The sequence below is a fragment of the Enhydra lutris genome, unplaced genomic scaffold (genome assembly GCF_002288905.1).
Source record: "Enhydra lutris kenyoni isolate GAN:26980312 unplaced genomic scaffold, ASM228890v2 scaffoldscaffold24, whole genome shotgun sequence".
NCBI classification, from domain to species: domain Eukaryota; kingdom Metazoa; phylum Chordata; class Mammalia; order Carnivora; family Mustelidae; genus Enhydra; species Enhydra lutris.
Window position 1 is genome coordinate 11,570,396 of NW_019154108.1, and position 288,358 is coordinate 11,858,753.

The window sequence follows — 288,358 nt, forward strand, 5'->3', positions numbered from 1 at the left end:
TTCTCTCTCTCTGCCCCTCCCCCTGCTCTTTCTCTCCAGAATAAATAAATAAATCTTAAAAAAAAAAAAAAAAGATGACAGCCCTGGAGACTCTCCCAGATTGAAATCTTTGAGGCACTAATTTACCTGTTGTGCTGTGAAAATTAAATGAGGTAATGCATGCAAGATGCTTTCTCATGTAATTGGGTGGTAGATGTTAGCCATTATTAAAGCCTTTTGTGGTAAGTACCACTAGGGTGTGGTGACTGCTTCATCCGGATTTCCCCTCATCCATCTCAGGACACCCACCCTCCCTGACCCCAGGGCCAGACAAACTTCCACAAGGATTCAAAACGATGGTTACATGGAAGTGTCACCAGGATCCAGGAGGAGAAAGGATCACTTCGAAGTTTTTGAAGAATGAGGAATAGTTTTGCGGAGGAGATAAAATTTGTTGTGGTCCCTGAGGGATAGTTTTGTGGAGGAGATAAGATTTGTTGTGGTCCCTGAAGGATAGCAAATCCAAATGGAAAGAATGGCATAAACGATGGTATGTAGATGAGGAAGAGGAAGGTGTGTTTCTACTCTAGGCAGGTGCCCTCACTGGGAGAGAACGTGGGCTCTTTGCTGGGGTGCAGCGGGCATCAGGGCTAGGAGGGGACATTGTGCGAAAATCCAAAGTGTCCTTCTAGTCTGGAGAGGCTGAGGTTGGGATCAGTACTCAATGAGAAACTGCTGAGAAGTCCAAGGTGACAGGTGAGATGATCAGGCGCTTTGAAGAGGGGTGCCTGGGTGGCTCAGTCAGTTAAGTGTCTGCCTTTGGCTCGGGTCATGATCCTGAGGTCCTGGGTTGGGGTCCTGGGATCAAGCCCTGTGTGGGGCTCCCTGCTCAGCGGGGAGCCTGCTTCTTCCTCTCCCTCGCCCCTCCCCCCACTCCTACACGTCTTCTCTCTCAAATAAGTAATTTTTTAAAAAAGATTTTATTTATTTATTTGACAGAGATCACAAATAGGCAGAGAGGCAGGCAGAGAGAGAAGAGGAAGCAGGCTCCCCGCTGAGCAGAGAGCCCGATGTGGGGCTCGATCCCAGGACCCTGAGATCATGACCTGAGCTGAAGGCAGAGGCTTTAACCCATTGAGCCACCCAGGTGCCCAATAAGTAATTTTTTTTAAATTTATTTATTATTTTTTTTAATTTTATTTTTTATAAACATATAATATATTTTTATCCCCAGGGGTACAGGTCTGTGAATCGCCAGGTTTACACACTTCACAGCACTCACCATAGCACATACCCTCCCCAGTGTCCATAATCCCACCCCCCCAACCCCCCTCCCCCCATTAACCCTCAGTTTGTTTTATAAGTAATTTTTTTTAAAGGAAGTTCTTCCAGGAGATGGCTCAGCCGACAGCCTTCAGGAATCACTGGGAAGGGAGCTGAATGGCAGCAGGGAGAGGTTAGGCGAAGGAGACCAGTAGGAAGCTGATGAAACTGTCCAGAGGACAGCAATGAGGACCTATGGCAGTGACCGTGAGGCTGGCAGGAGGGCTGCCCATGAAGAAACCCACCAGAAAGATGTCCTCCTGTGGAGCTTGGCAGATGACTGGTGGTAGAAAGCAAGAGGGGAAACGGGGTCAAATATGTCATGGCCACTTGAACCATAAACAGAAGTAGAGACATAAGAAAGAGGGTCTCAGAGGAACAGGGGAACCTTGAATTTGACGTCAGAATTGTAGACAGAATCAACGAGGCCAGGCACCCGGAAGGGGATGCTCAGCAGACATGGAAATGGCCCAGATCTCAGGTTTGCGTGTCTGGTTAGCCATGGGGGCTTGGGAGTCAGCCCCAGAGATGGGAGCCCCCAAGTGGGGCAGAGGAGGGGAGTGCTCGGGTGGGTGTGGAATGGGGACAGGGTGTGTCTGTAGTCAGAGCAGCGATACTGAGGGTGAAGGTGTAGGAAAAGTCAGAGAGAGAGCAGAGGACGCAGATTTGTCATTCATTTATCCATCCCGATGTGGGGTGTGTTCGAATCTGCCCCAGCAGTTCAGAACTCCAGCTCACTGGGGGAGGCTGACATCGGGGAACCCGCTAGATGGCTGTGGGAGTGCCCAGCAGGTAGTCTGGCTTCTGGGGTCCAGCTAGATTAGAGGTGTTTTTAAAAACAATCATATCCAGTTTGGCCTGGGGTGTCCTGAGGGGGTGCTCAGGGAAGGAAAATGCACGCACAACTGGGAGAAGTTAAATGTGTGCAAATTCTCTGGCTAATAATTTGATAAATGATCACAAGCTTTAAAAATGGTCACACAGCCCTAACCTAGTAATTCTATTTCTAGGAATTTATTCCTATAAAGAATTCCGAGAGTGGAAAATAAGAAACATTAAATATCTGATAATGATTGGTTGAGATAATCTTGAGATAATACTACGCAGTCATTAAAATATACATTTTGGCAGGGTGCCTGCGTGGCTCAGTCTGTTGAGTGTCTGACTCTTGGTTTCAGGTAGGGTCCTGATCTCAGGATTCTGATCTTGGGGTGGTAGGATGGAACCCCGTGTTGGCCTCTGTGCTCAGCAGGGAGTCTGCTTGTCCCTCTCCCTCTGCTCCCCCCACTTCTCTTTCTCTCTCTCTCTTAAATAAGTAAAGAAATAAAAATCTTTTTAAAATAAAATATACATTTTGGAAGCATGGTATGACAAAATGTCCACGATATACTAAATGGAAAATTATATTATAAAACAGTAAATGCAATATACCATCAATTTTATGAAGATATATGTTGTACACACCCAGGAGTTTAGGCATTCATATTAATGATTTTGAAACTGGTAGCGGAATAGGTAATTTGTTTCCTTTTGATACCTTTCTGTTTTATCCAAATTTTTCCAGCAAATAAGTAATACTTCTTAAACAGTAAAAAAATAGAGTTGGGGATTGACAAGAAAGAGGAGGTGACTGGAGGGAGTAGCAGGGTCCAGAAAAGTGTGGGGGTGAGAGAAGGTGGGTGGGGTGGAGGGCTTGGAGTTAAGGGAGAGGGGGGAGGTGGAGGGGAAGGGACAAAGGTCCAGGGGGAGGCATCAACTTTGACAAGAGGATGGAGAATAAAGGTTGGGAGGTGGCTGGGAGCATTTGGGGGTGATCTCAATCTCCTCCACGGGGTAGATGGTAGGGAAGAGAAGAGGTTGAACGTGGGGAGTCTACCAGAGGTGGCCCAAGAATCTCACAAATCCTAGTTGTGCAAATTCGTGATCTGAGTGTACCCCCTGGAGAAAGGCCACTTCCCCAGGGAGCACCCTTGTTCTTCAAATAGTCTCCACTCATGGGTCGGCTCAGGGACTCGTTAATCGGCATTTTAATGGGACAGAGACTCGTTGTCATTTCTGTTGCAACCAATTGGAGTTGAATTTTTCCTCAAGAGGTGTCCTTTCTCATTAAGCTGTGCCTTCCCCTGAAGCTGGGCATCACAAGAGCGGGGCCCCGCACACTGTCCAGCTCAGCACAGAGACAGTGACCGCTGCCCCAGCCAGAGTTCAGGGTTAGGACAAAAATGTGGCTCTGGTCCCTAAAAGACACGGGCCACCACTTTGCCACACTGGCCTGTGGATGGGGCTGTCCTTCCTCTCCAGGATCAGCAAATGCCCAGGGGAAGACCTGAGAACGTCTTAGCATCTAGAGCAAACCCTCCTTCCTGGCCCCTCATTTCTTCATTTTCATCCATTCATTTAATTCATTCAAAGGATTTTCTTTCCTTTACACATTTACTCAGATATTATTATTATGTACCCAGCAATGGTGTGGACATGAGTTCCCTATTCCAGCTGTATCTCTTCTCCCTCCCATACCACATCTCCTAGAACCTCCTTGCCCAGGGCAAACCAGCCAGCAGTCATTCTTCTCCAATGCAGAAAATTGGGCTGAATGCTATCTACCATGATATAAAAGTAAATAAACTGGGTTTTGGACGAGATTTGCAAGGCAAATTTGGAATGGGACCCAGCAAGCCCAGCACAGCTCTGGTATACGACACTTACCATCTGGAGGGTATATCGCCCTAGACTGGACATCCCAGCACCTAGCCTGGGATAGTTCAGTTCATGTTGGTTGAATGGAGTAAACAATCCACCGGCCACCGGGGTGGCTCAGTTAGTTAAGCAACTGACTCTTGATTTCGGCTCAGGTCATGATCTCAGGGTCATGAGATTGAGCCCCAAGTCCGGCTCTGTGCTCAGTGGGGGGGTCTGCTTAAGACTCCCTCTCTCCTTTCCCTCTTCCTCTGCCCCTCCCCCGCTCTCACGCTTTCTGTTAAAAAAGAAAAGAAAGAAAGAGCAACGATTCAATAAACAAGCGACTGCAGGACCTGGTACACTATATCTTACACTGTTTATCTTTGTGCCTCAACTAAATTAGAAATTTCTCAGGGCATGGGAGTCTGGCTGTTTCACCCTTGTAGCACGCTCTGGCTTCCCCAGTGGGTGTCATCCTGGCCCTCTCTGGGCCGATGAACAGTCCCAGTCACAGACTTACAAAGTTTTCATCTCTTTTCCTAGAAAGTAGGCACCAGCCCCATTTCTCAAGGCAGCACATTACTCTGTCCCCTCTTGTCCCTCCCACCCCTGCGGGGGACCTCAGATGTTACCCCTCCATGCTTGGGGTCCCCAGAGGGGCCTCCTTCGGGGCCAGCAGTGGCTGGGATATATGTAACGAGCCTCCCTGACCAGGGGAGGGCAGGCTTAACGTGAAGCGCAGATAGGAAGGATGGATGGGATCACGTGTCACGTATCACACAAAACAGTAATTATCACAGGACAGTAGCTGTGAACAGGGATAGTCCCAGCCACACTGGGACCGGCAGATGCCCTGCCAATGGGTCCAAGGGTCTGTCGGAGAGGAGGTGGGTGTTTCAAGGGAGGTGGGAACCCTGTGGCTGGGGAAGCTGGTGTGCTCTGGAGCTCCCTCCCCGTGGGGCCCCGCCAGAGCTCACCGCTGCCTGGGGGCCCGAAATAAGAGCGATGGTATCATCTGTAAATACTGACCGTGTGGAATAGCGTTTCTCCCGGGCATCTCTTTCTCAGGAACACCAAGTTCAGCTCCCAGATCCTTGCGTGGCCCTCCTGCCTGCTGCTTGCCTTTCCCTGTGCTCCCCTGGGAAGCCGACCTCACTGGGAAAGTTGTACCTGACGGTGACGTCACTGCACAAGGCCCCGTGTGCTTGGATGAGGACCTGCGGTGGCCCCTTCTCACACCCCGTCCCCCTTCCAGCCCCAGCTGGAAAATCCGTGAGTATCTACACTTTCCTGGACCACGTTCCAAGTTGGGACTGAGAGTGGATCAGCTGAGGCCAGAGGTGACATCTTCTACCCAGCCTCGTCACCACTGGAATTGTTTCAACCTGGAGTCAATCGCTACACTTCTTTTATTTTTAAATTTTATTTATTTATTTATTTATTTGTCCGAGAAGGAGAGGGAGCACAAGCAGGGGGAGCAGCAGGCAGAGGGAGAAGCAGGCTCCCCGTGGAGCCTGACGTGGGACTCGATCCTGAGACCCTGAGATCGTGACCTGAGCCGAAGACAGACGCTTCACTGACTGAGCCCCGCCCACCAGGTGCCCCAGTATATACACTTCTTGATTGAAGGAAGAGAGCTAACTTTTACTGAGTACCGAGTACTGAGTACTCTGTACCGAGTACTGAGTATCATGAGGTGTTGGCCTGTATGTCAAGATTCCCTGGGAGGCCGTCGGCATAGTAGCCACCAGCATGAGCTCTGTCCTTGGAAAGACCTGGACCCCGGTTATCCCGCGTACTGGCTAGCTGTGTAGGCCTCAGCTTGTGCCATACCTTTCCCCTGCCTCGGGTCCCTTCCTTCTAAATGGGAATAATAATAAATCGCCCCATAAAGTTGTTATTAGGATTAAATGACCTGATATTTAGAAAGTGTATTGTCCAAGAAAGGTTAATTCGTTAGTGGTACTAGAAGTGGCCCCAGAACGTCTCTGCGATCCTGGGAGCATCTCACGCGGCAGAACCCTGTTAAGGAGAAAGTTTAAGTCCTTAAAAGGGAAAGTTCCAGAATTTACAAGCCCCAACATAGTAGCTCCGGGAACACTGGCGGGATCGAGGAAAGGGCTGGCGTCTGGTATCCTGGCGCTCCTCCGGGGCTCAGAGGTTTGTTTATTCTGTGCTCACTGGTGTGCCTGGTGCTAGGCAACGTAATTTACGACCTTACCAAGGGTAAGATCTTGTTGTGGAGACGAGGCCCGCAAACAGGGCTTTTGGGAGCAATAGAAGGCCAAACCGTGCTTCTGGCAAAAGTGCTGCTATGTGAGCGCTCATTCTGTTCTAGGCCTTGGATTTAAAGCATCGCCTTATTCAAGTTCTCACTCATCCTATGAGGTGCCGTTTATGTCCCCATTCTAGAGGTGAAGAAACTGACTCAGAGAGCGCCAGTGACTGCCCCAGGACACACTGACCAGTAAGTGGCTGAGCCAAACTCGAACCCACGCCTCCTGGCTCTTAGGCCCCACAGGAAATCTCCTTCCTGTAAAAGTAACCCCATCCTCCGGAAGAGGAAGCTGGAGGTCAGAGAGGTCAAGTGACTTGTCCAAGGTCACCGAAATAGCCGGCCAGGCTGGGCTGTGCCTGCGGGTCCCTATACTTCATGGTCTCAGGTGCTCCCTTCGCCGCCTGGACAGCCTGTCTCAGAGCGGAGGAGGGCAATGGGGAGTGACACGTCCAAAGGATCGGGCTTCTTGGCTTCTGCCCCCATTTGGTGAGGCGCCCACTGGGCCTCCTGAGGAGATAACCCTGAGGCCCAGAGAAGCTCATTGCAGGCCGCTGTCCTCGCTCTCAGTCCCACCCTGTGCCCCGGCTTCCCCTCACCACAAGGCCCCTCTATTCCCACTGCCTATAAAACCTCCTCTTTCCTCGGGGTGACTGGGCTGAGCTCCCTGGTCTTGTTGCAGCTCAGGTCATGATGTTGGGGTCGTGAGATCGAGCCCCAAGAGGGGCTCCCCAACCAGTGCAGAGTCTGCTTGAGATTCTCCTCCTCCCTCGCTCCTGCTTGTACTCGCTCTCTTTCTGACTCTCTCAATAAACCAATAAAATCTTTTTCAAAAGATTTTATTTATTTATTTGACAGAGAGAGACACAGTGAAGGACGGAACACAACCAGGGGAGTGGGAGAGGGAGAAGCAGGCTCCCCGACGAGCAGAGAGTCTGATGTGGGGCTTGATCCTAAGACCCTGGGACCACGACCCGAGGCGAAGGCAAACCTTTAATGACTGAGCCACCCAGGCGCCCCAAATCAATAAAATCTTAAAAACAAAACAAAACAAACCCAACCACTCATCCCTCAAGATCTGGTCTTCCCTGACCCCAGCTCCACCTGTGGGCCTAGTAGCTACCAAGAAAGTGCTGCTGAGCGGTTGGGTAACAGGTAGCTGTTAACTATTATCAGTTTCCATTGCTCGGCTCCGGGTAGCACTCAGCAAATGTCTGCTTGAAGAGATGGAAAAATCAAGGAATACTCCAGAACACTAACAGCCAGCCTGGTGGGGATGTGCTGGGTACTTGGAAGAGAGGAGGTGCCTCTGCTTGGGCCTTGGTGCTCAGGAGCGCCCCCTCCTGGGTTCCAAGAACTTAAGCAGTTTGGGCTCAGGGGCGCCCTCCAGAGCCACTGGGGAGCAGTGCCCCTCGCTTTGCCAACCTCTTCTGGAGCCCCAAGATCTATTTCTGTTTTCCCCACCTACTTTACGGAGATGCCCAGCCTCCCAGGAGGAAAATAACGCTGACATGGGAACAACAGAGATTTTCCTACACCCACGAGGAATGTGAAGAATCCTGTGAAAATTCCAAATGGCAACTACACACCAAGAAATTGTTAGAGAAACAGATGACATGCTCTGGACCCATTTTCTTTAGCTGATGGCATGAGACTGAGACAACCCCCCACAGCTGTCCAAGATGAGAACAGGTCCATCTACAGCAATGGTGCCCTCGCCCGGGGACCTGCCTGGCCTCCCGGGCTCCACGTCCTCCTCTGGGAATGAGAGAAGAGGAGCCCAGGCTGGGGGTTGGGAGGACTCAAGGACCACAGGAGTGGCTCTGGAAATTGGAGGTGAGGACTTGGCCAAGCAGAAGTAAGCCGCCTTCTTCCCAAGAACCCTGAGGAGCCCAGAAGCTACACGGGGAAAGTCCTTTTTTGACCCAGCCCCCAGGCCAGCCTCTCTATTAAATTTTTTTTTAAGATTTTATTTATTTATATCAGAGAGAGAGAGAGCAAGAGCTCAAGCAGGGGGAGCAGCAGAGAGAGAGGGAGAAGCAGGTTCCCCGCTGAGCTGGGAGCCCAATGCAGAACTTGATCCCAGGACCCTGGGACCTTGGGATCATAACCTGAGCCGAAGGCAGGTACTTAACCGCCTGAGCCCCGCCCCTGGCACCCCAATCTCCGTTTCTTTAGCGTCAATTAATGGAGCTTCATTCATTTTCTCTGGTGGTGTTGAGTTTACCTGATTCTTCCTGATCTCCGTGTCCTTGCATTGCTGTCTGTTTCGAGCACATCATCTCCTCGTCCAAGCTTTACAGGTGTCTCAGCAGGGGAAGACCTGGGCCCGTCGGCTCCACGTGGTGCCCTGTTGGGTCAGCTGAAAGCACTCACGGCCGGTGGGGCTTGCTGTTAGGGTCCTCTATCCTGTGCTCTGAGGGGTGTTTGAGTGGGGCCCCTGGGTTGGGCTCCCCAGCCCAATCACCTGGGGGCGCTGGTTGGGCTCGGGGCCATGTGGAGCCATCACCGAGGCTCTGTGAACTTTGGCTGGCTGAGTCACGGGCGTGGTAGTGCCACCAACCCACATTACCGTAGGTCAGGGCTGTGGGCCAGGCTCTGCAGCAACTCCCAGGTGGGTGGGGTCCCAGACCGTGTGCCCCGACCAGTGGCCGCTGCTGGTGGGACTCGACATTCATGTTGGGTGGGGCTGGAGACCAAGCTCAGCAGTCAGCTGGGGTCACTGTCTGCACTTGCTGGTCAAGTGCATCCAGAGGCGACACTCAACTGTTGGGCAGGGCTGCTGGCTTGGTTCCCTGCCCCAGAGCACCATTGAATGTCCTTCAAGGCTGCCGGACATCTGTGGCCATGCTTCCCAGATAGGCAAGACTGGAGGCTATGCTGAGCAGTTGGTGGGATGGTCACTTTGCTTCCCTGCCCAGGCAGGAATGTAGAATGTGCTCCATATCGGGTTCAGCCCGGTGGACTGGGGATCCACGTCAGGCAGGACTGCAACTGAGGTCTGTGGCCAGAAGGGGTCACCAGTTTAGCTCTGCCAATGGGCTGAGCTGCTGGCTGGTATCTGGTTGGGGGACTGCTGCCTGCAGGAATGTGGTCCTCCAGGATCTAAGCGCGGGTTACTGTAAGCCCTGCCCCCTTGTCCATCTCTCTCTGATCCCCGGTGGTCAAGCCCCAGGGGTTCCCCTGGATCTCTGTAAGGCAAGACCCAGTGGGCTTTCCCCAAAGTATCCCACAACATTGGCGAACTGGGTGTCCACCTTAGGCCCCTCTTTTCCCAATGGAGAAAAGGTGGGCCCAGGGGGCCCTCTCGATGCTGTACCGCGTTGGCCAGGGGGAGGAACGGTGTGATCAAAATGGAACCCCTCCTCTTCCTCTTCAAACATGGGCCTTGCTCTGTGTTCTAGGGGCTGCTTCGGCCTCACCCCTATATTCTGGGATTTTTAATGATGTCTTGTCCATGCTTAGTTGCTAGTTGGTCATCTTGTGAGTGGGACTGAAGTCATGAACAACCTTGGTCTCCATCTTGAGGCTGACCCTTTTCCTCATTTACTTTTATTCTCACTTACTTTATATAAGCAGGCAGATGTTTTCAGTCTAATTTGGACAACCTGGATCTCAAGATAACTAGCAGAGGTGTTGGATGGTGGCTTACCCAGATCTGGCCGCTAGCATCAGCTTCTCTGCCTTGATTCTGAGGCATGTGGCTGGGGAGAGAAAGAACTGGAAAGAAACCGGTCTGGGAAAATTGTGTCAGCAAAATGGCGGTCATCCCCTCACTAATACTGTGTCCCTCTACTCTTGGCAAGACATCAGAGCTTGTTCCTCCCCGCTGAGGACCAAAGACACACTCAAGGGCTGTGCGATGGTGCAAATACTTCTGTTATTCTTCCGTGACCTTCCACCCCATAGGTGCTCAGACCACCATGAGGGGGGGTACCCTGAGGCACCCTCTTCCTTTCCTGCTCTGTCTCCCTCTACCCGTCGTGCTTCACCTTGCAGGGCCTCCTGCAATCCAGCCATTCTGGAAGACCCTTCCCTGCTTGCCCCCACCCTGGGTACTTCCGAGATGAGTGCCAAGAAGACAAATCTCTTTCATTTTAACCTTGATTGCTGAGTATTAATAAGTGTTCTTGGGATGTTTTCCGATGCTAGGAGACCCCCGCCCCCACTGGGGTGAAGGCAGGGCAGGCCACCTGTGCTCCCCCTTCCACACGCACATGGAATGACAGAAGCCCATGTAACAGTGCTCGCTCTGTGTTCCTCCATCCTGTCAACCTTCCTTATGTGGAAACGTGCTTAAAAACATGACAAAAGTGAGTGAGACTCACGTTTGGGAGGTATTTCTACTGGTCTAAAAATTTGCATTTTTGGGGTGTCTGGGTGGCTTGGCCGGTGAGCTGGTGAAGCGTCTGCCTTTAGCCCATGTCCTGGTCTCAGGGTCCTGGGATCTAGGCCCACATGGGGCTCCCTGATCAGCGGGGAACCTGCTTCTCCCTCTCCCACCCTCCCAATTTGTTTTTGCTTTCTCTCTCACTCTCAGATAAATAAAATCTTTTTTAAAAAAGATTTTATTTATTTATTTGACGGGCAAAGATCACAAGTAGGCAGAGGCAGGCACAGAGAGAGAGAGGAAGGGAAGCAGGCTCCCTGCCGAGCAGAGAGCCTGATGTGGGGCTCGATCCCAGGACTCTGTGATCATGACCTGAGCTGAAGGCAGAGGCTTTAACCCAGTGAGCCACCCAGGCGCCCCTCAAATAAATAAAATCTTAAAAAAATAAGCTAGAGTTTAAAATAAAGTAAAAATTAAAATATTCGTTTTTATGTGCACAAGGATGGTCTCGGGAAGAGAGTGGAGCACAGATTTGGACTGTCTCCTGAGTGATGGCCATAAAGATTAAAACAGGGTTCGGCTCAGGCCCCAGCGGTGTAAGAGCCACTATTTATAGCCAAAACGGTGGAAAGGGTTATTATGAGAATGCCCAGGGGTGTTTTCAGGGGAAACACACAAGCCTGTCAAAACCCGCAGCCTTTGGGCTAGAGGAGCGGACGAGCGCCACCTAGCGGCCCTTACAGGTCCTGTTCCTGGCGAATCCTGGAGGAGAGATTAAGACTCACTTCTCATAGAGGGTCCGAAACGGGAGTGCCAAAGGACAGTGCCTTCCACACGCGTAAAACAGACGTCAGAGTATCTGCTGCACAACGTTGTTTGATAATTGCATGAGGCATTCTTTTTTTTGGCTATGAAATGTTTTGTGTTCATAAAACAAAAGTGGCAACTAAGTCATCCTCATTAATTTGGGAATCCCAGCCATGGGCCAATGTCTTGGTCACTTGGTTTGCTACGTTGTATCACGTTTGTGATTATGGGATGTTTATTATTTGAAATGTTCCAGTTAGATATAATTGCGCATGGGGGTGGGTGATTTCCCACTAGAATTTAGCGAAAATCTTATACAAAGCAACATTACTGGGTTCAGAGAAAATGTAAAATGCAGAAAAGATTGATAAGAACTATGTTGGAAGTGAAGTTTATGCTCATGCGGGTGTTTGAATGCCTGTGTGTGTGGGAGAGGGAGCAAGCCCAAAGATACAAGGAATCACACAAAGCAAGGCCTAAAAATCAGCACAACCCACCATCTTCTGGAATATTCACAGATATTAGGTCTGAATGTATGTCCCACCGAACAAAGTCAAGCATGGGTCTGGATGAGACCAAAGCTCGATTCCTCCTGTGTCCACCAATACTTCTGGAAGACAGAGTTGAGAAGCACCATCAAGCCACCAAACACGGCACCCCAATGTCTCTGCATCACCTCCTGTTTGGAGGTGGGCCCTCCTTGTGTGCACGCAGCCTTAGCAAGAGTGTGTCCGACGGCGACACGTGGGTGTGCAGTCAACCGGCATCAGCACGCTGCTAAGTAGGCATGTGTTATGAGATGTAACACACTAACCTTCCTCACCCAACTTGAGGATATCTTAATTTTCATGATGAATTTATCCAGATTAGAAGAAACAGCTGTTATAGTTGGGGTGCAAAGACGTTTTCACTTTCGAGGTCAGTATATATCCCGGATTATTTTGAAGCCATCCCAGACGTCATGCCATTTTGCCAGTTAAAAAACTCACTATATATGTCCCTAAAAAATAAGGATTTAAAAAATTTAGCAACAATGCCATTATCACACTTAAGAAAAATAACATTAACACCTGAATGTCATCAAATATTCAGTGTTCGAATTTCCCCCACTGGGCTCATCAACTTGTTCAGATGTCGCGTTTGTCACACATTTTGTTTTATCTTATTTATTTTATTTTATATTTTTAAGTAGGCTCTATACCCAACATGGGGCTTCAACCCATGACCCTCCCTTGGATCAAGAGTCACACGCTCCACTGACTGAACCAGCCAGGTGCCCTTGCGAGTCTAAAATATATGGGTGCCTGGTGGCTCAGTGGGTTAAAGCCTCTGCCTTTGGCTCAGGTCATGATCTCAGAGTCCTGGGATCGAGCCCCACATCGGGCTCTCTGCTCAACAGGAAGCCTGTTTCCTCCTCTCTCTCTGCCTGCCTCTCTGCCTACTTGTGATCTCTGTCTGTCAAGTAAATAAATAAAACCTTTAAAAAATATATAACTATTTATTTCAACAAGTGTTAATGGAATCACTGGATATTTGCATGAGAACAAAAAGTGAATCTTGACACCCTAAAAAAATTTTAAGATGAATCATGGACAAAAATGTGTCAGGTGAAACAATAACGTTTTATGAGAACATACAGATTTAGAGTTCACAAAGATTTCATTTTCTTTTTCTTACTTTTTCTCTTCCTTCTTTTTTTAGGGAGGGTAGGAGGGGTAGCGGGGCAGAGGGAGAGAAAGAGGGACTTTCAAGCAGGCTCCCCGCTGAGTCTGTTAAAAACTGGGACAGTTTGAACATCCAAACAATTTTGACCGCAATGTGTTGAAACATATTAAATAAAAATCCATGCGTTTATAGCAATTCTAAAAATATCCATCGATCACTGTGTTATTATTCTGAAAATGGATGAAGGGAAAGAATCAAGCATTTCTTTCATTTTTTAAAAAAAGATTTTATTTATGCGGGGCAGAGAGCAGAAGGAGAGGGACAAGATGACCCCCACTGAGGGCTGAGCAGGACACGGGGCTCAAGACCCTGAGATCATGACTTGAGCTGAAACCAACTGTCAGATTCTCAACTGACTGAGGCACCCAGGTGCCCTCTTCCATTTTTCCTTACCAACAATACTCCTTAGTTGACAAATCTCAGCATAATAATTGCAGGAGGCACAATAGAATTCGAACCTTGCTGCTTTGCAATGGTAGTGAAGTAAGGATTATCGATGCCCGCCAATCAGGGTGACGTAGTCCACTTTGTAGTGGAGGACCTGACCGCACCTCAGCCCAGTGACCGAAATGAACCTCAATCTCTACATGTGGGAGAGTCTGATGCTCTGTGCCCCATGGTGTGATCTGGGGAGCACAGAGCCCCAGCCACAAAGCGTTCTCATGCAAGGGATTGCCCTGAACGTAATCAAGCAACTAGGTCTACCTATTCACGTGCAGGAAACCAGGGGAATAGAGGAAAGGGTTAAATGACATATTAAAGATGCAATCAACCGAATCCAGAATGTGCGTGATTCCGTAGGACAGGAGACATGATTTCATCAACAAATAAATGGCACAAAAATCAGTGGGGATAAAAGGATTCATTATAGACTAAGAGACTTACAAGATTTATCGACAAATAGTGTATATTGTTTGGAAGCTGACTTAAACGGAACTATAAAAAGATAGTGTGAAGCCAATCCTGAAACTTGAACGTGAACTGGATATGACACTATGTTAAGGAATTATTGTTCATATTAATTGTGGTGAGACTTTAGGGCTTAAGATTTTTTTTTTTTTTTAAGTAGGCTTCCAGCCCAGTGTGGAGCCCAACGAGGGGCTTAAACTCAAGACCCACAGATCAAGAGTCAGACACTTAACTGACTGAACCACCCAGGTACCCCAGGCCTTAAGATTTTTTTAAAAAAAGGGGCACGTGGGAAGCTCAGTCCACTGGGTGTCTGACTCGATTTTGGCTCAGGTCATAATCTCTGGGTCCTGAGATTGAGCCCCGCATGGGACTCTGAGCTCAGCGGGGAGTCTGATTGAGATTCTCTCCCTCGGGCCCTCCCCCACTCATGTGCTCTCTCTCTCTCTCAAACAAATAACAAACAAATAAATCTTTTTTAAAAAGGATTTAAAAATTCCTTATTGATATCCTGTCTCCCACTGGCTAAATACGGAACAATTCGAATATCAGCATAAATAATGATAGTAAAAGCTTATAAACCACTGAATCGAGTAAAATTGCACGAGTCCAGACCGATACTGATAACGTATACACTAGGTGTACGCGAGTATTTAGGGCGGCACAACATCAGGTCAGCTATCATTTTCAATGGATGTTCTTTCAGCTTTTCTGTAAGTTCGATGTTCCCTGATTCTGTCCACTGAAAAGGCTTAGAAGCCGTGATATCCCAATAACAACGAGGACATTCAGATCCTGAAGTCTAGATATCACCAGCAATGAGACACGCTGACATTGTGCTCCTTTTGGGGTATTGCAATAGCACCAAAGAAGGGTCCAACAATGCTGGACTGGTTTTCGATGGCTGCGTAACCAAGCACCACACATTTAGCCACTTAAGACAATACCCACCTGTCAGCTCAGAACTCGAAGGTCTGGCTTCAGTTCAGGACATCACAAGGCCAAAATCAAGCTATGAACCAGGCTGAGTTTTTGTCTGGTGCCTCTGGAGAAAATCTGCTTCTTTTTTTTTTTTTTTTTTTTTTTTAAAGATTTTATTTATTTATTTGACAGAGAGAGATCACAAGTAGATGGAGAGGCAGGCAGAGAGAGAGAGAGGGAAGCAGGATCTCTGCCGAGCAGAGAACCCGATACGGGACTCGATCCCAGGACCCTGAGATCATGACCTGAGCCGAAGGCAGCGGCTTAACCCACTGAGCCACCCAGGCGCCCAGAAAATCTGCTTCTAAACACATTCTTGTTGTTGGCAGAATTCAGTTCCTTAGGGTTGTAGGACTGGGGTCTCCCTGCTTCCTGGCTGGCCATGAGCCAGGAGCTCCTTTCAGCTCCTCTGTCTTCAGCCAACAACCTCACATGGAGTCTCTCTAGAAATTCAAATCTTTGGGTCCCCCCATTTCTGATTTAAAGCTCTCGTGTGATGAGGTCAGGACCCCTTGGATGATCTCTCTTAAAGACCAGTGATTTGGCACCTTAATTACATCACAAAATCCCTCTTGCTGCATCAGAAAGCATAATCCCAGGAGGGATAGCTCATCATAGTCACAGATTCTGCTCACACTCGAAGGGAGGGAATTACACAGGGCATGGATAGCTGGGAGATCCCACCAGAATCACCAATGTAGTATAACTCACCAGAAATGTCCAGCCCAAATCAGTCCTGAGTATATCAACAGATAGGTCCAGATCGTGGGATATTCTATGTGACCACTGGCTTGAACTCTTCAAAGAAGTCGATGTCATGAAAGGTTAAAAAAAGGTGAGGGGACCCTTCTAGATTCAAGGAGATAAACAGATTCAACAGCCAAATGCAATGCATGGTTGTCCATGGGATCCCAGATTTTTAAAAACTCCTGTGAGACTTTTCGTCACTTACTTCCAAATGATTCAGCAAGAATATGTACATATGAGGATAGATGGTAAAGTGGCCAAATAGTAACAGTTTATGAATGAAGAAGATATAAGGGTGTTCACTGCATTATTATTTTTCAGAAGGTTTGAACAGTTTCAAAAATAAATGTTTGGGCACTTGAGTGGCTCAGTCAGTTGGGCATCTGCCTCCAGCTCAGGTCATGATCCCAGGGTCCTGCATTCGAGCCCTGCATTGTGCTCCCTGCTCAGCGGGGAGCCTGCTTCTCCCTCTGCCCCTCCCCCTGCTTGTGCTCTCTCTCACTCTCAAATAAATAAAAATATTTTTTAAAAATTTGAGGGGAGAAGAATTTAATGTAAAAAATTTCTTAATATGTTTTTTAGGCTCTTGCCAAAAGATTTATTGAAAATAACTCTTTCCATAGTGAGATTCCATGGAAAGAATGGCAGGTAAGAGGGCCCTTTTAAACAATGCCTGCTTGTCTTGTGGGAATCCTTTTCTGCCACATAAGATGTTGAGTCAGAATCTTTTTTTTTTTTTCACTTAGGAAGGCTATGTAACCAATTCCTCATTGCTACAATTCACTTGCCGAAAAAGATACTCCTCTCCCTTTTCTTGAAACTGTTTGACTTTAACAAGATTTTGCTTTGGGGCAGATATCTTGGCAATGGCTATAAAAAAGAGTTCAGGTTCAGGTAGTACTGATATGTGTAAACAAGTTCAAGTTGCATCTAATAGGGACCCTAGATAAACACAGCATAGAGAGAAAATATGTATTAAGAGCTTTTGACCCCTTAATCTTCGGTTTGGAGATTTACTGTAATAAAATTATGCAAGAGAAAGAAAAGTTTTATCTATATAGATGCGCGCAGTGAGGTTATTTATAATAGTGACAAATGACAACGGTCTAAGTGCACATCTACAGAGGGGTACTGTACTGAAGTTATGTCTATCAGTATTGTGTGGAGTTTCATAAATTTGAATATAATATGAAGTCAGAAAACATACTCATCAAAAATGTTAAGAAGAAAAATGTAGAGTTCCTTATTTTTTAAATTAATTTTTAAGAGATTTTGTCTTATTTAGCAAGCAGGGGGAGGGGCAAGCGGAGAGAGAGGGAGAAGCTGACTCCCCGCTGAGCAGGCTCCATCCCAGGACCCTGAGATCAGAACCTGAGCCGAAGGCAGATGCTTAACCGACTAAGCCACCCGGACACCCCAAGACATAGTCCTTTTTTTCCTTTTTAAAGATTTTATTTATGCATTTATTTGTGGGGGGCAGAGGGAGAGAATCTCAAGCAGACTCCTTGTTGAGCACGGAGCTGGATGCAGCGCTCAATCACAGGACCCAGGAGATCAGGACCTGAGCCAAAATCTAGAGTCGGATGCTCAACTGACTGAGCCACCCAGGTGCCCCCCTATTTTTAATGTTTTGACAAACCTCCATCCTGTCTTCCACAGAGGCTATACCAATTTGCATTCCCGCCAACAATGCATGAGTACTCCTTTGTCTATGCACCCTTGCCAGTACCTGTTGGGTCTGGTGTCATTGATTTTAGCTATTCTGACAGTTGCAACATCATATCTCACTGGGGTTTTGATTTGCATGTTCCTGATGGTGAGTGATAAGCATCTTTTCGTGTATTTTTGTTGGCTATCTGGATGGCTTCTTTGAAGAACTACCTATTCAGGTCTTTGCACATTTTAATCGGATTGCTGCATATATATTTTTTGGCCTTGAGTTGTATATGTTCTTTATCTATTTTGGATATTAACCCCTTACTGGATCTCACATTTAGGTTTTTAATCCATTTTGAGTTTATTCTGGGTATGGTGTAGGAAATCCAGACTCACTCGCATGTGGCTGTCCAGTTTCCCCAACACCATTTACTGAAGAGATGGTCTTTTCCTCCTTGTATATTCTTGCCTCCTTTGTCATAAATTGACAATACAGTCGTGGGTTTATTTCCGGGTTCTCTATTCTGTGCCATTGATCTGTGTGTTTGTTTTTGTGCTGGCGCCATATTGTTTTGGTTAGCACAGCTTTGTACTGTATCTTGAAATCTAGAATTGTGACACCTCCAGCTTTGTTCTTTCTCAAGATCGCCAAACCCATTTGGAGTCTTCTGCGGTTCCATACAAATTTTAGTATTATTTGTTCAACTTTTATGAAAAATGTTGTTGGTATTTTGATAGGGATTGTATTATAGGGATTAGGGATTGTAAGATGTTGGTCTTAATGAGCTTGATGAATATATAATGGGCTGATAGTGTATGTTGGTGCTGGAGAAACCTGATTTTTTTTTAAAGATTTTATTTATTTACTTGACGGAGAGAGAGATCACGAGCAAGCAGAGAGGCAGGCAGAGAGAGAGAGAGAAGGAAGCAGGCTCCCCGCTGAGCAGAGAGCCCGATGCGGGACTCGATCCCAGGACCCTGAGATCATGACCTGAGCCGAAGGCAGAGGCTTAACCCACTGAGCCACCCAGGTGCCCCATGGAGAAACCTGATTAATAACTTTCTCTTCCCAGCCCAAATTGGGATCTAATTGAGGGATCGGGCATGAAGTCAGACAGATGGAGGTTGCAATCGTCATCCCTCTGCTGAGGGCTGGATGTGTGGCCACGGTGGGTTTGCTAACCGTTCACCCCGAGTTAGATGGGTGTTACCATCCGGGCACTGACACAGTTAGACGGGGCAGAGAGAAGAGCAGAATCAACTCTGCACGAGGACATCTGAAAAGAGAGGGGGAAGACCGGTTCCTTCTCCTGACTCACCAGTCAGGTAAGCATTCTCTGCTGGGAGGGAGGTGGGAAAGGAGGCCAGGAGTGGTGCTCTGGGGAGTCCTCTCCACACAGAAGCTTCAGAGCATGGGAAAGATGTGCTTCCCAGATGACATGGAGCCAGGTGGGTACAGGGTGTTGTTGGGCACCTGGGAGTTCCAACCCGGTGGTTCCAGGAAGCCTGAGTTAGGTTTTGAGTTAAGTTTTATTCAGGCAAGAAACAACAGAAGGGACTTTTTTCTCAGAAGGAAGAATATGGACGTAATCATGAAGGCATGAAATAACTTCGTGAGCCTAGGAACTGGAAGCATTTTGATATTATTATTGTTATTTTTAAATATTTTATTTATTTATTTGACAGAGTGAGTGAGAGAGAGAGAGACAGAGAGCAAGAACAAGCAGGGCCATGGCAAGCAGGGGAGAAGCAGGCTCCCCACTGAGCAAGGAGCCTGATGTAGGGCTGGATCCCAGGACCCTGGGATCATGACCTGAGCCGAAGGCAGATGCTTAACTGACCAAGCCACCCAGGTGCCCCACATTTTGATATTATTAAATCATAAAGTTTGAGGGAGGAAGGGGTGGCATTGTTCTTGGGGGTCAGGTTATGGAGAGTGGTGTCCACCCACTGGGGATCAAAGAACAGTCTAGATTCCCCTGTCAAGTGAGGAGGGGTAATCATGGGGAGAAGGCAGGCCTTGCATTGATATTTTTAATATACCTGGCTTTCTGCTTCTACCTGTCCAACGCTCAATAAATGATCTACTGACATAATTTAGCACCTTCACACAAGGGGTTCTGGTGAGCACTACAGACACCCACCGGCTAGACAGTCTCTGATCCTGTTTTTCTCTTGAAGCAATCTTCTCTACCAGTGGTCCTCAAAGTTGTGGTCTTGGAACAGCTGGGGCATCACCGGCGACCTTGCTGGGAACGCAGAATCTCAGACCCTGCCCCCAGCTAGTCAACCAGAAACCGTGGATTGGGCCAGCAGTCGTGCCTCAACAGAACCTTCTGGTGATTTGGATCACCTGCTGTTGGAGAACCTCTAGTCTCCAAATATGTCCCCTCAAATAGCATCCCTTCTGTTGATAGTCATTAGGCTTTCAGGTGGAGAACTATGCTGAGAGATTATTTTTTAAAGATTTTATTATTTATTTATTTTGGGGGGGGCAATCCACCAATGGGGGGAGGGCCAGCTGGTGAGGGAGAAGCAGACTCCGTGCTGAACGTGGAGTCCAGTGTTGCAACAACACAGAGATCTTGACCGGAACCAAAAACAAGAGTCAGACCCCTAACCGATGGAGCCACCTAGGCGCCCTGCTGTCTTTCTTTTTAAAGAGCTGGAGCCCTAGTCTCCTTATTTTATTTTCATATACATTTCTTTCTCCAAATACATGATCATCAGCCTCTGCCCAGAAGTGTTATTTCAAACTGAAGCAAATTTTGATGTTTTGCCAGGTTCCTAACTAAACAAAAATAAAATTTCTCTGTACCTACCGTTGGGAGCAACAGGCAGTAAAGAAAGCTTCACCCGCTTTTGTGGAGCAGAAGACAAGCACATGCTTGGGGTCAGAGCCCTGAGAGATCGCCTGTTGCATGAGCAAATCCCTAGGCTGGAGCCACGGTCCTGTGGGATTGCTGGGCTGACTCGGCACCACACCTGTGCAGTTGAACTTGGCTGAGAGGAGCAGCAGCGGGGGGATGATGCTTGATGTAAATGTGTGAGCACTCACCAGGGAGGCTGTCTTACCCCAGACCAGTAGGAGCACCCCTCCCTCCTAGATGATTTCCTGCTTCTATTTCCTCAAGCCTCACTCCCAGGGGAAGACTTGGTTTCAGACATCACTGCAAAAAGTCCCATAATCAGATGGGGATTTGCATAAGCTCATGCACTATCCATTTACCTCTGTCTATGCCCCAATGCTATAATCCCCCCCTACTATCTCTGACATACTGTCTGGGATGTTTGGGGGTGCACTAACCTCCATCCTTTGACTCAAGGTCATTCCCTAATACTTCCTCTTTCTCTCCCGTATCATCAATTTCTTTCCACTGGATTGTTCTACAAGCCAACAAACCAGCCGAAGAAACAAAACCAAAAAAAATTTCTCTGGATCCCCTTCCCCACCTCCAGCTTTTGCCCCCTTGATCTCTTTTTCCCCTGACAATAAAACTGCTTGCTCACTGTGAGATTTTCGCTCCCTCCCCTTCTGTCCACGTGGAGAACCCCAGCAGTCACTGCGTTGCTGAGACAGTAGCCATTCTCAGTCCTCAGCACGTTTGGCCCCATGAAGTGTCTTCTAGAAATATTCTTTAAAAAAAATTTTTTTTAGAAATATTATTCTTCAGATGGCTTCCAAGATACCACACTCCCTTGGTTTCAACTGTACTTTCTAGTTCTTTGTGCCTCTCCATTGCTGATTCCTCTCATCTTCCTCATGGTCCGATGGAACTTTCTGCACTATGGAGAGGTTCTGTATCTGCACTCTCCAGCATGGCAGGCCTGTGTGGCTGTTAACGACCTAAAATGTGGCTCATGTGCTTGAGGAACTGAATTTGAAATTTAATGTAGTTTAAAATTTAATTGTAATAACCCCATGTGGCCAGAGACTATTGGACTGAGCAGTGGAGCTCTAGATATGGGAGTGTCCCAGGTCTCAGTTCTTGTGTTACTTAAATCCAAGTTTGGCCACCCATAGCTCTCCAAAGGCCAAGACTCAAGAGAGTTTTGACTGGAAAGAAATAGGAGTTTTATTCAGGAGGTCGGCCACCCAGGGAGAAGGTGGACCCTTGTCCAAAGACCAACTCTGAGGTTTCTGCCTGGCCCAGACATTTTTAAAGGTCTTTATTCATTTATTTATTTTAAAGATTTATTTATTTATTTTAGAGAGAGAGAGGGAAAGAGAGAGACATAGAGAGGGGGCACAAGTGGGAGGGACAGAGGGAAAGGGGGAATCCCCAGCAGACTCCCTGCTGAGCGTGGAGTCCTGCGTGGGGCTCAATCTCATGACCGTGAGATCATGATCTGAATGGAAACCAAGATGGATTCTTTTTGGATGTTTAACCAACTGGACAACCCAGGCACCTGTAAGGGGCACTGATCAGTGAAGGGAGTGCTGCGGTCTGTGACATTCTTGATTACACGCAGACTCAATGATGTCAGCTACAGGATAATCTTGGGACTTGGAGGTTGTGCAAGAAATTCTAATTTCTTGGTGCCCGGGAGGGTTTATCCAAGAAGATCTTATTCCTTGGCACCTGGGTGGGCAGGAGCAGTCTATTCTTTCTGCAAAGGAGGGAAAGTTCTACGGTTGTGCAAAGGTTGATTAATAAAGTCCTTGGTGTGGCCTTAAAGAAGAAAAACACTTTGCTAAAAGATTGCTGGGCTCATCAGAAAGCCAAGGTGACTTCACACAGGCTCTGGCTTCTGTGGCCTGGGAATGTTCTGGTCCCTTATTCCCCAAGGCCAGGGGTCTGCTAATCTCAAAGAGAGGAAATTAGTTCTGTTAAGGATCAAGGACCTTATATCAGCAAGCAGGGAAGGAGCACGTTAACTGTGAACACTGGCGGGAGTGTCATTACCCTTGGATCTTTTCTTTTCTCTGCCCATACTCATGCCCTTGGTTAATATTACCCAGCCACGTGGCTGTAATTACCGCCCGTTTATGAAGAACCGCAAATGTTTAGCTCCATCCAGGTCCTACCACCGACCTCCCAAAGAGAAGACCAAATTTCCTACCTGACAATTCCTACTTGGATGTCTTGGACATCCAAACTTATCATGTCCAAAATGGAGCCCTTGATGTCCGTAGGGGGATCAAACTGGTGACGCTTGGGTCATCAGGCATGTTTTGGATGCTGCGTTGGCAACAGAGCTGTGCTGAGCTGACTGGAGTCTGAGGTCAAAGTAAAAATCAGTAACCTTGGGGACGCCTGGGTGGCTCAGTTGGTTGGGCAGCTGCCTTCGGCTCAGGTCATGATCCCAGCGTCCTGGGATCGAGTCCCACATCGGGCTCCTTGCTTGGCAGGGAGCCTGCTTCTCCCTCTGCCTCTGCCTGCCATTCTCTCTGCCTGTGCTCGCTCTCTCTCCCTCTCCTCTCTGATAAATAAATAAAATCTTAAAAAAAAAATCAGGGGCGCCTGGGTGGCTCAGTGGGTTAAAGCCTCTGCCTTCGGCTCAGGTCATGATCTCAGGGTCCTGGGATCGAGCCCCACATCGGGCTCTCTGTTGAGCAGGGAGCCTGTTTCCTCCTCTCTCTCTCTCTCTGCCTGCCTCTCTGCTTGCTTGTGATTTCTCTCTCTGTGTGTCAAATAAATAAAATCTTTAAAAAAAAAAAATCAGTAACCTTGGTCCTATCTTATTTTGAGCTTTTCACATTTTGTTCATCATGGATATTTTGCATTGTCTTTTAAAGTTATTTTTTAAAATATTTTATTTATTTATTTGACAGAGAGAGATCACAAGTAGGCAGAGAGGCAGGCAGAGAGAGAGGAAGAAGCAGGCTCCCCGCTGAGCAGAGAGCCCGATGCGGGGCTCCATCCCAGGACCCTGAGATCATGACGTGAGCTGAAGGCAGAGGCTTAACCCACTGAGCCACCCAGGTGCCCCTTTTTCTTGTTTTTTTGTTTTTGTTTTTGTTTTTGATGGCTCCTTAAATTTTGCACTCAAAGCCCGGAGAGGCCCCGCGTTCTGGCCTTGGCACTTTTATGAGTGCCTGTGACATGTGATCTTCTGATATAATGAGAAACAATTATTTCTTTCCTGGTTCCTGGCACAGGGACCCTGAAACTCCTGTCATTTCCCAAGTGAAAGAAATGAGAGGGGCACCCTTTGTTATTCGTAATGAGCACCTTTCAAGGGTACCTGAGTTTATGCTAATGAGCTGAGTCTTGGCTCATTACCAGAACCATTAGGTCTGGTCATAACCATTGACCAGTCTTGGCGGGTCCCTAGAGAGCTGCTGGGTGGGGTCTGCTCCCTACCCTGCAACCCCAGAAGAAAGAATGATGTCGCCAGAGAGTTGGAATTTTCGGTTCCACCACCAATGGCCAATGATTATATCGATCAGGCTTCCAGGCAGGTTGGTGAAGGTATCCACATGCTGGGAGCACGAGACACCCCAACTCTACAGGAATAGAAGCTTCTGTGCTTGGGACCCTTTTGGACCTCATTCCACCTCCCTCTCCATCTGGATGTTCATTTTTAATGAACTTTTTAATATCCTTGATAATAAACCTGCAATAGTAAGGGAAGTGTTTCCCTGGTAGTCTGTGAGCCTCGCCAGCAAATGATCAAACCTGAGGAGGGGGTTTTGGCTGGCACGGCAAAGGTACCGATGGCCCAGGGCTTGTGACTGGCCTCGGAAGTGCGGCGCTGTCTTGTGGACTGAGCCCTCCACCTGCGAGGTCTGTGCCACTAAATACTCCCACCACGGTGGAGTTCAAGTTGCCACCGTGACTTCAAGTGGCTCATAAAATTGCTGGAAATCGAACCCTTGGCTCTTGTGAGCCAGTATGAATGGCCTCATGGTGGTATGGGATACACAGCTTATTAAAAATAAAAACATTAAAGGGGCACCTGGGTGACTCAGTGGGTTAAGCCTCTGCCTTCGGCTCAGGTCATGATCTCAGGGTCCTGGAATCGAGCCCCGCATTGGGCTCTCTGCTCAGCAGGGAGCCTGCTTCCTGGCCCCCCCGCCACACCTACTTGTGATCTCTCTTTCTCTGTCAAATAAATAAATAAAATCTTTAAAAAAACATTAATGATAATAAAGTATAAATGTCTGAGGATATGCACAGAGAACTTTTGAGTAACAGATTTTCAGCTAGGGAAAAAAAGAGAAAGTGATATGTGAAAGGGAAAGAAGAAGTAGTAGCACCCAATTGATTAAAAAAAAAAGGACTTAGTTTCTGTTGTTTTCCTAAAAGATCAACCCAGACTAATTTCTTTTCACTGAATCATTTTTAGCATGATGGGCAGAGGCTGGTGGAAACAATGAGTATAGAGAGATGGGCCTGTGTTGTACTACTCAGCAACTTCTTGTGTGCTGAGAACCCCTGTTCTAAAATGTGGTCGCGCGTGAGGGATTTTCTGATTGTGTTGACTTCTTTGCCTGTCTTCTGTTTACATTTGGAAGCGTGGCATTATCCCCTGGAGATTAACAAATGACTCTGGCAATCAGGACAACTTAGAGGTGACTCTCCATTACTTCTTCCCTTAACACTCAGCCGTAACTACCATAATGATTCTTAAGTGTGGGTCCTACTTACATCCACTTTCTGCCTCCTTCCTACAGTCCCTGCCTCCCAAAGTATAGTTCTCTTCTGGAATAGCCTTAAAGCCACTTCTGTGTTCCTTTATTTCTCTCTGTCTGATTTGCTGTGTCAAAGATACACAAAATCAGGGGGCTCCCTGTCCGCTCAGTTGGTAGAATGTGCAACTCTTGATCTCATGGTCTTGAGTTTAAGCCCCATATTGGGCGTAGAGCCTATTTCCAAAAAGAAAAAGAAAGAAAGGAAGGAAGGAAGGAAGGAAGGAAGGAAGGAAGGAAGAAAAGAAAAGAAACAAACCAGACACCAGATGAAATGGTAAAGGTAGATTTTAATCAGTAATACATTATTGCACTAGGGAAACTGAACTTAACCAAGGCGGCCCGTGAAGGAAGAGGGAACCCAGGAAGAAAAGAATGACAAAAAGTGGGAAGAAGTGGTGGGTCTACGTGAAGCATTGGGGCTTGCTAATTAGAGCTTACTACCCTCCTGCAGAGGCTGGGAAGCTGGGGCCCTATCTTCAGAGCTGGTTGGAACAAACACTGAATTCTTTTGGCAGCCTGGAGTTCCCTCAGGCAGACACTTTAAGCCAGCATCGTCCTTGGAAGGCGGCCTTGAGATGTTATGAACTGTATCAGTGTTTGTTCAAGTCTGTAGAGACCAAGGTCAAGGCCTCGTTGAGGAGAGGGGTCAGAGGGGTTTTGCTGCAGTTTGCTCCAGGAGAGAAGCCATGTCACCTGGCAAACTCTAGAGCTGGCAGTCCAGGAATTCTCCTCTCCTTTCAGGCCCCAGGTCGCAGAGGGCTGGGTCTCTGACTTCACCAAGAGGGTGGCCAGTGATCTTGTCCCCAAGCTAACCTCGTCTTCTCTTGTAGGATGAGGGGGCTCTCATTCTCTTTGGTGCTACCCTTAGAGCTGAAATGACCCTCTATGCTGGTCCCCTGGGGAGAAGGGATCCCTTGGAGGATTACTTCAAGAAGAGCCTGACCTTCTGGGACTGCTCGATGCAAAAGCAAATTCTTCCACGATGCCTGTCACCGTAGATCAGATGTGCTTTTTGGAGTTTGAATAAAGGGACTGGTACAGATTTACTCTTTCTTTCCTGAATTTTCTCTGCTCAAAGGAGCGTTTGTGAGATTTATGCATATTGTTGTGTGTTACAATGGACCCAAACATGTGCCTTGGGGGGAACACAGGAACCTGGCCTCAGGGGTAGGACTGTAGATGACAAGACATGATTCCCACAGCAGCTTCTCTGCCCCTTCTGCAAAGCCAGCTTCTGCTCCTTTTTAAAAATTATGATTATAGGGGTGCCTGGGTGGCTCAGTCGTTAAGTGTCTGGCTTCAGCTCAGGTCATGATCCCAGGGTCCTGGGATCGAGCCCCACATTGGGTTCCCTGCTCAGCGGGAAGCCTGCTTCTCTCTCTCTCACACCCCCTTGCTTGTGTTCCCTTTCTCACTGTCTCTCTCTGTCAAATGAATAAATAAAATATTAAAAAAATAAAAATTATGATTATAAAAGTAATGTGTACTTGTTTGGAAAGCTCAAAAGTTTTAACAATATAGAAAGGTAAAAATTTTAATGTGCAAGTCCCTTTCTGCTCGCCTAATTCATACAGATCCACTTCCTAGTAATAACTACTAACACTGCTGATAACAGTTTCCACTCACTGAGCAGTTACCAAGCGTCGGGCATGTTCCCAAGCCTTTTACAGCGATTGTTTTAGGAAGACCTGTCATGTATTCTGCCCAAGGTTTCATCGGAATGAACACATCCTTTTCATCTTAAATAGAGAATTTATGCTCTCATGTTGTTAGTGAACTTGCTCCTTTCACTTACAATGTATCTTGGATAATTTCCGTGTCACAACACGTATGCCTCCCTCATTCTTCTCCACTTGCATAGATGGTATTGAATGGATATGATACCAACTTTATTAAACAAGTCCTCTGGGGGAAACTGGGTGGTTCAATTGGTTAAGTATCTGAGCTCCCAGTTTATTCCAATGGACTTTTTGTATATGAAATCCTTCCCCGGCTCCTCTTTTCTTCTATAAATAAGGGCTCCCCTCCTTTGTTCTGGGGACTTGCATCTGATTTTGCCATAGCTCATTTCTCCGGAATTGCAATTCTCTGCTATTTCTGGTTAAACCCGATTTTGCTGGTGAAATAGGGGGCAGGGCTCTTTTTAAGGTTAACACAAGTCACTAAGCAAATCCTATAGCCAAAGGGGATGGAGGTAAGCTCCTCTCCGGGAGGACGTAGTAACTACACAATTATTTGGAATTCTTCTGGACCCGGAGATGGCTCTTCTCCCCCATGCATTTACTAATTCATTTAATGTATTAAAATGCTTCTGGATATATGAATCGCACAGCTCAAGAAACTTACTTCTTCTGCATTTGGAGGATCTCCCTAACCTCCCTGCTCAAAGGCAGGCTAGCTCTGGGAGTTGTTTCCCTCAGGGAGTCGCGGGGCAGTGACAAACATGAAGGGGGTCCCCAAGTCCCTGGGCGGAGGGGCACCAGGGGTGGTGGGGTCAGGGGCTTGCAGTCTAGGGCGCTGCGGCCTTGGGCCCCAGAACCCATTCGCCCTCCACCTGCTCTGCTCCGGCTTCGCGAACACTCCTTGGCCTTAGAGCTTAGAAAACAGTTCTCCCGCTGCGGGGTCCCTGCAGACATCAGGAATTGGGGCCAACTCCTTCCCTGTGCGACGGTCTCGCGGGCGCACCAGGCGCGGGCGCGGGCGCGACCCTTGCGCGGCGGCGCGTGCGGGGCGTCGGGAGCGCGGCGCGCTGGCTGCGGCGACGGCGACGGCGGCCGCGGAAGAGGCAGTTGCTGCGCCCGGTACTGGGGTCGCTGCGTGAGGCGCAGGCGCGGAGGACTCCACCCTTCCCAGGCTTCGGCTTGCTGTGGGCTCGTCATGGCGACCGAGGCGAGGCCCTTCCACCTGGTGGTGTTGGGCGCGTCTGGCTTCACCGGCCAGTTCGTGGTCCAGGAAGTGGCCCGGGAGCAGGCGATCCCGGGGCTGAGTCCCCGCCTGCCCTGGGCCGTGGCGGGCCGCTCCCGGGAGAAGCTGCAGCGAGTGGTGGAGAGGGCTGCCCTGAAGCTGGGTAAAGGCGGGGTGGGCGGCTTCCCGCTCCGGGCAGGGGTTCGGGTCGCCCGCAGCGAGCGTTTGTCCTTCCGGGGGCTGGGGGTGGGGGAGGCTCCCCAGGGCTCCCCCGGCCGGACGTCCGGAGCGGTGCCTGGGTGGGGGGCCGTGGCTTTGGGCCGCTCCCCACGTGAAGCCCAGCGGTAAATGCGTGTCTCCTGTGTTGAACCCCCCCGTTGGCGTGGCGGGCCCCGCAGGCCAAGCAGCCGAGGACTTCGGTTCTTCCCTGGCCGGCCCGGTGTCCCTCTAGAGCGGGGTGGAGGGGGAGCTGGTGGGGCTGGAGGGTTCTCGATGGTGAGGTCGGACGGGAGAGGAGGGCATTGGTTTCCCCGCGACCGTTCGTCCTCTCCCCTCGCCTTGGGTTTTGGCGTTGGGCGAGGCAGCTTTCCAGGTTTCGGGGACGTCGTGGACTTCGCTTTTCAGTTTCTTTTTTGCTTGTGAGAATTCGCCAGCGGGCTTACTCTGTCGCGTTGGCTTTTTCTTTTAGCATTCGTTCCACAGGGTTTTGCTGCGTGGTCTTATCCGTGCTGGGTCCTGCCCTAAGGCCTGGGGTACGGATGGGACAGCGAGACAGCACACACATTTAGGTCTCAGGAGCCTTTAACTGCGGCTCCTTCCCACCCGAGTGGACCTCATACACACAAATGCGTCTGCATTTTTCTGTTTCATCTTCATCTCACTTCTGATTCCACCCTGGGCCCCCCAGTGCAGAATCCTTTTTGCTGTCACAACCAATAGGCACTCTTGACCAAAGAGCTTTTTAGTGTTTTTTGTTGGTTTGTTTTACTTTTTCAGAAGAAACAATTTCACTGTTGAAATATGGTCTTCCATTTCCTCTTCCTTCCCACCAAGACTGTACAGGTGCAGCCTAGCTAAGTAGCCAAGATTGTAATGCCCAGGTTCAGTCATTGTGGGGAATACCTTGATCCATCAAAACCTGCATTCCGCTAATTACAGTAATTTACTCATTATAAGCCTATAATGAGTGTTCTTACCTAGACTGTGCTCTCTACCTCAGAGTCCTTTTTTTTCTCATGTCGATGTTAACAACATCTTTTTACCGCCCTCCTCCCCAGTATTTTGTCATATATAATTGGTTGGTAGTTGATGAGAAACTTTTATAATGGAATTCTTGCAACAGAGAAGAAATCAGGACAGTCATCTACTCGGTATCTAAATGAAGGTGAAATTGTCATTTACACATGGTTATTCTTTGTTGCTTAAGTTAGATTTTTTTTTTTAAAGCTTAATGATTTTTTCTTTAGCAATCTGTAGTGGTAACTCCATATTCCTCATAACTTTCTCTCTCTCTCTCTTTTTTTAATTATCTGGTTTTAAAAACTTTTACCTCTTGTTAGTATATTTAGTAAATCTGCTATCCCTGATTTCTATAAAAAGACGATCTGGAAGATCTAATGCTGTATCAGGATTTGCTTCAGACGATTTATTTCTTATTTCAGGAAGACCGACACTCCCATCCGAAGTTGGAATAATAATTTGTGACGTCACGAATCCAGCCTCACTAGATGAAATGGCTAAACAGGCAGCAGTTGTCCTCAACTGTGTGGGGCCAGTAAGTCATCCCCCCGGTTTTGTGTCGGAACAAGCGATGTATTCATTTCCAGCAGAGTCTGGTATTTGATATTTCAGAGGAATATAAGGACAGAGGACAGAAGAGTTGGTTCAGGACTTCAAGCCCGTGTGGGGGAGTTTTCATTCCTTATGAGGAGCCAGTGGATGTGACCCAGGTTTCCTGAGAGAGAGTCAGACTCTCAGTGGCACTACTTCAGGGACTGGCTCCTGGTTCCTTCATTGGTTACAGCTCTGATTGCCAGCTTTTTTTTTTTTTTTTTTTTTTCCTTACTGCATGCTTCTTAAGTAAAAAAATGTTTGAGCATGTGCTCCTAATATATTTTTTTATTTCCTGATAAATGATATTCCTCTATTATTTATTCAGTACAAATATTCACTGAATGTTTATTACATGGATACTGCTCTAGTGTGGGTACCTGGGACATAAAGGTGAACAAAATTGAGAATCCCTCATGGACCTTACAATCCAGTGGGTGAGACAGAAAACTAAGGTTATAATTGTAGGTAGTGATTAGTGCTTTGAAGAAAAATCAAGCGGATAAGGAGACAGAGAGATTGGCACATGAGTCTCTGTGAGGTGGATGGTCATCAGGACCTGACATTAGTGTCGAGCCCCGAGTGAGGTGAGCGGGGGAGCTGTGGGAGTAGTTGAGAAGGTGCTGCAGGGAAGGGCAGCTATAGACGTCCAAGATGAGCGTGGTTTTGCAGGACAGGAATGCCAGAGAGGGCAGAGGTGGGAGGTCACGTCCGAGAGGAACCCAGGAGTTAGGTCCGAAGGTATGGCAGGCCAGGTCAGGGTTTGAAGTGTGCAGAGTCTGAACGGTTGAAAGCCAGAGCATGAGCTCATGTACGGTTTTGTAGTTCCTTGTCTTCTGAGAGAAAAAAGGGGTAATAGGGGAACCACAGGGGAAATAGCCCAGGCAAGCCGAGCACAGGATGGGGGTGGAAGAGGTGTTGAGAGTGGTTGGGGTCAGAGGATGCTTAGAGATTCGAACCATCCACTGTTGTTATTCTGGACATGGAGGACACACTTCTGGCCTGTGTCCCAGGGTGAATGTTGGTAATATTTACTGGTCTGTGGAAGCCATCTCAGTTGCCAGAATGTTTGAAAACTAAGCATCTAGGAGATTGGTAATCACTTTTTTTAAACAATTTTTTAAAGGAATTTATTTATTTATTTATTTGAGACAGATACAGAGAGAGAGAGCATGAGCAGGGGGAGAGGCAGAGGAAGAGGGAGGAGCAGACTCCCTGCTGAGCCAGGAGCCCAACATGAGGCTGATCTCAAGGACGCTAGGATCATGGCCTGAGCCAAAGGCGGTTGCTTAACCATCTGAACCACCCAGGTGCCCCTGATAATCATGTTTTAAATGAAAGCAGAAAGGTTTTTTGATTATCCAGTAAAAATGTGTTCAAATTATTTGTTTAGATTAATCTCATTCCTAATTAGTTTTGGTTCTGTGCTCTCTTGCTACGACCGTTCTCTTCTGTGTATCCTCAGCCAACCTCCTTGCCCTTCCTACCCCAGTACTCTGGAAAAACCCAAAGCTGGTTTGTGTATGTGTGCGTGTGTGTGTGTGTGTGTTCTATTTATTATTTATTTTAAAAATTAGTTTCCGAGGTAGATTGTTGCATATAACACGCACTGCTCGTTACCGTACATGCCTTCCTTAATGTCCAGCACCCAGTTACCCCATCCCCCCCACCCACCTCCCCTCCAGCAACCCTGTTTGTTCCCTAGAACTCAATGTCTCTTATGGTTTGCCTCCCTTTCAATTTTCATCTTATTTTTCCTTCCCTTCCCCTGTGTTCATCTGTTTGTTTCTTAAATTCCACATGTGAGTGAAATCATAGGGTATTTTTCTTTCTCTGACTTTTGCTTGGCCTAACACACTCTACCTCCATCCAGGTCATTGCAAATGGCAAGATTTCATTTCTTTTGATGGCTGAATAGTATTCCATTATATATATACCACATCTTCTTTATCCCTCCATCTGTCAGTGGACATCTAAGCTCTTTCCACAGTTTGGCTGTTGTGGACATTGCTGCTATGAACATTGGGGTGCAGGTGCCCCTTTGAATCACCAAAACTTTTTCCATTTATTCCAGTCCCGTTTACCTTACCTGAACTTGCATCCCCTGTCAGCCAGTAATCCCGTAGCTCTGTGTGTCTGGAGAAAGTGCGTCCCCTTGCTGACAGTCCGTCTTTAAGTATGTGGTGACAAACCTCTGTGGGGCCTCAGCAGCTCCAGCCACCCTAACCCCACCTGCCTGGACTGTTCTCTCTCCTGCTGTTTGAAGCAGCAGCTTGTGTCCTCTTTGTCTTCATGTTTTAACCTCCTGTCCCTCTTCCCTCGGTGATCTGATGATTTTATTTCCTTTTTTTTTTTTTTTTTTTTTTTTTGTGCTATGACAGTCGAAGCTGTTGAAAGAGAATTTCTTCACCTGCGTACCTGCATTACCCTGACTCTGCCTTCCCTGTTTTGAGGATTTGAAGACCCCATGTTGACATTTTAATCACATCTGCCCTTCTTCTGGACTGTTTCTTTGCCCCCTTTGCAGCTAAATTCCTTGAACGCGTTCTCTCTCCTTCTACATCCACTTTTCTCAGCTCCCACTCCATCCTAAGCCACTCTTGCCCGACCTCTGGAAACCTCCCTGCTTCAGGGAGCCTGGTCTGCTAAGCCCTCACCAGCTCCCCACACTCACCTGGATCCAGGCTCTTGGCATTTATCCCCCCTCGGTCACTTCCTCCTGTGTTTGGCTCCTGCGGTCTGGTTCTTCCCTGGTTTTCTGCCAGCTCTGTCCCCCTCCCTTCTGTTGGATATTCTCATCTTCCTGTAAGTACCAGAGGCTCAGTGCTTGAGCCTTACAAACTTCTCTGTTTGCACTCTCTGAGCCAGACTTTTAAAAAAAAAAATCTATTATTAATATTGTAATAAAACACAGATAACCATAATGACCATTTTAGCCATTTCTCAGTATACAAACCAGTGGCCTTTGGTCCATTGACAATGTTGTGTAACCCTCACCATCTTATCTCCAGAACTTGTCATCATCCCAGACAGAAACCCAGAAGATTGGTTTTCATTTGTGTGGGTTTGTTTGTTTTTTTTTTTTTTGAAGAGAGGTCTTTGGTGCTTCCTACTTGTCCATTTTGGGCCAGCATTTTTGAACTGCGTAGTGTAGTAAATTGAGACTCAGCATTAAAAAAAAATGATCAGGTAGCCTAGAATAGAAAATAGGGTGAATTACATGTAATATGGGTAAGTGCTGGTTTATGAAACTTGTGTTTCCGTTCGGTATATTTGTGTATATTTGTACATATTGGCTGCCACATGAAGTGGATTTCTCAACGTGGGTTGTGGTCGAAAGGTTTCGAATGCCCTCTGGATGCTGCTGGCCCACGTTAGCTTCCAGTGAGGACTGCCCCCGAAACCAGATGGGGAGGTGCGGCTGCCTTCTTGGTGTTTCCACCTGGGTGATTCATGGGCATCTGAGTCCCTAGGTTTTTGCCCCAAATCTGCTCCTTCCTGGGCTCTCCTGGGATTGGCATTTTCACTTTGCGAGTTTGGGGTCGTTACCAGTTTCTTTGCAGGTTTTTGTTTGTTTGTTTTTACCTCTTTGTCTATTTTGTGAAGGTTTATTTAGTTAAAAAACAGGATATCTGTAAAACTACTTAGGCATGTGTAAACAGGCATTCAGTTGAAATATACTGAAAATGAATGAATGAGGGCATCACCGTGGGCCCCTCTGCATGAGGGACACTCCCAGGCTGCCCTCAGGGCCCCTTGTATAGTTTCCATTCAACACCGGACCACGTCAAGTGGCCCAGGGAACATGCCCAAGTCAATTCATGTATTAACTGTTAATGAGGCTTCATTTTTTCCTTTGTGTTTCCTTTAAAAAAAAAAGCATGAATAAACATACTGACTTTATTTCCGTAACTGAGGGAATGGGTCTGTGGGCCCCTTGAGGCAAGCCTGCCTACGTGGCTGGGAGACAGCCACGTTAGGACGTGGAATGCTGAGAACAGGATTGCAGTTTTGACCTATAAGCTGATTGGTTTCGCTGGGGAGAAATGTCTCCTCTGAGATCAAGGATTGTTACAGTTTGTTCATTTATTTCATAAAAGCACAAGGTTAGAAAGTAGAGAAAAACCAAAAAAAAAATATATATAGGGATGTTAGTGTTGAAGTCTCAACCTCAGATTGCCCGGAGAAGAGAGAAAGGTGGGCCAGTTAAGACAGAATATGATGTGGGGGTTGGGGGGGGGATTGTGGCAGAGAGGGGAGCGCATTCTGTTTCCAGAAGGAGCTGTTATTTCAGAAAGCTCATTAATGCTTTACTGCCGCTTGCCAGTACTTGTAGGTAAACCCAGTAGCCAACAGGCTGTGGCTCACTCTCTGAGACCTGGGAAGGTAAGCCAAGGCCAGAAGGCTGAGACTGGAGGGGCCAGGAGCTAGCCTAGGGCAGCCACGAACAGGGGAGGGGCTCCAGGGAATGGAGGGCGAGGAAGTAGCACAATTAGGAGATGATAGGCAGTTGAGAGCTGTTGGAATATGGGGATGAAGGGGTTGTGGTGTGACCTGATGCTTTTCGTGACATGCTAAGAAGTTTGGACTTTCTCCTGTAGTAGGTATAGGCACTGTGGAGCTAGCAAAGGATTTTAAGAGATGTATATGTATCTGTGCATGCGCGCGTGTGTTCGTGTGTGTACGCAACGAAATAAAGATAACATCAGATTCTTATTTTAGAATAATGATTTGGTGTTCTTTGGCCATGGGACTACCTTGGCTGCAGAGAAGTACAGTAAATCGCATGAGAGGTGGTAAGGGTATGAACTCAGATTTGGATGTGTAGAGGGGAGGGAACTGATTTGAGATTTTTCAGGGAACTAATTCGTAAAACCTGGTGACTTCCCGGGTAGGAGGAGTAAAAAATGGCTTCTAGGTTTCTCACTTGCAAATTTTGTGGAGAGCGAGGCCAATCATGGCAACAAATGAACTTTCTCCTCTTCCTGTTGGTCTGTATTTTGATTAATAGGACCAGTAGCCCCCCCCCGCCCCCACTGCCATTGGCCTCCTTGTCTGTCTAATCAGCAAGCCCAGTCACTTCTATCTCTTTAACAGTCTTACCCTTGGTGTATCCGTCCCCTTCCTTACTTCCGCCCTTTGTCATTTCTTAGCAGCCATGGTGTTGTTTCCTAGTGGGTCGGGCAGAGTGATGTGTGTTTTCTGTAAACCTTACACCACTGTCCTACTTAGGATTCTTCAGGAGAGCCTAGTAGTCCTGACCTGGCCCCAGTGTTCCTTCCAGGCCCGTCTCTTGTCACGTCCCTGTCAACTACTCTGAGCTTCAGCTACCCTTACCTTTTCTCACACCTTCACGTATACTTTTCTCTTTATCTGGATTTTTCTTTTTGCTGGCAAATCCTTGTTCTTCAGAATTCAACTCGAATGAATCGCTTGGTCTATAAAACTTCCTGTTTGGTTTTCAGTTAGAGGTGAGCACACGTTCCTCTAATTCCATCGTGCCTTCATTCACGCTGTGAGAAGTGGTGTGGTGCAGTTACGTGATTTTTCGGCTCCTTTATGAATATTTGATTCTTAATAACTAAGACTCTACTTGCAAAACTCAATGGCATTTCATTCATTTAAGCTTGCTAAAGAAGGGGTGCCTGGGTGGCTCCGTTAGTTCTGTGTCCGACTCTGGATTTAGGCTTAGGTCATGATCTCAGGGTTGTGGGATCGGGCCCCAGATCGGACTCTGTGCTCAGCCCAGACTCTGCTTGACATTGTCTCTCTCCTTCTGACCCTGCCCTGTTATGTACACACATTCTCTCTCTCTCTCTCTCTCTTTCTCAAATCACTCACTCAGTCAGTCAATCTTCAGGCTTGCTACGTGAGAGTAAACGGTTGGTTTTCTTTATTCCCTCCAGTATCGATTTTACGGAGAACCTGTAGTAAAAGCATGTATCGAAAATGGAACGAGCTGTATTGACATCTGTGGAGAGCCTCAGGTATGTAAAATGAAGAAGAAAGAAGGGCCTTAACAACACAGCTGTCTGTGAGAGGGGGGATTGTTTAGTGCCGCCCCGCAGACCTGTTTTAGAAGTCAGGGACCCCCACCCTTGTGCTGAGATGTGTGGTTCCACTGACGGCTTGAAGGAGAGTCAGGTCTTTCGTTCTCTTGAATTTTTTTCTGCCTTACCACCTCATTTCTTCCAGGTGTTTTGTGTGTAGGATGTGCTGCTTTCTCTAGCTTCCGCGTGCTGTGAGAGGGCTTAATTAAAATGGTGCGCTGTGTGTAAATTCTTAGAATCTCACTTTTGTAACGTTTTCATAACGAATTCCCTTCTTGTAATCAGACACCTTTACAGCATTACAGAAAAGGAAGTGTAAAATCCTCCAAACATAAACATTATAGATACTGACACTCGAGTGCTTACCGCACGCCCGACACTCTGCTAATCCAGCATTTTGTGTCATCTGAATGTTCCACGTTCCTGTTAAGTCGGTGTTGTCTGGCCTGTTTTGTGGATGAGGAAACTGAAGCTGCGGGGGGTTAAGTTGTGCCGCTGAGTCCTGCCTCCACTCAGTAGAAGCAGGACTCAGCTGGGGTTTGCCTGCGCGCAGGAAGCGGACGTCCGCAAGCACCAGGCCACCCCAGCTCCTCGAGAACTGTCACCTCGTCTGTCCCTGCGGACTCTGCCACTGTCCTCACCAATGTGCCGATATAGTAACGTACTGGAAAAGGCTAGGAAAGTGTGAATTACCAAAATCGAGTCAAGAAGAGGTAGGAAACCTGAGTGAAACAAACCCATTCCTGTCTTATTAAAAAAAAAAAAAATCCCACAGCAAAGAAAATGATGAAACCTTCCTAAAGTGTCCTATAAACTGCAGTAAAAGTGATCTCAAAGCCTAATAAAGATCCAGACTGAATAAAGGACTCTTACGAGGCAATAATACAAATCAAATCACCTAATTAAAAATGGGCGAAGGGGTGAGTGGAGACACGTTCTGTGGAAGAATCCCAAATTGCTTGTGTAACTACTCCACCCTCGAGGCGGGGAGCGTGACTCACCACCCCTTCCTCAAGGGGCGCCACACAGAGTCACTCCCTCCCCGAGAGAACAGTACAGAAGGGAGGCAAGAAGAGAATAACTTGGTGGTGGTGAAACCTGACAAACGCTACCTCAGCTGAGCGTTCAGGGCCACCGTCCACACTGGTAAGTCCCAGTGACAGTACATACCCTTGATGGAATGTCACAAAATGCACCTTACCCCTGTGGTCTCCCCCTGCCTCCCAAAAGCTGTAAGCCCACACTGGTCAGGAGAAGAATTCCAATGGGGGGCATGCTACAAAATACCTGATTCAGAGTCCTCAAAACTGTCAGGGTCCTGAGAGTCCGAGGAGACTGTCACAGCCAAGAGGAGCCTCGGGACACATGACAGATAAATGTGATGTGGGATCCTGGGGGAGAGAAAGGACATTAGGTGAAAACTAGGGAAATCTGGATAAAGTATGGTCTTTAGTGATAATGTTATCAATGTTGGTTTGTTAATTGTAGCAAATGTTAACAGAAAACTCTAACAATAGGAGAAACTGGGTCGGAGTACATGGGAACTCTCCACTACTCAGATTTTCTGTGAATCTAGAACTGTTCTAAAAGTAATTTGTAAAAACAGGCAGAGGATTTGAACAGGCATTATTCTCCTCTTCCATCCCTTCCTCTCCTCCACATTGTTCATCCCAACCATGTGTGTGTGCCGACCCATGTCCGTAATGATGCCCCCTCTGTGTGATACGATTTAGAGATGTGTTCTTGCTGTCTTTGTGGGTTTTTTGCATATTAATTTAGTTTTTCATAATATTACTTTTGCATTTAGAAGTCATTCTGAAAAAGTTAATAGTGTCATTAAGTCAGATCAGCCCTTGCCCCACACTAGTTGCCACGTGATAGATGTACACTAAATATTTGCTGAAAAAGTGAAAAACATTTCCACAGTTAATATTTCACTACAAAGCCACATTGGTTAGCATTTTCACAATGTAATTGCTTTGTCTTTTAAGGTCTGTCATTTAATGCTGATGTACATGTTTCTGTATAGCTCTGATTGAGATTTTTGTCCTGAATTTTTTAGTTTTTGGAATTAATGTATTGGAAGTATCATGAGAAAGCTGCAGAAAAAGGATCTTATATCATTGGAAGCAGTGGCTTTGACTCCATTCCAGCAGATCTGGGGGTAATATATACCAGAAATAAGATGAACGGTAATTATCAATCACTAAGCAGTAATTGAATTTAATAATAGAAAATTTTCATGTTTATAACTGTGATGAACTAAAATCTAGTTGGGAAGAGAGATAATAACTATAAATGGGTAATGTTCAAACGCATGATTTGTTTGGGGCACCTGGGTGGCTCAGTTGTTTAGGCATCCAGCTCTTGATTTTGGCTGGGTGGTGATCTCAGGGTTATGGGATCAAGCCCTGTGTCAGGCTCTGCACTGGATGTGGAGCCTGCTTGGGATTCTCGCTCCTCCGACCCCCACTCACCTTCTCTAAAAAAAAAAAATTAAAAAATAAAAAAAATTTAAGGGGAACCTGGGTGGCTCAGTTGGCTGGGCGTCTGCCTTCGGCTCGGGTCGTGGTGCTGGGGTCCTGGGATTGGAGCCCGCATCGGGCTCCCTGATCAGTGGGGAGCCAGCTTCTCCCTCTCCCGTTCCCCCTGCTTGTAAGTGCTCTCCCCCTGTCTCTCTGTCAAATAAAATCTTTAAAAAAATTCAAAATAAAAAAACCCCACTTGCTTAGTTTTGACACGATTTTTTAAGATGCAGTTAGTACCGTGTGTATTCCAAAGTGAGGAATTGTCCATTGTCTCAACTTAGTTATGGTTAAAGCTGCAAAATTTCTGGAAAAAGAATTTCTGACAGCCATTATAATCCAAACTTGGTTGGTTTAAGAATTAACACATTTAAAAATACAATTGATGTAACTATTATAATTAAAAGTTTAATTTTTTAAAAAAGATTTTATTTGAGAGAAAGAGAGCAAGAGAGAATGAGAGAGAGCATGAGCTGAGGGGAGGCAAATGGAGAGGAAGAGGCAGGCTCCTGATGAGCAGGGAGCCCGATGCTGGACTCGATCCCAGGACCCTGAGATCACAGCGATCATGACCTGAGCCAAAGGCAGATGCTTAACTGACTGAGCCACCCAGACACCCTATTATGATCTCCTTGGGAGCTTTTTGATGTGAATAATACCAGTTTAGAACTAAAAACCCTTTATCTTAAAAAAAATGGAAAGGGGCGCCTGGGTGGCTCAGTGGGTTAAAGCCTCTGCCTTCGGCTCAGGTCATGATCCCAGAGTCCTGGGATCAAGCTCCATGTCCGGCTCTCTGCTCAATCAGGAGCCTGCTTCCTCCTCTCTCTCTGTCTGCCTCTCTACCTACTCTACCTGTGATCTCTATCTGTCAAATGAATAAATAAAATCTAAAAAAAAAAATATATCAATATTGTGGTAAAACAATGGAAATTAGTAATGTCATGCATATTTTAAAAGGGTCCATTTAGAAAATGACATGAAACAGGTAACTCCAGTGTCATATAAACTATCCTAAGAGCTTAAAAAGATGGAAAGTGTTCTAGTTTATAGCAAAAAGTTAGCATAACTCAAACCAAAGTCCCTGATAGATAGCACCCAAAGAAGAAAGAAAGCTACAGATCAGTCTTGCTTTGTGAAATTAGTAGTCAAAAAAATGCTAAATTTTTAATGAATCTTCAATGGCATTTTAAGAGAATAATATATCAAAACCAAGGCTTATTAGGAAGTTATGTCATCATCACATCAGAATATTGAAGGTGAAAAGCTAGATGTCCATCTCAGTAAATGATTTGACAGTTCCTGCCATTTATTGATTGCAGGTTTTTAGGAATAGAATACTTTGTTAACAGAATTAATGTCAGAAGGCAATAGCCAATATCATACTCAGTGATGAAATGCTAGAACCATTCCAAATAAAAAGAACACGAGCATCTCTTTTTAAGTTATTTATTTATTTTAGAGAGAGTGTGAGTGAGTGTTGGGTGGTGGGAGGGATAGAGGGAGAGAAAGTCCCAAGCAAACTCCATGCTCAGTGTGGAGCCTGACGTGGGACTTGATCCCAGGCTCGATCCTACCTAAACTGAAATCAAGATGGGTCATTTAACTGACTGAGCCTCCCAGGCGCCCCCCCAACTGAATGTCTTTAAAACACTTAATCTTAAAATCATGGATCTGGTAGGTCCCCATTTATCAACTTAAGTCTCTAAAGTTAAGACATTTTCTTCATGATAATTTTACATATTTCTTACTAAGGTTGTTTTTAAATATTTAATAGTTTCTGTTCTTTTGAAAGGTCTTTTTTCTTTTAAGGGAGAAATAATACTTTAAGCCTTGTTTTAAAACTTTGTTTTCAGGGGTGCCTGGGTGGCTCAGTGGGTTAAGCCTCGGCCTTTGGCTCAGGTCATGATCTCAGGGTCCTGGGATCGAGCTCCGCATTGGGCTCTCTGCTCAGCGGGGAGCCTGCTTCCCTCTCTCTCTGTCTGCCTCTCTGCCTACTTGTGATCTCTCTCTCTCTCTCTCTCTCTCTCTGTCAAATAAGTAAATAAAATCTTAAAAAAAAAAACCCAACAACTTTGTTTGGATACCGAACCCTAAGAGGGAGCATTTCAACAAGTGCCCCCACTGATTGTTTGGCACAAGTTGTCCACGTGTTACTGTGTGTCGCCTTAGGCGGTCCACGTTTTCTGTGGTGAGGGTAGATCATTGGGCCATAAACTCAGGCAGCGTTCTCGGAGCAAACCTCAGAATCATCTCAGGGGATTACACTTCATGATCTAGGTGTTTATTGATGGTCACCAGGCAACATTTAGATGACTGTGGTTCTCATCATTGTTGATGACCAGGTTGTTCATTCTCTTTCTCAGGGTCAGCTTTCCAAGGCCCCACGATTTTGTTTTCTTTGGAATTAAAACTAGGAAGACCAGTTTTAAGAAATTGCTATATTTTGGGATGCCTGGGCAGTTCAGTTAAGCGTCTCCCTTTGGCTCAGGTCATGATCCCGGGATCTGGGATCGAACCCCTCGTTGGGCTTCCTGCTCAGTGGGGAGTCTGCTTCTCTCTCTGCCCTTCACCTTGCTTGTGCTCTCTCTCTCAAATAAGTAAATAAAATCTTTTAAAAATAGGAATCATGCATTCTGCATGTCTTAGTTGTGTGGATTTTATTTGATTTGACTCTACCATTCTGCTGCTCTCGTAGGCACTCTGACTGCTGTGGAAAGTTTCCTGACTCTACATTCCGGACCTGAGGTTGGTTTTTCTGTTTCTTAGGTGTTTTTTAAAGTTAACAAAAACATTTTGGAAATGATACATGCCTCCTAAAAAGATTTCGATGAGTTAAATTTCATACATATTTGTAATTTTTAGGGTGTGAGAGTCACTATGTTTGATTTTAAAGAGTAAAGATGGTGGCTTGCTGGGAATTACCTAGACTTAAAATAGAATTTTGTTACAAACAGCTGCACGGTTCAGTGTATTAGAATGAGGTCCCATGATCCCAGCACCAAAATATCTCTCGTTGTGTAATAACTGTTGTCAACCAGTTCAGTCGAAGTCTGTACACTCGTGTCGTGCACCTCACGGGCTAAGGCCATCGTGGCCAGAAAGAGATGGTGATGTCATCACTGACCGTCCAGCCTGTTGGGGAACGTGAGACCTGAGGTGGCCGTATTCCCGAGGCCCATGTTTACGATAGGCCTTTTGTTGCCGGCAGTCTGACCCAGGTCCAGGTCTGCGCTTGAGGTTCTCTTTAAAATCCATTTGTTCAGCAAGTCCTCTGTGGTGGTGCAGATATATATAGCAGTACAAGGTGGTGTGACCCAGAAACGGAGAAGATGCAGGCCAGTCCTGAAGGGGAGAATAATGTGGCTTGACAGGAGAGAGAGACATTAAAGAGATCAGGTGAAATACTGTAGGATTCTGAGGGTGGAGAGTCAACCCTGCTGGGAGGCCAGAGGTAAGAGCAGCCCGGAGGAGCTGGGCGCATGCCAAGTGTCAGAGGCGGGAGCCGTGGAGCTGGGCTAAGGGAGAGGGAGCAGTGTCTTCAGGACACAGCTGCGGGATGGTATGAGCGTGTGCGGGTGAGACTCATGGTTCTAGTCGTCCAGATTGTGGGATCAGGTTAATAAACACAAAGCTGTGTCACGCATGCTAAAATCCGTGGTGACAGAGAATGCCCACTGGAGAGTCAGAGTCAGAGTAAAGGGAAGTGATAGTGGGCCCGAGTAACTGGGGAAGGCCTCCTAGAGGCCTTGCTGAGTTTAGCTGCGAGAAGGAAATAGCATTTGGAAAGTCAGAAGCAGTCACCTGAACAAGGCTCGGAAGCAAGAGTGAGATACATGCATGAATCTGGGGGGCATGGCTAGAAACCCAGCTCCACCCGGTTTAAACCAGCAACACGAAGAGGAACTAACTGACTGCAGGGGATAGTGTGGGATTTACCGATGTCACATTCCTTTCCTCTGGGTTCCTCTGTGTGGCTCTCAGTGTGGCAGGGAAGGTGCTGGCATTCCCAGGGATACATTGTCCTTAAAGTTCCTCATTTCCTGGGAACAGCTAGCAGAGTTGATGTATCACATCGTAGGAAAGATCAGTCAAGTATGGGGCCTTTGGGCTTTTCTTGAGCCCATCAGTATGACCTGGTGCAATGGTGTAGTCAGATTGCCTCGGCCTGGGTCACAGGCCTCTGGAGGGGGCACCAGAGAGAGAGTTCCATCTCTCCAGCATGGAACACGTTCCAGATAGGAAAGAGAGTTTTATAAGCAGAAGATGAGTTAGAGGACTGCAGGGAGTTGCTGCAGGATGACAGAACCCAGATGTCACAACAGGGAGATCGTGAGAAAATTGGTAGAGTAGAAAAGAGGCTGCTTTTGAAAGAGCAGCAGGAGATGCAGTTGGAAAGAGAGCTGGTGTCATGAAGGTGTCTTCCCTTCACTAGAGGGTAGACGAGCCCCTGGTGGTTCACAGGGAGGCGAGCCAGATTGGGCAGCAGGACTGCCTGGGCTTGAGTTCTGGCTCTGCCACTTAGGGGTGACATGAGCCTGGGCAAGTACCACACTGTCCTCACGGGGCCTCCCTTCCTTCATCTGTAAAAGGAGATGATAATAGTATCTGCTTCATGTGGTCACTGAGTCAGTGACTCTAAATCAGAACAGAGGCTGGCAGTTAGCAAATTGCCCAGTAAACGTTATTATTATTTTTATTAATATTATTTGAACTTAAAGTTGGAGCTTGACCCAGGACAAGAGAGCTGAAGCCTCTGTAGGAGTGCATTTCCCTCTCTCATTCCCCCTAAAGCAAAATCCACAGCCCGAGTTTTACAAGGATGGGACAGGTTCTGTGTATCCCCAGTCACTGAGCTGTCCTGTCCCTCCTTATCTTTCTTTTCCCCTGGAGGTTTTTTATTTTACACACAAAATTGTACCATAGACCACATGCTTAAATTTCAGAGGATTGAAATTATAGTGTAGAATTGTCCTGTCTGTCCAGTCGGTCTTCCCGCCGTGATGAAAATGTTCTGTGTGTGCTGTGTGGGGGCTTACACAGTGGCTGTTGGGGCTCTAGAACAGGTCAGCCACTTGCCTGTTGCAGGTGTCAGGGGGAGGGGCAGAGGGAGAGGGAAAGGGAATCTCGAGCAGACTCTGTGCTGAGCGTGGAGCCCAGCATGGGACTCCATCTCATGACCCTGAGATCCTGCGATCACAAGCTGAGCCGAAACCAAGAGCTGGGTGCTTAACCAACTGAGCCACCCAGCTGCCCCAGCCCATGGCCTTTTTCATAGGTCCACAAGCTAAGGATGATTGTTTACATTTTTAAAGGGCTGCAATAGAAATACAAAGAATAGGTCATAGAGACCATCTGTGGCCTACAGATTGGACCTTTCAGAGATGGTTTGCCAACCCCTGTCCTAGAGTGTGTTGTAGACCACAGTACAGTTGTACTAGAAATCACTAGAAATCACTAGTTGTACTAGAAATCACTAAAGAGATAACATGATATAATGATATAAATTTAAAATACATTTCATCATATGCAAATATACAGAGAAATCTCTGTATATTTGCATATGATGAAATGTATTTTAAATTTATATCATTAACCCAGACCTTTTTTCTAAACTCCAGACTTAAAACATCTAATCACCTAATTAACATCTGCCCTTGCACACCTGATAGCTCTCTCAGACTGTGCCTTGACCATAACCGACCTCCTGTTTCTTGTTTCCAAATGCACTCCAACCTCGGGTCCTTTGTGTCTGTTTCAGTTGGTAGTGGCGTGTCTTTCCACACAGGTCGGACAGTGGGGTCATTGCTCTCTGTCCTCTGAGGACAGATCCTCAGATCCCGTCAGTTAGGAAATCCTGTTGATTCTGCCTTTGCGAAACGTGAGAATCTGATCACTCTTCACCATTTCTTTCTCCCACGCCTTATTCTTGCTACCACCTGTTCTTGTAGAGTCATGCTCGACATATAGCCGGGGTGATCCTGTTCAGACCTCACTCAGACCATGTCCTTCCGGTCATGTGCAAGAATCCAAGTGACGTGGCCCTTGTCCCCTCTCTAGCCTCCTCTCCCACACCTGGGCATTCTCCCTCATTTACGCTGACCCGTGTGCCCCCTGGAACATGCCAGCACACTTCCGCCCTCCACTTTTGTCCTGGCTTTCTCCTTTTCCTGCAAATACTTGTCAGAGATGTTTGCATGACTGACACCCTCTTCTCCTTCAAGTCTTTTCTCCATTGTCACTTTCCTGATGAAGTCCCATTTAAAATTGCAAACTTAATTCCATCATTTTCACTTCATCATATTTACTCTTTTTCTTTTTTCTTATAGTACTTTGCACCTTCTAAAGCCTGTGTATTGTATTTTTTATTGAGTTTGTAACCCTCTCTGGAATGTGAGCACCACAAAAAGAAGGATGTTTGTCTTTTTAGTTCACCAAGCACCCAGAACAGTGCTGGTCACATAGTAGGAGCTCAGTAAGTGTTTTTGTCGGCTGACTTGAGTGGACAAGGCTAACTTAACCTTAATTCTGAAACCCTACAAGAACAATTCTGGGATGCAAAAGTCCAGTCCAGTTTCATGTTCTAGGAACACAGATATAAAAATTCTAAGTAAAATATTTGCAAATTAAAAGCAGTAATACATAAGAATAATATATTTTGACCAAGTTAGTTTTAGAGAGGAATAGGACGTGTCATATTACATAATCACTATAATCCACCTCACTAACAGGTTAAAGGAGGACAGTCTTATGATCATCTCGATAAGCAGAGAAAAAGTGTGGTAAAATGTACTTTCTATTCATGATTAAAAACTTACAGCAAGCCAGGAGTAGAAGGGGAGATTATCTTTTTTTTAAAAGCTGTAATAAAGTTAAATCTGTATTTAACATTGAAAACTTTTGCTCTGACCGCAGGAATGAGACCTGGGTGCCCATTACTTCTGCCAGATTGTAACCAGAGCAGTAATGCAGGAGAAAAGAACAAAACTGTATATAGGTTGGAAATGAGAAAACAAGGGGCGCCTGGGTGGTTCAGTCGGTTAAGCATCTGCCTTTGGCTCAGGTCATGATCTCAGGGTCCTGGAATCATGCCCCGAGTCGGGCTCCCTGCTCAGTGGGGACCCTGCTTCTCCTTCTCCTACCCATTCATGCTCTCTCTTGCTATCTCTGTCTCTCAAATAAATAAATAAATAAATAAATAAAAATTTTTTTAAAAGAAGAAACAAAACTATTTTCAGCAGATGATATAATTGTAAATGTAGGAAATTCCAAAGAAATCTATAGGCAATATTTTTAGAATGAGTAAATGAGTTTCATAGATTGCTAGAAAAATTTTTTCTTACCTGATTTCCTTGGCTAGACCCACCAGTACAGTGGGGAGTAGAAGTGGCGAGAACTGATGTCTTTGTCTAGCTGTGGGTTTTTATGGATGCTCTCATCAGGTTGAGGAAATTTCCTTCTAGTAGTTTGTTGAGTTTTTAATGTGAAGGGTGTTATATTTTATCAAATGCTTTTTCTGAATCTGTTGAGATGATCATGTGGTTTTTGTTTTTTCTTCCCTTCTTCCACTGTATGCTTAAAATTGATTTTGGTATGTTGAACCAATCTTACATTGCTGGGGTGAATCCCACTTGGTCATAGTATATAATCCTTTTTATATTGCTGGATTTATTCTACTAGCATTTTGTTGATGATTTTTGCATCTATATTCATAAGGAATATTAGTTTGTAGTTTTCTTACGATTTTTTTTGTCTGGTTTTGGTATCAGGGTAATTGGTACTGACCTTTTAGGAAACGTTTGCAAAGAAGTGGTATTAATTCTTGAAATGTTTGGTAGAATTCATCAATGATATCATCTGGGCGTGGGCTTTTCTTTGTGGGAAGTTTTTTGATTATCTCTTTACTTACAGGTTTATTAGGATTTTCTATTTCCTCTTACATCAGTTTTGGTAGTTTGCACTGGCATTAGTTTTCTAGGCCTGCCGTAGCGAACTGCCGAGAACTGGGTTGCTTAAAAAACAAATTTATTATTCTCACGGTTCTGGAGGTTAGAAGTTGGAGATCAAGTTTTTGGTAGAGTTGGTTCCTTTGGAGGCTTTGAGGGAGAATCTGCTCAGTATTTCTCTCCTGGCTTCTTGTGGTTTGCTGGCTCTTGGGCGTTTGGGGTGTGTAGATACTGCGCTCTGATCTCTGTTCCACCTTTGCATGGCCTTCTCTCTGTGGGGATGCTGTGTCCGCATCTCACAGGTCTGTTAAGGACGGGGGTCTACCCACTCTAGTTTGACCTCCCCTTCATTAATTATGTCTACAACAATCCTGTTTTCAAATAAGGTCACATTTTAAGGTATTAGCGGTTAGGACTTCAGCCTATGAATTTGGGGAGACACAGTTCAATTCGTAATGGTGTCTTTCTTGGAGTTTGTCCATTTCATCTAGGTTGTCTCATTTGGTGTGGTGTACAGTTGTCCGGAGTATTCCCTAATACTCCTTTCTGCTTCTGTAAGGTTGGTAGTGATGTTCCTTCTTTCATTCCTGGTTTTAGTAACTTGAGTGCTTTCTCTGACTTTTTCTCTTTCACTTTTTTTGTCAGTCTGGCTAAAAGTTTGTCAATTTGGTTGATTTCTTCAAAGAGAGAAATTTGGTTTTCATTGATTTTTCTCTTTTTCTATTCTCTGTTTCATTTATTTCCATCCTACTCTTTATTGTTGCTGGACACAGAATTAATATAAAAATTAGTTGCATTTCTATATACAAGCTATATAGAATTTTTTTAAAAAAGTGACCATTTTTAATAGCATAGAAAAAATTAAGTACCTAAGGATAGTAATAGAAAAATATGCAGTATTTCTGTGAAGAAAGCTATAACACATGATTGGAGACCTTAAGGAAGACAAATAAATGGAAGGATCCACCATATTCATGGATTGGGGAACTCAGTTTTGTTGTTATGATGTCAGTTTTCCTCAAATTGATTTATAATCCCATATAATTCCAATCAAAATCTGAAACGGGATTTTGTTTTGGTGTGCAACTTGGCAAGCTAATTCTTTTTTTTTTTTTAAGATTTTATTTATTTATTTGACAGACAAAGATCACAAGTAGGCAGAGAGGCAGGCAGAGAAAGAGGGGAAAGCAGGCTCCCTGCTGAGCAGAGAGCCCGATGTGGGGCTCAATCACAGGACCTGAGATCATGACCTGAGCCAAAGGCAGAGGCTTTAACCCACTGAGCCACCCAGGTGCCCCTTGGCCAGCTAATTCTAAAATATATATGGAAATGCAGAGGGCTAATAAAACCAAGACATTCTTGAAGGAGAAAAAGGTAGAAAGGTGCTCTTGGGTATCAAGACTCATTATTAAATCAGTGCATTACATTGGCAGTGGGACATCAGTAGGCCTGGAACAGAGTAAAGAGCTCAGAGTAGTTCATGTATGTGAGCACTTGATTTATGGGTAAGGAGCTTTTTAGGAGGTGATGCTGGGCCAACTGGGTATCCAGATGGAGAGAAATGAAATTAAATTCATACTTTGCACTGTGTACAAAAAATCAAGTTTAGGTGGATTACACCATGAGAGGCAATACAGTGAAGCTTCTAGAAGACGATGTGCATTTCATGGCCTCAGGGTTGGGAATGGCTTCCTCCCCCCCCGACAGACATATATTTTATTATTTTTTAATGAAGTATAATTGATACAACATTAGTTTCAGGTGTACAACATATTGATTTGATAGTTATATATACTCTAGTATATTGCAGATATGGTTATCATGATAAGTTAACATCCATTTCCATACATAGTTGCAAATTTATTTTTTTTGTGATGAATTTTTTTTTTTAAGTAGGCTCCATGTGCAGCCTAGAGCCCAACATGGGGCTTGAACTCATGACCCAAGATCAACACCTGAGCTGAAACCAAGAGTCTGATGCTTAACCAGCTGAGCCACCCGGTGCCCCTTGTGGTGAAAACTTTTAAGATTTCTCTTAGCAACATTCACATAGGGAATACAGTATTAACTATAGTCATCAGGCTGTATAGGGAATGGTTTCTTAAAAAAGACATAGAAGTCATTAGATATAAAGAAAAAGTGATAAATTTGTGTACATTTAAAATTGATAATGTCTGTTTATGAGAAGATACCATTTAGAAAATGGAAAGGCCAGCTGTAGAGCAGTTCTTTCTTTTTTTTAAGTTTTTTTTATTTTAATTCCAGTATAGTGAACATACAGTGTTATATCAGTTTCAGGGGTACAGTGTGGTGATTCAATACAATATAGGAATTCAAGAGTCTGTTTCTTGGTTTGTCTCTTTTATTTTCCTTTGCTTATTTTTCTTTCTTAAATTCCACCTGCGAGTGAACCATATGGTATTTGTCTTTCTCTGACTCTTTAGCTCCATCCATGTCCTTGCAAATGGCAAGATTTCATTCTTTTTTATGGCTGAGTAGTACTCCAGTGTGTTTCTGTGTGTGTGTGTGTGTGTGTGTGTGTGTCTTCTTTATCCATTCGTCTGTCAGTGGACTGCTTTGGGCTGCTTTCATAATCTGACTATTATAGATAATGCTGCAATAAACGTTGGGGTCCATATATCCCTTTGAATTAGTGTTTTATATTCTTTGGGTAAATACCCAGTAGTGTGATTGCTGGATCATAGGGTAGCTCTATTTTTAACTTCTTGAGGAACCTCCATGCTGTTTTCTCAAGTGGCTGCACCAGCTTGCATTCCCACCGACAGTGCAGGAGGGTTCCCCTTTCTCCGCACCCTCATCACCAACACTTGTTTCTTGTGTTGTTGATTTTGGCCTTTCTTCCAGGTGTGAAATGATTTCTCATTGTAGTTTTAATTTGCATTTTCCTTTTTTTTTTTTTAAAGATTTTATTTATTTGAGAGAGAGAGGATGAGAGAGAGCACGAGAGTGGGGAGGGTCAGAGGGAGAAGCAGACTCCCTGCTGAGCAGGGAGCCCGGAGCAGGACTCGATCCTGGGACTTCATGACCAGTGCCAAAGGCAGTTGCTTAACTGACTGAGCCACCCACGTGCCCCCTGATTTGCATTTTCCTGGCAAGGGGAGCAGCAGGCTTCCCACTGAGCCAAGGATCCCAACGTGGGATTCAGTCCCAGGACTCTGGGATCAGGACCTGAGCTGAAAGTAGATGCTTAACCGACAGCCACCCAGGCGTCCCAGATTTTTCCTGATGTCCTCTACAGTTGTTTGTATTTCTGTGGTGTTGGTTATTATTTATCTCCTTTCTTTTGTGATTTTCCTTGAGTCCTTTCTCTCTCTCTCTGTTTATGGTTCTGGCTAGAGATTTATCAATTTTGCTGATCTTTTCAAAGAAACCGCTCCTGGTTTCATTGATCACTTCTGTTGCTTTTTAGTTTCTGTATCATTTGTATCTGCTCTAATTTTTATTATTTCCTTCCTTTTGCTAGTTTGGGGTCTCGTTCTTTTCCTAGCTCCTTCAGGAGTAAGGTTAAGTTGTGTATTTGAGTTTTTTCTTGCTTCTTGAGGTGGGCCTGTATTGCTGTGAACTTCCCTCTTAGAACTGCTTTTGCTCTGTCCCAAAGGTTTTGGACTGTCCTGTTTTCATTTTCATATGTTTCCATGTAATTTTTGATTTCCAAAGTAGGAGCTATTTCTAACACATGATGAATCTTAATATCACAGTCTTGAGCATAAAAGGCCAAACTCAGAGGAATATAGGCTGTGTGCTTCCATTTCTGTAAAGTTTAGGAACAGGCAAAATTCACAAGGAATGAATACTTAGGTGGTAAAACTCTAAGGAAAAGCAAGTATTTGTCTTTATTACCGTGAAAGCAGGACAGAAGTTGGGCCTTCTGTCTACAGGGATATTTGTTTCATAATTTCATTAAATTGCCTCTTTATGTTTTGTGTACTTTATGTTTTTCAATAAGGTAAACAGTTTTAAAAAATGGACTGATATGTGCCTTTTTGATGGCTTATTTGTATAAGAAGATATTCTTAGGTTTCCAAAAAGCTGTTTTCTCCTGGTATTTGGAAATTTTTTATTTTTTAATTTTTATTTAAAGATTTTACTTTTAAGTAATTTGTATACCCGAGATCAAGAGTCATGTGCTTCACCGACAGAGCTAGCGGGGTGCCCCTGGGAATCTTTATGTTTGCAAACAGGTCACATTGACTGGGTCCAGATTGAGAGTAGCTTCACATAGAAACCCCTCAGAGTTTTAGCTCTGTTTGTTTTAACACAACAGAAGATACGAATCCGTATCAAAGTGGGAATTAAGTTTGGTGTCTCTCTGCCTTTCAGTGTCATCAAAGCTCTGATACAAACACCTGCATCTTCTGATGGTTTATTGTTTCTCTTATTCTGCTTATTAACAAGCAACAGTATCTTCACATCAGCTTTACTGATGCTCCTCTCTCAAAAATCTCGTGACAGAATTGGTTTAGAATATTTCTAAATAGCTTTGTTCATTCAAACAAGGTAAACTACCTGAAAGGTTATGTATAATCAGAATTATAAGTGAAGTTTAAAATACTTATTAACAGAGAATTAAAAGGCCCATCCGAAAGTTAGGAGGTAAAGAAGAGTCAGCACTAAGACATCAAGTCCCGAGGTTATATCCTCGCCTGTGTTCTCCTTTCTGCCCCTCACGTCTAATGGGCGTTGGAGGTGAGGTTTGTGGAGAGGGTGTAATTATGTTGGAAGAATGAAAAACACTGAGGACGAGAAATAATGGAACGAATGAGTCTGGGCAAGATCAAGCAAGGATTCTCTGCTGCCTACAGTTCCAGAAAGAAACTGAAGAAGTAGGGGAAGAAATTAAAACATAAATCATATTAATGAGCCTTAAAACTAAAAAATATATATTTTAACAAGACTTATGTGGGAGGCATTTGTATAACTTGAGTCTGGAGTAAGGGGCATTGGGGGCAGTGGGACCCCGGCTGTGCCGGAGCCGGGATTGGTCTGTACATTGTGTCCGTGTGCATAAATGTGCCCAGGGACACGTCTTGAAACTTCGAGGAATCAGCATAGGGAGAGGAATTAGGTTAATTTTGAAGGAATATGGTCAGTTAGTTGAGTGGAAATGCAAAGGTAAAAAACTCAGTGGCATTTAAAAGGAGCATAAATGATGGTAGGAAGGAAGAAGAAGGACCACACATGGATGTAAATATCGAATATGACCAAGCCGGGGAGTCCTGCCTGAAGATTCATCTCGAGATTAAGTAAGGGATTTTTGCCTTGCTCAGAGAGAGGCGGAATTCTGTTCTCTGTAAACACTTGTAAATTTCTTGGTTTTACGTTTTGTTATTATCCCTTAAGGCACGTTTCTTTACTTTTTGAATTTTTATTAGGGGTTGTGCATTCACGATGGTACCTGGAAGTCTGCAGTTTATGGTTTTGCAGATCAGAGTAATTTGAAAAAACTGCGAAATGAGTCAAATCTGAAACCTGTCCCAGTTGTTGGTTCAAAATTGAAAAGAAGGTATATTAACTTAAAATCTATTCTTTTTTTATTTTAAGATTTTATTTATTTATTTGAGAGAGAATGAGAAAGCATGAGCAGGGGGAGGGGCAGAGGAGAGGGGGGAGGCACAGGAGCAGGGGGAAGGGCAGGCAGAAGAGAGAGGGAGGAGCGGACTCCCCACTGAGCAAGGAGCCTGACTTGGGACTTGATCCCAGGACCCTGAGATCCTGACCTGAGCCGAAGGCAGATGCCCAACCCACTGAGACACTCAGGCACCCCAAAATCCATTTTTTAGCATATCAGGTCTAAGTATATTGCTGTTGGTGTTTATTAATAAAGTCTGCCACTTAGAAAAGCCTGAGACTGTTTTGTAATGAATACAGGATTGTCTTCCTAGCTAAATATAATATGATTAATACATTATTCTAAGTTTAAGTACCTCATATATAATAATATATTTGCATTCTGGGAGAAAATGAATTTTATGCCTTTTTACTACCATTATCAAAATCAAACATCAGTTAAATTTTGTGCAGTAAAACCACCATTTTAATAAGTGTCATGATCTAATGTAGATTATCTTTTTTTTTTTTAAGATTTTATTTATTTGAAAGAGAGAGACACAGTGAGAGAGTGAACACAGCAGGGAGTGTGGGAGAGGGAGAAGTGGGCTTCTTGTAGAGCGGGGAGCCCCAATGCGGAACTCGATCCCAGGACCTTGGGATCATGACCTGAGCCGAAGGCAGATGCTTAATGTTTGAGCCACCCAGGCGCCCTAGATTATCTATTAATAGCACTTTTATGTGAGAACTCTAAACTCATACTAGGGTTTGGCTGTTGAAATGAGTGTACTGTCTGGGGAGATTGATGGGGTAAAACATACCTGTTGCAAGCCCCTGCTGTGGAGAACTCTGCTCTGTCCCACTCATTTGTTTGGTGTAGGTGTGGGGAACACAGGACACGTAGATAATTGTAACTGAGAGCAGATCTGCCATCTTTGTTGACATTACTGCCTCAAGAAAAGCTACATTTTTTATTCAGAAATGTGCGGAGTTAACTGTAAGTGAAGAAAAGGCAGCATATTCTTGGGTCTGCGGGTCTGTCTTGCAGGTGGCCGATTTCTTACTGCAGAGAACTGAACAGCTACTCCATTCCCTTCTTGGGATCAGACGTGTCCGTTGTGAGGCGGACTCAGCGCTACTTGTTCGAGAATTTGGAGCAGTCACCTGTAAGTGCATATGATTTAATTTTTAATGAAGAGTGTACTGTTCATTATCATTCCCATACCTGTTTAACGTAGGATTTTTATGTTTGCAAAGCAAAAAAAGAGCAGGCTAAATAATGCAGGTTCAGTTTCTGAAAGTGTAAGAATCGGTAGGGTAAAGCATTTTGCATTTCATGGGGGAGGAGGTAGCTTTCCCCATAACTCAGGTCTGGGAGCTGCATACCTTGTTGGTGAAACAACAGCAGCAAATTTAGTGCAGGGAACGCTGGTGTCCTAAACACCCAACAACCCTTCCTGAGAGTTTTGGCTGCTAGGATACTCTGTTGCTGGTGAGATGTCTGGGTTCTCCTCCTTGTGACCTCCAACCTCTGGAGTAACATCTTTCTCCTTTTGGTCTGGGAAGTAATTGCTCCCGTTTCTGAGACTTGAAGAGGAAACTGTGTTCCTCAAAAAGTTGAAAATAGAGCTACTCTACGACCCAGGAATCGCGCTACTAATGTAGTGATCTGAAGGGGCACCTCACCCCAATGTTTACAGCAGCAATGTCCACAATAGCCAAACTATAGAAAAAGCCCAGATGTCCATTGACATATGAATAGATAAAGAAGATGTGGTATATATGTACAATGGAATACTATGCAGCCATCAAAAGAATGAAATCTTGCCATTTGCAACAACATGGATGGAACTAGAGGGTATTATGTTAAGTGAAATAATCAGTCAGAGAAAGACAACTATCATAATGATCTCGTATGTGGAAACAAAACAGAGGATCATGGGAGAAGGGAGGGAAAAAAATGAAACAAGATGAAACCAGAGAGGGAGATACACCATAAGGGACTCTTAATCATGGGAGACAAAATGAGGGTTGCTGGAGGGAGGGTGTTGGGGGGCTGAGGTAACTTGGTGGTGGACATTAAGGAGGGTATATATTGTAATGAGCCCTGAGTATTATATAAGATGATGCATCACTGACTTCTACCTCTGAAACTAATAGTATATTATATGTTAATTCATTGAATTTAAATTAAAAAATGAAAGGAAAAAAAAGGACCAAAGCTAAAGCATGCCACGGGGGAAAAGAGAGGAAACTGTATCTCAATTTAAAAGATTATTTTCTCATAGAAGAGGTTGTAGTTAGAATCTGTATCTTATAATGTATAATTACTACATTTAGGTACATTGTTGTGGGCTTTTTATGTATGGATCAAGGGGACTTTTGTGTTCAGGTCAGGGAAGCTAATTACCACTTGTAATAATTTCTTTAAAAAATGGGCTCCCGGGCGCCTGGGTGGCTCAGTGGGTTAAGCCGCTGCCTTCGGCTCAGGTCATGATCTCAGGGTCCTGGGATCGAGTCCCGCATCGGGCTCTCTGCTCAGCAGGGAGCCTGCTTCCCTCTCTCTCTCTCTCTCTGCCTGCCTCTCTGTCTACTTGTGATCTCTCTCTGTCAAATAATAAATAAAAATTAAAAAAAAAAAAAATGGGCTCCCAATGTCTGGTTTCTGAACAAGCTTTTAGAACATAAACTGCTTTTGCTTACTGTTTATGGCCACAGAAGAAGGTATAAGTAGCTTACATTCTTGTATTGCGTCGTCTGCAGAAGTTGGGGGTAACATTCTGACTTTACGTCCTCATCTAGGTCCAGTACTCCGCCTACGTGACAGTGGGAGGCATCACTTCTGTCATTAAGCTGATGTTTGCGGGACTTTTCTTTTTATTCTTTGTGAAGTTTGGCATTGGGAGGCAGCTTCTCATAAAAGTAAGTGGTATTTTTATGAAACTAGATCTTTAGAAGTATTTTCCACGAATTTTTTAAAAAATATCACTGAAGGTTTTTAAATTTTTTTTTTTTTTTAGTTCCCATGGCTGTTCTCCTTTGGGTATTTTTCAAAACAAGGTCCAACGCAAAAACAGGTAACCCTTTTTTTGTATACAGCTCTTAAATGATTTTCTTTATTTCATTTTTACTTTTCCTCAGCACACTTACTGGAAGGTAAAACTTGGAGCACTTACTGTGTTTCAGATGTGCTTTTATGTTCTTTACATAAATTAGGTGACTCAGTCTTTTCAAACAGTCTTGAAGTGGGTAGGCTCTCCTCTTGACCGAAGAGGAGCCTGAGGCCCAGAGGCTAAGTAACTTGCCCAAAGTCCTACAGCAAGTACTTAGCCAAGCCAGGGTGAGAACCCAGTTGTCTGGTTCCAAACTTATCCTCCTGAGGTCACCGAGATCTCAGAAATGTTTAGCCTTAGTTTTTCTCCTCCATACCTCCTCCTTCCCAGCGTTCCCTTCCCCTTCCACCCACGCTGTTGCCTCCTCCCCCGACGCCGGTTCCTCCCTCCTTCCCCCCCTATGTGGTTCACAGACCCCCGTCAGGCCTGGGTCATGAGCTCTGTCTGCTCGCACCAGGCACCACCAGGAGCTGCCCTCCCTCCCCTGACAGTGAGGATGGGTGTGAGGCGAATGCCTGCTTCCCCCTCTCACTGGAACTTGGAACTTGAGCACCATTTGCTGATACTGTCGCTTTTAATTAGCGATCTCTCCATCTCCTCATGGGCTTTCCTCACCATCTACCCCGCCCCCGCAGTTTCAGCTCCTGCCTCACTGATGGGGTTGAGAACGTGGGTGGTGCACCCCGCGGAGCTCTCCGACCCATAGCCGCTGCTCTCGTCTCCACCTTCTCAGCTGCTCAGGGAAGGACTCTGGACAAGACAAATCCCGCCACCTGTGCTCTTTAAAGATCGAGCCCTTCTTGTGTGGCAGGCACGGAGCTAAGTGCTTTACATCGCATTTAGTCCTGCCGTGGTCATATACGTGAAGGTATTAGCCGCTTTCTCCAGCTTATGAAGTCAGCAGAGCAGGTGTTAACCTGCCCGAGTTCGTGTGCTTTAATGCGGTAGACCCGAGGACCATACCCGCCTGAGCCTCACCTTTCCTGCTGACTTCCTCGTGGTCTCCCCTGCCATTCTCCCCCCACCTCTCCTTGTCTGTGCACATGCCAACCCAGAGAGGAGTCCTCGACCCTCCTCTGCCCTGTTTTTCCCTCGTTAGAGTCGATGTTTGTCTTCATACTGCTAAGTGCTTTGAATCCTGTGGGTCCCTATTCAGTCTGTTATCTCTGACATTATCGTCCTTGAAATACTCGCTTCCTTGGCTTCTGAGACCATTTCTCTTCCAAGTGTCCACTCTCTTCCTCTCCTCCTCTGCTGTCCCCGCTTCCCTCCCTATCTCCGCAGTGTTCTCAGCAGACCCGCTTAGATCTGCTGGTTGTCCACCTGTTTTCCTGGACCTCTTGACCCAGATGTCCCTCGGGCACTTGAAATTGCACACATCATGAATCTGAACTTCTTTCCCGGAGACTTCTTTCTCCGCTTCCTTCGTTTTCCATCTCGATTGGTGGCGCTGTCATCTGCCCAGTCACGAATGTAGGCATCATTCTAGATTTTTCTCCAAACCCATCATACGCACCTTAGCTGAGGCTCTTGTCCCTCTCTCTTCTTTTCCCTCTCTTCCTGAAATTGTGGTAAAACGCACGCAACATGAAATGTGCCATCTTAGCCACTTGTGCGCATTCGGCGGTATCCGCGCATCTCGCGGTGACGGCACTGGTCCTGCGCGAGCTCCCGTGGGTCTGCGGCGCTGCATTACTGTGCAGGCGTCCCAGCCGTCTGGCTGCAGAGCTGTTCCTCACGGCATTGAAACTCTGTCCCTAGTAAACAGTAACTCGCCTTTCCCCTCCTTCCCCAGCCCCCGGCCACCATCATTCTCCTGTCTGTGAGTGTGTCTGCTCAGACAGTATTTGTCCTTCTGTGACTGGCGTGTGTCATGGAGCACGACATCCTCAAGGTTCCTCCATTTCGTAGCAGGTGTCAGACTTCATACCTTTTTAAGGCTAAATAGTAGTAATTCCTTTTCACACACTCATACACACCCACCGCACATGCACAGACACCCGCCCCTCCCATACGTACGTCCCCCATCTCCGTCCAGCCATCCGTGGACGCTTGGGTTTCTTCCCCCTTTCGGCTGTCTTGAGCTGTGCTGCTGTGAACTTGGCTGTGCAGATACACCTGCAGGATCCTCCTGTCAGTTACTTGGGGTAAATACCCTGTAGTGCCACCACTGGGTCCGGTGGGAAATCTCTTTGTAATTTTTTGAGGAGCCACCAGCTGCTTCCACGGCTCCACGCTGTGCCACACCCCACCACCTGTCATGGTCCCACCAGCAGTGCACGAGTGTGGCCATTGCTCCATATCCCGGCCTTTTTAAAAGTTTATTTTTTAGTAATCTCCAGACCCAGGGTGGGGCTCAGATCCATGACCCCAAGATCAAGTCACCAACAGAGCCAGCCAGGAGCACCTTGTTCTTTTGTTTTGTTTTTTAAAGACTTTATTTATTTATTTGACTGAGAGACGCAGAGAGAGACAGAACACAAGGAGGGGGAATGGGAGAGGGAGAGGCAGGCTTCCTGCCGAGCAGGGAGCTGGACATGGGGCTCAATCCTAGGACCCCAGGATTGTGACCTGAGTGAGCCAAAGGCAGACACTCAACGACTGAGCCCCCCAGACGCCCCCAGCCTGTTTTTTTATCGTACTTATTCTCACAGGTGTGAAGTGGCATCTCCTTGTGGTTTGATCTGCACTTCGCAGGGACTCATGCTGGGGGCGTCTCGTCCTGCGCTTGTCGGCTGTTTGTAGGTCTTCTTTAGAGAATGTCTACACAAGTCCTTTTCCCATTTTTGAATCGGTTGTTTGTGTTTTCATTGTTGAGTTTTAGAAGTTCTCTATGTATGGATATTAATCCCTTATCAGGTGTATGATTTGCAAATATTTCTTCCCATCGCTGTCCAAGATGGAAGACAGATCTGACCTGGTCGTCATCTTTGTTAACCTGGTTCCCTGACACACTGTATGGGCAGTGATTCTTACCTGGGAGTTTATGTATCAGAACGCCTCACGGAGCTTTTCTGCATGCATGTCCGGACCCTGTGTCCGGATGTCCTGACGCAGTAGGTGTGGGGTAGGGCCTGGAAGTACGGAGCTGTGGTTCTCAGCTTTGACAAAGAGCCTAGAACTGCTGACCAGAGATTCGAGTGTGGCTGGTCTGGATGTGACCTGAACGTTGGGCTTTCTTTAAAAACTGGTTATGTTAATGAGCTGCCAGGGTTGTCACCTCTGGTGGACAGGTGGGCTCCAAGTCCGGTGGGGGTGATTTCGATTCCCACCCTGAGAGGCCCACTGGCTGGCAGTCTTACCTCTGGAGGAACGAGGTCTTGCATGATCCAGTCCTGGGTAGGTTTCATGTTCATGCCAACTCTGGTTACTCAGTCATAGCAGCCTTGGAGACTGTGTTGAAAATTGTTCTAGGGGGTGCCCAGGTGGCTCAGTCAGTTAACTGTCTGCCTTCGGCTCAGGTCGTGATCCCAGGGTCCTGAGATCGAGCCGTGCTCCTTCTCCCTCTGCCGTTAACCCCTGCTTGTGTTCCCTCTCTCTCTCTGTCTCACTCACTCTGTCACTCAAATAAATAAATAAAATCTTGGAAAAAGAAAATAAATTTGTTCTAAAGCTGAATATGTGCCCAGCCTGAGAGGGTTATGCTCAGCTAGTCTGTGTGCCGCAGGCGGGTGAGGACAAGTGCTGCATGTGTGTCTGACCTTGTCTGACCTTGTCTGCACCTCCTTTAATACACAAGTGCCACCCCGTTCCTTGGTCCACCGTGATACTGCATCCCTTCTTGCCTTCCCACGATGGTTTCTCCCCTCTGGTGCCCACCCCACTTTTCTGTGTAGTACACATCCCTTAGTGTGTGTGTGTGTGTGTGTGTGTGTGTGTGTGTACACATTTCAAAACCTGTGTGTGTGTGTGTGTGTGTGTGTGTGTGTACACATTTCAAAACCTTGCCCCGTTCTCCCCAACAGATTTAATAATTCCCTCCTTTGAATTAGTCTGGCACCTTTTAATTCATGTCCCACATTGTTATTAGATCTGCTTGTGTATTTTTACACATAAACATATATATGTGTATCCCCCACTAAGCTCTCAGCTCCAGAAAAGACAGGAAACGTATTTTACTGACATCTCATTAATAAGAATTTGTTGACCACAACTGAATTCTTCATTCATCTTATTTCTTAGTTTAGCACTTGTGAAAGATGCTTGGATAAGTCTTCTAGAATTTAATGTTTTGAATCAGGTTTTTACATCTCCAAGTGTAGCAATTCTGTCTGGCCTGTTTCCATTACTTGTTGGCTAGTTTGGTCCTGTCTCCTCAAACAGATAATCTGAAACCAGATGACCACATTCTGCTGCCACCGCCAGGCTAGCTGTTCCTCTGGAACTGCTGTTTTCAAGGTGCTGTCTGTCTGGAGTCCCCAGGCTAAGAACCGTCCGTGCTCACCCTTCTTCCTCAGCCTCCCCCAGCACCAGCCGGGTGTGGATTGATTTTTTGCCTGGTGCTTAAAGCATGATAGGGTATTCTGGCCATTAGTGATGTTTTCATCTATTGATAATGTCTCCTGTGAAGTAGAATAATAGGTTTTACCAGGTTCGGGGAGGAAGTGGCATGTTTATGAAGTAAGGCCTGTGTTTGCTTCCTTCTCAGATTGATGCCGCGTCATTTACATTGACGTTCTTTGGTCAAGGATACGGCCAAGGCTTTAGTCCCGAGAAGAACAAACCAAATATGAGAATTTGTACTCAGGTGAAAGGACCAGGTATTTCACATATGACTTAAGAATGCTACGGAGTTTTACATTGTCTTAAGGCATAAAGCAGTATTGTGAGGTTTTTTTTCTTAAAGCTTCATTGTTTTAGAGATAAACTTGCACAAATTATTTTATTAAATAATTAAATCAATACATTAATAATCTAATTATTTATTAAATAATTCTCCCAGCAGTTATGTGAAGTTTGTCTTATTTTTTATTCCCTTTTTATATATATATATGTATATATGTATATATATAAATTATTCCATTGAAGGAAGGATTGAAATTGTTACAGTCTAATTTTATTAGTAATTCTGAGTGGCATATTTTAATATTAATAAGAAAAGGGGCTGGTTGACATTTATTCTCATACTCAAGGGTCACTTTAAAGCAGTGAAATTTTAACATAAAGCTGTGGGCCAAGTGAACACACTGACATTGTTTGTAGAATGTGTGCATCCATGTGTATTTTTCTGGAGAAGATAAAGGCTTTTGATGGGTAGTTGAAAGGATCAGTCGCCCAAAAAAGCTCAAGAACTTTTGGTGTGAATTTTACAGAACTCTACAGAGACAGTCCTACTTGTGAATTCCAGTATAATTGTCATTTAATTACCATCACCTCTGATAGATGAGAGGGGTCTGTTTTGCAGTTTCAATTAAGCCAGGTGGCAAAGGTTCTTTGTATCTTGCCTTCTCAGATTCCCACCAGGCTTTTTAAGATAAATTCACCATATTTTTATGATTTGGCAGAATTGTAAACGCTAAAGGTCCGTTTGCTTTTAGACTTCTTTTAAAGCTACTTCTTAAGTTGGACTTCTGTTACTCAGTTGTTTTTCTTAAAGAAATTGAATCTTTTTTTTTAAGTGGAGCCTGGTGTGTGAATAGAGAAACAAGGAATTAGGCTCATTGGCTTCAGTTGCTGCCCAGAGGCCACGCAGGGAGCGTGAGCTGTGGACCATGGCAGTTCCGTGTGCTCCTGGCCCAGACGCTGCTGATTTAAGTCTGTGCCTCAGTGTCCTCCCCTGTAAAATGGGGATTAAAAAAATGGGATTAATGTCACGTAATTGCTGGGAGAATGAAGTGTGGTTAATAAAATTAAAGCACTAACAGATCCTAACTTAGTAACTACTATATGAATATTATTAGTTTTAAGTGAACAGAGTTTTTGAGAAAATTCTGTATACCTAGAGTTAGCAATCAAATCGACCGTTTGATTTTTGGGTGTTGTCGAATGCATACTTCATTAATAGTTTGCTTTGATCACCTGTCTTCTGCAGAGGCTGGCTATGTGGCCACCTCCATAGCCATGGTCCAGGCAGCCATGACTCTTCTGAATGATATCTCGGATCTTCCGAAGACGTGAGTCTGGTTTTCTTCTAATTGGAAGATGTCATTTTCATCTATGTTATATTTTAGCTTATTTCAGTTTTCAGACATTGGGTCTGCACATACGCATTTACAGTACCTCTGACCCAGAGATAGGGGCAAATTAAAAATCTCTGACTGGCCTCTGAGAACAATGCAGAGATAAATAAAGGAGAAGTTTCAGGGTTATGTAGGCTGGCTTTCTTTCCTTGTAAAAATAGCGCAGGGTGGGAGTCAGCTACCCAGAAAAGGTTCCTGTTGTTAAATAGTCTTGTCAGGAGCCTCTTGCCAGCGCTGATGGCACCCAGCCGGCAGTGGGAAGCCCTGATGCCAGTGGGAACTGATGCATGGCATCTTGGCGAGATGATTATCAACTGGACTCAGTTACTAGCGCGTTTAGCTGTTACTGTAAAAGTAGGCCAACTTTACAGATAAGTCCAGGCTTGCAGGCTTAGAAACAAATGTAGCCATGACCTGAAACAATGTTCAGTACCATAAAAATGGTATAAAGGGAAGCCTAATTAAATTTTTCCAAGTAATTCTACAGTTGATCCCTACGTAATTGAAAATGCATGTGTAAGGTTTCACTCCCCCCAAGTTTAACGAATAGTTTACTGTTGGCATAGGTATTATGTGCTATATTCTTAAAGTAAGCTAGAGAAATGAAAACGTTTAATCATAAGAAAAAATACATTTATAGTACTGTAAAAAAGTAACATATAAGTGAACCCATGCAGTTCAAACACATGTTGTTTGAGTCAGCTGTATACCCTTTGAAGATATTTAGCACTTTATAAATATTGTCATTAGATTAAAAAAAAAAAAACTTTTTTCTTCTACGTTAAGTCTTATTTATGTTGCCTGAATTTATTTCACTCAGGTCCCTTTTCATCCCCCTGAATCTGAGGATTGCCTTTACTGACAGCAGTGGTCCCTTGGGTTGATGACCCCCAGTGTCCCCCTCAAACACTCGGCAGTCCACAGAGACAATCCCCCCGGGAGCTGAGCCCTTCTGGATGGGTTTGCTGGCTGCTAGTTTCCTCATGGCTTATAGCTCCTTTGCTCATTTGGCTGATTTCAAGAAAGGAACCCAAACTGGTCTGTATGAAATGAAGGTTTTCCAGAGTTCTCTGCATGGCTTGCTGGCCGGGCCTCCAGCGAATCGCACCCCCAGAGGAGAGGGCTAGAGCTTGCTTTGTGCCCGGATTGACCTTGTTCTCGTCTTACAGGGGTGGGGTCTTCACCCCCGGAGCAGCCTTCTCCAGAACGAAGCTGATCGACAGACTCCACCGGCGCGGCCTTGAATTTAGTGTTATCGGCAGCTCTGAAGTCTGAGCAGCTGCGGCTTCCCTGAAGGCGTAAAATGCACGCATTCACGGCTTTTTTTAATTTGAGATCTGAAATTCTCTATATCCTGTCTGGCTGTACGTGAAAAAGATTTGTCACATCTAAAATATGTACACATTAAAAGCAGGAAATTGTACTAGCTTACCCTAAATGTCAAATCTTAGCCGATTTTGTGGTTTTACTGCTTGTGAGAGAGAAGTAATCTTTGACTTCTTCATTGAGGAATTCATGGGTCAGTTTTTAAACATGAGCCGGCAGATCAGAGGCTGGGGTGGGCGTCTCTCTGTGTGCTGCTGACAGGTCCCAGATGAGGCGGTCAGCCTGGCGGTCACAGGAGGCAGGGAGTGCCACTCTCCCTTCTGCTGTGATGCTGAACGGGACCTCACCTACTGAGTTTCTCTATATACTCTTTGGGCCTTTGCCCAATGAAGCTGTGGTTTTTGCTATTTTAGCCTAGTTTTTCACCCATCGACACTGACTGACTTTTTGACTGTTACCTAAGTTGAATAATAAACGCTTGTCACTGGAACAGTGGCTTTGTGTTTGGACCTGCGTAGGTATTTGAGTTGGGCTCTGACCTGGGTACTGCTAGTAATTAGGCCTGTCATTTCTTTTCTACAGTTCTGTACCTGTGTTGGTTTTAAAGATCTAGCTGGCCAGTTTCTTTTGATTTGCACTGCTTCACCAGAATTGTTCTCTAATTTATTTTTTGTATTTTATTTTTTTCCCAAGATTTTATTTACTTATTTGACAGAGATCACAAGTAGGCAGAGAGGTAGGCAGACGGGGGGTGAAGCAGGTTCCCTGCTGAGCAGAGAGCCTGATGTGGGGCTCGATCCCAGGACCCCGGGATCATGACCTGAGCTGAAGGCAGAGGCTTAACCCACTGAGCCACCGAGGCACCCCTATTTTTTGTATTTTAACTAGGTTTTCCACTCAAGCCCTAAAATAAGGCAAAGGAATTTCCTTTTTGTAATAAGCATATAATAAACACATTGTTTTCTGTGCTATTCATGACATAAAGAGGACAGCCACTGCCTTTATGAAATTTCTACTCTTCAATGAGAAGCACGACATGGACAGGAACCTGATTCGTGTGGAGGGACCCTTCTGAGCGGGGCGCTAGCTTCAAGAGGGAGGTTTGTGGTGGTGTTGGGGTCTCGCCCATCCTCTTCCCGGCCTGGTTGGGAATTACTCTCAGCTGTGGCCTCATTGGTGGGCCCTTAGGAAAGGTCTTATCCTCTCTAAAATCAGGAAGGTGTGGAGGAGCAGCAGATCTCACGACTAGCCACAGGGCCGAATCCTAATGCAACAGTGGGCTCCTCGGCCTGCGGTCAGGAGATCTGCAGGTTGGAGCCGAGGCCTGGATGGTTTGAGGTGCATTTGGGGATTAGTGGATGCGGCTGCAGGCCGCATCATGTTCTTTGCAGCTTGGCAGTGTGCGCCACTCTAAGGTGGACACTGGCATGTATACATCTGTGTACAAGCGTGTCTCGTCCAGACGTTCCTTGTAACCCGCAAGCCTTCTCTAGCTGCTCCTTTGCCGAAAGTACACATCCTTCTGCAGTTATTTCTGCAAATTGTTAGAGAACTTTGAGGCTCAGTCCAAGGGGTAGAAGTCTTTCCTGGTTCCTGGGGCCTCCCTGCTGGCCTGCCTCGCCGACAGGCTCCTAGGGACACCATGCAGCCTTACAGACCCCAGGCCCCGCCGCTGTCCCCAGGTGGAGCTCCACACTCGGGCTGCAAGCTTGCAGGTTGTTTTTTAGCTGATGTGTGTACTAGTCCCGCACCTGAGCTGCAGGAAAAACCCAAGCATCCCTGATGCAGCCTTTGGGCCCCATCCTTAAGCAGAAATCACCAGATTCCCTGCCTTCCTAGCTAGCCTGTCCTGCCAGTGGAGTTTCGGTGACCTCCTGTTTATCCCCCTAACATCACACTTCAGGGCAAACACTTGGCCTGTTGCCCCTGTTTCCTCTGTCCTGGTTTCTTAAGGGAATCAGCCGTCCCCCCATTCTCCCCCATTCTGCTGCAGGAATGCCCTCTCCAGAGGCAGCACCCGCCCCGCCCCCCCGAGTCCTGGACAGGCCTGGTTTGTTTATCCTTTCATGCCTCAACCTGGAGACAACTGAGCCGAACTCATGGAAACCTAATGAAGGACGGGAGCTGCCACATGGTCGCTCGCAGAGCCTCGCTGTGAGTACAACAGCCGTCCAGGCCAGGGCTCTCTGCAGCCTTTCCCAGAGCCGCCTGTGCCCGGTGACCCTCTGTGGGGCCCGGCAGGCAGCTCCATGTGGAGCCAAGACCGCCTGGGCCTGACTGATCCCCCGCAGACAGCGCTCTCTGCCTCGGCCCCTGCCCCACCCCCTGCCCCACTCGGGCCCATGGCACGAGCTGCTGAGCTGTTGGCCTGAGGGATGGTTCGCAGATCGACTGAACGAGGCCGAGTTAGCAGAACCAGAGCAAGGATGCGAAGTGAGGGTTTGAAACCACCATTTGTCTCCAGGTCTGACAGCAAGAAGTTGATCAAAACAGCTTTATTTGAACTTTCAAGCTGTTTACTGTAAAGGTACCAATGCTTCAGTGTGCCAGTCCTGTTCTGAGCGCTTCATAGTGTTTTATATAGTTCGAAAGATTTTATTTGCTTGAGAGAGAGAGGGAGAGGGCATAAGCAGAGGGAGGGGCAGAGGGAGAAGCAGCCCCCTCCCCCAGCGGGGAGCCAGACCCGGGGCTCGATCCCAGGACCCCGGGATCATGACCTGAGCTGAACGCAGACGCCTGACCAACGGAGCCCCCCAGGCGCCCCTGTATTTGTCATGCTCGTTAAGCATCAGCAGTCAGTACTGTTGTCGTTCGTCTATATTAGGGAACGAGAGGCTTAGCGAGGGGAAGGCACTTGCCTCCAGCTGCAGTGCGGAAGTGACTGAACAGGATTCAGCCCGAGACAGGCCCGTCCCCAGCTCACCTTCACCCTGGATGTGGGTTCGTTTTTACAGGATTTGGAATCAAACCGAAGGACGGAAGCCGTCCAAGAAATGGGTTGGGTATGTTGAGTGCCCAGCTCAGCGGAGGGCCGAGTGCATGAGGCTCCCTGGCCGCCCCGGCGAGGGCAGGCGCAGCGCAGGGGCTCCGGGTCAGCGGCCCGCGCTAGCCGGGGTGCAGCAAGCCCGCTCTCTTCTCTCTCACTATGCGAGCAACATCGCTTTTCAGTCTCCACAAGCTGGATTCCAGCAGCTCCCCGAAGTCCTTTAGCCGTTGCGACTGTTGGTGCACAAACGGTCGGAGCAATCCATCGTCATCCTGAAAATAAAGGGGGAAAAAAGGACAGTAGCCTCACGTGATGAGAGCGAAAATGCGTGTGGACGTTCTCCCAGCGCGGCGGCTGAGAGCTGCTGGCGGACACGCGTGAGTCCCCCAGGAGCACCCTGGCCCCAGGAAGGTGCTGCGAACGGGGAGCCGTGCTGCGCTGACGCCGCTTTCTCAGGCTGGAAGGATGTGTTCCTCCCGTACTGGTCGGCCAAGGACCGTGCGGAGCGGGCGGGTCTCCCGTGGGCGGGGGAGGCTGGGCTGCCGAGTCCCCCACCCCAGGTAAGCAGGTGCCTGAGAAGAGGCTGCAGGGGTGCGGGTGGGCTGGAGGGGGACGGTGCTGAGATGGGCGCGGGCACCCAGCCCGTCCCGAGCGTCCTCTCAGTTTCTGCCTCCAGGATCACTTGTGAAACGCCTGCTAGGTACCTGGGCCATTTTCTCCAGTGTGTTTTCCGACCACAACTTTCTCTTGAAGGTAGTTGTTTATATATTCGCAGTGAGAAGTAATACAAACAGGCTGTGGCTTCTTTTTAGCTTTTCACCTAAAAGCTTTTCTTTCTTTTTTATTATGAGATAAACACACGAATGAGTACCTGTAATGTGTTAGAGTGAATACAGCTGCCCCAGAAAGCACCTGCCTCTCGAGCCCCCTCCCGCCCACCCCCTCCACCAGGCCCAACCACTAGCCTGACGCGTGGTAAGCATTAACTTGCCGCCTGGAATGCAGCCCTCAACAGTCTGTTTTGCCTGTTTCTTGGCCATTTATGGGATCCTACTGGGTGGTGCCTTTTGTGATTTACAGGTCAGCTTGGTTGGGGCTGAGATGCCCCGTGTGGCCCCGTGTGGCCGGGGGCTGGAGTTTGTTTTCATAGCAGGATGGTGTTCCTCGGCGAGGAGGGTGTGCACTGGGATGTTTCCAGTTTGGGGCTCCTTCTGGGGTGGAAGGGAGATGGTATGAACAGCCAGTGTGTGTAGGCCCGGGTTTCTGTAGGGTTTCCAGCCACTTCCTCACTGAACCACAGAATAGGAAATGATCTGTGTGACTGTTTTCTCAATTCTCTCAAGAATGGTGTATATAACGAGTACTGTTCTGGACACGTAGGAGAGAAGTGAATTCATTCCGTATGTTGAATGTCTTGCGAGATGGTTCTCAAACTTCAAGGCAGAGCCACCTGGAGGGCTGGTTAAAGCGCAGACCCCAGGGCTGCACACCAGGGGTCTGGTTCGGGAGGGCTGGCAGGGCCCTTGGTTTGTATTTCTAAGACCCCTGATGATTCTGGAGCTGCTGGCCCGGGACCACACTTCAAGAACCTCTGCTTCAGGGCACTGGGGCTGAATTCTCTGCAGGACCAGCGAACTCCCTGGAGGACAGTGGCAGGTTTCTGGGGACGGTGCAGCTTCAACTTTTATAGGGTAAATGGCAAAAAAATGCTTTAAGTGGCCATTCCGATTTCCATTCTTTCCAGACTGTCGCCACAACTCAGGCTTTTGAGATTTTTAAATTTTTCCCGTATAGTTGGGTTTATGGTACAGTTTCATTGTGGTTTCAGGTAGTGTTTCCCAAACTTCTAATGACATTAAGCACTTTTTTGTGTATTTATTGACTTTTTTGGTTTTGTGAAGTTCCTGTTTAGGTTTTTTGACCACTTTTTTTTTCCCCCTGCTGGGCTGTGTATCCTTTTGAGTGTAGTTCCCGACTGTGGATATTAGTTCGCTGTAGGTTAAATGTGTTATAAATAACCCTTCCAAACTTCTTTTGGCTTTGTTTGGGTATCTGGGCCCAAGTTTACCATATTAATGTCGTTGTGTCCATCACTGTTTTTCCTGTCATGTCACCATGAGCTCATGGTTGTGTCCAGGCTCTTACCTTCCATGATTGGGTCCTTAATTGTCACCTGAAAGTGATCTCTGGGTGTCCTCTTCGGTAAGGCTCCAGTTTCGTTTTCCCTTGTATGTATTTTTAATTCTAGCACCGTTTGTTGAAAAATCCATCCTCTCCACGACCACTGCGTCTCATCCGTCATCTCTCAAGTCCCCAGTCCTTAGTGAATCTGTTTCGGGGTCTTCTGTCCTTTTTCTCTGGTCACCTTACCTGATCGGGGCCGAGATATTACCATCTGTTACAGTAGCATTAAAACAGACTTTGGTGTCAGGTGGGGCCAGTCTTCCTACGATGTTTTGGGGTCTCGGTCTTGGCCATTCTTCACTTTTTTTGATTCCATCTAAATGGCAGAATCATCTTGTCAGACCCCATTACATTTGATTGGGATTACATGGACTCTCAGGGAGCTGTGACAGATTTACAAGAACAAATCTGCCCAACCATGCAGACACGGCATGTTTCATCCTTTATTTACATCTTTAACATCTCTCAAGCAAGTTTCAAAATGCTCTCCATGGAAGTCCATAGTTTTGTGTTAGTTGTAAGCCTGAGTACTTTATGTATCTGCTACAATTATAAATGGCATCTTTTATACAAGGTAGTTCTGTTTGATGCTGTTAAATTCAAATGCAGTTAATTTTTAAATATTGCTTTTCTTTCCAGCAACTTTGTAATTCCAAAAGTTAATTTCTAGAGTCTTCTGGATTTTTAATTTGCAGAAACATGTCATCTGGGAATAAAAACAGAGGCAGCCTGAGGTAATAGGAAGGATATAGACTGTGGAGTGCCCCTGGCTGGGTTTGGAGGTTGGGCCTGCTACTTAACTAGTTGTGTATCTTCACACAAGTTACTTAACCCTTCTTGTGCCTTAGGGCCCTGAACTGTAAAATAAGGATAATCCTGGTTCCTACTGCAAGGGGGTGTTGTAGAATTGAGTTAGTAACTCTAAAGCACTTAGTAAATACTGTAGAAATATGTGCTATTGTCCCTATGATTTTTTTTCCCCCTTTTCAATCTTTCTACCATGTATTTTTTGCCTTGCGGTGCTGGCTAGAGCCTCAAGACCAGTGGGAAACGGATACTTCTGATTGGTGGCATTTCGGACTTCTTCCTGATGTAACACGGAGAGCATTCAGGATTTGCCACTCAGCCTCATGCTTGCTCTGTGTTTAAGATAGCCTTTATAAAATTCAGGAAAGCACATTTTATTCCTAATATGCTAAGACTTTTTTACCATGATAAAATGCTGAATTTTATCAAAGGCTTTTTCTGAATCTATTGAAGTAGTCGTGGTTTTTCTGCCACGGTATCTTATTTGGTTTATAACAATAAACGAATTTGCATTTCGGGAGTGCTCTACTAATCACAAAGTCAAAGAATGCTGGGATTGGAAGTAGCCCCGTGTCCCACGATGTCCCTCGACGGCTGCCCAGGAGAGCCGTGGCCACTCCGTTCACGCGTCCACCCCCTCCTCCCCAAGCTCAGGCAGTGCAGTTCCCTCAAATGCCTGAATTTAATGGAGAAAGTGTCCTTCTGCTCTCAGGCTTCTGGTTACTTACAGGAGGTTTATAATGTCTCAGTCTGAGAAACTGTCCTCTCGCCGCGTTCATGCTTTGGTAGAAGACCTTCAGGGCCATGGCCAGCTCCCTGTCCGAGCCGGGTCGCTGGGCGGACACGTGAGGACTGTCCCCAGCTGCGGGCAGCTGTGCTGGCGTTGGAGGGACCTTCAGGGCGTCTGAAGGCTTACGTGCTGAGGTAGTGAGAAAAGACGGTATTTGTTTAATCGTCTGTTCCACCAAGTGCCTGCACTTGTGTTTTTACGGCATTCCCCAGCAGCATTTACCCAGCACCGCTGAGACCCTCCAAAGAGACCTTACCCGGCAGAAGAGGGGGAGGGGAAGTTCTGCATTTTTTTTTTTTTAAGATTTTATTTATTTATTTGACAGACAGAGATCACAAGTAGGCAGAGAGGCAGGCAGAGTGAGAGGGGGGAAGCAGGCTCACCGCTGAGCAGAGAACACATCGTGGGGCTCGATCCCAGGACCCCGGGATCATGACCCGAGCCGAAGGCAGAGGCTTCAATCCACTGAGCCACCCAGGTTCCCAGTTCTGCATTTTTTAATGAAACAAGATCTAGTTCAACTCATTAAAGAGTAAATTTCTTAGAGCAGCACCTGGTGGCTGGGTAAGTTAAGCCTCTGCCTTCAGCTCAGGTCATGACCTCAGGGTCCTGGGATCGAGCCCCACATTGGGCTCCCTGCTCGGTGAGGAGTCTGCTTCTCCCCTGCCTCTGCCTGCTGCTCTGCCTACTTGTGCTCTCTCCCTCTCTGACAAATAAATAAATACAATCTTTTTTTTTTTTTTTTAAGTGAATTTCTTAGAAACACAAACACACCTCTCGGAGGTAGAGGTTTAGAAAGTAAACAGCCAGGACTTGGGTCGTCTCTTACCTGGTTCGGCAGAAGCAGCTTTCTCGAGTGAGCGTTTGAGCAGCACATTTTCCTCTCTCAAGGCTCTGTTAACGTTTCTGAGCAGTTCCGTCTCCTGTTCTAACTTGAGCAACTTCATATAAAGTTCTGGTATCTGATTTGAGGTGGTCTACAAAAAACATGTCCATTTAGCCTTTGGCTGGATTATTTGCATCACTTTTGGGACTGGCAATTTTTACTACCAGGGGACAACTAGATGGTGGCGGGGGTGGTGGTGAGCAGGGTTTAAGACCCTCAAACACAGAAGGAAATCAAGAAAACACTTGTTAAGTGAAGGAACTCTGATGATCCCTCAACAGCTGTCCCCTGGGATTTCTTTGTCATCTGCTTTGTCTATCTGAATGCCACCTAAATGTGCACACCTGGCTTGTATCCATCATTGTGGAAATTTTCTTGGTGTCCACCATGATGTGGCCTTCACTTGTGACCATGACATCTGGCTGAGAGGAGTTCAGTTGGGCACAGCCTTCTGCAATGTGGGGAAGATATTGTCAAGCAAAGAAACTCCCCGCTGTCAGTCCCCAGTGTCACGCGAAGAGATTTAAACTGTATAATCACCTGTGAACTAGAGCCCAGGGACCCAGGAGAAGATGGCTCTTAGCTGTTAAGACCCTGACGCCCACCCTCTCTCTCCGTCCCTCAGTATCCCCAGAAACACGTGATAGCTGATGGAAGGCTGCATCACGCCAAAGAGGAAGTAAACGGGGTACCTTGAAGACCCCATAATTCGACAATGAGAGCATTTGTTTGTAAATAGTTCAGAAACTCCTGAGACGCATTTAAGGCTGTAAATTGGACAGTTTCTTCTATTTGGGGATTCACAGTTTTCCATACAGGCTTGGTGTAGAAAGTGCTTGAAAGATCATAAATTCTGTACCTGAAAGCACAGAAAACACCATTTAAAACCAGAAGGGATACATTTCTAAAGAAAAGGATCACATGAGCCCAAGAATGATGGTCTGGATCGGTCAGTCGATCCAAGATGACCAGTAACTGCCTGTCACGAGTGCCGCCCCCAAAGTCTCAACTACTTACCATGAGAAGTACCGCTACATGGAGGGCATTACGTGTCTAACAAAAAGGAAATGGATAAACACTTCGATAAATACTTTCTATTTATAATATAAAAATGTTCATTTTCCATGTGAGGTGGTGGTTTTGTTTTTGTCCTTCAAAGCTTCCCTTGATCACTTAAAATCCTTTCAGCCTAATTAAGCCTATCTGGTGTTTCTGCCATATTGCAATACAGTCCTTTTGTTTCCAACTCAAAAAAACAAAAATAAAAACAAAACAAAACACCAAACCCAGACTATCCCATATAGATAAAACAGCTTTACTGGATATTCTTTCAGACAAAATCTGTGACTCCTGCTTCAATCACTCTTCTCAGCACATGTGGCTTACTGTCCAACAACCTTGAAGGAAATGGGGTTTCCACTAAACAGACGAGCAAATACTCATGTTGGGGCTGGGCAAGGAGAAACTGAAGAAAATTTCATGGTACACTCGTATTTGACCCTTGAGGCAAGACTCCCTCCCACCAGGGCCCACGAGGGGGTAGTTTGTGCACACGGCTCCGCGGGGCAGGCCGGTACCCCATCTGGATGCCCCGCTCCGCGCCCTCCTTGAGCCACTTGATGCCGAGACACCGCACGAGGCCAATCTGGAAATCCATCCTCTTGCCCAGCAGCTCCAAAGGGTCCATAACCACATCCTCGTCACCATGTGCTCTGCAAACAGAGAAGGAGAACATGGACCACGGGTTAGCCAGGGCCCAACCTGTTAGGATTGTGTGGTCAAAGGGGACCACTGAGACTCCTCAAGAGATGGCCCATGTCTCTGAAGAAAAGACAGGGGATGTTACCAGCTGTGGAATTCGTTCATTCAAGAGACACTCAAGGAGTTCACAGCCTTCTTGAGGAGACAGGAATGTATCCACTTCATGCAATAAATGCGCTAACCCTGGAGACCTAGGTAGGTTCCCACTGGGAGAAAGGGGCTGCTACCCAGGGAAAGCCATCTGGCCACCCAGAGGTAGCCTCTCAAGGTGCCACTTTCCTTGGTGGACTCTTCACAGTCCAGAGCCAACTCCAGGCCAACAAGTTTGCAAATTTGGACTGCTTTCCAACAAGGGCCATTTCTCCCACCAAGCTCACAAAGACCAAAGCCTAGATACTAGAATCCTGCTTTATTAACTTGCCGTGAGAGCAACCCAGCAGCCCAGAACCATCCAGCAGCCCAGAAGCCCGAGGTAGCCCAGAGACCAGAAAGTGTCATAGAGTTGCAAGAAAGACAGTCGATGGTCAGCTCAGTGCCTGGGTCACAGGACCTTGCAGTCCTCTCGCCCCCTTCCAGAGCCTGTTGCCTCTTCAGAAAGACAAAAAAGCTGCCATGGGTGCCCAAGGGGACCAAGCTCCCAGAACAGAGCCCCTGCCTGCCTGCCTCACCTCTTAGGATTGCTAAGAGACTTGGGCTTTTGTGAAAACTGTCTGGACTGCCTCTGGCCTGAAGAGAGAAAGAGAGAGGCGGAGAGACAATACAGCAGAGTTAAAGCAAAGTCTGTCCCCACAGAAGGTCGAATAACCACCCAGAATGAGGCCAGGCTAGGGAACAAAGGCACCTCAGTGTCTACCTTGAGAAAACGAACAAAAAAATGATTGGATCCTATACCCTGGATGGAGAAGGGATGACCTGGAAAACCAGCTTTCCCTTCCGGCTCTAGGGCCTCCTCACCAGGCTCTGGAAAATTTCAGGTCAGCCGATTTGACCGCCATGGCAAAAATCCAATTAGATTTGGCTTGGCCAAGTCATGGCTGAGTGAGCTCCTCAGGGCACCGAGCTGACCACCTCCGGGGAGAGCTCAGGCATGCTGCGAGCTCTCTGCTGGGCACACCCAGGACCAGGGAAGAAGGAGACACCCACTGTCCCCCCGGGGAGCAGGGCGTCACATGAACGTGCAGCATGGCCTCCTCCATCCCGTCGCAGTTGAGGAACTCCACCTGCTCCTCGAGCTTCATGCAGTAGGCGAGGGGCTGGAGCCACACGTGAGCCGAGCCCAGGTGCACAGCCTCGACGGGATCCCAGAAAGGGTCATCTTCCTGAGCCACGTGGCTGTCTTCCCCCTCCAGAAAGCGCTGGTAAAGTTCCTCCATTAGGAATTTCCTATTGATAAACTTGGCTTTCGACCAGATCCACACCTGGAAGCACATGGATGAGTCAACGGTGTCTGACTTCACCTCCCTCACATGGCCTGCGCTTGGGGTACCCGGGACCATACCACGCTCTCCACAAACTTTGTCCACATTCATTCCTGACCCGTTACTTCAGCATCCTTGAGTTGCTGGAACTGAACGACTCCGAGGAGATGACGAAGAGTGGAGGCGACAGGCCCTCCCAGGAGAAATGGAGGTTTGAGGTTCGCGGAAGAATGGCCCTCCAGGATGTCCGCATCCCAGTCTTGGGAACCTGCCTGTGTGTTACCTCATGTGGCAAAGGGGAGTCATTGCAGGGGGAGTCAAGTTTATTTATCAGCTGACCTTCAAATAGGGAGATTTGCTTGGGCTATCCACGTGGGCCCTGTGTAATCACATGGACCTTAAATGTGGAAGGAGGAGGCAGAAGACGCGGTTGGAGAGACGGTGGCTGGAGCTGGGTCAGGGAGCTGCCACCCGGCTGACTTTGGAAATGGAGCATGATGGCCATGAGCCTGGGAAAGGAGGGGCCTCTAGAAGCTTGAAGAAGCAAGGAAACAGATTGTCCTCAAGCCTCCAGAAAGCAAAATAGCCCCGCCAGCGCCTTGGTTTTCATGCAGGGAGGCCTGGGCTGGGCGTCTGGGCTACAGAATAATAAGGTGATAGACGTGTGAGCTCATGCCCCTGAGAGAACCTGCCACTGTCTATCTCCTCACTGGGTGAGGGACACGGCTGCTGAGAGGACAGAAGCATAAGATGCAGAACGGGGAGGGGGCATGCAAGTGAGATGGAATGTTCTGGACCATAAATGTCCCATCAGAAGTGGTTACCGGGTAAACCGAGCAACTCCTTGTCTGAGCAGCTTGGAAACAACTCAACAGACACATCGTTCTCTGAGTGTAATGTGTCTTCAAAAGAAAGAACATCTTCCAGACCCTAAAAGATTTCTTTCTTTTCTTGTCTGCCTCGAGTGCAGTGAGGAACAGCCCCATCCTCCGAGCGTCAGTGAGGCTCTACAGGACTAGTGGGGGTGACCGTGGACACAGACTCCCTGGCTGGAAGCTTTTGCCTGGGAGCTCCTGAAAAGTGAGTGCAGCTGGCCTTTCCAGTGGAGACTTCCCTCTCCCCCCATGGCCCTGGCCAGCCCCTGCGTTGGACCCCCGAAAGCTACATTGGAGGTGTGCGAGGGGCCGGCGTCCAGCCTGCTGCTCTGGACTGAGTGTTAGGTCCCCCCACATCCATACATTGAAACCCAAGCCCGGGTGTGATAGGATGAGGAAGCGGAGCCTGTGGGAGGCAACTGGCCCAGGAGGGTGGGCCCCTCACAAATGGAATCAGCGCCTGACGAAGCAGGCCCCAGAGCCCTCCCAGGCCCCAAATGCCACGTGAGGACCCAGCGAGAAGGTGTCTGCTCTGACCCATGAAGCCATCCTTCACCAGATACCAGATCCGCCTGTGCCACGATCTCGGGCTTCCAGCCTCCAGAGCTGTGAGATTTGTGACGTGAAGGGACAGGGACATGTCTCCCTTCTCTCCTCACCCCAGGGGGTACAGAGGAGGCCACCGCAGTGTTGGTCAGAGGCAGACACAGAAAAGAACAGAAAAATGTCTCAGAAGTTCAGACTCTGGCCTGGGTGGCTCAGTGGGTTGAAGCCTCTGCCTTTGGCTCAGGTCATGATCTCGGGGTCCTGGGATGGAGCCCCGCATCAGGATCTCTGCTCTGCGGGGAGCCTGCTTCCTCCTCTCTCACTGGCTGCCTCTCTGCCTACTTGTGATCTCTGTCTGTCAAATAAAGGAATAAAATCTTTAAAAAAAAAAAAAAAAAAAAGTTCAGCTCCAGTCTGGCCTGGCTCAGGTTGGCTCCCTGGGCCCTGTCGAGCTGAGACTCTGTGACCCTGGTGCCCAGCAGGAAACACACTCATAGGCCCTGAGTATCCATTTAAAACTCTTTTCCTGTGACATTACACAATTTTAAGAAGATTTTGACAACTTTGGGGGAATGAGCAGAAGGATGAGACTCAGAGAAGGACAAGCTCATTGCTTGGTAGAGCAGATCACCCAGTGATGGCTGGTCCCTTCCGCCAGTGGCACGTTTGCCAAGTCTGTCTGCCCACCCAGACGCCCCTGGAGCATTCGGGGTTCGTCTAGAGAGACAGGCTGAGGAGAGTGCGTTGGGCTGGGGCCAGAGGTCCTGGGGTTGCTCCGAGGGCAGAAATACGTAATGGACACCGACGGAGCACCCCAGTCTTTTCTGTTGGGCAGAGAGAAAGGCAAGGGGTCTTAGGTACCTGAAGGGGACCCTCCTGGCAGTGAGCAAAGGCAACCATGGGAAAGGATCAGCCAGGCCTTTTCTGGAATCTTAACCAGCATGCAGATTTTCTCACTTCTCCAGATGGACACACCTCTCTGTCTCTCTCTTTCTCTCGCTCTGTCTCACTCGCTCACACACAGACACGACCATCAGCTGGCTAAACTCTCGGGCTCCCTTCTGGTACTCAAGATTTCAAGTCATGTTAAAAATAGGGCTCTTGGGTGGCTCAGTCAGTTAAGCATCTGCCTTCGGCTCAGATGAGGATCTTTGGGTCCTGGGATCAAGTCCCGCATCAGTCTCTCTGTTCAGCGGGGAGTCTGCGTCTCCCTCTCCCTCTGCCCCTCCCCTTGCTTGTGCTCTCTCTCTCTTTCTCAAATAAATTAAAAATTGAAAAACTATTCAACAGAAAGTGCTCAGTGCTGGTGGTTGCGACAGTCTCAGGACTTGATGCCGTCTGGGAGAGGCCCAGGAGGGAACCACAGAGGAGGGGTCCTCTGTCTGCAGAGTCCCAGCTCACACTCAGAACACGTGGTGTCCCTTCTCTGGGTCTCCACAGGCTGTAGGGGTCAAATTGACCTCTGTCCCTGGGAAAGTACCTCCGAAACCCCGTCCCCAGAGGCGTGCTCACCTCATGAGTCCTTTGGTGTGTCACCTTCACCGTGACCTCTTTCTGTAGTTCGTAGCCCCTGGAGTCTGAAGATGCTAAATTCTTCACCTTCAGTTCCATTCTGAGTTCCTAGTAAGAGAAACACTTTGCCCTGAGTCACTCTGCGTTTCCGCACCATCCCTGCCCTGTCTCTCCCTTTTTCTGACCCTCCCGAAGTGAGTCTCTTGCAAGTTTCCTGAGGACTGGGGTCCTGTGTCACCAGGGAGCCAACCCCCATGTAGGTCCTCTCTGGCATAGAAAGCTTCGGGATGCCGGACCCAGAGAAACCCTACTGGAGGGCAATCTGGGATGGGGTGGTTCGGCAGGCAGGCATTGGTCTGCGGTCCTGAGTTCTGGGGCCCTGGTGGCTGTGGCGGCCTCGGTGGCCAGAGGTAGAAGGAATGGCATTAGCAGCTGGGACTGGAGAGTTCTGGGTATTGACCTGGGTTCTGTCAATGGCTCATGGTGGGGTCCTGGGTCCTGACCTCTCCAGGCCCCATGTCCCCGTCCACACCACGGAGCTGGCCGTGGCGGTGGTGCGAGGGGCCGTGGACCCTGTTCTCCGGGGCCCTTCCTGGACCGGTTGCTGGACCGTCCTCCAGCTCTTACCTTCTCCAGCTCTTCGCCCATTTGATTTGCTTCCGCCACCAGCGGCATCAGTTTGACGAAGTCCTGGAACACAGCCAGCACGCTGGCGTCTGCGTTCCCGTCCCCGCGGCCCGCGGCCCCTAGGAGGATGGCACGTGCTCCTGAGTGCGGGACACTTGTCAGCCACGAGGGAATTCATATGCTCCTCATTCATTTGATTGTTCATCAAATGTCTGCATTTTAAAATTACAAGCATGTAATTTAAAAAAACCAAAACCAAAACCAGGGACACCTGGGTGGCTCAGTTGGTGAAGCGTCTGCTTTCGGCTCAGGTCATGGTCTCAGGGTCCTGGGATCAAGTCCTGCGTCGGGCTCCCTGCTCAGCGGGGAGTTTGCTTCTCCCTCTGCCCCTCTCCCCACTCATGCACACTCTCTCTTTCTCTCTCAAATAAACAAAATCTTTAAAAACAAAACAAAACCAAGTGTGGAGAAGAACCACCACCTGACTCTCTTAAATGCCGACTCATCTCAACCCGTGAATCTCGGGGGCATCCCACAGGAATCTCCCCGCCTCTGGTTCCCATTCGTGGTCTCAGGGTCCTTGACCAAAGTGGCTTCAGATTGTTCTAGGAGGCAGGTAGGGAGCATAAAGCGGGTTTGGCCCCGTGAAGGTCTGGGGATTCCTCTTGAAGCTGCAGCTGGCCCGACAGGTAACCTGTTCTTACTTCCATTCTGTGGGCGGCTTGCAGCCGGGGGTGCTGGAGATGGGGACACGGCTGGTCCCCCTGCCTCACCCAGGCTGACGCTGCCTTGTGTCAGCGACTCTCAGCTCTTTAGGGATTTCCTGCCCACGGGTCCACACCGTGGCCCGCGGCGGCCTTGAGGTCTGCCTCCCCAGAGCTGCCTTGTTGAGGACCCAGAGCCTTCACAGAGGCCGAGTGCTTCCCACTGGGGGCTGGGGCTTGTCACCCCCCGTTGCGCCTCTGGCCCTGGGCTGGGGAGGCAGCTGGGCATGGGTAAACGGAGTCCGTGGCTTGGTACTCTAGAGCCTTGTCCACTCGGGTCAGAAACTGCAGCAGCAAAGGATAAGGAGGTGAATCTCACATCTGTTTATTTTGCTAAAATTCAGAGGCATATACTCTGGCTTAGGGAGAAGGGAGAGACCGACATGCATGTCGGTGCATCTTTTATGCCCCCCATCCGTGGTTTTCAGGCAAGCTTGTGTGCTCTAGGAAAGGGTCGGCCTGGCATGTATGAGCTGCTCCTCCGCCTGGGGGCCCAGCGTAGCACAAAGCCCTCCGTGGAGGGCCAGTTTGCCCAGGGTCCAGGAGAGCCCTGAGCAAAGCCACCCTGGGCCTGGGTGTGGGAGACGGGAAGGTGATCTGGAGCCTCCCTGACACAAGGAAGTACACCATCAGAGCTTCGAATGCTCTTGACTTCGCGGAATCCCAGATTATTGCTGGGGGGTGGCAGGCAGGTTGGGAGCAGAAGGAATATCTTACTCAGAAACCCAGGGCTGGGTTTTCTCTAGCAGGACAGGATCCCTAGGACTAAGAAGCACATCTAGCACATAGTAGGAGCTCAGCTAATATTTATTGAATGAAGGAAGATACAAATGAATGGATGAACAAGAGAAAAAAATCCCAGTTAGAGCTGAGAGTCTCACACGGATATATAGATAAGTAAAGCAGTAAGTAAAAATTTAAATGTGATAAATATTAGGAAGGAGATAGAGTTACGTAAGAGAGTAACTAGATGAGACCAAGAAAGGGGGAAGATCTATCTGAAAGGTAAGATTTCAGCTGAGTTGAAAGCTGAGAATGAGCCAAAGCAGCAAGGAAAAACAAAACAACAAGTGCAAAGGCCCTGAGGCAGAACAGGGCTTGGTGTGTCCTCCAGGTAGCAGCAAAGAGACCAGGGAGTTTCAAAGCGAGGTAACGAGAGAGTGGTCTGAGATAAGGTTGTGGTGGACTATATAGGGCCTTCAAAGCCATGGTAAGGAGTTTGGATTTTATTCTTACACTGAGAAGTTGATGAATATTTTTCAGCCTGAGAGTAACAGGCAAGAGAAGTCGGTAGCTCCCAAAGAAATGGTAGCGCAAGCAGATGGAAGAAAGGTAGACTTTGGGGAAGTGAGGGAAGGGAGGAGGCCTAGGTTTGGGGCTTGAGCAATTCGCAATGTGTTAAATCCTGGGTATGAAAATAAGGTGCAGTGAGTGGTTGAGACGTCCGTGGGACATGCAGGCGGTGGTATTGAGAAGGCAGCTGGATGAAGATACCAAGGAGAGAGCGAGTAGATAGCAAGGAGCAGAGCTGCTGAGGATCATTTCCATAAGATGGCGCTGAGCACTGCTAGAGGCGGGATGAGGACCTGGGGAGCACCCATCTGGAGAAGAGTCCCAAGGTCCAAGCACAACATGGCTCAGATGAGGGGGAGCCAGGAAAGGGGATGTGGAAGAACCAGCCTGGAAGGAAACGAAGAGGGCATATTGTTCCAAGAGGAAAATAGTTCACAGGGGAGCATACTCAATGGTGTAAAACATTGCCAAGACCACAGTGAGATAGGTGTGGACAGGTGCCTACAGATCTAGAACACAGAGTACACAGCGTCTAGGATTGGTCGGGATGGAGGCGAGCCTGTAGGAGGCCAAGGCATGCATGGGAGATGAGAAAGTGGAAATAGCTGACTAGTTTTCTATCGAAGGGAACAAAAAACAATATGGCGGTAGCTAAAGGGGGATGTGGGTCAAGGTAGGGTTTTGTTTATTTTTATGGTGGAAGGTAGTGGAGCATGTTTGTGTGATGGGAATGACCCACAGAGAGCATTTGATGGTGCAGGGGAAGGGACTCTGCAGGGACAAATGCTTAAGAAGGTGCTGGGGTGGGGGTGTGTCTGGGTGGCTCAGTTAGTTAAGCATCTGCCTTTGGCTCTGGTCATGATCTCAGGGTGCTGAGATCGAGCCCCGTGTGGAGCTCCCTGCTCATTGTGGAGTCTGCTTCTCCCTCTCCCTCTGCTCCAGGGGATAGAATCCAGAGGACAGATGGAGAAAAATGGGACATAAATATTATATTAGAAGTTTTCTGCACCAAGGGAAAACTAGACTAACCCCTGGGGATTTGAAGATGGAATTCATCACTAGGAACTCATGGTTTTATGGGTATAGACCAAGCTATCTGTATGTCTGAAGGAGATGTACATCTGTCTGTCCATAGAGATATATTCATTTATCGATACAGCGGTCTGCACACCTGGCCCCAGATCTTGATTTATAAATGCTATTCTCAACCAGAAGGAGTCAGGATGCTGGGACTGAGAGTCTGCAGATGAACCTGGAACGTGTTCTTCTGCCAGAAAGGAGGCTATTTTTAGTGTTCAAAGAAGGATGGGGACATGTCACGAAGACATGGAAATCCGCTTAGGGCCATATCTAGGATGGTTTGCTCATCAAAACAGACCCTGAAAGCAACAGAATAAAACCCATTGCGTAAAACTAGATTCTGTGAGTTCATATTGACATAGATGAGTGAATAAACAAAGAGAGACTGTGGCAGATTTTTTTCAAATAAATGGAGAAGAAAGTGTGGAGCTAGAGATGCACCATTTGACAAAAATCATCATCATAATCTGAGCAAGAATGACCAAAGGACAATAAAACTAGTGGAGGAAGGTATGACAAGGTGTAGGGTGTCTACATCTCAAAGCCTCTCCTCATAAAATATTAATAAAAAAGGTAGTAACTTCACAGTGGAGAAACTGGGCAGCCACCAAAAAGATGAATTAAGGAGCATTATATGAAATAACAGGTCTTTACTCTTTAAAAATGTCAAGGTCATGAAAGACAAAGACCTTTACGAGGTTTAAGGAGACTAGAGAGACATGACCACTGAATGTGGTCTTATATGTTGGTCTTGAACTTGTTGTTGTTATAAAGGACACTATTGACACAAACAATTAGTTAAACATGTGTCAAGTCCATAATGCAACTTAATCTCAAATTATTTGGAAAAAAACATATCTATATATACATTTAAAGATGATATATATATATACACACACACTTATTTACGTATATACACACATACACAGATATATGATAAAGCAAGTGTAGTAAATTTTGACACAGGAGCTCAGGGGTGTATGAGAGTCCTACACACAACTCTTGAAATTTTTCTGTATGTCTCGAGAAATTGCTTCAAAATTGAGAATCTCCCACACAGTTTCCCTGCTGAGGCAAGAGGCTCCAGGGTAGGGGGGCAGAGCACATCCAGCCGCTGAGGACAGGTGGACTGGCCACAAGACAGTGGGAATTGTGTCTGAGAGCCACACGGCGCTTGGGGGAAAGCAGGGGAAACTGGAGAAAAACCTCTGGAACGCGGAAATAAGGCTAAAGGAATGACTGTCCTTTAAATGTCCTAGCAGAGCCTTGTGTAGGGATTCTGGTCCCCTAGGGGGATGTCCCAGTGTCCATTCACTGAACTATTGATTGGGGTCCTGACCCCCCTTTAGAGTAAAAAATCCACTTTTGACCCCCCCCCAAAACGTACTACTAGTAGCCTATTTTTGGCCAGAAGACTCAGCAGTGAGCAGTTGATTAACATGTATTTTGTCTGTTCTATGTATTCTTACAACAATCCTGTGTTCTTACAATAAAGTATGCTAGAGAGAAGAAAATCCTAAAGAAGAAGAAAGTACATTTACAGAACTATGCTGCATTAAAAAAAAAAAAATCCACATGTATGTGGGCCCATGCCTTCCAAACTCATGTTGTTCAAGGGCCAGTGGGATATACCCGTCTCCTCCCTACTCCATTTATTAAAGAAGCAGTTTAACGAATTAAATATTAGACATGCCCTCTTTCTGCACGTATATGGAAATCCTATTTGAACGTTCCAAACATTGCACTTTGAAACAGTAAATGATTATTAAGGGAGGCAGGAGAGTGCATAGGAAAGCAGTTGCTTTCCCATCAGTGCACGGAAGATGCTAGAAGGCAGGGCCCGGGGTTGCTCACCGAGCTTATCCACACTCACTCCCTCTGCAGCCGCTCTCTCCAGCTGGAAGAAGTCATAGTCAAACCTGCTCAAGTCTTCACTGCCTCGCTCTGAAGGAAACCCAATGTAGAGGTAGGCGCTGTTGGATCCCAAGATAAGGCGGTCCTGGGGAGGAGAAATGTGGCTCAGGGGGAGAAGGGTGGAGACCAGGGGTGCGGGATCAGCCTGCTCCAGGGGAAGCCAAGGCCCCAAGCCCAGTCTGGCTGTGTTAAATCACAAGACCTTCACGAGTTCCGCAGAGAGTGAAGAGACCCATGAACGGGGAGGAAGAGGTTGGCGTCTCGGTTTTGTGTGCGTGCTTTCATTTATTACTTCTGTATCCCACACCCAGCTCTGACCCGGGGATCCCAGTGGGGACCAAACAGAGCTGGGTCCTCCCCTCTAAGACTTTACAGACGAATAGTGTAACAGCCTGAGAAAGAGGCTTGAATGAAAGGGGGTGCTTCTGCAGAAGGGCGAGGGGACCTACCATGTACCAGGGATCAGAGCGGTCCTCTCCCAAGGTGCACTATTTAAGCTAAGAGGTCAGGGGCGGTAAGTTTCAGCAAGGCAGGGAAGGCTGCTGTCAAACAGAGCCTGGGATGTTCCAAAGAATCAAGAGAAGGTCAGCGTGACCTTCGTGCAGAGCAGTGAGACTGGAGGAGGCGGGGAGATGGGGCGGCTCACACAGGTGTCCGAAAGTGTGGTCACCGAGGATTTCCAGGATGGCGTGGTCCAATAGCTTGTCTAGAAGGTTCTCTGTGGCTACGGTGTGAGGAATGGGTTGAAGAGGGGATTGGGTCACAGGGAGGCTGGAGAGGGTCCCTGTGGTGCTGGGGACTCCGGCTGAGGCATGGGGCGGAGACGGAAGGCCCAGGCTCTGTGAGGTGCTGCAGTCCCTCCCTGTGGCAGGTTTTTTAAGAAGTCTAAGATGTCATAAAACGTTAGAGCTGGGAAGCGTCTTGATGAACTTTTAGTTCGCTCCTTTCTGTTTTATAGATGAAGTCCAGAGAAGCAAAGTGATTTGCCCAAGAACACACAGCGAGTTACTATCAGATCTCCCAACCCCAAGCCATGACCACGTCCATCATGACACTGTAGCAGAAGGACATGGGGTGGTTGGTGCCCAGCCCCACCACAGCGGGAGTGGGGAGGAACCTGTCGAGATCCTCCTCTCCTAGCTCGCAGGTGGGACTTAGGGAATTCTGTGACCAGGCAGGAAGGGTTACCAGGTGCTGCAGCTTCGTCTTGGTCATGATGGGCACCCCATTAACGACAACTTTGCATTTGCCGTGTGGTGTGACCATCACTGTCCCATCCAGATTGGTGAAGGAAGCGTGTTTATCTGAAATTCTAAAAAGACAAGAGTTTGTCAAAGGAGCCACAACAGTGATGACTTTAGCGAACATTTCTGGTTGTTTGCCCTCTTTCCTGCTTCAGTAAGACCTCTGGTGGCAAAGATGTTTTTGAGGGGATGCTGGGGCAGGTGACTAATAATGACTGAAAATAATTCACATACCCCAGAGAACTTTAGATCCATTTCTGGGTCTTATTATGCAAACCCAGCTAAAGACTTGGGGAACAATGTCAGAGGTATCGGACTGGCTGCCCCTAAGATATTATTTGTGTGCCGTGAATGGCCAGCTTAACTGTTCTAGAATGCTCCTAGACTCTTTTGTTGTCATGGAACATTCTGGGTGTCGAGACACATGCACATTCATATTTCTTGTTTGCTCGGAGCCCAGGGGTCCTGTGGGAAAGGTTCTAACCTCAGATCATCTGGAGTTTGGCCATTTATAGACCTGCAAAGGCCGCCGGGGGGGTCCCCCAGATGAGTCAGGAAAAGGGACCTGGAGGCTGGCGGGGCAGGGTCTGCACAGGCCCCCTCTCCTACTCTCCCTGCACTTTGGCTCGGGAGGGCTGAGGTATGTAAGAGCTGATGGAGCCTCCTGGCTGGAAATCCGTGGGTAGGCCACAGAGGGCAGGCCACAGGGACTGCCATAGGGGACAGTGGGGCCTCCCTTTTTAGAGGTGATCACCTCAAAGGCTGGGCTTGCTCTCAGCCCAGTTGGTGAGGGCTCTGAGCACAGGGATCTGGGGTGCTGTCGCTTTGGTGGGTAAGACCAGAAAAGATGTGAGCCACTGGAGGTGGGCATCATCTACGTGGGTCCCCTCGTGCAAAATTCTTATACAGCGCCTGGCCACAGGTCTTCCTCTTAACTCCCCACAACAGAACTGAGGAGACAAGCAGAGGGCAGCAGCAGGGATTTCAGTGAGAGCTTGAAAGCCCTTACGAGGCTTTCTTCCCGAAGCCCTGGAGTGGATCCCAAGGACAGTCTGGCACTTTCTTGTTTGGGGTGGTCCGGCTGGCTCTGTGGCCTGACCCGGCGATGACCAGACCAACATTGAGACTCTCCTGTGGGCTGACTGGTCACAGCTCTTGCCTGCTGGGCAAAGATGGCTCTTGTAGACTTACCCCAAGCCCTGAAGAAGGATGGCATTTGATGGAGCCCGACCAGCGTCACATGAGCCTTGAAAAGAATGAGGATAATTGGTCTGTCGGTGTGTTAGGATTTGACCTTGATGGAGGATCGTGTCGCACATTGGGCCACGCCATTTCATCTCCTAGAGGATCGTGCAAGGGGATTTTACCACTAGGATTTTCAGTCAGAAGTCCTTGCACACCATGCTGCCTTAGGATAATTGTTTTACCTTCTGCCCTTTTTGGGAGATATTCCTAACTTTTTTCAAATTCCACCTCACTGGTAGGAATTCTGGGGGAAGAAACTATTGCGTCTGGGCCTTGGGAGATGGGCTGAAGCCTGGTTTCCAGGTCCTGGTCTGTGACATTCTGTCTCTGTCCTGTCACTGACCCCTGGACAGAGCCCAGAGCACCACTCTGACCCTCCTGGGGGGCTGCCCCCCACTTCCATCCTGCGTGATCCCCCTCCTGTCCTGGGGTGCGCATAGGGCCAGGGTGTGGAAAGCCAGACATTATTATGAAACCGATGCCATTTTCCAAAGTTTGAATAGATTAAAAAAAAAATGTGGTCTACACATATAATGGACTATTAGCCTTAAAAGGGAGGGAAGGAGATCTGACACCTGCTACAATAAAAAATGAACCTCAAGGACATTATGCTAAGTGAGACATACCAGTCACAGAATGACAGAGATGGTACAATTGCAATTACACGGGGGGCCTAGAGTAGTCATAAGTGCAGGGGCTGGGGCAGGGGCGCTGAGAGTTGTTGACTGGGGACAGTGTTTCGGTTTGGGGAGAGGAAAGGTTCTGGAGACCGGTCGGGGGCAATAGATGCAGATCACTGTGAATGCACCAATGTCCCTGAACTACTTAAGAACGGTCAGCATGGGGAGCTCTGTGTTGCGTGTATTTACCGCAAAAAGAGAGATTCCGAAGGAAAGAAACGTGCTCGTGAAGCAAGAAGCAGAGGCAGGTGCAGAGGGAGTCGGGGTGGGGGGAGGCGGTGGTGAGTACCAGTCTGAATGAAGAACTTGAGAACGCCCGTGAGCTGTGGGTCCTCGTTGACGTTGAGGAGGTGAGGGAAGGTCTCAGTCATCTGCCGCTCCTGGAGGAGACACGGAGAGGTCCCAGGGCTCGCACGCTCAGGAGAGAGTAGCATTCCTGTCCTATCCGCTTGCTCCCAAAGCCCGTGGTCCGTGCATCCCGTCAAATCGCCCAGTAAAGCGAATCCAGACGAGGGAGGCTGGGGGCTCGGCTGAGCAGGGGTGAGACCCTTGGCAGGTCAGTCGTCAGGGGCTGAGTTCATCTGGACAGGACTGTTGCAAAGTGTAGCCAGTCCCCAGCTCTGTTCCCCCTTTCCTGGCTGCCCCGCTTGGGCCCCTTCCACCCTGACCTCTCCTTCCTGCCCTGCGCCCCTCCCCCCACACCGCACCCCCTGCCATCTCCAGGCCCCAGGCCTCCGCTAAGCCTGTTCCCCTACATCCCACGCTCCTCCTACTGGTCATCGGATGTTGATGACAAATGTGACAGCTGTAGGACTCTCTCCTGGTCACCTGAACGCATTTCATCCCTGAGTGCAGTACTGATCGGTCTTGGCCTTCTAGAGGATCGATAGACCTGGACTGTGCCGTGAAGGCACAAGGAAAACTTTTAAATCTTGAAATTCTGATAGAGAGTAAGGAGGGCCAGATCCTTTTCTGTTGTTACTGTCCGCACCTCTGGAACCCTTGGGCCCTAACTCGGCCTGGCCTCCCAGGGCTGCAGACCTCCCCCCCCCACCCCAACTGTGCTCCCTGAGCCCGAGGCTCACCTCTATTCCGGGCTTCACGAGCCTTTTGGAAGGCCGGCCGGGCTTACGCCACCTCTCCCCAAGAGCTCTGTGCCTAGCCCCTGACTTGGGGTTCATGCAGAGCCTGTGACTTTGGGGTCCAGGTCATGGCGGGAGTGTGCCGTGGATGGGGGACTGAGCGGGCATCTCCCTGACCCACGTGTGAAAGTCACATGACAGCCCACTTAGGATCTGATACCGGCAGCGAATGCCACGCTAGACACCTGGGTTCAGGGCATCATAACGTCCCCATAAGACAGTTCGTGGTCCTCAGATTCTCCGCAAACTAATTATGGGCAGCCTTGGATCTACCCTCAGCCTCACTCATCAACCCTCTTGGCTTGTCTCTCGTCCCTGCCCACAGCATAAATGTAAGTCACTGGCACATCTCCCGTACTACACACTCACTGGAAGCAGAAGCCCCCCTTATCATCCACCTGAGCACGCTGCCCAGGCGGACGTGCGCATCTGGGAACGGGGTGAGGGTCCCCGCCAGGGGCCGGCCTCCGCAGGAGGAGGCAGGGAGGCTCACCTGGGCGATGGCCAGGTACGGCTGCTGCCACTCTTCCCGAGCCTGCTGCAGCCGGCGTGCCCAGGTCGGCTGGCCCGTCTGCGGCCTGGGACCCTGTTCGGCCAGCAGACAGTGCGGCCACTCTGGAAGGGGAGGAGGCATTTCAGCAACAGATGTGCAATACCAAAGGCGAGGAGCAGAAAAACTAAAAACCAGCTGGGGCGCCGTGAGTGTTTCTGCTGCTCCCAGGGATTGCTGGTGCTGGTCGGGGTGCTGCCACTAAGGTTTCTGGAGAGTCGAACATCATTTAACTGCACGAGGCCATCAGTAGAATCAACGTCAGATGGCCGCCGTGCAATTCTGGGAAGGAAAGAGTAGTCTCGGGAGAAACCATGGCTTCAGAACAAAGATGGCAATAAAAATGAGGCTGAAGGGGCGCCTGGGTGGCTCAGTGGGTTAAAGCCTCTGCCTTCAGCTCAGGTCATGATCCCAGGGTCCTGGGATCGAGCCCCACATCAGGCTCTCTGCTCAGCAGCAAGCCTGCTTCCCTTCCTCTCTCTCTGCCTGCCTCTCTGCCTGTCAAATAAATAATAAATAAAAAAAAAATCTAAAAAAAAAAAAATGAGGCTGAAAATGACCCTCCAGGAAGGGCAGGGCCCTTTATTTCTTACAATTTCATGTGAATCTGCATTTGCCTCAAAATAAAGTGTGTTTCCCCAGGGCCACGGCCAAAATGTCCCTGGAGGCTGCCCTGGGCTAGGGCTCCAGCGATTCCAAGCAGGTGTCCCCCCACCCCAAGCCCCATGCTGAGCCTGCAGCCGGTCCCTCCCTCCGTCCTGCTCCCCGCCTTCCTGCTGCTGGCCTGGACCCAGACTCAGTTTACCTGCCGTCCTGGAATTTCTGTGTGCAAGCAGTGCTTTGCTGTTCTCTGCCTTTGACTCTCTCATCAGCATCGAGGTGTTGACCACAGCTTTATTCTGGATCTTTTTAGCCCTTCCGTGTGCAAAGAAGAACACACACTGAGGCCCTGGGCCACTTTGCAGGGCACCGGCCAGAAATGGGCAGAGCTAACACATTCCTGACTCGCTCTGCGTCTGAAATTCAAGCTTGACTGCAGATCCTGGGCTTTGAGCAGCTAACTATGGTCACCTTACTTCTTTCAGTGAGGAAGGGAAGGATCTCTAAGGCTTGGCCCCCAAGGCCCATGGCCCCATGGCTGAGCCAGGCTGTGAGCCCAGGACTTTCAGCTACTGTTTTCTCCTTCCTCCGCATCACATCGTCTCTTGTGTGAAATCTGCTGGCAACAGATTTGCATCTGGTGAGCGGAGAGACAAAGTCGACCCAAAGATGTGAGCTCGCGGTGCAGATGCTGGAAGAAACATCTAACGGTGTGACACGGTCTCTAGGTTGCTGCTCCGTGAAGGGAGACGCTAGTCTGTGTCCTTGCAATGCAAGCCTCCCTCCTGACAAGGGGCCACTACTGGGTGGGGCAGTGACAACTGCGGTTTTGAGCAGCTGCCCTGTGTCAGGCATGGCTCATGTCTGATCTCTTGGGTTCTTCACCCCGACTCTGATGAGAAATCACCTCACTCCATAGGGGATGCCGCTGAGGGGTGGGAGGCCCAGAATCCCAAGGTCCCGTCTGAACCTGACAGGTGGGTCTCGGTGGGGGCTTCTCAGTGTCTGCCACGCAAAAGTGGAGGAGGGCTGCTACTTAGAGGCTCCCTTGCCCCGTACCCTCATCTTTCTTAAAAGGGTCTGGAGAAGCAGGATCCAGATTGCCTGCCTCAAAAAGCGGGAACCTGTCTGGGCCGCAGCCTCCTGCCCAGGCTAAGGGTGTAGACTTGCTCCCCGGCCCTGCTGGACAGAAGGAACCCGGTGATGATGGCTCCTCCCCAGGGGGAGATGCCAGTGACCATCTACTCTGAGAGGATCATCCGTATGCGTGGGGCCTGGAGATATGAGAACCAGCCCAGGGGAAAGCCGGGCCTCCCATGTTATTAGCATAAGAGCCCCTGCTGCCTTTCTCTGTGCTCCCTGTGAGCCACATGACAAGGGGAGAAATGTGTGAATGGCCATGCCGCTCGGCGGGAAAATACAGGGAGACCGATGTCAATCACATCAGGATTGGCATCAATCCATCTCCATTGTTTGGAGCCCCCATGCCTCTCCCAGGCAGAGCTGGAGCGACCAAGTGACAGGCTCAGGGGGGCCCCGGGTCCCCCAGGAAGCATTCTGTCCTGCTTCCTCCCAGACCTCTTCCCCAGCTGCCAACCCATTGGGTGCAAGGGTACTGGAAGAATCTGGCATATTCAGAACCAGGAGCCACAAGGGATAGTAGACACTCATACACGTACCTTTCTGCGTATCTTAGTGTGGACAAAGTTTCTTCGTAGCAGAGGTCAGCCGGGCTTATGGCTGCGATCTGTAAAGAAAGGCGTCTCAGCCTGAGCAGTTTTAGAGGGGTCTGTTGTAGTGGCTAACGTTCATAGAATATCTTGTGATTTACACTATTGCTCGAGCTTTGCAACTTGGAAAACACACGCAACCCACATTTACAGCCTATGTTGACCTCACATGTACCCCCCAACATACACACACACACACACACACAACACAGGCAGCTCACGGACACCTCAGATACACCACAAACGCAGGATACGTATTCCCAACACACAGCAACACTGTCGAGGGAATAGAGTTAGTAGATCCACTGTAGAAATAAAGCAAAGGAAATGTGAAGATACTTGTGCCAGAAATAGGATCGGAGCACAGAGGACCGAGCGGCTGGATGTTGGCTTTGCAGGTGCTCTTTGAGGAACCTCCAACCTCCTCCCGACCAGGTCTACCTCTGTTAAAGCGTCGTAGCACCTGAGTCAGGACCTTGCCCCACAGACCCGCAAGTCCACCAGTGTTTGCACACACCGGCTCATACCCGTTGCACTTGACTTTGTAGTCTAACGTTCTGAGCATCTTACGGGACCTTTTTAAATTCCAGGTTCTTGGGGGATGTTCCCATTGAGGCCCACGGGCAGATAGATAGCCGGAAAAACGTTACAATATTTTTAAACGCTTAGGCAAGGCTCAGTGATAGAGAACAAAGATGTCTTCTGCTGTGAATTTGGGACAGTGTGCACAGAACCGGCCGGGCAGTGAGCATTTCTCTCCCAACCGGGACAGCAGGCAGGAGGCAGGCAGAGTTGGCCTCTGGCTTTGTTCCTTCCCACACCTGGAGCCAAATGGCAGAGAATCCCAATTTTAACACAACACATCTCCATTGTACCCACTTGGCCAGCATTCATTAGGAAGACTCTGGAGTCTCTGCTAAGGTGACACAGTTCAGCTCCTCTCCAGCTTAAACACCTGCCTTGTGTCACATGGTCACACATGGTCAGACAAACTTCTAGTCCTGCCCTGAAATGACCCCCAATTTAGAATAGTACAACCGTCTCAGTGTGATTTGAAAACTCATATGTTTCTTCTGGATAATAATAGTAATGTTCCATGTAGAGAACCTGAAAACTACAGAAGAGAATGAATAAAAAACAAAAACGAGCAATATTTGAACATTGCAGTAGAAAGAGTTCCAGGAGTCATGAGCGAGGGAAGAATGTGTTACGTATATGCAAAGTGTGACGTCATAGTACACAGAGCGTAATTGTGACAGAAACAGTGAGGACAACAGCAACCACCACGTCAGTCTCACACGCTGCAAGAAAGTCACTTTACCAAAGCGGTTCTACTGTTCCCGCCCAGAGCTGGCTGGAGAAGTTTGGTCAGGACGGAGTCTCTGTAGGGAACGTGCAAAACTCTCTTCCCCATGGCGGTGTCAGCCAAGGCACTGAATGAAAAAGGAAATACAAAAGAACAGATTTAAAAAAAAAATAGGTCAAGAAGAAATCTGTCTCCCCGGGAATAAGTCAGAAACACCTGTCCGATCCCGTATTTGACCCCATAAACCTGAGCCATGACTAAATAATGTCCACTAGTTGAGACACCTTCTGTACGATGATGTTGCAGCAAGATGGTGACCCACATGGGCCACCAGCTCCCTCTCTGAGCTCAACCCTGACAGAGAGACCGTGACAGACAGGGAAGCCTAGATCTGAGGAGCAGACATGCTAAATCTTGTGAGGAAAACCTGAGGAACCTGCAGGCTGTTGTAAATCTGTGTATAAAGAAGAGCTTCAGCCTGAGGAAGAGGGCACCAGCTAGAGGTGTAAAGACCAGAATGGGGAAAGGGGCTAAGTCCTCTTCTTGCTTTTCTCTCATTCTGCCCTCAGAAGAGCCCATAAAGTTAGGACCCCCATATGACAAGGCACCAGAGAAAGTGTGAATAAGCAAATGTGCCAGTCCCCACCCCACTCCAGGGAACTGCAGACACTGCAGTGTTGTCCCTGACCAGAGTGGGGAGGAGAAGGGAGGCAATCCTATCAATGGGAAATTATAATCACCAACAGTGACAAGGAATTTATAGAGAGAATCTAGCAGACTGGGGAAAGAAACAAAATGATCTGCTAGGAAGAAGGAAATACAGTAACTGAAATGAAAAATACAATGGACAGGTTTAACAGCAAGTTAGATACTGCTATAATTGGAATTAGTGAACTAGATAGTTCAAAAGAGATGAACTGTATTGCAGCCCAGAGACACCCGGAGATAGCAAACAATTGAGGAAGGTTAAGAGTCTTGGAGGACAGGTGAGAAGATTTAAATGGTCTGATCGAAGTTCCAGAAGAGAAGAGAGAAAATAAATGGGCACAGACAGTGCATGAGAAGTACTGGCTGAGAGCTTTCCAGTCCTGATGAAAATCACTGATCTACAGAGCTATGGAAGCCAGGGAATTCCAAGCAGAATAAATAAATACACACTCAGGTGCAACATAATGAAATTGGAGAACATCAAAACAAAAGAGCTTAAAGGTAGCTAAGGGGAAAGATTGATTTTCTTCAAGGAAATAGCCATTAGACCACCAGCAGAAAACAGGAAATTGCAGCCTTAATGAGCTGAAAGAAAATACTGCACATCTGGAATTGTATACCCAGCAAAATTACCTTTCAAGAATGAGGTGAAATAAACACATTTCAACAAAACCAGAATTTGCCATCAGCAGGTGATCACTGAAGGAAATTCTATAGAATATTCTTCCACCGGGAGGAAACTGATCTTAGCAGCTCTGAGGTTTAAGAAGGCATGAGTAATTTAAAGAGTGAACACTGTAAAATAGAAATAGTAATGTCTTTGGGGTTAAAGAATAGAATTAACATACATAACAACGATCACAAATGTAGGCTGGAGATCCTTGTATTATCCAGGAAGAGGATGAAGCATTTATTAATATTTAGACTTTGACCAGTTGAACATATTAAAAAGTTAAATAAAATATATAGAATTTTGGTCTATGACAGAGGTAGCACAGGAAATCCACCAAGGAAAGGAGGGACTGTTCAACAAGTGTAACTGGAAAAATTGGTAATCTGTAAGGAAAAAATAATGAAAAGGATGCCTATCTTAAACTATGCACAGACATCAACTCCAGATGGATAGGAAATTAAGCAAAACGTAGGGAGATACCTTTGGACTTTACTTTTCTTTAACAAGGCACAAGATATGCAAAACAAAACCATTACCATGATTTCTGCTCATCAACAGATACCTTGAAGTGAAAAGACAAACTACCTGCTGGGAAAAGATTTATGATATACCTGAGGAAAGAGTAATATGAAATACGTAAAGAATGCCTAAAAATCAATAAAAAGACAGTAACTGACAAACATAAGGTATTTTGAGAGAAGACATATTGCCAGGAAACATACCAAATGCTGCTCAAACTTGCTAATAACCAGGAATATCCAGACCATGGGTAGACCTTTTAATCAGAAAATATCAAGAAATGTGAAAATACTAAGTCTTAGAAAAGATGTGGCTCAGTGGGATATTTTATACATTGCTGCTGGGAGTATAAATTGCCCCAAACACTTGGAAAATAATCTGTCCCCACTGTCAAAAGTTAGGTACTGCCAAAAAAAAAAAAAAAGTTATTGCACACACCTTACAAATAATGCAACAATTTCAGTCCTTTGTACTCAAGAGAAACTTTAATATATTGATGCCCAGTGATTTGTACAAGAATGTTCATAATAGCACTGTTTATAATAGCAAATAACCAAAACCTGGAAACAACCAAATGCCAATCCAACAGGAGAACAAATGAATAAATCATGGCGTATACCCACAATGGAATACTATATCATAATGAAAAAGAAGTAACAGCTTCTACTACCATAGGGAGTCTCATAGACAAAATGTTTAGTGACAGAACAGAAGGCAAATTAACCAAAGCCACACATAACATGGACACTTATTGATAATGTTGGATGAAAAAGCCAATCCCAGCAATTCTACTCCCGGATGTATCCTTGAGGAGAATAAGAAATTGTTTTCCCCAAAGCATATGTACAAGAATATTCACAGCAACATTATAATTGTCAAAACCTGGATACAAACGAAATGTCCACCAATGGAAGAAGGGATAAATGAATTGTGGTATATTTTCTGCTATGGAATCCTATATAGCAATGAAAAAGAGTGAATACATTACATGAGAAACATGGCTTAGTCTCAAAGACACAGTCCTTAGTGAAATAAGCCAGATGCAAAAGTGGGTGACCTCTTATAAATGGTCACATTTAGATGAAAATCAAGATAGTTTTAGGCAAAACCAATTTTTAGTAGCAAAGGTCAGTTTCTTTTGGTGGGAGTAAAAGCTAGGAGGAGGATACGAGGGAACTTTCTGTGCTTTGGGAATGTCCTATATCTTGAGCTTGATGGTAATCATGTAGATATATACATATAAAAATTCACCAAACTGAACATTTAAGATTTGTGTACTTCACATAATTTATACTTTGATCATTTAAAAAAGAACAAGATCTAAAAACCTATAATATTTTACCTTTTTTGTACATTTCAGAAATGAGTGTCACAAACTTAATAGTCACAAGTGATAAAACAAGAAAAGGTGAAAGAAGAAAGGGAGTGAGGGACAGAGAGAGGATAAACAAAATTCAAGATGGCGGCTACCTCTAAGGAGAGCATAGCGGAGAAATAACTCTTTCTTGGGTTGGGGGTGACTTTACTGGTGTTCTTAGTTTTATTAAAAAGCAATACGTTGGGGCACTGGGGTGGCTCAGTTGTTAAGCGTCTGCTTTAAGCTCAGGTCATGATCCCAGGGTCCTGGGATTGAGTCGCACATCAGGCTCCCTGCTCGGTGGGAAGCCTCCTTCTCCCTCTCCTGCTCCCCCTGCTTGTGTTCACTCTCTCACTGTGTTTCTCTCTGTCAAACAAATAAAATCTTTAAACAACAACAACAAGAACAATATGTTTAAAATAAAATATATAGGAGGACCAGGTATGAGCCAATGATGACAGTGGGTCATGAACCGAGGTCTACGATTAATCTGATTTTTTAAAATTTCTAAGGTCAACTTTACAGCAGAAATAAATACCCATGCATCAATTATTTACCTGATAACATTTCCTAAATTGGTTAAACTTAAGTTAACTCGTGATCCTTCCCTCAGTCTGTCTCCTTCAGATCCTGACGATTTCTGTCTTTCACTTCCTGCTAAATTCACCAAATTAATACTGGACTGCTTGGTGAGGCGTCTGTCTAGGAAAACCTGTAGGAAAGCACCACAAGTCGTGCTATTAGAGTGGTAGCAGGCTACATATGAAGTCCATCTAGTTCACACTTTAAAACAAACTGAGGGATTTAGAAGGGGGGGTGGGGAGACGGGTGAGCCTGGTGATGGGTATTAAGGGGGGGCACGGACTGCATGGAGCACTGGGTGTTATACACAAACAATGAATCATGGCACATGACATCAAAAACTAATGGTGTCCTGTATGGTGACTAACATAACATAATAAAAAAAATTCTTGGAATTAAAATTTTTTCCTAATTGTACTTCACACTCAAAAATATATAATAAAATTTACAAATTAAAAGGCTACTTTGGGCACCTGGGTGGCTCAGTCAGTTAAGCACCTGACTCTTGGTTTCAGCTCAGGTCATGATCTCAAGGTTGTGGGAACAAGCCCCATGTCAGACTACCTGCTGGTCAAGAAGCCTGCTTAAGATTCCCTCTCTCTACCTCCACCCCTCCACCTCCTGCTCACTCTTCTTTCTCTCTCTCAAAAAGAAAAAAAAAAAAAGGCTGTCTTCTTTACAGTGACATTTCACATTAATACATCATCAGGCTCAAATGTCTCAGTTTCTCCTTCTCAATTTTGCAAAGCTATTTCCAGTGGTGTATTAGATCCCAATTACTGCTCTAGTATTTCTCTGATCAAACATTTGAATACTGGGAAATCTGCAAAATAAGGAACTGTTCGGGACAGTGTGGTCACGCAGGGAGGGAAAAAGAACGTGGATTTTAGAATGTGACAGATCCCTTGTTGGTTACATGACTGTGAGAACTAGCTTTTCAGAATTGCAACTGTCTTAATTGGAAAACAGGGATCATAGCATATTATTTGGGTGTTAGGAGGGTAAAAGATAAGAGAAGTAATGGTTCTAGCCATGCCCCGCATACAGTAACAGATGTTAATATCATTACACCAATAACGAGCGTAATGCTAGATCGCTACATACATTTTTTTCAGTGGATTTCTTCCTTTGCCTCTAAAACATCAAGTTAAAAAAGGGCAAACCATATGTAAAGTCTATGAATGTTACTAACATAAAATAATCTGAATCGTACTTAAAGTTTATGACGATCTTTATTTTTTTACTTAAAAAAAAAAAGGATGTATTTATCTGAGAAAGTGTGCACCCATGATAGAGGTGGGAGGGGCAGAGAGAGAGAGATAAGCAGACTCCCTGCTGAGTGTGGTGCCCCACACGGGGCTCAATCTCACAACCTTGAGATCACGACCTGAGCCGAAACCAGGAGTCAGATGCTTCACCAACTAAGCCACCTGGGGGCCCCCCATTCTTTTTTTACTTTCAATCAAAGCACAGGTGACATGGGACATGACATTAGTTTCCAGTGTACAACATAGTGATTTGACAATTATATATGTTACAAAATGCTTACCGTGATGAGTGGAGTTATCGTCTATCTCTATACAATGTCATTACAATATTACTGACTACATTCTCTATGCTGTACTTTTCATCCTTGTGACTTACTTCTTTTATACCTGGAAGTTTGTACCTCTTAATCCCCTTCACCTCTTTCATCCATCCCTCCAAACCCTCCCCACTGGCAACCACCAGCTCTCTGTATTTACGAGTCTGTTTCTATTTGTGTCTCTTTGCTCATTTGTCTTGTGTTTAAGACTCCATATACAAGTGAAGTCACATGGTATTTTTTTTTTCTGTGTCTGACTTATTTCACTTAGCCTAATACCCTCTAGGTCCATGCATGTTGTCCTGAAAGGCACGATTTCATTCTTTTTTAAAGGGAGGTAATATTCTATTGAGTATATATACCATATGGTATCAGTGAACACTCAGGTTGTTTCTGTGTCTTGGTTCTGGTAAGTGGTGCTTCAATAAATACAGAGATACATGTATCTTTTTCAAATAGTTTTGTCATTTTCTTTGGGCAAGTATTCAACAGTGGAATTACTGGATCGACACGGTATTTCTATTTTTAATTTTTTGGAGGAACTCCACACGGTTTTCCACAATGGCCACTCTAGTTGGCATTCCCACCAGCAGGGCACGGACATTCCCCTTTCTCCACATCCTTGCCAACACTTGTGATTTCTTGATTTTAGCCATTCTGACCGGTGGGAGTTGATATTTCGTATTCTGGTTTTGATTTGCATTTCCATGGTGATGAGTGATGTTGAGCATCTTTTCATGAATCTGTATCAGTCTTTTTGGAACAATGTCTATTCAGATCCTCTGTCCAGTTTTTAAGCTGGACTGTTTTTTGTTTTGACTTTGATGTTGATATGTATAAATTACGTGTTTTTGGATACTAACCCCTTATTGGTTATGTAGTTCACAAATATCTTCTCCCATTCTGTACGCTGCTTTCCATTTTGTTGATGGGATCCTTTGCTGTGCAAAACCTTTTTTATTTTGATGTAGTCCCAACTGTTTATTTTTGCTTTTGTTTCCCTTGTCTGAGGAGATATATCCAGAAAAATATCACTAAGACTGTCGTCTGAGCATTTACTGTCTATGCTTTATTTTTTCTTTATATAGATTCAGCAATCACTTTTAGGTCTTTAATCCATTTTTAATTTATTGTCATGTACGGTGTTAGAAAGTGGTCCAGTTTCATTATTTTGCACATAGCTGGCTAGTTTTCCCACCACTATTTATTGAAGAGATTGTCTTTTTTCCCATCATATATTCTTGCCTCCTTTGTTATAGATTAATTGACCATAAATGTGTGGGTTTATTTCTGGGCTCTCTATTCTGTTCCATTGATCTATGTGTCTGTTTTTGTGCCAGTACCATACTGTCCTGATTACTATAGCTTTGTAGTATAGATTAGAATGTAGGATTGCAATTACTCCAGCTCTATTCCTCTTAAGATTGCTTTGGTTATTTGGAGTCTTTTGTGGTTCCATACAAATTTTAGGATTATTCGCTCTATAAAAAAATAGTACTGGTATTCTGATGGGGATTGTGTTGAATCTGTAGCTCACTTTGGATTTTAGTATAGATGTTTTAACAATATTTGTTCTTCCAACCCAGGAGCATGGAATGTCTTTCCATTTATTTGCATCTTCTTCAATTTCTTTTATCAATGCCTTAGAGTTTTCAGAGGACATTTCTTTTACCTTTACCTCCTTAGTTTAATTTACTCCTGGGTATTTTATTTTCTGATAGAATTGTAAGTGGAATTGTTCTCTTAATTTTTCCTTCTGCTAGTTCATTATTAATGTATAGAAAAAAGAATCTATAGATTTTTGTGTATTAATTTTGTATCCTGGGGCTTTATTGATTTCACTTATTCTAATAGTGTTTCAATAATCTTTAGAGTATTCTATGTGTAATATCATTTTACCTGCAAATAATGAAAATTTTATTTCTTCCTTACTTAATTGGATGCCTTTTATTCCTTTTCATGTCTGATCATCTGATTGCTTTGGCTAGGACTTCCAGTACTTGTTGAATAAAAGTGACAAGAATGGATATCCTTGCCTTGTTCCTGATCTTAGAGGAAAAGCCTTTAGTTTTTCACCATTGAGTATGATGCTGGTTGTGGGTTTGGTACATATGGACATTATTATGTACGTTGAAATGTTCCCTTTCAACCCACTTTATTGAGAGTTTTTTCATCATGAATACATGTTTTGTCAAAGGCTTTTTCTGTGTCTATTAAGATAATCATATAATTTTTATCCTTCATTTTGTTAATGTGGTGCTTCTCATTGATTGATTTGCAAATATGGAACCATCCTTGCATCCTTGCAATAAATCCCACTGGATTTGTGGGGGAATGATACTTTTAATGTATGACTGAATTTGTTTGTTGAAGATTTTTGCATCTGTGTTCATGAGGAATATTGATCTGTAATTTTTTTTTGTTTTATTTTGCATCAGGGTAATGCTGGCCTCATAGTGTGAATTTGGAAGCTTTCTTTCCTCTCCTACTTTTGGGGATAGTTTGAAAAGGATATTAAGCACTTCTTTAAATGTTTGGTAGAGGGACACCAGGGTGGCTTAGTCAGTTCAGTGTCTGACTCTTGATTTTGGCTCAAGTCAAGATTCAGGGTTGTGAGATCAAGTCCTGAGTTGGGCACCATGCTCAGAGGAGAGTCTGCTGGAGATTCTCTCCCTCTCCCTCTGCCCTTCCCCCAAATCATGCTTGCTCTTACATGCACACACACTCTCTCTTTAAAATAAATAAATCTTTAAAAAATAAATGTTTGGTAGAACTCACCTATGAAGCCATCTGGTCCTGTACTTTTGTTTGTTGGGAATTTTTTTTATTACCAATTCACTTTTGTTACTAGTAATTGGTCTGTTCAGATTTTCTAATTCTTCCTGTTTTGCTTGGAAGATTGGAATGTTTGCATGTTTGTATGGTAGATTGTATGTTTCTAGGAATTTATCCATTTCTCCTAGGTTGTCCAGTTTGTTGGTGTATAATCTTTTGTAGTAGTCTCTTATAATCCTTTGTATTTCTTTTTTTAAGATGTATTTACTCATTTGAGAGAGAGAGAGAGGGAGTGAGAAAGTGAGCACAAGCAGAGAGAAGGGTAGAGAGAGATGCAGACTCCCCGCTGAGCAGTGAGCCCCATACAGGACTCAATCTCAGGACCCTGAGATCATGACCTGAGCCGAAGGCAGATGTTTAACCAACTGAGCCTCTCGGGTGCCCTGATTTTTTGTGTTTCTGTGATGTCTGTTGAACTTCTCTTTCATTTCTGATTTTATGTATATGGGTCTTCTTTTTTTCTTGATGAGTCTGGCTAAAAGTCTATCAATTTTTTTATCTTTTCAAAGAATCAGCTCTTAGTTTCATAGATATTTTCTTTTTTTTTTTTAGCCTCTATTTCATTTATTTTGGCTTTGGTATTTATTATTTCTTTCCTTCTACTAAGTCTGGCTTTTGTTCTTCTTTTTTAAGTTCCTTTAGGTATAAGGTTAGGTTGTTTATTGAATATTTTTCTCGTTTCTTGATGTAGGCTTGTGTCACTATAAACTTCCCTCTTAGAAGTGCTTTTGCTCCATTCCAAAGATTTTTTTTTCTTTAGATTTTACTTATTTATTTGACAGAGAAATTGAGGGTGTGAGAATGAGAGAAGCAGGCTTCCTGCTGAGCAGGGAGCCTGTTGCCAGTCTCAGTCCCAGGACCCTGAGGTCATGACCTGAACCAAAGGCAGATGCTTAATTGACTGAGCCACCCAGGTGTACCCCCAAAGATTTTTTTTTTTAAAGATTTTATTTATTTATTTGTCAGAGAGAGAGAGGGAGAGAGAGCGAGCACAGGCAGACAGAATGGCAGGCAGAGGCAGAGGGAGAAGCAGGCTCCCTGACGAGCAAGGAGCCCGATGTGGGACTCGATCCCAGGACGCTGGGATCATGACCTGAGCCGAAGGCAGCTGCTTAACCAACTGAGCCACCCAGGCGTCCCCCCAAAGATTTTTTTAAAAAAGATTTTATTTATTTATGAGAGAGGGAGAGAGAGGGAACATGAGCAGGGGAGGAGCAGAGGGAGAGGGACAAGCAGACTCCACTCTGAGCACAGAGCCTGATGCAGGGCTTGATCTCATGACCCTGAGATCATGACCTGAGCTGAAACCAAGAGTCAGATGCTTAACTGACTGAGCCACCCAGGTGCCCCAGTCTTCATGTATTATTTTATTTCCTCTCTGACGTCTTTGTTGACTCATTGGCTGGTTAATAGCTTATTGTTTAGGGTACACTTGTTTGTGTTTCTTCCCAGTTTTATTCTTTTGATTTCTAGTTTCGTGCCATTGTGGTCAGAAAAGATGCTTGATATGACTTAAAACTCTTAATGTTTACTGAGGTTTCTTTTGTGGCCTAGCATGAAATTTATTTTGGAGAATGTTCTGTGTACACTCGAGAAGAATGTGTTTTCTGCTGTTTGAGGATGAAATGTTCCGAATGTACCTGTTAAGTCCCTCTGGTCACACCCGTCATTCAAAGTCACTGTTTCCTTGTTGGTTTTCTGTCTGGGTGATTTGTCCACTGACATGAGTGGGGTGTTAAGTCCCCTTCTGTTATTGTATTATTGTCAGTTTCTCCCTTTATGTCTCTTAATATTGGCTTTATATAGTCAGGTCCTCCTATACTGGGTGCAGAGGGATTTACATTTGTTCTATCCTCTTGTTGCATTGTTTGTTTTATCATTATGTAAAGCCCTTCTTTGTCTCTTGTTACAGTCTTTTTTTTTTTTTAAGATTTTATTTATTTATTTGAGAGACAGAGAGAGAGAAGGAGCACGTGGGTGGGTGTGGGGGAGAGAGAGTCCCAGACTTCCCACCAAGCAGGAAGCTGGGCACAGGGCTGGATCCCAGGACCCTGAGATCATGACTTGAGCCAAAGGCAGATGCTTAACTGACTGAGCCACCCTGATGTCCCACAGTCTTTGTTTTAAAGTCAGTTTGTCTACCCTCACGTTTTTTTTTTGCTTCCATTTGCATAGAATATTTTTTTCCATCTTTTCCCTTTAAGTCTGTCTGTGTTTTTATGTCTGAAGTGAATCCCTGTAGGCAGCATATACATGGGTCTTGTTGTTGTTTTTTTAATCCATTCTGTCACCCCATGACTTTTGATTGGACTATATAGTCCATTTACATTTAAGGTAATTATTGATGGGTATGTATCTCTTGCTATTTGGTTAACTGCTTTCTTTCTGTTTTGTTCTTCTCTTGCTCTCTTCCTTTGTGATTTGATAATTTTCTTTAGTGCTATGCTTGGATTCCTTTCTCTTTACTTTTTTGTGTATCTTATAAGTTTTGGTCACCATGAGGTATACATGTAACTTTCAATGTAAATAACAGTCTGTATTAAGTTGATGATTGCTGAAGTTCAAAGACATTTGAAAAGCTCTACATTTCTCCTCCCCCTGCATAATTTATGTATATGGTGACACATTTTAAATTTTTTAATGTTATGTATCCCTTAACTGATTTTCGCATTATATAATTAATGTTACTACCTTTGCCTTGTAACCTTCATACTAGCTTTAGAAATGATGGACTTATCACCTTTATTATATGTTTGCTTTTGCCAGTGACATTTTTTCCCTTGCACAGTTTTCTTCTTGTTAGAGCCTTTTCTTTTCCACTTAAAGAAGTAGCTTTGACATTTCTTGTAAGGCCAGTGTAATAGTAGTGATTTCCTTTAATTTTGTTTGTCCTGGAAACTTGTTTGTTTGTTTGTTTTATTTGAGAGAGAGCAAGCATGAGTACCGGGGAGCTGCAGAGGGAGAGGGAGAAGCAGACTACCTGCTGAGCAGGGAGTCTGACATGGGGCTCGATCCCGGGACCCTGAGATCATGACCCAAGCCGAATGCAGATGCTTAACCACATGCCCCTGTCCTGGAAACACTATCTCTCCTTCAATTCTGAATCATAACCTAGATGGGGAGAGATTGGTTGTAGTTTTTTCCCTTTCTGCACTTTGAATTACTCATGGCTTTCCTTTCTGGCTTGCCAAGTTTCTGCTGAAAAATCAGCTGATAGTCTTATGGGGTTTCCCTTGTATTTGGCAATTTGCTTTTCTAATATTGCTGTCCTTTAGATTCTCCATTTGTTATTAATTTTTGACATTTTAATTATTATGTGTCTTAGTATGGAGCCCCTTGGGTTCACCTTGTTTGGGGATCTCTGTGTTTCCTGGACCTGGATGTTTGTTTTTTTTCTCCAAGGTTAGGGATGTTTGCAGGTATTATTTCTTCAAATACATTTTTTTCCTCTTTCTCTCTCTCTTTTCTTTCTGAGACCCTGATAATGCAAATGTTAGTATGACCTGTGGGATGTTGTCCCAGAGGTCTCACAACTGATGCTCATTTTAAAAACTTATTTTTTTAATACTTGTTGATCAGCAGGGTGCTTTCTGCTACTCTGTCTTCCAGATCGCTGATCTCTTGTTCTCCATCCTCCACTCTGCTGTTGATTCCTCCTAGTGTCTTTTCCATTTCAATTATTGTATTACTCAGCTATGATTGGTTCTTTTTATATTTCTTTGTTGAAGTTCTCACTGAGCTCATCCACTCTCATCTCCAGTCTACGGAGCACTTGTCTCACTTTGAACTCTTTATCAGGCAGATTGCTTATTTCCATTTTGTTTCGTTCTTTTCCTGGTGTTTTGTCCCATTCTTTTGTTTGGAACATATTTTTCTGTCTCACGGTTCTGTCTGACCCTTCGTTTGTTTCTGTGTATTAGGTAAGTTAACTATGTCTCCTGGTCCTGACTTTAGTGCCTTGTGTAGAAGGCATCTTGTGGGGACCCAGCAGCACAATCTAATACCCCCTGCACCCCCTGCTGGTCAGCAGAATCAGGTGTTTTAGGGATGTCTGTTGTGTGGGCTGTGTGTACCCCCTGTGTGACTGGCTGCACCTACTGTGGGTGTGCTGATGGGCAAAGCTGACCCCCAGGACAGCTTGCTGAGAGGCCGGGCTGTAGCTGCTACAGGTGTGCTGTGGCCAAGTCTGGCTCCCCTCCTCCTTGAGGAAGGAGTATCTTTGGAGGGGTCCTTCCAGGCATGGGTGGGTGGGGTGTGTCCACAGGGGAACACTGGGAAGGGGGGCAAACAGTATGAAGAAGGTGGGTGGAGAGTATCAGAATTGGCTCCCTCAAGGATGGACCAGCTAGGCAGAAGGAGGTCAAGAAAAATTGTACCTTCCAGTACTCTTGTTCCTTGAGAAAGCTCCTACCATCCTTGATCTTCTGGCACATACCCCAGAATTAGTCACTAAATCTTTTTTATGTATAACCCAGGCACTTCCTAGACTACTGCTTCTGTGCTGGGTCTCACAGTGCATGATATAGTGCACTGGCCCTTTGGGAATGGACTCTCAGTTTCTTATAGCCCTCCACCTCTCCTATAGTTGAGTCCATTACTTTTCAAAGACTGATGTTATCAGGCTTGTCTTTCTGGTGCAGGTCTCCAGGGCTGGGGTTGCCTCATGTAAAGCTTGATACCCTGGCTCCTCAAGAAATACCTAGTGCCTAAGATATCCTTCTTCCTTGAGGGTTGCTGTGCCTGGGGATTTGTTTCCAACTAGATCTCTGCCCCTCCTACCCTTCTCAATGTGGGCTTCTCATTATGTCTTTAGCTGTGAAAGAGCTGTTCTGCCAGTCTTCAGGTCGTTTCCAGAGTTAGTTGGATTATGCATAGTTGTTGTCTCTGTGTGTCAGTGGGAGGAGGTGAGCTCAGAGCCCTCTCTACCATCCTCCCAGTTATCCTTCAAAGTTCTTTAAAATGCAGGTACTTCTCTAGGCTTCCTAGCACTCCCATAGGATAGCTATTTGTCTCATTCTACAGAATAGTAAACTGAGACTAAAAATGAGTAAGTGATTTCCTGAAGTTTCAAAGCTGGTGAACAAAGAGATACAGTCCAGTATTTTCCCACTATTCCTGGTTAGAACAGGGTAATCTTCATTTATCACCATTCTATCTATGTATTAGGACTGTGGCTTAGGAAACAGAGGTGGTGAAATCATAGCTAACTGTAATGTTTACCCAGGCTTTGAAAATAAGTATTTCTGAATCAAACTGGTGATGATGTAGAGTTTACTCTCTGATATCTACCAAGAAGTAAGGAGGAAAAAAACATATGATCAGTTTTGTAAAAAATTCTACTTAGTGGAGAGTTACATGGATTAGCTAGTTTCAAAGACCTTATTTTGCTACTTCCAAGTATCAGAAGGGTTGGTCAACATCTGGTGCTTCTCTAGACTCATGGATCTGAAAGCTGGTCTTCATTATCCTGGGGAACCTGTGTGGAATGGGGATATGGGCAGGTAGGAAAAGAGAAAGTCCCTCACTTCTCTTTCTGACCCTATAGCCCATGGTTGGAAGTAGCCACCTTAATCCATAGGTCAAATCTGAAAGGATTCCATAATACTCACCAACTCTTCATGCCACTGGGAACCCTTCCCATGGACCATGCTTGGTGGGAAACTGGGACAGCATTCTTCCCATGAGTCTCACCTGCTTGAACTGAATGGTGATAACCATATGAGACCGGCTGCTGCTGGCGTTCATGTTGGTAGATGCTGTGGTCCTTACTTTTGTCCCTTGTTCCATCAGTCTTTCAATCTGTGCATAGTTCTCACAGGGCACTGACTTCAGGCCATCCACATAAAAGCCCAGCTGTTGATCTTCCCTCACTTTTAGTCCCCCAGGTTTCTTGGTTCTAGACAGCAAGTCTCTTATCTGTGGAAAAAGAGAATAAATAAAGTAAACTTCAGGAAGACAGGGATTTCAATTTACTTCATGGTTACACCTCTGCCTAGAATATATTTAGTGCTCAACAAAAACTTACTACATGAATGAAAAAATGTTAAATTTCTGTAGGCACCACACAAGCTCATAATTTAGGTAAGTCAGAAATAGGGGAATGGCCAACAGGAGGGAAACCTGTTGTAATAAGGGAAAACCTGTTGTAATAAGCAGAATTTTTTTAAAAACTCAGTTCTAGTATTTTCTAGTACCTAAAGCACTTCAATAAGCCTGTGAACTCCCTTTGGGTGAGACCAGAGCCTTTTACTTATAGATCCTGACCTGGTTCCCAATGTAGAAGAAGCACTCAGTGAATGAATTTTGACAGAACAGTGTAGCCAGAGCTAGGCTAACAAATAATGTTAGGAGAATATGGATGATTCTTTAGATCTTATTATTGGAGACTGGTGAGATGTCACACCTAGACCATGGCTTTGGGTGAAAGCCCATGTTGTCTCTCACTCAAGAAAAGCCACTTTTAACAAGGCTAAGTAGGTTCTACTGTGGGATTGTGGTACAGCCAAAGGCCCCATAGGGGTGGTGTTACATGGTACAGAGATGTCTGGACTGGGAGCCCTAAGACCTGGGTTCTCAGAAGTCCTGGCTCTGCCTCTAACCTGATAAAACTTTGGAAAATCTCTTACTTTCTGAGTGTTCATAATAGGAGGGGGTGAATTAAGTTATCTCTGAGATCTTCCCCAACTCTGATATTCTATGGCTTTTTATCCTAGAGCCAGGGAAAGATCACAGATTGAAGTTTGGGCAAGCCAAACTAAGACAGTGGACATAAGGTGCCAGGGATAAGGAGACATCCAAATGGAGGTCACTTCTGGTGTAGCTAGGAAAATTCTCCTCTAACATACAACTTGTTGGAAGGAACATCTAAGATAGGACTGAGTAAGTCTTATTAGAAAAAAAAATAAGTAGATTTATCTGGATGGAGTAGAAGTATGAGCACCCAGAGACGGGGGTGGATCTTGGTGCCGGGACCTTCCATGTGTGCCTGGAGATCAAAATTGGTGATTATCACAAGACCTTCCTTACTCACCTGGGCTTTCCTGGGAATCCTCGAACTCTGCCTCTATTTGGTACACCTTCAAATCCAACTCCAATCTGCTTCTAGAGAACTCTTCCAGAACCCAATCTGATTATCTGATTTCCCTGTAAAATCCTCCAAAGATTCTCCACTATTGCCGGGACAAAGGCCCTTTACTTTTGGCAGAGCCTATCTTCAGCTTCCTCTCCTGATGACCCCACCATATATCCAAATCTGGCTATGCGGGTACTGACTGTTCCTTTAGCCGTCAGGGTACTGACGGTTTCTTTAACTGCCATGAACTTTCATGTATTTTTTGACTAGTTACAACTAATCCTGCCTAAAGTGCCCCTGTCTGTGCCCCCAACCTCTCTACACATTTCTAAAAGTTCAGTCCAAGCCCAGCATTGACCATTGACCATTGACCATTGCTGTCAAACATCCCACGTAGTCATGCACTCCCTCCTCTCTGCCCCTTGCTCCTCGCCATTCACGGACCACATGTAATGCATCACTGTCTGTAAAGTGTTATAACTCCCACCAGACTCCTCTATGGTGGGAATTAAGTCCAAGGATTAACTCATCCTCAGAGTCTAGGATGATGTCCGAAACATTAGAAGTACATAATAAACTTCATTTTAATTGACTGTTGAAGTACCTAATGGGAAAATACCAGAGAGTCAAGGAATATGAGGAATGGAAAGATTCTTAGGATGTCCAGTGTTCTTATTTTAGAGATGAGGAAACAGAATTCCAGACAGATTATCATCATAAACAGATATCAGTAGGGAGACCACAGTGAGATGACTACCAGAACTGGGTAACAAAGGAAATTATCCTCCCAAAGTTATTGGTATGAGATAAAGGAGCCACACTGTCTTCCAAGCCTTAGCAACTTGAAAGAAATAGAAACTTAATCAGTGACCTTAACAGAAAAACCCATTGGGAACCAGCGACTATATGGTTAATTTATCTTCAACAAAGCAGGAAAGAATATCCAGTGGGAAAAAGACAGTCTCTTCAACAAATAATTTTGGGAAAATTGGACAAAAATATGCAGAAGAATGAAACTGGACCACTTTCTTACATGATACACAAAAATAAATTCAAAATGGATTAAAGACATAAATGTGAGACAGGAAACCGTAAGAATCTTAGAGAAAAACGCAGGCAGTAACCTCTTTGACATAGGCCCCAGTAACTTCTTTCTAGATATGTCACCTGAGGCAAAGGAAACAAAAGCAAAAAAAATTATTGGGACTTCATCAGAATAAAAAGTTCTGCACAGCAAAGGAAACAATCAATAAAATTTAAAGGCAACCTAGTGAATGGGAGAAGATATTTAAAAGGGTTAGTATCCAAAATATATAAAGAACTTATAAAACTCAACACTCAAAAATGAATAATCCAATTTTTAAAAGTTCAGAAGATATGAACAGCCATTTCTCCAAAGAAGACATCCAGACGGCCAACAGACACGTGAAAAGATGCTCAACTTCACTCATCATCAAGGAAATGCCAAAACCACAATGAGATACCACCACAAACCTGTAAGAATGGCTGAAATCAACAACATAAGAAACAACAGATATTGGCGAAGATGTGGAGAAGGGGAACCCTCTTACCCTGTTGGGTAAGCCACTGTGGAAGGCTGTATGGAGGTTCCTCAAAAGTTAAAAATAGAACTACCCTATGATCCAACAATTGCACTACTGGGTATTTACCCAAAGAAAACAAAAACACTAATAAAAAGGAAGCACGCACCTGAGGGTTTATAGCAGCATTATCTACAATAGCCAAATTAGGGAAACCCCAAGTGTCCATTGACTGATGAATGGGTACAGACGCACACACACACATAGGAACATTACTCAGCCATAAAAAAAGAATGAAATCTCGCTATTTGCAATGACATGGATGGAGGTAGAGACTATTATGCTAAGTGAAATAGCCCTTCAGAGAAGGACAAAAATCATATGATTTCACTCTTGTGGAATTTAAGAAACAAAACAGACAAGCAAAGGGAAAACAAAGAGAGAGAAGCCAAGAAACAAACTCTTAACTCTAGAGAACAAACTATTGGTTACCAGAGGGGAGGTGGGTGGTGGCGGGAGTTGGGTGAATCAGGAGATGGGGATTGAGGAGTACACCTGTCGTGATGAGCCCTGGGTGATGTAGGGAAGTGCTGAATTGCTATATTGTACACCCGAAACTAATATGACTCTGCATGTTAACTAATTGGAATTTTTAAACTTTTTAAAAAAGAACTCATTAGCATTTACTATCAGCCTTCAATGGTAATAACTGACTCATGAAAAAATGTAAGAAACAAAATGGGTACTTTCTTTCCTTAATATAAAGAGAAAAACACTGACAGATTTATTCCTTTCACAATATTTACTTAGGAATGATTAAGTGCAAGGCTTTGGATGGTGCTTGGGGTTACACAAAAACAATTAGGATACGGTCTTCTATGAGAAAGTTACAGTTTTAGATGCCTTTGTCAATTCATCCTACTCAGTAAAGATTCGGAGCGCCCATTCTAAACCTACAAGCATATTGAGTATTGAGAGAGTATTTCCTTTAGAAAGGTCTTCACAAGGACACGATCTGTTCCGGAGACCCAAATAGGTAAATAAAATTTCACAGTATCATATGATCAAGGGGTAAGGGCAGTGAATATCTAGCATTTTCTAAGCTCTGTGTTAGAAATTGAAAACAGGTCACCTCGATGTGTAATGTCTTATTTTACATTTTCTATAAAAGAGACAACTGAGATAAAGTGATTTTCCAAAGTCACATGGCCAGTCAATGAGAGAGGTGGGGTCTGAGGTCATGCCCTTTCCAGCCACCCCAGGGACAGGCAAAGCATGGCCTGGGGACTACGTTCAGCTGGCCACCTTTTTTTTATAGGATCCTTGACATAAGAACATTTTCCACATTTTTAAGTGACTGAGAAAAATCAAAAGAAAAATATTGTGTGACATGTGCAAATTGATGAGAAGAACAAAGGCAAGAGAAATGCAGCAGAAATTAAATTTTCTTACAACCTGGAGCCCAAGTTGCTGAGTGTGGCATTCCCCAAGGAACTCACGACTGGCCTACTGGCCGCCTTAATGTTGATGTTTCTTTAAAGACTAAAAGCAACCTTATCTTAACACTAACTAGCCCTCCAAGGTCCTGGAGGCCTTGCTTCTAACACGCACAAATTCCTTAGAGGTTTATGCTGTCCTTAACCCCCACCGAGAAAAGTCCATGATCAGTCACTCATAGCCCTGGGGCAGCTCTTTCCACCCTCGAGTCCTGTCCCCCTGCTCTATCGAAAGCACCTCTTTGCACCGAAAGAAGCTCAAGAATTCTTTCTTGATCGTTGGCTCTCGGCTCCACATCAAAAATTATGTGTCATTCCAGTTTCAGCGTCCAAGAATGGTCCCCCACTGGGACCCCGCCATACTCCATTTGCTTAGGGAACAGAGGTGAATAGTTTCAGCAGACACCATCTGGTCCTTTGAAAACAAAGTTTGCCATCTCCTCTGCCACCCATGCCTACTGAGGTCAACTTGTAAGGGTAGGGGAAGAATTCCAGGGTCAGAGAAGGGTAGATGTTGGAAAGAATGACATGTTCCGGAGAGGAAGACATTTATGTGGCGGAAGCACAGAGTGAGTGGAGATTAAGGGGCAAGAGGTAGAGCGGAAGAGGGAGGTGAGGGCTGTAGTCCATGCCAGGCTACAGGGTTGTGACTTTATCTTAGGGTGGGGGAGGGGAGGCTCTGGTAGGTATTATGCTGCAGAGTCCCACAGGTGTGTGTGCCAGAGAATAGAATCACTGTTACCTGCTCGTTGTAAATTTCCAACATACTGAACGTAACCTGTATAGAAAAGAACATAGAGTTAGTCTTCTCTGGAACCTCATCTTTGGGGAAGAAGTCATATAGGAACAACATAAATTTCCAACAAAGGAAGAAGCTAATATTGAATATAGTAATGCTTGGGGCCCCGGGTGGCTCAGTCGGTTAAGCATCTGCCTTTGGCTCTGGTCATGATCCCAGGGTCCTGGGATTGAGACCTGCATCCAGCTTCCTGCTCAGTGAGGGGTCTGCTTCTCCCTCTGTCTGCTGTTCCTTTTGCTTGTGCTCTCTCTCTCGGATGAATAAATAAAATCATTTACAAATATAGCAAGTTCTGATTCACATGTAATAAGCAATTCTCACGTAACTTTGATGCTATGGAAAGTTCTTAATATAGGTTAAAAGCATATACAACCCTGTGTGTGTGTGTGTGTTTCGGTCAATATTGACTACAGAAAAAGGTCATTCTTTATTGCTTTACCCTACTGTGCTTCTGGAATATTTCTGGACTGGCCGACTCCCCTTAAGTGGGAGGCTGGAGGAGTTGGAATGGCTCCAGCCTAGAGAAAAGGGCCTAAGATATTGATATTTGCCACCGCCTTCTGGCAGGCTTGTGGCTTTTGTCTCCGGTGGCGGGTCTTCTGTCACCTCTCATGTCCCCAGAGCTTCCAATAAGCTTGGGTGTTGCATGCTTTAAACCAATGTTAGCAGACAAAGAAGGCCTTGAGAGATCAAACAAAAGTAGAAGAAAGGAACTCCAGGAAAGCAGGCGATACATGGAGTAGAAGACCATGTTCTTTAAAGTCCTGTAATTCATAGTTCTGGAGAGAGAAAGAATGCTCTCCATGAAAAAACAGGATGCCACAGGGGCGCCTGGGTGGCTCAGTTGGTTAAGCATCTGACTCTTGATCTCAGGTCAGGTCTTGATCTCAGGTTTGAGCCCCGCATCAGGATCCATGGGCGGGGAGCCTACTAAAAAAGAAAAGAAAAGAAAGAAATGAAAATGAGCACACACCCACAGCCTTGGTAGAAGAGGGGGAGTAAAGGAAACCACAGGCGAGTCAGTGAGGGTCTTGTTGGATCAGCCTCAGCAACAATCCCTCATGAGTATTAGCTTCTAAGACGTCGGCTGCTAGGATACTCAACGTGCTTTTCCCAAAATTATTGCCTTGGGTTTGCCTCCATAGAAGCAGAAAAGGTCAACATTCTAGTTAGCGGCAACTTGATCTTGCAATCCTGGGAAGACTTGGGTATGGAAAATTAACATTATCCTGAAATAGAGAGGCTGATCGTTTGGAGCCAGAAATTTCCAAAATGAAAAATGAAATTCCTCAAAGAAGGGATTTTCGGATCATGCATACCTGGTATTCTTCATTTCCCTCCCTCTTCTCAATTGCTTGAAAGAGCTCCTCGCACACCTTTGGAATGATACCCTTGTTGGCACCAAACCCAACCATGGAGTAGCTTTTCCCAGAGCCAGTTTGGCCATAGGCTAGGAGGGTGGTATTATAGCCTTGCCATGCGCTGTCCAGAACCCCCCGGCCGAGATCGTGGAAAACATCTGTCTGGAAAGAAGATCACAGACACCGCGTTCAGCACGGGCTTTTCACAATACCCTTAACATAATAAATACTCTGGTTTTGATGACTTGCTTCGTACCATGCTACGTGTTTGTCTTTTTAAGATTTTATTTATTTATTTGACAGACAGAGATCACAAGTAGGCAGAGAGGCAGGCAGAGAGAGAGAGAGAGAGAGAGAGAGAGGAGGAAGCAGGCTCCTTGTGGAGCAGAGAGCCTGATGTGGGTCTCAATCCCAGGACCCTGGGATCATGACCTGAGCCGAAGGCAGAGGCTTTAACCCACTGAGCCACCCAGGCGCCCCCATGCTGCATGTTTGATAGAAAACTCCGATGCTGTCTTAGAACCAGCGGCATAAAGCTGGAGACCAAAAAGGGAGTTGGCTATTTGGAAGGCACTGATCACCATGGATCTTCACCGGGCTGGTGTCAAAAAAGCCTAGTACAAACCTAGCCTGGCTCGGCCTTCAAAATCCAGCAATTAGACATCAGTTGCGAGGAGCCAGGGGAAAGAGACCAGTGAAAGCATCTTCTACCGTCTCATTGTTCTTGACTCCACAAACAATAACATCACAAAATGACTGCACTAATTTTAGTCCTCTGCTGGTGAACTCTTTTTTTTTCTTTTCATTTCTTTCTTTTTTTTTTTTTTTTTTTGCCACAAGACCCAGAAGTTCTGGAGCATTTCTATAATATGCACACGTACATGTTTGTGCCCCCCCTCTTTTAAGTGGGAGGCACAGATGCCTGTGTCCCCAACTGCTTGAAAGAGAGGATGTGGTCTGGCTCTTTCAGTATCTGGGTCATGGTCAAAGCCAACAATATTCCCTTGTCTGAGTACATTTTTCTCTGGTCTCCCATATCAATAAAATAGTAAATAATCTTTACACAATCCCAAATTGCAATAGGTACATTTTTAAAAGATTTTATTTATTTATTTGAAAAAGAGAGAGAGATCACAAGCAGGGGGAACAGCAGAGGGAGAGGGAGAAACAGACTTCCTGTCAAGCAGAGAACCCGACGCAGGTCTCGATCCCAGGACCTTGGGATCATGACCTGAGCCAAAGGCAGACACTTAACTGACTAAGCTACCCAGGCACCCCCATTATAGATCCATTTGTATCATCTATATAATTTTTACTTCTGGGAAATGTGCACATATCACCATGGTATGGTTTATATACATACCACAGACAATAACCAGTCTTCTCATACTGTTCATAAGAACAGTTCTCATACGAACGCCATAAAAATTATTGCCCTACAAGGGTTAGGGGAGCTTCTGGCCTAAAATGTAGAATCTCATCAGTGGTTTCTGAAAACATCGTGACTGTACTTTTCCCAGAAAAACGTATTCACATAAAGGATATCAACTCTACCTTGGGCGTTATTTGCTAAACCTAAGGAGTGCTTACTAAGTTTAGTAGAATAACTAGTTTTGGAGTTAGACTTACATTCCTAATTTCTTCCTATTCTCCATCTTATGATCAACTACATGAAACGTTTTCCTACACTATAGTACATGGAACAGTGATTCGGCAATTATTGTAATAGGTGGTCAACAAAAGCTAATTGGTCGTCCTCATTTGGGGATGAGGAAAATGTGACAATCAAGGTTCTGTACAGCATGATTCTTGCAGTATTTTAAAACTATCTTTTTAAAAATTGGGATGTGGGGAATCTGGTGCAGTGGGTTAAGGGTCTGACTCTTGGTTTTGGCTCAGGTCATGATTTCACTGTGTTGTGGGATTGAGCCCCGCATGGGCTCGGAGCTCAGTGGAGGAATCTGTTTGAGATTCTCTCCCTCTGCCCCTCCTCCCACTCATGTACACATGCTCTTTCTCTCTCTCTAAAATAGATAAATCTTTAAAAACAAAGTTGAAATGTGGATGCCTGGGCAGGTTAGTCGGTTAAGCGTCTGCCTTTGGCTCAGGTCATGATCTTGGTCTTGGGATCAAGCCCCACATTGGACTCTCTGCTCAGCAGGGAGTCTGCTTCTCCCTCTCACTCTCTATCCTCCTCTCTCTCTCTCAAATAAATAAATAAAATCTTTAAAAAATTGAAGTGTAATTGGCATATAATATTAAATTAGATTCAGTTGAATGGCATAATGATTTGATATTTGTATATATTGTGAAATGATCACCAGAATTAGTCTTTTTGATAAAAGCCATTCTAACTGGTGTGAGGGGATGTCTCATCATGGTTTTGATTTGCATTTCCCAGGTGTTGAGTGATGTTGAGTACCTTTTTATGCACCTGTTGGCTATTTTCATATCTTCTTTGGAAAAACTGTCTATTCATTTCCTTTGCCCATTTTTAAATTGGATTGTTTTTTGTGTGTGTTTGGTTTTGGATGGGTTTTGTTTTTTTGTATGACTTCTTCATCTGTTTTAGGTATTAACCCCTTACCAGATACGTGATATGCAAATTTTTTTTCCTATTTCATATGTTTCCTTTTCATTTTGTTGATGATTTCCTTATTGTATACAAGTTTTTTGTTGTTGTTTTGATATAGTTCTACTTATTTACTTTAGGTTTTGGTGTCAAATCCAAAGCATCATTGTCAAGACTGATGTGTAGAAGCTTACTACCTATGTTTTCTTCTAGAAGTCTTATGGTTTCAGACCTTATGTTCAAGTTTTTAATACATTTCAAGTTAATTTTTGTGACTGGTGTGAGGTAGGGGTTCAGTTTCATTCTTCTGCATGTTGCTGTCCAGTTTCCCCAATACCATTTACTGAAAACACTGTCCTTTTTCCATTGTCTATTTTTGGCTCCTTTGTCATAGATTTTTGGTCATATACACATGGGTTTATTTTTGGGCTTTCTGTCTGTTTTACTGATCTATGTAGGTTGATTTTCCATTTTCTTGATGGTTTCCTTTGCTGTGCAAAAGCTTTTTAGTTTGATTAGTTCCAATGGTTTGTTTTTGCTTTGGTTTCCCTTGTCTGAGGGGACAGATCCATGAAAATATTGATAAGACCATTGTCTAAGAGTTTATTGCCTATGTTTTCTTTTAGGATTTTTATAGATTCAGTTATCACTTTTAGATCTTTAACCCATTTCAATTTAATTTTCCTGTGTGGTTTAAGAAAGTGGTTCAGCTTCATTCTTTTCCAAGTAGCTGCCCCATTTCTCAGTGCCATTTACTGAAGAGACTGTGTTTTCCCCATTTTGTAGTCTTGCCTCCTTTTTCATAGATTAACTGACCATATAAGCAGGGGTTCATTTCTGACTCTTTACTCTATGCCTTTGATCTGTGTGTATTTATAATTTAAGGAGAATGGATATTAACTCTTCTCTAGATATTTGGTAGAGTTCACCTGAGAAGCCATTTGGTTGTACACTTTTCTTTCTTGGGAGTTCTTTGATTATGAATTCAATTGTGTTACTAGTGGTTGGTCTGTTCAGATTTTTTATTTCTTTCTGATTCAGTCTGGAAGGTCATATGTTTCTACAGATTTGTTCATTTCTTATAGGTTGTCCAATTTGTTGGTTTATAATTTCTTGTAATTTTCTCTTATAATTCTTTATATTTCTGTGGTGTCTGTTGTAATGTCTCTCTTTCTGATTTTATGTATTTGAGTCCTGTCTCCTTTAGAAAAGGAGACTCATCAAGAATGATGAGTCTAGGGCGCCTGGGTGGCTCAGTGGGTTAAGCCGCTGCCTTCGGCTCAGGTCATGATCTCAGGGTCCTGGGATCGAGTCCCGCATCGGGCTCTCTGCTCGACGGGGAGCCTGCTTCCCTCTCTCTCTCTGCCTGCCTCTCTGTCTACTTGTGATCTCTCTCTGTCAAATAAATAATAAATAAAATCTTTAAAAAAAACAAAAAAGAATGATGAGTCTAGCTAAAGATCTATTTTGCCTATCTTTTCAAAGAACCAGCTCTCAGTTTCATAGTTATTTTCTATTTTTTTAAGTCTCTATTTCATTTATTTTGGTTCTAATATTTATTATTTCCTCCTCCTACTAAATTTGGCTTGTATTTGTTCTTTTTCTAATTCCTTTAGGAGTAAGGTTAGGTTGTTTATTTAATATTTTTCTTGTTCGTTGAGGTAGGCCTGTGTCACTTAAATTTTCCTCTTAGTACTGCTTTTGCTGCACCCCAAAGATTTTGACCCTTGTGTTTCCATTCTCATTTGTCTCCATGTATCTTTTGCTTTCCTCTCTGATGTCTTCATTGACCTGCTGGTTGGTTAGTAGCCTGTTGTTTAGCATCCACTTGTTGGTGTTTTTTCTGGTTTTATCCCTGTACTTGATTTCTACTTTCACACCATTGTGGTCAGAAAAGATGCTTAAGGACGTCTGGGTGGCTCAGATGGTTAAGTGTCCACCTTTGGCTCAGGTCATGATCTCAAGGTCCTGAGATCGAGTTCCACATCAGACTCCCTGCTCAGGGGGTGAGTCTGCTTCCCCTTTCTTTGAAAAGAAAAGATGTTTGATATGATTTCAAACTCCCTAAGATTATTGAGGTTTCTTTTGTGGCCTAGCATGAAATCTATCCTGGAGAATATTCTGTGTACACTTGAGAAGAATGTGTTTTCTGCTGCTTGAGGATGAAATGTTCTGAATGTAGCTGTTAGTCCCTCTGGTCACACCTGTCATTCAAAGTCACTGTTTCCTTGTTGGTTTTCTGTCTGGGTGATTTGTCCACTGACATGAGTGGGGTGTTAAGTCCCCTTCTATTATTGTATTACTGTCAGTTTCTCCCTTTATGTCTCTTAATATTGGCTTTATATAGTCAGGTCCTCCTATATTGGGTGTAGAGAGATTTACAGTTGTTCTATCCTCTTGTTGCATTGTTTGCTTTATCATTATGTAATACCCTTCTTTGTCTCTTGTTACAGTCTTTGTTTTAAGGACTATTTTGGGGGCGCCTGGGTGGCTCAGTGGGTTAAGCCGCTGCCTTCGGCTCAGGTCATGATCTCAGGGTCCTGGGATCAAGCCCCGCATTGGGCTCTCTGCTCAGCAGGGAGCCTGCTTCCTCCTCTCTCTCTGTCTGCCTCTCTGCCTGCTTGTGATCTCTCTCTGTCAAATAAATAAATAAAATCTTTAAAAAAAAAAATAAAGACTATTTTGTCTGGGGCACCAGACTAGGTGGCTCAGTTGGTTGAGCATCCCCAACTCTTTTTTTTTTTTTTTTAGATTTTTTTTATTTATTTGACAGACAGAGATCACAAGCAGGCAGAGAGGCAGACAGAGAGGAAAGGAAGCAGGGTCCCCGCTGAGCAGAGAACCCGACGCGGGGCTCGATCCCAGGACCCTGGGATCATGACCCGAGCCGAAGGCAGAGGCTTTAACCCACTGAGCCACCCAGGCGCCCCAAGCATCCCCAACTCTTGATTTCAGCTCAGGTTATGATCTCAAGGTCGTGGGATTGAGCCCCGAGTAGGGCTCTGTGCTCAGCAGGGAGTCTGCTTGAGGATTCTCTCCCTCTCTCTGCCCCATCCCTTGCTTGCGTGTGCTCACTCTGTCTCTAAAATAAATATAACTTAAAAAAAAATAAAGTCTATTTTGTCTGATAGAAATATTGTTACCCCTGCTTTCCCCCCCCCCAACTTACACTTGCATAGAATATTTTTTCTGACTTTGTGACTGAAAGCACAAAGTGCTCAGTTGGTGTGTCTGGGTCTACAGTGGAGTCCCTTGTAGTCAGCATATAGATGGATTCCCCCCCCCCCACCGGTCTAGTCACCCTATATCTTTTGATTGGAGCATTTAGTCCATTTACTTTTAAAGTAATTATTGATAGGTATGTGCTTCTTGTTATTTTGGCCATTGTTTCCTAATTCTTCTCTGTTCCTTTCTTGTTTTTTTTCCTTGTGGTTTGATATCTTTCCTTAGTGTTATGTTTGGATTCCTTTTTCTTTAGTTTTGTGTATCTGTGATAGGATTTTGTTGTGGCTACATGAGAATTACATGTAATATTTGATATATATAGCCATCTACATTAAGTTGATGGTTGCTTATGTTTAAGCACATTCTAAAAGCCCTACAATTTTAAATTCTTCCCCATATGTTTTATGTACACCACACTCTATTTTGCATTTTTAAAATTTTGTGTTTCCTTAACTGATTTTTTAAAATATAAATGATTTTACTACTTCTGTTCTTTTAACTTTTATACTGGCTTTATAAGTAATTGATCTAATGCCTTTATTATATATTTGCTTTTACCAATGAAACTTTTCCCTTCATAATTTTCTCCTATTTATGGTGTTTCCTTTTCCACTAAGTCTTTTTAACATTTCTTGTAAGGCTGGTTAGGTGCTGATCAACTTTTTTTCATTTTTAATTTTTCTCTGGAAAACTCTCTCTCCTTCAGTTTTAAATGATGGTCTTGCCAGGTAGAGTATTCTTGATTGTAGGTTTTTCCTTTCTGCATTTTGAATATATCACTCCATTCACTTCTGGCTTGCAGTTTCTACTGAAAAACAAGCTGATAACCTTGTGGGGTTTCCCTTGTATAAAACATTTTGCTTTCTTTTTGCTATTATTTAGATTCGTTATCATTAATTTTTGGCATTTTAGTTATTAAATGTCTTGATGTGGACCTTCGGGTTCCTCTTGTTTGAGGCTTCCTGGACCTGGATGTCTCTTTTCTTCCCAAGAGTTAGGGAAGTTTTTAGCTATTATTTCTTCAGATAAGTTTTTTTTGTTTTTTTTTTTTTGCCACTTTCTCTTTCCTCTTTCCAGGACCCCAATAATGCAAATGTTAGTATACTGGATTTGTCCCAGAGGACTCACAACCTTTGTTCATTTAAAAAAATTTTTTTTTTCTTGGGGCACCTGGGTCGCTCAGTGGGTTAAGCCTCTGCCTTAAGCTCAGGTCATGATCTCAGGGTCCTGGGATCGAGCCCTGCATCGGGCTTTCTGCTCAGCAGGGAGCCTGCTTCTCCCTCTCTCTCTGCCTGCCTCTCTGCCTACTTATGATCACTCTCTCTCTGTCAAATAAATAAAATCTTTAAAAAAAATAAAAAATAAAATTTCTTTTTTTCTTAAATAATTGCTGTTCAGTGGGGTGTTTTCTAACACCCTGTCTTCCAGATTGCTGATCTGTTCTTCTGCATCCTCTCCTCTGCTGTTGATTCCTCCTAGTGTCTTTTTCATTTCAGTTATTGTATTACTCAGCTATGATTGATTTTTTAAATACTTTCTATCTCTTCTTTTTACATTCTCCCTGTGTTCCTCTGTTCTCCTGAGTTTGGTGAGCATCTTTAGGACCATTACTTTGAACTCTTTATCAGGTGGATTGCTTATCTCCATTTCATTTATTTTTTTCCCTGACATTTTGTCTCATTCTTTCATTTGAATGTATTTGTCTATGTTCTCATTTTGTCTTATCCTTTGTGTTTGTTTTTGTTTATTAGGTAGGTCATCCATGTCTCCTGGTCTTGAAAGTAGTGGCTTTATATAAAAGGTGTCCTGTAGGGCCCAGCAGAACAGTCTCCCTTGGTTAGTGGAACCACATGGTCTAGGGAGGCTGTTGTTGTGGACTGCGTGTGCCCTCTTATTGAGACTGGCTGCTGTGGGTGCACTGGTGAGTTAGGGCTGGTCTCTGGCATGGCTGACTAATAGGCCTGGCTGTAGTTGTATGAGTGTGCTGGTTGGCTGGCTGCTTACCCCCACTGGGGCAGGAGCCACTTTGGAGAGGTTCCAATCCAAGCCAAGGCTGCCTGCTTGTTGTGGTGGGGAGAGAGCTACTTTGGAGGGATTGCCTGTAGTCATGGCAGTCTGGTGGCTGTGTCTACTGGGGAATGCTGGGTCAGGGCAAACAGTGCTAACAAGGTAGACAGAAAGCATCATAACTGGCTTCTGCAAGCATTCGGCCAGCTAGGCTGAAGGACAGCAAGAAAAATGGCACCAGCCAGCATTCTTGTTCATGGATAAAATTCCTACAGATCCCTGACCCTCTGACACATCACCTAAAACTAATCAATAAACCTTTGCATACAGTGTTTTTCAAACCCCTGTGCTGTGCAGTGTCTCAAATTGTGTGCTGGACCTTTAACAATGGAGTCACAGTTTCTTAGAGCCCTCGGGTTCTCCCAGAGTTAAGGCCTGCTGCTTTTCAAAGCCAGGTGTTAGGGGGGCCCATTCTCACCATTCAGGTCCCCAGGGCTAGGCATGTCCATGGCAGGACTCCATCCTTTCAATCTTTGGGGAGAATTTCTGCACCTGTGATTTTTCCTTCTTATGTGAGGGTTGCTGTGCCTGAGGTCTGTTTCCCCACTGCATCTCTGACCTTCTTACCTTTCTCAATGTGAGTTTCTAGTTTGAGACCATTATATATAAAGTTGCAAAGGACACTTGCCAATGGTTTTTTGTGAGGGCATATGTTTTATTTTTCTCAGAACTGCTGGGTTGTATGGTCAAATGTATGCATGACTTTTAAAGAGCTTACTTCTCCAAGATAACTCAACATTTTTGCACTGCCTTAAGTACCACATTAGAGTTCCAGTTGCTCCACATGCCTGTCAATCCTTGATATTGTCAGTTTTTAATTTTTGTCATTCTCATGGATGCATAGTATTATCTCATTGTGGTATTAACTTGCATTTCGCTAACAAGTAATAAAGTATGACACTTTTTCATTGGTTTTTCGTATCTACTTTAATGAAGCCTCTGATCAATTATTTTCCCTTTAAAAATTGACTTTTTTAAAATATTAAGTTATAAAAATTCATTTTATATATACATATTAACATATAAGTATTATTTGTTTTGGGTGTACAGGTCTGTGATTCATCAGTCTTACCCAATTCACAGCACTCATTATACCACATATCCTCCTCAGTGTCCATCACCCAGCCACCCTATCCCCGCCCCCCCGCCCAAGCAACCCTCAGTTTTTTTCCTGAGATTAAGGGTCTCTTATGGTTTGTCTCCCTCTCTGGTTTTGTCTTGTTTCATTTTTCCCTCTTTCCCCCTATGATCCTCTTCCTTGTTTCTCAAATTCTGCATATCAGTGAGATCCTATGATAATTTTCTTTCTCTGATTGACTTATTTTGCTTAACATAACACCTTCTAGTCCCAACCACATTGTTGCAAACAGCAAGAGTTCAATTTTTTGATGGCTGCATCCTATTGCTTTGTGTGTGTGTGTGTGTGTGTGTGTGTGTGTGTGTGTGTATATACATATCACATCTTCTTTATCTGTTCATCTGCCAATGGACATCTAGGCTCTTTCTATAAGTTTGGCTATTGTGGACATTGCTGCTATAAATATTGGGGTGCACATGCCCCTTCGGATCACTACATTTGTATCTTTGGGGTAAATAACCAGTAGTGCAATTGCTGGGTTGTAGGGTAGCTCTATTTTCAACTTATTGAGGAACCTCCATGCTGTTTTCAAGAGTGGCTGCACCAACTTGCGTTCCCACCAACAATGTAGGTGTGTTCCTCTTTCTCCACATCTGCGCCAACATCTGTTCTTTTCTGACTGGTTAATTTTAGCCATTCTGACTGGTGTGAGGTGGTATCTCATTGAGGTTTTGATTTGTATTTCCCTGATGCCCAGTGATGTGGAGCACTTTTTCATGTGTCTATTGGCCATTTGGATGTCTTCCTTGCAGAAATGTCTGTTCATGTTGTCTGCCCATTTCTTGATTGGATTATTTATTTTCTGGGTGTTGAGTCTGGTGAATTCTTTATAGATTTTGGATACCAACCCTTTATCTGCTATGTCATTTACAAATATCTTCTCCCATTCTGTCAGCAGTTCGTTGGTTTTGTTGACTGTTTCCTTTGCTGTGCAAAAACTTTTGATCTTGATGAAGTTACAATAGTTCATGAAGTTACAATAGTTCATTTTTGCCCTTGCTCCCCTTGCCTTTGGTGATGTGCCTAGGAAGAAGTTGCTATGGCTGAGGTCAAAGAGGTTGCTGCTTATGTTCTCATTATATATTTTGGATATTTTATCTGTCTTGTAACTATTTTCTTTCTTTGTAGCTTGCCTTTTCATGCTCTTACTGGGATGTCTTAAAGAGCAAAAGCTTTTTTCAAATGAGTCTCATTTATTATATTCTTTTATCATAACTATACTTGAACTTAAAAAATATTTTTTAAGATTGTGTCCTAAGATATCTTTCAAATCTGAGATCACAGACATTTTCTCCTTTCCTTTAGAAGCTTTATAATTTTAGCTCTAACAGTTAGGTCTCTGATCCATTCTGAGTTCATTTTTATATGGTGTGAGGAAAGAATAAGAAAGTCATACTTTTCCACATGGATATCTAATATCTCCAGCATCATTTGTTGGAAGGTTTTAATTTTGAAGAAGTTTGTCACCTGTATTAGTTTGCTAGGGCTGCCATAATAAATTACCACAAAACAGGTGACTAAAAACAATAGAAAATTATTCTCTCATGATTCCAAAGGCTGAAAGTCCAAAATCAAGGTGCTGGCAAGGCCATGCTCTCTCTGAAGGCTCTAGGAAAGAATCCTTCCTTACCTCTTCCCAGCTTCGGGTGACTCCCAGCATTCCTTGGCATTCCTTGGCTCATAGCTATATCATTCCACCGACCTTCATAGTCACATGGCATTCTCCCTGTGTGTCTTTGTGTCCAAATTTCCCTCATTAGAGAAGAATTGGATTTTGGGTCCACTGTAATCCCCTATGGCCTAATTACTTCTGCAAACATCTTATTTACAAATAAGGTCACATTCTAAGGTATTGAGTGGATCTAGATTGGGGGGGGGACACTATTCAACCCATTAGAGCATCCTCATAAAAAAATGACAATATATGAAGATCGATTTCTAGATACTTTTTTCTGTTCCATTGATCTGTTATCTCTATCTTTCAGCCAGTACCACTCTGTGTTGACAACTGAAGCTCTCTAGTGGGTTTTAAATTATTCAGGTTTCACGGTCCTTCAAATTAATTTTGGCCTGGGTGACTCAGTCAGTTGAGCATCTGGCTCTTGATTTTGGCTCAGGTCATGATCTCAGGGTCAGGGGATGGAACCCACACTGGGCTCTGTGCTCAGTCTATGGAGTCTACTTGTTCCTCTCTCTCTGCTCCCCTCCTCACTTTCTCAGTCTCAAATAAGTAAGTAAGTAAGTAAGTAAGTAAATAAATAAAATCTTCAAAAAAATAATAATTCTGGCTATTCTAAGTCCCTTACCATTCCATGTAAATTATTGAAATAGCTTATCAGTTGCTTCGAAACCTTATTGCTGGGGTTTGGGTTGGGATTGCTTTGAATTGATTGCTCATTTTGATTTCTTTTTTTTTTTTTTTAAAGATTTTATTTATTTATTTGACAGAGAGAGACATAGCTAGAGAGGGAATACAAGCAGGGGGAGTGGAAGAGGGAGAAGCAGGCTTCCCACCAAGCAGGGAGCCCGATATGGGGCTCAATCCCAGGACACTGGGATCATGACCTGAAGGCAGAGGCTTAAACCACTGAGCCACCCAGGCGCCCCGCTCATTTTGATTTCTTAATAATATTGAGTCTTCTAATGCATGTCTGTCTTCCTTTCAGTAATGTTTTATAGTGGACAGTTTTTGCCTATTTTGTTAAAGTTATTCTTAAAGTATTTCATATTTTTGGTGTTATTGTAAATATTTTACAGTTTCACTCTCTAGTTGTTCACTGCTAGTATTGAGAAATACTATTGATTTTTGTTTATTGGCTTTGCTAAACAAACTTATGAACTGTAGTAGCCCTTTTTGTTGTTGTTGATTTCTTAGGGCTTTTTACATAGATAATGATGTCATCTAAAAATAGTTTTACTTATTCCTTTTTTAATTTGCCTATCACTAATTTCCTATTTATTACCTACTTGCCCTGGCTAGGACCTGCAGTAAATATTGTATAGAAATGATGAGATTGGTCCTCCTTGCCTTGTCCCCAGTCTTAGGGGGAGCACATTCAGTGTTTCAGCATCAAATATGGTATTACCTATGTATTTCAGGGAAGATTTCCAGGAAGTTCCCTCCTATTTTAAGTTTACTGAGAGTTCTAATTTTGATTGGGTTTTGTCGAATGTTTTTTCTGCATCTGACCAAATATTGCCCTCCGGGATTCTGATCATATGATGAATTACATTGATCCTCAAATATTAAGCCAATCTTACATTCCCAGTAAAGTCCTACTTGATAGAAATGTATTGTTTAAAATATTTTAGATTCTATTTGCTGAAATTTTGTTAATTTTTGTGTCTATGTTCATGATAGATATTGGCCTGTAGTGTTTTCATAAACTTTGGCTGGTTTTGGTGTAATATTGTCCTCAAAAAATGAATGTTCCTTCTTCTCTCAGCTCTAGGATTTTGTTTTGTTTTGTTTTAAGAATTCTCATTATTTCTTACTTCAGTAGAATTCACAGCAAAGGCATCTGGACAGAGTTTTCTTTGTGAGGTTTTTAACTATAAATTCAGTTCCTTTCAGGCTAGTTCAATTATCTGTTTTTGTGTGACCTTCAGTGGCTTGTGTCATTTCATTGAACTTGTTGAATTTATTGGCAATAAGTTTTTTCATAATATTCCCTTCCTTTTTACATGTCTATAAAATCTGCCATGATGACTCATTTCTCATCTTGGTACTTTGTATCTTTTTTCCTGATTGGTTTGGCTAAAGGTTCAATTTCATTGAACTTTTGAGAGAATTAGCTTTGAGTTTCATCGGTTTTCCTATTATTTTACTGTTTGGCATTAATTACTGCTCGTTCTTATTTCTTCCTCTGCTTGCTTTGTATTTAATTTGCTCTTTCCTTTCTGAATTCTTACGTGGAAGACTAGAATGTTGACTTGAGATTGTGCTTCTCTAATAACTTAATGCTATATAATTTCTCTAAGCCTCTCCTTGAGCTGTGGCCCACAAATTTTGAAAAATTTTTAAATTTTTGCTTTTAAGATTTTATTTATTTATTTGAGAGCGAGAGTATGGGGGAGAGGAAAGGAAGAGGGAGAAGTAGACTCCCTGTTGAGCAGGGAACCTGATGTGGGGCTCGATCCCAGGACCTTGAGATCATGACCCAAGCCAAAGGCAGACACTTAACCAATTGAGCCACCCAGGCACCCCTAAATTTCTTATTCAGAGTATTTGCTAATTTTGTTTATGGATTATTTAGAAGTCTGTTATTTCCAAATATTTGTAGATTTTCCCAGTATCTTTCATTTCTTTTTATTTGGTGGACAGAGAATGTACTTTGTATGATTTCAGTTATCTCACGATATTGAGACTAGTTTTATGACCTGGAATATGGTCTGTTGTAGTGGAAGTTTTGTGTTCAGGTGTAAAGAATGAGTGGTGCTGTGGTTGGGTGGTGGGTAGCAAAGGAGTTCTCTAATACATAATGGCCAGTTAGGCTGATGGTGTTGATCTGGTCTTCTATATAGTACTGATTTCGGGTTATTTGTTCTATCCATTACTCAGAGAGGAGTGATGAAATCACTAATGACAGTTGTAGATTTGTTTGTTTCTCCCTCAATTTCTAGCAGTTTCTCCTTCACGTACTTGGAAGCTCTATTATTAGAAACATACCCTTTTAGGATGGTATGTTTCCTTAATAAATTGATTATCATTATGGAATGTTTCTTGTGGTGAAATTACTTTATGTGATGTAAATATGGCCTCTATAGTTTTCTTTTTCTTAATTTTTACATGATAATGTAAAATGGGGTTTCTCTAATCAGAGTTGGATCCCATTTTCCCTATGAAATCTAATCATTCCTGACTTGTAATTGGCATGTCTGTTTACATTTGCTGTAATAAGTGATGTGGCTGGCATTGAGTTTACCTGCTCACTATTTGTGTTCTACTTCTCCCATCTCCTTTTTACTTTCCCCCTCTTTTCCTGCTGTGTTTTGGATTGAACACTTCCTAATCCCATTTTCCCACAATTGACTGACTAGTTACAAAATTTTATTTGATTTTTTTTAATTGATTACTCTGGGATGGCAGTTCTCAAGAGCATTCCAGGGTCCATAAGATCCTTTTAGGGAGTTTGTGAGGACAGAAGTATTCGACAGGGGGTATTTTCACGAGTGGTTTAATAAAAGCTGTGAGCTTTCAGCTGAGTTTGAAAGACAAATAGACAAGAGTAGAGAGAAAAGATTAGGGGGAAATGAACAGAGCCTCAGTGACCTGTGGACAAGCTTGGTTGGAATCACAGAAGGAATAAGGTGGGGCAGGGTAAAGGATATTTGAAAAAAATGATGATTGAAACTTTTCCAAATTTGATCAAAACTACACACACCCAGATCCTAGAAACTCAATGAGCTTTGTCCAGATTGAAATGACCTCCTCACCATTGTTACCCCATCATATCCCATGTTCTTATCCCAGAACATCTAACATTTTGAAAGCAATTGCCTATCTCCCCAAGATGGAATAATGTTTGGCACATGTGAAATACTTGATAAAACAAGAATTCTCAAATGCTGAGTGTATCACAAATATTGCTTATTTTCCTATTTCAGAGAGGCAAGATATAATTGAGTTGAGTTGACTGACACTTCTTGTTCAAAATATGACAACATACTACAATTCAACTGAGTTCCTAAAAATTATTTAGGCAATAGCTGTACTTTGGGACCTCATGTTTAGCATGAAAAAGGAAAAAAATTAAAATCAAACTCTCAAATGGAAGTATATATCAGAGCATGCTTGCATTAAAAAATTATACTGTCCTACCATTAATACTTCATTTAAAAATAGAAAACAAAACAAACCACCTTTCCTTTGAAGTTGTGTTCTGAAGCGAGTTACCTGGCTTGCAAATTGGCTGCTAGGATCAGCTGAAATAAACACTCCATCTTGGTCCTTTTGAAATCCATCATGAGACCAATATGCCAGGTCAAAAGTAAATGTCTTCCTATGTTCTGGGTTCTTAGGGTCTTGTATGGTTGTGGTGGTCCCGGAATGCATGGAAATCACACATTTGCTCCCAGAGTTCTTCTCTCTCTATAGTCAAATTACAAATTCAGAGTTCATCATTGTAGTTTTTCTTTGTCATCCAAGTTGTTTGGCAAGTCTTGATACATACCTCCTAAGGAATTAAGCAGGGCACTTACCAGTTATTCATTTTGTTCTCTGTTATTCTTAGCAGCGGTTATGATAAGCAGTGTCTCTAAAACCCTCAGAATTGTTGAAAGGCTGGTCTCTAGTGATGTTCATTTTCTGAGACCAGCCTAACACCCAGCTATGCTAACAGCAATGACTACAGCAACAGAGAGCTTCCCTGTTTCACTCCCCAGTGAAACGAGTGAAAATTATTCATGAAAAAGGAAAAACAACCATTTCAGGACCCTGGAAACGGTCCTCAGGGCAGATGGCCAATGACAAAACATCTACTCAAGGAAGTGTAGCACAGTTACGAAGAAAGGGGAGTCTGGTATCTGAAGCCAGCCCATTCCCTTCCTCTCTCCCACCAGCTCAGCCAGGCGGAGACTCCCCCAGACTGCTGGAGCCCCCACCAGAAGGCTGCCTCTCTCCCCAGATTGCAGGTGGAGGGCTTTCTTCTCGGCAGGAACAGGATATCAGCATTTCACATCCTACCCCCAACTGCATGTTGCCGAGGCTAAGTCCTGGGAGAGACTTGGTGAGAGGTGGGACTCCTTCTTGTACCTGGTGTGCTACAGAGACTCTACTTTGGATCAGCCCGCTGAGGACACTAGGGCACTGGCCGTCCTTGCCCCAGCCCCCGAGGTGGTAGGTCCACGCTAGGACAGAGAAGCTGAGAGGATCTCAAGCAGCTGTTCCACAGTCAACAAGTGCTGGGCTTCTAAAACAGCAACTTGCCATTGTCCCCACCCTCAAGTCTGGAGCCAAGGTGTAGACATCCTGCCCAGGGGGATAGCAGCTCATGTCCTCTCAAAGTCACTGACTTCATTTGCCCTCTTAGAGAAGCTGGATCCTAAGGGCACACTCAAGAACCAAAGTTGTGATGAAAGGGAATTGGGAGGAGGTTTGTTTTGATAAGGATTAAATTATAGGCCCTCTAGTTTGCAGAAGTTGCGGGTGCAAGGGGGTGGAGGGGTGTGGCTGGGAAATACCATAGCTGGACAGACCCACCTGGAGTCCTGAAAAATATCAGTCAGTGATCTCAGAGACTGTTCCTTTTAAAGGTACCTGAATTTGATTGCATTAGTTAGCAGAGTAATTTATGCCTCCAGGAATTGCTGACCACAGAGCAGTCATCCGGCAGTCCGTGGAGTCAAACAGTTTGATGTCAAGAGAGGAATGAGCCCAACCCAAACCGGTGTCACCCAGGGTGTCCAGGGCATACCCAAAGCTGTGCCCTCCTGAGGTGAGGGATGGACTTTACTACAATAGTCCAACCAGTCACCCAACCAATAAGCTACAGTAACAAGCTACTTACGGGGGTGGGAGAATCAGTTCCCAAATTTGCTACACCATATTATCTCGTGTCAGGTTTCCATTAAAAAAATGATGAGATATGCAAAGAAACAGGAGAGTAAGACCCATACATTGGGAAAATGGCAGGCAACAGAAACTATCTATCAGTGACCAAATGCCAGACTGTGAGCATTATAAGCACATGGAACTAAAGGAAACCATGTTTAAAGAAAATCCTAAGGAACTCTCCAAAAAAACTATTAGAACTAATAAATTAGCTCAGTAAGGTTGTAAAATACAAGATCAATACACAAAAATCAATTCTATACACTTGAAGAATCTAAGAATGAAATGGAAAAATTCCATTTCTAGTAGTATCAAAAGGAACAAAACACTTGGGAATACTTAACAAAAGAAGTACAAAATATATCTTCTGAATACTACAAAACATTGTTGAGTGAAACTAAAGATGATCTAAAAATTGGAAAGACCCCATGTTCATAGATGAGAAGACTTAGCATTGTTAAGATGGTAACTCAGCAAGCTGACATACAAATTCAGTGAAATCTCTATCAGAATCCTACCTGATTCTCTGTAGAAATTGACAAGCTGATAGTAAAATTTCCATGGAACTGGAAGGCACCCAGAAGAGCCAAAACCATCTTGAGATAGAACACAGTAGGATTCACAATTCCCAATCTCACAACTTAGTACAAACCAAACAGTGACCAAGGCAGCATGATACGGGCACAGCGATAGGCATACAGATGTATGTAATGAAATGGAGAGTCTAGAAATCATCCCAGGCCTCCATGGCCACCTGATTTTCAACAAGACTGCCAAAAATGGGGAAAGATGGGCTTTTGCAAGAAGCGGTCCTGGAAAAACTTGACAGCTACATGTAAAAACAATGAACTTGGACTCTTGCCTCACACCTTATGCAAAAATTAACACCAAATGGACCAAAGAGGGACGCTTGGGTGGCTCAGTCAGTTAAGCATCCGCCTTCGGCTCAGGTCATGATCCCAGAATCCTGGGATCGAGCCTGCATTGGGCTCCCTGATTAGTGCGGAGTCTGCTTCTCCCTCTGTCTCTGCCACTCCCCCTGCTTGGGTGCTTATATCTCAAATAAATAAATAAAATTTTTAAAAAATGGAACAAAGACCTAAAGGTAAGAGATTTCAGTACAGAAGAAAACATTGGAGTAAACAGTCATGATCTTGGATTGGGCAAAGAGTCTAACGACACCAAAAGCATGAATTCCAAAAACAAAAAAAAGTAAGTCTTCATCAAAATTAGAAACGATTGTGCTTCAAAGGACACCATCGAGAAAATGAAAAGACAGCCCCCAGAATGAGAGAAAATTTGCAAATCATATTATCTGATAAGGAATTGTATCCAGAAGAACAGCTCAATGTAAAAAGATAATCCGATTTAAAAATGAGTAAGAGATCTGAAGAGACATTTGAGGAGGATACACTCATGGACAACAATATGAAAAGATACTTGACATCCTTAGTCATCAGAACTGCAATTCAAAACCACAAGGCACCACGTCACACCCAGAAAGGCTAGGATAGTCAGGTAGCTGGATCGGATTGGAGAAAGTGGAACCCTCGTACACTGGCTGTGGGGAGCACAAGACGGTACAGCTAGCTTTGGAAAAGTCAGTTCCTCCAATGATGAAACTAGTTACTGTATGACTCAGCAATTCCATACCTGGATATAAACCGAAGAGGAATAAAAACGTGTCTCCACACAAAAGCTTACACACGAGTGTCTATGGCAGCACTATTTCTCTCAGAAACCAAAGTAAGGCTGTGGAGAAAGCCAACACGACTCAAACATCCACTAAGGAGTGGATTAAACGAAATGTGTACATCTATACAATGGGATAGTATCCACCCACAAAGAAATGGAATTTTGGTGCGTGCTACAACGTGGATGGACCCTGAAGACCTTATGCCAAGTCGAAGAAGCCAGTCACAAAAGACTAATTGCATTCACATGACCTGCGCAGAACAGGGAATAGACTGACTAATGCTGCTGAGAACCAGAGGGACAAGGATGATGAAGCGAAGTGACCGATTCTTGAGGTCATAAACATTTTAGTTCTGAAACTGCTGGTAGCTGCACCTATCTGTGAATATACTAGAAATCGCTGAACTGTACACTTTAAGTGAGGGAACCCTATAGTAGGTGAACTGTCTCAATGAAACCATATATAAAAGATTACAGCGGGGACACCTAGGTGGCTCAGCCAGTTGGGTGTCTGACTCTTGGTTTTGGCTCTGGTCATGATCTTGGTGTTACGGGATTGATCTTGGTGCTGTGAGACTGAGCTTAGCACTCAGTGCAGAGTCTACCTGACTCTCTCTGCACACCCCCTCCGCCCAATATTATCTTGGTCTCTCTCAAATAAAAAATTATAGCGGCTACTATCAAGACTACTTGTCAGGCACTGTGTTAACAATTATTTCATCTAATTTTGTGACAGTAAGCCTCCTAAGTTAACAACATCTCCATTTTGTATGGAAGGAAACCATGGCTCAGTGAGCTTAAAACCTTCAAGGTCACATAGTGGGTGAGAAAGTCAAGTCTTGACCCCAAGCTCATCTGACTTTAAGGGCTCCTGAGAAAGTGCTGTATCTTCAAACACAGTCAGTCTCACCAAGCTGGTGCTCCGACCCCACCATGAGGATAAAGACTGGAAGTCAGAGAGTCAGAGATACCCCCTCCCGAGGGGCACCAGTTGCCCAGGCATGCCCAGAACCATCCACCCTTGTCACCTCCCGAGTTGGCCCGCTCTCCTCCTTGCTACTGTTCTAGTATAAGCTAGCCCACACTGGTGGTGGAACACGATCAAATGCCATCTCTTTGATGAGGGGTCCTAAGAGTCCTAATTAAGGTGCCTACTTTCTACATCCTGTTCAAAACTTGTAGTTACCCTAACAGTATTAAAGGCCAGTGAAAAATACCCCTGGACTACCTTTAGCCTTATGACGGGTTAGGTTATAAAATGGCTTTATTTCCTCCTTTTTCTTGGCTAAGACATTAAACTGCATACAAAATCCTTTATTTTTATCAATTGGGTGCCTGAAAAGCCATGCTTCTGTAGAAGCCCCCATGAGCCCCTGCACTTGAAGTCCAGTTAGGCATAGAAAGCTATCCTGTGACAAGTCACCTGGTAGCTGTGATACAGATGAATGCTAGGGGGCGGAAATCACAGACACTGACAGAAAACGTGCAAAACAATCTTGAATACTAATGGGCCAGAGAGGAGAGCATCAGGTTGAACAAGGTCCAAATGGGAAGGAAGACCTCACGTATGGTCTCCATTACACTCACTGTACGCCATTCAGGACCGATACACCCCTTGCTCGTCATTCCGTCTGGCATATCCTTGTCCGAATCTTACTTGGCCCTTGGGTCATGTGGAATGCCTCCATCTCCAGAATCTTCATGACCAAGCCAGGCAGAATGAACTAGACCTGATCCATCTCTGGGAGCTGTTTGCCTCACCACTGTGGTACGTTCTGTCACCAATTACTTACGTAATGAGACTGCAAACTGCTTTGCACCATTTCTCCAGGACTGCGTTTGTTCCACAGCAGTCAATTGTCATAAAATTTGTAACTAATGCCTTGGTAATTAGAGATTTCTACGGGGTCCCAGGACAAGTGTCCCTTCTCTTTTATCCTACATTGTAGTAGCAACACAGCTGAAGGAGCAGTTGGGGGGAAAAGTACATTTGTTAAAAAGAGCATGCATCTGTATTCACCAACCCGCACTGGTTTAAAAAAACTAACTTGCAGTACGTTTCTCTCATCAATTATTTTTTTATTGAGCTACTTGTGCAAAGGAATGAGGTTACGTGTTCACTAATTATGTTGCGATCGTTAAATTACTCGTTTAACAAGTTCATTTAAAGACGTTTAATGTTCCATCAATGACAAGCAGCTTGAATACACGTTTGATAACGATCATTAGAACAAGGAATAAAATGCAAGATCTAGTCAGAGTTTCAACCAGGCGGCGTCGCATTCATCACTAACCTGACTGAAAGGCCGCACGCGCACAGCCACCCGCACACCGTCAGTACTCGGCAGAGGTGTCGTCATTTTCCCAGCTCTTGTGGTATTTATTTGGTAGAAAAATAAGGTGGAAAGCACAGTGCTTCTGCTTCATACTAACACATTACAAGCTTAGCCAACACAAGCAGTTTGTTTCTAGACAATCAATTATTAATGGTCCATTCGTTACACACTATCCGATGACCTGTTATAAATTATTTTACAGCACTTACTTAGGGATGAGTTTCACAGGCTACATCAAGCGTCCCCACTGAATTGCACACAGTCGTACTGCAGACAAGTGTCTTGTTTCTTTTCCCTTCCCACCTCACACTCGTTCCCCATCCTCAATAGTCTGTGCCTGAGGTCCTATGAAAATGCGTCAGTTTTCAAACCTGAATATTAAGGGATTTCTGTGATTTTTTTTTATAGCAAGCTCCTTCACAGCAAGAATATAATAAAATTTCTTCAGACTTCTCATTCTAGCGAGACTAGGCACACACGAGGTGTACCGAGCAACCATGAAACAGATTTGTTCGACATATCCCTTCCTCTCAAACCTTTCCAAGAGGCTAGTGAGCAGTGAACCGGTCACTCTAATCTGGATAATAGTCTCTGAAAAATGAAGAGACCATAAAGGTAAAGAGCCTTTAAGCTTGCTGAACAAGAAATGCCAACATTGTATTTAACCAATGCATTGCTTGGAAAAGGACTCATTTGAGGTAGAATATACAAAATTTGTTCAACTACAAAATGCGGCAAAATTACATGCCCATAATTCAATTTCAACATAGTAACAGGCAAAAATATATATATGTACATTTTATGACTAGAAATCTCAATCATAGGAGCAAAGTGCATAAATTATAAAATAGCAACTTAAAAAAAATCAGTTCTTCAATCATCTTCATTTTAAGGCTGGTCTAATACCTTTAACTGTAGCAAAAGAAAATGGGACCAATGCCTACTAGCATTAAAAAATCATTATTAAAACAGAAATCCCCTCTCAAAAATCTAACAGACACAAACTACCATGAAGTATACACTTTATTTAACATTCCAGTAATAAGCCATATTTACATATTATATAAATGTATGAAGTCTTAATATAAAATAGAAAAACTGCCCAGACTAAAAGAATCACACTCCTTAATGGAGTTATTATACTTATTGAAGACCTTCTGTTTACAAAAATTTACAGTAATTTATACAAATTATTTTCTTCCAAATTAGATGATTTTTAATAGTCCACACAATTCGGATGATTTTACAAATTGGTGTTCATTAAAAACTTGAAAAAAAATTATAGCATTTTTCTGCGTAAAACTTGCTTTGGAAAGGAAGACAGCTTCTTCCTGCCCCTTCCCGGAGCTCTTCCCGCTACTGCTGTCGCTTTTCGAGGCTTGCTCTGGACTCCATCCACTGGGCTTGCCAAAGGAGAAATCAGCCGGATTTTCACAGGAGGAGGTGACCAATTATCTTCTTCTTTGCTTCTGAAAACAAAACATAATTCAGGTAACAATAAACACATTATAATATAAACTAGAATCCACTTCCCGATTACACTGGGGAAAAAAGCCTATATGAGCAGTGCCCTTTCCTGGTGCTTTGTCTTTAGAAGTGAAGAGAAGCATCCAGTCACATATGGCAGCTGGAGGCTGTATAAAGTCTTCCCATGTCAGTGGGCTGAGAGCCCGGCAAGCCCAGCAGGCCCATCAGGTGCGTGAGAACCAGCACTCACACGCCAGCAACTGGCAAGTTCGTGCACCTTTTGTCATAGGAACGTTTCCCACATATATACACGAAGCCAAATGACATGTCAACGGTATTACGAGTTATGGTCTCATATGGCCTCCAAGGTCTCATAAAGTCCATTTTTAAAGGGTGATCAAGTGGATTTACTTGGTACTTTTATGAAATTCAATCATGCTTAAGCGTCAATATACCAAGAGAAATTTCAATTTCTCCACAAATGGAAGTTTTATTGTTACTAGTAAAATAAGTGCAAGAATTTCCAGTTTACAATTATTTTTATTAGTAATTATCTACATTTACCAAGGAAAGGGTGAAACCTCCCACTGCCTTCCCCCACCCACTGCCAAAATGAAGTCCCAACAGGCACGGAACTGCCCTCTTGAGCTTTCTTTAAAAAGGACAGATGGGCTTTCACTGCTATGTAGGGGGACCCAGCCATCACCACGAGCCGGTGTGCACAAATGCCCCTAAGAATGACCGCTCCCTGAAGAGTTTCATTTCTCTAACTTATGACTCTGGATAAAAATTACAGCATCTAAAAAAGTCATACCTGCTTGTCTGTCTTGTCTTTGATGTCCTGGTTGTTTTCACTTTTGGCCTTCCCACAGTTTCTGATGGAGCACTATCTTTCTACGAGTTAAAAATTTAAGAAGATAAATCGTGTAAATAAATACTTGAAATCCGTGTTGGATTAGTTCTATCCTGAGTCAAGGAATATGGCCAAATAGGGCTGGTGAATTCAGACGCCACAAGTCCCAAATGCACCCCTTTTATCTTTAGTAGGAACTCTGATCATCTAGGGCCATCCAGGGCCCTATCCCCACACATCCAGTTCATCTCCAAGGCCTGTGTGTTTCACGTGGAACACGTCCTTGTGTGCTGCCCTCCTGTTCCCACTGCCTCCGTCCACATCCAGGCTCTCATCATCTCGTAAAGGAACAGGCCACCAGAGACTAGTTTTCCTCCCTAGAATTCACTTCGTACCTCCTTCAATGTGCACGTGGCTGTTCACCCGTTTGTAAGCAGTGCCCCACCCCCGCATACTGCCAGGCCTCTGTGCCTCTGAGATCCAGTTTTCTCTTCCAGTGGTGCCTTTTACCTTCCGTCTATAGGGTTATTTGAGCATAAATGACTCCCACCACACTGGGAAACAATTATGTGCTTCAGCCTCCCCAATTAAACTGAGCTCCTGAAAGACCAGGTATCTGCCCAAGTGATTTCTGTGTAAGTCTTTGTCCTTCAACAGTAACCGGCTCATAGCAGACAGTTCAAGAAATGTTTAAGATTAACGTTAAAATATGGGTCTGTCTCCCTCTCAACCCTAGAGCTATTTTGATTTTTAGGGTTATGTGCAGTCAGGTGGTATAGTCACCTCTGAAACACGCTCTCTCCAGGTGTGGGGTGTGCATGATACCCCGGGAGTTCAGGGACCCCAGACCTCTAATCTAGATAAACACATCCGGGTCCTTCTGAGGCGACACTGAAAGCTAGAAGCCTTTCCCCTAATGGGTCATCTAAACCACAGCCACCAGGAACACACCATCGGTGACACACTGTACCCTAAGGGCAGGCCCACAGAAGTGCAGACAAGGGGATCTGGGGCTTTTGGTCTAAAACTCTGCGCTTTCCCCAGAGGTTTATTTAGGAAACATGGCCGAAATGGAGTACAGAGCATGTGTGAATAAGCATATGAATAAACTGCACTTCTTACCAGTTCATCTCCCGCTCTGGATGTGTTAGATGTGGTTTTCCGCCTGGTCCTTAACGCAGGAGGCGAGAAGACAAACCGAGAAGATAAATCTGAAACTAATTCTTGCAGCTGTGCTGGAGCCTCTATTTTTTTCCCTAAAGCAAGGCAGGGAGAAAAGAACACACACTGTATCCACGCCCATCTACATCCATCTCCGTTACCTATGGTTTTTTAAAGCCTGGAACAAACGACACACGGTAGGAAGACACGAGCATCTGAACACAGCAGCCGCCCCAGGAGGACAAGAACAATGGGGCAAACCCAACATTTAGGAACATCTAATGCCTCAAACTAAATGCTACAGTAGAAAAATAAAACCTATAATGCTCAGAACTGCATCAGTCAACTAGTTCAAATCTTTTTTTTTTTTTTTTAAGATTTCATTATTTGCCAGAGAGAGGCGGAGAGGCAGGCAGAGAGGCAGGCAGAGGCAGAGGGAGAAGCAGGCTCCCTGCTGGACAAGGAGCCTGATGCGGGACTCGATCCCAGGATCCTGACCTGACCCGAAGGCAGTGGCTTAACCAACCGAGCCACCCAGGCGCCCCAACTTCTAATCTTTACTGCTTCTCAAACATTCTTAGGAAGGGAAGCATCAATCTTGTACATAAGCTATGCTAGTTTGCTTCGTAAGCCCACCTATTCCAGAGACAAGGTTTTAGTTTACAAAAGTAATTTTATCTTCAAAGAACACTCCAAAGTTCTTTCCTTCCAGCTCATTTGGAGGTAGTTGCTTGGGTCAGAGCAACAACAGAAAAAGGTCCCCGTTGTAAAGGAAAAAAGCAAGCAGAGAAAGTAATGAATGTGGAAGAACCGGCTGATAGGAAGTTATTTCAAAGACAAAGAAAAATGGCTGAATTAAGAACTGGTTCAAAGTATGTAACTAAAAACATCACAGACTTCATCTCAGATTTTGTTCTCGCCACGGGGTCTCTGGACTCACGGCAAGCAGCCCTGTGCTTGTGGAAGTGGCCGGTGAAGCCGTCTGCCACCGGCTGGGTCCTAGCTCCTGCAGGCGGAAAACCGGTTAAACCCCTCTGTGCCTCAGTTTCTATAAAATGCAATCACTGACGGGAGCCACGCCGTCACCGCGAAGATGAGACGATCCGAGCAGCGTGCGTGGCGCGTGAGGAGTGCTCTAGCGATGTCTGCATTTGTTACGAGGTTACTACTTCAAGAACTTACAGTCCGGAAATAAAATTCTCCAAGTCTAGTCCCAGCGAGACGATCAGACAATCAAGACTTCTCTAAGACGTCAAATTCTGCTTTTAAAGCACATGATGCTTACAAGAAAAACCGAGGCGAGGTCGGGAATCAAAGTCCGCTCTGCTGCTAGTGGGTAAGGGGCGGCCTCGGCGCCAGCCGGGGGAGCTGGTGTGACTGCCCTTCGGTCGGTCGTTAAAAAGAAAGCTATCTAGGTTCCTTCTAGGGAATGAAAACACACTGTCTTTCCTCTCCGGGCCACCCGGAGCAACAGCCGCTCCGGCTTCTCGGACCGCTCGCGCTCCTCCACGCGTCTCCCCCTACAGGTCAACGGAGCGAGTAAGGAAACGAGGACACCCTCCACTCCTGGGCAAAAACGTCCGGCCTCCCCCATTTCTCCCACATGTGCTTCTACATGTGCCCAACAAGACTTTGTGATCCTTGCTGGAATGTCCATTCCTCACCCACTTCTCGACGTTTCCTGAGGGCAAGTTCTGCCGGCCTAAGGTGCTCCCGAGTGCGGGCCTCAGCACCAGGAACGCACTGGTCAGCGGCCCCGACGACTCCGGGCAACCCGCGGGCTCCGGGACGCCACTGCGTATCCTGCACGGTGCGGGGGCTCCGTCTCCCCGAGCCTCAGCCTCCCTGCACTGGGGCAGGAGGAACAGCAGCGACGCTTCACTGCGCCGCAGCAGGAGTCCGATCACCGGACAGACACCTACACCAGCTCGGCCTCAGGCCCATGGCAGGCCCCTCTGCACTATCTGCCACTGAGTAGCAGAAAGTAGACAAAATCCACAGAGATGGCAAGCTTCACTTCTTTTGACCAGTAAAACACCCTGAACTCTTAAGACGGCTGTTTCTTTGACCGCCTTCCCGTCATACGAGAATACGTGCCTGCTCCTCGGTGCCTCCTACCCTCCTGGGGGAGCTGGCAGGACACACTGAGGACCGGCAGGGGAGCAGGGCGGACTCTAGCAGGAGGGCGAGAGAGGCAGGGCGGCCACGGATGCTGGTGATGGCTTTGTGGTCAGAAGGATGCAGGGCTGGCGCTGTCCCCTTTGTGGTCCAAGTGAGAAGCCCGATGTGGCAAAGGGAAAGGACTGGCTGCCCAGCTACTGAATGGCAGGAACGAGAGAGCTCGGTCCCCAATTTCTCACCACTTCTACCGCGACAAGGTGCCTATTTTTAACGCGAGAGAACCTGACAACAGTTCCAGTATGTAACACGAGAGCGTACAAGCGTGTGCGGCCCATCGGGAGATGTGGGGCAGCCACGAGCCACACAGACTCACAAACACCCACCCGGTTCTGAAGCGTATTCAAGAGGATCAGAAAATGCTCATGAAGTGAGGGGGGAGAAGCAGCAGAATACGTCCCTAGACACAGCTGGAAGAAAACGTGAATGCTGCTTATCGGTCCTGCTGATGACCGTATACACTGAATTTCTCATTTTCTATGGCTGGCATGTATTTCACTACAGAAACAAGTAAAACTAGTCCGTGGGCATAGAGACACCAAATACGTAAAGACGACGAAGATCAGAGATGCTAGTGCCACCTATTAACACAATTTGTGTGTCTGCTACACTTTTCTAAGTCACAAGGAAAGCGTGAAAGAATTGTGTTAATGACCTTCTGTTACCCTACGACATTTCATTTAAAATTTATCTGATCTAGCAGCTTAGTCAAGTGAGCTAAATTCAGACATATTCCTGTCACTGCATTCTGCTCCATGGAGAGCATGGCCGTGACCTCCCTTTCCTCATGCTGTGAAAAACTGAATCCTACAGCACTACAAAATCAAAGATCTATTTTTAACAAACTGGGGTAGGGGGCACGGAGACGGACCTCCTGCAACTAGAAGTTACTTTGTAAAACAACCGATCCATCTGATGGCAAAGGGCCCTTCCCTGGGCTCAGGCTACATAACTAAAATGAATGACTGCAGAATCCATTTAAACAGGTGTTTGCAGAGTGAATGCTGAATACAGAAAATTTTCAGTCTGAAGATTTTTTAGCAGCTTAAATTTTTAGTGGCCTTCCTCAAGTCATGAGGCAACTAACTTTACAGGATGTTCACTAATGCTTTTAGAAGTATATTCAATAGTTCTGAAAGGTTTAAATAAATACAACAAAGTCACATACTTTACTTATGTGTCCCTGAGCTGCTTTGCTGAAATTCAGATCTTTAGCCTTAAGTGAACAGCTACATTTTGCACACCTAACCATTTTTATCACATTTGCCAAGAATGACCCTAACAGGTTCTGTCAGCTACACCAGTGTCTCAACATTTCCTTCATCATCATCATCTTTTAGACCCTTTCTCCTAATTGGCCACTTCAGTGAAACACCCGCCTCCAAACCCTAATAGCACAGATAGAAAGATATTCTTACCCTTCGGGAAGACACGTCACCCCTGCTGGGAAGGAAGGGATGTGCTATACCAACCCAATGATACAGCTGTGAGCTCATCAGGGGCAATGAGGGAGGCTAGATGTGAAGTCGTGCCAATTTATGGGCAACAGGGAGGAGGCACTGAAATAATTTCTGTATCCTATTCAATAAAATTCTACTCCTTCCCTTTAAAACAATTTGAGGTTGTGGATATCTGCTGGGACACGAGCCAAACACAGCAGCACTTAGATTAAAAATGCCAATTCTAGGGGTGCCTGGGTGGCTCAGTGGGTTAAAGCCTCTGCCTTCGGCTTGGGTCATGATCCCAGAGTCCTGGGATCGAGCTCCACATCGGGCTCTCTGCTCAGCAGGGAGCCTGCTTCTCCCTCTCTCTCTCTGTCTGCTTCTCTGCCTACTTGTGATCTCTGTCAAATAAATAAATAAAATCTTTTAAAAAAATGCTGATCCTACCTGGGGAGAAATTAAGTCACTTATGTCAGGGCAGAATGAAGAGAAATGATACTATCCTAGAAGATTAAACCCATGTCAAGTGAATTATAAGGCTTCAACAGTCACAGTGAATGAGAAAATTCCTGAATCTGAGGATAAAATTTGAAACATAAAATCTCTAAATTTTACTATTTAAAGATAACGTGTGTTTTCTTTATGGGGGGGGAGAGGGGAGGAATTCCCTGTAAATACTAATCATTTTTAGGAGAAATAATTACGGTCTTGAATTGTGATTTAAACAACAGAATCTTAAGCTGAAGACTTTGAGCAAGATGAAAACTGTGCTTTGAATAGAAATAAACGTACCTTTCTCTTTCTTTGGAACCTTTGACACGGGAGTAGAGAATACAAACTCATTTTTCGGTTCAGAGAGGTCGGGAAACGAGATGGCCTTGCTAGATCGAGTCCTCGTGCTACGGGACGATTTCAGTGGAGTGGCTGGGGCAAGCACCCTCTCTTCTGGGTTGTCAGTTTCCATGGCTGTCGTTCCTTCATCAGTGTATTTTTCTGATACTGGGCCTAATGTACACGTTTGGCTTGGATCTTCAGTCCTTTTCGTAAGCTTTTTCTTAGAGCCTGTCACCAGAGTAAGTTCCTCATTTGGCACTAAAACGGATTTTTCTAAAGCTGTCTTTGCAACATCAGTCTTTCTTTTAGCCGGGGTCTTTCTTGTCGACCTCTTCTGGCTGCTGAGAATTCCTGACCTCCTCTTGGGACTTTTTGCTTCCTTGACAGCCTTGGACCCAACATCTTCAGATGGATTAACTTTTCTTGGTCTACCACGTTTTCTAGGTCTACCAAACTCTGCCTGAAGACTCAGCTGTGAGGAATCCAGTCTGGAGTCTTCTGTGACATCGAGTGTGCTACATTCCCTCTTTTTAGGACTTCCGTAAGGCTCGACAGGCAGTGCCTGGTCCACGGACTTTCCATCAGGTTTATGTCCTCTACTTTCAGCAGCTTCTAGAGTGGCACTTCTCAGTTTTCTGGTACTTCCGCTGGGACGTGCTCCTTTACTGACTTTCAGATCTAGATCTACCATTTCAACACTCTCCAGATAGTCCAAAGATTTTTTAATTCCTTTAGGAGTCTTTTTGGTAACAGACGAAAGCTTAGTTTCTCCAACTGACCTATGTCCTGTTTTTTTAGAAGCTTCTAGAGTGGCACTTCTCAGTTTTCGGGTACTTCCGCTGGGATGTGCTCCTTTACTAACTTTCAGATCTAGATCTACCATTTCTACCATTTCAACGCTTTCCAGATAGTCCACAGATTTTTTAATTCCTTTAGGAGTCTTTTTGGTAACAGACGAAAGCTTACTTTTTTCAGTTTCTGGTTCCAACAGCTGAGAGGGTTTTACCCTCCTTAATCTGCCAACTGGAGTAACCTCTACATCCTGTTCCATGGGATGATCATTTCCGAACACGTCCTGATTATCTTCTCTTCTCTTCCTTCCTCTCCTGGGAGTCCCAGGGTTTTGAGGTATTTGCTGGTTCTGAGAGAGAACTCTGACATCAGAAGAAGCACCTTCAGAAGACCCGGAAATTTCTTTTCTTTTCCGAGTCCTCCTACCTGAAAGGCCCAGCGTGTCAGGAGTAGCAACAGCTGTAGACTCTTCCTGTTGTGCTGATAGGACACTTGGGTTTTGGACACGTACTCTTCTGCGCGTTCTGGAGGAAATCGTGTCATCAAGCTGGCTCACATTTATAGTCATTGTACTTGTTTCCTGAACAGTCTTCAACGTAGATTTGACTACCTTGGTGACGACCTGCTGGCTTATTAAAGGTATGTTTTCATGAATGGACTGCTGTTCCACTGTATCTGAAGTAATTTCTTTACTTCTTGTGTCTTTGATTACATCTAGCAAATTTTCTGCGATTGCTACTTTAATTGGTTCAGGCACATATGGTAAGTTCTCTACCTTTTGGGACTCCTGATCACTAGTTATGACCGTTGCCAACTCTGCACCGGGTCCACCGTTTTCCCCACTGCATACGTGTTTTTCCTCAGCTGCTGTATTTGCTGCTGGAGCTAACACATTAGATGCTGCAGAATCACCGGTCTCTAATTCTCCTTCTTCACCTTCCAATATCAAGGTAAAGTTGCTCTGAGCCCCAAAAAGTTCCCCATCTACTTCAGGAACGTCACACTCAGCAGAGTCTTTATTATCAGATAAGTAACAAAACTGTTGCTCAATGGTATCAAAATTATACTGGAGCTTAAGAGTCCCTGAGGGATACAACTCGTTAAATGCAAGACTCCTAGCCTCGTGTCCTGAATCTTGAACTCCGAGCTTTTCATGTTCAGTCACCTACAATGAATTAAAGATAAGAGACTGGTTAAAGAATTTTAATGTGTACATTTATTTTAGCCTAAAGCATACAGTTTTTAAATAATCATCTCATCTTTGGCATATGAATTGTTAAACATAAACTACATTTGATATGGCATATACTTATGGGTTTACTTTATAAAAAATATCCCTTTAAGCAATCAGACATTATTACTTGGTCAAAATAACTAGACAGAAAAAGATTTTGAGATTCTAAATGGAATTAAAGTAGAAATTTCACATTTCCCTAGCTAAAAAAGACAGTCCTTATAAAACCTTGAAAATTACTATGATACTAATTTAAGGACTTATTCTGTTCTCACCCGAGAAAAAACATTAACTGGAGAAAAAGACAATCCCCAAATTGTTTTAATGGTAAACCCCAAATTCCCTAACTAACCACACTTTTTCTAAACAGCATGATCCCCATAAGGTTGAAGAAGAATTCACCTACATAAGCTCCCTTGGGCTAGACTCAATCCTCTTCCCTTTGCTGGGGCTGCATAAACCATGAAATTCCTAAGGCTTTCAAGTTCAGTACCTCTCCTGCAAGGGTTTGGTGGAAGAAGGAATGGTCCTTGCATTTACCTTTTGGTAAGGGAGGGGGAGAAAAAGGAGGAGGTAGAGAGTAACAGAGAGATCTCCTGACCAAGAAGGTAGAACATTACCACCCACCTAGACAATGACATTTCCCCACGCCCCCCACATTCAGTGAGATGAAGACTGGAAATACCCAGAAATGAGGATTCTCACTCATACCACGCCCACAATTTTTATTAGCTTCCCAGCTGAAGGAATGGGGACTTTATCCATCCATTTTACAGTGAGAATACTCATGAAAATGAATATGGACAACCATGACATTTTTATGATTTAAGAAACTTTCCAAATACTATACAATCACATTTTTATAAATTAGAAGAGGTTTTTTTTTGTTTTTTTTTTTTTAAATCTTACATTCACTTATCATATATAGTTGCCTGTTGATATTAAAAGAAACGTGGTGGAATTTTGAGAAACCGTAAGTCATATTAAGTACAAAAAAAGAAAAGGAAAAAAGAAAGAAAGAAAAGAAATCCCTTCTCATGTTATAGAAGTTAAACCCCAGCCAGCTAATGAGCACTCTCCTACAAGTATGCATGGGGGAACAATCCTCTCTAACTGTATTCAGTTATTTTCAAATGCTCTGAATAGTTTCGCTGTCATACTTGTCTCTACAGTAGCCAGTATCTGTTTTCTCATGGCTAAAAGAACTTTCATTTGAACCAGATACTAAGCAGAAATTAAATTGTTACAATTCTGACTTCTTTAACATAACTTTTTGATTTTCCTGAAAAACACTTTCTCACTTAAAGGATGTGTTTGTATTCCACAAAATATTTACATGCTTTCTTCTGATGGACATTATAAAGAGGTTTTTATACAGCAGCCAAAATAAGTGAATACATTAGGTTTAAACTATGGTTTGAAACCTAACTAAACCAAAACTAACAACAAAGTAAAAAATTAGTTTTTTACATGAATTTCTTGAGGATCAGGAGGATCATCAGAAACGGGAGGCTTTTCTTCCGCTAAGTCAACACTTGCTTTCAGGACATCAAGTTCTACTTTGTGATCTTCCTGCAAGTTCAGTGTTATTTCCTGGTCGCGCTTATGGTCAGAGACCCCAGGACTTTCAGGAGCAGCAAGCCCAGAGTCTCTGCTATCACTGTGCACATCGGCCACAGCTGAAAGAAAAACACACACACACATACACTGTTTGAGAAGCAAGAGAAAGGCACAGGCCATATTGCACTTGAGAACATTTCCTTGAAAATCTGTCCTACTGCCCAACAGTTTCTAACTTCTTACAGGGGAAAAGCCTGTGAGGGTTTACATATTAATCCCATCTCTTCAGTATCCATTCAGTTTAAACAATACGTATCTGCTTTCTACAAACACACGAAGGTAAGTTTTACATTTAAAAATGACAATAGTGGTTTTTTTCTTCAACTTAGGTATAATTCCCGCCCTTACTGCAAAACTTCAGTATGAGGACAATTGCTTGGAGGAGCTCAAATGTTTGTTCCCTGTTCACTGAAGCTGGAAATCATGGTTATCAGGGGACTGACAAGTGGCCATCAGTTACCCCCGCTGAGCAGGTATACAATGGCAAAAGGGACCTGCAGTCTGGGCTGTATCTCACTGTGAAAAGGACTAGGTAGTTCTCTTTCGGCAGAAAATATCCATAAGGCCACAGACTGAGCCACCCAAGAACCCCAGTAAGTTAAAAAAGAGTTAAAAGTTAAAAAAAAAAAAAACTAGGAAAAAACATTTGCATGTTTTTAACAGATAATGGGGCTAGTATCCCTAATATACAAAAACAGCTTATAAAACAAAATGAACAAAGTTTTTCACCTGTTCGTGTGGCAAAGAGGAATGGGAAAACACACACTTTACCTTCCAACTATCAGTGTGTAACAGGAAGAAAAAAAAAAGTCACTGGATTTAAAAAGAATAATCAAATGAATTCTACATATTTGTTAATTTCCCTAGAATAAATGCAGTTGTTTGCAATTATTTTCTACTAATAAAAAGCCAATCTTGGTCTTCAGTTAAATAACAGAAATTGCCCCATGTAGCTATCAAAGTCCCAGAAGATCAAAAAGCTGATATGCCATCTGGCTGGGGACTAGTAATTAATTTTACTCTTCTTTAATGTTCTGAAGGAAAATATGTCCACAAAAACCATTCTAAGACATCTACTATTAGACCTCCAAGTGCCTTACAAGCAACTCACTGCTCTGATAGCAGATACATCTCCCTAGAACACAAGGCTACTTACAGCTACAGAACCTGACCAAAGAGAAAGAACTGAGAATAATTTCAGTTTTAGTGTTTTAAGTGTTCTACTCATTGTTCTATTCTTATAGAATATATGTATTCTTGAGAATATATGTATTCTATAAGAATAGAACACTAAAATAAATCAATAAAACACTAAAACTGAAATTATTCTTTTTTTGGTTATTTGGGGGTTATTTTTGGGGAAGCATGGGGGATAGAGCGAGAGCAAGAGTGAGAGGGTGTGCGCATGTGCTCAGGTGTGAGCCCGGGTGGGGGAGGGATTTGGAAGTTGGCAAGGGAGAGAATCCCAGGTAGGCTCCACGCTTAGCACGGAGCCAGACACCGGGTCTACCCCATGACCCTGAAGTCATGACCTGAGCCGTAATCAAGAGTCAGATGTTCAACCGACTGAGCCACTCAGGTGCTCCTAAAATGAAGTAATTCTAAAGTCAAAATAATATACACATTGATTATTACCTGCTCTAACTGTAGAGGTGCAGGTCTCAATGGATACTAGTCCTTCGTCTAAAACTGGTACCTGGGATTTCCGGGTGAGGATTTTCCTTTAGAAACAGAAACACATGCGTTAGTGTTTGAGAAGATCCCACCTGCTCTTCCCTGCTCTAACCCCACTCTCTCTGCTGTCATTTTGGTAATAAAAAAATCAAGGTTTGGAGAACTTAATACCACCCAAGTTCATTTTGAGTAGCACTATAGCATTTGTAAGTGAATAAAACTGTATTTGGTATTCCCACTTTCTAATATGCAGGGCCTTAAACTACAAATAAAATTGTTTTAAAATGCTGGTCAATATAAATTACGCTTATGCCAGTTTTTAATTTTCTGCGGGCACATTCTTAAGTCTTCGGATATTATGGAGTACTTCCTATATACTCAGTAAAATCAGGTTCAATATTTTAGTATTATCTGGAAAGAGTATGAAAAAAGACTCACAGTAGGAGACCAGTGGGACCTGCATTAAGCCACTTCGTGTAAATAAGTTCTGGAAATATGGGCACAGTGATCCCCTCTATTCTGAACAGACCCTTTCCCAAAACCTAATAAAAGCATGCTCATTTTTAAAAAATGGGACAAATAAAATTATAAAGTAAAATCAAGAATAAAACATACATTTGGAATATATACCCATTTTATAAATGTGCAGGGAGATGTGCTTGATGAGGGGCTCAATCCCAGGACCCTGAGATCATGACCTGAGCTGAAGGCAGATGCCCTTACAGATGTATTTGTAAGACTTATATCTGTTTCATGATGTTAGGATAACCAAGAAGCAACAACTAATACATTTACATTTTAAAAGGACCTAGGCTCGTCATGATGGTGATTTACCTAGATTTACCTAGATTACCAGTAACCACAACGTTTGCTGTCAGGTGATTACTCTCTGCTTTGCAATTTGTTGCAATTCTCTTGTCAAACCCATTGCCAATAGTATTTTCATTAAAATTCAAGAAACATTAGAATTAAATCATCAACCTACATAATGCTTTTATATTGTTTCCTCCCACTTTTTCTCTGGAGACCAGGCGAAGATTCCATCCAGCTAATCAGGATTTGTCTTCTCAGAAGGGAAGCACATGATGGAGGTCAGTGTGTGAGACGTGACTATTAGGACAGTGATTTCTGTGGGTGGGTGTGAACCCCCTCAGGTCTTACAAAGCACTGAACCACTTAGGGTATCTTAAAGGACTGTGTTACATATGGATTAATCTCAGTAAATCACCCTTACGACTTCATAATAATCAAAGCTGCAACTTTTCTGTATCCTCTCCAACAGCACTGCCCCCGGTGCCAAGGCACAAGGCATCCAACCTTGCAACGGGAGGAGGGGGTTTTGCCAGAGGGGCCGTCAGTCACCTCACTGATGAGCTCAGCTGACTTTCAGGAAAGGAAGTGATGTAGTGGTTTACAGTCTAACACAAGCTGCCCACCTTGCTGCAGACCATAAACCGTTTGGGACCTGGCCTCAGGCTGGCAGACCTCATATGGTCCAGTACGGTGCCTGAATGTACAGACACTGAATAAAACCAACCAGGAGTGTAACAGTTCAAGCAGTCATTGCAAATGAAAACCTTTGCTGGAATCCTGTATTCACCAAACGGCAGGAACAAAACTGCCTCCAAGCCACAGCCCCTGCATTCCACCTTGGTGCCGCAGGAGACCCACCTCATCTACCCGAAACCACTGAACCCAGGAGGGCCCAGAGGAATGCACGGCTTCATCAGAAACACGATCCCCAAAGAATATAGGAGATCTGCCTCACTTCATCACAACTGTATGTTCCAGAAATGTCTAGCATCAATCTAAGACTTCACAGCAACTACTCTGTAACACATGCTCATATAAATGAAGGTCCTTCGTAACAGAAACCACGGCCAAAGTAGGAATGCCCACTAAAATAAAATTAAATTAAATATAGTAAAAGCTCCTCTACGTGTGGAATACGAAGCTACCGGCTCACCATTTCGTCACACTCTGTGCACAGGTGAAGCCTTCCCTACTAGCTTACCCGTCGTGGGCTGGCGGAGCACAGCGGGAAGTTTCACCTCCTGGAATGGGGTGCAAGGGACAGAGGTTTGCGGGTACCTCCTCTTCAATCAAGAGGTCCTTCGTCTCCAGATCGGCGACAGTGCCTACAGATCATGCATGAGCAATAGTTACGACCACTTCTGCCACATGTTATCGAGTACTCAGGATCTTCCTTGGATGATTACTTGTAACAAGCTGCTGGATCTGCTTTTTTGTACTTTTAGGTTACTCTGTTGGCCTCAGAATGGCAACAGGTCCTTCTAATAGACTGAGCACAGTCTGGGAGCCCCCCGTATCCTACCACTTCTCTCAGTCGGGGCCTAATGTATGATGCTATACATAGATCGACTCAGTCCTCGACAACCAAAGTCGGGGGGGACTATTATCCTCATTTCACAGACGAGGACACAGAAGCACACAGTTATACTGCTTATCGCAGGCCTAGTAAGTAGCTGAGATGCAATTCTAGCCTATTTTATCCTACAGTTTGTGCTATATAACCCCCCATGAAAACAATAAAAAGTTTCTATTTGAGATTGCCTCCTCTTTTTAGGAATCATCAATGAAGATACTGTCATGAACATTCTCCTCCATTTTACCATTCTACTGTTTTAGAGCACATCTGGACTGATGTACACTTGTAGACAGATGCTGTTCATGAGTCCTAGGCTCTTAGAGCAATAATGATTGTGTTTATTACATAGAGACATCACAGCCCTAAAGACACCAGTATGACACAGATATTTATTGAAGTGATTTAGTTTTACAGATTCTAAGCTAGGAGTTACCCTTAAATATGCTTGTTAAACCTGTGCAGGGCTACGAAACAAAAAACGGACTGAATTTTCTGATCCGATTCTAGGCCAAGTCTCCCCGCTCTCTGGTGCTTCCCTGGCCCTTTCCTTGCCTACTACCAGAGTGTTTTTCCGGCTATACTGTAAGTGCTCGTTTGTTTATATAGCTAGTCCACTAGGCTCTAAATTACTTGCAGTTAGTGGCAGGCTCCCCAACACGGAGCACACTCGCTGGGGGGCCCGCCTGTTCTCCACAGACAGTAGGGGCTCAAAATCTTTTTGATATAGAAGTAAACATAAAGACTCTAAATTCATGGGCCTCTGGGTATCTGTTTTGATTGTCTAGTGATTATTCTGGAGGTAGGGATGATGAAGAGAATGATGGACCTGGTTTCTGAGCAGCCTTCCAGAAAGTTGAGGGTGCTGGACAAGTCAGAAACTATAACAACCTAGACTGTAGAGTCAGTATTATTACTTCTTACAGCTGTATGAGAGGGCCTTAAGGCAGATGTGTGCATTGCGTCTAGAACCAAGTACACTGGGATTGTGTAATTATTTAATCCTGAAGCTTTGTGCACGGTGGGAAGACGTCTACTACACATTTTTGAATATCTAGAAAGGAGTTCTTACCCGTTTGTTTCTCCAGGTCTGGAGGACTCGTTTCTGATTCAAGCACATCTTTATCGTTGTCCTTCTCAGTCGCTTCAGTTAAATTGATAATGAGTTCTGTGGAAGAGCGCCTTGGCCTCGGGGCCACGAAACTGTCTTCCAAGTCTCCCGGGGAAGGTGCATCCTGATACTCCAAGGTCGTCTGGTCTGACCTGGTGGAGGCTCCGCTACTCTCTCGGCTCATATCCAGTTTCTCCAAATCCTGGGAAGGGGTGTCCTGGGACCTTAATTCTACTTCCTGATGGTCCTTTTCAGGACTACTCAGGGAAAAGGCTGTTGTCTTGGCTTTGTTCTTTAGCCATTCACTTTTTGCTGGACCTCCACATTTATGGAGAGGTGTAGTAACAGACAGTTTCGTCCTACTGTCATCTGTACCCTGTCAAGTAAAGGGTTTTGAAAAAAATAATTTACTAGGAGAAATCAGTCAAGTCTAAGCTCTCCATCTCCAATCAATAGTAACTGATTACTTACAACCTTTTCATGTTTGGTATTTCTCTAGATTCTCTTCTCAGTCAAAACTCACTTATTATAAATCCATTCTCTCCAGATACATGAAAGTTAATGGTTGTTAATGTTTCCCTGATTGGGAATAAAACGGTATTTCTCAAAGACTCAAACACAAAATAGGCAAGACAACCCACTACCACTAAATGGTTTCCTATTAACCCACAATAGAACTCTGACTACATACCGTCTCAATAGACACCCAATTAGGAACATAGTAATAAGACAGCCAACACAATATAAGGTAAAAACAAAACAAAACAAAACACACAGACTAAGAAATGAGGAGGTCTTGGGGCGCCTGGGTGGTTCAGTTGGTTAAGCATATTTCTTTGGCTCAGGTCATGATCCCAGGGTCCAGGGGCTGAGTCCCGCATTGGGCTCCCTGCTCAGTGGAGAGCCTATTTCTCCCTTTTCCTCTGCCTGCTGCTCTGCCTACTTGTGCTCTCTACCTGTCAAATAAAAAATAAAATCTTAAAAAAAAAAAAAGAAAAAAAAAAAGAGAAAAGAGGGCGCCTGGGTGGCTCAGTGGGTTAAAGCCGCTCAGGTCATGATCCTAGGGTCCTGGGATTGAGCCCCACACTGGGCTCTCTGCTTAGCAGGAAGCCTGCTTCCTTTCCTCTCTGCCTACTACTTGTGATCTCTGTCTGTCAAATACATAAAATCTTAAAAAAAAAAAAAAAAAAAGAAAAAGAAATCAGGAGATCTTGACTATAGTCCCACTTCTGCTACCAATTAGCCATTTGATTATAGGCAATTTACTTGGTGCTTCTGGGCCCTATTTTAAAACTTCAGTTGTAAATGATAGTCCGTGCCATGAGATTTTTTTCTGAACCAATGTTTTCTGATTTCATGCCTATCTATGAGATTGTATTTAAATATCTATAGGCATATTGATTTATCTGGGGCACCAGGGTGGCTCAGTCAGTTAAGCATCTGTCTCTGGGTCAGGTCATAATCTCAGGGTCCTGGGACAGAGCCTCGAGTCAGGCTCCCTGCTCAGTGGGGAGTCCGCCTCTCCCTCTGCCCCTCCTCTGGCTCATGCTCTTTCTCTCCCCACCCCCTGCAAATCGATTTATCTTTTTACTTGTAAATACTAATATAGTCTTAATTTGTTCCAAATATTGTCAAACTTACTCCAGGAGTCCGTTTTGTGGCCACGCTTTCTTCCATAAATGAAATTCTAGTTTCCTTAAGTCGTGAAGGAGGGGTAATGGATCTTCCGGGTGACAGAGAGGGAGAGGGTAAAGGTGGTGTTCGAAGTCCAGATCTTAAGATGGACTGAGGAGTGAACTCGGCAAATCCAGAAGAAGTAACTGACATGGCCAAAGTTTTTGCTCTCTGCGACAAACAACGGACAGAATTCCACCATTAGTATTTGTAAAAGCCACTTACATTAAGGACAGAGAAGGCCAACTGAGTCACAATGGTGCCTATATACTCAACTCCAATAAACACATCAGTAAAAAGTTTTATTATAGATTGCTGGAAAGAAAATAAAAAATTCTACCCAAGAGATTTCTATACCTAAGGCTACAAAATATAAAACTACACCCACAATCACTCTTAAGGTCTTCGTTATTCCCAGTTTAATACGTTAATAAAGAGTGCAGAGATAAATTATTTAATGGGTCCCTACAAAACTTTAGTTAGGTGAAGAGAAAGGACAGTGTGTGTATAAAAGAACCAAGCTTAATTACAGCAAATTAATACAAAATGATAAGCCTGACTTTAAGAATGTTTTATAAGAAATCAACAGTAACTGATGACTTATGAGAATCCTGATTTACCATAATAACAATTATTAGCATAGAAGCTATTCAGCTGTAATAATTCCTTCCCTTACTTCTCCTCTGAAGGACTAGCAACGCAGATGGTTGTACCCCATTAGATCACCAAATTCCATTATATCTGTTAGGTTATACTGATTCTTTTTCAAGACTACTTTTGGTAGCAGACACAAAATTATTCCTTGATTTAGAGAATACAAAATGTGATTTTTTTAATGGATGAAAACTGGAATCACAGCCCTGGAGAGTAAATATCAGGCACTCACCAACCTTCTCTTCCACTTCTTTCAGTAACTATTTTAGGACTGACATTTGTTGAACTATCTTTTATTCACCTCAGAAAGTAAGAATCAGGGGTGCCTCAGTGGCTCAGTTGGTTAAGTGTCTGCCTTCTGCCCAGGTCATGATCCCAGAGTCCTGAGACTAAGTCTCATGTCAGCTCCCTCAGAGGTGAGCCTGCTTCTTCTCCTTCTCCCTCTCCCACTCTTCCCTTGCTTGTTCTCTCTCTTATAAATTAAAAAAAAAGAAGAAGAAGAAGAAGAAGAAGGAAAGAAAAAAGCAAGAAGCCCCTAGCTTCACTCTCTATGCTGAATATCCAGAAACAATGGAAAGAAATGAAGGTAGGGCACCTCCAAGACTCAATCCACAACACTGGACAAGTAGCCAGTGCACACAACTGCTGTGAAACCATTCTGACACCGGGATGGGAAAAGGTGCCTGCTCCCTGCCACCATAAGTCTAGTTTCATGGTTTCCCAACTAATTATTTATCAGAGATGGTGGAGGAAAAGGAATTAAGACAGATTTACTGCTAGTAAGGAGTAACAGAGTGCAGTTTCATCAAAGGAGTGAGAGAATGTAAATTAAAAAGAAACCAGAGAACTAAAAGCATCTGACAGAAGGAAGAAGTAACAGCAAAATGGCAGCAGAAATGGCATGGGGTGGGGGCAAACCCAGGAATGTGAAACCCAGGAATGTGAAAACTTTTTTCAGAGGTTTTAAATTAAGGTTTCAACTTGTAATAACCAGAGACTTGGGTGACTCTCCGAACAACAATGTAATTGTAACTGTTAACCTTGAGTACAACATCAGGGAAGCACAGAAGGTCAAGTCTTGTAAAGTCTTATTTAAGAAGATTAAAAAAAAAGGTACTCCCCCCCCGCCACCCCGCCACAAAGGCTTAAAGCTGTCAGTTATCCAGAGATATCAGAGATGGCTTATTTCTCCCTGCTGTGTGACAAGTGAGAACTTCCTAGCTTTACTACGAACACGAGGTATATAATACTCACCTTCACCACAAAAGGAGTTTCAAGCACATGTAGTTCTACAGTCCTAGAGGGACTGTGATGTGATCCTTTCAACAATGAACTGGATGCTAGGTATACAGGAGATCTTTTGGGGGTTTGCTGAATAAACCCCAAACGCTGACAAGGCTGGCGCACAGGATGGACGACCAGATCCAGCGGCCTGTAAGCACAGCACGCACACATGTACACAGAAAGATCCAGGTGACTAACTTATCAAGTTATGGTGAAAACACAAACAAAAAATTTAGTATGCCATTAGACTCCATTTTCACTGTTAAAATAGGGTAACCACATGAAATTGTAAGTTCAGTGAGGATATTAATATCATACTTAAAAAAAGTCAGAAAATTAATTCAGTAGTAAAACCGAGAATTAGGAATTCTGGATAACGATAAAAAAGAAAGCTCTAGTCCCCCGCCCTTTTACCAATAATCACTATAAAATAAATAAATTCATTTTTATGAACACATAAAAATTCCTTTTATCTACATGTGATATACATAATGAATACTGGCTTGCTTTACCTTTATGGTTTTTATTGCAATAAAAGACTGAGCACCAACACACACAAAAAGTTAATTTTTTCAAATTAAAGAGTTCAATGACAAATGGAATCTCTAGATTCTGCTGGTTTTCTATAAAGTCCTGATGTAGTTCACGCAAATGATAAAACTAACCTCATCAGTAACTTGTATTAAATATGTATAGTCCCAACAGTTTAAAAACTTACAGATAAAGAATTTAAAGTGAAATTTTCAGGTTACAATTTCTAATGGGCCATTTGCATAGGCAATTTCCTAATGAATAGTCTATTTTACGGACAATTTCCTAGCAATACAAACAATATATTTTTACTTCCCTAAAATGACTCTGGTTTGGCTGAGAATGACCAGAAAGGTCCAGCATGTCCCTGTGCCCGGGAATAAAAATACCACATGGCTGTGCCTTGTCTTCCCATCCTCTACCTTCAAATGAGATCTTCACAGTTGGGATAGTAGATGAACACAGATCACAGATGGATGCCTGAAGACCCAGCCTGGTGCCCGGTGGGAAATATTACTGGAAGCATTTCCTTAACCCTTACTGCTTCTTATTCTATACTAAGCACAGCTTTGAGAGATTTCCACCAAACCAAGAATTCCCATCAGGCCACTAACATTTGTTTCTCTATTGTCTAATTCTTCTTTTCCTTCTCTACTTCACCTGTATTCAAAATCTGTTATTTGTAAACCATTTGCTCACTTTTATACTGAACTATCCCAAATTGGAATTTTGTTAGTTGTCTTGCACTGTGCTAGTATTCCTGCTCAAGGTGTTTAATCATTATGAAGGACTCCTTCTCAAAATCAGGGCCTGTCCAACAAAGGTATCTACTGAGTAAAAGCAAAATTCTTATACTAATAAGACAATGTATCTAAATTATACTAAAACAATTATCAAGAAAATATTTTTTGACTATGATATTCTGTTATTATATCCTCTTTAAAAATGTTAAATACTAGGGGCGCCTGGGTGGCTCAGTGGGTTAAAGCCTCTGCCTTCGGCTCAGGTCATGATCTCGGCGTTCTGGGATCGAGCCCCGCATCGGGCTCTAAGCTCAGCAGAGAGCCTGCTTCCCCCTCCCTCCCTCTCTCTGTCTGCCTCTCTGTCTACTTGTAATCTCTGTCTGTCAAATGAATAAATAAAATATTTAAAAAAAAATGTTAAATACTGCATCATATCTTAGGATTTCCACAAATCTTTGGGCATGGTACACATTAGTAATGCATTTCATATCAAACACACACACAAAACACACACTGCACAGCACAGCACTAGCCTTACTATACGCAGTACCCAGGGATACGACCTCTGCTATTCCACCGAAAGATATGCCAGTCACAAGCCATTAAGTTTACTCACTACCCACTAATGCAAACCAGTTTGAAAAACAGTATTAGGGAACAGAATGATTTCTATAAAAATAAATATTCACACCTCAATTGACTTTCTTCCATCTGAGTTAATCATAGCTTTGAAGGATTCTCATAATACTTCTTTTTCTTTAGGTCCTTAGGCCATTAGTCATGAGTCTGAAAACTTTTATTAATTGCTCCCTTCTTGAACCCCAGATCTATTAAAGTACAAAGGGACTGAGAAAAAGTGACTTGTGGGGAAAAAACTGGAACTACTGCTAGGAAAACAGAATGATAATAATAATGACTTTTATTTGAAATAATCTTCCTGGTAATTAAAGGAAAACAACATCAATCTAATTAAATCCAAACCCCCCAAACAGAAAACCCTCTCATGCTTTGAAAATATGCCCATTCTAAACAGCTTTGACTCCATCTGTTTGTAAATTACTAACTTATTCTGAGTACCTTATTCTATTGTAAATTCAGATCATTTTATTTTCAAAAATAACATAATTTTGTTGATAAAATGTAAACACTCAAATTTGTAACGATCATAAGCATGCTTTGAGACACTTGTTCTCTGCTATTGAGAATATGAAGATCTTTTGCAACTACCCAATATTCTGAGATGAAATACAATTACCATTTCATCTTGGATATAGAAGTTTGACTTACTACTTATTTCTCTAATATCACAGTTTAAGTTGTACAAGTATTACTGATCTGAAGCCACGGAAGGCATTTTAGTGCGCTCTGTCGTACAGAAGTTTCAATAAGCCAAAATTAGTTAACAATTTCCAAAAATAACCTTCATTCAGGAATCAGTCAACAAGGAAATTGTATTAAAAGAAGTTAACAGTTTATTTTGCTCATGATATTTAATAAAACAAAGTTCACTTCTTTTCTGTAAGCATCTGAAATCATTAAGCCAAAATTCTAAGCAGGCTAGCAGCTGGTGCTAAAATTACTATGCTACTTCCCAAATTATTAAAAAAAAAAAATTAAAAGCATTAAAAAAATTATTAAAAACTCATTCAAGAATTTAAAATACTGCAACATTTTAAAGGTAATTAAAAATGACAGTGTAATTATCATCTAACATTGTGACTTTAAAATGATTTAACTAAGTCTTACCTAGAAGCTTTTTGTGATGCTTTTAAAATTGGTGTTCCAACAAATGCCTCAGGCACTTGCAGATGTGGCAGAGGAGATGGTTCTCTTTTAGGACTACAAGAAAATAAAAATGTAACTTCTCAGTATGTATTACAAAGAATATTAAATTAAACTGTGCTTTAAAAGAAGGCGTTATCAGGTAGGAAAGGAGGGCTTTCACTTTTTACTTTGTACCTTTCTGCTTATTTACAAATAACAATAAACATAACTGCTTTTAAAGACAAAACAATTTTCCTACAATCAAAATAGTCAACATAGAGTTTTTCCTTTTTACACAGACTAATAAACTCTAAGGCTGGATGGCTCATGATTGCTTTGGATACCAGGGAAAGAAAACAAGCGGCAAGACCATAACAGGTGTTAAGGGAAGTGTACCTCTTGGAGGCTGAGGTGCCACCTTTAGGTTCAGTGCATGCCCAAATCTCTCCGATTTTAGACAACACATTACTGATGAAAGCAGATCTTGTTAACACAGCCCCTGCTGCAGCTTGCTTTGTAACAGTGGATAATGGTTGGGGTCTAGAAACTGTAAAACAAAGAATCCAAGTTTAGGGTTTACTTTCCTCTCTAAACCAGGATTTTACCAGAAGATGAATATGAGTGACTAGGACATAGGGCTCACAAGATAAGCAGTTACAGGTTATACTTAGTTCAGCAACATCTATGCAGAAACAGAACTTGGGACTTTTGAGAGGTGGTGATAATTTACTGTACATGTTCTCTAAAAGGTGGATGGGAGTGTCCAAACGAAATAAAACGAGATCCTTTATTCTGTTCTGCGCTAATAAATCAGCTACAAAAACCTCCAAGAAAGCTTTACATTTGGGGAGAGCAGGGTGACCCACTAAAAAAAAAAAAAAAAAAGTAGCACGCCACCGTAATGAATCAAAGCAAAAGTGAGCTGAATGTGAGAACAACAGTTTCAGGAGATAAATTACTTGATGTCCTTTCTCACCAAAGATATGTTTTTATGATAGTATTCAATCAAATCTTACCTTCTCGAAGAACTGGTGATGTGGACAGGTGGTAAGGCTTAGCTTGCTCAACGGCTAATCTTCGCTGGATTTTAGGAAGGACTTTCCCATACTGCTCTACTATAGCATTTCGAACCTCTGATCTCTCCCGCAAACGAGGATCACGGTCATTCTATTAAACATGCCATAAACCGTAAACATTTATTCTTCAAAAGTGCTATGTTTATGTTTATGTATTTACCATTTAAAACAATTCTGAATACCTAACAATATCTTCCTTCTCCCATATCCCTTCTTCCAAACCAAGGACCTCCTACACACACCTGACTGCATTATCAGTCCCCATCTGTCCTAAGTTCCACCCTCCCCTGCCCAGGCTCGAGTTTTCTCCACGACTAACAACAATGGTCATCACGTACCAAGTATCTATGTGGGTAAGGCGACAGGTCACCTCTGACACATCGTGTGCATCCCCACAAACAGATACTGTCATTTTACTGATGGAAGAAACAAGGCTCAGAGAATGTGTCCAAGCACAGAGCACAAAAGAGCATCTGTCTGAGCCCTGAAGTCCAGGCTCCTTGCACCACGTAACTCCCACTGCTCTTCTACCTCCTCCTCTAGCTCCCCCCAAGTGAAGTGGTTAGGCTGGCAGGACTGTGGGCAGTTACCTAAATAGAAATGGCCTATGTAAATGGACCAGGTAAGTAATAATGTCCTGTTCCCACCGTGCTAGGGAAGGTCAGACGAGGGATCTCCAAGGTCAAGGGGATACGAAGAAACCAGGTGGTTACCGAGCTAGAAACTCTCACACAACAAAGTTACCACTTCTCCTTACTCTCTTGGCCCCCATAATGGAACACATTTCACTATATACCGAAAAATTGGTCTTCAGAGTTTGATTCAGCCTCAGGGCAGAGACGTAATTGGCACGCTGCAGATAGTGAACTAGAAGGAATTCATGATTCCGAACATTGGTGCTGGACTGCAAGAATCTCACCAAGCAGTCCTAGGAAGAACCAAAAACACTTGTCAGCTACTCCCTTCTCCTGCATTTCCAACAAGTGTGTGCTGGGGCACTGTTACCTGCTCGAGGTCTGTGAAAGGCAGCTTCAGCAAGTCCTCCATGAGGCCTGTCTCCTGGCAGACTTTGTACGTGTGCGTCAGGAGCTGCTCGACGTTCAGACTGGTGGAGTGCTGCCGCAGGAATGTCCAGGCCTCCACCATGTACCTGAAACAGCGTTCCGCAAGGCCTAGTGTTAGAAAAGCCGTTGGAAGCTTTCCAAACGAGCGACCCACCTACAGAATCTCAGTGACACTCTGGGTTTGTAATGCAGGAGAACTCTGAGCTTTTCTTAAACACACATCACGGCATCATGACGTTTGCTGATCTCATGAGCAGACTTCATGTGAGGCTGTGCTGGGTCGTTACTGGAGTACGGGACAGGAAAGCACAGAGCATACATGGGAGTGAGAAGACAAGGATCACTGTGGTGCGGCAGAGAAAGCCGGGCCCTTACAGATGCACGCCAGGCAGGAGAGCAGAGGAAGGGCAAGGAAGCAAAGACCTACACGTGCAACATTGTGTGTATGGGATGCTGACGGGCTTATCTCAGTCAAAGAATATTCTGACTGATCTATAAGCAAGAGCTGACTGGAAAACACGGGTTAAATTAGGGAGACACCATGTGGGGGCCACGAAACACTGTCTTCTGTGGGCAGCGAGACATCAAACAAGTATTTCTCATGACACACTCTTGAAAAACAAAAAACCAAGCTTCAAACTGTATCAACAGTGACTATAATTGTAAAAAAATTAACCAATAAACAAAGCCTATAAATGTTTATGTACTTATTTACTTAAATAGGTAACAAAATGTCTTGAAAGATATACACTAAAATTGTCAGAACCTTTGGAGGGGCTGAAAACTTTCGGGGCTGTGAGAGGTAGAATAAAAACATGGCAAGTACATACGAATATCAGGGACAATTTTTCTTAAAAAAGCCATCATTTACCAAATTCTAAGTCAACACATAATTTTGGTTTCAATGGACAACTTCATAAAAAAGCTTTAGCTGTGGTTATTGAAATAGTCACAAATACTGACATAAAGACTTGTTAATAAATAACCAAGACACATATAAGAAACACAGAATATGTGAACTAAGTCACATTGATTAATATTCAGCATGGAAATACATGGAAGAATAATTCGCATAGCACTGACCCAGACTTCCGTGGATACAAAGTTCCTCAGGGAAGAAAAGGGCTCCCTCTGCTGATGGGCCAGGCAGGGCCAGCTGTTCATTTTATTGTTTTGGGACCAGAATATTCTAACATACTCTGCAGGACTTACAAAGGTTAAGAACCCAGATAAGTAACAAATTTACAGGTATTCCCTAAAAATCTAAAACTGCCTTGTATTTCACCCCATACCAGGACAGGGAGGAGAGTATGGTTGTTATAAACCTGAGTGTCTTAGGGGGGTAAATTTTTTCCTGCCTAAAAAATATGGGAGTATTAAAATGAGCACATTTTTATAGACAGAAAAATAAACAAGAAGGATGAATAAGTATATCACCATAAATTAAAAAGAAACCATAGGAACATAAAGTTGAAGTAGGTAGGACATAATCTATTTGCTGAATCCGATGTAAGACTTGTATATGGAACCTTCACCATACTATTCTATTTCTGTATACACTGAAATCTTCTTTTAAAAATGCTTTTACCAAAATAAATTTCAGATAAATCAATACCTAAATGATAAAACAAAAACCATAAAAGTGGTAGCAGATACCATGAAGAGAACTAAAAATAAAAAATGACATTAAAGTGAAAAAACAAACACAAAAGTCAAATGAAAATAATGATAATTCTGATTTCATGATTTTCAACATAACAAAATCCATTCTAAAACAAAGTAAAAAGACAAATGACAAACAAGAGGGGAAAAAAAAACCATATGGATTACTATCCGTAACACACAAAAAGCTCTAACATGTTAGGAAGAATAATCTCAACCACACACACAAAAACAAAAGGCAGGTCACAAGCAGGAAATAGCATCTTTACGAAAAGGCGCATTCTCTTATTATTTTGGTGAGATGAAACCTGTTACTCTATTACCACTTTCACCCAGCAGATGAACAAATACTGAAGGGCACAGGTGATGGAAGTAAAGTGGCCCAACCCTCATGAGGGCAGTGTGCCGTGAGCTATCAAATGTCCCTTCCCCCAGTAGTTCCACTTTTAGGATTTTATGTCTTACAAACGAAATCTGCACCTGTGTAAAATGTGTGGTTACTCACGGCAATGGTTAGAATAGCAACAGACTGGAAAATACCTAAATGTTCACTGAGGGGAGCTGGTTCGATAAATACCGACACAGCACATCACAGGGAACTACTACGCAACTGTCAAAAGTAAGGGAAGTCTCTTTGTCCTATCAGGATATCAAGTCCAAATTAAACAGGAAAAAGTACACTGTAGCAAGACATAGAGTGTGCTGTTTGTATTTTAGCACTGTTTGTGTAGGGGTGGTGGGGGGAGGTTGCTGAAGGGTAAATGCAGCCAGAAATGGGCCTGGAGCTGCTCCCATCAATGATGTGCTGTGATGGGACTACTACAAAGCTCTGGGGAAAGGAACGCTCCCCAAACAGCCCGTCATCACGAAGGGCGAACTTCTTCAGCAGAAGAGCTGAGGAGATGAAGGGCGTGTGTCATGGCGGGGCTGGGGCCTGCATCCTAGTAGCTTGAAGCCACGCTGAGGGAGGTTCATTAAATGCTAGCAAGTGCTTTCAAAAAGGTGGGATGGGAGGGTTTAAGTAGGAGGGGGAAGAAGCATACATGTATTTGCTTACATAGGTCCACCACTAGAAATTATTAACACTGACGGGTACCAAGAAGCAGCATAGCAGGCTGGAAAATCACTGTGTATCCTTCTGAACCTTTTGGAAGCATGTAAGTATTTTACTATTGAAAATTAAAAACAAAACAAAACAAAAACCAACCCTAATTCCTGACCCTCCATCCACCAGTCCATGGAAATTTTCCAATTCAAAGTATGATGTCCACTCCTAATTGAGCAAATATAGTAAGAGTAAGATTTATGACTTATCGAATATTAATCTACCAGGAGAGTATACTTGAAGGCAAAGGGCAAATGATAATGTTTTTTTTCCATTTCCCCTCTAGCAGGAGACAACACTATCTCCAACTTCAAGAAAGCCTGTTCCATTGCCAACACTGACATAAATTTTAAAAATAAGAAAGCCCTCATACTCCACTACTCTCTGCTTCCTTTGGTTAAAAAAACCACGGTGGTGGGAAGCTCAATAAGAAAATTATTTCAATTGATAAAAGGCTAAACTACTGTGTTGGCAGTAAAAGTCCTTTCATTAAGGAATGTACAGGGGTTCTCGGTGATACAGCAGCAGAAACAGGCTGACATACGATCCTGTGTCAACATCCACACACTACACGAGTATAACTCTCATATGCTCTAAGACACACAACTCTGACTCGCTTCGCCACAGTAGTCTGGCATAGCACCCGTGCGGAGTCTGAACCCATACCACTCAACAAATGCCATTTTAGGCGGCCCTGTGGTTTTACCTCTGCGTGTCCTCTACGGGACACTTCAAGACTAGATAATGAAGACTTAAGACAAATCATGTTTAGAAGTTACACAATGTGTTTCTGTTGTCGTAAACATGAATATACAATGTTTGCTATGCCTGAAGGACAGGGAATGGGGATCTACCCAGCAAACCACACAAATGTGTTGTGAATGAACTCAAGGATAACAAGATTGCAGAGGAAAACAAGCAACCTTTCAAAGGTGTTTTTCCAAGGTTCCAACATCTGTTTTTTCGATGTCAGCATTAGTGATCAAGGACAACCTCTTTCACGTCAGTAGACTAAACAGCTTATATGCAACTGAAAGTAATTTACAGGCTGCCTGGCTACCCAGTACCGGGACGCTTAGCCCATTTTCTTAAATCTCTACCGCTATAGCTTCTTTAAATCTTGTCTTGCCCTTAAGTTCATTCCAGATTTATTCGGCTAGCCAAACGTTTGTGGCTAATTCAGGTTATTGCACTTCAACAAGTACTTCCTAATTTATTACTTTCAAGGACACTGGCAGTGTCCTACCTATCTAATCAACCCATTACTCTCCTCTTCTACCTGAAATTTCGAGATTCAACCCTCTCCTCTCAGAAATACATTGAGAACAAAGAAAGCTTAACTTTCAGAGTGCTGATACGGAAGTAGCATTTGGTTCATAAACAACAATCTGGGGTGAGTGAAGAAACGAATTTCTAAAAATATAAAAATGACCCACCAACAGAACTGACAAAAAAAAGTGAGTTGTATAGAACAGTTACAATCTCATAAGAAGTATTAGCTCCAAGCAATTTCCCCAAATCATATGGTTAACAAGAAAACCCAAATTACCAGACAACTGTATTTCCAATCATGCCTTTAACTTGTCACAGTTGTCACATACACAAGTAACTACAGCAATACACACGTACAGCTGTAATATGAACGGATCTCTAGCATGCTGATTAGAGAGCACTAACACTGGCAAAGGGAAGAAAAGGAACAATGTAAAGACAGACCTACTCAAATCCCCACCTGCTCAAATCCTATTTGGTTCATGTATTTAAGATACAAAAACTGATTTTACAACTCAATAGGGCTTTATCCTGCCTTTGTATCTTCGGCTCCTCCCCCCGCCCCCCACAAACCTCAACTGCCCACAGGAGAGATGCCCACATTGCCATTTAGCAAGAGAGAGAATTCTGAAGCTCAGTTTGGCTTCCCCTTTTACTTGAGTACTCCTTCTTCATCCTATTCTAAGATAAAACGTTTTTTACATTTTTCTTCATGTTGACAATGAAGAATCCTAAGAACAGGATGTAAATGCAACCAAAGCAAAATATTTTATATGACTGTCTCATGAATTCCATTTTATTAACATATATGATCAAGACTTCAACGGTGTTTTCAAAACATGTACTTACTTATTGGAAAGCAAAACGGTGAGGTGAAGGGTAACGTCCTCACCGCTGGACACCGTGGGCTTCATTGTCTGTATGTATCGGAGGGCTTGTCTGTGCTCCCCCTGACTCATGAAGGCTTCAATAATCTTTGAGTGTTGCCATGACACAGGTTTTACAGTAGCTGGGTGGAAAAGAAGATCCAAGCCACTCTGCAAAGAGAACACGAAAAATGCTACATGCACATAGAATGTGCTGCACTTGGACAAAAACACCTAGCCTTTTAAAAGGACAGGGGACACTACAGCCACAAACAACACTTTAAACATAACCTGTCAAGTTCTATTTTAATCCATGGTACATTTTATTTTAAATAAAAGCCTATCAAAAGCCCCATTCTTCTGAGGCCTGGTTGAGATCTGATATAAAATCTTTCCGCCACCAAGGTCACACATCAATACCAAGTCCTGCCTTCTATGGCAACACACCAAGCGGGTCTCTAACAAAACAATGGCCGAATCTGCACCACTAGTAATTGTTTACTACTTATTTCCTTCTTTAGACCTTGTGGGACCTGGGGTCCTGAGGTGTTGCATCTTTGTATTCTCATTGCCAACAACAGTGCTTGATAAAGGTATCGACTGAACTGAGTCCGTAAATTACTCCAGAAGTAGACTGAGTCGTATCTTTAATATCAGTTAATCCAGCTACGTACTTCTTTCTGAAATTCTAACAGCTGATGAAAGCTTACATTCTCAGTGAACAGACTTACCGCATAGTCATTATGATCTATCAGCCAAAAGCCTTGAATAAGTTTCACCTGGCCCCAAGGAATGGCAAAGGCAGTGGGAAATGACTCAATGCAAGTATCTGTTTTGTCTGGGAAGGAATACATAATATCAAGCAACAAATAAATGGTCTTTAAAAAAGAGAATTAAGGATAATAACAAGAAGAAAATCTCCTACATATCTACTTGTATTAGAGATCGAGAGACTACAGCAGCAAAGGCTTAAAGAGGCTGCTTTCAGGATTCCGAAAGCCTAAACGGATATCCTGGTGTGGCAGTGTTATTAAATGACTGTCCAGCCAGTTCTAGATGCAAATTCACACTCACTAGTAAGTACCACTGCAAAAGAGATGAACAAAAGCCCACTTTCCTCATGAAGTCAGTAGCTTATTAGCACTGAAGAGGCAGAGGTACAGACAAAACTCCAGTTATCAGCAAAAGCCAAAAGCTAAAGCAAACACATCATGTAACTTATAAATTATGAATGGAACTACACATTTTAAAAAAAGATTTTATTTATTTATTTGACAGATAGAGAGAGAGAAGCAAACTCCCCGCTGAGCAAGGAGCCTAATGCAGGACTCGTTCCCAGGACCCTGGAACCATGACCTGAGCCAAAGGCAAACGCTTAATCGACTGAGCCGCCCCTCCCTGGAACTACACATTTTTCAACTCAGAAACTGACATCAGCACAAAAATACTATTGCAAATAAGACCGATGCCTAACATAATATTAAACTAACTTATTATGTATTCGTATTGAACACATAAATTAAGCTCATTAAGAAAGATCATTCGATGCCTGGGTGGTTCAGTAGGTTAAGCCTCTGCCTTTGGCTCAGGCCATGATCTCAGGGTTCTGGGACTGAGTCCTGTATTGGGCTCCCTACTCAGTGAGGAGCCTGCTTCTCCCTCTGCCTGCCACTCCTGCTTGTGCTCTCTCTCTCTCTCTGACAAACAAATACATTAAATCTTTAAAAAAAAAAAAAAAATAACGAAATAAAGAAAACCATTTGGCCAGCAATGTTTCAGAATTGCTGTCGGTAACTCTGATGATGTCCAACACACACACACACACACACACACACACACACACACACTAAACTCTGATGATGTCCAACACACACACACACACACACACACACACACACACACACACACACACACGAGAATCTGATGACAGTTGTGGATCTTAACCCCAGAAAATTAAATCTAAAACAAAATTCTGCATAGTTTCAGGTTTGCCATAGACCATCCGAACCCAAACAACAGACCCTGGGTTAACTTTCCTTTAAAAAAACTGCAGGGACACTTGGGTGGCTCAGTGGGTTAAAGCCTCTGCCTTCAGCTCAGTTCATGGTCCCAGGGTCCTGGGATCGAGCCCTGCATCGGGCTCCCTGCTCAGTGGGGAGCCTGGTTCCTCCTCTCTCTCTCTCTGCCTGCCTCTCTGCCTACTTATAATCTGTCAAACAAATAAACAAAATTAAAAAAAAAAAAATGCAAACGTGCAGCTGAGATTGGATTAGACGTTCGAGGTTCCTATTACTCTCAAATTTTATGATGCACGTAATATAGGAATTGACAGTGTTTAAAGGATACAACAGCATGTTTGCTTGTCTCAGTGACGTCATCCAAAAGGTATATGTCAAGCAGTGCCTGTAAAAGGAATAAAAAATTCAGTCTGTTTTTTTATATGTTCACTCATTCACACTTCCTAATTCTCCCAAGCCTGTGCTGGGCGGGAACAATACCCCCAGCAACAGCAGTCTTCAGGGAGAGCACGTGGCCAGAAACGTACGTGCAGACTGGATGGAGGGTATTTTCCTGTGCCTCCTTCATCCCGCTTCCACAACCTCTCAACGCCGTCTCCCAACTGAGACACCATTTCGTCAATCATCAGGCAATCGGGGTTCCATTTCCCTCTGCAAAACGGGCAACATTCAGGATTATTCGCCATTCACGTTTATTCCAAACTCTTATGATCCCCACAATCCAAAGGAGAAGAGAGTTGGGAACAGGACCCCATTTGGCACCACGTGAAGTCCAGTCACCAACAAGAATTAGATGAACCTGCAGAGGCCTCGGGCTTGGTCGCCAGCAAGCTGGTGCACACAGGTTCCCAGGGGGAGAGCGCGGTCCAGCCGCCAGATGCCTGAGCTTGCTTCTACCATCCAGAGCAAACTGCCCAAGAGCATGGCAGCTAGTTGGGTATAAACACCCAGCAGTTCAGTCAAAGGGCTATGAGTTCCCTTTCACCATCCAAATCTTCTGACCCAGCGATTCCTTCAAAAACCTATCCCCGAGCGCCTGCAGTGGTCAGCAGAACCTGTCCCTGCCTCATCTACAACAGCAGTTCCTCCTTCCTGAGCCTTCCCTGACAGCACCGCACCGACCACTCCACCTTTATTTATGTGGCCTGTGAGACTTACGTGACAAGCAAGATTAGAAAACGTAGCAAAGCCGTTCAGGGACACACACTTAGGAACTAACAGATCTAGAATTTTAAAATACGCCTGATAGGGGCGCCCAGGTGGCTCAGTTGGGTGAGCATCCAACTCCTGGCTTTGGCTAGGATCATGATCTGAGGGTCGTGAGATGGAGCCCCACAGCGGGCTCTGCACTCAGCGGGGAGTCTGCTTCACAGTCTCTCTCTCTCTCTCTCTTCCTTCTGCTCGAGTGTGCACTCTCTCTCAAATAAATAAAATCTTTAAAAATTAAATAAATATAATATGCCTAATAAATCTCCCACCTCGGTGCCTAGGCTCCGAGATTATTTCTTCCAAAGGACCGGACCCCAAACTTGCCACACACCAAATTACAGACAGCACGGCCTTCTGAGGACTGATTTCTGGGGGATTCTGACAACACTCCTGACGTCCATGTTCGTGAACCACTGCTGTCAACGTTGCATGCTGTGCTACAAGCGTCACTCCCACCCAAGGAACAAGACTACATAATCCCTGCTCTTCTATTACCTCTGCTTCATTATTTCAAAGGAACCAATGAGTAACATTCATGTATATTAAAAAGGAAAAATAAAGGAAACAAGACAAAAAGAACAAGAACACGGTGGTTGAAGGGCCTGAAAAGCAACTGTTAATGGAAAGAACGTAAAAAGCCTAACTGATGGTATGCTCTCTGGCTTTCTGATGAATTGGGAGCCTTTGTCATTTTCTAAATAAGAATCCTCAGACTCTTAATCTCACAAAACAAACTGAGGGTTGCTGAGGGGAGGGAGGTTGGGAGAGGGTAGTGGGGTTATGGACACTGGGGAGGGTATGTGCTATGGTGAGTGCTGTGAAGTGTGTAAACCTGGCGATTCACAGACCTGTACCTCTGGGGATAAAAATACATTATATGTTTATATAAATAAATAAATAAATAAATAAATAAGAATCCTCAGGGGGCGCCTGGGTGGCTCAGTTGGTTAAAGCCTCTGCCTTCAGCTCAGGTCATGATTCCAGGGTCCTGGGATCGAGCCTTGCATTGGGCTCTCTGCTTAGCAGGGAGCCTGCCTCCCTTGCTCTCTCTCTGCCTGCCTCTCTGCCTACTTGTGATCTCTGTCTGTCAAATAAATAAAATCTTTAAAATACATAAATAAAAATCCTCAGGAAAAATACATGCTTAAATGACAGAATCTCTTCTAATAAATCAACTGTGGTAACAACTCTTAATTAGGAAATACTGAGTAGCCACACTCAAATTATCAAATGAGGTGTAACAGGTCAAGGCAAACACGCAAATGTTACAACTAAAATAATAATGCTAGTAACAAATTCTGTCACTTAAGAATTCCACGCATTTCATCTTTCTGTAGCCTCATGAATTCTGTTCTGAGAAAGCGATGACTTCTTACAAAAGTAACTTCTAAGAGGTTTTGGAAAATTCTGGAAGGTACCTTGCCAGACGCTCACACTTCTGTCGACGACTGGTATAGTAGTTCTGAATTACAGGGTAGTTGTAGTACAACCTGGACAACTGCACAGCATCATCTAGAGTTTTTTAAGAGTCAGAAAAATTAGTAATATCTCCAAAACATCCCAACAACACCTAAGGTCATCCACATTAATATTTTACTATAACTGCATGATACTATTTAGTCTGCAGGCTTCCTAAATTTAAGTAATAAATACACATCCCTTTATTAAAAGATACACAAACGAGAAAACAGAGTCTCTCATAACTTAAGTTGGTAAAAACAAGGATGTTGGCCTAAAACTCTGGAAAAGCTATTCCAGAGATGATTCTACCCCCTTAATCCTTAATCACTCATATACTTAGAAAGCAAGCAGTATTCACTATTTAGGTAAAAATCACAGAGAATAATGAGAATAAGGTCAACAGCAATTAAGCAAAGGGACAGAAGTGCTTCTCAACAGAATCTAATGTGTGCCCTGGAAATGAAGGAAATTAGAGGCCTTAGAAGTGTTCTCTACAAGCAGAGCAAAAGTCAAATCTAATTCTTGGTAGCATAAATTAGCTGAAAAGAGGTATTCGACTGATGGCAAATAATCTTGGTTAATAAGCATATTAAAACAACTCTTAAGGAGAAAAAGATCAGCAAACAAGATGATAAAACCCAGAGCTGAGTGGATCTAATTTATAGCCGATGATATCGCTGAATCCTTTGTCAGAGGCCCTTTTGTTTACTCTTTTCTTTTATGTCACTTGGCCCAATATGCACGTATGGCACGCCTGTGCATAGAGCGCGGGGCAGGGCACTCAAGACACAAAGTGAGAAAGAACGTTTAAGACTAGAAGAAAATAGAAGAGGGATGGTGGAAGAAAGGCAACCCGAAAATGAGAACCCCTCAAACGACAGAGATTTCAGAAAGTCTCCAGTAATATCCGCAGCTGAAGTCCGTGTTTTACCTGAGCCCTCGGGTAAGAGCCCGGAGTGACAGAACCAGAGCACCACCTGCGTGTACTGGCCGATGAGCCGCGTGATCAGGCACTTCTTGTGCAAGTCCATGAGGCCTGCGGAGACAAACACCGGCCGTGTAACGTGCAGTGCATCAACCTTGTGGAAAAACAAGACCCTGCCCAGTTCTCAAAACTTTTAACAGCATATGTGGATTCTTCAATGTACTTAGCCTGAACAGAAAACCTCCACAATGCCCAAAGGGGTGACTCACTAAGCAGACGTCTGAGCTACATGTGCTTCCACTCAAGTAAATTTCCGAAGTCAAACGCAGCCAGTGACACAGACCAGCACAGGGATATTCCTGTAGGTTGTTCAAACCGGGCCTTTACATTAAACTGGCTATTTTGTTTAAATGGCAAAACAAAGACAAACATTTACAATGACCTCTGTGAATAAAAACTTACATGTAATTTAAGAATTTGAAACTCTACTGGAAGTACGTACGCTACCTTAACAGTAAGTTTAACCTGCAGATTTCCCAAGCTCGTTTAAGCATGGGCTCAGGGCACATCTAGTAATAGTCTGTAGTTTCCATTTAAAAAATAAAAATAAAAAAGGTCTCTTCGTACTTTGCACAATGATGCATCTAAGACAAGGAAGTTTATTCTTCCTTGAAGTAAAATTTAAATAAAAACTCATTTATACGAGATAAAGAGCACACCTCTCTCCGTGATCTCCTGGGCCTCTGTGGTGAAACAATTTAAGACGGAATTAAGGTTGCTGAGAAGCAAGTGGCACTGCTGGAGAGCCTGTATGGTCTGTGGGTCGATGAAACGACACGAGCCATCAAATAATGGTATACCTGTCCAGGAGAAAATACCAGATTAGTTCTGACACAATAAATCCAAATTAGTTAAAATCATAAAGGCACGATTTCTCAAACTCCTATGAACTACAGAGTTAGACTACACATTATGAGACTTTGAAATGGCGAATAACCTTAAGAAACCCAGAAGGGACAAATATAAATTCCTAGTTTTTTAAGATGCAGAACAAGGTAAGCCATGTGAGCAGAGGAAGGGGACACGGAGTCAACTTCAGACTGACTAGAAATGAGTCTATTCGTTAAATGCTTCCCCCTCAAGTAAAAATCTTTCCTATCAGATCTTTTACGTGCCACATTGTTTTGTGATTATTTTGTAAGAGCACTTTTTCCATCTCCAGTGCTCAAAAGTGAGACACTAAGACTCAGATAAAGGCATATAATAAAACTGCGTGCTTGTTATAATTCACTGTAGACTTGGTTGTCCTTTCATTTTAAACTCAAAAATGAATTTTCAGATCCATTTTTGGGGAAAAAATGGGTATTTTAGTTGCTACTGGTTACATGTTTTAGATAAGATTCAATCACATTAATATTTATTGGGTAACTGGAAACCAGAAAACATATCTTAGTTAGAAATCCTTTCTCAAATCAAATTGATTTGCTTCACTTCCCATACATTTAAAATACTATGCTTTGTGTTTTTATACACTTAGGTTTTTAAAAAAACTCCATTAACCAGTAATGCAGCTCAAGGCAGCAATAATGGCTGAGTTACCAGGTTCAAACCTGATGTACCATATTATGCTCAAAGTGTAATAAAGGCATATAATTTATGAATCAATCTGAGTTTTTTTTTCTTACATGAATTACATAACCCAGTCCTGAATATATTTTCTACTCAAAAAAATACATTTTTTGGCCCTAACTCTGAATTACTAGGTGTTTGCTCCTGACTTTAACTGATTATTTAAATATTTAATAATTATTCAAATAATTAATTCAATTATTTAAGTATTTATAATTATTTCATATTTATGTTTTGTAAGTATGACCTAAAAATACTAAAGAACCCCATGTCTCTAACAGTAGATTCTCTACTAAAAATAACTTAATTAAAAAGTCCATTTAATTCATTCATCATTGATACAATGATAGAAATAACAAAAATATATACTTCTAAATCAACTTAAATTACACTTTCATGTACGGGGCAATCATTTTATTTTTGCACATAATGGGTTTCTGATATTTATAGGACACCTCAAAACTCAGATGAACGACAGATGAATGAATAAGCCTGACAAGAGGAAAAATTACTGCAAATGACTGATAACGACACCTGCCAGCAGAAGACAGAGGTGATGATTTTTGCCCTCCTCTTTAGCTTTTTTTTGGTTATAAATATTTTGAACAGAAAATGAGTAAGAAGGGGACCTTCTGAGGTCAACTGGCATACCCCCCCGACTCCATCATCAGCAAACTTCATAATTTAATCTCTTCAGATCAAAGATAACGCACAACTCTGAAACTTGGTATTACAGGCATGTTAACACGTTGCCAGTTTAACAATCGAATGCAAAGTCTTGCTCAAGAAAGAATTTTGTTGGGGCGCCTGACTGGCTCAGTGGTGGAGCATGTGACTCTTCAACTTGCAGTTTTAAGTTCGAGCCCCATGCTGGGTGTAGAAATTATTTAAAAATAAAATGTTTAAAAACAAACATAAAAATACTACTAATTTTGCCACCCCAATATTAAAAGAAAAGTTTTCCTCTGAGACTTCTTTAAACAGTTTACAACTTCAGGGGCGCCTGGGTGGCTCAATCAGTTAAGCATCTGCCTTCAGCTCAGGTCATGATCCCAGGGTCCTGGGATGGAGTTCCGATTTGGGCTCCCTGCTCCACAGGAAGCCTGGTTCTCCCTCTCCCTCTGCCTGCTGCCCCTCCCCCCAACTTGTGCTCTCTCTCAAATAAATCCATAAAATCTTTAAAAAAAACAAGTTTACAACTTCAAAATGATTAAAAATGATGACTGTCATGTACTTAAAACACAAATCGAGGTTAATATTTTAATATAATACTTACACAGTCTGTCAAATTCCTCTTTTGTAAAAACCACTTTATTCCATGTCCACTCAAGAACAAAGCGAAGATTGGCCGCAGAATTTGGTTGTTCTTATTAGTAAATGTCAACGGAAAAAATTAAAGGATTATTAATTACAAACAAAAAATCAGTAGCTCCAGTGGGGAACCAAGACCACACTGATCAAGTGAGCAATGGGAACGTCAACACTAACAAACTGGTACGAAACACAGCAAAGAGCACACTGTTTTACACGGTGCTGCTGTGAAGAATGTCAACTCTGAATCTAATCAGGAGGAAAGCTTAACAACACACACTCAAAGGCTGTCTGCAAACTGATAGGCTTATCTTTAAAAAAAAAAAAAAAAAAAAAAAGCCAATTTCTTGAAAGATAAAAGCTTGGGAATTATATGAGATTAAGAGAGATTAAAAGGACATAAAAACTAAATACAAAGTATATGCTGGATTCCATTCTGGATTCTCTATCCCTATCAAGGGATATCCCTAATGTCCTATCAAGGACGTTACTGGCACAATTAGTAACATTCCAGTGATGTTTGGGGATCAGAGAACAGCATGTATCAATGTTTTTCTGAATTTTGTAAGTATAAAGTGGTTTTGTAATGAATGTTCTTGGTCTTGGAAATAATACTGAATTACTTACAAGTAGAGAAATGTTGATGCCTTCAATTTATTCTCAAATGACTCAACAAAAATAAAGGGGGTGTAGCATGTGTGTTTTTAAAAGAGAAGGATACACAGCAATTGGGATGAATCCCAGAGAATTTTGCTGAAGAGTCAATCCCAAAGTTACATATTGTATAATGTCATTTCTAAACATTTTTGAAATGACAAAATTACAGAAGTAGAGAACAGACTGGTGGCTCCCTGGGGTTATGCGTAGGGGGACATAGGTGTGGCTATAAAAAGGACAACATGGGGTTCCTGACTGAGATACTGTACCAGAGGCTTACCAGCTCTTGCAGGGGGAGGGTGGTGATAAAGGGTAACACAGGATCTCTCTATACCATGTCTTAAAATAGCAATATGAATCTACAATTAGCTCAAAATAAAGTTTAACTAAACCCCCCAAATTAATCATTTAAAAAATTTTAAATATAAAAGTGATTTTTTTATTTGTTAAAAACCATAATCTTACCTTCTTTTGTCCACTTTTTGATACATCCAGTCAGAAGTCCCAGGCAACTTGTGTGAATTGCTGCTGACAATATAGCTTCTAACTGTTCTTCCTGAACCACGCGTTTAAAAAAAGAAGGAAAAAGAGTAAGAAATGAGGATAGAGGATATCTGATCACAGGCTCAGAGATAGCAAGTTCTATAAAAATACAAACACTTAGGGACACCTGGGTGGCTCCGTCGGTTAAGTATCCATCCAACTGTTGGTTTTGGCTCAGGTCATGATGTCAGCATCCTGGGATCGAGCCCTGTGTGGGGCTCCACACTCAGCAGAGAGTCTGCTTGAGGTTCTCTCTCTCCCTCTCCCCCTCCCCCACAGGCATTCTCTTTAAAACCAATAAATAAATTTTAAAAATACAAATATTTAAAGAGTTAAAAACTCATGACTCTCTAGGTGGCTATAAACACAAAGGCAGTGAGAGGCATTGGTGGCCATGTGGAGTAACTGGAATCCTCGTACCCTGATGGTGGGAATGGAAAATAGTAGCCACTCTGGGAAACTTAAATACTGAGTTACCTCATGACCCAGCAACTCCATACCCAAGAGAAATGAAAACACACGCCCACATCAAAACTGTACATGGAACAACATCATTCATAAGAGTCCCAAACTGGAAACAAACCAAATGCCCCCCCAACTGAAGAATGGGTGAACGAATGGGATGAGGGACTGACGCATATACCACACAGATGAACTGTAGATGCACGTAAGTAACAAGCAGCCTATGAAGATAGAGAGCAGAGTGGTTTGAAAGCCGGGAAGTAGGGGGAGAACATGGGGGTTTTGTGGGGGTGAGAAAAATGTTCTCAAACTGAATGTGGAGACAGGTGCACAATTCCATGGATTTACTAAAAACCATTCTAAGCAGGTGACTATAAGATATAGCTGTGTCTTAACAAGTCTTATTTAAAATCATTATAAATCATACTGAATATTAAAGAAACATATGAATTTCATTCATTAGAGCAGGAAACTTTTTTAAAAGAACTGAATGAAAAAACAGATGAATCGAACAGGAACAGAGGGGCTTAACTATGATAAAGACTCCCTCAAAATGAAGAAAAGCATGATTCTAAATGGAGACTCAGTAAAGCAATTTACACTAACATTGGGGACAAAAGAAGAATGTCTGCTGGTACCATTGTTTTTGCACAGTTTGTACAGGTTCTACCAAACGCTGTGAGAAGATAAACAAACAAAAATGGAAAAAGTAGAAGCCCGAATTTGCTGATGACTCCAGACCTAGAAAATCTAAGAGATTCTGATTTGATAAATAGATATTAAGTGAATACACAAAAATCAATTGCATTTTTATGTACTAGCAATAACCACCCAGAATTTAATAGAGGAAAAACGTTCTAGTCACAAGCAGCACAACTATGGGGCACTTAAGAGATAAAAACATAAGAGACACCTGTAAGAACTGAAAAGAACTATAAGATCTTGCTGAGATAGAAAACCAACCCTGAATAAATGAGAATATAGACCATTTAGACTTGGATGAGATGATGATAAAAAAAATTCTCTCCAAAATTAATACATGACTATAACAAATTTCCAAGAAGAGTTCCAATGGGAGTGCTGGATAAAATCATCTTATAATTAATACAAAAGAATAAATGCCTATGAATTGACAATTATAGGGAAAAAAGGGCCACATCAGCAAATATTAGAGCAGTATACTAAAATGGCATAGAAATAGATCAGATTAATGGGACATAATAAAAAACCCAGAAACAGAACCCAGTACACAGACAGAGGAAATCAAATAAATGTGGTATCTCAGTAGTGTGACAAAAGGACATTCTGTGTTCTATTTTGTAAGGGGTGTAGCACAGCTGTACTCGTCATCATCCAGGAGAAAGAAAATCAACCTTTACCTGATGAACACAGATGAACTAAGCCTTAAATGTTAATGAAGCATTGATTAGCAAGGTTTTTTAAGCCAGGAGCATTTGATTACAAAAATATTAATTTGTATGTAGCAAAAGATAGCATAAAATAAATCAAGAAGGAAAAGACCCAGTAAAACAAGGGTAAAACCTGCAAATAATGTAATTCACAGAACACTGACCACCCAATGAAAATATGAAATGGCATCTGTATCATCCTTTTCCCGATATGAAGAAGGGATACAAAGAGATGCATGAAAGAAAAGTATACATAAAGTCCATGCACCATGTATACAAACAAATGATTACGAAGGGGACACTGACAAGACCACCACCCAGGTTTAGACTGAGAATATGTGGCAGTAATCTGGAAGCTGTGTCTGCTTGGACCTGACCAAAAACAAATCCCACCCACCCGCTCATCTCCCATGGGAACCACGACCCCTTTCCTGCCTTCTGAAGTCATCATGTTCTTGCTTTTCTTTTTGTTTTAGCTCTACATGTGCATTGCTAAAGAATGTAATTTACTTTGGCCTGTTCTGGGAATGGAGTTTAAAAAAAAAGGGTACACGAAGGATGGTTAACAAAATGCCAATAGTTACATGCCTCAATACACTACAGCCGATTTTCTAAATCCAAATTATTCATGTATTATTTACGGAATTGGGGGAAAAAAAAACCCAAATGGGGTGGATACCAGATTTAATCATGGAAAACATTAAATGCTGTTTTATTCACGTGGCTGAATTACAAGTTATTTTTCACATTTTTAAGATATTACTGCTTTTACTAAATTCGACAGTATGTAATCAGAAAAAAAAGAATCTGTATCAAGTTCCCTAAAGTGAGAAAATTAAATGGAGCACTTAGGAGTGCCCAAGGCCTGAGGATGATGAGCAGTGAGTTCTCTGCGGTCAGGAAGCTGGAGCACTAGGCCGGAAAGTAAGTTCCAGTTCCTGACAGTAGGGTGGGCAGGGCCACTGGGGCCGAAGTTCCTGGAGGTCTTTCAATGAATCTAATCGGGGCTGCAGAAAACCACTGTGAATCTGGTGCTTTTTCTCCTTGTCTTCTTGAGGGCAGCCGAATGGACACTATAAAACAGAATACTATGAACGAAAGACTGAGCAAAGGTGTTCCCTGAATGCATATGGTTGGAAATCAACCGCCCAGAGTGGGATGATGCTGTTTTATCAAACAAAGCCCTCAAGAGTATTCTTGGGCCATTAGACAGAAAGAATAGATTATCTTCTGCACAACGTATTAGCAATTCTCCCATAACTCTGATCAAGTAGATGGGTTAAAAAAGACCATTTATTACTCACAACAGACAAAAGCAACCTTATAAACTGCTTTAGCCTTTCCTGAAAAAAAGAAAATTCTTGTTACCTGTGGATAAAGATGGAACATCACACACAGCCATTTACTTGCTGCCTTGGAATCATCACCAGACCCCAGTGAGTGATCAATCGTAAATAGCAGAGAAAGGTATCAATCAACAAGGGCAAAGAAAAGAGAAGGCATCATGGGGTGAGACAGCTCAACAAAATCCGTGAATGGCAGTCATGAGGAAAGGTGATGAACTCAGCAGTGTGAGGGAAACCGCGTCCTTAGGTCCTCACAGACGGGAGCTACAGATGAGAATCTAGTCCGGTTAGCTCTCTAAGACCTCAGGCTAAGTCCTTGGAGAGTCCAGGTACAGAGGAAAGCGGGCGGGGGGGGGGGGACAAGAGTGGTCAGACCTGGGCTAAAAATAGGCAACCGGTGGACACTTCGTCTATGGAACAGCCAGCCGTACCCCCTTGGGGCCCTGCAATGAAGAACCATGGACACCTGCGTCACAGATCTTTGGGAAAATGGAATGGCTCCCCAAAAGTGTGGGCTTTCTCCACTGAAATGGTGCATGCCCCATCTACTATCCTCAAGAAAAGGATTCCTCTCCATGAATTATACCCATGCAAAATAGAGTGCATCATCTGTTACTGACCCACTTCACATATGAACAGATGACCAAGGGCTGCCAAATGCATAAGGAGAGTCACTGCCGTCAAAGAGACTAGATGAAGAAACGGGACTGCAGAGAAAACAGAGCCAGTGCAAACATCAAGGAAGACTGTGAACACACACGGACAGCAGCTAGTTCATCCATAAAACAGAATACTAGAAACAAAAGACTGATCAAAGAAAAAGTACTCACAGAAATTTTATATGAGGGTCAAATTTTTAAAAAGCTGATGGGAAGACAGGTAGATGATGAAGAAGTCTCCCCCAAAACAGAACTAGAGGCAAAGGCGACAAACTGCTGGGCAATGAAGGTGATCTAACAGAAGGTCAGACCCTTCATTTAAAGGAGCACCACAAAAAACAAAAACTAACTGGAAGAAAAAATTAAGCTTGTGTGAGACTAGGCAAGGTTTTGTTTTGTTTTGTTTTAAGGCCACTTAGAAACTCCAGGAAAAAACAAGCTATGTAATAAGAACATTAACATCGACCATGATCACGACATGACCACGTGGTCAATATTTACACAGGTACCAAATATAAAAGGAGAAGAAGGAGGGGGGGAAATCTCCCAGTGATAACGGTATCGAATATTTCACTTATTCCATGAAATTAAGTATTAAAATCCAACCGCAAATGTTAAACCATGAGTGGCAATATTTATATTCCATGGGTGTTTAAAAGGCTCTTTTTCCAGCAATTCATAATGTTACACATCTGTAATTTTTAAAATAACTTTATCCAAACACTACTTAGGAGAGTTAACATTTTCTCTTTCTCCATTGGAAAATGGAGCTTACTTTATTCTAGCGTGTTTTACTAACAAATAATGAGTTAAATTAAATGTGAATTATGAGCTGTCCCCAGGCAACACTGTTTACTGTTAGAATGTTCCCTGGTAGGTAAAATGTACTGGGACCAGGAAAACTGAATGGATTATAAACCTCCACTAGGAAGTTGAGATTTTGGTTTCCATGAGTGAGTCTCACTTCTAGAACGGCCTTGTTCTGCAGGAACTTGGAATCTCCTCACAGGATCTCAGAAGATACCGGTTTCTATAAAGCAGCGGTTCTCAGAACACTGCATCAGAATCACATTAAGGGCTTTTTCTTTTTTTAAGATTTACTTGAGAGAGAGAGTGTGTGAGCACAAGCAGGCAGAGGAGCCAAGGGAGAGGGAAAGCAGGACTCAATCCCAGGAACCTGAGATCATGACCTGAGCCGAAATCAAGAGTCGAACGCTTAACTGACTGAGCCACCCAGGCGCCACGACATCAAGGGCTTTTTGAAACAGAGTGCTGGGTTCCACTCCTATTTCTGATTCAACAGTCCTATGACAGCACAAGTTCCCAGTGACTCTCATGCCAGTGATCACATACTTGTGTTCTAGACCATGAGATCCACCTAAGTCAAGATGATTTTTACTCACGAGGTCTTACTCACTTGTACCTATGCACTACTCACAGGGGCTGGAAAATGGCCCCTGGCCTGTTACAACTTCTACTCGTGACATGCCTGGGGCCGCCACAATGTGGCTTCTGTCCTAAATCCTTCTATACAGCTAAGTGAACCTAGTGCCAAGTTATGGCCTACTGAGTCCTGGTAGTATGTATTTTAAGCCAAATCTAAGACCACAGCTACTGATCATGAAGCATGAGCATTATTACTACTGAATCTACTTTTGCAGAAACTATCTAGTAGACTTTTACTATAATAATGTAATACTATAATAGAAAGCTAATAACAAAAGAAACAACAGCGTTATAAATCATCTCACCTGACTTAAACTGGAAGGGTGAGTATCAGTAAGTCTTGGTGACAGAAGGCCAGCCATAAGACATCGATTATAGCCATCAGGTATGAATTCACTGAGAGATGCTCCTGATTTCTTTAAAAACCTCAAAGTCTATAAAGATTGATGAATAAACATTAATACATAATTTCAAATAATCAAATTTAAGAATTAATAAACTTATCATCTACTTTGTACTTAATATTCTGAATAAAGCTAAAAGACACTGAATAGAAATTTTAAGACTCCATTTTTACACTTCTTGCAAGGAAAAGGGTTTACAAGTTCTTGAGCTAAACCAATGCACGCTAGTTAAAAATAATATTACTGATGAAGATACTCTGGGTGGCATTCTGTCTTTGGTAGGTAACCCTGTTACATTCTCCAATGCTGACAGCTGACAGACTTGGTGACAGGTCTTAATGAACACACACACACACACACACACACACACACACCCCTACACACACCCTGCAGTTTATTCCTCCTGATCTAATGTCAGAGAGATCCAATATGAAGTATAAATATGGCATTCAGGCACATCTAGCCGGTTATCAATTTCAAAATCTGTCATTTTGTGTTTTCCTGGAGAAGTCTTTTTCAACACCTAGTCATTGCCTGCTCTGCGCCAGACACTGTGCTAGGTATCTTCTTTGCATTACTTCCCTCATTCATAAGCTTCCCGAGAAGAAAGAAGAGAATGAAGAGTATGGATACAAAGAGATACGGTGAAGGCACTGACCTACTTCCGTTCTTTTCCTTACGGTTCAAGTAGCTAACATCCACACAACCCCAATACTTCTTCTGGCACGCTGCCATCAGTAACTGATGCTACTAGTTGCTCATATCACAAACCTAGCAGAAGCTACCATTTAAGCTGAAACAACAGTTTATATAATTAACACTAAATAAAGTTTAAATCCATGGTCTGACTTCAGTTCATTAAGACACTCTGTCCACATTATTACTTGTTACCTACCTCCTTTTGAAAGCCATTACAAGTTATATGAACAATTCCTGAGTTTAACAAACAAGTGGCATCTAAAAAAAAGATGTAAAAAAAAAATAAAATAAAATCTGCTTACGTATTATATAGTAGACGGCATTAATACAACAAAATTTATCCTAACGAGAGACTGCTAGGCAAGATATCAAAATTATTACATACAATAAATTTTAAAATAACTTTTCCAAATATTTCCATTCTGACAAGATCCCAAACTTAACATAAATACTACTTATCTTTTCTAGCGAATTCATAAGTGATGGTATCTTTATAAAATACCTAAGTATTAAATTTCTGGTGTACATATCAAACTAAATTTCCCAAGTTACCCATATATTAACTAACAGTAACGAGACATGAACAGGTAAGCATATATACCTGCATGCTACACACTACATACGTACCGCACATACTATACAAATACATATTACACGTACAGACACCCACACAGATGTGCTTGTGCATGTTATTTTTCTCAAGATAATGTTAAGGAAACACATACCAAAGTTGTAAATATTTGCGTTAAAAAACTGCTCGGGAGGTGGATATGAAGGGGGAATTCCTCTACTTAAGCTTCTCTCATTAACTAGTATATCCAAGATGTAACGCGGGTAAGTCTTGTTCACAACAGAATCCAGTGACCACAATGCAAAGTAAGAGCAATTATGCAGATATTCTCCTGCTCTAAAAGAAAATGTTACAAAATCATTAAATGACCGAGCTGCTACACATACAAATATGAAAGAGAAGAGAGGGCGAAATCCTACCTTAACGAATCTGGCATCTGCGCATGATACCAACGATTTATGTCAAAAAGCCCCAAATACATAGAAGGCTTTCCTTGTCCATATATATTCACCTGCCAGGTAAAGACTGAGACACTAGTGTCAGGAGACAGAGCTAAAAGAAAAGAATATAATTTTTATAAATTGAATAAATAATCACAAAGTAAAATTACCCCAAATAAAATTTCAGCAACATCTTGTCATAAATTAAGTTTTATCATGTCTGATATGTCAAAGTGCATTTCTATGGCTCGTTCTATAAAAAAGGTTTCATTCATATCTTTACTGTCTCTCCATTTCAAGAAGATTTTACAAAAAAAAAATACTCATCAGAAAAGTTATATCGCGGCTTGTTTTCACTTAACACTTTGGCAACTTTGAGGTATTGGAGGTAAAAGTAGGAATTTATTTGATTTATTTATTTTGATTCATTTATTTGATTGCATATTCTCCCAACAAGGGAACACAGAGGATATCAATACCAAAAATGGATGCCTCGAGGCACAGGGCTTGATTCTTTAGAGGATTCTAGTTGAGAAGGGCTGATCCAGCTCTATGGGAAAGAGGGGGAAGACTAGTACCTGGATGATGGTTGTGGGGAATGGAAAGATAGGAACAAGGTAAGAGGCACCAACGAGAGAAAAAGTAAACATCTGAGACACAACTAATAGGAAACACAGAAAGAAGAGGGGAGTAGGGAATACAAGAGGGAGAGTTTGAAGAGCTGTGTTTTGGGCGTGTTTAGTTAGATGTGAAGACTGGGCCACAAAAACCAACATGGGACAAGCACAGAGGACACGTCCAGACAAAGGGGCTAAGCATGAGGATGAGTCCCGGGAAGCACACACGCAAGCACGGCTGTAGGGAACACGCCCAGAGCTGAATGAACCTACACCGGCATCACATTTACTTCTCACAGCCACCCTTTGCAAAAGGTCCAACTGCGTTACTCCATTCAGATGGGGAAAGGGAGGCTCAGAAATGTTAAATAATTCATCAAAGGTCACAATTAGTGACAGAGCTGAGATCCGAAGCCATGAGGGATTCCAAAATCTATGCCATTTTGACCATGCAAAGGCTGTTTACCAGGAAGAAGGGATGATACTAAAAGGAAAGAGAAAGATTAAAGACAACCAAGGTCTGTTTGCCACCAGGTCTCAAAAAATACACAGAAGGAACCATTATTCACAGACTATTCATACTAGTCAAAACTAGAGACCATTCTTGTCTGTTTAAAAAGCTGGATTAAAATACAAGGGTCCCTCAAGCTACTGGACTCTTGAGTTCTGCACAGCAAACCGCAAAGTAAGAATACGGACTGTCTCATACGGACCTAAAAGAAATTCCATAGTCAGTATTCCAATTTTTTAACTGCCAGGAGTATGAACTCTAAAAAAGCATAAATCTTCCATCAAGGTGGATGTCATAAATCTGTCATAAATCTTACATCAAGGTAACTATCAAAATCAAGCATTCCACATGACATATAAGAGTGCTTTTAACCAACCTTCATTCATACCTTCCTCTCTGTCGCCGTGATATCGGTATTTCTCTATACTCTGGCATCCCAGCAGTTTGGTATTACTTGTCTGTCCTCTCAAAGGAAACATGCCACCCGTGAGGTCCAGTGTGTATCTTTCTTCACAGTACTCTAACCCCTGAAACAGAAAATGCACACAAATCTCTATCTTCATAGAACTCTAAGCCAGAAGTCATTCAAAAATTAAATGTTCTCTGAACTTAAAGAGTTTTCACATGATACAAAGAAAACACAAAAAAGTTACAAAGAGAACAAATCACTTGAAAAGGCCTCTGAAATTTTATGTAGTATAAAACACAGATAAACTTAGTCTCAAAATAATGACCAACAAACCTTCTAAAGCAGTTATCAAACGTGGGAACCTTCAGGTACTTGGGGCTGGAGTGTGAACTGGACTGACCATCACTATTCTGCACAAAGACACACCAGGCCAGCAAACCTGCTCCTCTGTTCAGAGTGACATTCTTGCTCTAGAACAACAGTCCCCCCTTTTTTTTCCTCATCAATCTCTTTAAGAATCTAACAAAAGCTGGGGCGCCTGGGTAGCATAGTTGGGTGAGTGTCTGACTCTTGGTTTCGGCTCAGGTCACGGTCTCAGGGTCCTGGGATCAAGCCCCACATTGGGCTCTCCACTCAGCACAGAGTCTACTTGGGATTCTCCCTTCTTCTCCCTGCCCTTCCCACTTGTGCATACATGCTCGCTCTCTCTCCCAAATAAATCTTTGGAGGGAAAAAAAAGAACCTAAGAAAAGCTATGAAACTTTCTTCCAGAAAAATGCATAATCATAAAAATGTCTCAGATAATTCACAGACTTTATGGATTCTTTAAAGGCCATCCATATAACCTCAAACACTAGCTTAAGAAAGCCTGTTCTACAGAAAGGAAGTAGGGGCTGACCAGGTGGCTATTAGCAGCATGCCACTTTGTCTTCAAGAATTTCGCTGGAAAAATTTCAGTCATCTGAAAGACTAACGCATTTATCTTTTTTATAAGTGACAAGACAATTTTTTTAATTTAAAAAATTTGTATTTATTTATTTATTTATTTATTTATTTAATATTTTTATTTTTAAGTGGGGCGCTGGGTAGCTCAGTCAGTTAAGCATCTGACTCTTGATTTTGGCTCAGGTCATAATCTCAGGGTTGTGAGATCAAGCCCCAGATTGTGCTCTATGCTGAACGTAGAGCCTGCTTAAGATTTTCTCTCTCCCTCTCCCTCTGCCCTCCACCCCACTTGCACTCTATTTTTCAAAAAAAAAACCCAAACAAACAAAAAAAGATTTTAAACAATGTCTAACCCAACATGGGGCTCAAACTCACAACCCTGAGATCAAGGGTTGCATGCTCCACCGAATGAGCCAGTCGGGTGCCCCAAGGCTGTTTATAAAGTCACCCCATGGCTTACTGCTTGCCATATTAGAGCAACAAAGTGGAGCTCCTTTTCCTGGGTACCAATGAAGCCACGAAATGAGTCTTGTCCAATCCCCTCAGTTTAGATGAAAATGGTATGTGGGGAAGTTCAGAAGGCTACGCTGACACAACTGCTCGTCTTCTGATCCCTAATCTAACACTTCTACTACATTGTGAATACAGCATTAACTGGAATAGAAGGACTTTTCAGGATGTTAATATTTTAAAACAAAGACTAAAATAGTCAAACAACAATAAAATGGTCAGAATGAACCCGTATTCCCGGTACCATTTACCTCATACAAGACTTGTCCTGATGCCAAACACTTTCTATCACCAAAGGCCAGCTGAAGTAGATGTAAACTCAACACATCCCCTTCACTGAAAGAAACAGAAACGAGCTGAGAAGAAACACTCAAGATCCTATTAATATATCAAGCAGCTCTTACTGCCCAGTATACAATATTGAGTGCACACGACAAAACTAAGGTCAATGTAAAGAAATTCCAGTGATTTGGCTGTTTTCACAAAATGCAGTCCTTTGAAACAATAACTGATTTTTATTTTTAACAGATTCTAACTTGCTTAAGCTGATGTCATTTGTACACTTTAGGTGGGCTCGTATGCGGCAGAGCCTACAGTGGTTTACCCAACACTGCTTCGCCCCATCTTCAACAGGTGTGCTCTGAGCTCGGCACAGCAGGCCCCCGTTCTGGCCAAAAGGATGCACACCAAATTATCCCACGGCAACTACAGAAAACCATCCTGAGGGGACCGCATATCCTTTGCTCCTTTTTCCTGGTCTCTTCCGCCATCTCGTGAGGCTTCTACCTAAAATGAAGATCCGCCTGGGGCCACAGGATGAGGGCTACACAGTATGAATATATGGCCAAGATCCCCAATCAACTCCTCTCTGCTCAAGGACAGCGTTCATTAGGTATCAAGAGCACAGATTTCTATGCTGTCTGAATGTGAATTCTTATTCTTTCTGGCAGATCTTTCTTAGTACACACATTCTTCTTGATCTCCAGGATACCACAAGATCTTCATGTTCCTCACACTACATGACCCGCAGTCCTCTGCTGGCTGTTATACCCTCTCCTTCTCCACCATCAATTAACTCCATGTGCAGAAGGATTCCCAGATTTCTTCTCTAGCTAGTCTAACTCTGGCCTAGTGGTTCCCTATCTTGGTTGCTTATTGTGAGCATCACCAAAGGAGCTTTGAAAAAATACTAATGCTCAGACCCTACCACCAGAAATTGATTTAACTGGCCAGGTCTAGTCAGGCCGAACTCATATACTTACCTTATCCTGGCCTCCACGGCCCTATATAAACTAGTTCCACTCTTCTGACCTCATCTATGACCAGTCTGCATTCTACCCTTTACCGCTCTTCTTGCTCTCCTCGAGATATTTTTCTAAGTCCTTTTAATTCTTTCTCCCAGATATCCCCATGGCTTTGCTACCTACTCGCCCCAACTGCCTTCATTCAAATCTCCCCAACTACACTATCTCAAAGAACAGTTCCCTTTACCGCACAGTCTGTATCTCCTCTCCCAACTTTATTTTTCTGTATTTAACATCACTACCTGAAATTATATGAAATATGTGCACTAGTATATTTATGAAATATACTTGCTGAAAGAGAACATCTAGAAGAACAGAAATTTATTGGCATTACACAGCGTTCCATTCTCTACAACAATCATTAGTACATATAAACACTCAATTAGTGTGTGGAATGAATAAACACAAGGTTGTGAAACAAAGAATAACCTCTAAAAGACCAAATATTAAACAGGATAAACCGCAGACAACAAACATTAAAGGGAAAACCAGTCAGTTTTTTCATCCACTTTCCCATATTATAAAATTAATGTGGCTTGACTGATGAATCACTGACCTCCACCTCTGAAACAATACATGTTAATTAATTGAATTTAAATAAAAATAAAATTAAAAATTAATGTGGTTTTTATTATAATTGATGAGCACTATGGTAACAATTTAAAATCTATACCTATATAATTCTGTGGTGGTATAATCAGTCTATAGTGATTCTTTTTGTTCTTTTTTAAATTCTGTTTAAATAAACACTCTGATGGGGAAAAAGAAGGACGACATCACCTTTCTAAGTTAGACTTGTAATCTGAGTTTGTATTGTTTTCATCTACTTATAATACCAATACCATCTATATATACCAATACCAATACCAACTACATCTATATACATATATATATATACACACACATATATATATACACACACACATACACATACCAACATGTGTATAAGTATTACTTATATATGTATTATTTACCTGTGTAAAATATTATTTATACATGTATGCACATATTATTTGTACAGATGTACATATATTTTATTATGTATTGCTCATATACATATATAAATGAACACAAATAATCTTATATATAATTTCGGGGAGCTCACAGACTGCTCTAGGTCTACCCACAGACCACAGGTGAGGAATTCTGCCTTAAATCATGTTACAGTCACATACCAATATATATCACAGCCTTCATCAGATTCTCAAAGAGGCCCATGACGTGCTAACTGAAGGGCCCAAATCAAAGACTGGAAGCCCACAAAATACCAATCTCAAAAGTACCTCACATCAATAATAGTGACAAACGCAAAGTAAATCATGTAGGAATAAATAACCCAACCTTCCTATGAAATTGACCCTGTCCTATTAAAAGAACATTATATACAGTACTACTAAGTGGTTTAAAAGTCATTAGAGAATTGTTCCTATGGGTTACTTACTCGGTATGTTGTGAATAAGAGAAGTAAATTTTGGGCATCACCGTAAGAGAAACAGAGAACAGTATATTCTGCCCATATTTTAATCTATGATTCGTTTGTACTTCAAACACAAATACACTTGACCCTAGAGCAACACAAGTTTCAACTGTATGGGTCCATTTGTATGCAGATTTTTTTCAATAAATACAAATGGGAAATTTTTTTGAGATTTGTAACAATTTGAGAAAACTTGCAGATGAACTGCACAGTATAGATATACTGAAAAAAATAAGCCAAAAGGCAATACTATAAAATATAGTTATGTAACATATTTAACACACAAAATATGTGCTAATTGCTGATGTTTATTGGTAGGGCTTCAGTCAACAGCAGGCTATCAGTAGCTAAATTTGGGGAGCAGGATGGGTGTCCAAAGTTAGTATATGTGTTGCCGAAGCGAGCACTGGGTGTCCAAAGTTAAATGTGGATTTCTGACAGCACAGGGGGATTGGAGCCCCAGCTCCCACCTTGACAGGAATCAGCTGTAGAGAGCTCTGAAAACTACCTCAAAAGAGAACAAAGAGAAGTGTATACAGTTCACAGGGATTTTACAAAAGAAAATCAGGAACATAGAATATTCAGATAAGCTTCATGATTATAAGAACAGAGTGGGCATCACTTACAGATAACACTACAAAAATCAAGAGTGGCATGATAAAAAAAAGAAGGCAGTCTTATTCGCCAAGTTCCAAAATAAGAGGAAAGCACTCTAGAATTTAGTGTGTGAAATTCAGAAAAAAATACAAAACCCACATAAAGAATAAAAAATCAATAGAACTTATCCTAAGAGACAATACTAGGAGGAAAAATAAGCAGAATATCACAACTGACTAGATAAAAGTCCCTTCACATTGCCCACCATCCAGAGCCCTCACAGGGCACATCCCTTCAACTGCTGCTGTCCCCCACTACGCTCAGATGAAAGGAAATATGGGTTTGACTTAAGAAGGGGTAGCCCAGGGCGCCTGGGTGGCTCAGTGGGTTAAAGCCTCTGCCTTCGGCTCAGGTCATGATCCCAGGGTTCTGGGATCGAGCCCCACATCGGGCTCTCTGCTCAGCGGGGAGCCTGCTTCCTCCTCTCTTCTCTGCCTGCCTCTCTGCCTACCTGTGATCGCTCTGTCAAATAAATAAATAAAATCTAAAAAAAAAAAAAAAAAAAAAGAAGGGGTAGCCCAACAGTGGGCTCTCTATGAAACATTTCAGTATGTTTCCAGGACTGACAAATTTCAAAGTGGCAAATAATTCTTCATTTCCTGACTTACAACAGAGAAAAGCAAGGCCAAACCACCAAGTAGGGACATGGAACACAAAATCCAGGGACGCCTAGATGGCTCAGCCAGTTAAACGTCTGCTTTCAGCTCAGGTCATGATCCCAGGGTCCTGGGATCAAGTCCCACATCAAGCTCCTTGCTTGGTGGGGAGCCTGCTTCTCCCTCTGCCTGTTGCTCCCCCTACTTGTGCTCTTTCTCTCTCTCTCTCACACACACACAAATAAATAAATAAAATCTAAAACAAAAACAAAAACAAAACACACACATACACAACAAAAAAACCAAATTGACCGTAACTCAGGTACCTCAAGCCACAGTAAGGACTTGGGAAGAGAAAGTACTGGGAACTGCACGTTATCACCATCACAGGATTTATACCACAAGCTCAACTGTTTCACTCATCATCCAAGAAAGAACAAAACACCAAAGAAAAATAACACAAAATCAATACTTACACGATTCAATTTGAACAAACTTAATGGGTAGTTGAAAGATTTTTCACTAGCTATAACTGGGACAAAATTAAACCTTATGACAGAAAAACTAACCAAGTTAATGCTAAGAATATACTGAAAAAGGCAAACAGGAGGACCAGGGAGCAGAGTGAGGGTAAATAAAAATGAGAGAGACATACACAACAAAGAGAAGAAATGAAATTTTAGGAGTGCAAGAACACAGAAGGCCATAAAAATTGTCTAAGGCAGTAAGAGGCTGCCCACTCACCTGTACTGGCTTACTCCGAAAGAGCATTTGAGCAAGTCAAACAAGCACCATTTTTCTCACTGATATCCCAGAATTTCCTCAACCACGTAGAAACATTTAACTTTCAAAGTCCTTTCAACTACCACTTGCTAATTCCCTGAATTATGCTGTTTTCGCTAAAAAAAAGAACAGTATACTACAAGGCTTTTCCCAATAAAATGAAATGTGGCCTCATCTTTGACAAGTATTTTTAAAAACCACACGTGTCACACTTACCTATCTTGTGTCGACTGAACAGCCCACAAGTAACAGCAATTACGCGGATCGTTCTCAGGTTCCTGAAAAGTGACGGCATACACGGGAACTCTGCCACCCTCCAGCTGCGTGTAGTATCTACAACAGGGACAAGAAGTAGGACAGTTCATACTTTTAAGTTATAATTTCATGAAGAAAGAATAAGGGGTCTCGTGTGAGAATCGCCTGATCGTAACGCACACAGGATGGCAAGACAATGGACACGGCCTTGGGAAGGGCCAAAACTACTAACGTGCCCCCACACACGCGTGTGTAAACCAGCCCCTCCTGTCAGGTGAGGGTAGGCCACTGTGGACTGCTACCAGCAAGAGACCCCCTACGAAAGACGAACACGGACACAACACTCCCATCTCAGCTCCCTGCACTTAAGTTTCCCCATCATGACACCCCAGTGAATGAGAATCCAAAGAGTTCCCACAAACCACATAGAAAGCAACAGTTAGCCAAGAGATGACAGCGCCAGGGGAAAGACTACAGAAACCAGGTTCCCTGGGCATTCACTTAGCAGCAGTTCAAAGACAAGAGCTGGTAAAAGGTTCTCAAGCAAAGAGAGGTGGGGTGGACTCACCCCATGGAGCTACTAGGGACTGGCACTGCCGCTTCATCCTGGCACTTAGCCATAAATAAAGTAAGTCAGTAACTAACTAAGTAAATAAATAAATACAACATGCCTTGGAAAAAAATGAATATTAAACTGACAACTTACGAGATAAACAGGCATCTCCTTAACTCTTTAAAGAGATCAAAAGTTTATAATGCTGAGCTGCTACCTCCCTCAATTAAGGGTCACTTCTGTATCCATTTTTTAAAGATTTTTTATTTAAAAAAAAAAAAAAAAAAAAAAAAGAAGAGGGGCACCTGTCTGGCTCAGTCGGGAGAGCATGCACCTTCTGATCTTGGAGTCATGAGTTCGAGCCTCACATGGAGTGTAGAGATCACTTAAATAAATAAAACTAAAAAAAAAAAAAAATCTTATTTTTAACCATACCCTTTTCTCTTTATGCTAATTTAAAAATAGTAGTAATTGAGGAGGACATTGGGAGTTGGAGAGAAGTGAGTTGGGGAAAAATCAGAGGGGGAAACAAACCATGAGAGACTGTGGACTCTGAGAAACAAAAATGAGGGTTTTGGAGGGGTGAGGGGTTGGACATTGTGAGAGCCTGGTGACGGGTGTTAAGGAGGGCACGTATTGCATAGAGGGAGTGCTGGGTGTGGTGCATGAACAATGAATCTTGGAACACTAAAAAAATAAAATTTAATTTAAAAAACAAAACAAAACCAAAAAAAGTTATATTCAGAAAGAAACTACCAATAATCAAGTAAGAGAAGAAGCTGTACTTACTCTCTTTTCATGCTTTTCATATTCCAAAGAGCTAGATAGCCATCAGAGAAGCCCACAGCGAGCTGGTTCGTCCTGCTGATGTAGCGAAGGACTGACACGGGGGTGCCCGACGGGCTCACCAGCTGGAAGCACAGGTGGCGGCCCTCACGCATCACGGTCTCCCTGATGTGCGGCACTTCCGCTGGGATGCCGGTTACAACTTCAAGGTCTAAAAAAACAAGACAAGATTAAGAGATCACAACAACCATAAAAGCAAACGTTTTAGCCACTATTCAAGCTGCAACTGAGGACTACTGTGGTCAATTAAAATTAGATTAGTGATAACAAAGCACACTGAACTATAAAACAGCCAACCATGCCTAATTAAATGCTCTAATTTTCAAAATACATTTAACTGTGTGATTTTTTTTTTAAAACCTCACGGTACATCTCAAATATTATCTGAAGTACACTTTTTAAAAAAAAAGATTACACAATTTCCTTAATAATCATAAACAAAGCTGACTGGGTTTTCTTTAAAAAAAAAAAAAAAAAGCTGATGATTTCTTTATTCAAATTTAGAACTAAGAACCTAAATATTCCCCTTGGAGAAATGGCCAGTTCCAGGTCTGGAGCAGAAAATACTAAGATAAGCCTAGTACATCTTGTGCCAAAAATCTAGGAAACTATCAACGTCTAAAGGGGATTTGTCAGATTACATGAAGGGGTTCTCATGAGTTTAAAAAAATTTTTTCTTTTGAACATCAATAAACAATAACGAATGTAAAAGAACGAAACACATGAAGTACACAAACCTCCTGAGTTCCTGTCCTCACCAACAAAAGATCTTACTGAACCATTTTAAGTAACCGTGTACCAACTCCTTACCCTGAAAATTAGTACTTAAAGAAATAGTAAGCATTTATCCTGCCTCTTCCAAACAAACTGTATCTCAGGGTAAACAGCCCTAGTTAATGAAAAAATTCTTTAGATTAAGAGAATTTCAAAATCATTTTTATATCCCTACTGAATCAAAAGATTTAGGTAACAATCTCGATGGATGAAACAATTTAAATAGGGTTTTTCAATCTTGGCTCCACAGACCCTCTGGGTCAGATAAATTTTTGCTGGGGGGGAATGGTCCTATGCACTACATAACAGTGAACTGCATCCCTGGCCGGTCTATTAGATGCCAGAAGCACCATCTCCCTCCAGGAGCAACAGCCAAAAACGTCCCCAGGATATTATCCCCTAGAGGGCAAACGTCAGCCCTGGTTGAGAATCGCTGGTACAAAGGCAGATGGGAAACTTTCACAAGGTTCGTGGTGTCATCATTTGGACCCACTGATCACTAAAGGTGAAACAAGACACCACATGCCTCCCAATGTGATACAGCAGGAAATACCCAGCACTTCTGGAAGTGTCCCTGCCAGATGTCACATCTGAACCTAATCAGAGCTAACTTTCATTTGCAGAAAATACAAAATGTAAGTGACACCACATGAAAACACTCCACTAATTCCAAAATGTGGGGCATTCTATCAATAACTTCTTCAGCAAGTCAGAAGAACGAAAAATAAATAGGAAAGGAGAGGATAGAGGGAGGTCCGCTCTACCTTCAAAGAGACAGGGACATAACTCAAGTGTCATGTGTGGACCGTGTTCAGATCCAGATTCAAACAATACAAATGCAAAAAGATACTCCAGAGCCAACCACAGCCATCTGATTACAGACCCATTATTAGCCTACACCAAGGAGTTATTATTAATATAGTTAGGACTGATCATGGCATTATGATTACATGGTAGGACAGCCAATGTTTGCTTTAAATTAATGCAGAGGCAAAAGGGGGAAGAGGGAAAAGAAAAACGATGCACATATGGTAAATTCTGAAAACCAACTTAAATTTAGATGACGGATATGTGGGAGTTCTACCAAGTTTGGAAAAGTATAAAACAGTATAGTATGATAAATATCAAGAATTTCGTTTAAAAAAAAAAAAGATTTATTAGCGAGAGAGGGAGAGAGCACATGCGTGCACCGGGGAGGGTCAGAGAGCGGAGAAAGAGACTCCCCACTGAGCAAGGAGCCCGATTCGGGACTTGAGCTGATTAGGGACTTGAGCTGAAGGCACATGCTTAATTGAGTGAGACACCCAGGCGCCCCAGAACTTCATTTTCTGTGTTAAGTGTATTACAGTGAAGTGCAAATAGTTGTAATCATAAATTACTATCATAAACAAAAACTTCTGCATTAAACCCCAATTTTTTATTCAACAGCTCTGTAAATCTTATACCTGAGAAATGATTCTGATCTCTGATCACAATCCAAAGAGTTCCATTATAAAATCATCCTTGTGCTGAATTCAACTATTGATTGTTGACCTCTGATTTTATAAAGGATGTTTTAACTCCACTATTTTGATCTGAAGAGTTTTAATTATGAATATAAGCATTTTTAGTTAGCCTTACATCTAGAATGATATTATCTACAAAACTCTGCAACAAAATTCCATCAAGACTATTGAAGTCCTCGGGCGCCTGGGTGGCTCAGTGGGTTAAAGCCTCTGCCTTCGGCTGGGGTCATGGTCCCAGGGTCCTGGGATTGAGGCCCACGTTGGGCTCTCTGCTCGGCGGGGAGCCTGCTTCCTCCTCTCTCTCTGGTTGCCTCTCTGCCTACTTGTGATCTCTCTCTCTGTCAAATAAATAAATAAAATCTTAAAAAAAAAAAAAAAGACTATTGAAGTCCTCTATCAATTTTCCATAAAGAGCAGTTCAAGCATTTTTTTTTAAAAAAGATTTTATTTATTTATTTGACAGAGAGAGATCACAAGTAGGCAGAGAGACAGGCAGAGAGAGAGGGCGAAGCAGGCTCCCTGCTGAGTAGAGAGCCAGATGCGGAACTTGATCCCAGGACCCCGGGATCATGACCGGAGCCGAAGGCAGACGCTTAACCCACTGAGACCCCAGGCACCCCAGCATTTCTAATATTCTATAAATTCATTTTTAATTACTGTTATTTCTGCTAGTCAATTATTTTCTTTTAAACTTTACTCAGTTAATCAGTCATAGGTCTTTGCACATACCAGATTTTAAGATAACGTTTTTATCATTGTGAGAATTTTCTTTTTTTTTTCCCAAGTGCCCATGTTGCCATTATTTCTGCCAGGTAAGTTTTTTTTCAAGTCGCATTTTACAGATTTAAAATTTTGCTCAGAAATCTGACCTGGTTCTTAAGTTTTTGATAAAATACAATTTTTACTACTTGTAGTTTTAATCAGTTTTACTATGCACTGACAATTTTTATTAGTTATGCTCATTATAAACTGGGATAAAATAATCATCATTTGTTTCTTAGCTGATCCACAGAGGAACAGCTCTGCCCTAATACTACAGGATTGCTTTAACTATCAAGAAGGTCTTCAAGATCAAATGGTCCTTTCCTGAAACATTATAACACATACACTTTTTAAGATTTTTAGGTTAGGGGCGCCTGGGTGGCTCAGTAGGTTAAAGCCTCTGCCTTCACCTCAGGTCATGATCCCAGGGTCCTGGGATCGAGCCCCACATCTGGCTCTCTGCTCAGCAGGGAGCCTGCTTCCCCCTCTCTCTCTGTCTGCCTCTCTGCCTACTTCTGATCTCTGTCAAATATATAAATAAAATCTTAAAAAAAAAAAAAAGATTTTAGGTTTTAGGTTAGCACTCCTCCCAGCATAAACCAATCACATAAACATCCCATAAATAAAAGTCAAAGAACTGCAAGCACTTGATAAGGAGAAGATTTAGAAACATTAAGTATTCGTGTTAAAGGAAGAAAATTCTCTCTCTTCACTTTTTAAAAATTTAAGTAGCATTAGTTCTATCTTAGGACGTTATTTTGTGAAAGAAAACCTTTGATAACTGTTTTTTTTCCTATTATACTACCTTATTTCTAACTTGGGTCTTACTGCAGGCATAAAATCAGTGTGCCAAAATACTATGTTAGATCCTACACAGTACATAATTTTAGACTGTCTTATATGATAAAGATCAAGACTTTATACTTTCAGCCCCTCTTCCAGCATATACTTAATAACAGCTATTTTTCAAGTGTATATGGAAAAAGAAATAAAAATCTCCATCTCTTACAAGACCTTCTTTAAGTATATGAACACCTCATCAGTAAAACAGAGTAACTCATGCAAAAGTATCCAGTGCTCAAAACAGTAATGCAATAGGTCCAAACAATAAAAGAAACAAAGACACATAAAGAGAAGCTTCTATATAAAAATTTTTCACTATTAAAAAAAAAACAAACAAACCAATCCACTGCATCAGAATATTCAGATGCTCAGTTTTGGGTTTTAAACAATTACCTGAGGCTTCTAACTCATTTTGACTGCATGACATATCATCCAGACACAGGTCAACAAGAAGGATCTGTCCAACATCGGTCACCACTGCGGCCACACCAAAAAGCCATCGCAGGCTTGGGTGCAAATGCTGAGTGCTGGCACTGGCTCCTCCATGACTAATTATGGGTTCAATTGCTGTCACCTAGAAAAGCATTGAATAAAGCATTTGTTTTTCTTATACAAAGTGAGAAAATACAATTAAAAAACTCAACAAACAAATTGGAAGTTAAAGCAGGTTATTAGTTATCATGGATTTAAACATTTTCTATTAGAGAATTAAAAATTTGCATTTGATACCTGTAAATCTGAATAACACTATGAAATCTTCAGATAAAATAAAAATGACACCATTATTTCAATGTAAAACAAATCATGCAGTTGGAATAATAATGATGTTTACTCCAAGTTTATTGTATGCCAGGCCTTGCACTAATTGGTTCAGTAACATTCATGATAACCCTGGATACTGGATCATATATAATTCTACTTGTTCAAAGATGAAACCATGCTGAAACTTAGAAAGTTTAGCTGGGGTTATTCAAGTCACACAGACATTAGGTGTAAAACTCAAACCTAGATTTTTTCTCTTCAAAGCTCTCAACCAACTACTCCATGAACAGATAGCCTCTTTTCCTGAGGAAGAATAAAAATAAATCATTCAAGAAAAATTTACTGTTTACTCTTTAAAACAAAAGTCCTGTTTATGCCTTGAAGCCCGAAGAGGTCTAACCTTCTTTAAAAGGGCCATATAATAATGGACTTCACACTAAGCTTTGACAGTGACTGGATCACTGACATTTAACAAGAACTTTAGTTATTTTTAAGAAGTCATACTGTAGCTACATTATAGAACTATGTTTTTACCCTTCCTCTCATGTGTCAAATTTTAAATGTCTGTACCTAATAAACAGTCTGTATTTTATACTCAGCTTTCCTTCTGTTTCCTATTAGTTCACAATTAGGTACGATATATGATAATTAAGTACTTAGTGACTTCTACTATGATACTGATGAGTCCTAGAAAGAAAAGAGGAAATTAATTATCAATGGTTTATGCATTAATATAGAAGTTTGTTTCAGGGTGTAATTTATTTTTATTTATTTTTTTTTCAGGCTGTAATTTATTATCACAGACAAAAGCCTGACTCTGTCTATAATTCATTGGTACACAAAACATTCTACATTGTTTCTAATTCTGAAAGCTGTAATTTCATGGACTGTCTTCCTTTTCCAAATTATGGCAATAATGTCTACAAATACTAGAGCACAGTCTCTTCAATTCCCTCAGATAGGGGTTAAGAAATCTATCTCAGTTTGCATTCCCCACACAAATACTCTATGAATTAACTGATAATGGTACTTTAATTAATTTTAATGTAAGGCAGTTAAAAGCAAACAACTTTAAAAGGAAATATTCTACCCTAGCCAAAAAACAACTAGTTAACCAAACTTCTATGGAAGGTTATCTATCACTACTCTTCCAATCCTTCCTTTCTCCTTCCTCTTTCATGGGATGCTGACCATGAGTTCCTGAGCAACCAGGAACTTATCTAAGACTCTTGTTTCAGGGCACCTGGGGGCTCAGTCAGTAAAACGTCTGCCTTCAGCTCAAGTCATGGTCCCAGGGTCCTGGGATTGAGCCCCATGTCGAGCTCCCTGCTCAGCGAGGGAGTCTGCTTCTCCCTCTCCCTCTGTCCCTCCCTTCTGTTCCTGCGCATGCACACACTCCATTAAAAAAATCTTTAAAAAATAAATAAAAACTCTTGTTCCTTCTCAGTTACTCTTAACCAAATGATCAACAGGTCCTATCCATGTCACCTTCTGAATATATTCTGAATCTGCCCCATCCTCTCCCTCTCTCCCTTTCCAAGGTCATTTGCCTGGTTCGGCTCACCATTATTATCTGCCCGAACTACTCCAATCCGAAGAGCTTCTTACACTAGAGTTCTGCTTTAAACTTAAAATGACTTCACCAGAGAGTTCAGGCAGACGCCACAAACTACAAACAAGGCCATTTACTATCTCAACGCTCGGCACTTTTAGACCCTACCTCTGATTTCCCCTCTCCCGCAGCCATTCCAAATAAGCTCAGTTCCCAAATGTTCCATATACTGTGACTTTTTACATGCTGATCTCATTGCCTGAAAAGTCCAACCTCTGTGAGTAGAAATTACCTATCTGTTTCCATGTTCCATGTGCTTGAGTTTATCAAAATACTTATTATAGGGGCGCCTGGGTGGTTCAGTGGGTTAAGCCTCTGCCTTCGGCTTGGGTCATGATCTCAGGGTCCTGGGATCAAGCCCCGCATCGGGCTCTCTGCTCAGCGGGAAACCTGCTTCTCTTCCTCTCTCTCTCTGCCTGCCTCTCTGCCTACTTGCAATCTCTGTCAAATAAATAAATAAAATCTTAAAAAAAAAAAAAAAGAAATATTCTAAAAAAAAAAAATACTTATTATATTTATGCTGTAAACTTCTGACCTGTCTTCTCCCACTAGATTATCAGCTTTTTCAACAGTGTGGACCAAGTTCTACGTCTCTACTCATCTCCAAAATTTAGCACAAAGCTTGATCTACAGTAAGCACTCAATAAACTGCTAAATTAATTCTACCCTTAACGTCTGCACTAGCAAGTACATATAAGATAAGCAGGCTATATATAAACCACTTCAGACCCCTATATTTGCCCACTGAGTCTGTTTCCCCAAACTGCAAAAACATAGCATTCTGACATTTATCTCCCTCTTAACTTTAAAAAAAAAAAATGCTATTCTATGACTACAACATAACATTTATATGAATGCATGTATTTGTTTATATGTTATATATCATTTGTGTATGGTTTATATATTGTCCATATTGTATAGTATTTATATGCTATTATATATTTGTTACTTTTTTTTCCACACTATGTACAGAGAGAATTCCACTCTTACATCATTTTGCATTTATATGTGTGTGTACATTTGGTAAGGGCACATACTTTTTCTTAGCATATGGAAGAGCAGGAATAAACCTACTGAAGAAACAACCTGAATTCAAAGTACTTCTATACTTACTACTGGTTAAGATGTTTGGCATATGGAAGGCATACATATATTAGAATTAATAAATTATAAATAAATCCACTATTTAAATATTATTCAAATCTTAAACAACAAGGAAGACCTATCTTCCACAGTGCTCCAAGGCTACAGTTTCAAATTAAAAAAGACAAAACAAAAAAATGCCATACTAATGAACATAATATTCTAATATAAACTTTCAGTGTCCTCGAAAAACACAACTGAGGATAACAAGACTTGGATGATACTTTTTAGAGAAAAGAATGTTAGAACCCTTGATGTCACCCCTACTTTCACTCTGCAATTTTCTAACCAAGAATAAGAAAGTTCTATTTTAAGTGTTAGGTTCTTTTGATAATATACTATCTTGAACCTCTTTTCGATCTTGAACTTTTAATGAAAACGAACACACTGTCATAAAAGTAAACAAATTATAAATGTACAGCTCGGTGAACAGTCACGAAGTGAACACACCTGTGTTCCCAGCAGGAGCACAGCTCAGAAAGCAGAAGCTCACAGACCTTAACCAGTACCTACCCTTCCAGGGAGAACAACTGCTTTAACCACTCTGGACACGCCAAGGTCATAAAGACAGAGAACACTCCCCTCTGCTTCTTCCAATCCAATTAACAATCCAACTCTCTTCTGCCAAGAGAATTCCTTCAGAGCCAGGATCACAGGTGGCTGCTGACTCACGGCACTGAATCTATAGGCAGACAACCGCTCTCCCGTGAGAGAGTGCACCACCTCCAGATGCTGACCACACGCCAGGCAAGCAAGTCCTCTCCGCCCTAGAAGGAAGGGGGAAAAAAATGTTGCTTATTTTAATACCGTATGTACACCACCTAACTAAACAGCAGTTAGATCTTCTACATATATAATACACAGCTCATCATAGATAAAACTTTATCATTTCCAAAGTGAAATCTAAGCATTTATAGAACAGAGTGGTCCCAACTAGTGAAATATATTGAATATCTATTATCTCAGTAATAAAGCAGCCATTCGGTAAGGGCACCATGCCATGTGGTGCCTTTATACGTGCTATAAACAGATGATCTCATTTATTCCTTGTCACACCTCAACAGAGATAAGGCAACTCAGAGAAAAGTTTAGTTAAACTTTCTTTCTTTCTTTTTTTGTTTTTAAGGTTTTATTTATTATTTATTTGACAGACAGAGATCACAAGTAGGCAGAGAGGCAGGTAGAGAAAGAGGAAGGGAAGCAGACTCGCTGCCAAGCAGAGAGCCTGATGCGGGGGTCGATCCCAGGACCATGGGATCATGACCTGAGCCGAAGGCAGAGGCTTTAACCTACTGTGCCACCCAGGTGCCCCTAGTTAAGCTTTCATACAGTTAAACAACTTGCTCAAAGATGTATGGCTACAGGATGGCTCAGTTTGTTAAGTGCCTTCAGCTCAGGTCATATCTCAGGGTCCTGGGATCGAGCCCCGTGTCAGGCTCTCTGCACAGCGGGAAGCCTGCTTCTCCCTCTGCCTGCCACCCACCCTGCTCCTGCTAATAAATAAGTAAAATCTTTTTTTTTTTTAAATAAGTAAAATCTTAAACAAAAAATGCATGGGTACAGATACCAGAGCCAGAGTGCATCATGAGTCTAACGCCAAAATTCACACTTTCACTGCATCATACCACAATGATTGAACCAGGTGCTCTGGCGCTCATCAAGTGGAACACACGATTCTATCTCCGAAGAGTTCAAACTCTGAGAAGACATAACTAGTATAACAATAGGAAATACCAAAGTCCTTCTTGACTCTTTACTAGTCATGTCTGGATTTTATTATGTACAAAATATAAAGTAACTGGGAGGTTTTTAAGCAATCTGATTTATGTTTTTAAATGTTAGCGAAGCAGAAAATGGACAGTAAGGGGGAGCACAGGGTCCACACCGGAGGAGAATACCCTCTGCCTGGTCAGTGACCGTGAATAAACACAAGTGGATTGACTTTATTTATGTGGAGATTCAGCTCAGTGACAGGACTAAAAGGACTGGCTTATTGATGAATAACATGTGGGGAGGTAAGTAAAACAGGAATCAAGAACAGACTCGAATTTTCCCTTGAGCGGCTACATGACTAGTGGTAACTTTCCAATTTGTGTTGTCTACCGTGCATCTAAGTGCACAGCTGGATATACTACATTGTAAGGGCAGCTACTTAGTTTAAGGAAACAGCATGGCACAGTGAAGGCCCTGAATACATGGGATTCAAAAATCACTTTCACCACTTGCTGCCTGTATAACTGGGATATTTGATTCTTAGCCACACAGAACAGGAAGGGTCTAATACCTCAATGAAAAGTTGTTACAGTGCCTGGCATACAGTAAGCACTGTTACTACTTTTAATAATCAAGAGGGTAGCACTCTAACTAGCTAAATGACTGATAAGTTTTGTTGTCTACCTGCTAGGATGGATAGTTGTGAAATTCATTTTCAGAAAAGTCTCCTGCAAGATCTTTCACTAGACTGAAATCCACAATTTAATGGCTACTCTGGTATGGTTTTCTGCTGCATTATATAATCAAACTACACATTGGAATCTTGTTCAGATTAGTGGAATTAAGAAATAAGACTTTCTGGGATGCCTGGGTGGCTTAATCGATAAAGCATCTGCCTTTGGCTCAGGTCATGATCCCAGAGTCCTGGGATTGAGTCCCGCATCGGGTTCCCTGCTCAGCAGGGAGCCTAGTTCTTCCTCTGCCTGCTGCTCACCCCCCTTGTGCTCTCTCTCTCCTTGCTTCCCTCTTTGACAAATAAATAAATGAAATCTTAAAAAAAGAAAAAAAACAAACCACAAGACTTTGAGTATTTTGTATTATCTACGGCCCTACAATCAGATTTTTATAATGACTACTTAGATTCTAATCCAAATTCATCACCAATAAAACTTACTGATGGATCATAAAGAAATAACAGGGGCACCAGGGAGGATCAGCTGGTTGAACATTCAACTCTTAATTTAGGCTCAGTCATGATTTCAGGGTTGTGAGATGGAAGCCCTGCATCAGGCTCTGCACTGGGTGCGGAGCCTGCTTGAGAGTCTCTCTCTCCCTTCCCCCACCCCTGGCTGGTGCACATAAGCGCACGCGCTCCCCCCCCCCCCCCGAGAAAAAAAAACACAAAAAAACAAAAAACAAAAAAACGCCAGCTGTGTATTATTTCTATTTTCTAAATATAAATATCCAACACTGAAAGATACAAAGTATACAGCATTTTCCATAAGGAAAAATGAAAAATAACCACCCCAAGATTCAGTGAAAATGTGTTTGAGAGTATACAGATGTTATTACATAACTAATTGTAGATGTTCTATACTTATATAAGACCACCATAACCAAGTATTGTTTTTTCTCCCACAGTAAAAAAATTACAGTACATGCTCATTAGCTTACAAATCAATCAAATCTAAGTTTTCAGTGACATTACCATACCTGCAGCAATCTTTCCCTGAAGCACAGATTCCACTGATACTTCATCTTCAAGGGCCTGACGACTCACTTCTGGCAAGGGCAGAAGACCACTAGTCACTTTTGCTGTTAAGCCTCGCATACTTTCACTGTAAGTATTTTCAAAAGATAATATTATTACGATATATTTGTACTATAATATACTTGATTATCTCTAGCCAGAAGGAAAAAAAGAAAAAGCCACCACACAAAAGTAAATAAGCTAAAACTAAAATCTGATCATAAAACCCACTTTACGTGCTTCTGGGTCTGAGGTGGTTCCCACCTAAAAACTTATTTCCCAACAGCTTTAGGAGAGTATAGATTTATTAAACAAGATGTCCTAAGGATATACATGATTCCCTAGATTGTTTGAAAACTGGTTCAATGCCATTAATCTTACTGCCTGACCTACTCTCAAAGAACTCTTCACACACAAACAGGAAGAACTGATGCATTTTAGAAAAATTACTGCTATAGTCAAAGGGGAGAAAGTCCATAAAAAAATGTCCAAACACAGTTATCTCAAGAATCAAGTCTGGGATGTGTCTTTAATTCGATAGAAGGAAAAAAATCAAAATGTTATCGTTTGCTTCCACTATAGAGATTAGATTCCTGGAATGATCCTTTTATTGTAAATAACCAAAAATGATGGTTAAAATACTTTTTTGAATGAATTGATAGAGCCAAACATGAAGAGACAGTGGGGGGGCACCTGGGTGGCTCAGTGGGTTAAGCCTCTGCCTTCAGCTCAGGTCATGGTCTCAGTGTCCTGGGATCGAGCCCCACATTGGGCTCTCTGCTCTGCGGGGAGCCTGCTTCCCCCTCTCTCTCTGCTGCCACTCTGCCTATTTGTGATCTCTGTCTCTCGGTCAAATGAATAAATAAAATCTAAAAAAAAAGAGACAGACAGCAGGAATTTTGGAAACCTCTAAGCTGACTTGGGCCTTGAGGGTTGGCTACCAAATCCAATGCTGGTGGTCTCTGACTTTGAGACTCTTGAGATGCATAGAGGAAGAAGAAAAAGCTATGGACTAACAGAGCCAAGGCACACAAAGAAGAGCCTCCTCCCCGTGCCATTCAACTCCATAAGGCTATACCATTAGCCTTATCAGTGAGATAAATCAGTGAGAAATCAGTGAGAGAAGCACCCACTGTGCAGGACAGAGAGCAATAATGCTGCTCCTTTTGGCCATGGCTAGAAGTATCTGCTCAGAAAAAGAATATTTCCCTTCACACAAAGTGGTGGCCAGAATTCAAGCTATGATATTTGACAATACTCAGACAGCAATGTTTTATAAATTATTCTCAGGTTGGTAATGCTCTAAAAACCCATAGACACCACCAAATATTCTCCAGAATCTCAGTTCTCAAAGATGAAATTCCAAAGAAAATGACTCACAGTCAAAATAACAAACTAGAACAAGGATCTCCAGCCAGCAGAATCAATCAATCAAAGATTTTAGATATTGAAAATGATCAGAGAACAGAAAATATGTTTAATATGGTAAAGAACTCAAAGATCTAGCTTACTAGTGAGGAAGAAACTTTAAAAATTATAATGAAAAATGGTCAAGTAGATTTGAAAAAAGTAACAGAACTCCTGGAATGAAAAATTAAGTAAAATTTAAAACTCAATGGGGGGGGGGGGGCCCTGGGTGGCTCAATCCTTAAGCCTATGTCTTTGGCTCAGGTCATGATCCCAGGGTCCTGGGATGGAGCCCGACACTGGACTCCCTGCTCAGCGGGAAGCCTGTTTCTCCCTCTCCCACTCCCCATGCTTGTATTCCCCCTCTTGCTGTCTCTCTCTCTCTCTCTCTCTGCCAAATAAATAAATAAATAAATCTTAAAACAAAACAAAACAAAACAAAACAAAACTCAATGGGGGAAAAAACCTCAAAGGAGTAATGAGAAGTGCAGCAATAAGCAACAATATGGACAAATGTCAGAGTGTGATAATAATAAAAGGAGCCAAAAATATCCACAGAAATGATTATATTCACATAACATTTAAAAGGCTATAAAACTAAGAAAATAATATTTAAAAACACAAACATGGGGCGCCTGAGTGGCTCAGTGGGTTAAGCCTCTGCCTTCGGCTCAGGTCATGGTCTCAAGGTCCTGGGATCGAGCCCCACATCAGGCTCTCTGCTTGGCAGGGAGCCTGCTTCCTCCTCTCTCTGCCTCCTTCTCTGCCTACTTGTGATCTCTCTCTCTGTCATATAAGTAAAATAAAAAAAAAAAAAAACCACAAACATATATAACAAAACTATGAATAAAGCAAGGAAACAATAAACACAAAAACCGTTAATAGTAGTTACTTGGACTATAATAGTAGTTACTTTGAGAAGAGGGAAAGGGGCTGGAATGGAAAGGAATACAGAAGAACTCCAATGTCCTTTTTCTAAAACTTTTATGGTGAGTAGACAGGTAATCACTGCATCATGATTCTTTATAACTTAGAAATATTCTTTTGTCTCTATTCAACAAATAGTTCTCTTGTACCTACTTAAACAAAAACGAACTCAAAAAACAAGTAATACAGCATACTAGGAAGAGAAAGAGAATCCCCAAACTCTGTGAGAATGTAGGACAGAGAGACAAAGAAAGAAGTAGTTGAAAGTTACAGGCAAGAGGGGCATCTGGCTGGCCCAGTCAGTGGAGGATCTGACTTATGATCTCAGCGTTGAGTTCAAGCCCCACATTGGTGTAAGACTACTTAAAAATAAAATCTTTAAAAAAGTTATAGGCAAGAGAGGAAGAAGATCTAACATGTTTATTCAGAATCCCTCAAAATATAACACTAAATAGTAAGGAAAAAGCAGTATTCTAGGGACACCTGGGTGGCTCAGTTGGTTAACTATCTGCCTTCAGCTCAGGTCATGATCCCAGTATCAAGTCCTACACTGGGCTCCTTGCTCAGCGGGAGCTTGCTTCTCCCTCTGCCTGTCACTCCCCGAGCCTGTGCCCATGTGCTCTCTCTCCCTCTGACAAATAAGTAAAATCTATTAAGAGGGAAGAAAAAAAAAAAAGCCTGGGGCACCTGGGTGGCTCAGTGGGTTGAGCCTCTACCTTTGGCTTCAGTCATGATCTCAGGGTCCTGGGATCAAGGCCTGCACGTCTCTGCTCAGCAGGGTGCCTGCTTCCCCCTCTCTCTCTGCCTGCCTCTCTGCCTACTTGTGATCTCTGTCAAATAAATAAATAAATCTTAAAAAAAAAAAGCAAAAAGAAGAATCAATATTCTAAAAGGTATTTCCCAAATCTGTAGAGACCACACCAATTCTCTGGAATTGGGAAGAACAGTGAATCCTAGGTAGAATAAAAAGAAATGACTTCTCAACAACAGTGGAAGCCAGAAGTCTGGAATATCTTGAAAATTCTAAGGAAACACTGCTGTCAACATATAATTATGTATCCCTGGAATTATCCTTAAATATGAAACACGTTTTTAGAAAAAAACAAAAACAGTCTACCACAAATAAACTCTCCCTTAAAAGGAGTCCTAAAGAATTATAGATAGAAGGCTTCAGGGAGAATAGCGATCAGAAAGTCTGAGACACAAAAAGAGCTCCAGATATCAGTGGTTGGGTCCCCTGAACCTTCATAAGATCCATGTAATAAGCATGAAAGGAAACTACCAGAGGCCAAGGGATGAATCATTGGAAAAAGAGAGGAGAAACAATCCCCAAAGCTTACACAAGGCCAGGAATAGCTCCAAAGTGGAAAACCTTATAATACATGAGGCACTGAGTAGAGTACTCAGAAAGGTACTGATTGCTTCAGTGGCGGGGGAAAAAAAATTACCTCCCCCTTTTAAAAAAGATTTTATTTATTTGAGACAGAGAGAAAGCGAGAGAGAGCATAAGCAAGAGAGAGAGGCAGGGGGTAGGCAGACTCTCCACTGAGCAGGGAGCCCAATGTGGGCCTTGTTCCCAGGACCCTGAGCCGAAGGCAGATACTTAAACTGACTAAGCCACCCAGGTGCCCCCAAATTAGCCCTTTTCTAAAGGTCATTCTGGTCTTGTCTGAAAAAGCAAGCTTCAAAAGAATCAAAGTGTTTCAAATAACTTAGCTGCACCCCAGAACAAGGCTCAAGAAAATATAAAGGAATGTAAAAATATTCAGTAATAAAGAAAGTGAAATTCACAGTATCTGGCACCGAATCAAAAATTGCCAGGTATGCAAAAGAAGCAAAAAAATGACCCATTTAAAAAAAAAGAGACAGACCTAGAAATAACACAGAAGTTAGAATTACTAGATGAGGACATTAAATCAGTTATCCTAGCCATAATACCTCTGTCCAAGAAGACAGAAGAAGGCACAAGCCTGTTAAGGAAAGATTCAGAAGATATAAAAAAGACCAAATCAAACTTCTAGAGATGAGAAATACTGAATGGGATTCAGACACTTCAAGTATTACTGAACCTAAACATCCACAGTAGAAACTATCTAATACGAAGCACATGGAAGAAAAAAAAAGGCTGAGGCAGAAAGGAAAAGAACAGAACATCAATGACCTATGGGACAATATCAAGTGCCCTAATATATAACAGCAATCTCAAAAAAAAAAAGAGGACAGAAATATTTAAAAACTAATGGCCAAAAGTTTCCAAATTTGATGAAACTATAAACCCACAAATCCAAAAAGGCCAATACAACTCAAGCACAAGGCACATGAAGAAATGCCACCAAAATACATCATACTTGGGCTCACTTCAGCAGTACATACACTAAAACTGGAACAATATATATCATATGCAAGGGACAAAGAGAAAATCTTAAAAAGTATCACACTGCAAAGATGAACAAGAATGACAAGAGACTTCTCGTGGAAAACTATGCAAGCCAGAAGACAGTGAAACAATATATTTTAAGTTCTGAAAGAAAAAAAAAAAAAAGCTGTCAACCTAGAATTCTATCCCCTATGAAAATATCACTTTAAAATGAAGGCAAAATAAAGACCTTTCAACATACAAGAGTGAAAAAGACAGTCACCAGCAGATAGGCAGTACCAGGAATGTCAAAGAAGTTCCTTCAGAAAGAAGGGTATTTTGAACTGAATGAAAATGAAAACATGACCTACCCAAATTTGTGTAATACAGCTTAAAGCAGTGTTTAGAGGGGAATTCATAGCACTAAACAACTGGAAGATCTCCTATCAGTAACCTAAGCTTCCACCTTAAGAAACTAGAAAAGGAACAAATTAAACCATCAACAGAAGAAAGGAATGAGAGAACTGAATTTAATGAAACAAAACAGAAAAATCATAGTTGAAAATAATCCATGAAACAAAAAGCTGGTTCTGTGCGATTAAGAAAAAACAAAAACAAAAAAAACAACAAAACAGAGAAACAGATCAATGAAATCAAGAGACCAGAGACTGAACTACTCCACTTATGACAAAAATAACATTTCAAATCACTGTGAAAATGATACCAGATGGAAAATCACAAAATTTTAATAATGTCCTGAGGTAATTTAGCCATCCCTGCTGGGAAGAAAAAAAACTCCTCCTCCTCAGTATGATACAGAAATGGGAAATTATAGATGAATAAAAGATCTGAAGGCATTCCCACCCTAAAATGAGTGGTGAGGGGAAGGAAGCTACAATCTATGAAGCAACTTCCATGTACTGGACATTAATTAGACTTCAAATCTTCAAGTAAAACTGACACCATGTCTGCCCTATAGTTTCGGGCACCCTGCCTCATCTTTGTATCCCCAGCACTATTATTCTGAGAAGCACAGCATACAACACTTTTTTGAGGGGGGAAAAACTGCTTCAATGGCTAACACCAAAAGATAATGACCTTGAGGTGAAAACTGACATATGGGAATAAAAACTTTCAGGGTAGGGGGTACTCAATGGTCTAGAAAGAGAAAACTCAAGGGACAGGAATGATCTCAGAGGGGACACAGAGCCATTTGACTTAATCACTAAATTCCAAAATATAATAATTTTTAAATTGTAAAAGAGCAGCCTAACTTGCAGGAAAACCTTAAAGGTAAAGTTTATAAATCCACAATTAATCTAAAACAAAAGGAAGTAAGGGTGCCTGGCAGACACAGTCAGTAGAATATGTGACTCCTGACCTTGGGGTTGTGTTCTAACCCCACGTCTGGGGCAGAACCTCCTAAAATAAAATAAAAGGAAGTAGAAAGTTTTTTGAAACATTTGCTATCTTCAATTTATCAGTGGGTAGATTTTTATTACTATTCTGTTACATCAAAATAAATTCAACAATTTACATTAACCCATCAGAAACAGAACCCAGAGCTGTAGGAACTGTAGGCTAAACAACCCTTTTATGTTTTCAAGTGTTAAGAGGTTCCAAGTACACTGTATCCATGTATTTTTTAATTTCTTCTTTAATTTCCTGGGTGACCCATTTATTCTTTAGTAAGATGTTTTTTAACCTCCATGTATTTGTGGTCTCTCCAGCTTTTTTCTTGTGGATTTCTTCAAGTTTCTTACTGCTGTGATTGGAGAGGTGCCTGGCTGGTTCAGTTGGTGTGCCTCTTGATCTCAGGGTCGTGAGTTTAAACCCCATGTTGGGCGCAGAGCCTACTTAAAAAAAAAAAAAGAAAACAAACAAACAAACAAACAGCGTTGTGATGGACAATACCCATGGTATGATCCCAATCAGCTTTTTTTAAATTAGAAATAGAGAGAGGGGGAGAGAGAGAGAGCACACTCAGGGTGGAGAGGCAGGGGAAAGGGAGAGGGAATTTTAAGTAGGTTCCACGCCCAGCACAGGGCTTGATCTCAAGACCGTGAGATCAAGACTTGAGCTGAGATCAAAAGTTGGATGCTTAAACAACTGAGCCAGCAAGGCGCCCCAATCTCAATCTTTTTGTACTTGATGAGGCATGATTTGTGACCTAGCATGTGATCTATTCTGGAGAATGTCCCATGTGCACTCAAAAAGAATGTGTATTCTGCTGCTTTAGGATGAAATGTTCTGAATATATCTGTTAAGTCCATCTGATCCAATGTGTCATTCAGAGCCATTGTTTCCTTGTTGATTTTCTGCTTTGAAGATCTGTCCATTGCTGTAGGTGGGGTGTTAAAATCCACCACTTAAATTATGGTTCCTCTATGTTTGTTATGAATTATTTTAAATATCTGGGTGCTCCCAAGTTGGGAGCATAAATATTGACCAGTGTTAAGATCTTCTTGTTGGATAGACCCCTTTATTATGATATAGTGAGTGCCCCTCTTCAGCTCTTGTTACAACCATTGGTTTAAAATCTAGTTTGTCTGATCTAAGGATGGCTACCCCAGCTTTCTTTTGATGTCCATTAGCAATGAGAAATGGTTCTCCATCCCCTTGCTTTCAATCTGCAGGTGTCTTTGGGTCTCAGATGAGTCTCCTGTAAGCAGCATACAGATGGGTCTTGTTTTTTTAATCCATCCTGACACGGTATGTCCTTTGACTGGAGAATGTAGTCCATTTACACTGAGTAATTATTGAAAGATAGGAACTTAGTGTTCTTGTATTACTTGTTAAGTTGTTGTTTCCGGAGAATTTCTGCTCTAGTCTTTGTTGTTTTTGGTCTTTCTTTTTCCACTCAAAGACCCCTTTAATATTTCTTGCAGGGCTGGTTCAGTGGTTATGAACTCCTTTAGTTTTTGTTTGTCTGGGAAACTCTTTATCTCTCCTATTCTGCATGGCAGCCTTGCTTGATAAAATATTCCGGACTAGCTATTTTTCCCATTCAGCAGGTTGAACATACCAGGCCACCTTCTTCCGGCCTGCCAAGCTTCTGCAGTGACATCTGCTGCTAACCTGATGTGACTTCCCTTATAAGTTAGGGACTTCTTTTCTCTTGCTGCTTTGAGGCTGTTTTCTTGATCTCTGTATTTTGCAAGTTTAACTACAATGTTTCTTGGTGTTGGCCTGCTTTTGTTGATTTTGTTTGGAGTTCTCTGTGCCTCTGGATTTGGATGTCTGTTTCCTTCCCCAGATTAGGAAACTTTTTGGCTATAATTTCCTCAAATAAGCCTTCTGCCTCCTTTGCCTTCTCTTCTTTTTCTTCTGAGACGCCTATGAAATAATTCTTCTTCTGAGACTCCTATGAAATGAGCATTATTACATTTTATGGAGTCACTGAGTTCCCGAAGTCTACATTCATGATCCAAGAGTTTTCTTTCCATCTTCTTTTCAGCCTCATTATTTTCCACAATTTTACCTTCTATGTCACGTACTCGTTCCTCTGCTTCTTCTATCCTTGTGGTCACTACATCCAGTCAGTTTCAAATCTCAGTTATAGCATATTTTTATTTTGGCCTGACTAGGTTTTAAGTGTTTTATCTCTTTATTAAGGTACTCCCTGGTGTCTTCTATGCTTTTCTCAAGCACAGGTAGTATCCTTATGATTGTCGCCTTAAATTCTGGCTCGGGCATATGACTTCTATATATTTCAATGAGATCCCTGGCCATGACCTTTTCTTGTTCTTTCTTTTGGGATGAATTCCTCAATCTTGACATTTTGTCCAAGTCTCTGTCTTCAGTATGTTAGGAAGGCCTGTTTTGTTTCCTGTTCCTGAGAGTACTGTAATGGCTTTATTATGAAGTGGTCATATATCATCCAGGGCCTGGTGCTTCAGGCAGTGTCCTGCTGTGTGGGGCGTGCACCGCGCTGCTGTGTTTGGGCTGCTCTTTCCCTCAGGTCAGTCCTCTGCAGAGTTTCTCCTTGCCAGCAGTGGGCAGTGTTTGGACCTTGGCCAGAGTGTGGCGAGTTTTAACTAGGTGTGCTCTGGTCTGCTTGTTAGAAGAGACCTGATACGGTTTCCACTGGAGCTGAAGTTCTGCAGCTCTCTATGGTCAGTGTATGCGGTTGGGGGTGGGTTGTGCTGGTCTTCGAAGGGGAGAGGCCCACTACCTGGTTCTCAGGCACACTTGTGGTCCAACTTCTCTGTAAAAGTACTTGTCCTAAATTGATCCATGATTTTCTCTCTACTAGGCCCAGTCACAGTTCCATAACACAGACTTCTGTATAGGTACATCCAAGGTCAGTCACACACCTCCAAAGCACTGTTGCTTCTGCTCTAGCTGATGCCTTCCACCTCAGGCCAGTAACAAGATGCTCTGCAGCCACTTCAACACCATATAGCAAACCCAAGTACACAGTATTTCCTCAAAAGATTAACATTATAACAATGTTAAGTTAGTGCTATCCTTAGAAACTTAGAGATTAAATTTAAAGACTCTAGAACTTTGAATCCTTGAAGCTGCTAACTTCCTTAGTGATCTGTTTAATCTGTCACATTCAATGGATAATCAGTTTATCAATTCTAGTCTATTTCTTAATTCATTCAACCAATACTAAATGTTTATCATATGGTAAAATGCTCCACACACAAAAATGAAATGCTGAAACCACAGCTTCCTTCTAAGTGCTCCTCTATCTTTATCTCCCCATTTCCCTTCTCCATTCAGTTGTTTCTTAGGATTACAATAACAATAATAATTCACTTCTTGGTCCTGCAAGTTAGACTTAGCTTCTACATAACTAAAGGATTTTACCCCTTTAGAACCTCTGGATTTCGAGCTGTGTTCTCAAACTGATGCTATTTCAAGAGGAAAAAGAATTTCTCAAAGCTCTTAGTGTCTGAGAAACAGCAAGTTGAATAACCACAGGTTCCATCCAGAGTATTAGAAAAGGCACAAACTTTGAATTAAAATGGCTTTAAGTCCTGGTTCTATTGCTTACTAGTACATGTAATGTTGTACTTCTCTACTCCCGTCTTCATGTCACACCCAAGCTTCTAGATAATGTGAATATCTATCTCTCCAACTCTTAGTTTATCATGGGGCCTGGCACAAGAGTTTAAAAAAAGTGCTCAGTGAATGAAAGAAAGTTTTTCCAATTCACAAGTTAGCCTTTGAATCCACAGGGCAAAAATTGGCTTCAAGACCTTTCAAATCACAATTTACAGTATGAATTTTAACATTTTAAGCACATTGAAGAGACCTCTGAAAAATTATACTATTAGAAAGAACATCTCATATAGACATGTATGTTCACAAATATACATTAAGCAGCCCTGCTCAGTTTTGTACAAAATTAAGTAGAGTCCCAGGCTTTACGACATGTCAACATCAGCAACCTCTGAAAGTTTCAATTCCTTCTGAAGGTCTAGGCAGGCAGAGCAGGACACTGTGCTGGCTGCCATTGAAATAAAAATGTTGTTCATCTTCTTGATACCACAAAAGGATTATGTCATTTTTCTCAAAACCCTTCAATGATTCCCTACTGCATATAAAAACCAATATCCTCAGCCACAGGCAATGAATGGCAGCTCCAGACTATCTCTACAGGGCTGTCTCCCAAATTCATCAGAAGTTTGCTACTGCCCAGCACTTTCATTCTTTTATGCTATTTCCCCTTTCATCTCTATGTGCCAAAACTCCATCCATCAAAGACTAAATTCCCAGTGTGGTCTGCATAGACCCATCCTTTCCTACTTAATCTCATTTTCTAAGCTCACTCCTTTCCACTTTTAGGTTAGCAGTCATAACTATTATTTTTGAAACTTGTTATTTGTGTTTGTCTGTCCTCCCACCCCCCAAGTATGAATTCCTAAAAAGCAAAAATCATGTCTTCTTCCTGTAAATTCCAGAGTCACAATGCCTTGCAACTAATAGATCCAAAACATGGTATTTTAGGACAGCAAAGATACTCATCACAGGGAATAGAAATAGACAGGTTAAGCAATAAAATCAATTTTTTAAAACTCAATGTTCTTAAAAGCCAACAAGAAAACAAACAACCCAATTAAAAAATGGCCAAAGACCTTAGCAAACACTCACTAAGAGGATACACAGATAGCAAGTAAGCACATGAGAAGCTCCATTTCATATGTCATCAGAGAAATGCATTTCAAAGCAATGAGACACCACTGCACACCTTTTAGAACGGCCCAAATCCGGAACACTGACACCACCAAATGCTGGTGAGGATGTGGAGCAACAGGAACTCTCCTTCACTGCTGGTGGGAATCCAAAATGGTACGGCCACTCTGGAAGATAGTTTGGCAGTTTCTTTCAGAACTAAACATATTCTTACCATACGTTTCAGCAATCACACTCCTTGGTATTTACCCAAAGGAGCTGAAAACATGTCCACACAAAAAACTGCACACAGATGTTATCACAGCTTTTCCTCGTAACTATTAAGATCTGTAGAAAACTAGTACGTCCTTTTGTAGGTGAATGGCTAAATAAATGGTAGAATGTCTAGGCAACGTAATATTCACTCCGTTCTGAAAAGAAGTGAGCGAGGGCCCCCTGGCTAGTTCAGACAGGAGAGCCTGTGACTCTTGATCTCAGGTTCCTGACACTGGGCAGAGAGATTACTTAAATAAACAGACAAAAACTTTAAAGAAGAAATGAACTATCAAGCAATGAAAGGACATAGAGGAATCAGAATTATCACTAAGTGAAAAAAGTCAATTTGAAAAGGTTACATACTGCATGATTCCAATGACACGACAATTCTGGAAAAAGCAAAACTATGGAGAAAGTAAAAAGACTAGTGGTTGCCAAGGTTTAGCAGTAAGTGAGGGATGACCAGAGAGAGTACAGAGGATTTCTAGGGCTGTGAAAGTACTTTGATAACACTATAACGGTAGATAATTGTCATTATACATCTGTCCAAACCCACAGAACATACACCACCAAGACTGAACCCTAATGTAAACTGTGAACTTTGGTGATAATGATGTGTCCATGTAGGTTCAATAATTGTAACAAATGTTCTAATCTAGTGGGGAATGTTGATAATGGGGGGAAGCTATGCCTGAGTGGAAGCAGGGAGAGTGTGAACTACATTCTCTGTACCTCCCCCTCAACTCCGCTGTGAGCCTAAAACAGCTCTAAAAAATAAACTTATTAAAAAGAAAAATCTCTTATTGGCCAGAGTTTGGGGTCCAACTTATTTTTAAATATATATGGTCTCAGTACTAAGATGCAAAATAAAATTCACAAAACTACTAGGAAAGATTTTATAACACAGAATACTACAAATCAGGGGTGCCTGGGTGGCTCTGCCTTCGGCTCAGGTCATGATCCCAGGGTCCTGGGATCGAGCTCCGCATCCTGCTCTCTGCTCGGCAGGGAGCCTGCTTCCCCCTCTCTGCCTGACTCTCTGCCTACTTGTGATCTGTCAGTCAATTAAATAAATAAAATCTTAAAAAAAAAAAAACCACAAATCAGTTCTGTGGGATACACACACAGCCTCAAAAGCAGCTGAATCCCACTACAGCAAAAAACTCTCACCTAGTTGTTCACTAATTATATTGTAACAACACTGAACAAACATTTCCACAGAATATTCTCTATGCATTTTTACTTTTTTTGCGACTCCTAAAAAGACAAAGAATTATGATGTTCGTGTAAGCTGTCAGTGGACTCAGAAGCTTCTAAACTTCTACTAATAAACTATTAAGTTAAACTTCCTTTATTAGCAGCTCTTTCAAACTTACTTCCAACATTTATTAATCTCCAAGTACTTTTAAAACATTGTGCTGGGCAGGGAACTGTAGGGCACTAAGATGACCCACTTCCTGACCTCAAAGAGTTTACCTTCCAGAAGGAGATACATATAATCAACCCTTAGAATATCAGACAAAAATAAATGCTACAACAGTGGTAAAAATGATGTGGAATAAAGGGAAATGGAAGAGTGACTAGAAAACATGGCATTTAAAGTGAGGAGGATTTGAAATTTCAGAACTTGAATAAGGCAGGGATGGAGCTCCAGGCTGAAGGCCATGAGCAAAGAAACACCGACATACATCTTCAAGAAAAATGGGCCCGGATATGGGGAGGATTCTGGAATGGGCAAAGCAAAAATATGTGAGTAGTTGAGTCTGGAAAGCAGAAGAGACTTATCGTGGAAACTGCTGGCCTAACCTAAGAGAGTTAGACTTCATTCTGAAGAAAAATTAGGAGATGCTGTAAATTTTCATGGTCAGCAGGAGAAAAAGGAACAATGGTATGTTTCCTTATAAATGAAGATGTGTCCATCCCCAAACTGCTACAGAAGAATCTCTTAAAAATCATTTTAAAATAATTTTGGCTGTTTTGCGACCTGGTGACGCTTTGCTAGGTTACTGAAAAACAGGATAAAAAATTACAGAACGGAGAGAATGCACACTTCCCATAGCACTTAACACACTTGGAGCATCCCTCCAGCATTAACTTGAAACTGGGCTTGTCATTCCTGGTCTCCCACCCATTCGGGTCAAAGCTCACGAAAGGTTCTGAAAATCTACCGATTCTTTAGGATATTCTGAGAATAAACGGAAGTTTAAAGTTTCCATGAGGCCTATATTTTACCCTAAAGGGCCCAGGTTCTTCCAAATACTTCTCAAACGGTATTTAAAAAAGATAACAGCGAGCACGATCCTCGTTGGCGCTGAGAATCAACTAACCTCCCCCACAGCTCAGCAGTCAACTAGTAACAAAAGTGATCGTCCTCAAGTTCGGGGGGCCAGGAAGACGACAGCCACCCCAAGACGTGCTGACCAAATCGCCGCACTCTCCACTCCCGCCCCGACCCCTCCCGCGGCCCGGACTCACCCGAGCCAGGCCCAGGAGCATGTGAAGCACACGGCGACGAAAGACCGGCTCCACGGCCGAGTAGGCTCGCTCGGGGCCAGGCCGGCCAAGGTCTCCACCACTCCGGAGCACGGCGCCCAGGGCATGCCGCGGGCCCGGCACCCCTGCGCGGCGTGCGGGCCCGGCCAGCGCCGCGGAAGGCGCAGGGGGTGGTTCCCGCAACGCCTCTCAGCCGCCATGTGCCGCCGGCCGGTGGTTATGTAACCCGCTGCCTGGGGGGCCCCCTCCCCTGGGCGCGCGGCCCCCGCCGCCAACCGCGTTCCCCCGCCGCCGGCCCAGCGAGCCCGGCCGCCCGCCCCCGCGCCGCGCGCCCCGGCCCCCTGCCCAAAGCAGGGAGGCCCGCGGCCCTGCGGCCCTGCGGCCCAGGCCGCGCGGACCCGCCCTCGCGCGCCGGACCGGCCCCTCCCGCCCTTTCCCTACCTGCGCAGGGCGGGCGGCCGACTGCCCCGGCCGCCGAGTGCAGGGGGCGCAAGGCCGCGCGCGAGCTCCTCCCGCGCGGGTCCGTCACAGCATCTCCCGGGAGACACGGCCGCCTCAGGCAGGGCGCGCACGCCGCCGCACCTCCAGCCTCCGCCCGCGACCTCGCCGGCCGCCGCAGACCCACAGCCCCTGAGGCGCCTCCGCCAGCTGCAGTCCGACGCGCGGATCCGCGACTCCGACGCCGCCCGCGCCGCCGTTCCGGGTCCTCCTCCCTACGACTTTGCCTCCTACAGACTGATGGCGCCGGGCCTGCTCTAAGCATTACCGCGGGCGGACCGACCAAGTCTTATAAGCCTGGGAGGGGTGGGGCGGGGTGGGGCGGGGCGCCGAGGGGCGGGGCGCGGAGGTGCGGGCGCGGAGGGAGGGCAGCGGTCGGAAAGCAGATCGCGGCGCGGAGCCCTGAGTTCTCGCGAGTGTTCCGGCCTAGGCGCCGGCTCCGCGGGAATTTTCAAACTCTCGCAGGAGAAGGTAGGGGGAGGGAAGGGAAGCCCGCCTGGCACCGCGGGTCATTTACATAAAACAGGATCTCCCCGCCTCCAGAGAGCTGCTGGGGGTGGGGGAGGGGGGCGCGGGAGGAAACTACAAGTCCCGCGATGCCTTGCGCGCCACCCCGCTGCGGCGGCCTGGCATGCTTACGCGCGTGGAGTCGGGAGTGGTAGTCTCTGGCCGGGGCCTCCGGGATCCGCGGGCGGGGCTAGGGTCCCCCTGTGGCGGGAGAGGGGCCGCCACGTTAGCGTGTATCCCTGGCGGATATAGCTGGCTGCGCCGGTCTGGCCTCTGCTGCCTTGGCGGGTGCGTCTGCCTTCGGTGGTTTTCGTTCCTTGTGCTCGGACTCTTCGTGCCCAAGGTGGCAGTCTGGGGAAACCCTTTTCTGACTCTTACTTATTTTTAAATACCCGCGCTTGCTTTCGTGGCCACAGGTGTCACGCCGCCTAGTCTAATCTTTTTCCTCTTTTTACCCCAAATTAGTTACCGTTTTGGTCGCTGTAGGGTTTCACTGAGGAATTTCTTTAATTTGTTGTTGGTATCTTTGAATCTAGTCCCAGCACCAAACGCGTTTCAAGCACGGAGATGTCCACTATGTCCCTGATAGTAAATACCAAATAAGAGGATTATAACGTGAGGTGGAGGAAAGATTGTGGCAGCCGCTTCTGTTATCAGGAAAGCTTGTCCTTTTCTGTTACCCTCTCCCATGTGTTTTTTGAGATATGCTCCCTTTTAAAAACGTAATTTCTTTTTTCCTGTAATTTGTGTTTCTTTGTTGACAGCAACCTCTAAACGTAACAACGTATTTGTTTGCAAAGGTATTGTGCTAACCTGGACTTCAAAGGGGTTTTGGTGGTTTGTCTTAATTATTTTAAATAGACCTTTTCAAACAGAAATCCCTCTGGCAAATGTGCTGATTTGTGTCGTGCCCTTGCTCCCCATCGTACACTTAACTTTCTTTGGCACCATTTTGTGCTCAATCCATGCGTACTGAACTTCTTGAGTTCTTAACTCTGGTATCCTGCTCCTGAAGCTGTGTGACATTAGGAAAATCAAGTGACCTCTCTGGGCTTCAATTATCTTTAGAGTAAGAGGGACTGGATTAGAGAATTGACTGATTCGTTCCTTAGAGTTCTGTTAACTTTTGTCTAAGGGGCTGCCAGTTGTAAAATTCAAGTCTCTCCCCATACTTATACAGATTAATCAATCAGCTTTCCAAATCAGATTTTAATCTTTCCTTTCATCATTATCAGCAGAATGGTTTCTGTATGGTTATCTATAATCTGGACCAATCCTACCTGTCCTATTTTATTTCCCCCTGTAGTTCTGAGGGTCCTTTCTTAACTGTGATGAGGGAGCAAAAGGCAAACGGAGGGCAAAACCGGAGCTGACACCCCATGACTCCTCCCCAACTTAAGGTGGGATATATATATAATATAAGGTGGGATATAATATATACATATCTGATAGATAGGGTATTCCTCAGGCACTAGTAACTGCCCAAGAACTAGGCAAAGGAAAAACAAATGGCCAACTGATAAAGATCACTGTCATATAAGACTTGAAACTCCCCTATAGTTTGTAACATCTTAATGATTTACAAGGGAAACACAATCTTAATAATAGACCTCCAGGAACCTATAGACTCAATTTCCTGGAGCGCTAATATCCCCTTCTCTTCCATCGGATGGGAAACTGTGTGTGATCAGTCACTCTTCACAATCACAATGCAGGTCTTTTTGCCCACAGGTCCTGTCCTCGCACTATAATAAAAACAGCTTTTGTGCCCAAAATGTCTCAAGAATTCTTCCTTGACCGTTGCACTCGACGATCCCACATCAACTATCCTCCAAACATACTTCTGCCTTTCACTGTCTCCCAGACTCTGCCCTTTTCTAAATCTCACTATCCCTCAGGTCTAGCTCAAGCCTCTTTTCTTTCCCAAATCTTCCCTTCAACTTTAGCCCTCATTCATTACTAACAACTTGCCCTGAAATATGCTAAATGTATGGTTCTATGTCTGTTTGCCTGTTTGCCTCCGACTCCCTCCATCCCCTCCACCACCCCCATCACCTTGAGAGCAAACTACATCTCACATTTTTTTTTAATGCTACCCTCAGAACTGCTAGTAGTTTATTTAAATTCCATTCAAAAAGTGAATTTTCACTTTAAAGCTCTCATTCAACACTTTTTCCTCTTTTTCAGTCATTTAAGCATATGGTAAATTATTTGTTAGTTCCAAGAGATGTTAATAACTATTAAATGGGGGGAAAATCTAGGTTTGGCAGTTAAATGAGTTTGGGAAAAACTGATTAAATAAAATCAAATGTTTCTTTTATGTAATACCTCACAGCCTTTAATAGGCTTGGCAGTTCCCAAAGTTACTTGACGGTGGACTCCATTTATGCTCTTGGATTATCTGGCCTCGTTGGTGTTCCCCAGAATGCGCCTTGGTAAACCCGGCCTCAAAGCTTTCCCTTACCGGAGTTAAGCATGTGTCATGAAAAGAATATGGTCATTTGGAGTCAGAAGAACTCGGATTTTAATTATTTTCCCTACTTTCTGGCAACCTGACTTTAACAATTACTTCCCTCTCTGAACCTGTTCTCTCCTCTGGGAAGAAAGGAGAATGTTACTTACACACTTCCCTTGCTGGGCTCTTGCAGAGATTAAAGTGAAGTGTGTGCCCAGCTTTTTACCTATATGGGCAGTAGGTTCTCAGGGTTTTTGTTTGTTTGTTTGTTTGTTTGTTATGGTTTTGGTTCTGGTAAAAAGCCTACAGGTGATCATGTCTAGTGGGGACCCTCATACTTCCATTTGGAATGTTTTATTTAAGAGGCAATATTTCAAGACCATGCCAGCCAGCATCCTGGGAGCAAACAGACAACTATGTGATTTCACAGATCTTAGCATCTCATTGAAGTGCTGTGATTTAGATCTTGTTTGTTTTTCAAAGAAATTGGTGGGGGCAGGGAACCTTCCTACTTTAACGACAAAACAACAAAGGGAGCTTGTCTGTCTCAAATAGAGGCAGGCAATCTTCTGTCTCAACAGTTACATTTTCATTATTCTTATAGAGATTATTGGCTAGAAGCAGTGCCCCACCCTTGACTTTCCCAATTGACAATTAGCTTGATGAGGGAAGGGTCTTATTTTTCTTCTTCCCCTCTATGCTTCCAGAGATGGCATGATGCCAACATAAAAATTAGTGCTAAGATAATTGGTTAGTGAATTAGTGTACATGTATGATTCAAAGCAAAATATGCAGTATTTGACTAAAAGGGAGCCTGGAGATATTTAGGCTCATTTTACAGATGGGGAAATGTCATTGTCAATGATTTTCCACGAATACTTTGGGCTGGATTTTATCTATTCTCTTTTAAAAATATATATAGACATTAAATCAAATCTATGGTTCAAGAGTCACCTGAGCCCACCAGATGTCCCTATTTCTGTAGTCTTTATGCACTTGAAATAATGTTTTACATGAATGATACCCAAAAAGCCACATAGTGTCTTTCTTTCCCTCTGAACGTTGATGGTATTTATCACGAACACGGTAGCACAATGAATCTCTTCTTTAAAATTATTTCCATTTCTGCCTTTCCTTGTTCACGTCCTCTCCCAATGTTACTTCTTAAAATCTGTGTGTGTGTGTGTGTGTGTGTGTGTGTGTGTGTGTTTAAAGATTTATTTATTGGAGAGAGAGAGAGAGAACATGCATGTACACGAACTGGGGGAGGGGCAGGGGGAGAGGCGGAGCAGGGAGCCCAACACTGGGCGAATCCCAGGATACTGGGATCGTGACCTGAGCCAAAGGCAGACGCTTGAGGACAGAGCCACCCAGGCGCCCCATCCCTTTTGCCTTTTTCTGATCCTTACTCCTTCTTGTGTCCTCTATATGGTTTTTTAATAAACTTCAGGTAGATTTGTTGGATTTGATTAGAGAAGGGCGTAGGTGACACAGTATCCATTTTTCATGGTGAAATGTCACTGAAAATCAAAACAGGTGTTCACTAGAATGCCTAGGGGGAAAGCCAGCAATGGAATGTCCAGGATAAAATTCAGCATACCCTAGAACATTCCTCTCCTGAAAATAAGTTTAAGTGTAGTTTAGAAGTAAATTATTTATTAGTGGAACACAGAATTCCTGTTTAGTAAAGAAAACAATATAGAACTTTAATAAAATCAAAATGACATCGTTAAGATTCTAAATCAGAACTCTCAAGTCATATTTTTCTGCATAGTTTTGTTTCAGTTCCCTGCCATTCATTCATTACTTTGTCCATCCTTCAAATATTTATTGAATGTTTTCAGTAGGCTGGTCGTTACTCAAGGCACTGGGGCTACAGAGTTTGATAAGACCATTATCTGTGTCCTTCAGCAGCTCACTGAGGACAACAAAATGAAACGAAAATTATCTTTTGTTTAAAATATTTCTCATAAAACCTCCTTTCTTTTTTTAAAAAAATATTTATTTATTTGAGAGAGAGTGAGCGAGCACATGTGTGTGCACAAGCAGGGGATGGGGCAGAGGGAAAGGAAGAATCCCAGGCAGACTCTGCTGAGCTCAGAGTCCAGTGGGAGGCTCTATCCCAGGACTCTGAGATCATGACCTGAGCCGAAATCAGTAGTCTGATCCTCAACTGACTGAGCCACCCAGGTGCCCCTAAACCTTCCTTTGAAATCAAAAAGAGCTACAACTCTTTCTTGAATGTCTTATTGGCAATTATAATGAACACTCAGTGTCCTAGTCAGTCATAGGAATATTCTACCTTTGCCTTTTGGTTTTGGTCAAGCCATGTATTCAAAAGAATGGGTTGGGTCACAGACTCATTTCTTACCAGTTGGACAAAAGGCACTTTTAAGGAAGGCCTGCCACTTTTATGTTTTTGAATGATGGCTCTATAATCCCAGATTTCTTTTGTTTGTATGATTCTACATTCTCTTATTTAAAGGGCCTAATTTTATCTTATTATTTTTTTTTTAAAGTGGGTTCCATGCCCAGTATGGAGCCCCAGTGCAGAGCTTGAACTCATGACCCTGAGATGAAGACCTGGGCTGAGATCAAGAGTTGGATGCCTCACCAACTGAGCCACCGAGTCACCCCTTAAAGGGTCTAATTTTGAAGTTAGAAAGCTACCTTCATTATGTTGGCCACAGATTGTGGGCATGAAAGTTTAATACACGTGGCAAATTTCGGGTATTAAATATAATCCAGTGTTTTGATTAAAGTATGAATAACAAAACACCCCCTTGCTGTACATTGTTCCCATAGCATTTATGTTTTTGTGTGCTTAGGAGGTTTTTACACTCTCTGCACTATTGACACAGCACTCCAGTGATCTCTTAATCCCAATCAGACAAACATGTTGCCTCATCAATGGGGCAGCTTTTAGAAAACAGACACTTGACAGATACTTAGTAAATAAGGCTGGGGAGCTTGCTCCTCAACAGGGACTTCAGTGGAAACTTTAACTTCGAAAAAGAAGAGGGAGGAGGGACACAGCAGAGCCATCGTAGAAGAATTCCTGTCTTTTTGAGTTAGTGTTCAAAGATTAGGGAAGACAGGAGTCTCAAAAATAAAAAAATAAAAAATAAAAATAAAGAATATAGATCATAAAGGGGACGCCTAGGTGGTTCGGTTGGTTGAGTGTCCGACTCTGGATTTCAGCTCTGGTCATGCTCTCAGGGTCGTGAGAGCAAGCCCTGCATGGGGCTCCACAATCCCCAGGGAATCTGCGTGAGTTTCTCTGTCTCTCTCTCTGTCCCTCCTCCCAAGCGTGCACTCGTTCTATTTCTAAAATAAATAAATGAAATCTAAAAAAAGTTAAAAATAAAGATCATGAATATTTCAAAGAGTCAAATACAGTCCCACCGATGCTGCAAAGCTCGGGGAGAGTCATGGGGCAGAACCGTGAAAGGACAGAGCGATGTATGAAAACCAACCTTGGCAGAGCTGGGTATGACTCCAACTGATTTGGAAACCGTTTGTCATGTACAAGAAATCTCCATCGATCATTCAATGACAGTTGCAGGAGGGTCCTTAAGAACCCAGTGGCTTTGCTAATGGTACTTAACTAGAATCATTTCTTTCCTTTGCTATTTTTGCTGTCAAACCTGCATATCGTCAGCCTCCTGGAGAAGAAGTGATCCAGACTGTGGCTCCCAACCTCAGGTGAGCCTTCGCACCCCTTCCCTCCCCACCTCCAGACTCTGGTGGGCTCTCTTAGGGCAGCTCACAGTCCACACCCAGTAGCTCCTTGGATATGGCTTGTGCGGGAACACCCCACGGTTTCAGAATGAAGACTTATTTCAAGCAGGGAGGTCTTCCTAAGCACTCGCATTTTGAATTCTTAGTGTTCTGAGAAGCTTTAGACGACCAGAAGATGAGAGGAACGTAAAGCCGTGCCATAGTTCCATAAATACGGATGTTTCCAGTTGCTTGTTTTAGCTCATTTTCTTTCCTCTTTAAGAGTGAGCAGCGGAAATGGCAAACCCTTCCCCCCACCTGCCAGCCCAGGCGTCATCCTCAGGTCCCTACTTTCAAGCCCCGTGACTCTCCTGACCCCCATCCCCACCCCACCCCTGCACTGACCACCTGAGTGCTTCCGGATCTTTTCTGGGCCCACGAATCGCTGCGTGACAGAGCCTCGTGTGGACACCGTGGCGTTTTCCGTCTGTTTCCCTACGACGTGCTTTTACTTTCATTCTCTTCCAAAGATTGGTCTTTCCTTTTGCCACTTTTCTGAATTACGTGGCTCCTATAATCTCTGGGTTTGTGTGCCATCTGAGTCACTTTTTAGCCTTCTGAAAACTTTGCTGACCTTCACTTGTTTCCAGGCATTTATATGGCCAACCATTGTGTTTGTCGTTGAAGGCTGGGAGGAGGAGCTTCGGGAGCGATGCATCTGGCTTGGCAGGCTCTCGGACCCCCTCAGGCTGAGGGTACCATGGCTTTGGCTCCAGACTTTGCCTCGGAGGTCCAGAAACTGGGTCATGCCAGGACTCCCAGAGCTCATCTGTCTCAAGGAGACGGACTTGTAGGAACCACATTCATTAGAAGTTTATAAATAAACCCAAATTCTAATTTATTAGCTTAGAGTAGTGGATATGTCCTTGGTTCAACTAGGATCCCTGTAAGTCTTCTCCAGAGCACCCCCTTTTCCGATGGTGAGGTACCCGGGAAATGGAATAATGAAAGATCGCTTGACGAACATGAAGTCAGAGTTTGAAGGGGGGAATTGTTTTGAGAGAGATTTCATCCAGGCCGGAGAAGCCCGATGACTCACAATGGCCTTACAACAGAGGACAGTCTGTGCTGGATAAACACGGCCAGCTCCGGGCCCCGAACTTCCTGTCCTGGGAGAAAGGTTCACTGCTGCCAATGTGAGCGCAAGGTCAGTTCAGACAGGGCCCAGTACAACGGATGGGGGTTCTGCTGGCGAAATGACAACCAGGCTGGCTCCCCAAGTTTGCTTCCAGGTGCCTGCGAGGGATGTAGGGGTCGTTCTACTCTTCCCCACCCACATGGATTCGTCCAGTCTCTTGATTCGCTCCCACAGATGGTCAAGTCTATCCAAGATATGTGTGAATTTCTGTGTTGTTGTTTTTTGTTTAAAAACGATTTTATTTATTTATTTAACAGAGTGAGAGAGAGAGATCACAAGTAGGCAGAGAGGCAGGCAGAGAGAGAGGGAGGAAGCAGGCTCCCTGCTGAGCAGAGAGCCGATGTGAGGCTTGATCCCAGGACCCTGAGATCATGACCTGAGCCAAAACCAAGAGTCAGAAGCTCAACTGACCGCACCACCCAGGGGCCCCATACATGCTTCTGTAATTCTAACAGATCATTTATGAAAGGCCTTGTTCTTTCTGCCATAATATACTTACTGTTAAATCATGGCAGGGAATGGGGGAGACAGAGCACTTTTTATAGGGTTGTTTGCTGTGGCCATCACCCCGATCCGTGAATACAGGGAAAGAGAGCTCGGTGCTGGGAGAGAGCACGGTCTGACCTGGGTTGGAATCCTGGCTCTACCACTCATTCCCTGTGAGACCCCAAGTGATTTACCTGACCTTTCGAAGCCAGCGGGCCTCCAAGCACGGTCTTCAAACAGCATAGACAGGTCTTCAAGGAACTCGATGCCGCCACCAGAATGGGAAATCATTCACTAAGTGCAGATACTTTGTCTAAAGAGGAACTTTCTCAGTGAAGAAAGCAGTGTGTTGATTTACCTTTCAGCCCTGTCTCCTTAGCAATAAAATTGGGAAATATACCAACTAAGCAGAGCGCTATTATAGGGGTAAGACTAAAGAGACACATGATACATGCCAGGACTACAATACATAATTGTCTCTTCTGTTATTTTGTTGTTATTGTTGCAGTTCAGCACCACACTGCACCAGCAGAGGAGTTTCCTAACATTAGAGCTCAGCAACAGGCTCACAGAAGCGAAGAGAAGCTGGAGGCTGAAGGCTTACACCTGTCATTCATGCCACAACTCAGCAGCGCCAGCACATCTCTCAGCATGGACTCCTCATGTGGACACTGGGGCGGGAATGGTGCCCCTGCCTGAGTCGTCACTGGGACTTAAAGTATACAGCCTGTGTAGAACCGTCACAATGGTGCCAAGCACATAGTCAGGTCCAATAAATGCTAGTTGTCTTCCCTCGTTTTGACCAGCTGTGAGGATACTTTCAGGAATGGTAGCCTAATATTCATGGAAACAACCATAGGCGAAAGTTTTCCAGGGGTGACAGTGACTCCAACACTCAAAAAAAAAAAAAAAAATTAAAGTGAGGAATAAAAAGGAAGGACCCTGCTAGTAAGAATGAAAATAGAAATACCATAGTGTGCTATTTTTCTCTAACTTAATGCTGTGAGATGCACGTGAACCTGAACTGTGGCTCAATACAGCCCTGTTGAAAACAGGGGACTAGTGTCTCCTACAGAGCTCTCTCACATGAACTGTGGGCTGTGCTTTTTGACTGAGCTGAATGTCCTTATTCTTACGTGTTCCCAGAGTGACTGATCCTTCTCACCTCCCCCGCCTTCTTGATGTGGAGTGTGTGGTCGCTGTGACTGCTGATAGCTTTTCCACGTTGAAAAGTAATGGAAAAGACTAATTACTGTTCTATTGTATAACATAACCACCAGTCCGTAGTAACACTTGTGTGTGTGTGTGTGTGTGTGTCCCTTCTTTTTCCAGAGAGAGAGAGAGAGAGCAAGTGGAGGGGAAGGGGCAGGAGGAGAGGGAGAGACTCCCAAGCATGCTCCATGCTCAGCATGGAACCGGAGGCGGGGCTCGATCCCATGACCCTGACATGGTGACCTGAGCTGAAATCCAGAATCTGACGCTTAACTAACTGAGCCACCCACACTCTCCTTTCTAATGATTTTCTTAACATTTGCTTTTCTCTAGCTTTATTGTAAGAATACAGGATGAAATACCTATATAAAATATGTGTTAATCAACTGTTAGTGTCATTGGTAAGGCTTTGAAATAGTAGTCTATTTGTAGGTAAGTTTTGGGAGTCAAAAGTTACATGTGGATTCTCAACTATGTGAAAGGTCTGCGTTCCCAACCCACGCGTTGTTCAAGAATCAGCTCTACTTGGAACCTAACAAGCACTCAGGAAATATTAGCTATTCTTATGATCTCTATACTATATTTAAGAAAATTAAGCAGATGCCTCTAGTTTCTTCAAATTCCACATTCCCTTGTTTACTACCAATCTACGTATATTTAGTAATAAACTGAGAGTTTGACCTTAATCATTCTCCTGTGACAGAAGGGTGTTACTCATATTGCAAGAAGATTGTGCTTTCCACACAATTAAAGTGTTGTCATACAGTCGGCCTCCCATGGAGGCACTAAGAAATTCTGTGTATGTGCGCATTCAGTCATGATGTTGGTCACTCTTGGCCCAGTCACTTGTTTGGGGAATAATTGTGTGGACTCTTGGTCTCTGTTTTGGGTTGAATTGTGTCCTCCCTAAAACATACGTTGACACAGATCAATGGAACAAGATAGAGAACCCAGACATAAACCCATGAGTATATGGTCAATTAATCTATGACAAATGAGGCAGAAATATACTTCAGGGAAAAGAGAGTCTCTTCAAATAAATGGTGTTGGGAAACATGGGCTGCCACCATGACCAAGAATGAAAGTGGATTGCTTTCTTACACCACACACAACAAACTCAAAATAACTGAAGACCTAGCTGGAAGACGAGAAAACATGAGGCTCCTAAACCAAAACAAACATAATCTCTTGGACATCAGCCTTAGCAACATACTCGGGATATATGCCCTCGGGCAAAGGAAACAAAGCTAAAACAAACTGTGCAGGCTACTCCAAAGTAAAATGTTTTCTCACGGCAAAGGAAACCATCAACAAAATGAAAAGACAACCTATTGATGAGTGAGGGAGGAAATATTTGCAAATGATTTTTGTGATAAGGGGTTAATATTCAATACATATAAAGAACTGATACAACTCACCACACAAAAAAACAATTCAATCAAAAAATGTATACATGTATAGACATTTTTCTGAAGAAGACATCCAGATGGCCAACAGACACATGAAAACATGCTCATCATCAGGAAAATGCAAATCAATGAGAGATCACCTCACACCTGTCAGAATGGCTAGTAACAAAAAGACGCAAAATGACAAGTATTGGTGAGGATTTGGATAAAAAGTGTAGGTGGAAATGGACATTGGTGCAACCCCATGTGAAAAACAATATGGAGGGTCCTCAAAAAATTAAAAATAGAAATACCGTATGACCCAACAATTTCACTACTGAGTATTTACCCAGAAAAAATGAATACATTAATTTGAAAAGATATATGCACCCTTCTCTTCATTGCAGCTTTATTTATAATAGCCAAGATTTGGAAGCAACTCAAGTGTCCGTTGATATATGAATGGATAAAGATGTGGTATACACACACACACTAGAATACTACTTCTCCATAAAAAAGAATGAACTCTTGCCATTTGCAACAACATGGTTGGACCTGGAGGGTATTATGCTAACCAAACTAGTTGCACAGAGAAAGACAAATACCATAAGATTTCACTTATATGTGGAAACTAAAAAACAAAACAAAGAGCAGACAAATGAAAAGGGAAACAGACTCATAAATACAGAGAACAGACTGGTGGCCGTCAGTGGATAGGGTTGGGGGGATGGGCAAAATGGGTGAAGGGGATTAAAAGGTACAAACTTCCAGTTATAAAATAAGTCAGTCAGGGAGATGAAAGTACAGCACGGGGAAAACAGTCAGGAAGATTGCAGTAACGTTGGATGGTGACAGAAGGTGACTACACTGATTATGTGAACTAGAGTAAGGTATGGAACTGTTGAATCACTCTGTTGTACAAAAACCAATAAACATTGTATGTCAACTGTACTTAAATAGCAACAACAACAAAAAATTTAAAGTTATGGTGAAGTCCCAACCCTAGTATCTCAGAATGTGACCTCATTTGGAAATGGGGTGATTGCAGATGTGATTAGGTCCGTCGTCATACTGGAGTAGGATGGCCCCTTAATGAACATGACTGGTGTCCTTTAAGAAGACAAGAGACACGACACAGAGGGAAGGTGTCCCTGTGGAGGCAGAGATTGGACTGATGCAGCCCCAAGCAAGGAATGCCTGAGGACACCGGAAGCCAGAAGAGATGGGGAGGATCTTCCTAGAGAGGCTTTGGGGGAAGTGTGGCCTTGCTGACGCCATGATTTTGGACTTCTGGCCTCCATGACAGTGAGAGAGCAAGTTTCAGTTTGCGGTCATTTGTTACAGCAGCCCTAGAAAACGAATCCAGGCTCCTCGACCAGAGAGTAGAACGGAGAGGCGAGTCCTGGGCCAATGGCGGAGAAGTGCCAGTCCTCAGCGGGAGGACTCCATATTGTCTGCAAAACCAGCTTCCATGAGGCGGGTGCATGAGGTGGGCTAGAAGGCGAGGAGGTGCTTGCAAGGTCGAGCCAACCCTTTGGGACTAGAGAGGGATAGAATGAGATCCACAGGCCTTCTCAGAGAGGCTTTCCCTGATGCCCCCCGCTAGGTGTATCCCTTCCTCTCTCCCTCTTTCTCCCCTCACCTGCTGTGTCTTCCTGGCACCAGATGACACACGTTCACTTCACCTGTTTACTGTCTAACTTCCCAAGGACAATTTCCACCACAAGAATGGGGACCATTGGTAAAATTTATCAAGTGTTCTCTCATGTCCCTTTACTTTGCACAAGTGATTGTAAAAAAAAAAAAATTTTTTTTCATGTGTCTCCTTATATTTTGCAGTTTTTGTCCTTTTAATCAGCAAAGGGTATTAAAAACTACGAGTTTTAGGGGGCTGGTGGAGGGGACTGGAGTTTTCTCTCAAGTTTTGTTTACTGTTTGTGTCTCTGGTGTATACTCAATGCTCAAGGAATATTTCTGAATAAATGATGGTATGGTTTTTTTAATTCTCTGGGTTTCACCTTTCCCCTCCACCATACCATATTAAATAACTTCTCTTGGGAAAGTATTGCCTTTTTCAGCCATGCTGAAGAAAACCTAACAAAAGGATCTGGCCAGGCCTGGGCCATACTAGAAGGGGCATGTTCCTACTACAATTATCCCCATTCCCAATAGCCAGGTTCTACAGCACCCCTAGAATCCTGGTTCAGTACTGGCTTTGGTCTACTCTAATAAGTGTTTCCTTATCATTTACTCCAACATCAGGCCTCCTTTGGAGGGGTGCATAAGAGAACACTGGCAGATTCCAGTAGATTTAAACCAGTTAATGTGACATTGCTAACTATTGTTCTATTCGTTTGTGAATTCTGGAAGGTCATCAAAGTTGTAAATGGGGATCTAGCAGCTGATCATTTATTTTGAGAAAACCTGCAGAATAGTTTCAGTAATAAAAAAAACAAAAAAAAAACAAAGAAACCTGAAACTCAGGGTAAGCGTAGCACGTGGGACTTTGCTGAGACCCTCAGGAGTCCCGAGAAGATAGCCAGTCGGCATTATCTGAAATTCTGAAGTCTTCCACTTTGCTACCCTTAGAACAACTGTTCCTGAAAACAGGGATGCAAGCCCATGAATGAACAAGTGTCTTCAATTTGTGCTCAGCTGGACAACCCCCACCCTTGCCAATCAGGCCAACCCTGAAGTCACAGAAGGAACTTGTCCAGAATTTCCCTGAGAGCCAACTGCACAAAGAACTGTTGAGAAGAAGAATAAAATTCCCCAGGACTGTGCACACTCCCCACCGCATTGCCCAGCAGCTTAAAGCCAAAGGTGGATACACACAATGGCAGCTGTTCCAGGGGAAAGGCTCCCAGATGATCTCAGGCTCAGCCTTGCCAGACAGGAACCCCCACCCACCCGTCGCCACCAGTGGCATAAGACCAGTCTCCAGACTGGCCATTGCCGTCACACCAAGGTGGCCCTACCGGTTTGGCAATCATGGGACAGTCAGAAAAATGCACGTAATGGAAGACGAGGAACACAGATCAAGACAACACAAGATTCCAACAGCCTTATCTAGCCGCGGGGACTTCAGAACTGGGCTTCTGCCCATGGAAGCCAAGTACATCCAGAGCTGTAAGTTCCAGGCGAATCCCTCTGCAAGATTCTTTTTTTTTTTTTTTTTTAATTTATTTGACAGATCACGAGTAGGCAGAGAGGCAGGCAGAGAGAGAGGAGGAGGCAGGCTCCCTGCTGAGCAGAGAGCCCGATGCGGGACTCGATCCCAGGACCCTGAGACCATGACCTGAGCCGAAGGCAGAGGCCTCAACCACTGAGCCACCCAGGCGCCCCATCTCTGCAAGATTCTTGATGACATCATCTGTCAGAGCGTGGAATCTGGATCAGATGACCCCGTAAGCCTCACCATCTCTGTTGTGATATAGGTTTCTTGCTTATTAAAGAGTTAGAAGGATGATAACCGAGAATGTCAAAACTGGCAGGGATGGTGGGACAAAACGCTAGCACCTAGTTTTATTTAATTAGAAGCAGAATCCCTTTATACAGCGTTTGACATGCTCCAAACTCCAAAATTGTCAATCTGTTCAGCACTGCTCATCTCCTCCTTGAGCTTGCCAAATGCCTACAAAGAACAGAAATGGTTTCATTTTAATCCAAATTCATTTCCTTTTGTATAAAATATGTTTTTTCAAAACTTGCTTCAGTCCTTGAGCTACCATGACAAGCCCCTGTATTTACGTAGCACTGTTAACTTTCCCAAACTCAGCTCTTTTCTATTACCTGTCTGGAATATAAGCTCCTGAGGGCACTGTTGTGTCCTCGGGAGCGGTGCCCAACACAAAGTAGGGGCCCTCCCGTGTTTCTGACCCATTAGCTCTATATTCGCTTTCACAGCGAGGGTTAGATGTTTCTGGTAGGTTGTTGTCCTCATGAAATAAATAGTTTCACCTCAAGCCAATCCCTGCACGTTTATCAGATTATATAGTTCACAAAGGTGCCCTTTGAAACAAAGCGAGATGCATTGACAAGCCCAGTTTTGAAAAGTCTTGCTCTTTCTTCCATCAGAACGAAAGTTCAAGAAATTTCATGAAGAATTCATAATTCTTTATGTTTCCTTTTTAAAAAGATTTGGTTTATTTATTTGAGAGAGAGAGAGTGAGAGCACCTGAGGAGGAGAGTCAGAGGGAGAAGCAGAATTCCGCAGAGCAGGGAGCCCAATGCAGGACCCCAGGATCATGACCTGAGCCGAAGGCAGATGCTTAACCCACTGAGCCACCCAGATGCCCCATAATTGTTTACGTTTCCTATCAGAGTCACACACTTTTGCCATGTCATTATTTAAGGAAACTTAGTCGTATTGTAATACTTCCTCTTTTCTGGTTAAAGAAATTGTAAACACATTAGCAAAAAGGGAACCAGGGTTCTATCTGAAACACTAATATATTTAGAGAGAACAACTCTGAAACCTTAAAATTTCTCAGTGACACAGATGCGTTTTGCTGTACGTGAGCAAGGCTGTATGTTTACTGTTTTGTAAAAGATCAATCAATCTCATTTTCTCTCTCTTTCTCTCTCTCTCTCTCTCTGTCTCTTTCTGTCTATTGAGAGGGCTTTCTGCAGTGACTTGCTACTTTCTTCGATGCTATTTGTCATAAACATAAAAGCAAAGACAGGTTGGTAAGTGCAGAAACACAGAATAGCACCCATGTTTCATATATATATATATGTATGTATATATACATATATATATGAAAACATATATATATCTATATATATTCAATATTCAAGATACAATATATTCAGGGTACAATCTATTTCCATTTGGAGTATGAAAACCATACAGGAACTGCTTGGCCATGTAGAACAAGCTCTTGTCTTCACGTCTGTCCGCTAACTCAGATCTTTTCTCAATAGTCCAAGGAAGCTAACTCTCTTCCAAACAACAGTTCAAGTAGCCGCAGAAGGAAAGAATCTGTGGTGCTGTTTTGGGCACAAATGTTTTTATTCCCCTTATCATTTAAAACATCACAAAGGTGAACCTTTTGGCTTGATCCACTTATTGAAACTCATAGTAGGGTCAGTTAATGTTCGAGAAAAGTTACCAACTTCAAACCCATGGGATAAAACTCTTACAGAGTATATATACTTAACTTGAAATTGCCATCTTTGACAGTATCATTTAAAAAGAAATTATAGGGCACCTGGGTGGCTCAGTGGGTTAAAGCCTCTGCCTTCGGCTCAGGTCATGATCTCAGGGTCCTTGGATCGAGCCCCGCATCGGGCTCTCTGTTCAGGAGGGAGCCTGCTTCCGCACCCCTCTCTCTGTGCCTACCTCTCTGCCTACTTGTGATCTGTCAGATAAATAAATAAAATCTTAAAAAAAAAAGAAATTATATACATTCTTCTAATTGGGCATAACCTTTATTAGGAGGTATCCATGGGCTAAACAGCACCAGCCTCTAATCCGCGTATTCCAATAACGTGACAATCTCATGTTGCTACCTATTGTTTTAGAAAAGCTTTTTAAATAAATGAATGCAAATATTCTACTGTCCTATAGTGCACGCCTTTCTATCCTAACCCCCATATCACCCACCACTTCCATTCCATAAAATGCAGGGTCATAGCTGTCTAAGCTGCTTGAGTTCAAGGGAGTTGCTTTCAACAGCTCTCCCCATACTCGTTGACAGGTTCTGCTTCTCTTTTCCAGACCCTCAGGGAATCTTTCCAGGATGCTTCCTTTCTACCCTGCTACTCACCCACCCCCTCTACTAATTCTGCTTAGAGCCCCTTCATTTCAGATCCAGCATTCACCCATCAGGCTGGTCTCTCTTCTAGAAAAAAGATGCTTTACACTCTCCTCTTGGGTATCAGCCCTGGGCTCCTCATTCTGCAGCCTGGGGAGGACAGTCAGTCCCAGCCTCGGAGGGACATTCAGATGGCTTGGACTTGGTGGTAACGGCGAGCCGACCACCGTGACCATCGACTTCACAGTTGACCGGACAACTTTGGCTGCCAAAGCATCTTTTTCTCACCACCCAGTTAACGGAATGATCGTCACAGGAAGGCAGAGGGATAAAGTAGTCCCTTGAGGGCATATGTGCTGAGTTTAGTGTCTGGAACTGTGCTGTGCCCAAATATTCGTTGTCAAGGCAGATTTTGGTGGGATGATCCCTCCTGTGTATTTTTGTCCCCTTCGACAAATCTAAACTTCTCTTTAGGGAAACCCAGACAAAATCTGCTTCTCCGTTACTTCATAGGGCAGTCGGGGTGGGTGGAGAAACCACAAAGCCCTAGCGGACAGACTGAAGCAATATTTATATTATGGGCTTGGTTGTTCATGATGGAAGGGAAGCTGCGACGAAATGGTACTCAGGTCAGACTTCCTGCCACCAGCGGGGTGTTCCCCTGTGGTGAATACAAAGGATGGCTTGGCTGTCAAGCCCAGCGTCACAGGCCCTGGTGACCCAGGAGCAGGAGGACGATCGGTAACGCTGTGTGATGGCCAACGGCATGACCACCCTCGAGTGACCTGAGTTAGAAGTCCGGTGGTCATCCTAAACTCTTCCTCTGCCCCCTCACCTCTCTCACACCAGTTTATCTACCAAGTCCTGAGGGCCTCGCTTCTTAGACACAATTGGAATCCATCCCTTTCTTTCAGTGCTTCTGCCACTGGTTCACTTCCAGGGTTAGGTCTGTATTGCTATGAACTCCCCCTCTTGGAACCACTTTAGCTGAGTTCCCAAGGTTTCGAACCATTGTGTTTTCATTTGCATGTGTTTTCATATGCTTTTTTATTTCTCCTTTATTTCCTGGTTGACCTGTTCATTGTTTAGTAATATGTTATTTAACCTCTATGTATTTGTGCTCTTTCCAGATTTTTTTTTTTTTTTTTTGGTGGTTGACTTCTAGTTTCATAGTATCACAGTCAAGAAAGGTGCATGGCATTATTTCCATCTTCTTGGATTCATTGAGGCTTGTTTTGTAGACTTAAATGTGATCTATTCTGGAGAATAATTCATGTGCACTTGCAAAGAATGTGTATTCTGCTGTTCTAGGCTGCAAAGTTCCGAATATGTCTGTTAAGTTCATCTGTTCCACTGTGTCATTCAAAGTCAATGTTTCCTTGTTGATTTTTGGTTCAGGTGGTCTGTCCATTGAAGAAAATGGGGTGTTAAAGTTCCCTACGACTATTGTATTTTTATTGTTGAGTTCCTTTATGCTTGTTATTAACTGTTTTATGTACGTGCGTGCTCCCAAGTTGGGTGTATAAATATTTACAATTGTTGTATCTTCTTGTTGGATCGTCCCCTCTATGGTTATACAGTGTCCTTCTTTGTCTCTTGCTACAGTCTTTGTTTCAAAGTCTAGTTTGTTAAATATAAATATTGCTACTCCAGCTTTTTTTTTCTTTTTTTAAGATTCTATGTATTTATTCATTTTAGAGAGAGTGCATGCTGGAGTGGGAGGAGGAGCAGAAAGGGAGGGAGAAGGAGAGGGAAGAGTCTCTGGCGGGCTCCACAGCCAGTGGGGAGCCCGTCACGGGGCTTAATCTCACGACCCCGAGTTCTTGACCTGAGCTGAAACCAAGAATTGGACACTTAACTAACTGAGCCCCCCAGCCACCCCTCCAGCTTTCTTTTGACATCCATTTACGTGATAAAATATTTCTCCATTCCCTCACTTTCAATCTCCACGTGTCTTTAGGTCTGAAATTAGGCTCCTATAGACAGCATATAGAAGGGTCTTGTATTTTAATCTGTTCTAACGCTCTATGTCTGTTGATTGTTTAGTCCATTTTCATTCAAAGTAATAATCAGTATTATCATTTTAAAGATTTTATTTATTTATTTGAGAGAGAGAGAGAGCAAGTGAGAGAGAGAGAACACAAACATGGGGAGGGGTGGAGAGAGAGAGAGAGAGGCAGACTCCCCACTGAGCAGGGAGCTCAATGCAGGGCTTGATCCCAGGACCCAAGGACCGTGACCTGAGCTGAAGCAAGATACCTAACTGACTGAGCCACCCAGACACCCCCCCCATTATTATTTTTTAAGATTTTATTTTAAAGTAATCTATACACCCAACATGGGCTCAAAATTAGAACCCTGAGATCAAGAGTCACATGCTCTACTGACTGGTGGCCCCAAAGTATCTTTCCAAATTTTCATTTAAATTCTAGTTAGTTAACATGTAGTATAATATTTGTTTCAGGAGTAGAATTTGGTGATTCATTACCTCAGAGTAATGTATTTATTATCATCTTATTACTTGCATTGTGTTTGTTTCTGAAAACTTTCTCTGATCATTTCTTGTCTTTCCTTCATGTTTTCCTGGTTTTCTTTAGTAATATACTTGGATTTCTTTCTCTTTATACTTGCATATTTAGTAGTGGTTTTGATACATGGTTACCATTAGGCTTATGTAAAGTCTTCTGCAAATAGCATCTGTATTAAGTTGATGGTTTAAGTTTGAACCCATTCTTAATTCCTCCCCCCCACCCCAGGTTTTGGGTATAAGGTGTCATATTTTATATCCTTTTGTTTTGTGAGTTCCTTGACTGATTTTTTACTGATTTAGAGTATTGTTTCCTACCCTCACCCTGTCACTTTTGGTCTTTTCTTTCCGCTCAAAGAGTCCTCTTTAATATTTCTTGTAGGGCTGGTTTAGTGGTCACGAACTGCTTTAATTTTTGTTTTGTTTTGTTTTGTTTTGTCTGGTAAACTAGCTCTCCTTCTAATCTTAGAGCCTTGCTAGATAGAGTATTCTTGGCTGTAGGTTCTTCCCATTCAGTACTTTGAACATAACATACCCCTCCCTTCTGGTGTTTCTGTTGAAAACCTGCTGATGGCCTGATGGGTTTCCTTCGTAGGTAACTGTCTTCTTTTGTCTCACTGCTTTTAATATTTTTTCTTTTTCACTATATTTTACCATTTTAATTATACTATGTCTTGGCATTAGGGCACCTGGGTGACTCAGTCAGTTAAGCTCAGGTAATAATCTCAGGGTTGTGAGATTGAGCCCCATGTTGGCTTCTGTGCTCAGCATGGAGTCTGTCTCTCCATCTCTACTCTGCCTTTCTCCCCACTCCCATGCTCTCTCATTCTCTCTCTAAAATAGATAAATAAAATCTTCAAAACCAAACAGATACTATGTCTTGGTGTGTGGATCTGCTTTTATTGATTTTTGTTGGGGGTTCCTGGATCTGGATATCAGTTTCCTTCCCCAGAATAGGGAAGTTTTCAGTTAGAATTTCTTCAAATAAATTTTCTGCCCTCTTTTCTCTTTCTTCTCCTTCTGGGACTCCTATAATACAAATGTTATGTTTGATGGCCTCACTGAGTTCCCTAAATCTCTTCTCATTTTGCATAATTCTTTTTTCTCTCTTTTGTTCAGCTAATTACTTTCCATTACTCTGTCTTCTGGGTCATTAACTTGTTCCTCTGCTTCTTCCAGGCTGCTGTTCATTCCACCAAGTGTATTTCTCATTTCATTTGTTGAGAACTTTATCTCTGCTATGTTATTCCTTATCTCTGTGTTAAGGGTCTCACTCAGGTCTTCCACTCTTTTCTCAATTCCAGTGAGTATCTTTATGGTCATTGCTTTAAATTCTCCATCAGGCAGGGGCACCTTGGTGACTCAGTCAGTTAAGCATCTGACTCTTGGTTTCAGCTCAGGTCATGATCTCAGGGTCATGAGATTGAGCCCCATGTTGGGCTTCGTGCTTAGCGAGGAGTTTGCTTGGGATTCTTTCCCTCTTCCTCTCCGTCTGTACCTCCCCACTGCATTCTCTTTCTCTTTCAAATAAATAAATAAATAAAATCCTTAAAAAAAATAAATTCTCCATCAGGCATGTTACTTATATATGTTTCGCTTAGATCTCTGGTTGTGGCCTCATCCTGTTATTTCATTTGAGACAAATTCCTCTGTTTTCTCATTTTGTCTGTCTCTGTGCCTGTTTCTGTGTGTTAGGAAAGCTACATTTCCTGTTCCTGAGGGTAATGTCCTCCTGCCATGTAGTGCCCCTACTCTCCAGGGCCTGCTGCTTCCAAGCCTGTCTCCAATGTGTGCTAATGCTGTTGTTGTATCCTGGTTCCCCTAGGTGTGCTCCGGTCTGTTTGTGAAATGAGACCTGTTGCTGCTGCCACCAGAACTGAAGCCTTGCAAAACTCCTGGGTAAGGAGATGCAGTGTTGGCAGGACTTTGGGCCTGGGGGTTTCCTGGGGGAGGGATTCCATTGCTCTGGGACTGAGGCAAACGTGACTGAGAGTGGTGGTTCCACCAGAGTGTTGGGGGACCGGGGCTTGGGGCAGGCAAAGTAAGTAGTGAGTGCTTCCTGCAGGTGGCCCTATGCTTATGCTGAGGTGTGGGGGAGGGAAATGGCACCAGCCAGTTCCTTTTTTCCCAGAGGGGTCTATGCAAGCATGAATGCTGCCTCTCTGAGACATGCTCTGAGATGAGCAACTAACCTCCCCACTGTGTGCCGCAGGTGCTCTTCAGATTTCTGTCTGCTGGCTGTTTGCCTGCCTTCTCTTGGAGTATCCCCAGTGTCCCCCGAGCTCTCCCCAAGCCAAGCTTCTGACCTTTAAAACTCTAGGCTTTAAGCCCCACTGGTTATGAGAACTCATGAAATTCAGCCTCTCTTGCTTTCCAAGCCAATTGCTGTTGTGGTTCATTTTCCCCATGAGCTTCCCCGTGTTCTAGTTTGTCACTTGCTCTTCTCCAAGACTGTGGCTCCCTCCCCACTGCAGAAGCCACGATCCACTTCTCTCCCAAACCAGGTCTCCATGCTTCCTACCTTCTTCAATATGACCTCTTTTCTACCTTTAGTTGTGGACTTTGTTCTGCCAGTCTTTAGATAAATTTCAGGGGTATTTAAGATGATTCGATAGTATCTAGTTGTATTTGTGGGACGAGGTGAGCCTAGGGGCCTCCTACTCCACCACCATTTTCCCTGAAAAAGCCCACCTCTGCCACTGATTGAATTCAGGTACTCATAATTCATCACCTGAACTGTTGGTCTTAGAACCTTGCCTCCTTGTGTCCAGACTTACCACCTCTAAGTCAATATCTTCTACCAAATTACTACTAATATGCTCAGATTTCACTCCACACCTTGTCACCCATGCCAGCTTAGAAACTTTTAGCAACACCTGCTGCTTCAGGCTGAAGTTCAAACACGTCAGCATGGCGAGCTGACCTGCTGCTTGGGCCCATTGCCACATGTCCCTCATTCCAGCCACATCCCCCTAGTTTCCTGATCACATCACATACTCACCCCCTTCATTTACCTTCTGGTGGTGGTGGTGGTGGTGGTGGGAGGGGGCAGACAAGGAGCAAGGCGTGTAACAAACAAGAAGGGGTGGGTGTCCTGGACAGAAATGCAGCAGGGGAGCAGGACCAGGAGTGCCCCAGAGGCTGTGGAGACCATTCTAGTTTTTGATAGAGTGGTCAGGGAGGGCCTCATGGAGAAGGGACATTTGAACAAAGGCAAGGAAGGAAAGGAGCCAGCAGAGTGAGTATCTGGCAGTAAATCATTCAAGGAAGAGTGTAGAACAAGGGCAAAGTCCCTGAGGCCAAAGCTTCTGGAAGAAGGCCAGTGTGGACCGAGCAGCATGGGTAAGGGGGAGAATGGCAAAAGTCAAAGCGAGAGACTGGGGGGGCCTCAGGAAGCTTTACTCCCTATGAGACGAGGAGCTGCTGGCAGGTAGAGCCCAGGAATTACATGTTGCAAGGATCACGCTGGCTGCTGGGTGGTGAGGCCAGGATGGATGGGGCGAGCACCAGGGCGGCTATGGTGGGCTGGTGAGGCCGATTGGGTTCTGGAGGTAGTGTAAAGGCTGGTCTCATGGACTTGCCAAAGGGTCGGATGTGGGGTACAAGGGAAAGAAAGGTGACAAGCATGGTGTCCAGGAAGACTTGGACGAGCAGGTTTGGGGGCATAAGATCAGGAGTTCCCAGCTGGACTTGGGAAGTTGGGGATTCTTGAACACTCTAGCATGTTCTCCTGCAAGCCTTCCCCCATCTCTCCCCTCACTCAGAAGACGCACCCTGGTTCTCCCATAACTCCGGGGGGTGTTTAGCTGTCAGGGCCCTTAGCACACAGAACAAGCCTTGGAACACAGATGTTTTAGATTAAGCACGTGTTGACTCAGACTAGAAAGCAAATCCGTAACTTCTGTTCTGACAGCAAAGGAGTCACTGAAATGGAGCTTGCTCCCTTCTGGCATAAACAACTAGGAGACTGGTCAAAATATATGAAATAACAGGTGCTTGGATATTGGGACACTCGGCCTTTGGGACATTTGGCCACGTAGCCTGTGGTCCCTGAGATGAGGGAAAGAAATAAGGTGAGCCCTGAATCACCCCAGCTTTCTGCCTTGAAAGCAATTTTGACACTGCTGGGCAGGGAATGAGAACCCATGCAGAACCCAAGCAGATCTTGCTGAATTGAAGAGACAAAAACTGAAGGTGGGTGGCGCTGAGGTGATTCTCAGTTTGTGGGGCAGAAGGTAGAGGAGGAAGAAGCTAGGCAAGGAAAGTGCTCCAGAAACGGGGGTTCCGTCTACGGCCATACCACCCTGAACGCGCCCGATCTCGTCTGATCTCGGAAGCTAAGCAGGGTCGGGCCTGGTTAGTACTTGGATGGCAGAAACGGGGGTTCCCTAGAGACTTTGTGTGGAGACCAATCTGGGCGTGAATAGGGCGACACACCCTGGGACCTGGAAAGAACAATGGGTGGGATTCTACAGGCTAACGATTCCCCGAGCTCAGGCAGGGCTGGGAGACTGAGTTTCTGCCCTGCGCAGTGGAGGGCCCCGTTGAACACCTGGGGTACTGAGTAAAGACCCCAGAAGGGTCACTGCCTCAGTAGGAGGGCTGAGTTAGCCTGACAGGAAAGTCTTAATACAAACAAATAAACAATCATCAACCCCATCTGCAAATAACCACCCAACAAAACAGACTTTAATATTCCATAAAAGGAGATGATAACAACATTATAGTCACAATGCCAGAAATTTAAAAGAGCCCCAAACCCATGAAATATTTAGGATTGTATTCACCGTGTGTAGGAACTGGCTCAAATTCTCTCATCTCTCCTGAACCACTTAGAGACCTCACGTTGATCGCTTGAAATTGACCATGGTGTGTCTATTTTACACACAGAAATTGGCACAAAACAAATCGGGGTTTTATGACACCCACCAAAAGTTGCTTTGCTGGTGCACCGCTAGATAAATATAACAAAATATGGGATGACTTCCATAATAAAACATTGCCAGAAGAAGATAAAGGAGACCTAAATAAATGGAGAGAAAGAGAATTTGGTCCTGGGTTAGAAGATTCTGTGTTTTTCGGATGTCCATTCCTCCCACATGACCCTAGAGATTCAGTGGAATCTTGATAAAAATCCCAACAGAGAGGCTGATATCAACATCTGTGGAGGAGACCCAAAGTCCTAGAATAAGTTGAAAGTTGAAAAAGAAGAAATGAAAAAAAAATTTTTTTAAAAAGCGGGGAGCACCTGGGTGGCTCAGTGGGTTAAGCCTCTGCCTTCTGCTCAGGTCATGGTTTCAGAGTCCTGGGATCGAGCCCCACATCGGGCTCTCTGCTTAGTGGGGAGCCTGCTTCCCTCTCTCTCTGCCTGCCTCTCTGCCAACTTGTGATCTCTGTCTGTCAAATAAATAAATAAAATCTTAAAAAAAAAAAAGAAAAGAAAAAGAAGAAATGAGGGGTGCCTGGGTGGCTCAGTCATTAAGTGTCTGCCTTTGGCTTGGGTCATGGTCCCAGGGTCCTGGGATAGAGCCCTGAATCGGGCTCCCTGCTTGGCAGGAAGCCTGCTTCTCCCTTTCCCACTCCCTCTGCTTATGTTCCCTCTCTCGCTGAACCTCTCTCTCTCTTTGTCAAATAAATAAATAAAAATCTAAAAAAAAAAAAAAAAGAAAGAAAGAAAAAAAGAAAAAAAAAATGAATTGGAGGACTTACACTACCAGGCTTTAATATTTACTGCAAAGCTATCCTCATGAAGACAGTGTGGTGTAGGGTGTATGGTAAGATATACAGACCAAGGAAATAGAGTCTAGAAAGTCACCCAGATACAAACAGCCAATTGACGTTCTTGGCCCCTAGCCATTTTATGGCTACTTTATTGAGATTTCGTAATTGTTATTTGGGGCATTTGTTAATCCTCATGTAAAAAAGAAAATTCCGAGTAAAAGTTATCATGATGATATTTCATAACATAGAAGTTCGGCCTTTAGTCACCCTGTGCTGGGAAGGACTCAGAACTATTCTATGAAATAATGTGTGCTTTGCCCACAAACATTCCCTTGGCTGTTCTTAGTGAATTAGACTCTTGGTCAGTCCAGCGGCCTACCTCTAATTAAAGTATGGTGGGGGCGTGCCTGGGGTTGCTCAGTCGGTTAAGAGTCTGACTCTGGATTTCGGGTCAGGTTATGGTATAGGGGTCCTGAGATCCGCTCTGTGTTGGACTCTGCGCTGGTGTGGAGCCTGCTTGGGTTCTCGCCCTCTGCCCCTCCCCAACTAAGAAAATTAATTAAAATAAAATAATGTATTGGGATATATTCCTAATCAGCAACATAAAATAATTCTCATTCTTTCTAAAAATATGTACTGAGGGGTGCCTGGGTGGCTCAGTCATTAACTGTCTGCCTTCAGCTCAGGTCATGATCCCAGGGTCCTGGGATAGAGACCCGCATCAGGCTCCCTGCTCAGCAGGAAGCCTGCTTCCCCCTCTGCTTGCTGTTCCCGCTGCTTGTGCTCTCTCTCTGTCTGTCAAATAAATAAATAAAATCTTTTTAAAAAAATAGTCTATTTTATGGTTTGCCTCTTTCCTTCCCCTCCCATGTTCATCCGTTTTTTGTTTTTTTTTTTTAAGATTCATTTATTTGAGAGAGAGAGAGCACAAGCAGGATGGGCAGAGGGAGAGAGAGAGAGAGAGAGAGAATCTCCAGCAGACGCCACACTAAGGGTGGCACCTGATGTGGGGCTCAGTCTCACGACCCTGAGATCAAGACCTGAACTGAAACTGAGTCCAACACTTAAACAACCATGCCACCTAGGTGCCGCCATCTGTTTTGTTTCTTAAATTCCACATGAGAGTGAAATCATTTGGTACTTGTCTTCCTCTGACTGACTTATTTCACTTAGCATAATACAGTCTAGCTCCATCCACGTTGCTGCAAACAGCAAGATTTCATTCTCTTTTATGGCTGAGAATCCATTGTATATATACATGACCACTCCTTTGTCCATTCATCAGTCAAGAGACATTGGGCTCTTTCTGTAATTCGGCTATTGTGAAAAATGCTGCTGTAAACTTCAGGGCACATGTGTCCCTTCGATTCTGTATTTTTGTATCCTTTGGGTAAATACCTAGTAGTGCTATTGCTGGATTATAGGGTTGTTCTATTTTTAGCTTTTTGAGGAAACTCCATACTGTTTTCCAGAGTGGCTGCCCCAGTTTACATTCCCACCAACATAGTAAGAGGCTTCCCCTTTCTCCACATCCTCCCCAATATCTTTTGTTTCCTATGTTGTTGATTTTAGTCATTCTGAGAGGTGTGAGGTGGTCTCTCATTGTAGTTTTGATTTGCATTTCCCTGATGATGAGTGATGTTGAACACCTTTTCATGTGTCCGTTGGCCATCTAGACGTCTTCATTGGAGAAATGTCTATGCATGCCTATTAACCCTTTCTTAACTGGATTACTTGTTTTTGGGCTGTCAAGTTTGTTAAGTTCTTTATAGATTCTGGATATTAATGCTTTATTAGATACGTCATTTGCAAATATCTTCTCCCATTCCAAAGGTTGTCTTTTAGTTTTGTTGATTATTTTCTTCGACAGAAGATTTTGTGCAGAAGATTTTTATATTGATGAAGTCTCAATAGTTCATTTTTGCTTTTATTTCCCTTGCCTCTGGAAATGTATCTAGTAAGAAGTTGCTATTGCTGTTCCCCTCAAGGATTTTGATGGTTTCCTGTCTCACATTTAGACCTTTCATTCATTTTTAGTTTATTTTTGTGCATGGCGTAAGAATGTGGTCTGGTTTCATCTTTTGCATATTGCTGACCAGTTTTCCCAACACCATTTGTTGAAGAGACTGTCTTTTTCCCATTGGATGTTCTTTCCTGCTTTGTCAAAGATTACTTAACCATAGAGTTATGGGTCCACTTCTGGGTTTTCTATTTTGTTGCATGTGTCTGTACTAAACTGTTTGATGATTACAGCTTTGCAATACAACATGAAGTCCGGAATAGTCATGCCTCCAGCTTGGCTTTTTTTTTTTTTTTCCAAGATTGCTTTGACTTCTTGGGGGTCTTCTGTGGTTCCATACAAATTTTGGCATTGTTTGTTCTAGTTATGTGAAAATTGCTGGTGGTATTTTGATAGGGATTTCATTAAATGTGTAGATTGCTTTGGGAACTATAGACATTTAACAATATTTGTTCTCCCAATCCATGAGTATGGAATGTTTTTCCATGTCTTTGTGTCTTCTTCAATTTCTTTCACAAGAGTTCTATAGTTTTCAGAGTACAGATCTTTAAACCTCTAGGTTTATTCCTAGGTATCTTACGGTTTTTGGTTCAATTGTAAATAGGATCGATTCCTTAATTTCTCTTTCTGCTGCTTCATTGTTGGTGTGTAGAAATGCAACAGATTTCTGTATGTTGTTTTGTATCCTGCAACTTTACCGAATTCGTATATGAGTTCTAGCAAATTTTTGGTGGATTCTTTCGGGTTTTCTACATAGAGTATCATGTCATTTGCAAATAGTGAAAGTTTGACTTCTTCCTTGCTAATTTGGACGCTTTCATTTCTATTTTGTTGTCTGAGTGCTGCAGCTAGGACGTCCAGCACTATGTTAAATAACAGTGGTGATAGTGGGCATCCCTCTCTTGTTCCTGATTGTAGAAGGAAAGCTCTTGGCTTTTCCCCACTGAGGATGCTATTAGCTGTGTATTTTTCATATATGGCCTTTATGATGTTGGGGTGCATTCCATCTATCCCTACTTTGTTGAGGTTTTTTTGTCAAGAATGGGTGCTGTACTTTGTCAAATGCTTTTCCTGAATATATTAAGAAGTTCATATGGTTCTTATCTTTTCTTTTATTAATGTGGTGTATCACATTGATTGATTTGTGGATATTGAAACACCCCTGCATCCTAGAAATAAATCCCACTTGATCGTGGTGAATAATTCTTTTAATGCACTGTTGAATTCTATTTGCTAGTCTTTTTGTTGAGAATTTTTGCACACATGTTCATCAGGGATTTTGGCCTGAAATTCTCCTTTTTAGTGGGGTCAGTGTCTGGTTTTGAAATCAAGGTAATGAAGGCTTCATAGAATGAGTTTGGAAGTGTTCCTTCCATTTCTATTTTTTGGAACAGTTTGAGAACAATAAGTATGAACTCTTCTTTAAATGTCTGGTAGAATTCCCCTGGGAAGCCATCTGGCCCAGACTTTTGTTGGGAGATTTTTTAATTACTGATTAGATTTCTTTGCTGGTTTGGGTCTGTTTCAAGTTTTCTATTTCTTTCTATTTCAGTTTTGGTAGTTTATATGTTTCTAGGAATTTATCTACTTCTTCTTGATTGTGCAAATTATTGGCATATAATTTTTCATAATATTCTCTTATAATTATTTGTATTTCTGTGGTGTTGGTTGTAATCTCTCCTCCCTCATTCATGAGATTATTTTTTGGGGTCCTTTATCTTTTCTTTTTGATAAGTCTGGCTAGGGGTTTATCAATTTTATTAATTCTTTCAAAGAACTAGTTTCTGGTATCATTGATCCATTCTTCTGAGTTTTGTTTTGTTTCTATAGCATTGATTTCTGCTCTAATCTTTATTATTTCCCTTCTGCTGCAGGCTTAAGGTTTCATTTGTTGTTCTTTCTCTAGCTCCTTTAGGTGTAAGGATGGGTTGCATATTTGAGATTTTCCTTGCTTCTTGAGATAGGCCTGTGTTGCTATATACTTCCTTCTTACAGCTGCTTTTGTTGCATCCCAAGGGTTTTGGACTGTCATGTTTTTATTGTCATTTGTTTCCATGTATTTTTAAATTTTGTCTTCAATTTCCTGGTTAACCTATTCATTCTTTAATAGGATGATCTTTAATCTCCATGTATTTGTGGTCTTTTCAAATGTGTTCTTGTGGTTGACTTCAAGTTTCATATTGTTGTGGTTGGAAAATATGCATGGTATGATCTCAGTCTCTTTATATTTGTTGAGGTCTGACTTGTGACCCAGTATATGATCTATTCTGGAGAATGTCCCATGTGCACTCAAAAAGAATGTGTATTCTGCTGCTTTAGGATGAAATGTTCTGAAAATATCTGTTAAGTCCATCTGGTCTAATGTGTCATTCAGAGCCATTGTTTCCTTGTTGATTTTCTGCTTTGAAGATCTGTCCATTGCTGTAGGTGGGGTGTTAAAATCCACCACTTAAATTATGGTTCCTCTATGTTTGTTATGAATTATTTTAAATATCTGGGTGCTCCCAAGTTGGGAGCATAAATATTGACCAGTGTTAAGATCTTCTTGTTGGATAGACCCCTTTATTATGATATAGTGAGTGCCCCTCTTCAGCTCTTGTTACAACCATTGGTTTAAAATCTAGTTTGTCTGATCTAAGGATGGCTACCCCAGCTTTCTTTTGATGTCCATTAGCAATGAGAAATGGTTCTCCATCCCCTTGCTTTCAATCTGCAGGTGTCTTTGGGTCTCAGACGAGTCTCCTGCAAGCAGCATACAGATGGGTCTTGTTTTTTTAATCCATCCTGACACGGTATGTCCTTTGACTGGAGAATGTAGTCCATTTACACTGAGTAATTATTGAAAGATAGGAACTTAGTGTTCTTGTATTACTTGTTAAGTTGTTGTTTCCGGAGAATTTCTGCTCTAGTCTTTGTTGTTTTTGGTCTTTCTTTTTCCACTCAAAGACCCCTTTAATATTTCTTGCAGGGCTGGTTCAGTGGTTATGAACTCCTTTAGTTTTTGTTTGTCTGGGAAACTCTTTATCTCTCCTATTCTGCATGGCAGCCTTGCTTGATAAAATATTCCGGACTAGCTATTTTTCCCATTCAGCAGGTTGAACATACCAGGCCACCTTCTTCCGGCCTGCCAAGCTTCTGCAGTGACATCTGCTGCTAACCTGATGTGACTTCCCTTATAAGTTAGGGACTTCTTTTCTCTTGCTGCTTTGAGGCTGTTTTCTTGATCTCTGTATTTTGCAAGTTTAACTACAATGTTTCTTGGTGTTGGCCTGCTTTTGTTGATTTTGTTTGGAGTTCTCTGTGCCTCTGGATTTGGATGTCTGTTTCCTTCCCCAGATTAGGAAACTTTTTGGCTATAATTTCCTCAAATAAGCCTTCTGCCTCCTTTGCCTTCTCTTCTTTTTCTTCTGAGACGCCTATGAAATAATTCTTCTTCTGAGACTCCTATGAAATGAGCATTATTACATTTTATGGAGTCACTGAGTTCCCGAAGTCTACATTCATGATCCAAGAGTTTTCTTTCCATCTTCTTTTCAGCCTCATTATTTTCCACAATTTTACCTTCTATGTCACGTACTCGTTCCTCTGCTTCTTCTATCCTTGTGGTCACTACATCCAGTCAGTTTCAAATCTCAGTTATAGCATATTTTTATTTTGGCCTGACTAGGTTTTAAGTGTTTTATCTCTTTATTAAGGTACTCCCTGGTGTCTTCTATGCTTTTCTCAAGCACAGGTAGTATCCTTATGATTGTCGCCTTAAATTCTGGCTCGGGCATATGACTTCTATATATTTCAATGAGATCCCTGGCCATGACCTTTTCTTGTTCTTTCTTTTGGGATGAATTCCTCAATCTTGACATTTTGTCCAAGTCTCTGTCTTCAGTATGTTAGGAAGGCCTGTTATGTTTCCTGTTCCTGAGAGTACTGTAATGGCTTTATTATGAAGAGGTCATATATCATCCAGGGCCTGGTGCTTCAGGCAGTGTCCTGTTGTGTGCCGTGTGCACCGTGCTGTGTGCACCGCGCTGCTGTGTTTGGGCTGCTCTTTCCCTCAGGTCAGTCCTCTGAAGAGTTTCTCCTTCCCTGCAGTGGGCAGTGTTTGGCCCTTGGCCAGAGTGTGGCGAGTTTTAACTAGACGTGCTCTGATCTGTTTGTTAGCAGAGATCTGATGCTATTTCCACTAGAGCTGAAGTTTTGCAGAATCCTGTGATCAGTAGGTGTGGTTCGTGACAGGGGGCCTGTGCTGGTCTTCTGGAAGAGGGGCCCACTGCTCTGGTTCTCAAGCACACTTGCCCAAGAAAAACAGCACCTGCAGAGCATAGGGAGCTGGGGCTTGGTGTAAGCAGTTTAGGTTGCCATTGTTGGTACTGTACTGCTTACTGAAGTTAGTTTATGCTGATGGGGGGCTGGGGAATGGCTCCATCCCTCTCCCTCATCCTGGGAGTAGGGAGTAGGGAAGCTCTCGTTTTTATCCCAGTCAGGCCAACTGGGTTTTAAAACTCCAAACTTTAAGGACCTGGCCTGGTAGGGACCCATGCTGGTCCTCTGGGGGAGGGTCATGCCATGCTGGGACTCATGCAGGTTTGTCCCAGAAGGGTGGTCACATCAGAGCACAGGAGTGTGGGGTTGGAGCAAAGCACAACAAAAGGCCAGTGTCCAGGTTACCTGCCCTCAGCAGGTGTCTCTGTATATATGCCAAGGGGCAGAGGAGTGCAGTGGTGCTGATTGGCATTTTTGTCCCCAGAGAAGCAATGCCACCCCTCCCAGATGTGTTTCAGGAAGGGGGAAGCATCTCTCCCAGTGCGTCCCAGGGGATCCTCAGGTCGTTCCATCCTCTCTTGGGCATCTGCTCACCTTCTCCACAGGGGCATTACAGTGCCCACCGGGCTCCACACCAACCACACTTTGGACCTCTAAACCTCCAGTCTTTGAGCCCCACTGGTTGTAACAACTCCCAATAATCGGCCCCTCTCATTTTCCCAGTCGATGGCTTTGGAAAGTGTTTTCCTCCTCATACCCCTGTACACTACCCCCCACCCCCCAGTCTGTGACTAGAGGCCCCTCCTCTCCACAGCATTTGTGACCCGTTTCTCCTCCAGATCATGTCTCCACACCTCCTGCCTTCCACGGTGTGGCCTTTTCTCTCCCTCTAGTTATGTATTTTGTTCTGTCAGTCCTCAGATTGATTTCTTGGGTATATAGAAGGATGATATTTCTCTAGGGGTGTTCAAGGAAGTCTAGGATCCTCCTCTTACTCTGCTGTGTTAGCTCCTCCTAACCTCCACCAAACTCTATTAAAATAACATGGCTCATTGTGTGTCCCTGAGTTACCATAAGGTCAGCTGTGGGCTAACGTCTTCATCTTTATTTTCATGACTCTGATGAAAATACACCGTGATTATCTCAGTTAATCTGAGTAAACATCTGTTACCTGCAGTTGAAGAGCTTATATACCACATGGAGTTTTAAAATAAAAATATTCTGTACAGTAAGTCCAGAAGCTTCCCTCAGTGTTCTGCCCCGATCAGACACTGTCTCCAGCTCTGAGTCCCAGGACCTCTTTTACCCAGTCATGTCACCTATGGTAGTGTCCCACCATTTCTCCTTAGCTCCAAAATCTAACTCCCATCAAACTACCTATTTGATCTCTCCATGTACTTGTCTAATGGGAATGTTATAATATGATGTGATCCAAAATGTTATCCTGGGATTTCCCTGTCTTCATTCACTTCTCCAAGCCTTCTTGTTTCTGTAAATGACATTGGCCTCCAAGTCTCTAGGAAAGCCAGGTGTTCATCGGTGTTCATCATTCCTGCCATCCCTGCCATCCCCGCCTCCGAGCTGTAGGTGAGTCTGTTCCCCATCTGCAATCCAGCCACATCTCTTCATCCACAACACACCACCGCCATGTCTCCTGAGAGTCAATGCTGGAGCCTCCTGATCGACCTTGTGGATTCTGCCTTCCTCTGCTCTCCTGTCTACACGGTCACAGGGTGATATTCTCAAAAGGGAAATCTGATTAGACCAAGTTCCTACATAAAACCAACCAGTGACTTCCCATTGCTTTTAAAACAAAACTGAAGTTCCCCTTTTGTGGCATCCATGGTCTGTGCTGGTTATTTGGCTGTCTCTCAGCTACAAACCCATCCTTCTTTTCTAACGTTGTTTTGCTGGGTTTAGGATTCTAAGAGCTGCATTTCTGCACTTAGCACTTGTTTGTTTGTTTGCTTGTTTGTGGGGTGCAAGAGTTCTGGGAACATCACTCCCTTCTATCAGTGGTAGCTCCTTCCCATAGCAATAGTTGGGACAAGTCTGCTGTCTTTCCAGTGCACCCAGTACCAGCCTCATCACGACCCACAGAAATGCCAGGATCAATCAGCTCTTGCCTCCTCAGAGTTATGGATTCAGGCAGAAGGAATTCGTCTTCTGAGCTTAGAGACATCAACATGAGCCCAGCTGTGCCCCCTTCTCAGAGGTCTGAGTGTCAGGCCAGCGGGGTCCTCCTCCACACTCACCCATTTTAATAATACCAACCTCTTCCTTTTGGTCCTGCAGCTCTCGGGATGTTAGCTGCTTCCTGAATTTGCTACTTCCGTGGTACCTTACCCTATGGTTTTGCCTCTTCAGTTACCTAGTCAAGAGTCTGCACACCAAATGCTCCCCGTTAAAATTATGGATGTGCTTTCTCTCCCGACTAGACCCTGAGCAACACGGTCCCACGTGATCTGGCTTCTCTGAGTTTACCGGTCCCAGCTCACACAGCCCTCTTCCTCCATCCCTGCTCCTCAGCTACACCAGCCTGACATCCATCACTGGGAAACTCTTCCCTGCCTCCTGGGCTTTAAGCAATTGTTTTTTTCCTCTGCATGGATTGCTCTCTTCCAGGAATTCAGTGAGGCCAGATCCTCTGTGTCTGTGACCTCATCTTCATCATCAGGTAGAGCTTGGATACCACGTACTCAGAGACAACTTCCCTGATGGCTCTTTCTAGAGTGCTCCTGTTCTCCCTCACGTATCTTGACACCTGCCTATTTCTTCACTGCACTTAAGATATGTAATTATCTTGGTGTTGTCTCTTCATTTACTTGTTTATTGTCTGTCTTCCCCACTGGGATGTACCTTCCACGTGCCCAGGGTGCTTGTTTGCACTTAGTGCGTTTTCTGGTACACAGGTGGTGCTCAATACTTGTTGAGTTAATGAATGAGTAGAGTTACAGTTGGGAAAAGACAGATCTGAATGAGGAAATGCACAGGACCAGGTGCTGGATATCTGGTGTGACACAGACACTTCCAAGGATCAGGCTTCTGACTCTCAGCCCTGTCCTTGGTGACCAACGGAGCTTCCCATCTTGTCTCTGGCGAGCCGAGATGTCCCTGGTCTTTGGCTCTCCTGTCTTCTTTCCTCGTTTGGTGTCCCTTAATCTTTCTCAGCTGACTAGTCCTTTCAAGGACTCCTAATTCCTGGGCTCATTTTCACAGAAAGATCTGGGCAAACACACGGTTTAAGTGACTGTGATATTCCTCAGTGTTAGCTCTTCGAGGGACATTTGCTTTTTTTCTCTGGTTAAGCACCCCCATGCCAAGGATGCTTTAGAGCAAGGGTTCTGAGTTTTTGTAACTTTTGAGTGTTTTGTTGTGAATGCATTTATTATTTAAAGAATAACTATGGGGCCCCTGGGTGGCTCAGTCAGTTAAGCATCTGACTCTTGGTTTCAGCTCCCATCCTGATCTCAGGGTCATGAGATCAAGACCCTCATCAGAGTCTGTGCTCAGTGGGGAGTCTGCTTGAGATTCTCTTTCCCTCTCCCTTTTGTGCTCTCTCTCTCTCTAAAACAAATAAATAACTCTTAAAAAAAAAGAATAACTATAAAAATGTAAAAGACCAATTTTGGTGGAAAAGCAATTAAAACAACAAGGAAACAATTATTATGTATGCTGGGAAGAACTAATATTTGTCCTCATACAAATGCTTCTGGTTATATGCCTCTGCTCCCCCTGCTCGTGCTCTCTCCCTCTCTCCCAAGTAAATAAATAAAAAATCTTTAAAAAAACCCAAACACATTTCATGAATACAAATGAAGACAGGAATCTGCAAGTCTTTGGAATTGGTTTTTTAAAGATTTTATTCATTTATTTAAGAGAGAGAGGTGGGGGGAGGGGCAGAGGGAGGAGCAGACTCCCCACTGAGCAGGAAGCCCAAAGTGGGGCTCAACCCCACGACCCTGGGATCCTGACCTGAGCTGAAGGCAGACGCTTCACTGACTGAGCCACCCAGATGTCCCTGTGAGTCTTTGGAATTATTGATGTGAATAGAGCTTACAACAGAATTCTTTTTTTAATCAGGAGAAGCTGGAGTTTGATTTTTCTCTCAACAAGGTTTTCAGGCAAGCTGGTAAAAGATGATCAAAGTCACGATCACTGTCTCTTGCTCAAAGTTCTGCCAAACCTTTGCCCACCCCACTTAGTCCCTTGCAAAATCTCCCAAGATTAAAATCAAATTCTCACAGGTCACATTGGGTAAAGTGTAATAATGAGAAGTTGAGGAAAGAAAGGAATCACGTCAGAACTGGGATGGTCTGAACTGAGGTCTGCTGGCCGGAACGGACATAAGGATCCCAGAGAGGAGCTCACCTCAGTGGACGGCAAGTGTGGCCAACTAACAGCCTGCAAATGGGTAGAAAGAGAACTAGAAAACGCATTCAGTGCCCTGTGTCCTTCGTGCTGGTCTGGGCACCCGGGTGACAGAGTTGATGGGGAAGTAGAGGCAGAAATATTTGGATGGAGTGATCAGGAAGAGGTGCTCTACGCACTGAGGCAATTAAGGGGGGAGGAGAATGGGGCTGAGGGGACTGCAAAGGCCCTGAGGCCCTCCAGACCTTGTGGCAAAAAGAGGATGAGCCCGAATACACAGAGGTAAGACCTGTTCCACGTACATGAGCCGCTCTGCCCACCTCGCCCTGCCCCTCTTCCCACAACCCTGCCTTCTCCTTCCCCCTCACCCGTCACCTACACTGACTCAAGCTGGAAACACAGGGCCATCATGGAGGGGAGCCATTTGCCACCCAAGACAATGGTGGAAGGAACACAAATACGTTGGAGGGCCAGCCGCACGTGCTGGGTGATGGCTGCCATCACCCGTAAGGATGGCAGAGGCTATGGCGAGCCCGCCCTCCTGCCTCCCCCTGTTCCTCCAACCCCTCCCAGTTATTAAATCCAGAAACCCAGATGTCATCCTTGACACCTCCCTTTCTTCCCTCCTCCCCCATAAAATCCTTCACCAAATCTTGCCAGTGTCACAAGGAAAGTTCTCCCAAATCCGCCCCCTGGCTCCCTGGCCACCTGTGTGCCCCTGCCTTGTTCTGGTGACTCCAGGGCAGGAGCAGAAGGGGATACCCTTAGACTGCAGAGTTCCCGTGAGGGGAGGGACAGGTGACCACGGCAAAGGAGTGCCCGAGGCCAGCTAGGGAAGCAGAGCCCGAGACAGGTAGAGGTAGCGGGTGCTTGTGATTTACCTTAGGGTTATTCTCAGAGAAATCCTGTAAGAGAGGAAGGAAAGGTCAGATAGGAACAGGGAAAGGGAGCACCGAGCAAGGAAGTGGTCTCAGGTCAAGTCCAACTCCGGTGAGGATGGGGTCTCAGATAAGGTCTAATTCAGGTGATGACGGGGGTCTCAGGTAAGGACTAACTCAGGTGAAGAACGTGATCTTAGGTAAGTAGTCACATGAAGTATGTGGTCTCAGGTAAGGTCTGATGCGGGTGAAGATAGGATCTCAAGTAAAGTCTTATAGGTGAAGAATGTGATCTTAGGTAAATTCCACCTCAGGTGAAGATAGGATCACAGGCAGTCTAACTCAGGTGAAAAATGCGATTTCAGGTAAAGTCTAGCTCAGGCGAAGAATTCGATCTTAGGTAAAGTCTAACTCAAGTGAAGGGTGGGGCCTTAGATAAGTCTGACTCAGGTGAAGTTGGGGTCCCAGGGAAGGAATAACTCAGGGGAGGGGAGTGGTCTCAGGGAAAGGCTGCTGCAGGGGTGCTCTGGGACCTAACCTGCCCTGAGGCCAGTGTTTGTGCCCCCCTCCCAGTCAGTCAGTGTCTGGAGCTGCCTCTTCTTTGGGGGAGAAGAGGGTTCGGGACTCTCAGCTGGGCAGCTCCCCGGGCAATGGGAGGCAAAAGGGCTGCTGTGGGCTGTCAGTCCCCCGCCCTCAGCAGCTGGGAGGAGGGTCTGAGCACCACCGCCTCTAGACCAGAGGCACAGCCAAGATTTCTTCTGCGAAGCACGTACATGCGAGAATTTGGATGATAAGAGGAAATGGAAGAATGAGGCTACGTGGGGGTAGAAGGGAGTTACACTTAATTCCTTTTTCTTTTCTTTTCTTTCTTTTTTTTTTTTTTAAGAAAAGAAACACACCCTAGAGTCAGAACTTGGAGTTAGTGAAATGAAGAAGCAAGGGGTCCTTCTGGTTGTGACAAGATGATAGCCACACCCGCTCCAGCGTCATCCTGGCTTATCTGGACCCGGGAAGAGCTTCACGCTGTGGAGGATGAATGACTTCTCCAGCAGAGGAGGGGGGCCTCCCCTGTGCCTGCTTTTCTCTGAATCTGGCCATAAGAGGGGTCAGAGAGCCCTTTTAGAAAAGGACATTTTTCTCTATCATCTACCTGCCCCACGACCTCCTGCTTTGTGGCACCACGGCCACATCTGTGCCTGGGACATTCTCCAATCCCAAATGTCCCTGGACTGTGTGTGCTCTGGGCTTCGTCTTCACCCTTCCTTGCTGCTCTGCTCTTGGCTCGTTCCCACTGGCAAGAGATGCCTTCAGCAAGATGGTGTGATCCCTTTCCCAGCCATCCCATCTACCCTTCCCGAGTAGTACCAACCTGTATAGCCCCCCAGTACCATGATGGAGTCCCGAGCACTTTCGGGAGCTCCTGGTCACCTCCTCCCCTGGCAGCTACTATCCAAGGCTTGTGCAATATATTTTATTCACCATCTGTGGTTGGCCAACCGGGAGATATGAAAGAGAAAACAACAAGTCGTGGCTCCTTGGTTGCAAGGAGCTGATCCAACAAAAGGAGACGTTTGTTCAAGGACTCTCAGCTCACAGAGTAGACATTCAGTGTCCCACACTCCCCCACCCACCCTGCTCCCTAATCAGTTGCTTTGACCTCAGCAGCTTTCACATCTGGGACCACTGACCCTGGAAACTGATCAGCTCGCGAGTGCAGAACAGGCTGCCGGGAAGCGCCTCCATGGTGCCCTCTGGAGGCCGTGGCTGGGTATAACCTCCTAGACGACAGGAATTCCCTAAAGCCTGCAGAAGGAAAGAATGCAACCAGCCAGAGCCCCAGGGTATGATGCCAAGGAGGTGATTAGGACCCTCTCCCCAACGTATACACAACATGATTCACTCTGACTCCCGGAGAAAGTTATGTGTGCACTTCACATGCTTTAGGGGTAATCAGCCCGGCTGGAGGTCTTCTGACTTTAATGGTCTCTCTCCACTACTTTTCTCTACATTCACCCCCCCTGGGTCATTAGTCTCACCTATTCAGGATGAAACAATGGTAGAGTCTTACAGGGAGTTGCCACCGTGGTTAAAGCGTCCCACCAAGAGGCAGGGGAAATCCTGGCCCTATTCTCTGTTCCCTTCTCCCCCATAGGAAGTCCACAGGCCCACTCGCATTGATGCCATAAATGTTTATTCAGCATTTACTAAATGGCAGGTACCATGGGAAGTACTAGGTGATACAATGTGGCATTTGTGGGCTTGGGGGAGGAGGGCACATGGGTCCACTTAAGGGGCACACATGTCATTAAATCGTTATATTTGCTGAGAGGGCACCGTATGTTCTAGAGTAGCTAGCTGAAGGACGTTACTTTCAGGTCCGGGAAGGTTTCTGTAAACAGGTGAGGTTTGAGCTGCCATTTGAGAGGTGAATGGAATTAGACAGAGGGGAGGGGTAAGGAAGAGGTTGCTTGATGGCGGGGACAGTCAGGCAGACTCCTGAAGGCAAGAAAGAGCTGGTCTTGTCTGGAGAACGGGCTGCTGGGGCCCCAGGGAGCACCCACCTACCTGGTCTCCATCCTAAGAGCAATCATAAAACACCAAATGATTTTAAGCAAGCTGCTGTGGATGCTTCAGGGAAAGAAAGCGAATATTTAGGGAGGAGGCTAGGCAAAAGGGAGATCTGGATGAGGAGAGAAGTGGCGGTGGGGAGGAGTGGGTGATCTAGGGAGTATTCCGGACTTGGAGGTCTCGGTAACGGGGCGGAGCTGGGGAGTAGCCCCGCGACTCTGGCGTGTTCACATCCCCCTGTCGCTCGCACTTACCACAAACGACCTGCTACCGTCACCCCCCTCCTAAGCCGCGATGTCAGCAAGGTCGGGGACCTTGTCTTTCGCCGCCCACATCGGGGTGCCCCATTAATGCTTGCTGGGTGCGGCTCTGTTCCAGGCTCTGCAGTTCTGAAGTCCCCCGGGAGGTGGCAGCACGCGAACACCAGCCGGCCACTGCCCCCACCACGCCCCACCCCCACGCCCCCACCCCCACCCCACCTGCGCTTTGTCTCCTGCAGCCCTGGCTTTTGACCCCCCTGCGGACGTTTTCTCCCATTCCCAATTCCCAGAGAAGACCTCTTTCCCCAGCCTTTCTGAGCTGCCTCTGTGGTGGGTGTGACTTCACCGGAGAACTTTCCCTGTGTGGCCAGGGCCGTAGTTTTCCCGAAGCTTCGTGGTCCCGGTTCCCGCCTTGCACAGAGCACGCAGGGGAAGCCGATTGACGGCGCGAGACGGTTCTTCTCTCCTCCTGGTGCTGCAGGGTCATCCTAGGCCGCGTCTACAAGAGCCTTCCCTGTCATGTCAGGGGCTAGGTGGCAAGACCCAGGTATGGAATGCCTCACCCGAGTCAGAGGGTAGGTTTGGGTCTAGGAAAGGGGATTTAGGGTGAGCATGGCCAGAGAGAGAGGAAGCCTGCTCCTGAAGGGCGTTGGGAGGCGGTGGGACGGGGTGGGGGCGGAGCAGGCTCAAAGGTCCCCACGGGAGGACCGACTGGCAGGACTGACTCCTCCTCTCTGGGTGTGGAAGGAGGAAGGCAGATGCCGTTAGGCAGATGAAAAGTACACAGAACAAAGACCTAGAGAGGGACACAGGAAGTTGAAGGTCAGTTTAGGGGACACATTGTGGGGTGGGTGGGGGGAGGGGTTCGGAGGGTTCTGATCACCTCTATTTTGACCTTAGTGTGTACCTTTTAACTATCAAGTTCTTCTCTCCAGTTTCTCTCTTAACTCAGGCAAACACCCCCAATGGGAAGCACAAGTACGCTCCCAAGCAGTAGGGACTGCCCTAGCCAGCAAGACCCCATATGACCACCCCAAGACAGTGATTGATCTGACCTTCTCTGGCCACCTGAGCGGACCCACTGACCTTTGTCTCACATTGTCCTTATATAAACCTAGATGTATTTTCAGCACTTTGGAGACCATCTTTCAGATGCTAGTCTGCTGTCTTCCCGGCATTGGCCTTGCTAAAATAAATTCCTTTCCTGTTTCACTCCACTCTCCGCCTTTGATTTTGTCCGCAAAGAGGGAGCCGCTGAACCTGGTCTATCTGGGACCTCTGGAGGGAGCAAGGGGCTCCCACCCCCAAAGCCCCAGCTATAAGAGGATCACAGGTCAGATTCCAGAACCATCTTACCCAGTGCTGGGGACTGGTTTCTATAGACTAGTGGAAAAGTCTGGAGCCATATGTGACATCCAGGACTCTATCCATCGTGGTTCAGTCTTTGTCACTGAGGGAACATGGGGTGAAGGGCTTCGCTGTGTGGGAGACACAGTGAGGTCTGCCAGCCCGACCGCTGCCGCTCTTCACCAAATGCTCATGGCTCAATGCTGCCCCCCCCCGACCTTTTTAAAGATTTTATTTATTTGTGCCTTAGATGGGGATTTGGGAATTTTTAGACCATATCAATGGCACTTGAATCGGCTATCTCACCTGGAGAGAGGACAGAGAGGGAAACAGTCAGACGCAGGATTGGCAGAGGAGAAGGAGGACACGGGGATGCGGCAACAGCAGCCAGACTGATTGGCGGGAAAGTGGGAAGATGTGGCATATGGACACGGACGCAGGAGAGCGGTCTCAGGTTTGGAGGCGTCAGAGATGCCAGGAACCAGAGAGACTCGTGGCCTTTGCGGAGGCAGGTGCAGGGGAGGGTGGGGTATGGGCTGTGGGGGCTGAGGGAGCAAAGCAAAGTGCCTCTCTTGGAATGGGCTTTGTGCAGAGGGGAGAGGGGTGGGAACCGGAGACCGCAGCTGCCCTCGGGTGATGACAACATCCCTGACTTTGCAACTCGCGCTGATTTCCCGCTCACTCAGCATCCTTCTGCGTCTACCCGGATTCCAAAGCCACGTGGCCCACGGGCCAGAGCCACTCTGACTTAAGAAACTGGCAGGCTAGTTGCTCGGCCATCCTCTCTAGAATGGGGTTGGCTCCCGGAAGCTTGCTGAACTGCAAACCGCTCTGGCAAGGTCAATGTGGAATCGCCACAGTGAAGAGGCTGGATTGCGTGGCGGTCTCCATGCCTCTCTCCCGCCTTTCTCCAGCTGTCCCTCCGACACACACAACTTGTTTTCATTCCCACACAACCTCGGAGACTCAGTTCAGGCTTCCCTCCAGAAAGCCTTCCGGCAAAGAAAGATCGGGTTGAAATTGCCTAGGGAACGAGAGGACAGGAAATCCATCCTTGGGAAGCAGTATTTTCTGGATGTTTGCACGCCAGGTGGGACAGTTGTGCAAAAAGGACCCTCTCCTTGAAGAGCGTGCATGGCGGCTCTCCGATCACATCCTTCCATGTTCGGAAGAGGAATGGTAGTTACATTCGGCCTCCGTGCTCTCAAAATTATTTGTTCATCCTCGGGGCTCGCATACTGTGCACAGTGCATCTTTGTTGAATAGATGAATGAGCCTTTATTATAGGACTTGGGATTTTCTAGTTTGTATGTGTCATTTTTCTCCTCTCGATTGTGAGCTCCTGTGTCTCACGTCCGTATCAGAGAGCACAGAGCTTTGCACAGAGTAGGTACCAACAAATGTTTATTGGCTGGAAGAATTTCTAACCTGCGTAAGAACACACATACGCACCCACCCACACGGGTATTTTAAACTTGCCTCCTCCCTCCCCCACATTATTTTTTCCATAGGAAACCAGGTGAAAAACCCATTTCTTGTTACTGGTTTTTAATGGGCCTGAATGTTTCCGCAGGCTTCCTCGGCACGGCCCCCACCAACAGGCTCCCGCTGCCTCCACAGAGCTTCAGAGGGATGTGAGAAGAAGCAACACCTGCGTGTGTGTGTGTGCGTGCGTGCGTGCGCGTGTGCGTGTGTGGTGGGGGGGTAGTGGGCGGTCCACACGAGGGCACGGGGAGTTGCTCTGAGAAGTGGGGCACCGGTTGGTAGAGACCCAGCTGTGCACCTGCTGGGGGGTGGGGGTGTGGGAAGGTCTTTGGACGCTGCCCAGCCGACCTGCAAGCTTAACTTTATTAAATTCGCCCACAAGTATGTTCATTTTACCCATCGGTGCACAAAAGGGAGGCACCCAGTGGGTACTGGTCTAGGCAACCCTGCCCTCTTGCACAGACAGGAGAATGCCCCTGCCCCCTCTGACTTTGTTCTGCTTGCCATGGAAACGGGTTTCTCTAAGGAAGGATGAGGTTTTCAGGCAAGGTTAAGTGGGAGGATGAGTATTTTCATATATATATTTTTTGCCCCTAGAGGTGGAATGAGCTTATAAAAGAACAGAAGGCAGGTCCTCAGTGCCATAGGTGATTTCATTTTGGAAGTTCTCCGTGCTGCTGGGAAACTGGGTCAGAGCAAGGATGACAGCCCCTCGCACCTGCTTGGCAAGCTCAGGTCCCCGCAAGGCTTTGTCCTCTTTGGTGACCAGCCCTCCAGCCTTGACCCCGCCCCCTTTCCCCACCCTGGGAACAAGCACCAGTGGCTCATGAACTTGACTTCAGCCTGCGTTCTTACTGCTTCCCAGGTTTGTGGGTGACACCAAATATAGTTCAAGGTCAGAGCCAGGGAAGGGAGTGCCCTGCGTGGCAGTTCTCACTTCTGGGCTTCCTGCCTCTGGCTCCGACTGACTCCACAAACAGGGGTGGAAAAGCCTTCCACTTTAATGATCCATAGCCTGAATTTCTTTGGACTAGCCTGATTTCTTTCCTGCTCTCTTTGGAGGGAAGGGGAAGGTTGTTCAAAAGCACGTTGTGTTTATTCCCAAGGAAAAGAGCTGGCTTCCTCTTCAGTTCTTTTTCTGCTCTTTGTTATTCACAAATTCCAACGCTCCAGCCACCAGCTAGGCAAATTTACAAGTTATTATTAGCAGCTATGTGGAAACCTCACAGTGGAAATGTTTTCTGACAGAAGCATGAGGACGTCCTTTGTTAAATTATTTCAGAAAAACTTCCTTGCTTTGCCCAGTTCCAGCTGCTCTCTGTTGCCCCAGCTCATGGGCAATCGCTTATAGCTTCGAGAACTGGCCTTTTAATCAGGCACAATGTTCATAGTCGTTCCTTCTAGGTGGTGGGAAGGTAGGCTGTAAAGTTGTACTTAGACAATTCTGTGACTTTATCAGAAACAAAAGAAAAGCCTTAAAATCAGTTGCTTTCCATCCTCTTACAGAGGTGATGCTGGGTCTGTTGCTCTCTCCCCTCCCAAGAGGTTTCCTCTGAGCACAGGGAGATCTCTGTGTTCCGGTTCTCCCACCTAACAACCGTGCTTGCCAGCCATTCTTGCTAGACCTGGAAGAGAACCACCGATGCTAAAGATTAAACAACAAAATAAGGAGATCGAGGGTCCCCAGGGACCTCCCTGCTGAGCCCCACCATAGATGACTAGTGTTGTCCAGTGGCTTTGCTCCGGTTCCCAGAGAGAAGCCGGCTCAGGAGGTGGGCAGAACCTACTAGAGCTGCGGGGGGGGGGGGCCCGGGGGGGGGGGGGGGGGGGTGGGGTACGATGACGCATTGCTTGATACTGAGGGAGCTGAGGACATGGGGCTGAAATGTTGATTCCAGAGCCTCAGGTTCTAGTTAGACTTACCTTTTTCTTTTTAAGATTTTATTTATTTTTTTGACAAAGAGATCACAAGTAGGCAGAGAGGCAGGCAGAGAGAGAGGTGGAAGCAGGCTCCCCACTGAGCAGAGAACCCGATGGGGGGCTCGATCCCAGGACCCTGAGATCATGACCTGAGTCAAAGGCAGAGGCTTAACCCATTGAGCCACCCAGGCACCCCGAATCCTTTCATATTTTTAAAAGCATTTCTAGGTTGTAAGTTTGTTAACAGTATTTCTCAAAATTCCATAGCATAAAAGCTAGGTTTCAGGGTATCCTAATTCTACTACCCATCATGCTTGCTGTTCCCATGGCCTTTTGTTGCCTTCAAGCTGGTCGAGTGTCTGGGTGTCACTGGGCCAACCACTCAGCCCCCAGAGTCCCCAGGGTTTCTGGAGCAAGCCTCCATGCACAGTGGTCCAGCTAGCTGCACCCAGGAAATCTTGGGGCTCCAGCTGTCTTCCCATGTGATTTAGAGTTGAGTTATTGGTGACACTAATGGAATTGCTCAGGAAGTGGAAAAACCCCTGATATGTGTGTCCTGTGCATTGGTGGGGGGGGGGAGTTGGGGAGCATTGGGGAGGGGCAGCCTTCATTTTCATAGCTCAGTAAATTTCCCCCAAATATTATCCGCTTCTAACATTTAGCACTGGAGTGAAAACCAGTAAGCTAAAATCCTGACCAGCAGGAGCAGAGGGAAAAGGGTTGGTAACATATCAGCGTTTTCTTGTATCACAATGGAACTTGATTTTTGCTGTGGGACTTTATTTTTAGAGCAGTGGAGAGCGTCTGGATGGGGCTATGGTTGAAATTTTTGTCCTCCTTTCTGTAAGATAATAATTCATTATACACATAGAGTATTGTACAAATCCTTCTGATGTTCCTAAATTCTCATATACAGGAAAGTTGAAACAAGAACGCTCTTAAAAGAGCAGTCTTCTCTTGCACACTTTGAGAGTATTTTAGAAGTCGGCCTGTCCTCACTGATACTTACACAATCTTTTCTCAGATAGTCAAATTAGAGACTTCATGACTTTCCTTTCTGTGAACTATGGGAGTCATTTGGCCACTTCTCTGGAGAGACACAGAGACACATTATAACTATTTGCCATGAAAAAAAAAACTTGAGAGTTTATCAGTTATCCTTGACATTTGTGTTTTAATACACCTCGCCATTAGATGGCAGTGTAGTAACAGACATGACAATTTGGGGCCTCTGGTCACCCATTTTAAATAAGCTCAAAGAGCCTTAAGCTGGTCTGTAGAATCGTCTACGAGACTCCATGAAAAGTCAGATGGGGACTGATGCTATGAACTTACTAGTAGAAGCATTGTTACCTCCAGATCTGGAATAATTATCATGTTTTTTGTTTGTTTGTTTGTTTGTTTGTTTTTGGAAGACTTTATTTGAGAGAGAGAGCACAAGCAGAGGGAGCTGGCAGAGGGAGAGGGAGAAGCAGGCTACCTGCCAAACAGGACTGGATCTGAGGACCCTGGGATTATGACATGAGCGGAAGGCAGACGCCTAACCTACTGAGCCCTCCCAGGCTCAGAACAGCTTTGGACTTCACTACTTTTTAGGATTTGGATGTCCAAATGTATAATTTATCACTGCTCCCTGATATCAAATACAAGTACGTATCTTTCCATTAGAATTTAATCTCCTCTTCCTCACGTCTATGTTCTCCTTCGTTGATGCTTAAAAAGCAAGCAAGGCTAGGGTTTGGCAGCTTCTCTCCCACATGATGTGTGACCTGGAAAGGAAGCGATGGCTTTTCTGGTCTTCTGTCCCTCCTCAGTATTAACAGACCACTGCTCTCTGACCTTGGTGTCTTCCTTCTGCCACAGCTCAGAGGGTATTGTCAGGCATTCTGTGCCCCAGGAGGACAAAAGAAAACCAGGCCAAGGGGACTTACATGGAAATTTAAACATTTTGAGGAATGGCAGGTTTGGCTTAATTTCTCATACGCTTGAGACTCTCCAAACAATATTAAAGAAAGCGAATGGGGCTCTCCATGGCTGGCAGAAGACAACACCCAAAAAACCCGATGAGACCTAGTTTCTGTAAAGATAGTCCAAGAAGAAAACAAAATCCTCGGCAATGGAGAAAACGGAGCAGCTTTGCCATGTAGGAGTTTTCCTACCTTAGGAACCAGGGTGACAGATGGCATCTCAGATGGGCCCCGGGGCTGTAGCTCTGCAGATGCCATTCACCTGTTTGGGTTCTGACTCCTCACCGCCGCCCCCTCCCCCCCCACGTTCAGTCTCCTTTAGGAGACGGGCCCTGCGGGACTGTCATTCACTGGGTCACTGCCAAGGACCCCCGTTGCTGCTGCTCAGTGACAGGCTCTGTTACGCACCGCCCCTTTCTGTCATAATTGTCACTGTCAGGAACCAGCCCGTCACACCCTGAGCCTGGGGCGCTCACCTGCCCCGCCCTGGGCTCTGAGTCAGGCCCAGCCTCACTACCCTGGGGTAAGATGTCAAAGCCAGAGGAGCAAAATCCTAGACACCACCCCCTTCACCTAACCTACCCTTGCCAACCCCCAGGAAGGCTTCCGCCATCCCAGATGGCTACTGACGCCCCCTCCGTTCCCTTCCTGTGGGGTGGCCTCACTATCCTAGATTCTGCTGCCTTCAAGCGCTAGAGAGGGGAGCCCAGCTCTGGGGCCACAGAGGCCATGCTCCTCGTGGGGCTGGAGTGTCTTTCCCAGCATCTCAGCATCAGGGAGGACCTGCAGGAGTGGAGATAGGTCTAGGCCTGAAAATAGGGCCGCCCTGCCTCCCAGGGCCACTCTAGTAGCCACCCCAGTCTGTGTTCCCACTCTGAGGAACACACACTCACCTCTCTCCTCCGTTAGGAAATCACTTTTCCCAGAAAGCAGGTGCTTCCTCAGGCCCTGAAAACCCTATTGTCCTGCCCCTGGGCACATGTCTGGGGCCACACTCCCAGGGATATTCCTATGGGAGGCGGAGCCTTCGTTCGGCTCTCTTCTTTATCATGGCTCTACCCAGGGGCCTTATCTTCAGCCATGTCACGTGGGGCCTCCAGCTATAGACCATATATAGCAATAAAATTTATTGCATTATAATCGCATGCAGTGGTATGTGGGTGAGTGTTTAATAACCAGCTTTGGGTGGGGAAGGGAGAGAAAGCTCTAACTTGCAACATTTGCTCAATTCCGTTGCAGAAATAGCCTCCCCATGGCCAATCGCAAGCTACCAGTGTGATATTCCAGAACTTGGGAGCTGGGAAGACACGCAGCAACTCCAGCCCACTACTGACAGATGCGAGTTACCAGAGCTTCTCTGGTCTTGTTCCAAATCCAAACAGGTCTAGGAGGTGAGGAGGTCAGATGGTATTTTTTTTAATGGTGTCATAATACTGACTGTTGAATATTAAGAATTACAAACTATAGCTTTTGCCTGAAAATGCAAATTTAAAAATATGCAGAGGTGGCTCAGTTGACTGTCTGCTTTGGGCTCAGGTCATGATTCCAGAGTTCTGGGATCGAGCCCCACTTCAGGCTCCTTGCTCAGCGTGGAGCCTGCTTCTCCCTCTGCCCCTGACTCTGTTCATGGTCTCTCTCTCTCTCTCTCTCAAGTAAATAAAGTCTTTTAAAAAATTAAAATTAAAAAATAAAAAAATGTATGCAGAAGTTTTCCATACTCTATGGGATATGATCTCAAAATGCTGAGAAGCTGAACTCGAAGCAAGTTGGTAACACCATTAATAAGTGAATACACTGTTTTCACGTGAGGGCCATGTACTCAGAGTGGTATGCCTGGAGACTTCCTGAGGGCCGATGGTATTACTCCCACCTTATAGACGACTCTCACGTGCCCCACGCAAGTGGCTGGTTGAACAGTATAGTCATTTGAGGCACGTGTATTTGGTCGCACAGACCATATGCAGCTTTTCAATGGAAATGTCCAGAAACTGGTTTTCACAGCCCGTAGAAACCCTCACCTGTGAAGGGATAGAGAAGGTTCCAGAAAAAGGAGAGGGGGGCATTTGTTAGGAAAGCCATGACTGCCCTGGCTTCCCCAGGAGGGATGGGGCTGGGGCAGCTCAGGTCCTGCGAGAGAAGGCCCACTCTGGGACCTGCGTTTTCGAAGCGGCTCAGAGAGCTCCAGCAGCAGTCTTGGCAGTGGGAAGAAGTCGAGAAAAGAAAAAACAGGGCTTCATCTGGGCAAGCACTGCACCCCGCAGAGAGCGGGGACCAACCTGCATGGGACTCCGGATGGAGGGAGCAGGCCAGCCCACGTCTGGAATTTGATCCAAGAGTTGGCCTGAGAGGTGAGGGGATGAGGGAAGCCTAGTGGGGGTTAGAGGGTAATCTGTGTGGGGGGAGCGGCCAACAGCCTGAGGATGGCATCTGGGTGCCTAAATGAGACGGAAACAAACCAACAAGCAGACCCAGGAAAGAGTCCATTCAACTATGGGCCACACGGTCCGCTGACCCCTGCTCCCTCCCGCTGAGCGGGGCGACGAGGACTGCTGTGAAGCCCCACCTTGGAATGAACGTTACAGTGTCACTCTGCTGGATTCTTGGCCCAGCACCTAATTTCTGAAACAAGACTGTGTTTCTGATTTGAACGTCTGTCCACAGGATCACCTCATACCTCTGAGCCAGCAGAAAAAATTCTGGAGTTCATGGGGTTTTTTCATTGAAGGGCAGGAGTGAGCGATCCTTGTGAAATACTTTTTGAAGGAGCCGCGGGTGACGAAAATAAAGCTGTTTTTGGATCGAGTCTGGAGAGCAGCGCCGGGGCAATGTGGGTTTGGTGCTGGAAGGGAGCGGCCGGCCTCAGGGCCCAGCCTCCTCGGCAGAGCCCCTGGGGGCGGGCCCTGTGGTAGCGGAGCGGCTGGGAGGAGCGGGGCCAGCCCGAGCCGACTCAGGGGAGGGGTCACTTCAACCGATCGGAACTGTGGTAAAGGCTGAGTTTAAAAATGCAACTTTTAATAAGAGGAGACGTTTGCACACGGAGTCACCGCCTGAGTCAAACATCCCCTGGGACAGATTCCCACTCCCATCTGTGGTCTGTGCGAATCTTCTCCCAGCCCCCTCCTCCCTGACTCACAAGGGGTGGGGATCGAACACGCACCCTCCCGGCCCTCCCGGCCCAGCCTCCTGCAGAAGCCAGCTCTCCGACCGACCCCACTAACCAGATCGCGCCCTGCGACGTGTCCGAGGCGGAGGGAGAGACCGCCGGGCTTGCAGGCCGGAACCGGTTCCAGTTTGCTGACTCCGCTCCCGGGGACACGCGTCCAGCTCCTTAGGGATGGAGTCTGGATAAAAGATGTTAATAGAAAGCGGAATTGACGTGCCACAAACACCCGTAAGCACGCTGCCGTGGCGGCGGCTGCAGAGATCTTGGGGTCTTGGCGGCCGCGCGGCGCAAGGGCTGGAATTTTTGCTCCGCTCCAGGCGCTGGGATGTTTGCACAGCGCGCGCGTGCGCGCGTTTGCGGGCGTGTGTGTGTGTGTGTGTGTGTGTGTGTGTGTGTGTGTGTGTGTGTGTCCGTCCGTCCGCGGGCTGCAGCTGGTGTTGATGGGGCAGGAGCGCTGAGTCACTGACCGTTCAGTGGCTCTTACATCACGTTTCATTGTCCTTTCTTCCTTTCCAGGCTTTTAAGGGCTCTTTCAGTGTTTTTGTTTGGCTGTGTGTTTGCCTCTAGCTTATCTCCGGCTGGAAATCGGGGTGTAAAATCCGAGAGGCCCCGGGCTTCTGCGCAAAGCCGCGCGGAGGGGCCTGGGCCCCGCGGAAGCTGAGAATGCCCAGCACCCCAGTTCCGCGCTGGCTGGGCGCCCAGCCACTGAGGCGGCAGGTGCCACGAGCGGGGAGGGGATGGGGGTGTGGGGCTCTCCGTGCTGTGCGGGTCTGAACTGGGACTGATGAATTTCACAGTCCCCTTATTTGTTGTTGTTCAGGCCCCCTTTTAGCCCAAATGTAACAGGTGGTGCTAATTATCTGTGTGACATAAATTCTTGGAGAGCTGGCCTCTGCAGAGGGCCTTACACATTTGTTTAAAGGACTGTTTGACCCAACAAGCTTGTCACTGTATTGTAAAAAAAAAAAAAAAAAAAAAAAGAAAAAAAAATTTGGTTATAAAAATACCTATTCATTATGGAAAAGTTGGGGGCGTAAACAAAAAAGCTTAAGAGATAAATAAAAACTATCTATAATCCATCACCGGGTTGGGGGAGGAATGATCGCTGTTAACATTTTCATATGTAATTTTCCAATATTTTTCCTATATATGAACTGATATACACATACATTTTACATATTTGGGTCCACATTGTACATTGTTTTTAATCTGAAAAATATCCTATGAATATATTCTTAGTCCTTAAGCCATATTCTGGAAGTGCTGCAAATTAGCCCAGTATCAGCAAAGAGATGTTGCTACATTTTGATTGTTTTCTCTGAGGTCACTTCATTTCTATTTGTAGGATCTTTCTCTTGCCAAGATAGCCTTCCCCATCAAGTCCCACCTCTGAGGGGTTGCTGAAGCATTTTGGGTAACCATCTCTTTTTCTCTTGGCTGCTGAGAAATTCCCAATGTGCATCTATCCAGGTCAGGGATTCTCAAACTGGAGGGCCCATCAGAACCTTCTGGAAGGCTCAAAAGAGGGTGTTGAGCTTCATCCCCAGAGCTTCAGATTCAGTAGGGCTGGTGGAGTGGTGGGCTGAGCTCCACAGTAGCATGGCCTGTGCCTGCCCTCCACTGAGACTACTGATGGGCAATTTGATTACTTCAAGTCCCCTCCTGGTGTTCTTGGCTACTTGTGTTTTCCGTTAGACTCTTTATCTTGTCTCCAGGCCCTTGCCTTTTTTTTTTTTTTAAAGATTTATTTATTTATTTTAGAGAGAGAGAGAACGCATAAGTAGGGAGAGGGGCAGAGAGAGACAAGCAGACACTGCACGGCACGTAGAGCTCCACGTGGGGTTCAATCCCAGGACCCCGAGATCATCACCTGAGCTGAAAGCAGATACTTAACTGACTGAGCCACCCATTACCCCTCCAGAGCCCTTGACTTTAACCACTACTTATGCTGTCCCCTCGTGGTGTCACCCATGCATACAGAGGACAGAAATAGTTTCTGTTTTTTTTTTTTTAAGATTTTATTAATTTTTTTTTGAAAGAGAGACACAGAGAGAGAGCTCATGCCCAAGTGGGGGGAAGGGCAGAGGAGAGGGAGAAGCAGACTCCCTGCTGAGCAGGGAGCCTTGGGGGCTGGATATCAGGACTCCCGGGGATCATGACCTGAGTGGAACGTAGATGCTCAACCGACCGAGCCACCCAGGTGCCCCCAGAAACAGTTTCTTAATGGAGGATGGGAACCCAAGTGTTTGGAGAGCCTCCCAGTAGCCTCCCAGTACCCGAGAGTGGAGGCCAGAATGATCTGTCCTTCGACGTCACCGCATCACGTTCTGCTGGAGAGCTGGCTCGAAAGGAAATGCACAGACGCCCAGACGATTTGTTAGAGGAAGTGACACATTATCCTCTCCCAACATCTGGTGATTCCTGAAAGACAGTCAGTCCCGATAACAGCGCAGCTCCCCAGAAGCCTGTGTCTTCTCTCCAGGGGGAGGTGTGGGGGGGGCAACTGGGGAGAACAGAGTCTATTTTTGGTGTCAGCCCCGGGGTAGGGGGTGTGGTGGGGGGAGGCCTGAGGAGGGGGAGCAGGGTCACCAGTGCCACTGTTCTGTTCTGTGAGCCAGCAACACATACTTCCTTCCTGTCTGAACAGCAGCCTCTGAAGTTCCAAATCTTCCAGGAGAACTGAAAGGAATGAAAAATGCCATCCTGGGCCGGAAGGGCTGGACACAAGGGCAGATGGACGGATGACCCGGGGGGAGGAGATTGGGCAGAGCACCAGGTTGAGGTTGCAGCAAAGGAGACCAGAGCTGGGTCAGGTCAAGTGGCCGTCCATCACGTACAATGATGACTCAGAAGGACCCAGAAGGGTCTGGCTGCCCCTGGGCTGGGAAATGCACACTAGCTTTTCAGCCCCAAGGCAAAATGCCACATGCAGACGGAATAGGAGGGGAGAGTGAGCAGGGTGCCCAACTTTCCCAGGTTCATTGATGTCACATAGGTGAGGAGAAGCAAAATCTTGAACTCCGAGATTGGGGGAGGGGTGGGTATCTCCGGACTGACCCCTGTTTGGCATCTAGACCAATGGAGCCACCTGACATCAAGGTCTGAGAGAAGCTAGTCATGTTCTCCTTAAATTAGCGCAGGCCTGGAGGAGGGGTGGCGTGGACAGGGGTGGGGAGGGCACCTCGGCCTCGGGATCCAAGGGCATTTGTGGGGCCAGGCCCTGGTTTTGTTTCAGCCAGGGCACTCTGGCGAAAGCATCCTGGGAATCCGGCCTGCAAACAGAAAGAGCATTTCCTTGTGTGGGTTTCCTGTTTAGGTCTGCGTAGAAACCCAGAGGATCGCGTGGCCTCGTAAATCCTCTAGACATTACTGATATAGACGCTCTGGCTGAAGGCCATGGGAAACTTGCGCCCAAACAGAAGGGGTGGAGAGCACATTTACTCTTGGGATTCTGGGTGGGTTTCAGGCGTCATGTTTTGGGATCTGTAAATAGAGGGGGTTGGGGTGGCAGGCATGATCATCAAGGTCCTTCCCGGCTCTGACCTCAGATTCCACTTCTCCCTGGAGGGTCACTGAGCTCTTGCTGTCCAGCTCCGTAACGGGGGGTCTGCCGGGCTGCTCACCCAACAGAAGCACCACGAAAGCTTCAGGCAAAGAATCAGGAAGTTGTCCTAAAAGATCCTTTAGGCTCCTTCACAGAAAGAAGGTACTTTTGAACTCTGGTAATTCCCAGACTTTCCTAAACACGTAGTTTATTCCAAAAACGACAGACACCAAGATCAGGAGCGTTGTGGCAGCCTTGTGGCTGGGTTTTGGCCCAAAGCAAGTTTACAGAGCAGACCCCAACCAAGGTGCTACATAAAGTGTGTATTAGGAGACATTACCCAATCTCAGGGCTTTTAGAAACTTTCTTAAAACTCAGTTTCTGCATCTGGCAGATGGGCATTCGGTGTGTTGGCTTAAGGGAAAGAGCCATGTTTTCATTTTTACTCTAAGGCTGAACCCCTAGATTCTCTGGCACATTCTACATGGAGTCTGACCAGGCATTAGTAGAGCTAGGAAAGTGATTGAGCAAGAATAGGATTTCTGGCCGAAGTTTCTTGGGTCCACCATGCTTTGTCCTAGTGAGGATGTTTTCCTTGTCTTACACCTCTGTGTTTTCTTGTTTCCTCCTTTGTCCTTGTTAACATCATTAAAAAAAAAATAATAATAATATATATTTGTCATGAGGACCTGTCCTTTTTCAGGGGGGAAAGTACTATAATGATACTCGAATAACACAAGGTTAATCTCCTTAGTCTGGTAAAACAACTTTTTAGTAAGTTAATTGGATTTTCTACCAAAATGTTGATAAAGCCACTTACACAGTAATATTTCCCAAGACAAGTATGCTCTGTTAGAGTTCAGCAATGCTCTGATCTTAGTTCTCTCAGGCAAGAACTGTGATGTTTGTAAACCCCACTCCCTCAGTCATGTTCTTACAGGTAGACAAATCCGCAAAGAAAAATTTCTTCCTAGGTCCCATTCTGCCATTTATTTCCCAAATTTTGCTTTTTATATATCTGAGATATATCCTTTTCCTCTACTGACTCTGAACTGGGTTTTCGCTCATGGTGTGGGAGGAGGGTAAAACGTTACGAAGTTCTAAGTTTCCTGGGTCAGCCCTCCCTAGAACACTGGTTCGGAGGAAAGTATTTTCAAAGGGGATTCCTGTGGCCCAATATGCCTGGCAAATGCTGCTGTCTTTGAGAGCCTCTGATGTGTTTAGAGCTCTGGAAATTCATGCAATAAAGAGACGTGTTTTCCCAGCACTTCAGGATCTCCATATTTCCCAAACTTTTCTGATTCAGAAAAACTCTTTTTATACTCTATCTATAGGATCTGATGACAAATGAAGGGGACACGGGACACACTTTGAGAAATGTTCCTTTCAGCCAAAAGGTAAAGTTTACTGTCTTCTATTTAGTGCCTGGGGGTATATAGAGAGATAGGTATCAGTATGTAATGGGAAAGTTTCTGCTCTTTTCAGAATTTTAGCAGGCAACAGATGAAGATGAGTGTAGTTATGGAGAATTTTCCGTAGAAGAAATATTAGAAAAGAAACACCCTGAAATTTCATTTGTGGCTACTGGTGGCTGGTAGGATGACAGGCATTTTTTTTTCCTTCTTCCTATCTTTGTTTTACCCATATCTTTCACGATGAACACAAATTAGTTTTGTATCTGGGGTGAGAAACAAAATAAACTTTATTTTTTATTTTTATTATTTTTTAAAGATTTTATTTATTTGTTTTATTTTATTTGTTTGAGGGAGGGAGCACAAGCAGGGAGAAGCATCAGAGGGAGAGGGAGAAGCAGACTCCCCACCGAACAGGGAGCCCAATGTAGGACTTGATCACAGGACCCTGGGATCATGACCCGAGCTTAACGCAGAAGCTTTACCAACAGAGCCATCCAGGTGCTGGTAAATAAACTATATTTTTAAAAGAAGCATCAATATCTGAGGTGCCTGGGTGGCTGACTCTGATTTTGGCTCAGGTCATGATCTCAGAGTCGGGAGGTTGAACTCCAAATAGGGTTCCATGCTGGGTGTGGAGTCTGGTTGAGATTCCCTCTCTCCCTCTGCCATTCCTTACCCCCAGCTCTCTCTCTCTCTCTCTCTCTCTCTCTCTCAAAGAAAGAAGAATCATCAATATTCAAGGTTTTTTCCATTTGTTCTTGAAATACCCAATTTTCTACAGAAAAGCTACTGGATATGTCCTCCTACACCAGTCATTTCTCCCAGTGTGTTTGGGGTCTGCTAGCCCCTGTCTGCTAATGTTCTGGGGTCCATCCTTGGAGTGTATAAGCTCCTTCAGATTTGAGAGGAAGTTAAGCCATGCACACTCGGTAGGAGGGTCAACCCAAGAGCAGGAACTGGCCCAGTTGAGCCTCCATCCTCAGTTGTTACTGGATCATGTGTCCAAGAAGGAAAGGTTGGCATATCAGTCAAAATTCTTGGTTGCAACCAACGGGAATCTCTTCCGATTGACCTGAGCAGAAGAGTTTATTGGAAGAGTATGTGCAGCTTGCAGAATTGGTGGAAGGGCTAGAGAACCAGGTGACTGGAAATGAACAAAATCACAGGAGGAGAGCACAGCCGAGATGTTCACACAGGGTGGTCTGCTCAGGATGCGGCCACTGGTGCCATAACTGCTGGACACTTGTCATAGTGTTGCAGGGCTCTGCCACCTCCAATACTAATTGCCCAGCTGCTGGACTCTCAGGTCTACCACATCATGTCCCAGATGGGGCCTCTGACTGGCTGAGCCCAGATGTGATAGTTTCCTAGTTACTGGGGCAAAGATAAAAACTCTCCTCTTTGGCTTCTATTAAAAAAAAAAAAAGATTTTATATAGTTATTTGAGAGAGAGAGAGTGCACAGTGTGGGAGAGGGGCAGCAGGAGAGGGAGAAGCAGACGCCCCGTTTAGCAAGGAGCCCATATGGGGCTCGATCCTATGACACTGCAATCAGGTCCTGAGCCAGAGGCAGATGCTTAACCAACTGAGCCACCCAGGCGCCCTTCTTTGGCTTCTAAAGTTGGGGAAGGAGTCCTGCCTTCCCTCTCTTCTGGGGCTCCCCCCATACAGGAAGTTTGTTTACAAGCTTGGTAGGCAGAATGACCAACATGCCTAATATATTCTGTAAAAGGGCTGCTAGTATCTTGGAGAGACAGGGCAAACAGAACCAGTCACGTCCAGAGGCCATCTCACCCTCTGGAGCTGTGCAATGAACGGCCTTTTCTCCACCCAGGTTCCTAAGACGGAAAAGCTTCTCAGTCAGTTGCCCCTCAAGAAGAAAAGACTTCTCAATAAAAACCACACTAAGCGATAAAATAAGAATTAGCATTTTGCAGAGGAACCCGGAGGCAAGTGTGGAAGTCCTATCTGACTCGGTCACTCTGTGGGTCAGCCACATGGATTGCCCGTAGGGCACTGACCGAGAGAAATGGAGGAATAACAGAGCACTGGAAGTACTGCTTTTTTTTTCCTCTGAAGAACTTACAGCTTAGGGAAGCTGATTGCATAGATAATGACTTCAGAGAAAGGCCTTACAATCACAGGAATGGGAAAGGAGTAGACAGTGGGAACATGGATCTTTCATTGACTTCCTCATCTGGGAACATCTCTTTCTGCTTGAGAGTGTCCAAACATTGGGATTGAGTCCAGAGACCAAAAGATGAGGTCCAGACAGAGAGACAACAAGGCTGCGTCTGCTGTTAAAATCTTAGATAGTCTTGATCACAGCCGAGTTTGGAGTCTTAAGAGTATAACTGGAAATCAGGGATTAACAAATGAGAAAAATCCCTTTGTTTTGGAACTAATATGGAGATGCTCTCCTTGGAGTAAGTAAGGTATAGTTTGAGAACCTCAGGAAGTTGACTTTATGTAAAATGTCTATCTTATCATAATTTTCCATGGTGAATTGTTTCTCTTTTGCTTATTGCCTGTCAAGACACTTGCACAGCTTCCATTGTTGATGGGATCTTTTTTTTTTTAAGATTTTATTTATTTATGTGAGAGAGAGAGAGGGAGAGATCATGAGCAGGGGGAGGGGCAAGGGGAGAGGCAGACTTTCCACTGAATAGGGAGCCCGACACAGGACAATTGACTGGTCCCCAGGACCATAACCTGAGCTGAAGGCAACTGAGCCACCCAGGTGCCAGTGGATGGGACCTTTGAGGACCATCAGTATCTTCACAGAGAGGGTGTTTCCCACCTCATGTGAGCAGACTCTTCCGTCGGACTGGGAACAAGACTATACTTTCCAGAAATGCAAAGAAGAAAACAAACCAAGTTCATTTCCTTGGGTAGAAGGAGTTCTTGCACATTTGGTGGTGGGGTCTGAGTCTTCCTAGAAATGCATTCTCGAAACAGAAGCCGAGGTCTTTAGGAATGTAAGAAAGCTCCTTTCGATAGCATAATTACGTGTAGGTCTTCCATCACCTGGAACTAGATTCCACTGCCATACTCAAGATTTAACGATCTGTTGTAAGAACACCAAATGGGTAATGAAAAGTGAAGAAATGTTTAAGAACTCAAGGGGTCTGTTGGAACTGGAGGCCCATCTGTTCCTGGGAAGGTCGAGACAAGGCACGTGATGCCTCTTTCTGTAACTCCAACATTTCTCCAAGGAAACCTTTGAAGGAAAAAGGTCACAAAAGAGTAGACTGAGGGACAGAAGTGGAGACGGTGTGGGAGGGTGGAGGGGATGTTCCACTTTTCCCTTCACTGTACAGGCTTTTGGGAACAGGTGTTCTGTAAACCAGATTGGAAGGAATTTCTAGTGTCCAGTGTGAGGATAATGGCCTTTCACCTTCAGCTGTGCCCTTGGAATGGGAGACTGGACAGTGAAGAGTGAGCAGAAGATCTCAAGGAAGAGCCTGTTGGCAAAACTGCACAGACGAAGGAGCATGGGGGCAGGGACCGTGTTTGTGCTCACGCTCTCTGTAACACTTCATATCTCGGGCCAGGGCCCAGGAAATGAGTGTAGGCACAGAGCGTCTTCGTTCTCAGTTGTGTTAAAACATGGCGCCTGTAATCAGATGACTCCTGCGTCATCCTACTTCTGCCCCTTCTAGTCGCTGTGTGACTTTAAGAAATGACCTAACCTTTCTGTGTCTTAGTTATACTACTTAAAAAAGGAAGAGAAGACCACGACCTGCATTACAGGATTCTCGTGAATATTAAATATGTTAATTCATGTGAAGTGCTTAGAGCAGTCCCCGGCACAGAAAGAACTGTAATCAAATAACTGTGTGATACGTGTCAGGCTTTAACCATACTATAGCTGTTAGCTTGTGCTAAAACGAGGGTGACATTTCTAATCTACAAAGCTTTCATGGGACATCTACGTAAACTTTCATTTAGATTAAGCTCAGAAAATGCCACAGCCCCTTACTTCCTTGTGACTAAAGCCCCTCACGCGTCTCTGTGGCGGGAATCATTAACTCACACCCAGAATACTGAGAGATTGTGAGCGTTAAAATCTAATCAGCAGTAAATTCTTTGTTTCATTAAAGTCTTCCCTAAGCAGCTGAGCGACACAGTTGAAAAGCAGCTGTCCTGGGGCTTAATATTAGGATCCTTAAAGAGGAGTTCTCAAGAGCAGAGATACCGTGGTTCTCCCAGTGCCTCTCACACATGTCTCCCCAGGATTGAGGGAGAACTTGAGAATGTGTAAATTCACGTTTTTGTGGACCAAAATTTTAGTTTTTTTAAAGTCAGTTGTTTCCCTGACTGGGGTTTGTCAGAATTGCTTTTCCTTTACAAGGTGTTGGTGTGAAAGGAATTTGAGGAATGTTGGTGGGGTAGACAGGACATGGGCTTTGAAACCAGACAGATCCATGTTCCCATTCTGTCTCTACAATTTACTCTCCGGGAGACCATGGACAAGTTACTTGGCCCTCTGAGCGAGTCTTCATGGCCTCATCTATAAAATGGCAACAAGAAGACATCTATAAAATGGCTACCCACTCCTCTCTGTAAATTATTGAACACATAAAAGTTCTCTCCCACCATTCTCTCCCTTAAAGAAAGAAGGGAGGAGTTACTCTGCTTTCTTGAAGGCAAGTAAAGAGAGACTCAATTGAGATATGAGTTGGGCACACAAGAGACATTATCTGGTTATTTCCCAACACTTGTGCTGGGTAGGTAAGTAGCAGGTATCATTATTGTTTCCATCCCGTCTAGACACACAGATCACTTTCCTGGGGATTATTTGCCCGAAGCCCCACTGGCAAAAGGAGCCCCTAGAAAGAAAGTGACTGGAGTCTGAATTTTAAAAAGAGAGCTCCCTACTGAGGCAACTTCAGGCCCCAGTACTGGGATAATTCTAATTTCAGGCATTCTTGGAGCAAGGAGGCATGAAAAGTTATTTATCTTTCTTTGTGGGTATACGGAGGGAATGGGGTAGCAGATGATTTATTTAAATCAGTTCAACTGTTGGTAACCATTTAAATGTTCAGCATCTGGGGGCGCCTGGGTGGTTCAGTTGGTTAAGCCTCTGTCTCTTGATTTTGGCTCAGGTCATGATCTCGGGGTCACGGGATTGAGCCCTGTGTTGGCTTAAGACTCTCTTTGCCCCTCCCCACTTTCTCCCTTTCTCTTAAATAAATAAATAAATAAATCTTTAAAAAAATAAAAGTAAATAAGCGTTCAGCATCTTCAGGGAACTTTGGTATATATTTCTTTACCTGATAGCAGCGGCATTACTAAGCATAACTCAATAGGGTTAGACCAGCAACAAAATCTGGAGTATGAATGTGATTCTACTTTTCGGCTAGAAGGAGCACTTCTGCTATGGTGATGAAACCATTTAGCACTGCAAAGGTTGGGGTTAGGAGCAGGTCTCAATTTTTTGGATCTGTAGAGTAGGCACAATATTTACATTAACCCATGGCTAGGAGGATAAAAGAAGGTCATGTACATAAATATAAACAGGTAAAATGCTATAGAAAAACAAGATATTAGGAAGGTTGGACCAATACAAGTATAGGCCTTGATGCCCTAATACAGGGTTGTATTTTCTTTTCTTTTTTAAGATTTTATTTATTTTTCTGACAGAAAGAGAGAGCACAAGTAAGGGGAGCTACAGGCAGAGGCAGAGGGAGAAGCAGACTCCCCTCTGAGCAGGGAGTCCGATGTGGGACTCGATCCCAGGACCCAGAATCACGACCTGAGCCAAAGGCAGATGCTTAACAACTGAGCCACCCAAGTGCCCAGGGTCATATTTTCTTCTAATGAGTCTATTTCCAATGGGGCGTCAGTGCCAGGAACATGCCTTTAAATCCGTACATTATTGTCTCCCCAAAAAAATCAGGAGAAAAGAAAGTGAAGACAGGAAAGCAAGCCTGGGGCTACAGATATATCAGAAATTTTTTAAAAATGTGTCAAGTATGAACTCTAGTCTGTGTGCTGGAATTCAAGTGTCTATCTTGTACAGGGCAGGAGGCTTAGAAAATCAAGCTTTCCTGCGCTTTCTGGAATGTGGACCCTTTGCTGAGGATCTACGAGGTAAAGAATTCCACAGGAAGTATTTGTTGAATTGATCATAGCTAGAACTTAGCCACGGGTAGGCCAGATCTCACTGTGCATCGTTGCCACCTCTCCAACCAAATGTGCATACTTTAACTCAAGTGCAAACCACGATATCTGAACTTGAACCTTTAAAATGGCCACCAGTCCCACCGTTCTTGTTTACTAGGACTGGGAGTCCTCGTCAGAGACAGGACCCAGGAGGGATAATGGCGAGAAACCCAAAGGGATATCCACTTTAAAATAGCATCTAAGGCACCAAAAGAATTCTGGAGCTCGGAATCAGCCCCTTACCTCATAGCAGCATGTACAGGCTTCCAGAGTTAAATGCAGATCAGATTGGAATGTACGGGCTTCTATTTTTCGGTAATGACACGTTATGAGTAGAAGGAGGGCAATTTTCTTGGACATTCCTCTAAAACCAATGCACTTGCCATGGCTGTTTTTGGTTTTCAAAGCTATCTGAACCAGCCAGGGCTCACTGCCCTCTCTGGACGCCAGGACACTGGGCCACATAGGCCCTTTGTCCAAGGACTATCATTAAAATCAATAATCATTCCTTTCACTCGCATATGTTAGCCTCTTTGTGAAGCAGTCAAAAAAAGCAGATTTTCGTGCCTTGTTCTTGTTTTTTTCCCCTCTCCTGAAGTAATTTAATGATAACATAAGAAAAACAAGTATCTAAAATATCATCTCGGGCCCTCGCTCCACCTCCAAGTTGGAAGAATCTGGTAAGGAAGGAAAGAAATGTGTCTGCTCCTCTCATCTGACTTTGAAAAATCCATATCCTATAACCTGAAAAGGAAAAATAAACACAGCCCGTGAAATTCTGTGACAAAAAGGAATGAGAATGTTCTTTAAACACACGCGCGTGCGCACACACACAACACACAAAACAAGACTGAACTGTATGCTCTACAAGTTTGAATTTCTCTACAACCTTTGCCAAAATCTGTTTTCTGGAAACTTGCCCCTAGACCTGGCTCCCACCAAGTGGCTTGGCTGTAGGACACAGGCTTGGAAGACTGTGGTTTGGAATGTGTGAATGTTAAACTCAGACATCGTTCCTTCTTTGTAACAACAACATGTCTTTGGTTCTGGCCGTGTCCAGGCTGGGCTCTCTGGTCCTGCCTGGTTTCGTGTCTTGCAGCAGGTCAGTGCTGATGAGGAGGTCTTGGTACTTTCGGATCATTTTCTTTCTGACCAGCACTCGCCCCTTTCTCACGATGCCCTTGAGAACCTTGAGGACGCGATTTCCATGTTGAAATGCAGAAATGACCGCGTGAACGGGAAATGACTTGCGGGAGGCCACACAGCAAGCTGGAAGAAGAGTCTGGAATGGGACTAGGAATTCCCACGCCCTCCCCGGGTCTGTAAACCGGGTCTCCTAAGGAAGGTTTCCTAAGACGCTGAGCCCGCAAACACGTGCTGACCCACAGGCAGCAGCTAAGACCCCAGACTGCAAGTCCCCACGGGGACGGACACCTCGGTGGAATGATGATTGCTGGCTGGGGCGGAATGGCCACGAATTTTCCTGGATTATTCTAATTTAGGACGTGTTATCATTCCGAGAGAACACGGGTAACATTCCACCTAATCACAGCTGTGAGAAGATTTGCTCAGCAAACGACAAACATAAGGTACGTTATAGGGACATGTCATGTATGTTGTGTCTTGTCCTTAAGAACAAGACACAGGAAGTAATAGAATCAGTGGGTATTGTATTGGGGGAGCTGGCTTCGAGAGGCACCACTGTGCCATAACTGATCCTGTCATTCCCTGGGTCATGTTTTTAAGCATGTGATGTATGACCTGTGACCTGAGATAGAGTGGGGGTGTCACCACAGGGACATGGTCTGTGTAATAATCAGCCAGATTACCCACCTGCTGCAACAGGAGACACGCTGCCCCTGGGAAGGGGGCAGATGCCGAAGTCACTTTTCCTGGATCTTGGAGGTGAGCAGATCCCTCTGCCTCAGTGGCATGTAGAACCATTCAGGAAGAAAGTGGAAATGTGCGTGTAGACGAGGAGAGTGCACTGAAGAGTATACAGAGGGGAGTGGTGATGGCCTGAGAGACTGGGAATTCTCTGCAAAATGCTTCCTGATTCCAGGAAGGCTTCCTGATGGAGGAGGGTGTGGAAGGCAGTGTGGGACACAGGAAAGGATCAGCGGGTGACAACCAGCCAGGGCAGTGGGAGATCAGGGAGGACCAAGGATACTGTCAGCAGTCATCTTTGTCTAAAATGAAAACCAGAGCCACACCTGTATTATTTAGAGCTTGTTGTATGCATACATTTTCTAAGTGAATTGTTTGTAGATGCTTTATGATATCGGTTATTTTTATACTATTTCTGCGTGGTTCATAAAATCAGATTAAAACCATTTCTTGTTTCTATTTTTTAAAGACTTATTTATCTGAGAGAGAGACAGAGTGAGGGGAGGCGTAGAGGCAGAGGGAGAGGGAGAGAGAGAATCCTCAAGCAGATTGCATGCTGAGTGTGGAGCTGGATGTGGGGCTCGATCCCGGAACCCTGAGAGCATGACCTGAGCTGAAACCAAGACTTAGATGCTGAACTGGCAGGCACCTAGGTGCCCCTGAATACTACACTTTAAATGGGTGAAATTGTATGGTATGTGAATTATATTTCAATAAAGCTGTTTAAAGAAAAGTGGTTGGTTGTCCCTATTGTCTCTGCTACCCAAGAAAATGTTTTCTGGACTTGGGAATGCCAGACATGTTTCAAGGTGGGGGTACCACACTAAAACCAGAGATACTGAATAAAATTCTTCCTCACTGAATGCTGGTCCATGTATCACCTCTTCTGTTCATCAGCCTCTAGTCTCCTGGCAGCCCCTTTAGCAGAAAATTACAAGTCTTCTCTGAAGAATCTGTCCAGCCCTTGAGAAAAGATCTGATGACCCTGGTATGGGTGGGGGAGGGGCGTGTCTTCTGATGACGTGGCCTGGCTATGTGGCTCTGCAGTGTGACCCATGGTTCACAAGCCCCACATATGCATACAGAGTCCAATCTGTTTCTTCATATGCTTTTCTTACAAATAAGTGGGCATCCAGAAGTCCCCAGACATTTGAGGAAAACATACAAAAACAGAATACGAAACAGAAAACACACAAACAGGAAAAGCTATTTGGATGAATCAGAGATGAAGGGAGAATAATAATTCAAAAGAAAAGCTGTAATTAGTACCCTCAGAGTGATAAGGGAAGATTTTAAACCCATGAAGTAAGAATAGGATACTACTAGGAAAAAATAAAAAAGAAAGAAACACCCAGGGTGGTTTTCTAGAGCATAGAGCTATGCGCTGCAAATAAGAAGGGCCTGCTGGTTGCCTACTAGGTCAAAGGGAGATAGAGTCACACCAAGGCACAGCTACAAGAAACTTCAGAAGACTGAAGACAAGGAAAAGCCTCCAGGAGAAGAAAACAATATGTAATACACAGAGAATCAGGAATCAGAGCAGCAACCCTTCTCCACAGTCTCCCTGGAAGTCAAAACACCATGGAACAATGTCTTCAAAATTCTGACGGAAAGCAACCTCAAACCTAGAATTTTATACCCAGACACACTCTCAGTTAAGTGTGGAGGTAGGTTAAGGATCTTTTCAGACATGTAAGTTTTCCAAGTTTTCTTCACTGAAAAGGAAGATAATCCCAAAGAGGAAGATACGGGATCCCTGGAACAGAAGATCCAACCCAGAGGAAGTTCAGGGAATCCTCTGGATGATGGGAAAAGAAGAGTCCGAGATGATAGCTTACAGAGCAACCCATCCGGATGGAAGTAGATCAGGAGTTTCCAGGAAAGGCTTCTTCACAAAGATGAGATTAATGGATGAAATTCATAGTGGGGGGCTAATAGCAAAGACCTGAAATTGACAGATCACACAGGAGCAAGATAAGCCTCCTTTTTAGAAATATGGAAGTAATCATTAGAAGGATCTGTCAAAAGTATTGCCGTTACTGTGTAGGAAACAAAGGTGGATTAAGAAAAATGCTGATTTTCATAATAAGCCTTATAAATCACTCGTTTTCAAAATTACGTGCAAGCATCATTTGGATAAAAATAAAAGCGAGTTCCAGGTTCGAGTCCTCGTAGAGTCTCCCCTGCCCCTCAAAAAAAAGGCAACAACAATGAGAAAATGAATAGCTGGATTAAAAATAGGCCAAAGCCCTTAACAGACATCTCACTGAAGGTGATCTACACGTGGCAAACAAGCTGATGAAGAAATGCTCCATATCCTCTGTCTTCAGGGAAATGCAAATTAAAACAATAACTCCACTACACGCGTATCAGAATGGCCACACTCCAGATCACCGATGGTGCCAAGTGCTGGTAAGGATGTGGACGGATAGGAAGCCTCATTCATTGCTGTGGGGCTGCAAAATGGCGTGACTCCTTCGTAAGACAGTTTGGCAGCTTCTTGCAAAATTAAATGCAGCAATCATGCTCCCTGGTATTTAGCCAGAGGAGGTGAGAACTTATGTCCACGCCAAAATGTACCCACAGATGTGTATTGGAGCTTTATTCAAGAGTGCCCAAACTGGAAGCAACCAAGATGTCCTTCAGCAGGTGACTGGATACATAAGCTGGGGTCCATCCAGACAATGGGCTATCATTAAGCGCTAAAAAGAAATGAAGCCATGAAAAGAAACGGGGGAACCTGAGATGCACATTACCAAGTGAAAGAAGCCAATCTGAAAAGGCTACACAGGGCATCACCCCAACTCTGTGACATTCTGGAAAAGGCAAAGACAGTGGAAGATCAGTGGTGGCCAGGGGTGGGGGAGGGGCCCAGAAGGCTCCTAGGGCAGTAATACTACTCCGTGTGATAACATAATAGGTGACACATGTCATTATATATTTGTCAAAACTCATGGAATGTCCAACACCAGGAATGAACCCTAATGTCAACTATGGACTTTGGGTGATAATGACACGTCTGTGTAGGTTTGTCACTTGTAACAAGTGTCCCATTCTGTGGGAGGCTGTGTGCGTATGTTGGTGGGGGTGGTTCAGGGAACATGTGGGAAATCTGTACCTTTTTACTTTTAAGTTTCATTATTTATTTATTTACTTATTTAAAATTTTAAAGATTTATTTATTATTTTGAGAGAGAGAGAGAGAGAGAGAGAGTGGGGCAGGGCAGAGGGAGAGAAAAAATCCCAAGCAGACTCTCTGCTGAGCACAGAGTCCAACATAGGGCTCGATCTCACGACCCTGAGATCATGACCTGAGCCAAAATCAAGAGTCCCATGCTCAATCGACTGAGCCACCCAGGCACCCCCATCTATTTAATTTCTCTAAAAGTGGTCTCCACACCCAATGGAAGGCTTGAACTCAGGACCTTGAGCTCAAGAGTCACATGCTCTACCCATTGATCCATCCTGGCACCCATAGAAATCTGTACATTTTGCTATGACCCTGAAAATGCTGCAGAAAAGAAAGCCACTAAAATGGATGACTAGGGGCACCTGGGTGGCTCAATCAGTTAAGCATCTGCCTTTTGCTCAGGTCATGATCTCAAGGTTGAGGAATCCAGTCCCTAGTCAGGGTCCCTGCTCAGCGGGGAGTCTGTTTCTTCCTCTGCGCCTGCTCTGTCTCTCTCTCAAATAAATAAATAAATCTTAAAAAAAAAACAAACCCCAAAACGTGAGTGAATACATTTAAGAAAGAAAATAAAATGGATGACTACGGCCCTAATCTACTGAGCAGGTACTACTCTGGAAAAGGAGAAAAAACCATAGCTATTTTGAAAACATGTATCTAAAACTCGTTCTAGAACTTGGTGTCCTGGTTGGGGTAATACCGACAGTCCCCTCACAGCAGCATCCAGACACAGCCTGTTCTGCCTGGGCGCGCCGTCTACCCCTCACAGTGCAGGGCCTTTCCTCCACTCATCTGTGGAGACTTGGGATGGCCTTAGAGCACTAATATTATTTAGAGTAACATGGAGTCTTTACACTGAAAGGGGCTTAAAAGAGGTTAAGTAGAAACTCATTGTTTAACACATGACAGTCCTGGGGCTCAGAGAAGTTAAGGAAATTCGAGGTAGAGAAGATCCGGGGGCAGAATGTGTTTGCCATCCATTGGCTCATGGACACCCCAAGGAAGATGTGATGGTAGCGTCCCTGGGTTATAGATGAGGGGAGAGAGGCTTCGGGTTTGTCAGAATCTGCTCTGACAGTGGAGCAGCTGGTCTATCCTCGCACTTGTCTGCATAGGAATAAAGCTGCTTAGTGACTGTATCGCTTGGTCATTTGTTGTGAATTTTAACCTCACACTGGGCAGTTCACCCCTTCCCACGGTTGTTTTCCAGCTTCCCCACTCCAGCTCTACCTTGCTCTGAAAGTGCCGCCCCGTAATCAAGGTGACTGTGAATTTTTGTCCCATCCCAGCATTCTGAAAGCTTCTAGTCGACAGCCACTCTAATGTCTCCTTGATCCACATCCAAATGTGTCACCCAAAGAGATTTACCTGAAAACCTGATGTCTCATTCATTCATTGCTGTATTTTTTTTTCAAGATTTTATTTATTTAATTTGAGAGAGAGAGAGAGCATGAGCAGGTGGGAGGCGCAGAGGAAGAGAGTGAAGCAGGCTCCCCGCTGAGCAGAATTCTGATGTGGAGCTCCAACCCAGGACCCTGAAGTCATGACCTGAGCCGAAGGCAGACACTTAACCGACTGAGCCACCCAGGCGTCCTGATTTATTACTTCTTTCAGCAAATACTGAGTACTGATCGTGGGCGAGGACTTGGGTATACAGTGAGCCTAGCAGATGAGCAGGTCCTGCACTTCTGGGGAAAGATAGACGTGAAATAAGCCATCTGATCAATACTTAGAATTACAAGGACCTGAGATAAGAACACACAAGGGTTTGTGTGCTAAGAGCCTAAACCTGTGTGGCCAGAGTGTGGTCCATGAACAAGAATGTGGGAAGAAATGAGGTTCCACAATTAAACTGAAATCCGATCAGGCAGGACCTAGGAGGCCATGTAAGGAAGTTTTATTTTCTGCTGGATGCAAGGAGAAGTCAGAGACGGTTTTACAGTATGTTTTAAAGACCTCCCGGGCCACTGTGGGGAGCACAGGAGAAGGGGCTGGGAGGAGAACAAGTTGCAATGTTCCAGTGGAGAGGTCGTGGGGGCTCTGGGGATGGAGAGCCACGGACAGATCTGTGAAGCGTGTGGAGAGTGGGATCGGTGGCATTTGGTAACGGGTTGGCTCTTATGAGCAAAAAGAGGAGGAAGTTTGCAAAGATGACTCCTGGGTTTGTGACTTTAGCACAGGAACAGATGGTAGTTCCATTTATTCAGATAAGGAGGATGGGAGGAGGAGGCTCCCGAGCTCGATTTTGGACCAGTTGAGTGTGAGATAGCTGAGGAGGCAGTTGGATGTGTGAGCCTGGAGCTCAGAAGAAAGGTCTGGGCTGGAGATAAAAATATGGGAGTTAACAGCCTTGGGGTGATATTTAAAGCTGTGGGACTGGGTGAGATCACTGGGTGGAGGGGGAAGTGTAGGGAGAGCAGGGAAACACTCTCCCCTCCCCCTCCTCAAGGAGAAGAGAGCCTCTAATGAAGAGAGCCTCTAATGACAGAGATGGAGGGGAGGAGGAAGAGCGGGCAGTGGGATGAGCCCGGGCAGGAGGGAGGAGGGGAGGCGTGGCTCACAGAAAGGCCTGGGGCCAGTTTCAACACTGATGCAGACAACTGTGCTGAATGCCAGTGAGGGTCCAGCGGAGACCAGCAAAGCACTGGTTTTGGCATTGGGACCGTGGATGCTAAACCTTCCTCCCGTCCTCCCAGAACCCCGACTGCAGGCATCTCCCGATTGTGTGCTCAGCCATGACACACTGGTCTAAGGTTAGCCATGGTGGGAGCACTCACACACTTAACCAACACTGTGGACCTTAACAAACACTGTGATGAGGGGCACTTCCTGTAATGAACAAATCCAAGAAGACTAAGAGGGCCACAATACACTACATGTTAATTAATTGACTTTAAATAAAATAAAATATTTATTTTTTTTCTTGGAGAGCCACCCTTAGCACTGTGACTCCATTCGTAGCAGAATGAAGGGGGAACCAACCTTCTCTGCTCTCTCTGGTCCCAACAGAACGTTTTCAGAACTTTTTCCATGAATATGAATGGTCTTCCAAGAAACCAGCTGAGTGTCAAAGCTTCCCTTGAAGGGAGCTTTTACCTTTGCCACAGGACTTTCTAAAGTCTTAGACTTTTAGTCACTAATCTTCACAAATTTGATGCAGACCAACAGGAAAAAAATTCAGTGTGGTCATATGAGGAATTTCTTCCGTAAGAAGAAAGAAATTCCAGGAAGCATAAGCAGTAAACCACATTTCATTTACTCCTGGGTTTATTTACTTGGTAGAAATAATCATTAGAAGATTCCAGAATTCAGGGGCTGAGAGTTGACATTTTCACCATCTTGCTTTTTCATTTAAAAAAGAAATGCTTGCTATTCCATGAATATGTAGATAAGAAAATTAACTAGAAGGTGGAAAGTTTGACATTTTCAACATGATGACAACTGGATTAGATCATTTGGTAAACAAGCTAATTATTAGGTACTCAGGTGTTAAGATAAAATCATGTTTTAGCCATGACAGGTAGTCACAGACTTGACTCTTGGTCTTGCCTTAAAGTGAACCAAAGATTGACCCGAATGCATTGCAGACTCACGACCTTAAAGAAGTCAGCGTGCAGACCTAGCCCAGATGGTTCTGAAAGCTTGTTGTTTGACATGTTTTTACTCCAAACACACAGCAATGACAAACGAAATTTATCAAGCCGAAAAACTAAATAAATACTTCCGTGGCCCAGAATTGGGACAGAAACACAAAGCTGCGAGTGAAGTGGATCCCACAAGCTTCCTGGGCTCTCGGTCTGGAACCAGCAATATTAGCCAGAATTTGGATTTTTCCAAAGTAAATTAAAATAAGATTTCTGTGCCGAGATCAGAGACTGAAGCCAGGCTCCCTGCTTGAAGCCAGAGGCAGAGGCAGGCTCCTCCTACTCATGAAAAAAAAATTTTTTTCTGCTATTTTCTGCCTGGCCTAGAGCTTTCAGCAAACTGGGGACTTAGGGGAGAGAGCACACAGACAGAACACTTCCACGTGACTAGGAAGGGAAGCAGTTCATCGCCTGGCTCGGCACCCAGACCTGGGTTGTCCTCATTATCACTGTGGGCCACATTTCTGAAGCTCCATTAGTAGACTGGTCTGAACTGGGGTCTAGGGGGCCAAGGGCAGAATGAGGCAATCAAAAAACCCCACTAGACAGGGAGGGGAAAGCAAGGGGGGTAGAGGGGAGAAGAGAAAAAGAGGCAGAGAGAGGGAATGCAAGCCCAGTCTCCAAATGATCTCCACCCAAACCCAATGCTGAGAAAGGTAGCCAACAAAATGAAACACAAATTGATTCCCCTGGACACTAATTTTATGGCTCCATCGGGGAAAAGGTCTAACGTGTTTAGAACATTCAGGATACATAAAGGAAGAGCTTCCATTTTAAAAATAGCCAGAACATGAGAAGAAAAAGACCAGCATGAATGGAGTCAGAATGCACGGGTACTGAAAAGCACAACTTAGAAACCTTGGAAATGAAAAATAGAGTGATCAAGGGACTCCTGGGTGGCTCAGTCCTTAAGCATCTGCTTTTGACTTAGGTCATGATCCCGGGGTCCGGGAATCAAGCCCTGCATTGGGCTCCCTGCTCGGCGGGGAGCCTGTTTCTCCCTCTCCCTCTCTCCCTGATTGTGTTCCCTCTCTTGTGGTCTCTCTCTCTCTCTCTCTGTGTCAAATAAATAAAATCTTAAAAAAGGAAAAAAGAAAAATAGAGCAATCAAAACAAAAAATCTAATAGCTAAGCTAAGCTCTAGACAGGAAGGAGTTCAAGAGAAAATTAGTGAATTGGAAAGGATGCTGAGGACCTCCCTGAGAAATCAGGACAGTGACAGGAGATGAAAATGTAGGGGGGCAGATAAGAGAGAGGATGAGCTGATGGTCCCCTGCCTGCGTCCATGACAGGGAGACTGAGCCCTGTGGTGGGAAGCAGTTCCCAAGAGGTACTGGCTCAGGATTTTCTACAATTAACCATCTGAGGTCTGAGGTGGGAGGGTCTATACCACATACAAGAGACATATCTAAAACAAAATAATATAGAGAAATAAAAAATGAAGGAATAGAAAATGATTCACAGCAAAAATATATATTTTTAAAGATTTTATTTTTAAGAAGTCTTTACACCCAACCTGGGGCTTGAACTTACAATCCTGAGACCAAGAGTCACATGTTTTATGGACTGAGCCAGCCAGGCACCCCACACAGTAAAAATACTAACAAAAAGAAAGCTGATATGGCTATCTTCATATCAGATGCAATAACATTTAAAAACATAAAACATTAATAACAACCAAGAGGGACAAAAGATATATTAACACAACATGCTTCATAACATACAGTCATAAGCCTGTGGGCACCTCAAAAACTGACCAGATTATAGAGAAATTTACCAATCAATGATAATGGTAAAAGATTTTAAGACACTTCTGACAGCTCTAGCAGAATAAAAAAATTAACAACTACCCAGAATATCTGAACATAAGACTTTAAAATTTGATCAAATGCATGTATTGAATATGTATAATACTCTGAACCAATCAAATGAAAAATATATACAGTGTATTCTTTTAAGCTATCAATGGAACTTTTACAAAAGAAATTTATCACAATACTAGATTAAAAAGGTAGTCTCAACAAATTTTTAAGAGATCGATATCTTACAGACCATAATCTGACTAGAACTCAACTAAGTCAACATCGACACTAAAAATGTAATTTAAATTTCTGCATGTTTTGAAGATTTTATTTATTTGAGAGAGAGAGTGAGAGAGAGAGAGAGAGCATGAGTGGTGGGAGAGGGCGAGGGAGAAGCAGACTCCCTACTGAGCAGATTGCTCTACGCAAGGTTGGATCCCAGGATTGAGATCATGACCTGCGCCGAAGGCAGACACTTAACTGACTGAGCCACCCAGACACCCCAATTTCCACATGTTTTGAAGTTTAAAAATTCACAGCTGAATAACTCAAGGCTAAAAAAGGAAATCAAGATGAAAATTACAAAAATGAATCATGAAATATCTAGTGGTAAATGTATGTCCTTAAATTTATTTAAGAAAACCAGATTGAAAATAAACAAGTTAACCATCCAACATAAGAGGTAGAAAAATCATAGAGGGGCCGCCTGCGTGGCTCAGTGGGTTAAACGTCCGCCTTCAGCTCTAGTCATGATCTCAGGGTCCTGGGATTGAGTCCCACACGGGGCTCCACACTCAGCAGGGAGTCTGCTTCTCTCTCTCCCTCTGCCTCCTCCCCTCTGCTCATGTTCTCTCTCTCTCTTCTCCAATGATTAAATAAAATCTTAAAAAAGAAAGAAAGGAAGGAAGGAAGGAAGGAAGGAAAAAAGGAAGGAAAGAAGGAAAGAAAGAAAGGAAGGAAAGAATTGTAGAGTAAGAGATGAAGAGTGGAGAAGGAAGGTGTATTAGTTAGTTTCTTAGGGCCACCATAACAAAGGACCACCAACTGGGTGAACTGAGCAACAGAAATATATTGTCTCTCAGTCTCTCAGTTCTGGAGTCCAGAAATCTGAGACCCAGGTGGAGGCAGGGCCATGCCCCTTCTGAAGGTGTGGTGGAAGGAACGTTCCAGGCTCCTTGCTGGCTCTGGTAGCCTTGTAGGCACCTCACTCCAATCCTCTACACCTGGCTTTCCTGTGGGTCTTCACAACTTCTTCCCTTTGTCCAAATTTCCCTCCTCTTATAAGGACACCAGTCATGTTGGATTAATGGCCCATTCCACACCAGTTTGACTTCATGACACCCTGACTAATCACACCTGCAATGACCCTTATTTCCAAATAAGGTACATTAGGAGGTACAGGGAGTTAGCTTCCATTTTTGGGGGAAAGATGGGGCACAATTTGACCCATCACGGAAAGCATGGATAGAAATAAAAGCAGAAAAGGCTGAACTAGAAAGCACGTCCGTAGAAGAAATAAATACAACCAAAAGTTATTAGAAAAACGTCTAGCATGACTACACAGTCTTTAACAAGACTGATCAAACATAAAGGCTTAAACACACAATATTAGGAGTTATGAGGAAGATACAGCCACGATACAGACTGGGTTTATAAAGTCACAAGTCACTGCACCCTGAAAATGAACACTGTGAGTAACTTCATGCCAACCAGACTGAAAAGTTAAATAACGTGGATCATTTTCTTGAAGGTATATAGTAGTAATCTGATGGGAAATTCGGAGCCCCACTTGATGTGTGAGTTCCTATAGCAGTCTTTCCCTTTGAATGGATCCTGACTAGATAGTAAATGCTCTCTTCTGGAGTTCATGTTTTAGAAAAAGAAAATAAAACAAAAGTGAGAAAGAATGTGTAATTGAATAACGGACTTTGTCAAATGAAAGCCAGTTCCACTCACTTAACCTAGCGGTTCATCTTACCTGGTTTCATACAGTAATGACAGCAGTCTTGTAGCAACAGGCCAGCGAAGGAAAAGTGACAACGGTCGGATTTAAGGGCTCCTGCACAAATATGGCTATGGAGTTCACCCATATACTTAATACACAATCCACACTCACATTTATTTATTTTTTTTTAAAGATTTTATTTATTTATTTGACAGAGAGAAATCACAAGTAAGCAGAGAGGCAGGCAGAGAGAGAGGAGGAAACAGGCTCCCTGCTGAGCAGAAAGCCCGATGTGGGGCTTGAACCCAGGACCTGGGATCATGACCTGAGCCAAAGGCAGCGGCTTAACCCACTGAGCCACCCAGGCGCCCCACACACTCACATTTATTTTTAAAGCCAATTCTGTAAATCTTGGACAGGGTAGCATTTCAATCTGTTTTAAAGACTTGGATGGGCGCGCCGGGGTGTCTCAGGCATTAAGCGTCTGCCTTCGGCTCAGGTCATGATCCCAGGTCAGGGGATTCAGCCCCACATTGGGCTCCCTGCTCTGGGAGAGGCCTGCTTCTCCCTCTCCCACTCCCTCTGCTCATGTTCTCTCTCTCTCTTGCTGTGTCTCTCTCTGTCAAATAAATAAATGAAATCTTAAAAAAAAAAAAAAAGACTTGGATGGGTAGATGACCATATAATATCCTTATTTATAATAGCTACATCTCTTCTCTTGACTTGTACTGGACACTATTTTCAGGCTTTTATTTTTATTTTTTAATTTAATTTATTTTATTTTTTACTATTTAATTATTTATTTATTTGAGATCAAGAGAGAGAGAGAGAGAGCTAGAGAGTGGGGCACCAGCAAAGGTAGAGGGAGAGAAAAAGTCTTAAGCAGGCTCCATGCCCAGTGCAGAGCCCGAAGCGGGATTCGATCTCACAACCCTGACATCATGACCTGAGGCGAAACCAAGAGTCAGACGCTAAACTGCCTGAACCACGCAGGTGCACCTATTTTCAGGTTTTCAGAGGAAGACCAAGGGACGGAGAAATGTGCTGGTAGCCCGTGGGGGGCTGTGGAGTTAGATTTCTAGGAACTTTTCATTTTAACCATTAAATAAACATTTAGTGCCCCTATTCACACCGAGCACATATGTTTACCTGCTCTAATCTTTTTCTGCAGTTATAAAAATATACGAGTAAGAAAATGATAATGGGGTTGCTGACAGATGCTTTGGCACAGCTGCAGACGACGTATTTCTCTCTATATTCATAGTCACTCTCGAGATAGAGATCTGCAAACCTGCCAAGCTGGTATTCCACGGACGCTCTATTTTCTGTCTGCTTCTTAACAAGGGACTCCACATTCCTCGTACGATCTGCATTTTACCCTAACTACCGGGTTCTTGGCTTTGCTGCTTTCATAGTGATTTTTCAGTTTCAGACTCGGACTTGCTTCCCCTCCCCCATCCCTGAAATGTCCTGCCATTTTATTTATTGTTTACTGAAGTGAGGCTCTCACTCGGGTTTTCACCGATGACAGCCTTTTCCCAAAGGGGACCCAATTAGTCGAGTCATTCTTCAGCTCCACTTAAAAGCCAGAGTTAAGTGCAAATACAATCGCTTCCCTTTTATCTGCTTTGCTTCTCATATATGATGTAATGTATCAAAAATTACCAAATGAAACCACAAAAACTCTCAAGAGCCAAAGCAGTCCCGAGAAGGAAGCGAGCAGGAGGCATCCCACTTGCTGATTTCAAACTATACTACAAGGCCGTGGTAATCAAAACAGTATGGGACTGGCATTAAAATAGACACATAGACCAATGGAACAGAGTCAGAAGCCCCAGAAATAGATCCATGTATATCCGGTCTAGTAATACTTAACAAGACAGCCAAGTATAGTCAGTGGGGAAAGGATAGTCTTTTTAATAAACGGTGTTGGAGGAGCACCTGGGTGGCTCAGTTGGTTAAGTGTCTG

General features: G+C 44.0%; 3 protein-coding genes across 6 annotated transcripts; 1 reads left to right on the forward strand and 2 right to left on the reverse strand.

The window, feature by feature from the left end:
- The first annotated feature begins 27,821 nt into the window (after window positions 1-27,821).
- On the forward strand, window positions 27,822-62,978 carry LOC111150812 (saccharopine dehydrogenase (putative)). Of its 2 annotated transcripts, none has more exons than XM_022508426.1 (12): window positions 27,822-28,117; window positions 29,616-29,728; window positions 35,691-35,771; window positions 37,897-38,026; window positions 41,055-41,104; window positions 51,696-51,826; window positions 52,919-53,036; window positions 54,673-54,792; window positions 54,891-54,947; window positions 59,632-59,743; window positions 61,015-61,096; window positions 62,332-62,978. In XM_022508426.1, the coding sequence occupies exons 1-12, from the start codon at window positions 27,928-27,930 to the stop codon at window positions 62,435-62,437; spliced, it is 1,290 nt and encodes a 429-aa protein (XP_022364134.1). In that variant the 5' UTR covers window positions 27,822-27,927; the 3' UTR covers window positions 62,438-62,978. The 2 variants fall into 2 exon arrangements, with proteins under 2 accessions (XP_022364134.1, XP_022364135.1); XM_022508427.1 differs by having other exon boundaries at window positions 61,983-62,397.
- A 2,615-nt stretch (window positions 62,979-65,593) lies between these two features.
- LOC111150639 (kinesin-like protein KIF28P) lies at window positions 65,594-131,862 on the reverse strand. Its single transcript, XM_022508126.1, has 24 exons — window positions 131,810-131,862; window positions 131,500-131,623; window positions 125,855-126,049; window positions 110,915-111,118; window positions 109,539-109,574; window positions 104,379-104,603; window positions 94,243-94,397; window positions 90,444-90,555; window positions 89,072-89,139; window positions 87,598-87,707; window positions 86,736-86,857; window positions 85,390-85,480; window positions 84,367-84,421; window positions 83,120-83,243; window positions 81,872-82,016; window positions 76,881-76,999; window positions 76,254-76,361; window positions 73,046-73,320; window positions 71,719-71,853; window positions 70,834-71,000; window positions 70,486-70,592; window positions 70,085-70,232; window positions 69,194-69,369; window positions 65,594-65,746 (listed from the first exon to the last, which is right to left on the reverse strand). Exons 1-24 carry the CDS (start codon window positions 131,860-131,862, stop codon window positions 65,594-65,596), a joined length of 3,207 nt encoding a protein of 1,068 aa, XP_022363834.1.
- A 684-nt stretch (window positions 131,863-132,546) lies between these two features.
- On the reverse strand, window positions 132,547-213,674 carry LOC111150669 (AT-hook containing transcription factor 1). 3 transcript variants are annotated; one of them, XM_022508190.1, is made up of 37 exons: window positions 213,531-213,674; window positions 210,397-210,508; window positions 199,468-199,592; window positions 196,555-196,808; window positions 192,918-193,098; window positions 188,584-188,791; window positions 187,203-187,319; window positions 182,421-182,505; window positions 180,694-180,832; window positions 179,157-179,289; window positions 178,892-179,073; window positions 178,363-178,424; window positions 177,369-177,497; window positions 171,664-171,754; window positions 170,507-170,596; window positions 168,321-168,461; window positions 167,608-167,712; window positions 166,634-166,727; window positions 164,534-164,657; window positions 164,335-164,391; window positions 162,720-162,866; window positions 161,972-162,159; window positions 157,025-157,169; window positions 156,816-156,947; window positions 155,960-156,110; window positions 155,340-155,490; window positions 154,926-155,018; window positions 151,876-152,053; window positions 149,935-150,138; window positions 148,255-148,669; window positions 146,811-146,934; window positions 144,758-144,843; window positions 142,973-143,181; window positions 139,435-141,433; window positions 134,984-135,117; window positions 133,823-133,902; window positions 132,547-133,010 (listed from the first exon to the last, which is right to left on the reverse strand). In XM_022508190.1, exons 3-37 carry the CDS (start codon window positions 199,583-199,585, stop codon window positions 132,821-132,823), a joined length of 6,936 nt encoding a protein of 2,311 aa, XP_022363898.1. In that variant the 5' UTR covers window positions 199,586-199,592; window positions 210,397-210,508; window positions 213,531-213,674; the 3' UTR covers window positions 132,547-132,820. The 3 variants fall into 3 exon arrangements, with proteins under 3 accessions (XP_022363898.1, XP_022363896.1, XP_022363897.1); XM_022508188.1 differs by having other exon boundaries at window positions 180,682-180,832; XM_022508189.1 differs by lacking the exon at window positions 210,397-210,508 and having other exon boundaries at window positions 180,682-180,832.
- Between the last annotated feature and the right edge of the window lie 74,684 nt (window positions 213,675-288,358).

What these genes read in the sequence shown, in the direction of transcription:
- LOC111150812 (XM_022508426.1), top strand. Translation starts at nt 27,928, where the DNA reads ATGGCGACCGAGGCGAGGCCCTTCCACCTGGTGGTGTTGGGCGCGTCT. An exon ending in GAGGGCTGCCCTGAAGCTGG is followed by an intron (nt 28,118 to 29,615) that starts GTAAAGGCGGGG and finishes TTCTTATTTCAG; the next exon opens with GAAGACCGACACTCCCATCC. An exon ending in AAGGTCCAACGCAAAAACAG is followed by an intron (nt 54,948 to 59,631) that starts GTAACCCTTTTT and finishes CTTCCTTCTCAG; the next exon opens with ATTGATGCCGCGTCATTTAC.
- LOC111150639 (XM_022508126.1), bottom strand. Translation starts at nt 131,862, where the DNA reads ATGGGGAACGAGTGTGAGGTGGGAAGGGAAAAGAAACAAGACACTTGT. An exon ending in CAGAAATTCCAGGACGGCAG is followed by an intron (nt 86,858 to 87,597) that starts GTAAACTGAGTC and finishes CTCCCCTTCCAG; the next exon opens with AGTGGCCGCACTGTCTGCTG. An exon ending in CAAGTTCTTCATTCAGACTG is followed by an intron (nt 84,422 to 85,389) that starts GTACTCACCACC and finishes ATTCTTTTCAAG; the next exon opens with GCTCATGTGACGCTGGTCGG.
- LOC111150669 (XM_022508189.1), bottom strand. Translation starts at nt 199,585, where the DNA reads ATGCGAGGCTTAACAGCAAAAGTGACTAGTGGTCTTCTGCCCTTGCCA. An exon ending in CGCAAATATTTACAACTTTG is followed by an intron (nt 178,425 to 178,891) that starts GTATGTGTTTCC and finishes TCTTTTTTTTAG; the next exon opens with ATGCCACTTGTTTGTTAAAC. An exon ending in AGACAAGCAAACATGCTGTT is followed by an intron (nt 162,867 to 164,334) that starts GTATCCTTTAAA and finishes TCTTTTTTAAAG; the next exon opens with ACCATTTATTTGTTGCTTGA.